The 288,358-nt window shown below is 39.3% G+C and overlaps 1 protein-coding gene and 1 pseudogene across 1 annotated transcript; one reads left to right on the top strand and one right to left on the bottom strand.

Moving 5' to 3' along the window:
- The first annotated feature begins 29,880 nt into the window (after nt 1–29,880).
- Nucleotides 29,881–31,429, top strand: LOC127232323 (hsc70-interacting protein-like; annotated as a pseudogene).
- A 29,586-nt stretch (nt 31,430–61,015) lies between these two features.
- On the bottom strand, nt 61,016–246,498 carry Adamts3 (ADAM metallopeptidase with thrombospondin type 1 motif 3). The gene is made up of 22 exons (XM_051198590.1): nt 245,769–246,498; nt 244,607–244,634; nt 226,617–227,008; nt 153,700–153,856; nt 104,236–104,435; nt 94,256–94,339; nt 92,231–92,387; nt 91,482–91,587; nt 90,956–91,099; nt 90,286–90,418; nt 88,942–89,055; nt 86,711–86,856; nt 85,426–85,601; nt 84,312–84,445; nt 80,331–80,454; nt 77,174–77,254; nt 75,457–75,620; nt 70,392–70,557; nt 67,534–67,666; nt 65,687–65,894; nt 64,454–64,571; nt 61,016–61,572 (listed from the first exon to the last, which is right to left on the bottom strand). Exons 1-22 carry the CDS (start codon nt 245,835–245,837, stop codon nt 61,016–61,018), a joined length of 3,591 nt encoding a protein of 1,196 aa, XP_051054547.1. The 5' UTR covers nt 245,838–246,498.
- Nucleotides 246,499–288,358: the final 41,860 nt, after the last annotated feature.

Below are 288,358 nucleotides of genomic sequence, written 5' to 3'. Positions count from 1 at the left end.
TTTCAGAATGATTTTTATGAAGTCGTTTGCACTGTGGAATATCTTCAGTGAGAAACAAATTACAATAAAACAAAACAAAAGCTAAACCAAATCAACCAAAAACCTAAAATACCAACCAACCAACCACTTTACAGACACTAGGGAAAAGATGGTAATGAGGCAAGATGTGAAGTGTTTACAAACCAAGTTAAGACCCAGAAATTGATTAGATTTCATCTTTTCAAATCAACCATAAAATAGGTAACTGCTCTGTTTTGTATTTTTCTAATGGGGTGGAAACTGCTTTCTGTAAAAATTGTAACCATCACTCTGCATGTGATCATCATGGTTCACGCGTTTATCCTTTTCTTTACTGCTATAACTATAGGGGTTACCTGGGACCCAGAAAGGCAGCAGCAGAAAGCTATTGGATGAGTTTTCATTATTATGCAAAGATGGTAACAAAATTTGCTTTTCCCCATCCTATTTCTTACACTTTTCTGTAAAGCTCATTTGTTTGTTCCCTGTATTACCAAGTTTTGAATCCTGAGGACAAGAAGAGTGCTTAGCATGGTCAGCTTTCGGTGTCAAACTATAATGTTCTAGTACTCCTTTTTATTATTCCTATGCATATTGATCACATTTTACTACTTTGAATTTCTAAAATACTTTGTTTTTCTTAATATTTTGCATGGTCTCAGATTCAGCATACCCATGCAAAGAAGTAAGAAGGTCTATTTGCTTTGATTATAGCAAATAATGAGTTCTTATATAAATAGCAGACTTAAGGGAATATAGAATTGTGTAATGAAGGGCTGGAGCTGTATCTCCGTGATAGTCTTGCATCCCATGCGTGAGGAGGCCCAAGTTTCAACCAGGCCCAATAACAGCAGCAAACAAATAGCCAATATAATGAAAACCATCACATGAGTTATGTAAAGAAGGCAATTGTTCTCGGATCTAATAACTTAGCTACAAAGACAGTCTCCACAGCACCTGAAGGTTGGAGTAAGGAAATTTTCTTTTAAGATTGGGATGATATTTTTCATTGTTTTCCTAGAAAGCATTATTAGATGCATCTATTTCTAGAAGACTGGTTTGGGTTCCTCAGTAAGTTCTATGCTGATTGAATTTAATCCTTAAAAGGGCTTTTTCTTTGTTATACTTTTGCTGAACTTTTATAGAACATGTTATCTTTGATCCACAGAAGAGAAGGTGCTAATTTATTCCCAAAGAAAAGCAGACTAGTATTTTTTTTTTCGTTACCTCTGATGGATTCCTTTGATTCAATTACCTACCTTATAAAATATTAACTGATCATAGTAGTCAATAGCAACCATAGGAATAAGATTTAAGCTACCCATAAAGTTACACAATTTAGTGAAGACAAATATCAAAATATATTTTTTAAGAATCAATATGTTTATTGTTTTGCTGCCTCTGAGCTAGAAGTGAATCATTCTATACCATTTACAAAGTGACATGACTTGGGTATTCTGAGGTCATTGTAATATCTTAATACAGAATTTTTAACAACTATTACAGCAAAAAGAAGTTGCTCTGACAACCAGGATCTGAGATGGCAAACTTTTATAGTCAGGGACTCCCCAAATACCCAGAACCAGGACTAAAAGTAGCTAATAACCCAAATGATCTCTACATTAACTGTGTGACTGAGACCAGGCAGAGCTTTCCTTAGGCCCTTAAGCTAGTGCAGGTAGCCTATCACTAGAACTCATCTTAGAAGAAGTGACTTGTAAACTGAATTGAGTTTCAATATAATTACACTTCTATGTGCACTGGGGATTATATTATACCAGGAAACATTTTTTCTGAATTGTAAAGTGTTTTAAGTAAGCTGACAATGAACTGCCTGGCTTCAGCCTCCTGGAAGTCTTTCATTTTCATCTCTTCCTCATTCACTTCTCTGCCTGATACTTGCAGAGACCCCCCCCCCCCCAGGAACAGATGCTCACACATGAGGAGGGGAATGGGAAAGAGAAATCCATTTCCCCTGGAAGGCTAGGATTTTAAGTGTTTGCAGTGACCTGAGATGAGCTTCCCTCTACTCTTCAGATAGGTCAAGTTGGACAAGAAGGGCCCATATCTCATGCCCAGGCCCTCTGAGGCCATGTCCAGACAAGTTAGCCAGAAAGAGGCCTACTAGTAGGACAAGAAACCTGCCAAGTCTATGCTGGGTGAAGAAAATCCAGAAGTTTATCATCTTCTCATCTCTTCATAGCCTCTCTCCTTACCTATGTGGCATTTGTGAGTGTGTGTCTGTGTGCAAGTGTGTGTGTATGTGTGTGTGAGAGTAAGTATGATTAAAAGTGGGAGTTGGAGAAGTTAGAGGAGTGCTTTTATTTAGATATCTGTCTACATAGTTAAACTGAAGTTAACACATGTCGCATGGGAAGATTTTAGCTCAGGACATAGAATTACCTGATTGAATTCTTTCCCTTCAGACTGAGCAGAGTCCTTCATAAAATATCCTTTTCCCAATTGGTGACATCACTTAGTTTTAGTTCCCATTTCTCTAGTTTTTCCAGAAACCCACAACAAAAAGACTTGGTGACCCATTCTAAATCTTTATTAATAGTTATCTCTTATAATGTATGATTCCCTTTAGAAAGATGGGTCATAGAGATTCTTTTTCCTTATGTTTTCATGAAGGCTTGATTTTTCCATGATAAGGTTGAGAAGGGGTATTTTATTGTAGATATGAGAAAGGACAACTAGAGGCATCAGGAAGAGTCCAGAAACAAGGAAAGAAAGTGTAAAGGGTTAAGCAAGGCTAGTAGATGGAACCAGGCTATGAGAGGAGAGAGAGAACAGACCAAGAGAGAGGAAGAGAAGACAAAAGACCAAGAGGGCACATGGCCAAAATGGCTGAGTTATATGGGAATCAGAGGCTGAGGGAAGGGAAGCCCATGGCTTGGAGAAGTTTATTATAGGGGACAGGGTGAGAAGAGCCAAGAAGAGTCACAGGTACTGAGTGAGCCTGGAGGCCAGCAGACACATTGGTATACGAATAGGCACCACAGTTAGCTAACTATCTCTCATTTCCAACTCTTTGAGATGTAAGAAAAGTTTGCTAACTCCAAAGATTAGAGTTCTCTCTTTTCCTGTTAGGACTCAACAGCAACAATATCTGTCTCTTATTCTGATGGGTTTCATTTTAAAGAGCACATACCCATCTGTACCTTTTGATGAAAAATTTTGCTCTGATTGGTCAAAAACTAGGCTGGGGAAGGGTAGATGAGAATGCAGGATTAAGAGTGAACAGATTTGGATTTAATTTGGATAATCTAGACTAGTCTGAATTTCTCTTTAAATTTGAAAGTTCCTAAAATTTTTGTACTAATTTCCAATTTATTTTAATATTTTTATTTATTTATTTATTTTTCTTATTTTAATATATTGATCCCACTTCCCCCTCCCTCACTCCTTCTCTTCCTCCCATCATCCTCACCACCCTCCCCTCCACATCCCCCCCCACACTCCACATGTAGGATGATGCCTCCCAGGAGGGGTCATCTAAATCTGTCAAGTTATTTGGAGTAGGGACTAGGTCCTCCCTCCTGCCTCTAGGTTAGGGGAGCATCCCTCCACAGGGAATGTGCTCCCAAAGTCTTTTGTGTACCAGAGATACATCCTGGTTCCACTGTCAGAGGTCCCTTAGACTGCCCAGGCCTTTAACTGAGACCCATGTTCAGGGGTATGAGTAGGTTCAATGTTGGATTCGCAGCTATCAGTCTGGGGGCCCATTATCTCCTCCTTGTTCAGGTCAGCTGTCTCTGTGGGTTTCTGCAGCCTGGTCTTGTCTTCCCTCACTATATCTGCATTCCAGTTTGGCTCAGTGTTTAGTTGTGGGTGTCTGCTTCTGTTTCCATCAGCTACTGGATGAGAGGGCTCTGTGATGGTGGAGTCATCAATCTCATTATCAGGGAAGGGAATTTATGGTAGCCTTTCCACTGTTGCTCAAATTGTTAGTTTGGGTCAGTCTTGTAGGTATATGGACATTTCTTTAGAGTCAGTTTTCTCTTAAAATCTATATTGGCTCCCTCTTTCATGGTCTCTCTCTCTCTCTCTCTCTCTCTCTCTCTCTCTCTCTCTCTCTCTCTCTCTCTCTCTCTCCTATTACTCCCCTGACTCAATCTTCCTACTCCCACGAGCTTTCCTCTCTTCCCCTTCTTTTTCCTAGCTTCCTTTGACTCACTGTCACCCTCCCATTCCCAATATGCTCAGGAGATCGTGTCACTTTCCATTTCTGTAAGGGAACTTGTATGAATCTCTTAAAAATCCTCCTTGTATCCTAGTTTCTCTTGCGGTATGAATTATAGGCTGGTAATCCTTTCCTCTAGGTCTAAAATCCATTTATGAGCAAGTAAATACAGTGTTCCTCTTTTTGTGACTGGGTTACCTCATTCAGGATGGTTTCACCAAGATCCATCCATTTGCCTGCAAATTTCAAGATTCCATTGTTTTTCTCGCCCCCCCCCACAGAGTAGTATTTCATTGTATAAATATTCCACATCTTCTTTATCTATTCTTCATTTGAGGGGCATCTAGGTTGCTTCCAGGTTCTTGCTATTACAAATAATGCTGCTATGAACATAGTTGAACACATGTCTTTGTTGGCATGGATGTGGATCATTTGGGTATATGCCTAAGAGGGGGATTGCCAGGTCCTGTGGTACACTGATTTTCATTTTCCTGAGGAACCACCATACTGACCTCCAAAATGGCTGTACGAGTTTGCACTCCTACCAGCAGTGGAGGAATGTTCCCCTTTCTCCACATCCTCTCCAACTCTCCAAGTTGTCATTGGTATTTCTGATTTTAGCCATTTTGGCAGGAGTAAGATGGTATCTCACAGTTGTATGGATTTGCATTTCCCTGATAGCTAAGAATGTTGAGCATGTTCTTAAGCGTCTTTCAGCCTTTTTGATTTCCTCTATTGAGAATTCTCTCTTAAGTTCTGTACCCCATTTTTAAATAGGGTTATTTGGTGTTTTGTTGACTAGTTTTAGTTCTTTGTATATTTTGGAGATCAGCCATCTATCAGATGTAGGATTGGTGAAGACCTTTTCCCAGTCTGTGGGCTGCCCTTTGCCTTACAAAAGCTTCTCAGTTTGAGGAGGTCCCATTTATTAATGTCGATCTCAGTGTCTGTGCTACTGGAATTATGTTCAGGAAGTGGTCTCCTGTACCAATTTGTTCACGGATACCTCCCACTTTCTCTCAATATGGCTGGATTTATGCTGAGATCTTTGATCCATTTGGACTTGAGTTATGTGCATTGTGATAGACAAGAATCTATCTGCAGTCTTCTACACACCATCATCCAGTTATGCCAGCACCATTTGTTGAAGATGCTGTCCTCCTCCCACTGTATACTTTTCAGTTGTCAAAAATTAGGTGTTGGTAAGTGTGTGGGTTAATATCAGGATTTTTGATCTGATTCCATTGGTCTACCTATCTATTTTCGTGCCAATACCAGGCTGTTTCAGTACTATAGCACTGTAGTAGAGCTTAAAGTGGGGGATGGTGATGCCTTCTGAAGTTCCTTTATTGTCCAGGGTTGTTTTGGCTATCCTGGGTCTTTTGCTTTTCCACTTAAAGTTGATTATTATCGTTTTCAAGGTCAGTGAAGAATTGTTCTGGGATTTTGATGGATATTGCATTGAGTGGGTAGATTGCTTTTGGTAAGATTGCCATTTTTACTATGTTTATCCTACCTATCTAAGAGCATGGTAGATTCCATTTTCTGGGATCATCTTTAATTTCTTTCTTTAAAGACACAAAGTTCTTGCTATATAGGTCTTTCATTTGTTTGGTAAGCATTACCCCAAAATACTTTATGTATCTTTATGGCTATTATAAAGGGTGATGTTTCTCTGATTTCTTTCTCTTCCCCTTTGTTGTCTGTATATAGTAGGGCTACTGTTTTTTTGTTTTGTTTGTTTGTTTTTTGTTTTGTTTTGTTTTTTTTGAGTTTATCATGTATCCTGCTAGTTTGCTGAAGGTGCTTATCAGCTGTAGGAGTTCCCTGGTAGCTTTTTGGGTTGCTTATGTAAACTATCATATCATCTGCAAATAGAGACAGTTTGACTTCTTCCTTTCCAATTTGGATCCCCTTGATCTCCTTTTGTTGTCTTATTGCTTAGCTATAACTTCAAATACAGTAATGAAGAGAGATGGAGAAAGAGGGCAACCTTGTCTTGTACCTGATTTTAGAGGAAGTGGCTTAAGCTTCTCTCCATTCAGTTTGATATTGGCTGTTGGTTTATTGTATATTGCTTTTATTGTGTTTAGGTATGTTCCTGTTATCCCTGATCTCTCCAAGACTTTTATCATGAAAGGGGGTTGGATTTTGTTAAAGGCTTTTTCAGATTCAAGTGAAATGGTCATGTGTTTTTTAGTTTGTTGATATGGTGGATCAACCCAGGAATAAAGCCTACTTGGTCACTGTGGATGATTTCTTTGATATGTTCTTGCATTCGATTTGCCAGTATTTTATTGAGTATTTTTGCATCAATGTTCATGAGGGATATTGGTCTGTAGTTTTCTTTCTCAGTTGTGTCTTTGTGTGGCTTGGGTACCAAGGTAATTGTGTCCTCATAAAAAGAGTTTGGTAATGAACCTTCTGCTTCTGTCGTGTGGAACAATATGAAGAATATTGATATTAGCTCTTCTTTGAATTTCTGGTAGAATTCTGCACTGAAGCCATCTGGCCCTGGGCTTTTTTTGGTTTGGAGTCTTTTGATGACTGGTTCTATTTCATTAGGGATTATAGGTCTTATCTGTTCTTGATTTAATTTTGGGAAGTGATATCTATCCAGAAATTTGTCCATTTCCTTTGAATTGGAGTATAGGTTTTCAAAGTATGAACTGAAAATTGTCTGGATTTCCTCAGTGTCCGTTGTTATATCCCCTGTTCCATTTCTGATTTTGTTAATTTGCATGTTCTCTCTCTGCTTTTTCATTAGTTTGGATATATTAGTTTTTCTATCTTGTTGATTTTTCACTAAAGACAAACTCTTAGTCGCATTTTTTTTCTATTTTCCTGGTTTCTACTTTATTGATATCAACTCTCAAATTGATTATTTCCTGGTGTCTACTCCTCCTGAGTGAGTTTGCTTCTTTTTGTCCAAAGGCAGTCAGTTTTGCTATTAATTCTCTAATGTGACTATCCTCTGTTTTCTTCATATGGGCACTTAGTGCAATGAACTTCCCACGTAGCACTGCTTTCAAGGTGTTCCATAAGTTTAGGTATGTTGTGTCCTCATTCTTGGAAGTCCTTAATTTCTTTTTTTTTTTCTTTGACCCAGGTATGGTGCAATTGCGCAGTGTTCAGTTTCCATGAGTTTGTAGGATTTCTGCAATTTGTGTTGTTGAATTCCAGCTTTAAAGCATGGTGGTCTGACAAAATATAGGGGACTATTTTATTTATTTATTTATTTATTTATTTATTTATTTATTGGTGTCTGTAGAGTGTTTGTTATGTCACCTAATATTCTAGAGAAGGTTCCATGTGAAGCTGAGAAGGTATATTCTTTTTATTTGGTTGGAATGTTCTATAGATGTCTGTCAATCCCAATTTGGACATAACTTTTGTTTCTTTGTTAAGTTTCTGTCTAGTGGTCCTGCCTAGCAGTGAGAGTGGGGTGTTGAAGTCTCCCACTGTGTGTTAAGGTTTTATGTGAGCTTTGAGTTTTAGTAGCATTTCTTTTACGACTGTGGGTGCCTTTGTATTTGGGGCATAGATATTCAGAATTGAGACTTCATGCTGATGGATTTCTCCTGTGATGAATGTGAAATGACTAGCTTCATCTCTTTTTGATTTTTTTGTTTGAAGTCTAACTTGTTAGATATTAGGATAGCCATACCTGCTTGCTTCTTGGTTCCATTTGATTGGAATATCTTTTCCCAACCCTTTACCCTGAGGTAATATCTGTCTTTGAAGCTTAGATGTGTTTCTTGTATGTAGCAGAAGGATGGATTCTGTTTTCGTATCCATTCTGTTAGCCTGTGTCTTTTTATAGGTGAGTTAAGACCATTAATGTTGAGGGAAAGTAAAGACCATTGATTGTTAATGCTTGTTTTAGATTTGTTGTTGACGGTGGTATTGTGAATATATTTGCCCTGCTTTATTCTTTGGGTTGTGGTGAAGTGGGATTATCTATTACCTATGTCTTTGCGAGCATAGTTAGCTTCCCTGTCTTGGAGTTTTCCTACTAGAACTTTCTGTAGGGCTGGATTTGTTGATATGTATTGTGAAAATATGGCTTTGTCATTAAAAATCTAGTTTTCCATCTATAGTAATTGAGAGTTTTGCTGGGTATAGTAGCCTGGACTGGCATCTGTGGACTCTTAGTACTTATAGAACATCTATCCAGGACCTTCTATCCTTGAGAGTTTCCATGGAGAGGCCAGCTGTAATTTTGATAGCTCTGCCTTTATATTTATCTGACATTTTTTCTTCTCTGCTCTTAATATTCTTTCTTTCTTCTGATGTTAAGTGTTTTAATTATTATGTGGCTGGGGGGGGTCTTTTTTTCTTGGGTCCAGTCTATTTGATGTTCGGTATGCTTCTTGTACTTTCATGGGCATGTTCTTCAGATTGGGAAAGTTTTCTTCAATGATTTTATTGAATATGTTTTCTGCATCTTTGAGCTGGGCCTCTGCCTTCTTCTACGCCTATTATTCTTAGCTTTGGCCTTTTCACACTGTCCCACATTTCTGGGATGTTTTGTGTTAAGGATTTGTTGGATTTAATATTTTCTTTGGTTGATGAATCTATTTCCTCTAATTTCCTCTAATTTATCTTCAGTGCCAGAAAATTTCTCTTCCATCTTTTGTATTTTATTGGTTATACTTTTGTGTGTAGTTCCCAATTGTTTGCCAAGTTTTTCTTGGCTTTCCTTACTTTCTTTAAGAGATTTGGTCATTTTTTGGCTTGGTCTTTTCCTCTATTTCTTCCAATTATTTGTTTATTTTTTCTTCCATTTCTTTAAGGGATTTTCTCTCACATCATCTTTGAGGGCCTCTATCCATTTTTATGAACATATATTTTAAGTTATTCTCTTCTGCTTCATCTGCTTTGGGGTGTTCAGGTCTAGTTTGTGTAGAATCTTTTAGATTCTGGTGGTGTCATGCTTGCCTTTCTGTTGTTAGGTGTTTTCTTTGTATTGCTGTCTTCCCATTGCTTCTTCCAGTGGGTGCAGGTGGGATCTCTCCCTCTCTCTACGCTATTCCCCGGTGGTCTTTGGTGGGTCAGGAGTTAGGTCTGTAGCTCTGTGTGGTTCAAGCTCTCTAGGAGGTCTCTCCTCAGGCAGGGGCCCAGCAATGGGGGTCGAAGTTCAGGCAGGCGGGGGATCTGGGTGGTCCCACGTGGTTAGGTGGGTCTCTGGCCAAGGCCTGGAGATGAGGGTCTCCAGCAGAGGCCTCCAGAAGAGGCCCAGCGATGGGAGTCAAAGATCTGGCAGGCAGTGACTGAGGGTGGTCCTGTGGGGATAGGCAGATTTCTGGCAAGGGCCTTAATATTTTCTTTTAATTACAGTTTCCAAATCCCTTATTTGTAAATTTCATCATATATAAACAAAATTATAATTAAAACCACTATGCTTTCATAATTTTAAGTCTGTTGATTATGACTTATAGTTTATTGTATAACAAAATAAGATACAGAGATAAAATGTTCTCCACTTTTAAAATTTCTTCTGAGAACTGTTTATTTCTGTCTTCATTAATTTTTAATTGAGTTTATTTTTCTTGTTTATTTTTCATACCATGTATTTTGTTCATGTTCTTATGTTCTTTCCCTCTCTTCTACTCTTTTTCTTCATTCTTTTTTTTTTTTTTTTTTTTTTTTTTTGACACAGGGTTTCTCTATGTAGCTTTGGTTGGCTGTCCTGGAACTCACTCTGCAGACCAGGAAGGCCTTGAACTCACAGAAATCCATCTGCCCCTGCTTCCCAAGTTCTGGTCTTTCCCCTCTCTTAACTCCCTCCAGATCCTTCTCATCTTCCTACCCACCCAACTTCAAGCTCCCTTGATTTCAAAAATCAAACAAACAAATAAAAAATCAAAACAAACAGAAAAGCAACATTTAAAAATATCAAAAGAAAATAAAAGCACACAAAGGGCATGGAGACTGTCCTGATTTGGAACAAAAAAAAAAAAAAAAAAAAAAGAACTTCAAAGAGAGTGGCACTATTAGAAGGTATGATTTTGTTGGAGTAGGTGTTGTCTTCATGGAAGAAGTATGTCAGAGTGGGACAGGCTTTGAGGTCTTTCTCTCAAGCTTCACTCAATATGAGAGTCAGAGGATTCCTGTTGCCTACAAGCTGGAGTAGACTCTCAGCTACTCCAGCACCACATCTGCCTGCACTCAGCCATGCTCCCTTCCATGATGCTAACGGAGTAAACCTCAGAAACTGTTAGTCACCCCAACTAAATGTTTTACTTTGTAAGAGTTGCAGTCATCATGGTGTCTCTTCACAGCAACAAAAACCTATCTAAGACAGGTCTATTTTTCGAAAATTATTTGTGTGTTAAACTAAGACAATTACAAAACATAAAACCAGTTGGGCTACCAAATGGAAGTTTTCCTCTAAACATATCTTCCTTTCTTTCATTAGAAATTACAACACTGGTAGGAGAAAAGGGCTGGGACCAGCATTCTGTACTGTACCTTAACTAGCTGTAGGTCTCTGTGGTTACTGCAAAAAGCTATTCTTTTCATCGTTTTTCTTTTTTTTAAAAAAAAAAAATTCTGAAACAAGCTTGTTTTACATGTCAATCCCAGTTCCCTCACCCTCCCATCCTCCCCTATACCCCCCCCCACAAACCCCAGCCCATCTCTTTTCCACTCCTCAGGAAGGGTGAGGTCTTCAAAGTCTTTCATATTATTTAGGGTAGGGTCTAGGCCCTCCCCCATTTGTCTAGGCTGAGAAAGTATCCCTCTATGTGGAATGGGCTCCCTAAGTCCATTCGTATACTAGGGAAAATATTGATCCATTACTAGAGGCCACTAGGAGGACTGCCCAGTCCTCCTAACTAACACCCACATTCAGAGGGTCTGGGTCAGTCCTATGCTGGTTTCTAGCTGTCAGACTGGGGTCCATGAGCTCCCCCTTGTTCAGGTCACCTAATTATGTGGGTTTCTCCAGCCTGGTCTTGACCCCTTTTGCTCATCGCTTCTCCCTCTTTGTAACTGGATTCCAGGACTTCGGCTCAGTGCTTAGCTGTGGGTGTCTGCTTCTGCTTCCATCAGCTACTGGATAACGGCTCAGGTGGTCATCAATCACATTATTGTGGAAGGGCATTTAAGGTAGCCTCTCCACTGTTGCTTGGATTGTTAGTTGGGGCCATCATTGAAGATCTCTGGACATTTTCCTAGTGCTAGATTTCTCCTTAAATCTATAATGACCCTCTCTATTATGGTATCTCTTTTCTTGTTCTCCTCTATTCTTTCCCTGTCTCAATCTTCCTGCTCCCTCATGTAAACCTCTCCCCTTCTCCTCTTCCTTCTCTTTCTCCTAACTCCTTCTCCTCTTCCTCCATACTCCCTATTTGCTCAGGAGATCTTGTCCCTTTGCCCTTCTCCAGGGGACCATGTATGTCTCTCTTAGGGTCCTCCTTGTTTCCTAACTTTTCTGGCAGTGTGAATTGTAGGCTGGTAATCCTTTTCTCTATATCTAAAATCCACATGTGAGTGAGTACATACCCAGTTTGTCTTTTTTGTGACTGTGTTACCTCACTCAGGATGGTATCTTCTAGTTCACCCATTTCCCTGTGAATTTCAGGATTCTATTTTTCCCCCCCACTGAGTAGCACTCCATTGTATAAATAAATGTACCACATTTTCTCCATCCATTCTTCAGTTGAGGGTCTTCTAGGTTGCTTCCAGGTTCTGGCTATTACAAATAATGTTGCTATGGACATAGCTGAACAGGTGTCCTTATTGTATGAATGTGCATATTTTGGGTATATGTCTAAGAGTAGAATTACTGGATCTTGAGGTAGACCAATTACCATTTTCCTGAGGAACCACTATACTCATTTCTAAAGTGGCTGCACAAGTTTTCACTCGCACCAGCAGTGGAGTAGTGTGCCCTTTCTCCACATCCTCTCCAGCATAAACTGTCTTTGTTGTTTTTGATTCTGACAGGAGTAAGATAGTATCTCAGAGTTGTTTTTTGATTTGCATTTCCCTGATGGCTAAGGATGTTGAGTGCTTTCTGAAGTCTTTTCAGCCATTTTAGATTCCTCTATTGATAATTCTCTATTTAGTTCTGTACACCACTTTTTAATTGGATTATTTGGTATTTTGGTAACTAGCTTCTTGAGTTCATTGTATATTTTAGAAATCAACCCTTTGTCAGATGTGGGTTGGTGAATATCTATTCCCATTCTGTGGGATGCCATTTTGTCTTGTTGACTGTGTCCTTTTCCTTACAGAAGCTTCTCACTTTGAGGAAATCCCATTTATTAATTGTCAATCTCAGTGTCTGTGCTACTGGTGTTATATTCAGGAACTGGTCTCCTGTACCAATTCATTCAAGGGTACCTTCCACTTTCTCTAAGAGCTTCAGTGGGGCTGGATTTATGTTGAGGTCTTTGATCCATTTGGACTTAAGTTTTGTGGATGACAATAGATATGGATATATCTGCAGTCTTCTACACACCATCATCCAGTTGTCCCTGTCCATTTTTGTATCAGTACCAAGCTGTTTTTAGGACTATAGCACTATAATAGAGTTTGGAGTCAGGGATGGTGATGCCCCTGGAAGTTCCTTTATTGTACAGGGTTGTTTGGCTACCCTGGGTCTTTTATTTTTGCACATAAAGTTGAATATTGTCCTTTCAAGGTATGTGAACAATTATGCTTGGATTTTGATGGATATTGCATTGAATCTGTATCTTGCTTTTGGCAAGATTGCTAATTTTACTATGTTGATCCTACCTATTCAAGAACATGGGAGATCTTTCCATTTTCTAGTATCTTATTTTCTTCCTTAAAGACTCCAAGTTCTTGTTATATGTCTTTCACTTGTTTGGTAAGCATTACCCCCAAGGAATTTTATGTTGTTTGTGGCTATTGTAAAGGGTGATGTTTCTCTGATTTCTTTCTCAGCCCCTTTGTTGTCTGTATATACTGTATATAATAGGGCTACTGATTTTTTTTTTTTTTTTTTTGAGTTAATTGTGTATCCTGCCACTTTGCTGAAAGTGTTCATTGTAAGGAGTAATGTTTTTCAGCCCACCACTGGTCTTGTCCCGCCCGCCGCGCCAGCTCAAAATAAAGCACAGAGACTCTATATTTGATGTTATGCTGTTGGCCAGTTACTTGTTTTTTATCGGCTAGCTCTGTCTTAAGTATTAACCCATTTCTGCTGATCCATGTATTTTCAAGTGGTCTTCTCTTACCGGGGAGCCGGCCAGCATTCTGATTTCTCCAGACTCTCCATCTTGACTTCTCCTTACTACTTCCTCTTTCCTCCTTGTCTCCTAGTCCCTCCTATCTTCCTTTCCTATTGGCCAACAGTGCTTTATTCATTAACCAGTATGAGAAACATATACAGAATGACATCTCTCATCATCTCGTCTTTTCTGTCTAAATAAAAAGAAGGGTTTTAACTTTAGCATAGCAAAATATATCACACAACAGTTATCAAATAAGAATCACAGTTAACAATATTTAGTCCATTAACATTTAGCAAGATTTGAAGAAAATATTTCCTATTTGTGTGAGTCTAAAGTCCTATATGTAACTTATCTTTAATCCTAAGGAAAATTATAATCATAACTATCTGTATTTAACTCCTTCAAAGACCCAGAAGGATAATATATAAACTCTAGAAATGACAGAGACATCTTGCCTGTCAGTCACATGACGTTCTTCTGTAATCTTCCATCTCCAGCCCATAGGCCATAGTGTGTCTGGCAGACTCTTCAGCAAAGCAAGAAACTTTAAACTGTCTTCTTGAGTTGGCAGTTTGTCAGTCACTTTTCTGTGTCCTGCAGACTGTCTGGCAGACTCTATCATGAAGCAGGAATTCTGTAGTAATGTCCATTTTGAATCAGTAGTCACTTTTCTGTGGGTCCTACATGTCCAGTTTATATAGCATAAAGTCAAATAGTCCAGACAAGAGCAGTATCTTGTCCAAATGGCTAGTCTTGCTGTATTGGGAGCAAACTTCATAACTCCTTTCTTCAAGGTCCATCTTCCTTTTAGATGGAGGTGGTGTTGCCAGGAGCATTTATGTCTCACTGTCAAGAAAAACCCTAAACCATTTTAAATGCCATATTCTGTAGATCTTTGAAAGGTTTGAAGAATGCCTATTTATCTCAAATACATGTATATATATCTTAACTAACTTAATTATAATATCTGACTATCATAGGTACTATCTATAATCTGTATTGAATTATACATTACATTTCTAAATGATTTATATAAACACAGTACTTAAACAAGAGGAGAAATATACATATCACAAAATTGACCTTAAATTTGTATCAATAAATAAAAATCCGTCTCAAAACAAAGTATTCATATCTATAACATAATCCCCTTTTTACCTTTAAAAGGAGATTGGTTGTTGTCATTAACCATTTATAACCAAGCCCATTTAAATGAAAACAAACATTTATAAACAATTTTTGGGAATTTGGGCGTCGCTCTTTCCAAACTACTTCCTGCTGATAGGGTGCGCTGTCATGGGGATCCTAAGAAAATGCAGAAATCCTGGCTGTAGTCTGCAAGTCTGGCTTGTTCAAGCTGTTTTGAATGTTGGATCACCAGGAATGCTGTTTCAGGGGGTCTGGCTTTCTCAAACCACATTAGTCTGGAAGGAATCTATACCTTTTTATTTTCTGTGGAAATAAAAATAGAAATCCTTTTCTCTAGTAACTTGTCCTTAGACTTAAATTTTGGAGTCAAAGCATTTTTAAAATATATAAATTGGATTGATCCAGAATCATTTGTTTTAACAGTTATTTCCTCAGCAGTCAAAAGATACAAAGACAATATAACACTGTACAATATCCAGATTCTCTCTGAGCTTTTCATCTTTATGTGGCTTTATTACTACTGTTTCTTTTACTTTTTATTTTTTCATTTGTTGAGACAGGGTTTCTCTGTGTAACTCTTATCTGTCCTGGAATTCACTCTGCATTCCAGGTTTACTTGGAAATCACAGCGATCTGCTTGCTTCTGTCTCCTGAGTGCTGGGATTAAAGGCGTGTGCCAATACACCCAGTTCCTTTTTGTCTTTTTAAACCATTTTATTTCTTTTCTCTCCCAAGCCTACATATGTTTTAGACCACACTTTAAACCTTTAGCACTTTTTCTTAATGTTAATCTGTCTTTACTGTAAATCTTTATCTATTTTTGGCCATGAATCTTTTATCTGGTAAACAACAACATTACTAAAATGAAAGTCATAGCTTCTGCCGCGGTTTATCAAAGATGGCAGCGGCTATTTTACCGCCAGCATGAGAGCTGTGGTCACTGCCTTGGTCTACAGGCAGCAAGCAGCAGGTTGCTGACTTGGAGATGTGGTCACTGCCATTGCCAGCTCTGATACACACCAATAAATTGTTAGCAGTGCTTTTTTAAAAGCCATGAGGTTTTTTGCCACTTAAGCTGAGTCAGGAACCTTCCCTTAAAGGAGCGGAGTGCAAACCTCTGTCTTTAGCAAAACAGAACCCAACCAAGAAAAATGCTGCTATCAAAAAACCTTGCTTGTTTCTATTCTTTTGTTTCTAAAACCCTTTTTTTTTTTTTTTTTTTTTTTTTTTTTTTAAGCTTTTGTTAAATTTTAAGTGGAAGTTCTTACTAGCCACATATGTGCCCACCATATGTAAGGAGTAAGGTTTTTCCGCCCGCCGCTGGTCTGGTCCAGCTGCCGCCGCTGCGCCAGCCCCAATTAATACACTAAGACTCTGTATTAGATATAATGCTGTTGGCCAGGTACTAGTTTCTTATTGGCTAGCTCTGTCTTAAGTATTAACCCATTTGTGTTAATCTATGTCTTCTTACCGGGAGCCGGCTGCCATACTGTTCTCTCCAGACGCTCCATCTTGACTCCTCCTTACTACTTCCTCTTTCCTCCTTGTCTCCTAGTCCCTCCTATCTTCTTTTCCTATTGGCCAACAGTGCTTTATTCATTAGCCAGTATGAGAAACATATACAGAATGACATCTCCCATCAGTTCATCACCTGTAGGAATTTCCTTGGTAGTTTTTCGGATCAATTATGTAAACTATCATATCATCTGCAAATAGAGACAGTTTGACTTCTTCCTTTCCAATTATCCTTGATCTTCTTTTGATGTCTTATTGCTCTAACTAGTACTTTAAGTAAAATATTGAAGAGTTCTGGAAAGAGAGGTCAGCCTTGTTCCTGATTTTAGAGGAATCACCTTAAGCTTCTCTCCATTCAGTTTGATGTTGGCTGTTGGTTTACTCTATATTGCTTTTATTATGTTTAGGTGTGTTCCTGTTATCCCTGATATCTCCAAGACCTTTATCATGAAAGGGTGTTGAATTTTGCCAGAGGCTTTTTCAGCATCTAATGAGATGATCATGTGGGTTTTCTTTTTTAGTTTTTTTATATGGAATTTTGTATGTTAAACAACCCCTGCATCCCTGGGATGAAGCCTACTTGGCCATGGTGGATGATTTCTCTGATGTATTCTTGGATTCGATTGGCCAGTAATTTATTGAGTATTTTTGCATCAATGTTCATGAGGGATATTGGTCTGTAGCTCTCTTTGTTAATTGTCTTTGTGTGCTTGGGTACTAAGGTGATTGTAGCCTTGTAAAAAGAGTTTGGAAACATCCTCTGCTTCTTTTGTATGGAACAATTTGAGGAGTATTGCTATTAGCTGTTGTTTCAATTTCTGTTAGAATTCTGCACTGAAACCATGTGGCCCTGGGCTTTTTTTGGTTGGGAGACTTTTGATGACTGTTTCAATTTCATTAGTGGTTATAGGTCTATTTAAATTGCTTATCTATTCTTGATTTAATTTTGCTAAGTGATATGTATCCAGAAAATTGTCCATATCATTAAATTTTTGAATTTTGAAGAGTACAGGTTTTCAAAGTATGACCTGAAAATTGTCTGTATTTCCTCTGGCTGTTGTTATGTCTCCCTTTTCATTTCTGATTTTGTTAATTTGTATGTTTTAGTTAGTTTGGATAAAGGTTTGTCTATATTGTTAATTTTCTTGAAGAACCAACTCTTTGTTGCATTGATTCTTTGTACTATTTGCGTAGTTTCTACCTTACTGATTTCAGCCCTCAAATTTATTATTTCCTGGTGGCTACTCCTCCAGGGTGAGTTTGCTTGTTTTTGTTCTAGAGCTTTCGATTGTGCTATTAATTCTCTAGTGTGACTATTCTCCATTTTCTTCATGTGGGCACTTAGGGTTATGAATTTTCCTCTTAGCACTGCTTTCAAAGTGTCCCATAGATTTTGGTATGTTGTGTCTTCATTCTCATTGAATTCTAGGAAGTCTTTAATTTCTTTATTTCTTCTTCATCCAGGAATGGTATGATTGCGCACTGTTCAATTTCCATGAGTTTGTAGGTTTTCTGCGATTTGTATTGTTGTTGAATTCTAACTTTAAAGCATGGTGGCCTGATAAGATACGGGGGGTTATTCCAAGTTTTTGTACCTATTGAGGTTTATTATATTGCTGATCATGTGGTCGATTTAGAGAAGGTTCCATGTGGCACTGAGAAGAAGGTATATTCTTTTGTATTTGGATGGAATGTTCTCTAAATGTCTGTCAAACCCAATTGGGTCATAACTTCTGTTAGTTCCTTTGTCTCTTTGTTAAGCTTCTGTCTAGTGGTCCTGTCTAGTGTTCAGAGTGGGGTATTGATATCTCCTGCTATAAGTGTGGCAAGAAGCTTTTCTAATAAGGATTGGCAAATGCACTGATGTATGGTGTAAGATTAAATTATTTGGAATTCATTTAATACTTTGTGTGCTGATTAGTATTTTGTCAGGGTCATCTGGAAGCAAAGAATCTCAGTATAGAAAATGCCTCCAGCAGAGTGGCCCGTAGGCAAGTCTATTGGGTGTTTTCTTAATGCTGTGGGGACAGCCCATCCAACTGAGGAGGTGGCACTGGTTATTACAAGAAAGCAGGCTGAGTAAGGTATTTGAGAATAAGCAGGTCCATAGCATTGTTCTTTGCACTCTACTTCCTGCCTCTGGGTTCCTCCCTGACTTCTTTTAATGACGATCTGTGTTTGGGACATATAAACCAAATAAAACTTTTCCCACCTAACATGCTTTTGGTCATAGTATATCACATTAAGAGAAAGCAAATTAGGGCTGTCCATTTAACAGGTAATTGTAGTGGTTCACCTTTAGAGTCTATGATCTGTTCAACCATAGTTTCTTATTCTCTAATATGATGTCAGTTTTGGGTTTCTACTTTTGGAGCTGGCTCTAAATCAAAGGAAGTAGTTGGTTACTCCCAGGGCATCTGAGTCACTTTTGCATTAGTGGGCATGTCTGGCTAGGTGTTCCTGATAACAGCTTACAGGGTTCACAGCTGGGTAAGACTGATTGCTTTTTTCCTCCTGTAATGTGCATAGCCCCTATATAAAGCCCCTTCCAGAACTATGAAAGCTAGCTAGCAGGATGAAGTTTCAAGGTATACCAGCTTGATTTCTCTGTTATTTATATCACTGAAGTGTGTGGTGTCTTCAGCAAAAGGTTCTTAGCATCAAGTTCTGGAGGAGAACCAGGATCATTGGCAATAGCCTGTAAATTTTGAGGCCTTTGGGGTTTCACTTGTCAATAACACCCAAATGGGTAATCCATTTCTGACACATGGCTTATTTGTTATCCTGTGGTGTCTAGGAGGGATATTATTGCTCCATTATAGGTCAACACTAACATTGAAATTCTTTTTTTTTATATTTATTTTTTTATTTTATTTAATTTAATATAACAAAGTCCAATTAAAAGAAAACAAACATTTATACACAATATTTGGGAATTTGGGCGTCGTTCTTTCCAAGCTACTTCCTGCTGGTAAGGGGCGCTGTCTTGGGGGGGATTCGAAGAAGATTCAGATATCCTGGCTGTACTCTGTAGGGCTGTTTTGTCCAGCTGTTTTGAATGTAGGATTAGCTTGTACTCTGTTTCAGGCGGTCAGGCATGATCAAACCACATTACTCTGGAAGGAATCCACATCTTTTCATTTTCTGTGGAAATAAAAATAGAAATCCTTTTCCCCAGTAACATGTCCTTCAACTTAAATTTTGTAGTCAAAGCATTTTTTTAATTTAATTTATTGTTTTACATGTCGATCCCAGTTCCCTCTCCCTCCCTTCCCCCAACCCTCCCTCCCTCCTTCCCTCCCTTTTACCCTCTCTGCCCTCTCACATGCACTCTAAACACCCTCCCCTCCCATCCCCCCACCCCAATTCCATGTGTAGGGGAATGCCATCCAGTTGGGCTCATGTAGATCTGATAGGTCCTGTGAAGTAGGGACTAGGGCTTCTCTCCTGTCTCTAGATTAAGGCAGTTATCCCTCCATGGGGGATATGTTCGCAAAGTCCTTTTGTGCACCAGGGATACATCCTGGCTCCACTGTCTGAGGTCTCTTAGACTGCTCAGTCCTTCTGGCTGAGACCCATATTCAGGGGGCCCTGAGTCAGTCCCATGCTGGCTTCCCAGCTATCAGTCTAGTGGCCGTTAGCTCCTCCTTGTTCAGGTAAGCTGTCTCTATGTGCTTCTGCCGCGTGGTCTTGTCCTCTCCATCTGCTTCTGGGTTCTAGTTCGATTCAGTGTTTATGTATGGGTGTTTGATCCTATTTTCAACAGGCATTAGTTGAGGACTCCATGGAGAAGTTAGTTGTTGATCTCACTCTCCGGGAAGGGCATTTATGATAGCCTTTCCACGGAAGCTCAACTTGTTAGTTGGGAGCAGTCTTGTAGTTCTCTCAACCTTTCTTTGTGTTCAATTTTATCTTCAAACCAATATTGGCTCCCTCTTTATGTTCTCTCTCTCTCTCTCTCTCTCTCTCTCTCTCTCTCTCTCTCTCTCTCTCTCTCTCTCCTATCTTCTGTTCCTAACCAGGCTCAATCTTCCTGGTCGCACAGGTTTTCCTTTCCTCCCCCTCATTTTCTCCTACTTCTCTCTCCATTCGCTGTCTTCCCCCACTTCACCTGAGCTCTGGGGGACTTGTCCCTTCCCAGTTCTGTGAGGGACTTTATATGAATCTCTTAGAATACACCTTGTATCCTAGTTCATCTGGTGATATGAATTATAAGCTGGTGATCATTTGATCTAGGTCTAAAATCCATATATGAGTGAGTACATACTGTTTTCCTCTTTTTGTGACTGGGTTACCTCATTCAGGATGGTTTCTTCAAGTGCCATCCACTTGCCTGCGAATTTCAAGATATCATTATTTTTTTCTGCAGAGTAGTATTCCATTGTGTAGATGTGCCACATCTTCATTAACCATTCTTCAATTGAGGGGCATCTAGGTTGCTTCCAGGTTCTTGCTATTACAAATAGTGCTGCTATGAACAGAGTTGAACAGATGTCTTTGTTGTATGGATGTGAATCCTTTGGGTATATGCCTAAGAGGGGGATTGCCGGGTCCAGTGGTAAACTAATTCCCATTTTCCTGAGGAACCGCCATACTGATCTCCAAAATGGCTGTATGAGTTTGCACTCCCACAAGCAGTGGAGGAGTGTTCCCCTTTCTCCACATCCTCTCCAACATAAGTCATCACTGGTGTTTCTAATTTTAGCCATTCTGGCAGGGGTAAGATGGTATCTCAAAGTTGTTTTGATTTGCATTTCCCTGATAGCTAAGGATGTGGAGCATTTTCTTAAGTGTCTTTCAGCCTTTTTGATTTCCTCCATTGAGAATTCTTTCTTCAGTTCTGTACCCCATTTTTAATAGGGTTATTTGGTGTTTTGTTTACTAGTTTCTTGAGTTCTTTGTGTATTTTGGAGATCAACCCTTTGTCGGATATAGGGTTGGTGAAAATCTTTTCCCAGTCTGTGGGCTGCCTTTTGATCTTGTCGACTGTGTCCTTTGCCTTACAGAAGCTTCTTAGTTTGAAAAGGTCCCATTTATTAATTGTTTCTTTCAGTGTCTGTGCCCCTGGAGTTATGTTCAAGAAGCGGTCTCCTATACCAATTTGTTTAAGGGTACCTCCTACTTTCTCTTCTAAGAGATTCAATGTGGCTGGATTGATGTTAAGGTCTTTGATCCATTTGGACTTGAGTTTTGTGCATGGCGACAGACATGGGTCTATCTGCAGTCTTCTACACACCCTCATCCAATTGTGCCAGCACCATTTGTTGAAGATGCTGTCCTTTCCCCATTGTATAATTTTAGCTGTTTTGTCGAAAATCAGGTGTTCATAGGTGCGTGGATTAATATCAGGATTTTCAATTCGATTCCATTGGTCTACCTGTCTATTTCTATGCCAATACCAGGCTGTTTTCAGAACTATAGCTCTGTATAGTAGAGCTTAAAGTCAGGAATGGTGATGCCTCCTGAAGTTCTTTTATTGTATAGGGTTGTTTTGGCTATCCTGGGTCTTTTGTTTTTCCATATAAAGTTGATTATTATCCTTTCAAGGTCGGTGAAGAATTGTGGTGGGATTTTAATGGGGATTGCATTGAATCTGTAGTTTGCTTTTGGTAAGATTGCCATTTTTACTATGTTAATCCTACCTAACCAAGAGCATGGGAGATCTTTCCATTTTCTGGTATCTTCTTTAATTTCTTTCTTTAGAGTCACAAAGTTCTTCTTATATAGGTCTTTTACTTGTTTGGTACGCGTTACACCAAGATACTTTATGTTGCTTGTGGCTATTGTAAAGGGTGATGTTTCTCTGATTTCTTTCTCTGCCTCTTTGTCGTCTGAAAAAAGTAGGGCTACTGATTTTTTTTTGAGTTTATCTTGTATCCTGCTAGTTTGCTGAAGGTGTTTATCAGCTGTAGGAGTTTCCTGGTAGAGTTTATTGGGTCGTTTATGTAAACTATCATATCATCTTCAAATAGAGACAGTTTGACTTCTTCCTTTCCAATTTGGATCCCCTTGATCTCCTTTTGTTTTCTTATAGCATTAGCTAGAACTTCTAGTATGATATTGAAGAGATATGGAGAAAGAGGACAGCCTTGTCTTGTTCCTGATTTTAGAGGAATTGGATTAAGTTTCTCTCCATTCAGTTTGATGTTGGCAGTTGGTTTGCTGTATATTTCTCTTATTATGTTTAGGTATGTTCCTGTTATCCCTGACCTCTCCAATACCTTTATCATGAAAGTGTGTTGAATTTTGTCGAAGGCTTTTTCCGCATCTAGGGAGATAATCATATGGTTTTTCTTTTTCAGTTTGTTTATATGGTGGATCACGTTGATAGATTTTTGTATGTTAAACCATCCCTGCATTCCAGGTATGAAGCCTACTTGGTCATGGTGGATGATTTCTCTGATGTATTCTTGAATTCAGTTTGCCAGTATTTTATTGAATATTTTTGCATCTATGTTCATCAGCGATATTGGTCTGTAGTTTTCTTTCTTAGTTGTTTCTTTGTGAGGTTTGTGTACCAAAGTTATTGTGGCCTCATAAAAAGAGTTTGGCAATGAACCTTCTGTTTCTATCTTGTGGAACAGTTTGAGGAGTAGTGGTATTAGTTCTTCCTTGAATGTCTGGTAGAATTCTGCGCTGAATCCATCTGGCCCTGGACTTTTTTTGGTTGGAAGGCTTTTGATGACTGCTTCTATTTCATTGCGGGTTATAGATGTATTTAAGTTGTTTGTCTGTTCTTGATTTAATTTTGGTAAGTGATAGTTATCCAGAAACTTGTCCATTTCCTTTGAATTTTCAATTTTTGTGGAATACAGATTTTCAAAGTATGACCTAAAAATTGTCTGGATTTCCTCTCTGTCTGTTGTTATGTTCCCCATTTCATTTCTGATTTTGTTAATTTGCATGTTCTGTCTCTGCTTTTTCGTTAATTTGGATAAAGGTTTGTCTATCTTGTTGATTTTCTCAAAAAAACCAACTCTTTGTTGCATTGATTTTTTTTGTATTGTTTTCCTGGTTTCTATTTTGTTGATTTCAGCCCTCAAGTTGATTATTTCCTGGCGTCTACTCCTGCGGGGTGAATTAGCTTCTCTCTGTTCTAAGGTTTTCAGTTAGGCTCTTAAATCTCTTATGTGACTATCCTCTGTTTTCTTCATATGTGCACTTAGTGCAGTGAACTTCCCTCGTAGCACTGCTTTCAAGGTGTCCCATAACTTCTGGTATGTTGTATCCTCATTCTCGTTGAATATTAGAAAGTCTTTAATTTCTTTCTTTATTTCTTCTTTGACCCAGGAGTGGTGCAATTGCACATTGTTCAGTTTCCATGAGTTTGCAGGTTTTCTGCTATTTGTGTTGTTGTTGAATTCCAATTTTAAAGCATGGTGGTCCGATAAGATACAGGGTACTATTCCTATTCTCTTGTATCTGTTGAGGTTTGTTATGTCACCTAGTATGTGGTCGATTTTAGAGAAGGTTCCATGTGGAGCAGAGAAGAAGGTATATTCTTTTGTCTTTGGATGGAATGTTCTATAGATGTCTGTTAACCCCAGTTGAGACATAACTTCTGTTAATTCTTTGGTTTCTTTGTTGAGTTTCTGATTTGTGGTCCTGTCTAGTGTTGAGAGTGGTGTATTGAAGTCTCCCACTATAAGTGTGTGAGGTTTTATATGAGCTTTGAGTTTTAGTAGTGTTTCTTTTACGAATGTGGGTGACTTTGTATTAGGGGCATAGATGTTCAGAATTGAGACTTTGTGTTGATGGATTTCTCCTGAGATGAATATGAAATGACCATCCTCATCTCTTTTGACTAATTTTGGTTTGAAGTCTAACTTGTTAGATATTAGGATAGCTATGCCTGCTTGCTTCTTATTTCCATTTGATTGGAAAATCTTTTCCCAACCCTTTACCCTGAGGTAATGTCTATCTTTGAAGCTTAGATGTGTTTCTTGTATGCAGCAGAAGGATGGATTCTGTCTTCGTATCCATTCTGTTAGCCTGTGTCTTTTTATAGGTGAGTTAAGACCATTAATATTGAGGGTGAGTAAGGACCATTGATTGTTGATGCTTGTTTGATTTAGGTTTGTTGTTGGCAGTGGTATTGTGAATATATTTGTTCTGCTTCACCCTTGGTTTCTGGTGTAGTTGGATTATCTGTTGCCTACATTTTTTTGTGGGCGTAGTTACCTTCCTTGGGTTGGAGTTTTCCTTCTAATACTTTCTGTAGGGCTGGATTTGTAGATACATATTGGGAAAATCTGGTTTTGTCATTAAATATCTTGTTCTCTCCATCTATATTGATTGAGAGTTTTGCTGGATATAGTAGCCTAGGCTGGCATCCGTGTTCTCTTAATACTTTTAGAACATCTATCCAGGACCTTCTGGCCTTGAGGTTTTCCATGGAGAAGTCAGGTGTAATTTTGATAGGTCTGCCTTTATATGTTACCTGTCCTTTTTCCTTCGCTGTTCTTAATATTCTTTCTTTATTCTGTATGCTAGGTGTTTTGATTATTATATGTCGAGGGGTCTTTTTTCTTTGGTCCAGCCTATTTGGGATTCGGTATGCTTCTTGTACTTTCATGGGCATGTCCTTCTTCAGATTTGGAAAGTTTTCCTCGATGATTTTGTTGAATATATTTTCGGCACCTTTGAGCTGGGCTTCCTCACCTTCGTCTATGCCTATTATTCTTAGGTTTGGCCTTTTCATGGTGTCCCACATTTCCTGGATGTCTTGTGTTAAGGATTTGTTGGATTTATGATTATCTTTGGTCGATGAATCTATTTCTTCTAGTTTATCTTCTGCGCCTGAGATTCTCTCTTCCATCTATTGAATTCTATTTGTTATGCTTGTGTCCGTAGTTGCCGATTTTTTGCCCAGCTTTTCAATTTCCAGCATTCCTTCCGTTTGTGTTGCCTTTATTTTCTCAATTTCAGTTTTCAAGTCTTGAACCGTTTCCTTCACCTGGTTAATTGTTTTTTCTTGGCTTTCTGTACTTTCCTTAAGGAATTTGTTCATTTCTTCCACTTTTTTGTTTGTTTTTTCCTCCATTTCTTTAAGGGATTTTCTCACATCTTCTTTGAGGGCCTCTATCATTTTTATGATGGTAATTTTTAAGTCGTACCCTTCTGCTTCCTCTGCTTTGTTGTTGTGTTCCATTCTAGTTGGTGTAGATTCCCTAGATTCTGGTGGTGTCATGTTTTATCTTTCTGTTGTTAGGTGTTCTCTTGTATTGCCTTCTTCCCATAGCTTCTTCCAGTAGGTGTTGGTGGTGTATCCCCCCTCTCCCTATGGTACTTCCCGATGGGCTTATGTGGGTCTGAGATTCAATATCTGTAGCTCTGTGTGGTCCAAGCTCTCTAGGAGGTTTCTCTGCAGACAGAGATCCAGGGATGGGGTCAAGGATGAGGATCCAGAAGATGTAAGCAGGTACTCACAGTGGTCCTCTGGCCAATAGCTCTGGCCAATAGCTCTGGCCAATAGCTGGTGGAAGAGGGCAGGGGCTGAGCTGGGACTTGAGAAGGTTTTGCATGATTGTGGGATCTCACTGGAACTGGTGCTCTCCAGCTGAGACCTCGTTCTTTGGGAGAGGCCAGGATTTGGGGGTCAAGGATCTTGCCTGCAGGAACTCAGAGTGGGCCCGCAGAGATAGGCAGATCTCTGGGAGGGGCCTGGGACTACAGCAGAGGACTGGAGGCGGGGTCAGAGACCAAGCAGGTGGTGAGTGGTCCCTGGAGGATAGTTAGGTCTTCTTTGTTCAGAGTTGCTCTGAGAAGTCTCCGAAGTAGGGTGGACTGTTGGCTCCACCCTCTGTCCCAGTGCTCAACCAGAGCGGCAGGACTGTGGGTGGGGTAGAGCACAGGGTAGGGGGGGTAGGCTGGCAGTGGGGATGGGTGGGGGTGTATCAGAGCTCCAAGGGTGCTCTTGATGGGGACCTGAGACAGGAGCAGCAGGATCAGGGGCCAACCCAGGGAGTTCAGGCCGGGGAGGGGGGGAAAAGAGGTTGTAGGGGACAGGCAGCCCTGATTGGGCTCAGACTCACCTCTGGCCAATAGCTGGCAGAAGAGGACAAGGGCTGAGCTGGAACTTGAGAAGGTTTTGCAGGAAAGTGGGATCTCACTGGAAACTGGCGCTCTCCAGCTGAGACCTCGTTCTTTGGCAGAGGCCAGGATTTGGGGGTCAAGGATCATGCCTGCAGGAACTCCGAGTCTTGAAATTCTTTTTATATGTATGTATGTGTGTATATATCTAGGCACTATCTAATAGTGAGTATGATACTAGGGGTATCAAGCACAGGCTGCTGTAAGCTTCTGTTCGTCACATTTTCATTAGCCAAGCCATGTATAGCATATGTTTTTATTTAAAATTGCAATGTTTAATAAAATTGTTGCTGATTCAGTAGCATTAATTTCATGACATTAGTACTGTAACTCTTATATTATCTTATATATACCAATTCTGTTTTTTCTGGAAGTGTCAACAAAGCTCTTTGTGCTTAGTTTTGCATTTATTGAAACAAAATTCCTACCATCAATTTACAAGAAAAGGGTTATTTTTTTCTCACAATTATGGAGGCTTAAGTCAATGGCTACCTTATCACTGTAGCACATGTGGCAAGGCAACACTGCATTGTGGGACTGGGTATTGCAGAATATTCCTAATTTCATAGTAGCCAAGAAGCAAAAGAAGAGAGGAGGCCAATATCCCAATGACTTATTGGTTCTACCCTTTAAGGTGGAATCCATTTGTGCCTTTGTAGGCTGCAAGAATGTAAAGGTAACACCACTACAAATAGACCCCAGAAATGACATTGGTTTGCATAATGAGAGCTGAACGAGGCAGAATGTCACCTTGTTTGTTGGCAGTGTGACTCCAATGACTCAAAATTTTCACTCATTTGTCCTTGAATGACACCCCCACCATGAATACTGACCATGGAGCTACTGAGAGATAAATATGAAGAAACAAAATCCATGAGTGATGAGGGTTGGATGTCTTTTTTGGTAGAACTGACCAATTCTGCTGATCACTCAGAATTTTTCACATTTTCTTTTTAAATTGTATCTGTTAGTTAACATAATTCCTTACACACTGTATTCTTCCATCTGACTCACTTAAATTTTAATATGAAAAACTAGATCAATAAAACTCTCAGTCATTTTACTGTATGCTATTCCTCTACTCCAGCTGTTTGGATAGAGAAAGATTTTCCCATTTGGCTCCGTGGCTCCTTGTTCTATTAATCTTGAAAGTAGGACACAGAGAAAACAGCTAGTAACTGACAAGCTGGCAACCTTGAACTGAACTTGCCTGCAGCCCTCTATAGAGTCCTAAGAATTTAGAATCTTTTTCTTTTAAGACAAAGGAGGAAATTTTTTTTACAAATTGGCTTAGTACTGCAGCAGCCTTTTGAGAATCTCCAGTCTGTAGTTTTACTTTTGCAAACACTCCTTATTTTGAAGTCAAAGGATATGATTCTTAGATTCAGAAAATTTTGTTTGTTACATTTACTACTAAAGCGGGACTGAGGAAGAGGCTCTGTGAGTAATGTGTTTGGGGTATGCATGGAGAGCTAAGTTTGATCCCCAGCATCAACATAAAAATGTCAGGCATGGTGCATATATAAGGCCAGCACTAGAGAGGAGGCTGTGAGAGTAGATCACTGGAGCTCATTGGTCAGCCAGCACAGTCTATCTTGGTTCAGTGAGAAACCCTGTCTCAAAAAAAATAGGGTCAAGATGCTTGGAGAAGATACCTGGCATTGACCTGTAGCTTCTATAGGCATGCATCACCTCCTTCCCAACATACATGTATGCAATGCAGAATGAAGCCATGTAGATCTCGCTCATCCCCTTCTCTATTGTGCACATTATATGTACTTTTGCATTTTAACATAACTTTTATTTTATTTATTCCCCATAGGAGATATGTCCATGTAAAAAGGACTATTTCATTTACTTAGAAGCTTAGAAGAGTGTCGGTATGTATGTGTATATATATATATATATATATATATATATATATATATATATACACATACATACATGATAGATGTTCAGTGTGTATTCTTTGCATTTTCTTTTTTAATGTGTATTTTATTAACAAGTGAGTGCTCAAATTTAATGTTCTCATTTAGAAAGCATTTCCTGTAAAGCAAATGCTCCCAAATGTTAACTGTGCTTTTAGAAAAAAATGTTAGAACCATTTAAATGCCGAGTTTATGTATGTCTTATGATTTTTGGTTTTCCTTTTTAATCACTTAGCCAAATGCCATTCATTTACTGAATAAATGGTTGAGAAATTACTTACTTCACTAATAGCTATATTTGTGAATATTGAGTTCAACTATAGTAATCATAGCCAATCAAATTTCTTCTTTCCAGGTCTGTTGAAGGAATCATAGACCTCTGGCTTCTCTGTTTCATTCACTGCTATTTTAGCCTCTGTAGTACATCATATACATTGCTTCTTGCTCCTAAGTTTCTTAAAGTTACATGAAAGTACCACTATTCTCCCAAAATATTCCCAGTATCTCAGTCTTTGGGAGCCTCCCAAATCACGCATGTTGGACACAGGGACCAAGACACAATGCTAAACGTTCTACAATTTAGCATTCAACAAGAAATATTTGCTTTTTTTTTTTTTTTGAAAAAATTCCATGTTCCAAATAGATATAAAGATATAGTCATGACTTTCCCACAATAATATTAGCCAAGTAGAGGTCAGGTTAAAGATAACCCCTAGGATATATTTTGTTCTACTGCAAAAGCTGTCTGTCTGTCTTACAGCTGTTTGTTTTTTAAAAAAAAAACTTTCCTGTGAAAAGCACATGTCAAACAAGAGTAAATCCAGGCAAGATGAGTACAGTATGTCCTTTGTCCCCCATGAGTCCTGTCCACCTCTTAGGATCCATGTAAAATTTCTATCTCGTATTCATACCTCTCTGAATCCAAAATATGACCTCATACACTGAATACCCACATGCTGAAAACCTGTGTGCTGTTTGCATGAATATTTAGTTACAGACTAATGAGTCCTGATTTTCTAGTTAAAAAGTTTTCAAAGTGTATGGCAAGTTTTCTAATGGGATTGTAGAATTCTGTAGGGTACTGATTTTTTTTCTCTTCAAAAATGGTTTTTAGTTCACAAGCCATGCATGAGCATAGATTTGACTAAATTTGACAAAAGGTAATGAGAAAAATCCCCTTATCAAAGATGCATAAAACATGATGAAGTGACATATAAACAAATATAATTAATTTTAGTGCAGAAAATGTACTTCACCTTTGGTCAGGTAGATGGGAGTTAAGAATTTTTTCTTAATTCCCAAATAGAACATGCACACAGTAGCCCAGCTATAAGAAAGTGAAAGGTATATTTAGAAAAGAGCAAACATTTTGGCTGGTCTGTAAATGGCCAGGGGGAAATCAAATTGGAAGGGACTTTGGAGACAGATGGTATGGGTATTGAAAGATGGGCTGGGCCTGTGAACTCTCTTCCCTAGTTTTGTGAACCACTTTGGTGTCTGAGACAGCTGCCATTCTTGGAGTTGTGCTATGTATCCATCAATAGGCATTCAAGAGCAAAGAGACAGTGTTCAGAACAGCGATAATGAGGTCTTTCCTCTGTGGAATAAGCCAAAGCACCCACACAGTCATCACTGACTGCTTGAGAAGATGCAGCTCTTGGTTTCTTGAAGTTTGGATACAAATACTGTTAGTAGCCTTCTCCTCGGTCACGTTTAGCTGCACCGGGGCCTGGCCTTGGGCCTCCATTGCCTCCTACCGCTTCCAGCCTTCCACCTCCCAACCATGAATCCCCACAAAGTGAGAGAGCTTCGGGCCTTCGTGAAGATGTGTAAGCAGGATCGGAGTGTCCTGCACGCCAAAGAAATGCGTTTCCTGAGGGAGTGGGTGGAGAGCATGGGGGGTGGGGGGTAAAGTACCACCTGCTACTCATAAAGCTAAGCCAGAAGACACTGTCAAGGAAGAAAGAGAGATAATAAACAGAGGAAAACAAAGACGGATGGACCATCAAGTGAGGAAAGTGATCTAGAAATTGACAATGACGGTGTAATTGAGCTAGACACTGGTGCCCCTCAAGAAATGGGAGATAAAAATGCAGAGATAACTGAGGACATGATGGATCAAGCAAATGAAAAGAAGGGCGCTGCCATTGAAGCCCTAAATGATGGTGAGCTGCAGAAAGCAATTGACTTATTCGCTGACGCCTCAAGCTAAATCCTCGTTTGGCTATTCTGTATGCCAAGAGACTCAGTGTCTTAGTCAAATTACAGAAGCCAAATGCTGTCATTCGAGACTGTGACAGGACAGAGCCATTGAAATAAACCCTGATCCTGCTCAGCCATACAAGTGGCGAGTAAACCCTGCAAGTGCTAGGGAAAGCACACAGACTCCTGGGTCACTGGGAAGAAGCAGCTCATGACCTCGCTCTTGCCTGTAAGCTGGGTTATGACGAGGAGCCAGTGCAGTGCTGAGAGAAGTTCAGCCTCAGGACCAAAAAAAAAAAAAAAAAAAAAAAAAAAATGCTGAGCATCGGAGAAAGTATGAGCACAAACGTGAAGAGCGAGAGATAAAAGAAAGAATAGAAAGGGCGAAGAAGGCTCGAGAGGAGTATGAGAGAGCCCAAAAGGAAGAAGAAGCCAGAAGACGGTCTGGAGCTCAGTATGGCTCTTTCCAGGTGGTTTTCCTAGGGGAATGCCTGGTAATTTTCCTGGAGGAATGCCTGGCATGGGAGGGGGCATGTCTGGAATGGCAGGAATGCCTGGGCTCAGTGAAATCCTCAGTGACCCAGAGGTTCTTGCGGTCATGCAGGATCTAGAAGTCATGGTGGCTTTCCAGGATGTGGCCCAGAACTCCGCAAATATGTCAAAACATCAGAGCAACCCAAAGGTTATGAATCTCATCAGTAAATTGTCAGCCAAGTTTGGAGGTCAAGCATAATTTCATAACAATGCTGAATGAATAGCAGCTTAGCTCACTTACTGGATGTTGCAATACAAACCAGTGTATCTCTGACCTCATCTGGAGAGCTGGGGTGCTTCGAAGAGAATCCCTTCCTTTCTGCATCAAATGCAGCTGAAGCATTTTACAGTGGTTTGCCATTAGGGGCTTCATTCAGATAATGTTTTCCTATTAGGAATTACAAACTTAAAACACTTTTCAACCTTAAACATATTTTTTAAAAATTTAGGGGGTATTAATTTCTACATTCTTCTTTACTATTCTTTTTGGGTTTTTCCTTTGAATAACTGGGTGAGGAAGCTGAATATAGTCGACTTACTGCTCTCATGAATGGAAATAAAGATTTGTTAGTGGGAAGCAAATAAAACCCATTTAAGTTGAAAAAAAACAAAAAACAAACAAACAAACAAAAAAAAAACAAATACTGTTTGTAGAATTACAGACCAGAATTAAGTATACTACCAACTTGTCTTCTCTTCATTACATAAAGGACTAAAGCAGGCACTTTTGTATTGTAGCAAAGACTACAGGAGGAGCCTGAACTCTGGGGTCATGGAACCATAGTAGCTATGCTTGCTATCTTCTGTTGATTGCTTGCTATCAACCAGTCACCATCTTAATATACATGTATTGATTTCTTCATCCTTATATCCTGTAACCTATATACTAAGATTGTTTCCATTTTAGTTGAAGAATTTAAACAAAGTTTTTGCACTTTATCTAAACATGGACAATTGAGTCAGGCCACTGTGGTGCTGCAAGACTCCATGACTAATTATCATAGCACCTTAATCTTTGTGTAGATACTAATTACTTACCTCTTTATACATCTAATTTTTGAGGCTCTATGCCAGTCACCTGGGAGATTTTGGAGTTCCGTTATCATAGAATAACAAAAGAGATCACAAATGGTTAACTAGAGTGTTTTCTTTTGGAGTTTTGGTAAGTGAATAGTCCATTAACAAGTTGCCCAGGGAAGGCAGAATGGGAGTAAGTGACTGTGAGATCATGGATGGCTTAATTGGTTCCTCTATAGCACCCAGCTCACACCAGATATTTTAGAGCATCATGTGGTTTCCTGTAAAATATGCAGTATGGTTTATTTTTAAGTGCAATAAGGTGGTATGAGAGTACATCAAAAGAGGTTGGCCCTGAATCCATTCTTTAACTCCCTATTTAATGTACATTTTTATATTTTTCCCTTAAATAAAGAACTTCCTAGCATATTCAGGCAAATTAGAGTAAGAGGGAAGGGAAACAGGACCCCAGAGGTGATGGAGACCCCACCTGGAGTTCACTACCTGGCCTCTAGGGAGACAGTGTTAGGCATCATGGAGCTTAGATTGACTGCTTCTAAAACACGGTGAGCTGCATGCTGAAAGACTAGTTGTGGCCATAGCATACTCCATCTCTTCCAGTGGGGATGAGATAATGAGAAATTTGGGCAGAGCAAAGGGTAATATGTTAGACTTCTGCTTTTCTCAGTTAAATAGCTGTCCTTCTCAAATACAAAAGCAAAACACAACAAACCAACGACAAAAGCACTACCAAAAAGAAAAGTACCAAAGCATGAAATTGATCAAACTGCTTCATTGAATTCTTTAATACAGTCCAGTCAACATGACAACATAACTCACAGTCCCAATAATTTGTGGATACAGAAAAAAGACTTCATCATGTTTTCACATGTGTTCACACTCAGATATATGCATAAATGTGGGTTCACATCTGCATGTTTTGTTCCAATAAAGGAGTTTTTAACATTAGCCTCCTATGGTGAACTATAAACCTACAAATAAATTTGTATCCTGTGATCACTGTATTTAGAAAAGTTTTTACCTAAGATGAGAATGGGTATGAGAGCTCAGAGGTTATATATCTGTCTAGGGGAGGAATGTACTAAGCCTGAAAACTTAATGTTATCAACAAAAAGGTGCTTATTCTTTATAATGTAATAGGCACTGTTGAGGGCATTGAGGATAGGAAGGCAAGAACAGTGTAGGGAAGGTCATTTTCTTGATGAAACAGATTTTAGTGTGGTACAGGCAGCCAACCTATTACTAAGCAAGAGTCAGCCAGTAAATGAGTGTAGAAATCACCATTTTTGTGTGGTTATTTCAGAACCCATTTTCTGGAGAATGACTGAGAGCCATTATATAACGAGGATATGAATTATGCTCAGAGCAGCTTGACACATATCTAGGGGTCATATTTGCCCCTAAAAGACACTGGAGAACCTCAGTAACCCAGGCAGAGAAAAGAGACCACAGTCATGAAGAAAATGCCTCTGGTTAAGTCCTATGTGTGGCTTGGATGGGAGGCATAGACGAAAACTAGACAAGACAAAAGAAAAAGGGGAAATTGGGATTCACTTTCTGAGGCCAAGCCATCATAACTGTGTAAAGGGCATGGAAGCAGTTCATTCTGGCTAAGAAAGACTACAGCACTGATGTAATGGCTCTTATAAGATCTACATGCACTGGAATTAATGAGATGTAAAAGAACAAAAACAGATTATAGCAATAAAAGTGCAACCCAGGTAACTATTGGAATGCTATTTTTTAGTTTATCGAAATGGTTATGTAATTAATTTGTCAGCAAGAAATAATTTGTTCATGGACATAAAGATAAATTAGACTGAAATAAAATGTGTGTCCTTTCATTTACTCAAGAATATTATAAAAAGTACTGTATAGTGAGAATCTTAATGCTTCACAATATATTACTATAACCCGAGATAAGATATGTAGAAATTGTTAATAATTTTAGATCTGCTAGCAGATGAGATTATTATAAGAGACTTCAAGAGCCTTATGATTATTTTCTAGTCAGTTGTTTTTCTAATGTGTTACATATATTCAAACAACTCCCCTTTTGTGAAACCAAGTTCCACAATAAAGTCACACAAATGCTACAGCTTTTACAAGTCTAATTGACTAAAACTGAGGATTGCTGAGAGTTTTATTGCATATAGAATCAAATTATTCAGTTATCTGAGTTACCAAACACCATAAAACTGACTCCCCTATCTCACCAGCTGTTGACTGCCAGTAGCTCTTTATGTAGGAGTAGGATCTTGTAAAATTTCCTATAAACATATTGTTTATAGGAATGTTGACTTGTATAGTTATGTAGGTCTGCTTTAGTTTAAGCAATCATATTGTTCAGATTTCAAGTACAGCTTCCCTGTCATGCCTGGAAGACCATCTAGTCTGGCTATTAAAATCTTTCTGCCCTCTTCTGATATTTTTCTTGAACCTTAGGTGTAGGGGTTACATTGTAGATGTACTAATTGGGGTTGAGCAACTCAGTTATTAATTGAATTATCACCAGTTGTGGACCTCTGTAATAACTTTTGTCAGCTGCAAAATGAAGTCTCTTTGAGGAGGGCTGAAACCCGCACTTATCTGTGAGTACAAGGATAAATATTTAGGATACAGTTAGAAAGTATGCTGTTTTTGGAAACTGGCAGTCACAGGATTTCCTCTAGGATCTATAACTCCTGCAGTCACTGGTAGTTGTCTAGGAATACAGTGCCAGGAATGAATTTCCTCTTCATTTGGGGGGACATGATAAATCCAATTATCCAAAACCGCTCTTGATTACACTCAGGATAAAAGTGCCACTCTAGGTTTTTATTTGGACTGATAACTCTTTTTACAACTGGGGCTATTAATATTTAGTTATTGTTGAAGGGTGTATATTGATTACTATATTACTATTATTTTGTCTTTTTGCTGTTTGTGTTGTTCATCCTGTTTGGTGTTTCAGTGATTATAGCTTCATTTGTTTTCCTTTTATAACCTCTTTGTTATCCTCTCTTTAATCTAAACCATCTAAATTATTGTGCTCAGTGTCTATGTAGTCATGGTTTGGTAAATATGAAGTCTTTTGTCCTGTTTGTTAAATGGAATGTTTCGCTTCTCTTTCAACTACAGCCGTGTGATGATAAATATCATGGATTGGCATACATGATCTTTTGGAACTTGGAGTACATGGCTACACATCCTTCTGACTTTTGATGCTTCCATTGATGAGTCAGCTCTTTTTATGATGGGTTTTCCTTTATGTGTGATTTGTAGTGGTTTTTTTTTTTTTGTTGTTGTTGTTGTTTTTTTTTTTTTTTTTTTTTTTTTTTTTTTGTAGATTAAAAATTCCTCTCTGCTCTCTGTATTCAGTGTCCTAATTATGGGAAGATTCTTCTCTACTGTTGGCTATTTGGTGTTTTCTGTGTTTCTTGTATCAGTATAGGTACAACATTCCTTAATTTGGGGTAGTTTTCTTTTATGTTTCTGTTAAATGTTGGATCTATACCACTGAGCTTGTATTTGTCTCTTTCTATGCTTACAAAGACTTTGTCTTAGCTTGGTGTCCCAAAGTTCCTGCATGTTTCTTTGCTGTGTTTAAAATTCTTTTTTGCATACTCTTTGCTTCTGTGGTCAAATTCCTCTACTACATATCCAAGTCCTGATGTTTTCTCATTGATCTATTCCAATTATAAAATTTTTTCCTGAGCTTTTCTAATTGGGTTACTGAGTTTCTCAATTCCATCTTGATTTCAGCTTACATACTGAGTAGTTCGATCTCTTTACTGGATTCAGTTTTCAAATCGCCTATCATCTTCATCATTTTACACAGGTCTCTTGGATGTCACTCAGAAATTTATCCCTGTATTCTTTCAGTTTATTGAGGTCTTTGTTCTTCTCTTCTTTCATCTTATTTTTGAGATTATAATACAGCTATATCTCTCCCTTCCTTTCCTCCTTCTAAACTGTTTCATATACCCCACCACCCTGTTGCATATATATGTAACCTCTTCAGTCCATATAACGTTACTTGTATGCATATTTTCTGTATGCTCTAAGGGTTGAATGTTTGGCACTGTACAACCAAAAATCCTCATTCTTTGAAGTTTATGACTGTTCTTTTTAAATTCTGTGTCTTGGGGTTCATCTATGTAATTTTAATTAAAGAAAATTTTCTATCACTAATGGGTTTGGGGAATATACAATGGCCTGTATACATACATACATATGTACATACGTACATACATACATACATACATACATACATATATATTTGGGTATGTGAACTTCTTTAATTGATGTGAGAGTCTAGCTTGCCTCTTGGGTAGAAGTTGGGTTCTGATTTACTATTGTCCAATCTTGGTGGATTTCAGATTAGATATGAAGAGTTGGGAAGCCAGTCCTTCAGATCGTCAATGATGATTTTTGGTTGGAGATACAGGGGTAGTTCTAATTCAGTGGTAATTGAGGACTGCAAATACGACTCATGGTTGTGTCTCTCTGGGTTCAACCTCTATGATGGGAGCAAGGCCCAAGAGTATGGTGAGGATTCAGGCAAGAGTTTGGGAATTTAGCTTGGCTGGTGTGTAGTCTGAATGACTAGAACTAGAGCTGGGAGTGGGAGGATATAATCTTTTTTAATGAAACTTAGTTTTCTTGAGCATAAAGTGGCTATCCAGAGTTGGGACTTATTTATTTGTTTTCTCTGTGCAAACCAAGTAACATTATTTGATATTAGACAAATTGTCAGGGCCAGTCAATTTCTCTGGTCCATTTCTGAGAGGGCAAGTGTAAACTGAGGAAAGAAACAGGCTAGAGACAGAAGATAGAGTCTGGAAGGCATCCAGTGAGTACTGGGATCTGCCCTAAGTTTTTTGCTCAGAATACTTATATACCCCAACCAAAAGATGGGGGAAGGCAAAAGACTTTACTATGATACAAGGAACAAACAGGCTTCCTTAATTCTCAAAACATTTAGTAACGACACCTTAGATCAAACCTCCTTTTATCTACCCTCAAGGATTAAGATGTCTAATAACCTTAGATCAAGTATTATCTAGTTGAGAAATCCACACTTGAGGCCAAACATCCTTCAGTAGCCATATCTTAGACTTTTAGGTCCTAGGCCTTTAACCTCGAAAGAACAAGGATCAGTCTGAATTCTCTGACCTTAAGTCAAGACAAAGAGGAGCAACTTCCACAGGCCCCAACAACAAATACTTTGTCTAATCTCATTTAAGAAAACAATAGGAAGTATTAGGTTTCATTATTTCAGAATATATATATATATATATATATATATATATATATATATATATTCACTCAAGCCATACTTGTCATATAGAATAGTCTTACATTCTTTTATATGGATGATGCAAATTATAATTGCCTAATGAACTTCTGATTTTCTTTTAAAGATTTGTATTTACATAGATACATGGGTCCTCAGATAGAGCGGGAAATGCTCTTACCCACTAGGCCATTTCTCCCGCCCACATGAACTGGTGCTTCTAAGATTTCTTTTGTCTTAACATATGTTCTAACATACTTATACATGCATATAATTTATACATATGTATCCACTGCATTCTCATATTCCCTCCCTTTAAATCATCTTTTGCTTTCACATTTTTCTAAATTTTATATATAATGAAAATATATAACACTTATCGACGTCTGGTTATGTCGCCTAATGTGATCTACAATTCCATTCATTTTTCTGAAAATGACATAATTTAATGCTTTGTGGCTGAGTAACACCACACTGAGTACACTCCTCACATTTTCTTATTCACCCATGAGCTGGCACTTAGGCTGATTCATGTAATTAGCCATTATGACTGATACTATAATAAACATGATTACACAGCCATCTATGTTGTATCCTTACTTTTATTCTCTTGAGTCTGTACTCAGTGGAAAAAAAGGAATGGATCATATTGCAATTCTGTTTTTCTTTGGGGAAGACTCACCATACTGATTTTTATGGTGGCTGCATTGATGTACATACCTACCAATATTATGCAAATGTTCCCTCTCAATAAATCCTCACAAACATTTCCTTGTAATTTATTCTTTTTTAATTTATTTTTCTTATTTTACATATTGATCCCAGTTTTCTCTCCCTACCTTCTTCCTTCCCTCTCTCTCTCCCACCCTCCCATGACCCCTGACCAACCTGCCACGCCCCCCCCAAACCGCTCCAAATGTAGGGTGATGCCTTCCTGGAGGGGTCATCTAAATCTGTCAAGTCATTTGGAGTAGGAACTAGGACTTCCCTCCTGCTTCTAGGTTAAGGGAGTATCCCTCCAGGGGGGATGTGCCAACAAATTCATTTTGGGAACCAGGGATACATCCTGGTTCCACTGTCCGAGGTCCCTTAGACTGCCCAGGCCTTCTAACTGAGACCTATGTTCAGGGGGTCTGAGTAGGTCCAATGCTGGATTCCCAGCTATCAGTCTTGGGGGGGGGGTGTTAGCTACTCCTTGTTCAGGTCAGCTATCTCTGTGGTTTTCTGTAGCCCGGTCTTGTCCTCCCTCTGTGCATCTGGATTCTAGCCCAGCGCAGTGTTTAGCTGTGGGTGTCTGCTTCTGTTTCCATCAGCTACTAGATGAGGGCTCTATGATGTTAGATAAGTTAGTCACCAATTTCATTATCAGGGAAGAACATTTATGGTACCCTTTCCACTGTTGCTCAAATTGTTAGTTGGGGTCAGTCTTATAGGTCTCTGGATATTTCCTTAGAGTCAGTTTTCTCTTGAAACCTATAATGGCTCCCTCTTTTATGGTATCCCTCTCTGTCTTTCTCTCTCTTTCTCTTGTCTTTTTCTCCCCTGACTCAATCTTCCTAGTACCATGTGCTTTCCTCTTTTCCCCTTCTCTTTCTCCTAGCCCCCTTTCCACTCACTGTCCCCACCCCCATTCCCAATATGCTCAGGAGATCTTGTTCCTTTCCCCTTCTTTGAGGGACCTTGTATGAAACTCTTAGAGTCCTCCTTGTATCCTAGCTTTTCTGGCAGTGTGAATTATAGGCTGGTGATATTTGCTCTAGGTCTAAAATCCATATATGAGTGAGTACATCCCATGTTCCTCTTTTTGTGATTGGGTTATCTCATTCAGGATGGTTCCTTCAAGTTCCATCCATTTGCCTGTGAATTTTAAGATTCCATTATTTTTTTTCCCACAGAGTAATATTCCATTATGTAAATGTGCCATATCTTTTTTATACATTCTTCATTTGAGGGGCATCTAGGTTGCTTCCAGGTTCTTGCTATTACAAATAATGCTGCTACGAACATAGTAGAACAGATGTCTTTGTTGCATGGATGTGGATCATTTGGGTATATGCCTAAGAGTGGGATTGCCAGGTCTTGTGGTACACTGATTCCCATTTTCTTGAGATATCACCATACTGACCTCCAAAATGGCTATACAAGTTTGCACTCCCACCAGCAGTGGAGGAGTGTTCCCCTTTCTCCACATCCTCTCCAGCATTAGTTGTCATTGGTGTTTCTAATTTTAGCCATTCTGGCAGGAGTAAGATAGTATCTCAGAGTTGTTTTGATTTGCATTTCCCTTATAGCTAAGGATGTTGAGCACTTTAAGTGTCTTTCAGCCTTTTTGATTTCCTCTATTGAGAATTCTCTTAAGTTCTGTACCCCATTTTTTAATAGGGTTATTTGGTGTTTTGGTGACTAGTTTCTTGAGTTCATTATATAATTTGGAGATCAGCCCTCTGTCAGATGCAGGATAGCTGAAGATCTTTTCCCAGTCTGTGGGCTGCCATCTGGTCTTGTGAACTGTGTTCTTTGTCTTAGAGAAGCTTCTCAGTTTGAGGAGGTCCCATTTATTAGTTGTTGATCTCATTGTCTGTGCTACTGGAGTTATGTTCAGGAAGTGGTCTCCTGTACAAAATTTGTTCAAGGGTACCTCCCACTTTCTGTTTGAAGAGGTTCAGTATGGCTGGATTTATGTTGAGATCTTTGATCCATTTGGACTTGAGTTTTATGCATGGCGATAGACAAGAATCTATCTGCAGTCTTCTACATACTATCATACAGTTGTGCCAGCACCATTTGTTGAAGAAGCTTTCCTCCTCCCATTGTATACTTTTAGCTGTTTTGTCAAAAATTGTTTGTAGGTGTGTGGGTTAATGTCAGGATTTTTTATTAGATTCCATTGGGCTGCCTGTCTAGTTTTGTGCCAATACCAGGCTGTTTTCAGGAATATAGCTCTGTAGTAGAGCTTAAAGTCGGGTTGGTAATGCCTTTGGAAGTTCCTTTATTGTCCAGGCTTGTTTTTGCTATCCTGGGTCTTTTGTTTTTCCATATAAAGTTGATTATCCTTTCAAGGTCAGTGAAGATTTATGCTGGGATTTTAATGGGGATTGCATTGAATCTGTATCTTGCCTTTGGCAAGATTGCCATTTTACTATGTTTCTCCTACCTATCCATTTTCTGGTATCTTCTTTAATTTCTTTCTTTAGAGTCACAAAGTTCTTGCTATATATGTCTTTCACTTCCTTGGTAAGTGTTACTCCAAGATACTTTATGTTGTTTGTGGCTATTGTAAAGGGTGATGTTTCTCTGATTTCTTTCTCAGCCCCTTTGTGGTCTATATGTAGTAGAGTTAATGTTTTTTTTTTTTTATTTATTTATTTATTTTTTTTGAGTTTATCATGTATCCTGCTAGTTTGCTGAAGGTGATTTTTTTTTTTCTTTTTTTAGCTGTAGGAGTTCCCTGGTAGTGTTTTTTGGTTTGCTTACGTAAACTATCATATCATCTGTAAATAGTGAAAGTTTAACTTCTTTCTTTTCAATTTGTATCCCCTTGATCTCCTTTTCTTGTCTTATTGCTTTAACTAGAACTTCAAGTACAATATTGAAAAGATATGGAGAGATTGGGCAGCCTTGTCTTGTTCCTGATTTTAGAGGAATCACCTTAAGCTTCATTCCATTCAGTTTGATGTTGGCTGTTGGTTTACTGTATATTGCTCTTATTATGTTTAGGTATGTTCCTGTTATCCCTGATCTCTTCAAGACCTTTATCATGAAAGGGTGTTGAATTTTGCCAGAGGCTTTTTCAGCATCTAATGAGATGATCATGTGGGTTTTCTTTTTTAGTTTGTTTATATGGTGGATCACATTGATAGTTTTTTTTTTTTTTTTTTTTTTTTTTTTTTTTGTATGTTGAACCATCCCTGCAACCCAGAAATGAAGCTTACTTGGTCATGGTGGATGATTTCTTTGTGTTCTTGGATTCAGTTTACCAGTATTTTATTGAGTATTTTTGCATCAATGTTCATGAGGGATATTGGTCTGTAATTATCTTTCTTAGTTATGTCTTTGTGTGGCTTGGGTACCAAGGTGATTATGGTCTTATAAAAAGAGTTTGGTAATGAACCTTTTGCTCTTATTGTGTGGAACAATTTGAGGAGTATTGGTATTAGAATTTTCTTTAATTTCTGATAGAATTCTGCACTGAAGCCATCTGGCCCTGAACTTTTTTTTTGGTTTGGAGTCTTTTGATGACTGCTTCTATTTCATTAGGGGTTATAGGCCAATTTAATTTGTTTATCTGTTCTTGATTTAATTTTGGTAAGTGATAGTTACCCAGAGATTTGTCCATTTCCTTTGAATTTTCAAATTTTGAGGAGTACAGGTTTTCAGATTATGATCTGAAAATTATCTGGATTTCCTCTATGTCCATTGTTGTGTTCCCCTTTTCTTTTCTCATTTTGTCAGTTTGCATGTTCTCTTTCTGCTTTTTCGTTAGTTTGGATAAAGGTTTGTCTAGCTTGTTGATTTTCTCGAAAAAACAACTCTTTGTTGCATTGATTTTTTTTTTTTTTGTATTGTTTTCCTGGTTTCTATTTTATTGATTTCAGCTCAAACGTATGGATTATTTCCTGGTGTCTACTCCTCTGGGGTGAGAGTGTTTCTTTTTGTTCTAAGGCATTCATTTGTGCTGTTAATTCTTTAATGTGACTATCCTCCATTCTCTTCATGTGGACACGTAATACAATGAACTTCCTTGTAGCACTGCTTCCAACTTGTCCCATAAGTTTGGGTATGTTGTGTCCTCATTCTCATTGAATTCTAGAAAGTCCTTAATTTCTTTATTTCTTCTTTGACCCAGGTATGGTACAATTGCACATTGTTCAGTTTCCCTGAGTTTGCAGGTGTTCTGTGATTTGTACTGTTCCTGAATTCCAACTTTAAATCATGGTGGTTTGATAAAGTACAAGGGACTACTTATTTATTTATTTATTTATTTAGTGTCTGTTGAGGTTTGTTATGTCACCTAGTATGTGGTTGATTTTAGAGACGGTTCCATGTGGAGCACAGAAGAGGGTATATTCTTTTGTGTTTGGTTGGAATGTTCTATAGATGTCAGTTAATCCCAATTAGGACATAACTTCTATTAGTTCTTTTGTTTCTTAAGTTTCTGTCTGGTTGTTCTGCCTAGCAGTGAGAGTGGGGTGTTGAAGTCTCCCACTATGAGTGTTTGAAGTTTTATATGAGCTTTGAATTTTAGCATTTCTTTTATGAATGTGTGTGCCTTTGTATTTGGAGCTTAAATGTTCAGAATTGAGACTTTGTGCTGATGGATTTCTCCTGTGATGAATGCGAAATGACTGTCTTCATTTCTTTTGATTTTTTTTTTTTGTTTGAAGTCTAACTTGTTAGATATTAAGATAGCTTCACCTGCTTGTGTCTTGGGTCCATTTGGATGAAAGATCTTTTCCCAACCCTTTACCCTGAGGTAATGTCTGTCTTTGAAATGTAGATGTGTTCTTGTATGCAGCAGAAGGATGGATTCTGTCTTCATATCCATTCTGTTAGTCTGTGTCTTTTTATAGGCAAGTTAAGAATATTAATGTTCAGAGAAAGTAAGGACCATTGATTGTTACTGCTTATTTTTGTTTTAGGTTTGTTGTTGGCAGAGGTATTGTGAATATATTTGCTCTGCTTTATTCTTTGGGTTGTGGTGAAGTGGGATTATCTTATTGCCTATGTCTTTGTGAGCGTAGTTAACTTCCTTGGGTTGGTGTTTTCCTTCCAGAACTTTCTGTAGGGTTGGATTTGTAGATACATGTTATGAAAATCTGGCTTTGTCATTAAATATCTTGTTTTTTCCGTCTATAGTGATTGAGAGTTTTGCTGGGTATAGTAGCCTGGGCTGGCATCCGTGGACTCTTAGTACTTGTAGAACATCTATCCAGGACCTTCTGGCCTTGAGAGTTTCCATGGAGAGGCCAGGTGTAATTTTGATAGGTCTGCCTTTATATGTTACCTGGCCTTTTTCCTTCGCTGCTCTTAATATTCTTTCTTTATTCTGTATGTGAGGTATTTTGAATATTATGTGGTGAGGTGTCTTTTTTCTTTGGTCCAGTCTATTTGGTGTTCTGTATGTTTCTTGTACGTTCATGGGCATGTCCTTCTTTAGATTGGAAAGTTTTCCTTAATGATTTTGTTGAATATATTTTCTGCACCTTGAGTTGGGCTTCTTCGCCCTCTTCTGTGCCTATTATTCTTAGGTTTGGCCTTTTCACTGTGTCCCACATTTCCCGGTTGTTTTGTGTTAAGGATTTGTTGAATTTATGATTTTCTTTGGTCGATGAATCTATTTCCTCTAGTTTATCTTCAGAGCCTGAGATTGTATCTTCTATGTCTTGTATTCTATTGGTTATGCTTGTGTCTGTAGTTCACTATCATTTGCCCAGTTTTTCTATTTTCAGCCTTCCCTCAGTGTGTGTTTTCTTTTTTGTCTCTATCTCAGTTTTCAAGTCTTGAACAATTTCCTTCCCTTTGGTTGTTTTTTACTTGGCTTTCCTTACTTTAAGAGATTTGGTAATTTCTTACATTTTTTGCTTGGTCTTTTCCTCTATTTTTTCTTTAAGGGATTTTCTCATATGTTCTTTGAGGGCCTCTATCATTTTTATGAAGGTTTTTTTTTTAAGTCATTCTCTCTTCTTCATTTGCTTTGGGGTGGTGGGCTTAGGTGGGCCAGGAGTTTGATGTCTGTAGCTCTGGGTGGTTCAAACTCTCTAGGAGGTCTCTCCTTAGGCAGCAATGCGGGTCAAAGATCAGGCAGGTGGGGACTCATGGTGGTCCTTCATGGATAGGCGTTTCTAGTGTGTTCAGAGCAGATCCATAATTTCCCCAGAGGTGGCAGGATTGTTGGACCCACCCTCTGTTCCAGTGCTCAATCAGAGCAGTGGTGCAGTGGGCTAGGTAGGGTAGAAATAGTGTGGGGGGATGGCAGGTTTTGGGTGGGGGGGCCTTTGTGGATCAGAAAACTAGGAGTATTCTTAATGGGGACAGGATATGGGGGGGGAGCAATATTCGGGGATAACCCAAGTAGTTTCCAAGGAAGGGTGTGGGAGGGTTTCAACATGAACTTGTCCCAGACTCACTTCCAGAAGAGGCCCAGCAATAGGGGTCAAAGATCAGGCAGGGGTAGGGGGGATCAGGGTGGTTCCATAGGGATAGATGGATCTCCGGCAGAGGGCTGGTGGAGGGGGGTCTGTATTTCATTTTCTTAATGACATTTCTAACATTATGAAATGAAATATCAATATAGTTTGGAACTGTATTTACCTAAGGACTAAAAAGTTGGACACTTTAATGTATGTATTGGCTATTCATGGCCTTTAAAAATCATTTCCTTAGTTTTTTTTAAATTAAAATATTACTTTTCCCTTTCCTTTCTCCAACCCTTTCATGTACCCCTCTTGCTGCATTTCACTTGTTACTGTTACATAAATATAATATGGATAAAAATATAAATATGACCTGGTGAATCAATTTAGTATTGATCATCCACATATGATTTCAGGGTCAACCAGTTGGTTTGAGATAACTAATTAAGGGGAACACCCCCAAGGAAGACTAGCCAACCCCCCCCCCCCAGAATTCCTTATTTTTCTGTAGTTTTTTGTTTAGGGATGGGGCCCCATGAAATTTCCCTCTTACATGTCCTCATGCCTATTAATGTTGTCCTTGTTCAAATTTCGTGTAGACAGCCATATTATTGGGGGACCATGGATGAAGCTTCCCTGACATTCTAGGATGCACATCTCACAGCACATTTACTGGTCATCTGGTACTTACAATCATCCCATCCCCTCTTGCACAGTTTATCCACTGGAATGTGCACCCCATGATCGGTTGTTCTCTGCCCTTTCACTAATTGTGGTTCTTTGTGTCAGTCTCCATCTAATGCAAAAAGCAACTTTGATGATGGGTAAGAGCTACACTTAGCTCTGGGTATAAGGATAAATATTTTGAATCATGCATGTAGGTTCTCTTCTAATGGTCCTTGAACTTACTAGCTCCTGGTAGTTGGCTGTTCACAGTACCTGGCATATTTGCCTTCTTGTTGAGTGGGTCTCAAGTGGACAGCTATTGATTACCAACAAGAGATGACTAAACTGTTGGACTCTTCGGTATATCTTGCAATGCTGGTCATTCTTACAGTTCATAGGCATACCCAGGTAGAAATAGTTGTTTCCATGTTGTATGAGTAATATAGACCCAGAGACAGATACTGAGGTTGAAGCTAAAGATTAGAAAAGCAAAACAGGTGACCACTAGCTCTTACCTCTACCAAGGCTGGGGTGAACTTGTCCTCCAGCATACCTGGAGACTGAATGCCAAAGACTGAATACTGAATACCCCATCCTGTCTTTATAAATTCTTAGACTGAATGCTGCATGAGACCCTGAGCTATGGTCTTACATTCCTCTGTATTGCTGGGATTAAAAGCCTGTACCACCACTGCTCAGGCTCTATGGCTAACAAATGTGGCTGCTGGGATTAAAGGTGTGTGCCAACACTGCCTGGCCTCTATGGCGGTGGTGAGCTTTGCACTCTGATCTTTAGGCAAGCTTTATTAGATCATAAACAATATATTGGTAGCTTGCATAACATCTTCTTGGTACTGTGAAAGTTGGCCCTCAGGAAGGAGGGTTTCAGGTCAGATCCCAGCTCAGATCCTCCAAGCCCTGTGTTCAAAGTACATGGTGTCTTCAATAATTGGACTCAACTTCTGGAAGGCTACCAATGGCAATAACAATAACCTGTATTGTCCTGGCAGCTCTTAGACTGCCCTAACCAACAATTCAAAAGGGGGTTTCTCATGCTTAGTACTGGGGTTTTAGTTAGTGTATTGATCTTGGGGAAGGAGCACTGCCAGCCCAAATGTTGTATCTTCAATATGTATGTATGTATGTATGTATGTATGTATATATGTATTATATGTAATTTATGTAAATAAAAATAATGATCCTTTGTGACCTTTTCAAACATCTATAGTATAATTTTTCTATCCTCCCTCTTTTGTGTTTCATCTCTCCCTCTCCCCAATTAAATCCCATTTTTCCTGCTTACTGATTCACTTATTCTTTAATATTTTTTTATACCCACATGTTGAATCAAAGAGCCTGACTATGCCTACAATATAGTTTTCTTCTAAACCTGTATTTTAAGAATTGTTTAGTTTTCTGTGACTTTGTCTAGTATAATTTCTTTTTTAAATTAATATTTACTTATTTATGTGGAGATAATGTATAGGATGAACAGGATGGATAGCAAGCAACTTTACCCACTAAGCCATCTTGCTCATCCTCTTCTATTCCAATATCTGTGTGAGCAGAATCTCTTCCTTTCCATTTCAAAATTCCCAGTAAGGAGGACCATGTTTAACATTAGCAGGTTCCCAGATATTAGAGAAGGAAGTCCATGACTCAGTAAGTCGAAGGATGGTAATTTTATAAATCATTGTCTATAGATAGATTTTTCTTTTGTTTCCTTTTTTTTCAATAACTCACTATACTTTTCTCCTTGTTTTGAAAGTATCAAGTCTCATGGAGGACATCAAGAAGGTGTGATGCCATTTGTCTTCATGAATGAATTCCTCCTAGGGTCAGGTAAGCACACTATTTGTTTTTTCTTTGATAGATTGTCATAATACATCAAAGGATCCCAGGAGTGCTACTGGCCTTAGTCAATGACAAAAATATTTGGATATATGAACTGTCTTTGGTTAACTTTAACTAATGGTGATGATAGCATTTTATAGTCTACAGTATGACATTGAAAACCTAAAGGCAAGTTCAGGTATAATGCTGTATTGTATGAAGGTATTATGTATTATAATTTTAAGGTAATGAAGGTTATTATCAAAGGTAATTATATAATTATATTGTGAAAAATATTGTAATTGAAGGTGTTATAGATAACTGACCTGATCCCGGTTACTTAATGTGAACTAGGTCTGTGTTAGGCATTGAACAATGTCTTACAGATTAAAACTCAGCAGGCTTATCCGCAGGAGTTGTGTGTGTATATGAATAGAACGTGTGTGCTAATGAATGCATTCTCATTAGGCTCAGGTAAGCACACTAATTTTTTTTTTTGCTGATAGTGTCACATGGCATCAAAGGATCCTAGGGAGGGAGGGACAATAGTACCAAGTAGAAAATGATCCTTATTTTATTTCTATTAATATGCATTGAGATTATGCTTTTCCTTCAGATGATTTGTAAATTTTTTATAATAAACCAGCTTGAATTACCATACCTCTAAAAGATGAGACCTTAGGAAGTTTCTGGGCACTGGGGTGGCTTGAGAAAGATGTGCTTTATTGACATTGAGAGCTCACACACCCCTAATGTACTTAACCTGGTTTTCCTGTGAAACTACCAGCAGTGACTAGAGTGAAACATTAGTGCACCAATCAGATATTCAGATGTCTGTGTAAAGTACAATTCTGCCCACAGTTAACAGTGCTATGAATTAACAGTATAAGAGTAACAGGTGTTCCTGCTTCTGTGCTCACACTCCACAATGACTAACCTGACTTCTATACACTCCAGTAGTTAACAACCAGCTAAAATTTTATCTCTAGTTTTGACAGAAATAAACTGGAAAAGACTATGTAGTATACATAATTATCATTAATTCACTCAAGCTCTGATTCTTATTTTTGTTTCCTTTCATAATCTCTAATCTCTCTTAGGCACTTCACACACATTTCCTAACAGTACCTAAAATAGTTACTGTTGTTTTCTATAAGTGGTTTTCTGATTTACATAAGTGAGGCTACATCGGTAAATCTGTTGCTCCTACTCTGCCCCTCATTCACATAAGCTAGAGTGGAATGAACCTGCCTGTGCTTGCTGAGTCTGCTTGTGCATTCATTTTTCTAGAAGTGGCACATCGGGTCAACTTGTACTTAAACGTGTGAGTTCACTGAGAGCCCCAGGTTGCTTTCTGCATTGACTGTGTCATGTGACAATGTCTTAAGTAGCACACCCTGGTTCCTGTTTCTCCTCTTGTGTGTTAACATTTTGATTATCTATATTTATAATTTTCTCCCAACATTGAGCATATGAATATGGTGTCACTTTTATTTGGAATTAAAGGAAAAGGGCACAGAAAATTTCAAGAGAAATTGGAAGACAGGCTATTTTTATAAGCAATAGTAATTCACATTGTAATGGTATGACACAGTAATAGCTTCATTTTCATATCTTATATTAATTTGATAAGCTAATTTTGTACACTCAAAACAATAAATTTACCTAGATTTTTTTAAATTCTAATTTGTTTTATTGGGCTGTATTGCTATATATCTCTGAACAACCTGTCTTGTTATGTAGCTCAGTCTAGCTTTAAACTTATGGCAGTCCTACTGCCTCAACTTCAGTACTAGAATTACAGTCACATACTAGCATGAGTGCCTCATCTGGAATTTTCTAAGTTAAAGTTACTATATATACTATATATACTATATATACAATAGCAAAGATAAGAGATAAGTCATATCACTAAGAAAAAACAATGTGAAGGTAGATTATAAACAACACAGCTCTTTGGATGTATAATACATTGCTATTAAGATCAAGGCAATTTTGACTACCAAATGTATGCAGAGATTCTTGTCCTGGTAGGTCCTGTGGCCACTTTAGCTCCAAATGAATGCAAAAAGACTTATATTAATTATAAAATGGTTGGCCGATGGCTAGGGCTTCTTATTGGCTAGCTCTATCTTACCCATTACTATAAATCTATGTATTTCTACATGGCTTTATCTTACCAGCGAATACCTGGTGTGCCTTATCCTCCTGGTCTCTACATGGCATCCCCTCCTGGCACCTCTCTGCCCCTCTCCCAGAATTCTCATCTCCTAGCTCTACCTATCTTCCTGAATCTATTGCCCAAACAGTGTTTTATTCATCAACCAATAAGAAACATATATATAGAAGGACATCCCCCATCAACAAAAAGAGAGAAATTCATTTGTAATATGAAAACTCTTTAGTAATATATAAAGAGAGAGATGAAGGAGGGGAGAAAGGAATGGAGGGAGGGAGGGATTCATGAAGGGAGGTAGGGAAGGAGAGAGAGAGACAGAAGAAGATAGCTATCATTTTATGTTGTTTGTAATATATACACATTTCTGGGATAGATGATCTGAATGAGAAAGAAAAATGTCTCACATCTATAGTATTATTAATAACATTAAAGCAGGATGTGGTAGAAAACATATGTTAAAATGTGATATACTTGAATTACACCAAATTCAATAGTTTATGTCAAATGAATGTATAATATTAACATGCAGATGACAATGAAAAAATACACTTAGAACTGATGAGTATTTACTATGCTATTGAAACTGTCAGTACAGGATCAGCAGACTCATGTGGTCTGACATAGCAGAGGGACTTTTCCATAGCATTCAGGAGATTGGAAACTGTAATAAAAATGAGCAAGGACAGGAATAGCTCAGAGAAGGAAAACCTCAAATGTCAAATAAACATTAATCAGCATTGAAGATAATCAGATTCATTAGGGGAAAAAAAGGTGAAACATCCGTATGGTAAATGCATCACATCAATAAAGCAGTCATTAGAAAACATTAACAGTAAAGGTACATGTGAGAGATAATATCCCAAGTGTACATCACAGGAGGAAGGCACTCACTCATTAAGGTTCCGGTTCATGGTTTGCCTCAAACATCCACGACTGCAAGGCACCTGTCTGCGGATCACTGCAGTGAATACAGTAGCTATCTCTGAAGGCTGAGTCACAAGGAGAGAGAATTTAGGAGTTAAGGGAAGGGACCATGGAGCAGAGTGTTGTCAGGCCACCAGCTCTACTCTTTTCTATTCTAACTCCCCTTGTCTGACAGTAAGAAAGTTACCTTCAATTCAAATTCCACTGACCTTATGTGTAAATATGCAGTAATCATGGTGTTCCCCACAAAGAGCTATGATACCTAAGCAATGCATAAAAAAGACTTCCCCAGAAGCCTATGTGTGATATAAACTTCATAAATATTACCTGCATTGATGGCTTATTCCTTGGGTGGCATATTTATTAAAATTCATAATATACATAATATTCTTATTTTTATAACACATGTGTGTGTGTTCATATATAAAGTATGTATACACATATAAAGTGAGCATATTTGGCATAAATTAAAAGTGTACCTAAGTTTATGTTTACCTTAAGAACCACTTTCAAGGCAAGATAAATTTCTAAATACTACAGAACTTCCTTGTTTTTGGAAGCTTATGGCAGAATTAAAATAGCAGGCACATAAATGTTTGCTCTAGTTCTCCAACTCTGAGTTTAAAACCAAGCAGAAAACAAGTTCCAAACACTGGATGTGAAGAAAAGGAAGAAAAGGAGTCCAGTTCAAAAAAGAAAGAAAAAATGTCTTTGTGTTGGTGGTTTGAACACAAGTGCCTTAAATCCCTAATTTACTCTGGAATTTGCTTCATTTTTCCTTGTTTCCAAAGTGTTCTGCTCCCCCAAGAAGAGTAATAGGAACTACTATTAGCAATAAAGGCAACTTCTTCTCTCCAAATTCGTACAGCATTCTAATTAGGCCTCACAACAACCCCATGAGGAAACATACCCAGCAAGTGATGATTCAGGAGGACCCCGAGTCTGGGAGAACCCAACATCCATGCTGACTTTTTTCAAATACTTCTCAATTAAAGTCAGAACAGAAAGGGAAAACACATCAGTGTTATCCCCTAGAGCCACTGAGATACAGCCTGTCAAAGTGGTGTTCCATTCATAAACATACCTGAAAGGTTTCCCAAGCTGCTGTCTCACTGAGAGATACAAGGCTAGCAAGAGTAGAAAACAAATCATTGACCACCATAATCTTACTCTTTGCCCACTGAAGAGGCAGCTTTATCTAATCATACCTATTTAAAGAAAAGAGTTATTTGCTAACACAATGCTATAATAATATAGAAAGCACCCTGAGCAACTTCAAGTAAACCTAATTAAAATATGTGAATTATTGTTACTGATTCATTGAATAAATATTTTAATAGTTAATGTTGATTAATACCCAGTCAAGCAGTATTTCCTGCTGAGCTAGAATTGGTGTTTACTTCATTTCTGTTACATGGAAGTACTATCTTTTTTTCAATTATATAATTGAATATCATCAGTACTTTTTGGTGCTTGCAGAAGCTTTAAATGAATAAGCATACTGGTGCTTGGATCTAGACATAGTCTCTTCTCAGATTTGTTGTATATCATTTTTTTAAAGGAAAACAGAATAGACTGAATGGATTCACCAGACTAACTTGTCAAACTCCCTGCAGGAACCATAGTTTACATAGTGCCTTACTTTTACTAGAAGCAAATTTTGCTTAGGAACAAAGGCATAATTTACTTCTCCCTGATGTTGGGAAGTAGAAAGCAAGGTGCATGAGGAGTGGGAATTAAGTTTTTTTTCTGAGAATGGACAGTGCACATAGATCCAGTCTCTGTTGACCAGTAACAAAATTAGTGGAGAGACCAGAACTTTTATAATACATTACCAAGTAAAACTCTGAGTCTATCTCTTACTCCTCAGTTAAGCCTGGGGAACATTTTTATGTGGAAAGAGTTTTCCAAAATAACGTAGTAAACTAGGTTGGCAAGTGATATCTTTTAACATGGTTTGAAAATGCCCACAAGTTTATTCTCCAGCCCTACCTGTTGTAATATAAGAAAAGCAGCACTGGAGAGAAAAAGTGTCATGGGACAGGGTTGAAGCAGAGGTTTTTTTTTTTTTTTTTTTTTTTTTTTAAATTAGGGAATGGGATCATAAAAAGGGGAAAAGGGGAGGGGGGAGATCGGGGCCTCTGGAGACAGGAGAGAGAGGGGGACATAAAAAGAAGGGGAGAGGGAGGGGAAAGGAGGAAGAAAAAGGGAGAAAAGAAAGGGAAAGATCAGAGGCGGCAGCAAAGAACATTGTGAATGTTCACAGGCAGTGCTCTTAGTGGCTGCAGCTGAGGGTGTATCCTGTCAGAACCCCAATGACAGGCCAATAGAGATTGAATACTAACACCACCAACACCTGGGTTTATATGATCCAACCCAAATGGGGACCATCTTGCTTTACTAACAAAAGCATATATCTCTTTCTGTACCTGGGTTTACATGCATGTCACCTTTACCAAGGTTAGTTTAACAACTAAGAGTAGAAATTAAAAAATAATGAGTAAGTCTCTTTCCTGGTGTCCTGCGGAATATACTGGAGTCAGTGACAGGTGATACAAATACATACTGAGGCAATGAAAGAAAACAAAGGGCAATGAAGAAAGAAAAGAAAATCACTGTAAATGATCTAAGAAGGAAAGCAGGAGGAAATCGCATTTTAAAATAGTGATGAGGAGAGCCCTCTGGGTACAGCTAACATGGGAAAACTCCCATGCTGAGAGCTAGCTAAAGGGTAAGAAGGAATCAAGGAGCTTTCCAAGCAGAAGGCAGCCTGTGCTGTGTCCCTGGGGGGAGTAAGAAAATTCACCGTGTAGCATGGCCTCAAAGAACACTTGGGTTAAATAGTATGGGAGGAAGGAGGAATTCCTCAAAGAGAATTTGCAGAAATGAGTGGTACCAAATCATGGAGGTGCTTGAGGTCAGCCCTGGAGATCTTATCCTGAATGCAGCAAAAGTGACAGGCATGGTTTAAATGGTTGAAACTACTGCTCTGATTTAGGATTTAGGAAAATTGCTTGAACTCAGCTGTGAAATGTATATTACCAAGAAAACACCTATGTGGTTGTATCCCAATCCTCTGTGGTAGTGTTGGTAGCCGACACCATGTGGCAATTAAGAATTCAGTAAATGATGGGAGGGGAGCTGAGAGGACTGCATCATTCTCAAACAGATTAGTATAGTTAGATAGATGCTATAATCAGGGAGCAAATTTGAGATTAAACTCGTCACTGGTTTAGAGCAGCCCAAATGTTTGAGATAATAGGCCTGCATGACTTGAGGTGGAAAAAAAAAAAAAAAAAAAAAACAGTCAGTAATGAATCAGTACTTTTTAAAGTAACATTTCATTTTGGTGAATTGAAACATTAAATACAATCAATTTCAAGTACCACACAATTACTTTGCACTGCTCTGGTCAATGAAATTATTCCTGCCACTGACAGTTAACATCTTATGGTGTGATGTTAGATGCTGTCATAAAGATTAATTGCTGTGGGTGAATCTATTTTCAATTCTCAGGTCCCAATTCAGCATTGAGTGAAGGATCTTTCTAGGAACACCATAAGGCCATCTTCCCACATGATTTCCCACAAGCACCTGGAAATAGATAAATGTCTTCATTTTAAAGACAAAGACATAGAAATTCAAAACCATTGACTAAGTTATCCAAAGTGAGAGTCTCAACTGTGTGATGACCAGCACATTTCTCCTCCACACGGATTCTTCATTGTCTTTTGAAACTGAGAGACACTTCGGATGACAGATATGCTTCTAAACGCAGACAGCTCAGGGTTATTTAAATTCTAGCAAAACTTTTTTCATTATAAATGAGTTTATTAGATTTCTTTTCCAATTTTTTAATTGCATTCCAATTGGCAGCCCATGTAGTGAGGCTTATCTCCTTTACCTAAGAGAGATAATGACACCTGTGTACCAGCCATACAGCTAAGAAAATCCTAAACCCAATAAAGCAGCAGATGAACCTTATGAACATTAACTGTGTGCTACTTACAGAATATCTTAAAATCAGTGAAATGTTCATTAAACAGGCAGAAATAAGGAAAGCTAGTTACTCCTGATGGATTTCCTTTCTGATCTTTGGAATATTTTTTTAAATTTTTTTACATTATTTTTAATTTAATATACTTCTGTTCCACGACTAGTCTTCTACTAGTGATCACAGAGACCAGCCCTCCAACCTTTAACAGTGTCGCAGCAAACAGGGATTTGAAGCAGGTGCACAGACACAGTGAGGGCACCCCTCCTGTTATGATCCTGCGTCTTGATGTTTTACATTTTTAAATTTGGGTTAAGTTCATATTCTATTATATCTGTACTAATCATGTACCTGGAAATTATTGGATGTTACATTCTCCGTATTCTCAGAGTTTAAAAAAAGAACATTTAATAGAAACATTTAAAATCATATGTTCAGATTTAGTAGAATGGACTTGACAATGATTGTATTGAATGTTTTAATTCACCAAAATGAAACATTACTTTAAAAAGAAAACACATATATTAAATGAACTATATTTGAATTATTTAGCTTAATTTAGTTTTTATTGCACCCTATTGAACTTGTCAATACTTTATTTTAGACAAGTATTGGAACTACATGTGCAAGAGACTCAATTTTTTTCCCCATGAAGTAGTCAATAGTTTTGCAATTTCATGACTGCAGGTAGACTCTTCTTGATTTCAAGCTTATCCAAAGATTTAGAGTGTTATCAATGCCAGAAAACAAACTCAACACATTTGGTCACTGTGACCAAATCTGTGTTTTCAAGCATGTTTGACATATGGCTATGCATTTCCCGATTTCTTTGTCAAAACAAAAATCATAGTTCTCAACTCAAAGGGAATGAGAGATACTTTATTATGGAGCTAAACTGAGTGGCCATGGTTTATCCCAAATATCATAATTCGATATGGTAACAGTTTGGTGAAGTTTTTATAGTCACAGAACAAATGAAAGTCGTAAGTCAAGGTGTTTTTAAAATACATTGGTGAAGCCATGGGATGACTTAGTGGGTTATGTCATTTGCCACAAAGCCTGCCTGATCCAATTTTACATATGGATCTCATATAGTGGAAAGGGAGACCCTACTCTCAAAATTGTACTTCCACACAAGCCTTATGCTATATGTCCCTTACCTTCCACCAAAATAAGTGTTAAAATATACATCAACTGGTGCAAACTTCAGGAAGTCAGGCTACAGGAAAGTGGGGAAATCTATGCTCATAGGCCTCAGATGCTGATGCTCATAGGCCTCAGATGATATCTGATGGACATTAGAAGCCAGTGATCTACTGCAACATTCCACGAGGTTTATATAATATAATTCCAAGAGGTCAGTCACACAGCTGGGCACTGAATGCCTATTAAGTTCACACATATAATGTAAGGTAATTTGGATCCATATCTACAGCGTTCTAGTTCCTCATGCCCGTGGAATGTTTTTGTCACTCAGTCAGTCTTAATAGAACCTTTAACACAGGTGCCCCTGGGAACTTCAGTCTACACCAATTCCAGTCTTCAGCAGAAAGGAGGAAACTTCTGGATCGCATTACATATACCGGTTACTTATTGTCACAAGATCTTAGGGTCTTCCACATATGGCAGAACATTTACATGAGACATGTAAACATAGTAAGAGTATTAGCCATAATGTTAAAATGACCAAGATCATCATCATGGCCTAAGGAGGGTATATATTAATTTCAGGTAACTGTATTAGAAAATCTTACTTAATCAAGTTTGAAATCAAGTTTGAAAACGTAATGGTTTTTGTCATCAGAGATTAATACTTTAGGTGTACTTTGGGAAGAAAGGTCAACTCTGGTCTTTGGGTATTTCTAGTAAGATGTGGTTCTTTTAAGAAATTGCCCCTCTATCCTTAAACATCTCACTTTTTAGAAATGGCCACCTGCATCAGTTAGCAGTCATATCAAGGCAGGATTCACTGAAGTTCTAGATGATCTTTTATTTATGGAGCTTAAGTTTCATTATATAGTGTGTCAGTCCTAGAACTTGCAATGTAGGCGTGTATGGTCTCAAACTCATAGAGATTGAAAGACCCGCAGAGGGCATGGACCCTCTTGCCCCGACTCAGGAAAGCCCCCCCCCCCCATCACTCATGAGAAGCAGTCTTGATGCAAAAGCATGAGGTCTTTTATATTCCAGTGCACTGGGGTCCACAGCCATACTCCAGGTGAAATAGAGGACTGGGAACCCTGGGTACAGGGTTTAGACAGATTTTATGGGGTTACAACAAAGCTTAGCCCAGGAAGTCTGCTTTCCCTAGGGCTTCTGGGTGGTGTGACAAGGCTCATTTCCTGTGTTCATTCACTCACAGGTGCTGTTGTAAACTGCGCTGTCATAAACAGTCGAGAATGTGACCTTTGCACATTTTCAAGTGAACGAGCTCATTTGATTCCACCCTAGAAGTTGGTGAGATTTGAGCTAGATCCATGGTATAGATAAGGGAACTAAGACTTGAAGAGAGAAACAGCACAGGTTATCATTAATAGGTTTCAAACTGTGTCTGTGGTCAAATCCTGAACTCATTCCTGTGAAGAGCACCAAAGAAACTCAAAGATCAAGGCCAAATCCCTACACTGACCCACCAGTCCTGTGTTGCCTTTGACTGGCTCCCTTCCCCCATCATTCCCTGTCCCAAAGAGCTCTTTCTCAGCCAGTGACTGAACCTGGCAGCTGTTACTCCACTTCAGCACGCTGTGCTGTACTGGGAGCTCTTTCTTCCTTGAGTCTTCCTCCCCCAACAATGCAGAGACATTTGTGCCTCAGGCTATCATTGTCACTCCTAACAAGGCACCAGGCTCTTCGGACTCCTTTTTCACAGTGTATTGTCAGGCCAGATAAGGTGTTTGCTTCCTTTTCCCCTGTGATCTCCTAAGCACATCTGGGGTTGGGGATTTTCACTGTTATGCATGCCCAGAACAGCATCAGAGCCCAGGAAATTCCCTTAACTCAAAGATGGATTTGGGCTAAAAAGCAGCTGCTGCTGGGAACTTCTTGGGTTTAGGGCAGAAGACAGGCAGAGGAAGGGGTGGGGGCAGTGAGTGTTTTGTGTGGATGCTGGTGTTACATTAGCACATCTATTATTTAGCAGTGACTGTAGAAATGGATCACCTGGGGAGTGATGCCTCTGTTTGAAATTGTGAATTGGCTGAAAAATACTAATGTTTCAAAGCAATATTTCCCCCCCTTTGGCTTTGTTTTGTTTTTGAGACATGGTTTCTGTCCTGGCTGTCCTAGAACTCACTCTGTAGACCAACCAGGCTGGCCTCAAACTCAAATCTGCTTGCCCCTGTCTTCTAAGTGCTGGTATTGAAGGCATGTGCCACCACTGCTTGGTTTTAAAGTAATAGTTTTAATACAATGCTACTTGGTGCTGTCCAAGCAATTCCTAGGTAAAGTGCCTGATAAAATTATAGAAATGTGTAGCATTTTGTTCTGGGAATCTAGGGACCTCAGTTCATTTTAGTGAATTATGTTTTCTTTGTATCATAGGCAATATTATAATGAGTTGTTAAAGTTCACCTTCAGCTCTGGCTGAATTATCTCAAATCATCTGGGATGAAAGCGAACAAATGGTTTTAGTTGATAACACCTGTGCACTCTGAGTTTTCTGTTTTCCATGATTGTAAGTAGATTCAGTAGCCCCTTTTACTTTAATACTTTAGCAGGTAATATTCTCTGGTTTATCCCATTTTTAAAAATCAATTTTATGTAGATTTTTTCTCGCCTTAAATTTAAAAAGCTGCTTCATAAAGTACAGATGGTATCTAGAAGACTGATTTTTGTGGTGGCCTGCAAAATATCTTGATGAAATAAAAGTATCAGAAATGTATGCTGATGGTGTGCAGGAATAACACTAGCTGTCAGCTTAGTTTGATTGTTGCTTGGGAAGGGAAAATGGAAAGAAGCAGCTAAATATCTTCAAAATCGATGACTGGAGAGCATTTTAACTGAGTTCATTATATCAAGTCTTAAAGTCATTTGTCTTTAGATTTTACAAACCATCTTTTTCACCTGAAGTGAGACTAAACAATTCTGAGATACCAGACTAGCCACAAACACTAGAGGACAGCTGTGCTGCAATTGTATAATGAAGCTGAGGTGGGTTATACAGACAACTCTTTGTCTATTAGGAGGTGCTATGTGTTAGGTTCCTTGATGACTACATATGTTATTTCATTTTCATGATAATATCAGAGTTCTGCTGTCTATAGTACTGAAGAAACTGAAAATCAGGTATGAATTGACAGGTAGAGGTTAAACTCAGTCAGCTTTGCACCTCAAAGCTGGCATTGGGTATTCCAGTGTCCCCTCTTTACAGAACAAAAGGCCATCCTTTTGTGGTGTTCTGTTCCTGAGTCCAGTGGGATATCCCCTCCAACCCTCAGGCAGTCATGGTCCAAAGACATTGGGCATCTCAGCTACTCAGATTTTTGAATATATATGAATATATATGAATATATTCATTTCTTTACTAGTATCCTCAGCTTTGTTCTTACATAGTTTATGGGGCAGACTTCAACAAAATCCACCCCCCCCATGGCATCTTACGATCTCTAAAACTGTGGTTTATCTTGAGCTGAAACCAAGAGATTCATTCCCATAAGCACCAAAGAAACCAGCAAGGAAATCAAGGTCAGGCCACACCTCCTCTTTCACGTTTTTTTTTTTATTGCTATGTGTTCCCAATACAACAAACAGCATCAGTAGTGTACACCTTGATAAAAAGGAACTTTCAGCTTAGTAGAAAAGAAAGCGCATAGGTAAAAAGTGGAAGGAGTATGTACATCTTATAGGAGGTGTATGTGTGTGACTGACTTCAGATTCCCTGTGGTCTGGATGTGTGTACACCCAAGTAAACTAGAGAGGATTTTGTTCTGGTGAAATTTTAAGGCTCAAGGATTTTTAACTATCAGGAAATCACCTAACTTGATATTTAAAATTCTTGCATGGAGTAGCAGCAATTCTTTCGAGGTATCCAGTCATAGCTTAGGCTTTTTATTTATGATGGTTACCATGCAAAAGGCCTTGCTCAGTCTGTGCTTTTAAAGGAAAATGCATGTCTACTTTAGTCTGAAATTTCTAGACCTGTTTCAAAATTACTTCAAAAGCATATTCATAACACTTTTATCTTTAAGTGCAATTCTGGAAATATTCATTACATGCTTAAAATATGTATTATTTGAGACAGGGTATTGCTACATAGCCCAGGCTGGTTGCACACTCACAGTAAGTCTCCTGCCACAGCTTCTGAATGCTGGAATGACAGGTGTGTACTACTTGCCTAGCTTTAGAAATGCTTCTAATTCACTATTTCATTAAACAGCTAGCTGAATTCCTGACTACTTTATACATCCTTGAAGGGGGAATAAATAACTCTGAATCAACTCCTTAACAACTGCATAATATCTAACACCAACATTGCCTGTCATCTTAGATTCTTCGGAGGTGGTGGTAGGTGGATCATAGGTTCAAGACCTGTCCAGGCAATTTCGCATTGAGAATCCAAAAGGGATATAGCTCCGTGATGGTAGCCTGAGTGAGGACCTGGATTCGATCAAGTACAGCTAGATTGGTTGTTTTTTTTTTTTTTTTTTTTTTTAAGTAAGAATCTGTTACTTTTAGTTCTTTGAGTTGGTTGTGTGCTTAGTTTAAATTTGTCCTTTTAGCACAGAACACAGCACACACCTCTAATTAGTCTCTCTAGTTTACTAAAATGTCATCGATATTAAAGACATGAAAAGACTATCAAGGAAAAATTAACTCTTAAAATAAATATCTTCAGATCTGTGTCCTATATACAAGTACTGTACATCCACTCCCTGCGGGGGAGCATTCCTGGCTTTGTGTGAACACGTTGGTCTCTGACAGAACTACCAGCATGGCACTGCCGGCAGGTGCACTATGGCTGTGAACATTTAGACATGAACCATGCAGAAAATAAATATCTCAACCATGACAAAGACATGTCCTTGAACCTGCTTTCAAAGCACTAATTACTCAAGTGTCAGTTCCAGCCTGATGCTATTTCTTGTCAGCTAGGGAAAGAACACACACAACACATCTGTGATGATCACAGTACATCAAGCACAACTGTTAGCACAAGAACAGGGCATCGTTGAGATGCACACTGTCTCAATGATGCCCTTTGATATGATGGCAAGAAGGGGGTTTGTCTTATACAAGGTCATCCACTGCACCCTGTGTGTACACCATATGAAGACACTGGTCCCGATCCTTTCGTTGTAAGAATGGAAGGCAGTAGATAAAATAAGTCACCTGTACATCTGCAGTGTCAACAGATACATAGGGACAACCCTCTTTGTTGTCAGTAGCTGCAATCCTGACTTCTTCATAATATGCTGCTTTGACATCAACTCATGGAATGTCACATAAGGCAATACTCAATGACAGGCACCCTAGCACATCCAGAAATGTAAGATAGTAAACAATCATTTGAGGACATCTTTTTAAAATAATACTGATTTCTGCAATGTACAGTATTTACACAACAGCTGCAAATTTGCTCATACAGTATTTCTAATATAGATAAATAGGAATGCAAGTCTATGAATTATTTCCAAAATTTTCTTGAAGCGTAAACCACTGGCATCTGTTTGTATATTTTTCTGTAACTTTTTAAAGACAGACAAGTAATCGGCTGATATGCACAATTGGCTCCGGGCTCTTTCCTTCCTTTGAGAGCAACCAACACGTTGAACCATTTTCCATTTCTTTTGTGTTTTGGAGAGAGGCATTGCAGGCTAGCCAGGGACTGGCAGCTATCCTTTTGCCTTTGTTTCCCAAAAGCTGGGCTTCTAGGCAGGGGCCACTGCAGCTGGGCTCTTTGCTTCTGCGAACAGTCTTTGGGGCTTCCTTCCAATGGATTCTGGTAAATGGGTTGATGCAGAACAGGAGATGGATGGAAGCAACTAAAAAGTGAACCAGCACTTCCTGTCCTTCCATTTACTGAGGGCAAGAGTAAACCTGGTGTGGAGGGTCCTGCTTTTTAACAAAGCTGTATGCACCATGCAGGGAGGGTGGCTGCCCGGGTTTCCCTTTCATCTCTAGCTCCACAGGTCTGCTTTCTCATCTCTCTGAGGTGGCTGACTTGACTGGATGTCTCTTGCTAATATTCTTTCCATCTTTCTTTGGGGTTCTTGTCTGGGTAGAAGCACCTATTGAATCACTGGCAGCAAGGGAGGGTGCAGCAGCCACGGGTGAGGCAGAAAGGAAGTGATCCATCTTTATGGATGAGGAGGATGGTACTGAGGCCAGCATCTTTCTTCCAGCCTGGATTTTCTCCTGGGGGAAGTTAGCACTAGGTCGGCTGCTGGCTCTGAAAGCAGCATTTGCATTTAGACTTGCCATGGAAGATGTGCTACTCAAGGATTTCTTCTCAGCATGGGTCCCTGAGTAGTAAGGGAGAAAGGGTGTAGGCATCACTAGAGACCTAGGAAGGTCACTGGGACCAAAGATAGCATCACTATGGATTTCAGCAGCTTCTTGAAGGTATGGTGGTGGTAGGGTACCACTGCGCTTGCTACATGACTCACAGCATAACTTGTTATACCCTGGTATTGAGCAGTACCGTGCTAGCACCTCCATTTGACAGAATATGGACTTGTCGCCCAAACATGGCTCATCTGCAAAAAAGCAAGAAAAAAATACATATGCTTAAACATAGAAGGTTGAAAGAAATGACAGTTATTGACAACTACAAATAAATCCCAGTGATATGTGAAATCAATATACGAGCCTTTGAATTAAAAATAGAAACCACAGGGTGAATTCACTCCAATAACTTGATTTTATTTTTACTTTTTACAAGTCAGGACCTCACTGCACTCTCCAGGTTAGCCTCTAAGCATATTCCATCACACCTAGCTGAACAAAGCAACACCGTTTCTACCAAGCACTTGACATGGCCAGTATTGACATGGCCAGTTCTGTGCTAACTCCAGCAGACATTGGGGAATTTTGTCTTTGGTATGTGATTGTAGAAGGAGAAAAGTGGGTTCATTCTGGAGATGATGGGAACATCATTTTTAGTTGTGTGATAGTGAAGTTTGCCTTTCTGATAAGTTGCTTCTACAATAACTTAGATGGATATTAAACACCCCAGTGTAACTGACTAAATTTAAAGTTTTGCTTAAAGGCAATGTCCATTTTAAGGTAGAATTCTTTGGTCTGAAAGTAAGTTTTATGTCTACTACTAGACATTCTTAGGCTTTGCTCTAAAACAAAACATCTCTATAAAATATGTCAACTATATTCTAAGTCACATGTTTACATTTGATTTCTTGGAGCTGACAGCATTTTATGTTTACAGATAAGAATCAGGATATTTATAGATTCAAAATGTGTTCCTATACCCATTTAAAAAGGAAAGAATTATGGCACCTATGGGCCATTGTCACTTAAAATCACAGCATGCTCTTTTATATAATATATTAGAAAATATTTTAGGATAAGGAATCTGCCACACAACTCTGAAACTGAAATGGCCCTTTAAGAGGGTCAGGTGGATGACATCAGCTGCAGACTAAGCTCTCCTTGTTTCGTGTCATTCCATGTCCATACTCCAAGTTGTAGAATGGATCATACTGTCACGACATCTACAGACAACTGTGTTACATAGAATTTGAATGCTTTATGCTTGCTGAGGTTAGAAACTAGGTGACATTATTAGTGACTGAGGACTTATGAATGTTTTCTGCATGTCTATCTAAACAAACTGCTTCTGACATTGTAACTAAGGCTGTAGACTCTGGCTGAGAGAGTCTTATATTCTTTGTCTCCACCATACTAACCCCATTAGCCAGCTACTGATGGCTGGAGGAGAGCAGCTGAGAGAGCCTTATATTCTTTGTCTCCACCATACTAACCCCATTAGCCAGCTACTGATGGCTGGAGGAGAGCACTTGGGTAGCCCAAGTCTCATTAGGGCCAGAATATGCTTCTGTATATAGATGAGGGGAAGATACTGAGGACAAACAACGCTTCATGATCATTTTTTTTTTCTAGGAAAGGACAAGAAGGCTTAAATTTGCAAACAAGAATCCTAACCAAATATAATCAGACAACAAAATCAAAATATTAAAATAAAGGAAACTTTTCTAGCCTTCTCACATAGCACTTGCCAGGTCATGAGAACTCTGGGCAAAGAGCTTTATAACAGACCCCAAAAGTCATCAGATTGGGACAGTACACTGAGAATGTACTGCTTGATTGAAATAACTCAGAGCAGTAAGGCTCCGGAAAGGGGCAGGGACACACTAACTAGTACCACGGTTATGCTGCTGTTTCCTCAGCACATTGATGGTAGTGGGTGGAGGTGTTGTAAAAATCAAAGAGGAGCAAGTATGTCTATGCTGACAGGCAGCCATTTACACAAACATAGGTCCCTTCTAGCTAGAACATTCAATAGGGTTTACCTGGAAAGTGTCCAGTCTCAACAGCAAATGTGCATTTTAAAGCTTCTAATTGGGTATAGTTTGCTTTTTTTAATCCTTCCCTGCCAATTTCTAGACTGAAGACACATTCCAAAAGAAGCAGCCAAATAGATGAGTCCTATGCAACCCCCCCACCCCCGCCCCGCACCCAGCCAAGCTGGTTCTTGTCATTTCAAATGACAATTGTTTTTAATATTTAAACACCAGGAGCCTAAATTGTAACAAATAGGAAACTGTTTAAAGAAATAATGCTTTGCCACTTTTGTTATTAAAAGGGAGAGAATATTACGTATTGGAGTAGATGCTGAGGGGAAAACTTTTTAGTTTTGAGATTTAGCAGAGTTATACAAATCGGGGTAGAGAGAAGTGGGGACACAGTGGTGAAGACGTAGATGCCAGATGTCTTTCTTATTATAGGGTTCCTGCCTCTCCAGAGCTGCAATTACAGGCGTGTGTAGTCATTCATGAGCGTGGGGGCCTGAACTCAGGTCATCATGCTTGTTTAGCAAGCATTTTACCCACTGAGTCACCTCCCCAGTTCACATTTTAAATATAACATATTTCACTTTCAAAACACAATTAGTTGGTCACTCAGCCAAATGCTTGACTTTAGCACATATGTACAAGATGTCTATTTTGGGATCACTGTATGTATGTATGTATGTATGTATGTACAGTTATTCAGAAGGGTGTTAAGGTTGAGTTCTATATATCTAAATAATTTTATCTCAGAGCCTGCTGTAATAATTCTAACTATAATTCCACATCATTATAAAGGTGAAGAATAGATAAAAATGCACATAGTTCTCAAAAGAAACCCACATCAAAGGACATGTGTAAGGATGACATGGCCACACCCAATGTCACCAAGGTAGTGGTTTTGGTAATTTAGTGATGCTGGTCCTATGTCAAACAATTTTCTCAGACTATTATTTCCAAAGGTGTTTTCATTTGACTATTTCTTGGTAAGAAAATGCAAATTCCACATCTTATCCTAAAAGCAAATTCTGCTCTCCAACAACAATTCTGTTCAGCAACATAATGGTAAGATCCATTAGTGATATACACTTACCATTACAGGGAGGCAGCTGGCAGGGTCTGATGGACTCGGGCTTTTCGCCATCACAGTGGTCTCCAGTCCTACAGAGAACCTGTCTCACCTCTGTTCCCTCTCCACAGGTCACTGAACACTACAGAGACAATGGCTAAAATTATAGGTGTTGATTTTTCCCAAGACCAGGCACATGCATGCTCATGGGGACCTCCCAGAAACACACACACACACACAAACTCTGGAGTTCCCTCATTCAGGAGGAGGTACTGCACAAAGCTCCTGAGGCCAGACAACCCTGGGTTCATACTTGGTTCCCTCACCAGGTCCTGCTATTGCAGCCCCCAACTCCTGTATTTTTTTTTTTTCAGAGAGCAGAATTTACTGAAAAGCATTCCCAAACTAAGCTGAGAGACTTCTGTACTTTTGAGTTAGGAAGAGTTGGGTAGGGCTGAGAGAAGCTTAGTTCCGTCTCTAAGGGGAATGAGCAGTAATTCTCCATCTTATCGTGTGTGATGACTGGTCCTTGCCTGTTCCTCACTTGTTGGCATGATCTTCACTTGCTCCTGTGCCTGCTTTTTGAAGCTCTGTCTTTTTATAAGCCCTCTTATTGTGAATCCTTAGAAATATCAAGAACAGGTGATAATATAGACAATAAAACAATGAGCCAGCCAGTCATCCAATACCATTTGACTCCAGGCTGTGGCTGCCTACCAGGGAAGCAAGCACACTGTCGTTGGATTGAAGGCTAGAGCAGACTAAGACATGAGTTGCAATGTTCTTTCCTGAGCAGCAGTCTAGGGCTAATCCTGTCCTTTAAAGGCAGAGGAGGATTGCTAGAAGGGACCACAGATAGGGAGGAGTTTGGACTACAGTGATGAGCCTTGGTGGAGCGGGGAGATAATGCTAGACCAGAGAAAAGGAAGGACAAGTTGCATGAAAAGAGTAGGCTTGAACAAGCATAATTTGGAACCCAGTAAATCTACTTATCAGCTAGAATGAAGATAGAGGAGAGAGAGAACATGTGTGTGTGTGTGTGGGGGGGGGTTACCAGGGCCTTGCATCCTGTGGTGGATTGGAACTTAAAGTAGGATGAGAGAAGTCATCCATGATCTCAGGGGCCTCCATGTCACAAGATACAAACACTGTTTGTTCCTTCCACCCATTCTTAGCTGCAAATCCTAGCCTCTCTAGCATGATTAGAAAATGTGACAGTTCCTCTATTGACACACTGCATACTAACAAGCAACTTACCTCATTCCAGGGCCCTGTTTTCCACTGGGCTGGGCAGGGCACTCTGTTACAGGCCCGGCGGCTCTCAGGACGCTCCCCCAGGCAGTACTTGCTGTGCACAGAGCGGTTGGTACCATCATGGAGTGGCTGGAGGCAGCGCACAGTGCGGAGCTGGTAGCCGGAGCTGCCACAGCTTTTGCTGCAGTGTTCCCATTCTTCTGCTGCCCAACTGTGGGAGCAAGAGGGAGAACAGTGAGGTAGAATGTGAGCATCCCCACAGTGTAATGCCTAGGTACCTCCCAACAACAAAAGGAAATCTGTTAACAGTCTTATTCATGAGGTATCACGCTTACTCACTTTCATTATTACTGGACCTTAGTGGACCGGAGTGAAAGATCATACTTGCAGGCCATGATAGAAAGTACAACTTTGAATGTACCTAATACAACTTTGAATGTACCTAATAAAGTTTCCTGAGCGTCATTTTCAATACCGCTTCCTATGAAACATTCTCACCATCAGTGCATTAAAACTGAGTGTCCACTGTGACTCCGGCTCTTTCATGGGCATTTCTCTAACTAGAGGCCTTCAAAGATGAGCATAATTCCTTATTTCTAAATGCTACATTTCATGTAGACACACTAGGTCTTACACTGTGAATCACAAAGAGCACTAAATGTTGACATGGTTATATGTTAGGATTTCAAGGTTAGAGAAGGAATAAACTAACCGTGTGCCTCAAGTGTATGCATACTGACTGAGCAGATGGAAGCAGGGAAAGACAGAAAGACAAGATCAGATATACATGCATGCATGGCATCTGAGAAAGCAGAACTCGTTGACTTAAGAACTCGTTGACTTAGGGAGCTATGTAGTAAGTAGTGGGGACAGAAGGGAATGCAGAGATGACAAAGGACTCAGCTGCCTTTAGAGAAACTGTTTGGCCGATCTCCTGAGAAGCATAGTTAGTATAGCTAACAGTAGTGTGGGGTGGATTTCAAAACAGTGAAGACTCTAGGTATATACTAATTACCTCAATTTTAATATTATCAAAATATACTTGTGCATCAGAAATGTGGTTATTTGACATTAAATGAAATCTACAAGTGCACAGTCTGCTAGGAAAGATGTTCTTCTGGTCCCTTTCATCACTGGGAAATTTCCTTTGGCTGAGAACAAGGCTCTAGGAACTAAGAAAGAGAACAAACATATGTCCTACAGAACTGAAAATCAAAATGACCACTAAATTTTCAGCAGCAATGCTAGAGTCCAGCCCCCAATGGGACAGATTTTGAGATTCTGGGGGAAACACAGTATTATATACTTACACAGGTGTCTCCAAGAGGCCAAAGGTGAGAGCATGAGAGCAGTGCCAATACATTTTTTCGTAACCATATACTTTAGACTTTTTTGTTTAAGTTCCTGAAGAAGCTAATACCTCTTGAAATAGATAGATGAACCAAGATATAAGATGTAACCAACTCAGGAAACCAGGGAACTCCAAGAGGAAGGTGAGAGGCAGGCTGAGGTAGAGCTCTGTAGCTAAGTAACAGGATACCTGAGTGTTTACATGTGAATAGTACAGTTTCACAAGAAAGCTATAATCTGTTCTTGCAATATGACTCTCTTGTTGAAATACACATGAAAACCAGCCTCAGATATCACCAAAATAATAAGTTCATATTGTTAAAACCAAAAAAAGTTAAATGTGGTATGTAGAGGCTTTCAAATAATGGATATCTTTGGAAGAAACTCAATAACTTTGTCATTTCCCTCAAGAGGCAACAGGTAAATGTAAAAGCTTTGAATGAAATAATGAAGTCCCATTCCAGCTATGGCAGCAGGCTCACATATAATTTAGGGCTTACAGTGGGTGTGTGCATTCCTGAATGTTGCACATGCGTCTAATGGGTTTCGGCTTCTTATTGACCTCACAGAAGCTACGATGCACCATCTTATTGTCACTTTTCCTTCGGCATCCATATTTTGTATACTGGAAACCTGGAATAGAACATATGTTTTGTTTATCCACCTACTTGAGTTATGCATTTGGATATTGACTCTCATGCCTTTTTTTTTTTTTTTTTTTTTTTTTTTTTTAGCAAATGTCTGAGTACACATACTGTGCCAGGAACACTCTGAGTGTTACCATTTAAAAGAAAAGCCCACCCATTTTCTCAGAACATAACATTTAGTAAATGCTAAAACATGTCAAGCAGTACCCGTGCACTTGTGAGTGAAGATGTAATGTTCACACTGCAATGTCAGAGATGAAAACCACCCTGGGGATCAAAGCTGAGCATAGATCTTTACACAGGTCAGTGATGAACTTTATGCAGGGGCATAAAGGAACACACAGAAAAAGCCACTAGCTTAGCTGATGGGACGCCTTAGAGAGTAATACCTCCTTGAGCAGAGCAATGCAGCTTAAACTGTGTTGCCTAAAAGAAATGATATGCCTGCCATCCATGTCACATGCAGAAAAAAAAAATGTGGGGCAGGTGCTTCTGGTGGGTGGAGAACATGTCATGTGTGAAGAGGAAGGAGGTAAGAAAGAGCCTGGACAAGCATTTATTTGGGCCTGAGGGTTATAGTGAATGGTTGATCAAAGGTCTCTCAACATTCATTACTTTGATATTTGTAAACCAAACAAACTCAGACAACAAAAAACCTGTACAAATTGAAAATTCAGAACCTGCAATTGTCCTTGTCATGTTTCTTTCCAGCAAGGCTTTTCCAGTTAGGGACCTTGTTCATCATTTAATTTCCAAGGCTCCTCAGCTTCTACCAGCAGGAATAATGTCCCAAACTCCATCTCTATGGCATTTACTAGTCTTGAAACATACATGCCACTTGTTTTGTGTGATGCCATTACAATATGCTTTGTTTAATGGTCCCCAGTAATGAGGCTCACCTTATTAACTTTGCACAAGAACACTACTAGAATGGTTTTATGTCTTCAGAGCCACATGTCAGCTGACTGAAGGACTTTAATTGGGAAGACAATATAATCTGACACATTCATTAACTTAAAAACATTTTCATGTAAGTAGAGGAGAAAGTCAGTAGAGGAATTGCAATAATCTTCTCTTCCAAAATAGTGAAGGAAGCCTGGTGAGGCAGGACAGATGCCAGGTGTATTAAAATGTCAGTGATAACCCTGAGGTCCATGGAGATGTCAAGCACAAAAAGGGAGACTCCAAATTAAGTCAGCATCTATCTTGCAATGATGAAAGAGTGTCATTCTTAAAAGTCCCTTTCCAGACACACTATAGAAATACAGTATGGAATTTTAATTAAAAACTGGCTTACCCTATTGCGGTAAATAAGGATCAGGATAAACAAATAGGCCGAATAGATGTTTATTCAGGGAGAAATAACTTACAACCTAGACAGACGAACACCAGGAAATTCAACCCGATCCTCTCCTGTCCCAGTCATGCCAGAAAGAGAGCGCCTTTCCTGGCCCCCTCCGACCTCCTTCCACAGGTCACTTCCGCCCATGGCTCCACCCCCAATGGGCGTGGTCAGTGCCACAGAAGGACTATCTCACTACATTACCCCAAATTACCTAGTACAAATATTTTTCTCTTAATTATTGTAACTATTCTGTATCTGTAGTGCAGAGCTAGCCAGATAGATGATGGGAGGAACCGATGAAACTGGGGTCCATCTCATGAATCTTTTCTGGGGAAAGGAAAGAAGTTGTGCTAGGCAGCCTATTGGTCAGCTAACCTGGTCTGAATTCTCTGCTTTCAGAAACCCACTTCTCATCTCTGTGTTTTAGTTTCACTGTCAGTATAATAAAGATAGTACTGATATCACAGAGCCATTGTGAACATTGACACATGGATAGATGAAGCATTTGGTATGGCAGCTAGCCCCTAAGACAGCATAATTAGGTAAGTAGGTAAGTAGGTAGGTAGGTAGGTAGAAAGATGTCATTAACTGCTCAAATAGAAAAGTGACGCATACACATGGAGAAGAGAGGCAGAACCAGAGTGATCTGGATTGAAGGCCGTTTTAGATTTTGGAAATGTGTTCAACACAGTAGCACCTTAATCACAAGTTATAACGGACCAGAGATAAAAGAGCAGGGGATAGTATGGTCTGCTGTTGTTTTAAGTGGAATCAATCCCTTTGCAAATTCTGAGAAATAACTAATGTATGTTAGCATCTGTATTGGCCTGTCCTTGGGGTCCTGACAGGATATGCCCCCAGCTACTAAAAGCACCATCTGTGCACATTCACTATGTTCCCTTTTAAAAGGGCCCTGCCTACCTCCCATCTCTATCTCCAGAGGCTGGTCTTCCAGCTTCCCTTTCCCCTTTTTATAATCCCTTTCCCTAATTTAAATAATGAAAAAAAAAAAAAACCCTGTTTGCTTGAACCCTGTCAAATGGTGTCTTTCTATTCTGTGCTGCTTTTCTTAATTACAACAACTTTGTATTTAGAGTTTGGTTGTTTCTGTATTTCTCCAACTGCAGCTTCAAATTAGGGACAGTTATTAGACTGTCTTTTTGTATGACTTATATGACATAAAATTTACTGGTTATATGCAAAAAAAAAACATTGACATGAAAGTAAGAGAATCAGATGGGATGAGGAAAGTGACCAGTGGGGGAAAGGGTGTGATGTGTGTATGGAGTTCCATAAGTAAACATATTGTTATTACATATACCTATATATAACGATTAGCTACTTTAAGAATGTATGCAGTTCTTACCTCCACCGCAGGGTCTGGAGCACTGAGACCAGCTCTTCAGTGCCCACTCAAAGGTATCCAGCTCCTCCTGGATGACATTGTTGCTATTGATGGTCGGTACAGAGTCTTCATGGATGATGTACTTGTACGTCAGGCTAGAACGTGTGTCGTTCTCCTGAGGTATGATCTAATACATATGTATGTGAGAGAGATGCAATTAATAGGCAAGCAGCTAGACACTTTACTACAAACCTAAACATTTCAGAATATTGATATTCTTAAAACGAGAACATGTTTAAAATAGTTCTGAGAATGTTTTTGTTCCCATCAATTCAAGTGGTAGCATGGGATATTAAAGACAAACTTTGAAGAGAAAATGCTGATTATTATCAAAATAACTTATTTTCTGTTACCTTAAATTGGGTCACCTTAAATTATACCACCTCTTCAGTGTATTTCAAAGTTCTTTATAATAAAATGCTTTATTATAATGGCAATGTTCCCTCTGGAGGGAATGGGGAAAAACATTTTAGAAAAAGAGAAAAATCACAGTAACTATTATGATTTGGGGATATTCCTTCAAAATGGTATCATTGTGTGTATCTGTGTGAACATAACCAGTACTGATCAATGAACATTCATATGCAGTAGAATTGATGTGTCTTTGTGGGGACTTCTGGTTTTCCTTGGAAAACTGAAGACATCTGTGCCTTTTAACTTTTAAATACTCGGTTTATTGGATGAGAAAAATACCATTTTAAAGCATAGATTTCCCTAACTTAGGAATTGCATGTTCTTTGCCCATTGTCCATTAATCAGGCTTGTTAGCCATTCTCCCCTCTTTTTAAAATCTGTACTCATTTCCGGTCACTGCCATAGTTTCAACATGTCCAAGACTTCTGCCCTTTGTTGCACTGGCTCAGTCTCTCTGCTCACTCCAGGGGAGTTCTGTGCCAGGTACTATGAGTGGTTTAATCAGCTTCTGGAGAGGCTCAAGTGGTGAGGAAAGAAGCCCTGCCAGCCACCACTCGGGAAGCTTGGCATCATATGCTGAGGCCTTTCAACAGCTGTGGATGGAGCCAGAGGGGAAGAGCCCTGTTAGGTAGACAAGCCGCAGGGTGGCGACCACAGTGCCACCAGCTACCTTGTGAAAGTCATTGTGCCTCATGTGGTTGAATGACCTGCTTTCAGATACATCATCCATAGACACTGTGGGTTATGCTTTTGTTTACCTACTTACTGTGTTTGAGGGAATTTGTCATGAGCAACAGAGAACTAATATTGACAAGTATGTGCAAAAATAGCTTTGTTTATATAAAATTGGTTACAAACAATTTATAAACCTAAAAGAACATGTAAAACCTTTTAAAAATGAGCAAAACATAACACCTAGATATTAATCAATTTTTCAAAAATCAACCCTTATGAGTACAACTTGAGTAAAGCTAAGAGAAGGAAAAGATAAGCTGTGTAATGGGAAATATTTCTAATCATTTGTACTTGACAAGTCCTGTGAAAAACAGTGGACAGCAGGTCTGAAAGGGCATCTCAGTAGATAATATCTATGAAGGAGAAAACAAAAACAAGTGGAGAAATTGGATTTTGCATAATAGGAATTTAGACATTTGATTTGGAATAAGGCATCCAACAACACATTTCAAACCAAATAGATGCTTTTTGTGCTGCCATGAGAGTAGTCGAATTCCCTCCTAGCATGGAACTCCAACCTACAACAAAGCCTGAGAGAACATTTGTGGTGGAATGTGCAGATGACAGTGTTCCCTGAAAGAAAAGCACACGCCTTCTTCTTATGTCCTGATAGGGCTCAGAATCATCTTCATCTAGATCTTTGTCCAGAAGTCAAGGATGAGCCTTGAGGCATTGCTACATTGATCATATCAAGGTCATAGCTTGGAATATGCAGGCCCTGAAGAAGAGAAAGCTGCATGGAAGGGAGGCCCAATAGCTCTCAGGTCTTGACCCAGAGGCCTGGTCTATGCACGTTTAGTTGGAGATACCGTGTGCTCTCAGAAGCTAAGGCAAGATGGCAGGGTGAAGAGACTCCAAAACAGCTATGACTGGGCATCAGGGGAACTTTTTCCAGCAGAGTGAAGAGGGCTCAGTAATGCTTGAGGGATTCATGTTATAAACATAAGGTTGAGTAGAAACAGACCAGTCCTATTGAAGAAGAACAAGAGGCTTCAAACAATCCAAGACTTAAGAGCCTTGGGACGAAAGCCAAAGAACTATTCATATAAGTGTAAAGTAAACAAAAGCAGGGGACTGTGACCTATCGGGGAGAAAATAGAAGCTTCCAGCAGAAGCAAACAGCTTGGAGATCTCAGTTTCAAAGCGCATGTTGGTATCCCGAATAAACGTAAAGGAAACACAAAACCAAGCAAAACACTACCAAATGGAAAGAAAGTTCACCAGCTGACAGGAAGAAAATACCGGATAGTAGATAGGTTAGAGTGGAGGGTCTGAAGTGGTGCAGAAATGAATCCCATGAATACACATGGAGTAGAAGTCTTACAGATACAATGAGAGATTTACTCAAATGTGGTATAAAACATCTTACTACTTACAGAGTCAAATTCTTCGTGAACCCTAAATGTGATCAATACAAAGCCCACTGAGCATACCACAGTGAAACAGCTAAACGATGAGCATAAAGAAAAAATCCTTCATTTCTCAGGCAAGATGACAAAAGTCAAAGCTACCTCTGTGTGTCAGGGTGAATCAGAAAAACAAAGAACACAACATAAAGGAAACAGACACAGAGCTCTAACTATGGCTCCCTGGCAAGGAAGGAGAGTTAGAAGTACATCCAAAAGCTGAACTGAGTGTTTTGGTGACAAAGGGACTCCTCCAGTGTTCAGCCATAGAAAAGCAGGGCATCTCCCAATTCATGGTCATCTTGAGTGGGAACCCACTGGTTAAGACTAAGGTGCCCTTGGCATGGTAACAAGGAGAAATCACACAAGCACTCTGGACAACCTGCTACAGCCTAGGAATGGGCTATGTTGAGAGTCCATCCATACAATTCAGAATGGCTATCATCAAGATAAAAGGGATAACAAATACTAGTGGAGATACAGGGAAAGAGAACTTTCTATCCCACTGGTCGCCATGTATAAACTAAAGCAGTCAGTATGGAGGATTCTCAAAATATAGTAGGTTGCTATACGAACTGGCTATACTGGAAGGAATCTAAACATACTATAGAGCTACCTGCATATCCATGTTTACTGCGGAATTATTCACAACAAGAAACCTACTTAGATGTCCATCAACAGATGACCAGATAAAGTAATTGGTATTATGAAACTGGGGTTTTTATCCAGCCATTAAGAATGAACTTACGGCATTTTCAGCAAAATGCATGGAAGTGGTGAGCATGCTAAGTGAAATCAGCCAGAATTAGGAAGGGGAACAAGGCAGTGTGTACTTGGTAGGGAAAGTAAATCAGACATTACATGTTCGGTCTCTGAACGGGTGTCAGACTAGAGTAGAAAGGTACCAGCTGTAGAGAGAGGGAAAGAAGGGCAATGGTTAAGAGACTCAAAGGTTGCAGGTTGGGGTCATGCCAGAGTCAATGATTTTTTTTGGGGGGGGGCTGGGGGAGGCATGGGAGACAGGAGGGAGAGGGAGCTGTATATAAAGTAAGATTGTTTTTAATTTAAATAACAAAAGGGCAGTGAGGTGAATATGAACAAAGTACAGTAACATGGAACATTGTGATGAAACTTGAAGTTATCATATTAATTAAAATAGTAATGTAAAATCCTTTAAAAGTATCTTCATAAAGCTGGCACACCATATTCAGAGTTCCCATAGAAATGAGACTCTCAACATAAATATTGGGGGTCCAGCTGAGAGAGGTCCTGCCAGTGAGGAAAACATGCCTGCTGTTTATTAGCCTCTTAGTTGCACACTATCCCAGAGGCGACTGTGACCTGGGAGCTCGAAAGCCTTCCTTTGGAGCTCTGACATTTTGAACAGTGTTCATATTCTAATTGTTTTAAAAGGGGCCAAACAAAACCTTAAGAAGTTCTAGAGATTATCTCTTTAAAAGTTTTGAACATCACTTGTTTCCATCTTATCTTTCTATAATTTTGTATACGTTATTAGGCCTTTTCAGTTCTAATCAGTATCACATAGAAGCTGCCTGCTCCATATATGAGACAGCACCCCCTATGGGCTAGGTCTGTTTCCCACAAGAGTTCTCAGAGCAGACTGAGGGGCTGCTGAGTCTCCTAGGCAGGCAAACCCCTCCTCAGGGCTGTGATGGCTCTTAACAACCATCCATCAAATAAGCTCATGTGTGTACCTGCTGCAGGTGACCAGATCTTCCTCACTGATAATCTCTCAACTCCCTTAAGGTCCCTGAAGGCAATAAGTACTTCTCCAATAATTAACATGGTCTGCTAGTATAGCACACAACATAATGACTTCTCTACAGTACATCTCTTCAGCATTGTCCAAACACCAAGAGATAACTAAATAATTAACAGATTTTCATGCCACTGGATTTTCTGATAATATAAAGGTGGGTGATGTGGTCTCAGAAATTTTACCAGAATTCTAAGTTCAAAAACCTGCTGATGTAGAATTCTTGATTATTATAGAATCATTTTATGTTATAAATAACATACTTATTCAGTGAGTAATTATAAAGACATCTGTAAATCAAAACTACAGAACTGGTAACAACCCCAATACTTGTAGGTCTCTTTCAGGGGGAAATACTGGCATTTTGGATAACTTGAAAGCTGCTGAGAAAATTCATTGATAATATGCTCATACCACAAAAACTGCCAAAGTTCTCCATACAGAAGGTAAAATGATAGTGGATTAAAGGGGACATCAAAAATAGTAAGCTTGTAGCTAAATATAAATTATTCAAGTAAAATATACTTATTAAATTGTATGAGAATGTACACAGAACAGGGAGACATAAATAGATTCCCCTCCCCCCTCAAAAAAAAAAAAAACAAGGAAATATTACTCAGCATGTTTTCAGGTAAGTTAAATTATAAAGTTATTATAAACAAAACCAACTCTATACATGCTGCATGGCACATACCAGAACAATGACAGGGTCATGTAGAGGCCCATCCGTGTGGAGAGTTTCAATGTCATCTTCTATGTTGTAATCCCACTCAACACCAAGATCTATGAAGGTCCGTGACTTGGCTTCCTCCCCTTTGCCATTTAAGATGTAGTGGCCTGTTGCTTGGTTCTTAATAGCTAAACAAAGGAAAATGATTGATAGGCACACATTTATCAGACTCCAGTGTTGATGAGCCATAGCGGATCTCTCCCATTTTACTAATAAAAACCAATGGCTCCTCTGCCTTATTAGTATTAAGCTGTCAAAATGAATGTTAGTTCTAACCATTCCTTGCACTAGGCATTTAAACCATTGGAAGCATTCCTACTGAGGTAAATAGATTAAAATGGTTTAAAAGGGTGAAAAATAATGTTTGCAAATATTCCAATTTGAAAACATTGTCAAAGAGACTAGCAGATTATAAGTCTGTCATCCTATACATTTCCTTGGAAGCTGGATCTCTTTGGATATAAAGGATACAAACTCTTTAGATTGGTAAATATTGATGGCCACCCTAAAGAGCTGAAATGATTTCCAGGCCAATCATTTTTCTGATGACAATAAAACTTCCAGACTATTGAGCACTTGATATTGTTAGAATCCTTAATTCATTACAGACCTGTTACTCCAAAGTGTAAATTTAATCTATCACAAAGTGAGAAAACATTTCATAATTCTAATATTACTGAAAATATTTTTTGGTGAAAACCATTTATTTCATATTTATTTCTCAACCTTTTACAATAATTCTAGGATGAACAAGAAGGATTTTAAAAACTAGTAATAGTAAAAGAATTATGAGCAAATGCTTATATGTTATGCTATTTGACAGTGAATATAATTAAATAGTTCTTGAACTACCAAAACATGAATAAAAACCAATTTGCTACAAAAATTCACGGAGTTGACAGATCTAATTTTCTGTGGGTGAACAGGCATAGTGTTCAAATTTCAGCATGGTAGTTGTGCCTGCAAACTGCATTCACAGGGCATTCTAGTTTGTTTTCTCATAAGAGAGAAAAAGAATGGAAATTATAACCAACCACGCAAGTACACTTCTCTGTGCCAATCAAAAAAAAAAAAAAAAAAAAAAGACAGCTTCCAGGTATTAGGAAAAATTAATATTGAAATTGCAAAAATTCTCCTGTGGCAGCTTTGTAAACAATTTTAAATCTACAAATAAACCTCTCTAAAAATCTATATAAAACTATCCATCAGTCACTTTCAACATAAAATGATAAATTTCGGGCTGGAGAAGATGGCTCAGCAGTTAAGAGCACTGGCTACTCTTCTAGAGGTCCTGAGTTCCAATCCCCGGAACCACATGGTGGCTCATAACCATCTATAATGGATCTGATACCCTCTTCTGGGATCCAGAGGATGCATACATAACATATGATTAATAAATATAAACTTGTAAAATTTTCTCAGGAGTTATGAACCAACCCTTTCCTACCAAAAACTGAAGTTTGTTTTAAACATCTGTTCTAATGTAAGGATAGTTGGGAGAAATGATTAAACTCCACATAATATCCAGCTAATGAATATATATATATATATGTATATATATATATATATATATTCATGTATGTATGTATGTATAGTATACATACATATCCCCATGTGGAGTGTCTTTGACATTTCATGTTTATGTGTAAGGAAAACAGAGCTGATAGACAGAAACACTTACCAAGAACATGAGGAGAAGCCTCGTCTTCTTGGACTAACACATGTCTAGCCCCAGGGGGTATATCAAACATCTTAAGGTACCCTTTGCATGTGTAGCAAATGTTGGAGGAAGCAGAGAAAACAAAGGCAACACTATGGTTAGTTTAGCACTGCATCCTCATGGCTCCTATGTGCAGAAGAGGGCATCCATAAACTGCAGGGTACATCTCAGGAATTAACTCTACAGCTCGGAGACATCTTGCATGAGGAAAAGAATTTTTTCCACCGAGGAGGAGGAAAATTCATAGGTAGTGTTGACCTATGAGTTGCATCAACAATTCAGGCAAACAGTTAGGCTTTCCTGAGTCTCCCTGTGTTATTCTAGTTTTCATACTGCCGTTTTAAGTGGTGGCTTTAATAAAAGTTGTTAGGTGGTAAGCTTGTGATATTTCTTCTGTTAGGAAAGCCTATGGCACTACAAATGGCTAAGCTTTTATATATTGAAATATTTTAATATTTAGAATCCCACTCTAAAGAAATACTTGAGAGAAACTGAATACCAGCTGTATATTATGTACTGCTTTTATAAATGCTCTAGCCTCAATCATCTAAGCCAGGAAATCATAATAGCCTTAAATGGATTATTGGAACTTTATATAAAAAATCTTATTACCATAAGCCCTAAAATTATATCCAGGATCTCTTACAATTTTCCATAAAAATAAATCAACACTAGAACAGATTGAGAGACTAATATGTTATATCTCATGACCAGTAACAATAAATGAATCAGATCTGGGTAAGGTGGTGCCTGCTTAGAACCCAGTATCTGTGAAGCTGAGGCAGGAGGATATTGAGTTTGATATCATACAACCTAAACTTTTAGTGTATTATAGAGCATCTAGTTCACATAAGCCAGGATTTATGCCAAAAGAAACCCAGATAGAAATATATAATTACTGATGGAATCAGAAAAAAAAAATGCTATTTGTATATGTATAATTAACATTTGTCTGTAGGTGGACTTACCCAACTCCTGTATTTACTAGGTCCCTGAATAAATGTAGTAGTCTTTTAGGATCAGGGGTTTTAGCATCTTAACCTAAAGTACAGCTCAACACAGGGCCTGTGCTGTTTGCCTGAGTAAGTGACAGCTAAATGCAGCATGCTTAAGAAGCCCAGGGGTGCACATCAGGGTGAGGTTGTTTATGGATGCCCATCTTTCTGCAGTGCACTACAACTTACCCAGTACATTTTTAGTTTCTCTTGTCTCAGCAAGAGAAATATTACGAGCTCCTTTGGGTAAAACGAATGCGCCTCTTGTCTTCCCTTAAATAGAATGCCATTAGTTAGTGGAGGTTTTGTGTTTGTCAAAGTCTTGCTGCTTCACTGACTACCCCATAAGCCATACATACAGATTTTATTGGGTGAGATTATAAAACATGTTCTATAACTTTAAAATTTTCAAGTCAAAATAAATTTACAGTAGTTAGCAAATGCTGACAAAGTACTAATAGCCAATGAAAGCAAGACTGGGCATGAATGCAAAATGATGGAGGTGATTTGAAGTTGAATACTTGCAGATTTCATTTTCCAGAAACTTGAGTTCCTTATGGCATCTCTTGCTTAAATGTTTGCCTGTTGGAAAAGGTTAATTAGTCTATTGCATGACTATGATTGACATTCACGATAATGGGGGCTAGATTATCTTTGGCCACTTTGAGTCTAAGTGACTGAAAGGACACTTCACATGTTCCTGTGACTTTGATTCTTGTTTAGCATAATTTTTTGAGATGGTCTGCAAAACAGGATCTTGTTCTTACATTACACAAAATCCAGAAAGAATTATCACAGAAAGAGGTGTCTTTACATTAACTCATCCTGAAAATAAAACCAATTATTCCACACCCTCAAATAGAAAAAGAAATGTAACTTCAGTAAAGCAAATATATTTCATCCTCTCATAGCAATGCAGAGAAAATTATATTTGACATTAACAAAAGTGTGACATTTGCAATTCAATTTTGTTTGCTTTGTTAAAATAATGCAAACAGCCAGAAGTGGCATTATTTGCTTTCAAATAAATTCAAAGTATAAACCCTGATAATTCATCATGAAGGAATAGCAAAGGCATTAAGGATCAGGGAGCATATCTGAAGAGTGGAACACCACAGAGCAAATCTGATTTCAGAATTCACCAGAATTGGGTAGCCAAGGTATAATTTGTATAAAAATGGGCAGTGAGGATTGCTCCATGTGGAAGGACTAATATAACATTTTAATGTTTTCTTCTATAAGCTGTAATCACTTAGTGTTTTGCTTTCATGTATATCTGTGAACCAATTGCATGCCTACTGCTTGCAGAAGCAAGAAGAGGGCACTGGATCCCCTGGGACTGGAGCTATAGATGGTTGGGGGCCACCATATGGGTCCTGGGAACAGAACCCAGGTCCTTTGGAAGAGCAGCAAGTGCTATTGACCTGGGAGGCAACTCCCAGCCCCAAACCAAATTTCTCTGTGCCTTCTCTCATCCCATCAGACAGAACCCCAATATACAGTGCCATAGGAGATTTAAGGAGATTTTCATGGCATTATCATGTCACATTTACCTTGAGCTGCTGAATTTCTTGAAATTGTTTGCTTTATGTAAGTACAATTTTTTTTACATAATACCTAATGCATGAGGATAGGTTTGTATTCCATGTTTTGGAGCTTTAATTTATGTTTAGCTGGTCTAATGAGCACACACACATGAGCAATCATATCTCATTTTTTTCTTTGCATTTTCATACAATATACATCTATTTTGTTTAAAAAGCTGTTAAAGACTATGCTATATATGGGTGCTAGCTCTATAAATATACCAAGATAAAATTGTTCACATTTTTAATAAAAATAAGTGAAAATGATAGAACATGTTTAAAGTTTTCCAGATAATAAGTTACATGCCCCATATACTTAACTGTTAGCCCCATACACATTTTACACATTTTACACATTTTATTAATTCACATAACATATAGCACAGGATTTTTTCCTAAGTATTAGAACTAATACAGTATTCCTTATCTGTTAATTTCTGTGATACTTGTTAAAAAAATCCTGAAATTAAAAAAAAAAATATCTCAAGACATCAAATAGGACAAAAGGGCATTAATTCATGAGGACACTCATCTTACCAAGTTTCCTGGGGGTTCTGGTAAATGTCCCCTTCACAGTTCGACAGTGGGAATTGTCCCCTCCACAGACCCCACACTTATCTTCAACCTTGTTGGAACCGATTTCTTTATCACAGCCCACTTTCTGGGGAGAGAAGATGTTAAACACGGCTAATTTTAGTTTGCCCAGTAGTAAACAACAACCCGCATGATGAACCCCTCCTTTACTGATGGCATGGGGCCAGCAAGCTTGTGCAGACTGTCACTGTGGTCATGATTTCTCAGACCCCAGGTTCTTGAAGAACTAGTGTGAAATCAAATAGCAAAATGAGTCATAGTCTAGGCATTAAATAAATGTCTTTGTCTTCACAGCATTATTGTCCTATTCATCAAGCAAGATTTATAAGCAAAGAATAAGCAGATTCCAGGGAGAAAATTCTACCATTCAAGAGCATGGTGCTTTCTCCACGTTGCTCTCATACTCATAAAGGCATTCAGTAATAAAACAGGCATACACTGTAAAACATTGTTATCTTTTAAAAGCGAGTTAGGATGTAAAACAAAGTTTCCCACAGTACCAGAGACTCGCACAGGGCCTTGAAGGAAAAGAGTAAGAAGTCATTTTAGAACTGGAAAAAAGTTCAAATAGTTAAGGATTTTACATTCATGGAGAGTGGGTTTAGAGATCAATATTTATATGTAGGTGATGGGTGTTGCATGATGGGAAAGAATTGTGAAAGATCTGCAGGGGACAAATTGTGCATGACCCTGAAGGTCGGGTGGAGTTTAGATTTTTCACAGTCAACAGGTAACTACTGAAGGCTTTCTGGACTGGGCAGGACTTTGAAGTAAATGTGGTACATGACATACAACTGCACTTACCAGTTGGATATACAAATGGGCAGGGACTGGACATATGTTTAGTACTAAATACTACAAGGGTTAAAAATGTTGACAGTAATATTCCATTATTAGTATTTATATCTGTTTTCAGTTTATGTTGGACATGTAATGCCCAATTCAAAAGTGTTGAGTGGTTAGGTTGGACATGTAATGCCCAATTCAAAAGTGTTGAGTGGTTAGGGCCTAATAAAATGTGGGGAAGCCAGGTAGGTATGGGTTTACATCTGTCTCATCTCAGCACTGGGAAGGCTGAAGCAGGAGGATCACATTAAGTTTGGAACCAGCTTGGGTAACAGAGTGAGATGTTATCTCAAAACAGTAAGATGAGATAAACAAATAGTCTCCACGGTTAGGTCATGAGACCTCTGCTTTCCTAAAAGTGACTCAGTTCCTTCCTCTGCTCAGTTCCTTGTCTTTTCTAACTTCTAGCATGGATGACTCAACAGGAAGATGCCAAAAGATACCATCATCATACCATGGGCTTTCCAGCTCCAGAATAATACATCAAAAATACCTAAACACACTTAGCATGAGCTTTTCTGTGGTGACATACTATTTATGATTTAATAAAGTTTGTCTGAAGTATCAGAAAGCAAAAACAGCCATGCTAGTTATCTGCAGAAGCTAGGCAGTGGTGGTCCACACCTTTAATCTCAGGACTCAGGAGACAGGTAGATGGATCTCTTGTGAGTTCAAGGCCACCATGACCTACACAAGAGTTACAAAACACTAGGGAGGTGGAGATAGGAGGATAGAGCTGGGTGGAGAAAGGAATATGAGGAGGAGATGGGGATTCCGAGCTTTTGCTTCTGAGGATTCATGGAGACAGGATTGCCATTTCAGTGTGGTAGGGGTAAGATCTATTGGCTTGGCTGCTTGAACCTACAAAACCTACAATCTGTCTCTGGGTTCCCCCCCCCCCCCCGTGGTACACTTTGCTTTCTTTTGGTTTTATAAATTACCCTATCTATGGCATTCTGTTATAGTGACACAGTAACATACTTCATTTTTGCTAATTGAAAAGGAAAGGGATGTTAGGAACACTGTTCCAGGTAATATGGATAATTTCACAGTAACAGTTGAATATGAACAAAAATAAACTGCATTATAAAAAGACTAAATGAGACAAGAACTTTAAGGTTAGAACCACTTGGAAGTATTCTGTATTAATCATTTAAACAAAATTAGACTTTGATGTTTATTCAAAATGTTATTGTAAACTAAAATGTACTACACATACATATATCAAAGGATACTAAATGGAGTTATTTTATAATGGGGGATCAATGCCTCTCAGATAGACACCACAGGCTATCAAATAGAAAGCCCAGTGTAGGGTATGGACTACCTCTTTTGAAGTTACTGCTCAGTAGAGTCCTATAGACCTCTCCAAATATTACAGGTTGTTGTCATTTCTCTTGGGTACCCTCCAGAATTTGATGGGAAGACCCTATTGCTGAAGACACTGCATACTTGTATCACAGATTACTGAGAAATCAAGCTCGTGTTCACTGAAAGCTTCATCCCCATTAAGCTAGCTTTCACAGCTCTAGCATTCATAGTCTTGCCCCACTGTGAAATCTAACAAAGATTTGCCTAACAAGATGTGCCCACTGGTCCAATAATGGCACAAATGTATGGGAGAAACCAACCACTTTCTGATTGTATTTAATGTCCACTCCATGAGATGAACCTCATGCCTGGTACTACCAACTGCAACAAAAATCTATGACTGACTAGATCATAAGCTGCAGGGGCAGGGGGAGGGCAGCCTAGTACTATTTTTGCTAAATAGATGTAGTATTAAACTGTCCCCAACTTCTTGTCTTTATAACTGTGGATTAATGTAGCTCGCAGCCCTCATAAGTTTCCTTTTGCATTAGATGGCAATTAAAACAGAGACCTCCAATTGCTCCAAACTCAGAATAAGCTGTGGAATGCTCAGTTCAACATTGGACATTTATAACATATACTGTCCCACAAGGCTCAGGCATCACTGTGGCAGGTCAGTGGAGATCTTATGAGACTTAGAAGTAAGGTATACCTGTAGGAAAATATTACTTGGTAAACATGATAGTGCTGCTACACACATGAACTCAAGAAGGCAGTGACTGCATGTACAAGACCTGTACAAGACCAAGGCCACCAAAATTCCACTTGGGTGAGAGAGGGATTCATGAAGTCCTAGCCCTATTCAGGAGCTATCAGCAAATAGTGGCTACTTGGGGGAGGGATTGTGACCCTGAAAAGCTATCCATGTTGCAGCAGAAGCACTACACAACTAAAGAGGATGTAGTGGGTTTGATGTTTTTCTTTTCTACTTTCTTGAGACAGGGTTTCTCTGTGTGGCCCTAGATGTCCTCAGGCTTGCTTTGTAGATCAGACAGACTGACCTCAGACTCAGAGATCTTCCTGTCTCTGCCTACTGAATGCTGGGATTAAAGATGTGTCCCACCACTGCCCATGTGGTGAGAAGAAAAGTAAAAAGCAACACATGAAGTTGGGAGAGAAATGTGGTGGGGACAAAAGAGGAAGAACTGGAAAGGAGGGAAACAGGTAGAACCAATAAAAACACACTATATGCAGGTATTAAATTCTATAAAAACAAAGGTCTTTCACAATAGTAGATTGGCACTAGTAAAATCCTAAAACAAATGTGGTTCCTCTATATTGGATTTAGTTACTTAGAAAATTATCTATCCATGTCAAAAGTGTACCTAAAACTGTTCTTGCATCTTGATTCAGGCAGTGACCAGATTGATTTTAAGTAAGCATGACTTCTCCAGTTCTTTTGATCTCTTCAAAGATGGTCATTTCAATGTTACCTTACAAACAAGAGTGAGTTGAGAGCTGGGTGTGGTGGGACATGCCTTGAGTCTCAGCATTCAGGAAGCAGAGACAGGCAGATCTTTGTGAGTTCAAAGCCAACGTGCACAATTGAGTACCTGGCCAGCCAAAGCTACACAGGGAGACTGTCAAACAAACAGACAAACCAAACACCAAATCAGTTGAAAATAACTTCAAATATGCCTGTGAGTGATGGCAAAGGCAGAATTGTGGGGTAATGTGGGTACCACAGAGACAGTCATCTGAACTCACCACACACTCTCCTCGCACACATATGCTGTATGGATCTTTGTAGGAACAACGCGTTCCGTCATGTACCAACTGCTTCATGTAAGCAACATCCCCGGTCTCTTTGGACTGGCAGTAAAGATGGCACCTTTTTTTGGCTGCAGAAGAGGCAGGCTTAAGTTAGCTTTTGTAAAATAGGATGTCTGACAAGTACAGTTTACTTTAAGATATAACATTTCAGTATGGCTTCCTGAAAAGCAAATGAAATACTAGATGAATAAAACATGGAGTAGCTGAAAAGTACAGATATGCCACCATGCACATTTGCTTAAATGTGAATGATTATTTTATTTCATCTAAACTGGACCAGTGTTGAGATAATAAGGGGTTCTAATAATGTAGGGACATTAGTCAGGTATAGACTGAGACTACTCCAGGCAGGTTACGGTGGTAAAACTGATGTCACCTAAATTACCTTTTCAGGAAGCTGTGACTCAAACCCGACTTCACCCCAGTAACATTTTGAACCCTGACTACTTTAGTCTTTGGTGTCATCCTATCACCCGGCTGATATGTGTTCTAAAGTGTTAGACTTTGAACTATCCATGCTTACATTTCCTTTAAAATAGCAGCACTCAATAAAATTCACCTAACAGAAATATGATAAGAGATTTCAGTTTGAGCTTATCTAATGCAGAATTTAATGGAAAAAGTCAAACATTAAAAGAAAATTTCCAAGAGTATTTTTTAAAACTGGTTTAGAAAAGGCTGCATAGTCTTTGCTTTGATAAATGGCCATCATTTTTTTTCCTCATCTTGACTTAGCTGTAAATGTACTATTTTCCCCCTGCAATGGTTACCTAGTTGAGGATTTCAGTTGAATCAGGTGATGTCATTGTCCTCTCCCATGGTGGTGATGAAAGAGCTATTTGCCAGATACCATGTCTATCACAATCCCCACCTCTCAGGGGAGAGGCATTCTTTAGCCTGACTCTCCGGAACCTGGAAGGAGTTGCCTCCGTAAGTATCCCTCTTCATAAGTTACCACTGTGGACTCAAGAGTGCAAGGGCTTGGTGTCAGCAAAGCTACAAGCTAACTGACTGTCCACAGGCAGAAAAAATAATGGTATCTACTCACAGTCAGGGTGTTCATGAGGCAGCCAGTGGTGTTTGCTATTCTGGTATTCAAAGTGGGAGTTGCGCTGTTGGCACTGCTGGGCCCTGAAATCCTCGAAGTGCTTCTGGCATTCTTCGGTATTACAAAGCTGGTACTCAAAATTAACGCCAGGGCAATCCTGACCACCATTGATGGGCCTAGAGAAAGCACAGCATTTCAAAGGCTGCCTGGCTGCAGCCCAGCTGCTCAAGCTCACAGTTGTGGTGCAACTGGCAAAGAGCCAATGCATCTGAGCTGCCAGCACAGGCCAAGTGATGCCGTGCTTCCAATGCCTAGTGTCTCTCTCCAAACGCATCCTTCTCTCTCTGCCAAGGGGTAAAGGCCCACAAACACAACCTAGCTCAGTTTTCAAATGGTGTGTTTCATTCATTGCAGAAGTATATAAAGATGGAAAGCACACATGTAACTTGTATAAAACGTGCAGGTGCAACTCAAATGTTGACCAAATAGTCCCATGTTTCTACTTCCTACCATGTCAAATGCAAAATGGAATGGTTTTCCAAACAAGGCAGCAGTAAGTACTCAATGGGGTGGCATATTAAAAGCTTTCAGGATGTTTCATGGCTCATAGTGAGCCCATAATTCTTAATGTCATGCTTTTGAATGTATTGTTACTTCTAATATGGGCCTCCTCTCTTGTGAGGGCAGTGTGCAGCCACCAGTAGTCTTTATAAATGTCATGCTCAGAGCTATCATTCCCCCTAAACAGAGAAAGGGCTGTTTGTTCACAGGTTAAACTCCAACTGGACAAGTTAGCGTTTCATAGTTGAATAATTCCATTACTTTTTCTTGGCTCATGTGAATTTTGTCTGATTGAATGAATGGATGTCTTTTCTTCTCACAGTCCCTGCCAGTCTGCCACCGTCTTTTGACACTGGAACAGCTGGACCTACCTTCTGGAATTCAGTTGAAATTATTAACATTTCTCCTTTGCATCTTTATGTACACTTCACAGCCTACAGGGCACACAGGTTATCTACTCTCTCTGCTTGACTCCCCAATAACCCCAAACGTCAGGTTCTCCAAAACATCTCTCCATTCGTTTGCATGTCTTTTCCACATCACTGACTGTTCTTCACTTTGGGAACGTGAATCCAAAAGGCAACAACTTAGGAATTGTGAACCAAGATTTTTTCATACCCTCTATCTTGTAAGCAGGATGAAAGAAGGAAGAACACTAGTAGCAGAACATGGAATCACTTTCTGGCCTATAAGAAAGCAACAGGAAGTATAGGGCTATACTCACGTGGGATTATTGCACTGGCGTGTTCTAAAACGAACACCAGTTCCACATGTCCTGGAACAGGAGCCAAATTTGGTCCATGACCCCCAGTTGCCATCTTGTTTTTGTTGGTTAGCATTCTTCCACATGCAGTGTCCCTTATAGCACCACTTGGGAAAATGAAAAAAAAAAAAAAACTAATTATGAAAGTCATTGAATGTGTCATTCAAGAAAAACTTATTTGAAGGTCTTCAACTTTCTATTCTCCCTCCAGTTATTACTGATTTAAAGTATCCATAGGCATTTGCTGCATGAAGATATCCTATTGGAAGGATAACTTAAATTTATATTTTTAGAATAAAATTAAAATGATAATTTGGGCTAAAGAGATGGATCACTGGTTAAGAAGCCTCACTGCTCTCTTGAGGAGGATCCAAGTCATGTTCTTGGCATCCGCATCAGGTAGCTCACAAATACCTGCAATTCTAAGTATAGGGATCAGATGCCCTCTTCTGGCCTCTGTGAGCCACTGTACAGACACTGGGCATTCACTCACATACATATACAGACTCATACACACATATTAATAAAACCAAACCTTTTTATTTCAAAGAAAAATACCATTTACTCGGATAAGCTTTGAAATGACAAGTAGGTGCCCAGTAGACCCCATTCTGTCTGCCTTACTTCTTACTGCTTAGATCACCCTAGAGCTTTTGGATGCTAACATGCCCTCTTTAAAACAATGGCCTGCAAATATGTCTCATCTTAAAAAGTAACTACCTAAAGTTAGTTAAAACAGTATTCAGCATCCAAAGTACATTTATATTTATAAAATATTAATGTATGTATCTGATAAGTAAATTAATACCTTTTAGATGATAAACAAAAATCAAGGTATATAAAAATTCATTAATTGTTTAGGGACCAACATGTGTCCAAGAACTTAGTGAGGTTAATAATGCCACAATGCCACACAAATTCTGTGATAACACTGCCCAGAATTTAGCATATAGGTATTCAAAGGGAATGGATTATTTTCTTTCCAAAACTTTCAATTGCTAAGTTTTTAAAACTTTATACACTTAAATATAACATGCTACAATTATATGTAGGGAAGTTGGATGTTAAAATCTATTATACCATAACTTTTTAATAAGCCAATATAATTCTACTTGGAAAGTTATTTACTAAATCATCCCAAAGCACAGTGTCAGACAAAATGCAAGTACTTGTAATGACAGATTTTTATTAGTATCCATATTTCATGTATGTTTGAAATCAACTTTTTGAAAAGGTAAAAATCAACCTTTTGAAAAGGTAATAGTTGTATTACTCTTTTCTGTCAGCATTTGGTCCTATCTGCAGTATATTATTTCTAGACCAGTCAAGGCTGTTCAGCTTGCGTTCTTAGCATGCCTTTGTTTTAGGCTCTCTGCCCTTAAGAGACGCACACCTTGGCATCCTACCAGTTCCTAAGATTTCAGCCCCAACTACACAATCTGAGATTTAAAACCTTTGGGCCTCTTTCCTCCAGGAGTGAGGCCAAATCTTTGGTGTAAATTCATAATCCTTTACTTCTGGGCAAATTTCACAAGGGATGCCATGCCAGCAAGTAAACCAGACACTACTAGCAGGGGCCAGAGATCTGTTGTTCCTACTATCTTTTGTCTTGGCCATAGTTAGCCAAACAGTCTGGTCCTCTCAGTGTTAAAATCTTCTACTGTCTGGGCCCATTAAGGTGACCTTATTTAGTAAAAAAAGATTATTTGCCAGAATGATTTGATGAAGGATTTCAAGTTCAGAAGATCCTGAGGTATCTAGGTAGGCCCAAAACATCACAAAGAGATTCAATCCTTGAAAGAAAGGGGTAGAGGGAATAGAGACACCCCATATTAGAGGTCAGAGGAGCTTGGCCATGATGTGAGAGGAGATAACCAGAAGCTGGTAGAGGGGAAGGACTCATGGCTACTATAGTCTCTGCAGTGAGGTATAGCCCTGTCCACATCGGACTTCACCTCAGTATAAATGACTCTTGCCCTCGACAACTATTATAGAACAAACTTCCAGTGTTTTGAAACGTCAACTTTGTCACCACGGAAGGTAGTATACTGTCTTAGAACCTTACTAGAAGGAAACCATGGGCAAGACATTTTTCCATAAGGAAAACAGTCCAGCAGTGAGCGTCATTTGCTAGACTGTGTCATTTCCAGTGCAGCACATGAAGAAGCTTAACCACACGCAGAAACACTCACCTTCCCAGCAGCACACTCGGTCCCATCGAGTGGTGGCCCCTTCTTGGTCTTACAGAAATATGGGTTATCGGGATGGCTGCACCACAGCTGTTTGCATGGGTCAAAGGTTCGGAACTAGAAGAAAAGGAAGCACACTTTCAGCGAGTGGAATATTTGCCAACCATATTTTTATACACACTTTTTTTTTCATGTCATGTTTGTTTTGTTTTTTTGGAGGGAGGGGGTATTTTAATTTCATGTTGATTGCCACAGTGGTAACGTGCCAAGAAATAAACACTGTATTAGAGTGCTGAAGTGGCAAAGACAAGTGCAATTGGTCTGCATCGTGCTGGGTACATTAACTACATCCTCACATTTAAACCTCACATAAACTATAGGAGGTAAATGCTGTCATTATCCACACTTCAGATCTGAGAAAACAAAGCCAGAGTTGCCACATATGGTACTCAAGTTCATGGTGTAGTGTCACATCTGCTCTCCTTTGTCTGACATCCATGTCATCATGTCTAACTCCTGGAAAGTAAAAACATAAACTAAAACCACCCAAAGCAGGGATTCATTTTATAGCCCAGGATGGTCCTGAACACACTAAGTGATTTCTAACTCATGATCCTCCTGCCTCAGCCCCTAAGTGCTGCACCACCACACACTCTTCACAGTATTCCATTTGAATACTGTGAATACCGGGCTAATCATTTTCTATCGCCACAAAGATACGGATACTGGCCATCAAGCCAGAGAAAAGCCCAGTGCCATCTCTGAAGGAAAGAAACAGCAGAGGAGGAACGGGACACAAGGCTCTGAGCTGGAGAACCTCAGTCAGCCCAGCTAGCTCCCTATTAACGAGGTGTGAAGAGATGGCTTCAGTGGGTTTAGAACCTCCACAGTCTTGGCTTTTTCATCCTAAAAGTAAAAGCCTTATAATCTTTCTGCCCGTTTCTGCAATATGTATGTGTGTGTGTATGTTCTGTGTATGTACACACACACAAACACACACACACACACACACCTGTAATAAAAACTTTTAGTTTAAAAAGCTATAAGCTTGAAAAAGAGTAAGGAGGGGTATTTGGGAGGCTTCGGAGTGTTAAAATAGGAGGGGGTAATAATGTAATTATATTGTAATCTCAAAAAATAAAATAATTAGAATAATGAATGCCTATGATCTATCTTCCCTCTTGTCTCTCATGAGGATTAATTAAGGCTATCTCAGTCATCAGAGCAAATACAAGATAACTATAGATCTTGTCACACTTGTACCAGTGAGTTTGCAAGGCCCACCCAAAAGGAGCTATGAAAACAGATTTCAAAATAAGACATCTAATTTGACAGCAGGGCACATACCGCAGTGCACATTTTGTAGCCAACACCAAAATCAAAACGGCATTGCTCATCCATGGAATAATTTATTCCAGGAAGTTCTGGAAGTTTGGGCCAATCATGTTCAAAGGGGTCATCAAGGAGACAGTCATAGGAACTGCAGGGAGGAAAACATTAAGTACATTTAAATTCTCGCTGAAGTCAGGTCTGAAAGGGAAAAGGGTCTCTTAGTTCAAATACTCTGGGGTTCTGTCAGATCATAGGGCAGGTTCCAAGAAACCTGGTTTTAAGGGTTTTGTTTTTATTCAACTCATCTTTCATCTTTACTAATTCTGGGAAAGTTAGTTAAGCACAACTCTGGGATAGAGGAATGCTGTGGCAGCGCATTCAAAACATTAAATGAATCTATATGAACTGTGGCAGGGCAGACTCTTTAACACCTGCACAGTAGGTCTTCAGCATATGAGTAGGGTTAAAAGCAGGAACCACACAAGAACTCCATCTCCATCCTCAGCTCAAATCTAACCACCAGTCACAAGGAGTCTACCCCAGGGGAAACCCCACCCCAGACAGTACTACACTTAAGTTCATGGCTTACACCATTGTATGACATTATAGAAACTTTTGGGTCAACATCTCTGATGCCATGTTTGTAGCCTATGCAGCAGGGCATGACATGCAGCGAGGCACATACTGGATGTATCTCTTCAATTCCTGGCCACTGCATCTCGACCAGTGGTATCGATGGAAGGCAGCTTGTACCAGGGGTGCCATGACACTGCCCATGGCGGTCTCATCGCCACACCTGTTGCCTTGCCCGTCATGCTCCATTCCCAACCTAGAACACAAAGGAGACCTCGTGGGTAATAACTGCAGGGCCATGGCTTGGACTTATTTTCTTGTATCACAACACATGCTGGGAAAGATATTTTTTTGAAAGTCAACATGGCTTCCTTGAAGACACCACAGACACTGAAATTGAGAGCAGTCTAGTGGGATGTTTTCTTTAGTTTATAGCAGTAAAAAGCATGGGGCTGCCTGACTAGACAGAGCTACTCATTGAGTTTCAGCACATAACCCTTCACTGTTTGCAGGTCCTCACTCTTGGCAAAGGATGAAAACTCACACAGGCATGCACTTTTGCTTAAAGTGTGAACAATAGTGGAAAAGCAGAAGAAAAAATTTTTTGTTTTTTTTTTAGCTGTCAGAAGTTAACTTACACATGGCCAGTTTCATGGGCTACTACAAAAGCAGACGAAAACCCATCTTCATGATTCAGGGTGCAACTTCTCACTGGGTGACACATGCCTGTGACTGGAGCATATCCTGTAGACAATGGCAATCACTTTTATTTACATTTTATATATAAAAAGCTCATTATTATTAGTACTAGGTATTTTCTTAGTTTAAAACAAAAAAGCAGTGTTCCTATAAAAAGTGACAACATTATTTCTCTGTTATGAGTAAGCCACATTCTCTTTGAAAAGTAGGAAGGGACCGCCTGGGGCTACCATTCTGTTTTGCCTTTCTGTTTTAGTAAATGGCCCTTCATATCTTGATTCTAATGGAGGGAGCCAGAAATTCCACCAGTGCGGAAAAGAAAAGCATCAGTCCTTCTCCACAGTCTATACCAGTGTTTCTTAGCTAAATGTAAGTCAACTTTGGAAGAAAGATTGCTGGCAGGAGCCACTTATTCTGAGTGGTTAGTGGAAATCACACTACATGTTACAGTGTCCCTTCCATACTCCAAATGTGCAATCATTATTTTAAAGGCAAGCATAATTTATTATGGTGTTTAAGTGGCAGTTAACATTGTGGATTCTGCAAAAGGTCACTGGAAGAAATGGGAAAATGTATGCTTGGCTGGTGAGTGGTGGAAAGTGTGTGTGGTGGTGGGGGGGGCTTGACTTGGGATTTCTTTTGAATACCCAGGCCCTTGATTTTTTCTTCTACATAGAAACAGTGATACCTTGCATTCCAGCAGGCCCAAAGTCTTGCCTGGTTAAGAAAATGGCATGATCATGATGCTCAGCATGGTTGGGATCAGGTTTTTGCTGCTGGCAGGCCCAGCGGCACACGTTCTCCAGGCTCCTGGATGGGTTCCCCCTTTCTATGAGGCTGATAGACTAAAAGGGAAGAATATGGTAAACACACTTTGTGATTTGGAATTGGGGATAATATTTCAATAAGGATTCAGAAATATTATCCGGGGAGTCACCTTTGATTTAGAAATTCTAAAATCTGTAAGGACCAGGTGAAGATATTCCATGCTACACGTGTGAAAATCCACACACATGTATAGCCATGTTTGAGCTGGGTGTGTCACTGTGAAGTGACTTAATAGTAATCATTTGGAGGAGAATTTAAGACGTCTAAAATATTTACTGATTCTGCTCAAATTTTAGATTGCATACATTACAAACACACTGGGAAAAATTTTTGCATGAGACTTTTCTTTTCCAGAGACATGAAGGTCAAAGCTCTTAAGAATTTTGTGTGTTCTTTCAGTCCAGAGATAATCAATATGGTGGAGGAAAATAAGTTCTTTAAAGATTTGGTAAGACTGGATAAACTTTAGTGTACGGGCACAGTCAAATTAAATTAGCTTCACCATGGGGAGGGGAATAGCATTTTAACCCCATGAAATGACAGGGTTTGGTCTCATCCTCTCTCTCTCTCTCTCTCTCTCTCTCTCTCTCTCTCTCTCTCTCTCTCTCTCTTTCTGTGTGTGTGTGTGTGTGTGTAGTTAAAAAGTTGAGGGGTAAAAAAGCCCCTTTAAGAACATGTGTTTCTTTTTTCCAGAGTGTTTCTAACAGAAAGAGAAACTAAATTTGGAATCCCAAGTGAATTCCTAATTGGCTAAAGGGCCCAGCATTTTGTTAAATTTCAGAAATGCTATTATCAGTGTTTACATTCCTAATAAACTTAGCTTGGTCTGTTATATGCTATTCACACAGTATGCCAAACAAATGATTTTATAACCAACTGAAAGCAGTTGAGATGTCCAGCTGGGGTTTGCTTGTTCCTCTGTAACAATACAAAGTATGTTAGGTTTTAAGAGAAGGTAACATCAGGGACAGTGTATCTGTAGATGAGGATATGAGGATGATAGGTGCACAAGGAAATGCAAACACATGGTGGCTTATGGTTTCCCATATGGAAAAGTTCACTAGCACCTCCCAATCAGAGGGAATAACTATGGAGGTATTCATTGTTTCATGCACATACACAAAACTGCCAAGTTATTAGGGTTTCTCAAATTTATTTTTTTCCAAGAGCATGGACACATCTAGTATCAATATACATAGGTTTCTAATTATATGGCTACTGTATACATTTTGATCCAACTTTCTGTTTTTAAAAGGATTAAAGCTTCCTTAACTGAAAAAAATATCCAGGGTGCCTCATTTATAAATGTATCCATGTGAAACATTGTTTTAAATAAATCACTCATTTATTCCAAGTACTCAGAGTAACTGCCATATAAATGGACACTGCACGGACACACTGAATGGATATATACAGGTCATCAACCTGATGGTAATGGGCTACGGAGATTTTCTTTTGTTTTAATGGCATCCGTTCATGGTCACTTACTCATAAAATTGTGGTAACTGAGTGTCAGGTATAGCTCAGTTGGTAAGAGTGCTGGTCTATTGTGCAAGAGAGTCTTCATTCAATCCCAACTGAGTATACACTGAACACTATAGTGCATTCCTATAGTCCCAAAACTTAGCAAGTAGAGTTGAGAGGATGAGGAGTTCAAGGTCATTCTTGACTTCATAGGGAGTTTGAGGCCAAACTGTACTATGTGAGACCTGTCTTTAACAAACCATTGATCTAATTTAGAAATCTCTTTCAATTCTAGAAGATTCTTTTCCTCAGCTTGGTATAACCATGAGTTTATACAAGATAGAGGGTCGTTTTGCAACTAGATCTTCTACTGGCTAACAAAGTCTAATATTTACAGCCCATACATTTTAAGACATTTTACCTTTGCGTAACCAAGCATAATCATTCGCACCAGGACCACATTTATGTGCACGCCAAGGGACTCATCGTGGTAGATTTCATTTACCTGGAGACAAAGCAGAAGGTTTCTACAGTAAATGCAATGCTGCAAATTTCAAGAGACATGTAGCATTCAAGAGATCAGCCATGCCAATCACAAGTACTCTCTAGTCAGATTGGTCAACTTAACACTGTTTTTAACTTTAGTTTAAGCTGATCTCCAAAATGAAGTAATTTATCTTTTATTTTGAAGCAATACATACATGAATGACTGATTTTTGTAAACTACAGAGAAAAATGAATATTGATATGATAAAAAGGTTTATTAAATAAATAGTGTGTATATATGCATATGCATGTGTGTACAAACACACAGGTTCACATTCTCACGTGTCTACACATAACACAACATTCACCTAAAGCAAATACAGGAATTGACTTTAGTGATTTTCTGGCCTCCTATTGGTGTCACACCACAGTGGAAGAAGACAAACAGCCTTAGGCATGTTCAGGTGACTGACAAATGTACTATCTTGGTTGAGGGATTTCTGCGTAGAAGCTGTGGACTATCTATAAGTCAGAAAGTTGGTGGCTTTCTCACTCTGCCTCCCAGGATAGAACAACTGGGGCAATGACTGTTTAGAATTAGTGTAGGACAGATATTTTTCAGAATATACATTATCAAAGTGCGTACCAGAGATGTCTGTCCTGGATTCAACTCTGAAGAGTTCAATTGACTCTCATCTCATTATTTCATTTTCAAAGTTAGCCTTGAATCTCTCTGAGTGATTTTGTGTACTTTGGTAGTATAGCTATTGGAATGAAAGCAATAGTAGGCCACAGATTGACTCTGTTTTATGCAGAAGAGGAAGGTAAAGCCTATAGACCTTAAGCAATGATCAAACCACACAGTGAGTTACTGGCAGACAGGAATCTAAAGTACGCTGTAATTATATCTTCTGATTAGGCTTCTGCAAAGTGAGTGTGAATTAAATCTGTCCAACTTGGCAAATGTGAGCAGGAATGACAAAGGCAAGATTACCTAGCTAGATTCCACTTACTAGTTAGTCCCCAGAACAGGGGCCTAAATTTCTAGCAGAAACAAAGAGAGGGATGGATGCTAACCACAATTTCACTTGAGATCCAGGAGGTTTGGACGGCAGGCATAGAAAATGTAAAAGCTGCAGAGAAATATATAATGCCGTTCATAGGTCTGAAAATACAGAAAATTCAATCACCGTAGAATGAAATTTATCCACCAGGAAACTCTTACTTGTCATGCTAACCAAGAAATAGGCCAAGAAATCTCTATTTAGGTGTTTCAAGAGTCTAGCATGACCACATGGAACAACCTCAACACTATAGACCTTTAATGAAGACTGACAGATGGCATGCTACGTAGGCAAATTGTACATAGCATTTACAAAGCTACCAAAGGTGAATTAAAACCAGTCATTTCTATCAGAGGGGTCATTTCCAATCCAACATAAAGCAAGCTGAATGCTAGACAAAGGCACTGATATCTATGGCCTATTTTGTCACAAGCCAATTCTTCTGTTACACCATAGTACACACTGCCTACTTGCAAGCAGTGTCTCCCTACCCTCCTCTTGAAGATTTTCTTTTCAAAAAAAATCTTAATGTTACAATTCCAATAAAGGCACACATTGAAAGCCAGATATATCTAGAGACTCACAGCCATTCCAACAGATTTCCTGTAAGGTGGCTGTTCCCATTAGAGGCCTGGCACAAAAAGGAGGATGCTGTGCTTAGCTGAATGGAGATGAGCTGTAAATGCCTTTGCCCTCTTTGCAAAAGGGTAAAAGTAATGCTACCAATCAAACAAAAGTGATGAAGTACAAATCTTTAAGTGTGTAATAAAAAGTGGGTTAACTTCTGGAAAAAAGGAAATGATTGGGTTAGGAGACATAGTCATGACTGCTACAGAAAGCAGCCACACTGGGAAACCTTAGAGCAATGGTTCTCAACAGGTGGGTCATGACCACTTTGGGGTTGAATGACACTTTCACAGGGGTCGCCCCTGACCATCATAGGACAGATTTTTACATTATGATTCATGACAGTAGCAAAATGACAGTTATGAAGTACCAGTAAAAATAACTTTATGGTCTGGGGGTCTCTAAAACATGAAGAACTGTATTAAAGGCTAACTGCATTAGAAAGGCTAAGAACCACTGCCTTAGAGTTACAAAGTGAAGGAAAGGTGGTAACAATGGCATGTAGCTTGTGACATGTGAGGTAGGACATCAAAAATATACATGACAGCCTACATTGCTACATTCTTATAGTCAGTGAATTTAAAAATCAACGAAGTGCCAATAATGTATAATGGTAAAAATTATTGATGCCACAGCAATAGTATCAAGTTGAGTAACGGCACCATTTTAAGAGTCAAATTAACTTTCACCAGGAAAAAAAGGCATAATTTAACAAAAGTCACTATCATGCCAGGTTAATTGGGTAGCAGGCTGCTTTACTGATAAAACCATCAATTATGAAATAGGATCATTTAAAATTTCTACTACATTATCACAGGTTAAAAATAACCAAAACAGGAGTAATATTTCCCAGTATCAGGAAGTAGTCTTTCAGGGAGAAAAACAAACAGCAGCAGTGCAAAGCCCTGGATCTTACCCCACATCCTTTGCTCAAGGATCAAGAAAGTTGACTTCTTTATATAACTCACCTTTAAGATATGCTTAGTAACATGGTGGCTTTTCAGCTTCCCATTCCCACTGAGGCCATGGGTAGGTTGTTTTCACACTCAGACACACAGAATGAGAACAAATGGAGAAATAGCACAGCTGCGTGCACCACACGTTCAAAGTCCTGGATTCTGGTTCAAGCATTTCCACAATAAGCCAGGGGACTTTAGAATGTTTAGCTAACCACTCTGGGCCTCAAGTTTCTTGTTGTCAAATTGTAATTATAGCTGCCCTGCCAGCTTCATAGACAGGTTGTTTAAATCAAGCAAAATGACATAGAACTATCCTCTGCAGAACACCAAATCCTTCACACCCATCCTCATGGATAGGGTGAAGTTTTGTGTAAAGCCATGGTCACAATTCACCTTTTCTCAAGAAAATCAAAGGGCTCGTCGTACTTTTAAGGAATTTCAAGATGCTCCCATTTGAACTGGTTACATAGCAACTGAATGGAAGGTGCAATTTAAAATCATGGAGAAAATTACTGGAAAAAAATAAGTTTTCCTCAGAGATCTGCCAGCAGATGGCACTGTGCACTCTTGAGATTGGAGAAGGACAAGCTAGCTGCTGCCCTACTCCTCGGAACACCTACATCCCAGCTGGGTTGTCCTCAGCCTTCCCATGTTTACCCACAAATAAAACAGGCTCCCACTAAGTTAAACAGAAATTTCAAAATAGCATAAGGAAAATCCAGTTTTGAATGACTATTTATTTGACTCTTAAAAGCAAAACAAAATATTGGAAAACTCTTATTTTGAGTTTGTATGTCATCTGATACAAAGAGGCCTAAAGACAGCCACCCTTAACCCCTCTCCAGGGGCTGCCTCTTTTGACCATGCAATCAAAGCAATAGAAAAGAACTAAAAGAGCATCATACTGAATTTCCAACTTAAGCCTAGCAGAGGGGACAATAACTTTTGTAAAGAAGAGAGTTGTATAGTTTTTAGTGACAAAGAAAGCTTATTTTCCAAAGGAGAAGCATCACTACCAAACTCCACACACAATACTTAACATCATGTACACCTTTCCAGATGCCAGACATTGTTTTATATATTTAAACCTGTACCAATTCAAGGAATTCCTGAAATTACTTTCAGGGATATTATCACTCTACAGTTAAAGAAATCGAGAATGAGAGTTGTCAAGTAATTTGCCCAATGTTACATGGTCTAGAGCATGCCAAGGAAGCAAATCTGGACAGTTTGATCCTACAGTCAACAGATTTAAACATTTTAGCACACTACCAAACCCACAAATCAAGACACTGCAAAACAGATTTCATTTTAGAATAATAGCAATTCACACCTTTGAGATTATAAATATTCCATGGAATTATACTGCGAGAGGTAACTCAGTGTTCATTTGCTTTGGTTACCTTCTTTCAGATTAATTTTAAAGAAAGGAGAGGCTGTATTCGAGATTTATTACAAATAACAATTTCTTTCTTCACCAATATAATGGTGTACTAAAATACTGGGGAAAATAAAGAGCAGATAGAAGAAATTAGCAGAAAAGGCAAATGAGAAAAAACAGTGGGATTTGTAGTCAGTGTATTGGACATAAAAATGCATTAAGTATGGATGTTGCTTTAAGTCATGCATTTGACACATGTGATGCTGATCAAAATGTCATCACTAGTGCCAACCTACTGGGCTCTGGACAAGAAAGTCCAATGAGAAGTTCAGGGTTGGACCTAGAGACCTCATTAAATGACCTTAAAGAAGGGGTAAACAGAATATTAATTCAATTTTCAGATGGCCTTGACTTTGATCAGGTTGCCAATAAAATAAAGAGGGCAAAAAGGCAAAGATCCAGTCAAGCATCTCTTTCCTTGAAAAGAAAATTCCTTCCAGGTGTGTTCCCGGTCAGGACAATTTCTCCAGGGCATTCCCCTGGCAGGACAGCCTGACCCCTCTGTCTGATTAGCTGATGAACAGCTCTGTCTGGCTTCAACAAAAGGAGACACTCTATTTCTTTTGGGTGAATTGGGTCTCAAGAGGCAGTGTGGTGGAATGGTTAAGAACATGGGCTCTGCCATCCACATAGAGGGATAACTCCTCAGCCTAGACACATGGAGGAGGGCCTGGGCCCTGCTCCAAATAATATGAGACTTTGAAGACTCCTCAGGAAAGGCACCACCCTCCCTGGGGAGCAGCAAGGGGACAGGAAGAGGGTTAGTGGGGGTCAGAGGAAGACTAGGATTGACATGTAAGACAAGCTTGTTTCAAATTTAAATTAAAAAATGAAAAAGAAAATAAGAACATGAGCTCTGTTGTCAACTACCTGTCCAGATAATTAACTATGTGACCCTGGGCATGTCATTTCGCCACCTGTGCCTCAGTTTCCCCAGATGTAAAAGTGAATTATCACAGTACTGTATTCACGGAGTCATTGAAAGGAATACATGAGTTCACATATGAGCAGTGATTAAAATGGTGCTTGACTTTAACATGTTAGGCATAATACCACAGTTCTCTCAGGGAAGCAAAACACTAGACCTATGTGAAGTTTCAAAGAGATCTTTGGATGGCAAGACAGACAAGGGCAATCCTGGTTAGACATAAAATAATTCTGAATTGATCTATGAAAAACTGTCATTCTGAATTTTTCTCTCATAAAATGAACTTTCCAAATGAACACATGTCTACTTCTCTTCTTCATTCCATCTCTGGAGTATTCCTGGTACCCAGGGGTCCTATGAGGTTCTTCTAACTGTACAAATAACTGTAATGCCATGTAAGACTATAATTGTCTACACTCTTATCGAGCAGCCAATGTCCTAAGAGTGGGGACCTGAATAGTAAATGAATTTGAATCTTCTCTGACCAAACATGTATTCTAATGGGAAATGCACATACTAAAAAGAATGGAAACTATAAATGTGAGGAGAAATGAATGGGTTGTGGATGAGGTTCAGTGATAGATCATTTCCATGGAATGCAAGAGACTCTGGATTTGAGTACCTGGATTGAAGAAAGTAGGGGGTGGGGCAAGCTCATGGGAGACAAAAACAGGTGTGAGATGGAAACAATTTGAGCAAGGGGTAAAGGAGAGGCAGAGGCTCCCAGTTACCCTGCTGCAGGCAGGCTTTGTTTCTAAAGGCCCCCTCTCCCACCCCTCTCACAAAAATCACTAGTCATCTTTAGTGCTCTTTACAGCTCAATGCACATGCTTAGGATGCCTTCCAACACCCACATGTCCTTCTACAGCATAGAAATACCAACTTATTCTTTGAAGTCCAGCTCAGAGAGCACATTCTCTATGAACACTTCATGATCACTGGTGTTATTGACCAAACCTCACCTCCCTCCTTTTCGTGGCTCTAGATGGATCTTCTAAATGAAAAAAATATATTTTAATACCACTATTTGATTTTACCTGCTACAATTAGCAGGCTATGGAGAGGAGCTTAGTTTTATTAGTTTCCTAGGGATTTAACATGATTGAGACTCAAGAAAGGCCACAAATGCTGGCTAAATATATGTCTAGAGTGTTGTTGTGAACTTCAACAGAGGAAATGGATATTAGATATTGACCAAAAATGAAAATTGTTGCAGGACCCATTCAGGCCTCCTGAATACACATACCCCTAGATAAATCTAGAGCCTGAAGGTAACACTAAGTAACCATCAATAATGTTCATGTGCTAACACTTAGTCATTCATTATGCTTTAGAAGGAATGGAGTATGGGGAGGGGTGATTTCTTTAAAGATTATGAATAGAGAAGATGCTTGCATTATCGTTTAGTTTTCACTCATGAACAGACAATTTCAACAGACAGAATGAATGAATGCTCTCTTAGGATTTCTTGAAAGTATAAGGTTGTTCTGGGGGTATTTTGTCTTTCCTTTCATACTGGAGGTATCCTGTAAGTGTGCATGTGTGTGAGTACAGGCCCATGTGTGTGCATGCAGGTGCATGCGTGTGCATGTAGGCACATGTGTGTGTACAGGCACATGTGTGTGTGTGCAGGTGCATGTGTGTGAGCAGATGAATGTGTGTGTGCACAGGCGCACATGCATATGAAGGTTAAAAGTCAGTTTCCTCTTCTATGTCTCTCTACTTTAAGACAGGGCATTCTCATTGGACCTGATGCTTATTATTTGGTCAGACCTGGTAGTCATTGAGCTCTGGGACACTTTTATCTCTGATTTCAAGTGCTAGAATTGTAGGCTGTGCCACCACTTTGGGATTCTTAAAATATAATTTTATATGTGTATATGATGGGCAGTTTTCAATGCTCTACATATGAAACGTAAAAACAAATAGTAACTATATTCAGGCAATGGATGGCTTATCAGAAAACCACTTTCAAGAAATTAAAATAATTTATAACAGGGAAGAAATAATTTGTGAAAGACTCATAGGAGATCCGTTAGTTGATCCTGGTCTTGATGAATAAAATGTCTCTAGGAAAGAACAAAATATAGATGAGGAAAACAAAGGAAAAGATGCTATTGTAGATAAAGTAAAAAGGCATGGGAGAGGACTGTAGCCACTGCCATCTCTATTACATATTGTACTTCAGGAACCAATGTATCAACAGCAACACTATTAAACTTTCCCATCTGTACAGCAAAAGGTTGCATTAGCAGGCATGTCATGGTCATTCCTAACCTAAAAGTCTTTGATTCTTAATTTTTCTTTTGAATTATAAGTGTCTTGAAGACAAGGGACATTACATTGATGTTTCAGTAAATGCTGAAAAGCTTATCTTTACTTTTATACAGATCACAATAGCATGATAGGCTGTGTGGTTGTTTCTATATATGTGGTGTGGTGGCTTGAGTCAGACTATCCCCCTATAGGCTCAAGTTCGGGGAGCTAGTGTGGACTTGCTAGAGGAAGTATATCACTGGGTATGTCTCGGAGAGGTCCTAGCATGCCTCATTTCCAGTCTACCCTTTCTGTTTTGGGTTTACACTGATGTTGTGATCACTCAACTTCCTGATCCAGCTGCTTGCTATCATTACTCCTGGCCATTATGGACTCTCCCTCTGGAACCATCAGTCAAAAGTAAACTCTTTCACAAGTTGACTGTAACCATAGCGTTTTATTACAGCCATGAAAAGTAACTCAAATCTTCATCCCAACTATTAATGGTTATGCTAACTTGTTTTGGATTATTACATTAGAAAGCAAGGTGGACAGGTTCCTTTTTTTTTTTTTTTTTTTTTTTTTTTTAATAAGACCCTGAAGTTCATAGGTATTTACTTGCATGGCTTTCCTTTTATTCTTCTGTAACTGAATATTGAGCAGGAAGGCATTGAAGAGGCAAAGAAAGTGAACCAAGAGAAAGTGATTCCTAAAAACACTGTCACCAAACATGTGAGACTCAACTCACAAAGAAAGGTGGCAAGAAATAAGTTTGTTCCATCTTTTCTCATGTTTTTTACTTTCTTCCTATTCTTGTGTTTCTGCTTCTGTTCATATCTTCTCAAATCTCTCCTTTTACAACATGGAATTCAGCAGTTTTGCATATCTGTCCAAGTCCCCCACCATGGAGCCATGAGAATTCTGATGCTAGGATCTGACCCGTGTTCTGCGGTTTGTTGTGTAATTTGTATGTGCTCTGTGGCATGGCTTCAAGGGCCACATAACTCAATCCAACTTACCCCAAAATCGCCTTCTTTCCCTCTCCCCTTACTCCCTCTTCCAGAAAGTTCTGCAAATCAGCAGCTGGGGGAGAGTTATGAGGTCAGATAACATTACTTTACGCCACTGCACTGGTTTTGAGCTTGGATGCAGAGAACACCTCAGAACCTCACAGAGTTATGGAATATGTGTAATTTTATAAACTGGCATCTCAATGAATAAACACATACTTGACAGGATTAAATGTTCTTGCACATAACATAACTATTAATGAAATTTAGAGTTTTCACCATTAATATGTATCTTCACAGTTGAATGAAATACACAACACATGGGAAAAAAAGTGAATGGGATAGGTGCCAATACAAATAAAATCAAGCACCAGAAAGCAGAAAAAGGGCAGAGAGTTAGGCAACAAAGTTACAAGTTCAATATATTGTGTATAATAGACTGGCATGGGGTAAAATACATGAAAGGAGGCCATGGCCTCAGTTATCTCTCAGAGTAGGTGGCTTGGATGTGTTATGGTTGGTTATTTCTCAGCAGTTTCTCTGGGCCAGTTCCAAAGACTTGAAGAACATCAATTTGAAAATGATGTTGAAATTGCTTCTTACTCTGATTAAGGCTCATCAAAGAAAAATAAAGTACACATTACTTCAAGGGCCCATTAGCAATTGCTGAGCCAGTAGCTGTGTGCTTTGTAAATATGTTACCTTCTCTCTAGAATTTTGAAAATAGTATATTTGTTTGAAAGTTTTTATCCATCTTTGAAAATTATCCCTCTCAGGAGTAAGGAGCAATGCTGGGAAGAAGTATTTAACTACCCGGGGCAAATTGACAGTCTTCAGTGTATTAATTGTCCCTCAAACAAAATGAAAATTCAAACACATGATATATTTCCATTCAACATGGTTTCTAAAATACATCATTTTTTTTTACCTTGGTTGTTGTGGGATATTTTGATTGCACTCTGACACTCCTGAGACTGCCCAATAAAGTTATGCCTTGAATTGGGGGTGGAGCCAACAATTAGCTCACTGGAATTGGCCATAGAGAAGCCAGCAATTTGGACAGAGAAGATACACAGGAAGAAAAGGGCAGTGACTAGAATTTGAGCTTCCTCTTGCTTCTGGAATGAAGGAAGAGATGTGTCTCTTGCCATTTCTCAGGCCAAAAAGCAAGGTCAACTAGGTGCTGCTCAGCCTCCCTGAGCTAGCAGATTTTTACCCCAGCCTTTGACTCCTGAGTCTTATTGCTTAATAGAACAATAGAGACTTAATCTAAACCTACACATCACTGCTGTGGCAGAGCCTGAGCAGCTGGATAGGGAAGCCCAGCCAGCCAGTCAGGGCAGGGCATTGACTGAGGGGCTGTGGGGGAAGCAGATGATAATAAAATAGCAGTAGATTTAAGTGTAGCTGCTAAGTAAACAGAAAAATATCACTTAGTAACAAAAGAAACAGGTAGATTGAACAAAAGGAATTTTCACCTCATGTTTTCTTTGACTGAATTCTTGTACTTCAGAGGGGGAGATCAGAATCTGAATTCAACACTGTTGTGCACAGGCCTTGGGTGAGGCTCTTCTATCACAAGAGCTGTGATTGAAATGACCAAAATCCTCAAGAAGGAGTCACTACTCACAATGTTCATCAGGGTGAGGAGGTAGTTTTGAACATGTTCTTTGCCATGGAAACGGACCACAGAGTCATCCACTCCCAGAAGCACTTCGATGTTGTAATCGTTCTCTCCCGAGTGTCTGCGGCGCCTCATTGTCTCATTCAGCTGCTGGCCAATGTTGCTGTAAACTGTGCCTAGATCATCAAGGCCTTCCAAATCCGACTCTATTAAGAGACAAAAGGAATCCAGGCATTTCAGTTTCCTTATGGACCTTCTAGTACTTTCTTAGAAATACATCTTTTCAAGAGATATCACTACAATCCAAATCATCAGCATATTACTTTCATTTTGTTTAGTAAATAATAGGCAAGTATTTAACACTCACAGTAATATGCAATAGTATCATATATATGCAGTGAACCACTGTACCAAACTGAATAGTCACAAGAATAAAAGTGGTTAGTCTACATCCTTAAGTCACCAGGGAAATGCAAATCAAAACAACACTGAGGTACCATCTTGCACCTGACAGAATGGCTAAAATAAAAAACACCAAAGACAGTTTATGCTGGAGAGGATATGGAGAAAAGGGGAATACTCCTCCACTGCAGGTGGGAGTACAAACTTGTACAGCCACTTTGGAAATCAGTATGGTGGTTCCCCAGGAAAATGGTAATCCGTCTACCACAGGATCCAGCAATTCCATTCTTAGGTATATACCCAAAAGATGCACATTTATACAATGAGAACATCTGTTCTATTATGTTCATAGCAGCATTATTTGTAATAGCCACAACCTAGAAGTAACCTGGATGCCCTTCAACTGAAGAATGGATGGAGAAAATGTGGTACATTTACACTATGGAGTACTACTCAGCAGGGGAAAAAAACAAAATGAAACAATGGAATCTTGAAATTTGCAGGCAAATGGATGGAACTAGAAGAAACCATCCTGAGTGAGATAATCCAGTCACAAAAAGACAAACATGGTATGTACTCACTCATATATGGATTTTCGACATAGAGCAAAGGATTTTCAGCCTACAATCCACACCTCCAGAAAAGCTAGGAAACAAGGAGGACCCTAAGAGAGACATACATAGTTCCCTGGAAAAGGGGAAAGGGAGAAAATTGGGAGCATAGGGAGAGGGGAGAAAGAGGAGGAAGAGGATGGGAGAGTGGGCATGAGGGAGCAGGAAGATTAAGTCAGGGGAAGAACAGAGGAGAACAAGAAAAGAGATACCATAATAGAGGAAGCCATTATAGATTTAAGGAGAAATATGGCACTAAGGATATGCCAGAGATCTACAAGGATGACCTCAACTAACAATCTAAGCAATAGTGGAAAGGCTACTATAAATGCCCTTCTATGATAATGAGACTGATGACTACCTTATGTGCCATCTTAGAGCCTTTATCCAGTAGCTGATGGAAGTAGAAGCAGACACCCACAGCTGAACACCTGAAGTCCAGTTGCAGAGAGGGAGGATTGATGAGCAAAGGGGAGAAACCCATAGAAACAGCTGACCTGAACAAGGGGGAACTCATGGACCCCAGTCTGATAGCTGGGAAACCATCATAGGACCAACTCAGACCCCCTGAACATGGGTGTCAGTTAGGAGGCCTGGAAAGTCTATAGGGCCTCTGGTAATGGAACAGCATTTATCCCTAGCGTAAGAATAGACATTGGGAGCCCATTCCACATAGAGGGCTACTTTCTCATCCTAGACACATGGGGGAGAACCTAGGCCCTGCTCCAAATGATGTGACAGACTTTGATGATTCCCCATGGAAGAACTTCTATGGAGAAGAGAAGATGAGGAGGTTGGTGGAGGGCATGGGAGGATAGGAGGGAGAGGGAACCAGGATTAATATATAAAATAAGACTGTTTCTAACTTAAATTAAAAAGAAAGAGCCCCACTTGACAGGAGAGACTGAACTCTTGTGGTAATAATGTTTAAGGCAAAGACAAATAAATTAAAAGAAAAAAGAAGTGGTTAGTGCATCCTCAGACAGAAAAAGAGGCAGCAGGGTACAGCATGGATGCCAGTTACAGAATCATTCAATAAAGACTTTAAATAATGCCATGTGTCACCACATTAACAATGTTATGACCAAGTGGTGTAGAATTTATATTATATAAACTTAAACTACTCTTACAAGTGGCCTTAATTTAAAAATCAACTTCTGTCATATAAACCCAACTACATTTATGAGAACCATTACTGGCTATGTTAAGAGTGACATGGCTAAGGGAGTATCCCTCCATGGGGAATGTGCTCCCAAAGTCCTTTCGTGCAGCAGGGATACATCCTGGTTCCACTGTCAGAGGTCTCTTAGGCTGCCCAGGCCTTCTAACTGAGACCCACTTTCAGGGCATCTGAGTCGGACCAATGCTGGATTCCCAGCTATCAGTCTGGGGATCCATGAGCTCCCTCTTATTCAGGTCAGCTGTCTCTGTGGATTTCTGTAGCCTGGTCTTGTCCCCATTTTCTTATCACTCCTCCCTCTCTGCATCTGGATTCCAGTTCAGCTCAGTGTTTAGCTGTTGGTGTCGCTTCTGTTTCCATCAGCTACTAGATGAGGGCTCTATGATGGCAGATAAGATAGTTATCAATCTCATTATCAGGGAAGGACATAAAGATAGCCTTTCCACTGTTTCTCAGATTGTTAGCCTAAAGACAGAAGGGAGGGCCTAGACTCTACTCCAAATGACTTGACAGATTTTGATGATCCCTCCTGGGAGGCATCACCCTCCCTGTGGAGTGGGGGGGATGAGAGGGGGGTTGGGGGGCATGGGAGGAAGGAGAGGGAACTGGGATCGATATGTAAAATAAGAAATAATTACATATACATACATACATACATACTTACATACATACATACATACATGGAAAAAAAGTGACATGGGTCAGGTGTTGCATGCCTTTAATCCCAGGACTCAGGAAGCAGAGGCAGGAAGATCTCTGAGTTCGAGGCCAGCATGGTCTACAGAGTGAGTTCTAGGGCAGGCTCCAAAGCAACAAAGCAATACAGAGAAACCCTGCCTCAAAAAAAAAAAGAGAGAGAGAGAGAGAGAAAGGAAGGAAGGAAGGAAGGAAGGAAGGAAGAAAGAAAGAAAGAAAAAAGTAACACAGTTAATTGATAGCTTTACTATGCTGGAGTATGGTTGTCTGGGGAAACATGGCTAGGGAAACAAGTAGGCAGACACATGGTACAGCTAATTGATAATATAGTTCTCCACATTTGGCTCATCTCTCATCCAACAACAAGTAAAATCCACTGTTGTGTGTCTGAATTTGTGAGACAACAAAGTAAGGCATCAATCAGAAAATGACTGTTAGAGGAAAACAGCTTTTTTTGTATCAAAGAAGTATTTTAATTCTCTAAACATTTAAAAAATATATACAAACACAGAGATGTGGGAAGGAATGAGGCAGATACTGTTTGCATTTAATAACCTAAATTATCCATCTTTAGGAAAGAAATGTTTTGGTGAATTAAAACATGAACTATAAACTATATACTAACATCATTCAGCTACTGGCATTTAAAAAAAAAACCCTGAAGGTATGTTCATTTCCATTTCAAGTCCATAAAACCCAGAAAGGAATTTATTCTATAAAGTGCCTTGATGTCTAAAACAAGCTTGACAGAACCAAGGCTGACTCATGCTTTATATAGAGGTTTATTGAATGCTATGTTGAGGCCTCTATGAACCATATGAATCACAGTCTTGACATGAATGAATAGGCATTTTCTTCCCCACCTTTGTGGTTTTAGTGGAGCTGCGGGAAAGGATGTCTCTTGGCTGAGAAGGCTGATGACCAAGCCTTTAACCACATGGGATTAGAGGCATGGAAGTACATACCCTGCTCACACCTCTTTAACCTCTCACAAATGGAGAGAAACACCCAGCCCTGCCCAGCACGTACTAGCATAAACTATGCTTATGACTTGTTGGTTTAAAAGCTATACTGTACTCTACTTTGACCCAAGCCCAGCTCCTCATTCATTAGCTGGGGAATTTCTCCTACTGAGAACTCACTGGCTCCATGGTGTAAAAATAACTCTCTCCATCATCCACATCAAACAGAAAGCCACCTTCAAAAGTTGCTTTTCAAGAGTTGTGGACCCATAGTGAGGCTGGAAACTATACCTGCACACAGCTTTGCCATTCAGCCTCAAATCTCTCCGCACACTTGAGGTGACAGTGAGTGTATGGACAGAACCACTTGTGGTTTAGCTGTCAGTTCTAAAAATGTCTTCTTTGGCAGGGTTGTCAGGGGCAATGTTCAATGGAAATTCGTGAGCAACATCATTAATTTAGCAAGCCTGATGAATGAATGAAGAAGAGTGAGGGTTTATTGCAGAGAGACAGTTCATTCTGGCCTGACACTTCCAGTCTGGCTTTTGCATTTCCCCTTAAATAAATGGAAATAGTGGAGACATTTTTGGTACAAAAGGGAACATGGGGAAAAAAGAAAGGAACCTTTAAAACCAAGGTTTTACTCTGTGCCATGCAATCTTATTTTCCTTGATTCTGAATGTGGACAGTGTCAAACATTAGGACAACGTCAGGCAGTTTTGCTTACACACATCATAATTCTGGTCATCGCTGGAGCCATGAAGTGTACTCAGTCACAATTAATTTGCCTTAGTATGCTTCCTTTGAATGTAACTTCCAAGTTATTACTAGCACATCCCCCCCCCCCCGTTTCCCCTCCATGACTAGGTATCACTGTCTGAGTTCTCCAGACTGGACTTAAACTTGCAATATGCCTCTGCCTCCTGGGATACAAAGATTAGGATGTGTGGAAGCACAACCAATTAACATGGACTTTACAATCAGGCAAATGCATGTTCAAATTGTGATAGTGACCCAAACAGCTCTAGTTTTATGTAAGGCGACAATCTTCCTTGACCCTTAGCCACTTCATTTATGAAATGGAAAAATCCTTATATTTAGGGCTGCAAAGATGGCTCAGCTGCTAGGAATGCTTGTTGTGCACATCTAAGCATCCGTGTGTAAAGTCTGAGAATGGCTTCCCACATGCCTGTAATCTTAGTGTTCTGGGCGTGTTTGAAAGGGCACAGGAGGAGTGGCGCGGATGGCTGGGCAGATTGGTACAGGGAAGGAAACTGGACTTCCAGCCTAGCTCTAGGTTCCCTTAGAGGTTCTGCCTCTAGGAAATAAGATGAAGAGATATAACGTACATGAAATTCTTCTCTGGCCTCTGCATGTATACAGAAGCTTCCCTACCCCACCCCAGACATAGACCATTCACATCTCCTCCCTCATAGCTCCCCCAAATATATTCTTTCTCATAGGGAGCCAGTGCAAACATGACCTCACAGCACCTGTGCCTGCCTGCATAAGACTGGACACACTTATTGTGCCTGTGTTGATAGAAGAAACAGTCTATTTTTAGTTTAGTAGACAGATAGAGCATTATATTACGTCAAATAATTAGTGACATCGTACATAATGCTCCACTTCTTTCATATTTAGAATGTGATGTTCATCTTGATTATGTGATGAGTGTAGCTTGTCAGGCTTGGTGTAGTCAATATAAATAGGATCCCTACATTTAAGTTTATTAGGGGCTGAGGTGTAGGAAGTGTATTAATATAGTAAATGTGAGTGTAAGGGCAGTTGGGGCCGTCCTGAAGAGTAAAACTCACACAGGCAATAATGGTCAAAAGTGTCCCACAATAAGGAACTTTACTACATCAATGACTTGTTTGGAGAACAGTAGATTTGTGGAATTTACCTTGGAAATTATTGGCATATATTAATTAATATATTAGAAATATTTTTATTGTAACCTTTTGTTCATTCACCCACTAGTTTGCTGATGGCAATATATTATTTTTCAAATGCAAAACTGTGCACTCTGTATTTGTTAGAGTGAAATTTTAGGAACATATAACCGAACAATTTGGTCATAACATGTACAACTATTTTTTACTGTTAAATGTTTTTCAGAGCTGAAGTGGCATTTTGAACTTACTAAACATGGTATAACTTATGTTAATACTCACTCTGAACACTTTGTCTTAAATGATTTTCATGAAGGAACTAGCAAATTTTATGCCTAATCATACTGACAGGAATTCAAGGGGTAGTTATTAGTCAACTTGTCTCTTATCTCAAAAGAAGTCCTATTGTCTGAAAGGAGACAGAGCTAAAGTTTGAAAGGCATATTTTGACTGAGTTCTGTATCAGATACAGGGCTTCAGGGCTTAGAGCAAATATCACCCTGGGTTAGAGATAGCAACAAGATTCTGTGCCCACTGTCTAGTCTCTCCTTCCAAAGAGCAGAATGTCTATTTTATCTAAGACAGCAATAAACTCAACTACATGTCATTCCCATTCAGTGTGGTTAAGGGGTACATGTGATTTAAGATATGTAAGCCTAAGGAGAAGTATTGCTCATATACTGGTGACTTACACACAAGACACACCCAAGCTCCTACGGAAGGCTTTCCCAAAGATTCTGCAAAGGAAAGTGATTTGACTTTGCAGGTGCACTCCGTTCCTCACTAAGCCATTCTTTCTGTGCCTAAAGCATGGCACCAGGAACTGGAGTGGCAGGCTTGGCATGAAGGCAAGTACTGCATATGGCAGAGTGCTTACACATAGGACTGTGATTGTTCCATGAGTGTGGGAACCCACAAGAGTTCTGGAACAACTCCAGATTGAAATAATAAGATTGAAGTAATAAATGAGGGAAGACCCTCATGTTTAGGTCACCACCCTGATTGGACTTTCAAAAAATATGTAGATCACTTAGAATGTTTTCAGTTATTATTAATTTTGAAGACCCACTTTACTTGAAACAATGTTTTCAGTTATTATTAATTTTGAAGACCCACTTTACTTGAAACATTGTAATCTTTAAGAGATTCTATTAGTTGCATGACAAAGAGGTACTAGACAATGGGATACTCTACCACTTGACTGTAAATGACACAGCTCCTTCTACCTTTGGACATCTTGCTACTGTTGATATATAAAGTCTCTTAAGGTTAATTTCCTTCTTTTAAAACAGTTTTACCAATTCTAGCATCAGAGTCAGGTCCAACAGACTGAACCTTTCTATGCTATGCATCTTACAGACTGGACTTTCCTGTATATAATACAGACTGGACCTCTTTATGTTTCTAACAGACTGCACCTCTCTATGTATATTACAGACTGGATCTCACGATGTGTCTTTCTTAGGAGTAGGTAAGAAAGTTTATCAGAAGCGTTTGGCACATTTAACTATTTCAATGGCCAGAATCCAATTACACACAGTTAAAATCATCCCTAGTTTACAAGAATAGATGCTTCAGTCTGTCTCTGGCAGAGAAAAAAAATTCAGCCCTGTGCCTAAGGCCAGGCTTCTCTGCAGCATATGCTTAGATATGGGAGGTGTCATACCCACGCATGAAGATGGACTAGTGGATGCCTAACAGGAAACCCACTTGCCAGATTTTTTCAGAATCTGCTCCTCCTTCGTCTTCTACTGGATCTCTTACTCGCAGTTTGCATTTGTACATTTTATGTGTAATTTCACACACCATGTTGTTTATCTAGATTTAGTTTTGCATTCCTTCACCCTCTCAGTGTCTACAGAAGGGCATATTTCATCACTCATGTGGTACTAGTAGATTTTTTATCACTGTTTCTTATTTACCTAGGTTGCTGCTGTTTCGATTTATTTTAAATTTTATCCATATAAACAATGCATCTTTGTCATTTCCATCCCTAACCTCCCCCCGAGCTCCCCAACATTTCCCAATGTATTTTCCATCTGCTTCCAGAACTTTGTCTTTTCTTAATAATTGAAATCCCTATGATTGGGCAAGGTTGTCAGAAGAAAAAAATATAACACTTCCTGTAAAGTTAAATGTAAGATAAAATAAAATGCATTGTTGTCCTAACATTATAGAGCTAAGTATAGTTAATACTTAAAATATATTTATTTGTCTGAGATTCAACATGACGAAAGTATATTTGTTATTTGCTCTAGGTGTGAGGAAGCTTCCTCCAAGGAATGCATGCAGTCACAGGAGTTCAGTCACGGGGGTAACCCTCGCTCTTCCTCACCTGATCCCTCTAGGTCTGTTTAGTTTAATAGAATGATAAACTACGTCTCCCTCATTTTCTTTTTTTACTTTTGCTTAAAACAATTGGATGTGAGTTCCTGACACTCAAAACTAACAGAAACTCTACGAAGTCCTTAACTATCTCTAATAGTATTCTTTTCCAGTACTATTCAGAATCATCAGTAGTATTCTTTTCCATACTGTTTAAAATCATCAATAGTATTATCTTCCAATATTATTTAGAAAACTATTATTAGCTACACAGTCCTTCGAAAAGGACCCTATATTCTGTTTTACCTTATGAATTGATTATTTTAGCTCAATTTTGAAGACTTCATTACCAGTAATCACTTCTTACTTAAAATATACTATACATTAATATGTTTAATCACTTTGGTAATTTTTCAAAGGTAACACAGTTTATAATCTTTATATTTCAATGTTAACAGCACTCTAACAACTCCTTTCGTCTTCACTAAGTTCTATTCTTTCATATTTATGACTTTTGTAGTTGAGTTCCATTAAACCAAGAAGTGATGACAGACAGAGGAAGAGGGGGTCACACCCAATTTATTTTACAGTCTGATCATCCTACACTGCTAGGAAATTTTTTGAGAAAGTACAACTGTATGGAGAGAGATGGGGTTACATTTCACAGCTGTCAATTTCAAAGGTCATACCATTTTAACCAGTTAACCCTTTGTGTTTCCTTATTGGGAATTTAAAAGTCTCTTCATTTCAAATATCCCTAGGAGTTCTGCAAGAATCATACAGATTATTTTCTACAAAGGCATAGTGAATGAGTAAACAAAGGAAATACTAAACAAAATACTAAGTATTAACATTTCTATTTATTCTTTGAGATAAATACAAAGAATCTGGGAACTTTCCCTGACATTTTTCTAAGCACCAATAATTAATCTAGCAGGAGACAGGCCAACCTTGCCTTCCTTCAAAGAGCTTGCACTACAATGGTAAGCTCAGTGCTATGTGGTAAGAAGAATAAAACAGTAAGAAGAAAACAAAAGGGGCAAAGCAAAGGAGGTGCAGTTTTATATAAGATTTTCAAATGAAGGGAGGGCATAGGAGAGACCATGCGAAGTGATGGAATAGGTCACATGATTATCTACATTATATTTGCTTGAGATACATGCCAACATTTTACATGTATTCAGTCAGTACTGTGGTTGAAGATGGTCTGTCTCCAACAGGTTTGTGTGTTGGAAGACTGGTTCTTAACTGTGGTATGAAAAAAGGTTTGACATGTTTAAGAGGTGGGCTCCAGTGTGAGTTCACCGGAGCCATGTCCTGAGATGGCACTGTAAGAAGCTGGCTGCTCTATGAATTCCTACACTAAGATGTCATTTCTTGCTCCCAACATTGTCATCTACCATGATGTGATGCACAAGAATAGCCTTGCCAGAACAGCTGCCGCGCATACCATGCCCTTAAAACACCAAACTGGGGTCCAAATAGACTTCATTTCTGAGTAGCCCGTCTTGAGTATTCTGTTGAAGTAACAAAATCTGACCAGCACGTCAGTACATTAGTATATATCTTATAGACTTCTCCAGAAAGCAATTACAAAATCTAAAAATAAGAGCAGGTTCAAGTTTGTGGTAAATGAATGTCAAGAACTGCTTCACATAGGCCTTAATGCCCAGGACATGACAGTATGTTAACTTTCTATGACCATTCTATAAGCTACCAATGATCAGAACACAGACCCATAAGCCAGGGGCTATTTCAATCTGAGCCAATAAGAGCAAAGAACTTTCTCTGCCTAGCAGCTAAAGAGGTCTGTACACATGCCAGCTAACTCTTGACAAGGATTCAAAATGCTATTACTGATTCCGAAGAGAAGTTCACAGGATCAGAGAAAGGCTAATGGTCAATAACTGGCCAGAAAAGAGACATTCCAGGCCCACAAGAACAAGGTCAAGAATTCTGCCAGCATCCTGAGCAATCCATTAATAGTATCATTAACCATTACCTCCAGATCAAGTCAGGGCTTTAATTCTAGCTACTCTACTAGGAAGGCTGAGGCAGGAAGGACACAGGAAAGTCCAAGGTTAGGCCAGGCTACAGGGTGAGTTCAAAGCCAGCCTGATCAATGCAATGAGGCCTCATCTCAAAGTTGAAAAGAAAGACAATAGTCTAGGGATACACTTCATTGGTAGAGGTCCGGTCTTTAGTCACACACTCACACACACACACACACACACACACAGAGAGGCTGAGTCTACTGGGTTAGTTTTTGATTTTGGTTTTATGATGTGCTAAGCATAAAACTTGTCTAGGACCTCAGACTTCTGACCTACAGAACCAAAAATGCTGGGTATCGCCTTAAAGTTATTAAGGTTCTGACAAGTGAATTCCATAGCAAAGGAACTGAATGGGCTACGAAATGAGCTCCCAACTCTGTAACACTGTCACCCACTTGTGACTTGGGAAAGCTCCAAGCGCCAAGAGAGACAGGGAGGGAGGGTACAGGGGAAGGGGGAAAAGGGGAGACAGATTAAAAAATATAACTTAATAAAGATTTGAGAAACTGACTAATTTCGCTTAATAGGTTTCTAATGTTTTTGTCTGCTAATTCTAACATTCCTGTCAATTTTGGGCCAGTTTAAAGAAAAAAACAAAAACTGCTTTTTGTCATCATTATGGGTTGCATTTTTCTGCTTCTTTGCATACTTGGTGATTTTTGATTAAGTCAGCCAACATTGTAAATTTTATCTTTTTGGCTGCTGGATATATTTGTCTTCCTATAAATATTCTTGAGCTTCCTGTTGGATGCAGTTAAATGGTATGAAAACAGTTTGTTCCTTTTGGGTGTTATGTGTAAGATTTATGAGGCACAGCCAAAGAAGCATCCATCTAGAGTTAATGGCTGCTGCAGCAGGCCCACTCTGGATATCCTTCAGTGCTGTGAGAATCCCTAGCAGCGCTGTTACCTCTACTCCATTCATGTCGGGGATTTTCTAAGCTTTGCCTATTTCCACAAACTTATGCACCAAACAGGACTCAGCTATAGAAGACCAAGGACTCTGTATAGATCTTTAGAATTGTATCTTTGAATCTCTCCCTCTTCATTCATCCTCAGTCAGGTGACTCTTACTTCTCAGTTCTCTTTCTGGTCCTCCCTGCATTCTCATTCCCTGAGACTTAGACAAGACACCCTCCAGTTAGTAAGTCTGAGGATTACTAAATACCTCGCCCCCTCTTTTTTCAAGCCTCGTTTCTTAGAGGTCATCATTTTGATATCCACTGTCATGCAAATTGTTTCTTTATATATTTTGTTCATATCTGTTTGTTACAAGCAGGAAAAGGAGCTATCCCATATGATTCCATCTTGGCCATGACCAGGAGACCATTTGGATTTGGCTTTGCTATGAGTTTCTGGAGGCTTAGGACTGCTGTCCCTCCCTGCATCATTAACATAACTTAGAATTCACATCCAGAGTTTACCAAGTGACCGAATGCACAGTCTTTTCAGATCTGCAGCAATCAGGTAACAATGGGATGCTGAGCATAAGCCCTGGCAATGTTCTTACAGTAAAAGACACATTTGGTCAGACAGAAAATGTTCCTGACCATGTGTTGAGACTAACAACACTTCTCAGAAAACAGAAATGAGGGTTGAGTGGCACTCCGTGAACCTCGAAGATTTATGTTCACTTGTCTCATGAACAAATGGGATTTCTGAGGCTGATTAATAATGATCGGGGCCAAAAGGTATTGTAAATGCACTTGGAGAAAAACTGCTTCCAAGATATGGGAGTGGGGCAGCCTGCTTAGAAGTTGCATGGCACAGACATGGAAGCCATTCAGGAAATGTCAACCCTAACAAACACCTTATCCAAAAGAATGTGACATTTAAAACATCTACCCACTTCCCTACCGCAAGATCCAGCAATGCCACTCTTAGGCAGATACCCAAAAGATGCACAGTCACACAACAAGGACATCTGTTCAATTATGTTCATAGCAGCATTATTTGTAATAGCCAGAACCTGGATGCCCCTCACTGAAGAATGGATGGAGAAAATGTGGTACATTTACACTATGGAGTACTACTCAGTAAAAAAAAAAAAAAAAAAAAAAAAAAAAACAAAACACAATGGTATACTGAAATCAGCAGGCAAATGGATGGAACTAGAAGAACCCATCCTGAATGAGGTACCCAGTCACAAAAAAACAAAGATGGTATGTATTCACTCATATATGATTTTAGACATAGAACAAAGGATTATCCACCTACAATCCATACTGCCAAAGTAGCTAGGAAACATGGAGGACCCTAAAAGAGACATCCATCACCCACCCCCAGAGAAGGGGAAAGGGACAGATCTCCTGAGCAAATTGGGAGCATGGAGGGGAGGGGAGAGGGAGTTAGGAGAATGAGAAGGAAAGAGGAGGGGAGAGGAGAACATGAGGGAGCAGGAAGATTGAGTCAGGGGAAGAATAGAGGAGAGCAAGAAAAGAGATACCGTAATAGAGGGAGTCATTATGGGTTTAAAGAGAAATCTGGCACTAGGAAAATACCCAGAGATCTACAAGGTTGACCCCAACTAACAATCTAAGCAATAGTGGAGATTCTACCTTAAATGCCCTTCACTGATAATGAGATCGATGACCATCTTATATGCCATCCTAGTAGCTGATGGAAACAAAAGCGGACACCCACAGCTAAACACTGAGCCAAACCCTGGAATCCAGTTGCAGAGAAGGAGGAGTGATAAGCAGAGGGGTCAAGACCAGGCTGGAGAAACCCACAGAAAATGCTGACCTGAACAAGGGGGATCTCATGAACTCCAGTCTGATAGCTGGGAAACCAGACCCCCTGAACATGGGTGTCAGTTAGGAGGACTGGGCAGTCTATGGGGCCTCTGGTAGTGGATCAGTATTTATCCTTAGTATACAAACAGCCTTTGGGAGCCCATTCTACATGGAGGGATACTCCCTCAGCCTAGACACATGGGGGAGGGCCTGGGCCCTGCTCCAAGTGATATGACAGACTTTGAAGACTCCCCATGGAAGGCCTCACTCTCTCTGGGGAGCAAAAAGGGGGTGGGATGGGAGTTAGAAGGGGGTAGGGAGGAAGGGAGGATAAGTGAACTGGGATTGACATGTAAAACAAGCTTGTTGCAAATTTAAATAAAAAATATTATCAATAAAATAAAATATCTACCTACTATATTTGGCTCTGAACTTTTTAAAGAACCAGGCCTGTAAAGATCATATTCAGATGATAGAAAACTGAGGTGAACCTTTAAAGGTTGCTACAGTAGTGACGACAAGAATCTCATACATTAAGGTTCATTATGGGACCTCTCTTAAAGTCAACAAGAGCAGTAAGAAACTCAGATTGAACCTGCATGGAGTAAGAAAGCAGGTAACAATAATTCATGGTACAAGTGGGTCCTCTTCTATCTAAACCCACGTTTTTATAGTTTAAAGATTTGTGACAATTTTTACTTAAAAAATCATTTTTTTAAGAATTTTATACATAAATACTGTATTTACATCATTTCTACACTTTCCTCCTTCATCCCCTTCAATGTTCCCCCAACTCTCTCAAATTCATGAACTCTTCTCTAATTAGTATTACCACCCCCCCTACACACACACACACACACACACACACACACACACACACACACACACACACACACACACACAATCCCTCCCTTCATACTCGGCCCATTTAGTTTTGCTCTTATGTACATGCATTTAGGGCTGAGGACTGGGACTGGATAACTCATCAGGGAATTAATCCCTGGAGAAAACCCATTGTCTCAGGGTCCTAGGTTAGTTACCAGCTGAGTGAGCCCTGAGAGAGAGGAGAGTGCTAAGCAGTAGCAGTACTTTATTACCCTTGAACTACATCTTGAGGAAAAGTTAGGAGGCATCATCTCTCTCTCCTGTTCTCTGACTTTTTGCAGCAATAACAGCACATGGGTGGGCCAATCTGCTCTTCCATTCTGGGCAGCAGTCCTAGATCCAAAGACTAGAAGCTACTTCTCCAATCCTTCCAAAAATTTAATGTGCATTTAATTCTTTACATTAAATCTTTTCATGCTTAAAATAGCTAGTGTGGTTTGAATTTCCTGGAACAGGATCTTGACATATATATGGTAAGTTATTTAACAAAACTGGCCTTCAAATGCATATCCATGCAGTAAGAGGTTTGGATTTCTTGGTAGCAAGATCCTCCTACCTTTGGAATTCTGTTTTTGTAATTCTTCACTTTTTACAGTTTTGGGGAACCTCTGTCTTCTATCTTTAATTTGGTTATCAGTTTCGTAGTCTCTGTATCTCTTTTACTAGGATCACCTATGAACACACATTCAATAACTACACCATAATGCACAGGATGTGTACAAGACAAAGGTAATAATTCATTAATCCACTCAGCATACACTGAATGCCTACTATGTGACAGATGATCTCAAGTAACATTTTTCTACACTCTGAACTGTTCCAAGCACTTGCTCAGACAAGTCCTAGGAAAAGCATATATTTTGTCTGGTCTACAGTTTAACAAATTCTACTCCCTACTCCATCACTCTCAATTTGGGGTCCAGTCAGTGGAATTGCTTCTGTACAACCCAAGCTAATTCCAGATTTCAGTTGTCTTCTTTATAGAATATTTCCTGCCTTCTTGGACTACTTTGCTTTCTTCAGCAGAGTAGATCTTCACACATTCTCTTCATTCATGCAGTCATTCGAGTCCACAGTTCATCCCTCTGCTTACTAGGAATGCTTGCGAGGGTCCGTCCTTGTGAGATCCTGTTGTCTTCACCTGTTTGCTGAGTACCATCCGAGGTCCTTTGCATTTTAGACAGTCTCTTATATAAGCCATTCACTGACAAGAGTTCATGATCTCTGTGCCCTGAGGGCATAAAAGGACACTGACTGCTACAGTGCCTTCAGGTATCTTTTCAAATAATTACTTTACCTAACAGCATGAGCCCCTCCAGCAATCTTGTAATTTCCAAGTACATTTTTTTTTTATGTTGTTTGTCTTGTCATATCAATGCCAAAGTTTGGTAATTCTTTAGGCATATTGTTTTTAGACATGTGGTCATACCAGTATTTCTATATCCAGTATCATATCCAAGTGCTAAGAGTGTGTCTCTTCCATCCCAGATTTGGCCATTTAAATTATCTTCTTTATATGTTACTCCAAGAACTTCTAACAATTAATTCCTCCTTTACTTGGCATATTATTTTTTGAAATTGGTCAAAAATTTAACCAGATACCCATATTCTGTATTATTTCTTATTGCACACTAGTTTTTTCCCCTTTTGAGCAGTTAATCTTTTATCACCACCATCACCATCATCATCACCAAAAACATCACCATTATCATATCACCACCATCATCACCACCACAAATTCCATATTACCATCATCATCACCTACAACATCATCACCATCACTACAATCACCATACTCATCATCACCACCCTCATGACCATTACTTGATTTTACTAGCCTACAAACAGTTGTTTGTTAGAACAAAATGATATCTCAAGAAACCTTTAGTGAACAATTCAAAGTTTTTCCTGTTCTAGGGCATCAACCTATTTCACCTCATCTCTCATCATAACTAAAGTCAATACAGCAAAAGCTTCAGTCCCTCAGAAAATTCATGTTACATTTTTATTTAGTTCAACAGACATGGGAGGAAGATCTTGGTAGTACAAAGGGTAATCTTAAAATTACAATAACACATAACATAACAAAGGTGAAACTATGGGTGTGCTGTAGAGTATCATAGTATAGTTAATCTCAAATAGGGCTTGGAGAGGGGGGGCATTTGCACATGTGAATATAGATGTGTACAGATGTGTATATGTCATGGTGCACATGGAGAGATCACTGAACAACCTCAGTTGTTGGTTCTTGCCTTTCACTGTTGAAACAGGAAATCTATACTGTTTTCCCACTGCATTTGTCAGAGGAGTTAGCATGCAGACTTCTGTGGGGTCTTCAATCTCTATCTCCCTTCTCCCTGTAGAAATGTTGGGATTGCAGATATTCATGCTGTGCATTCAGCTGTTTTTGGTGGGTTGTGTGGATCTGAACTCAGGTCCTTATGCTTGCATGGCAAGTACTTACACCCACTCAGCCATCTCATGAATCCCAAATTTGTACACCATTCCCATATCTATGTTTGGATTTCTATATTAATCCCATGGCATTTTGGCTGAAAGACGAAAGTAAATATTCCTAAAATAAAGACTATATTGGGATTTTGAAAAGATTTATAACTTGAGTCCATTGTTAAAATGGTAGCTGTACTAGGAAAGTAATGTTGTTGAAAATCTCTATTTCTTTGATTACTACTGTTACACTGTATGTATGTATGTATATGGGGCTAGAGGGAGGAAAGAGATGAGAAAGTGATATAATTTTATTTCAACTAAAATATTAAAAATAAAAATTATGTTAACATATAGGAAGTAATCAATAGATGTTAAATAATAGTGAGTAAATGAATTATGTAGGTTTATATCAAATGAAGACCTATTGATATTGCAATTGTTCAGATCTTGTTTAGATAGTCATTTCTAGGAAACACAGTCTCACAGAAGTCTTGTTGGTCCTGTCACTCTTAGAGTCATCCTTCAGCTCTTCCATGATGTTCTCTGAGCTTTAGATACAGTAGTTTTGTGATAGTTCCATCAGGTGTGACAGAGATCCCCCATGATCCTCCGATATGTGCATTGTATCTAGCTGAGGTTTGCTTTATGGTCTCCATTTGCTATAGACACACTAATGTGGAAGTGGAGGAACCTCAAAGGGTCTAGATACTGAAGAATTACAGGCAACTAGTGACTGCTGGGAGAGAATTAGCCTTTCCCAAGGGTGAGTCCCCCTTCTTAGCTATCCAATATAAAATACCTGCCAGAAAAAAGGGGAGACACTCTCCTGAGTAGTGTACCACTGGCAAGTTTCCTATGATCCTTCAAATAAGTCTAGCCATCCATGCTCATGGCAAGTAACTTATTAAACTCACTGGGTAACAAACAAATGAGACATCAAAGGTGAAGAGAATGGGCATCAGCAGGTGTGGGAAAGATGATTAGAGAAGAGTAATGAGGTGAACATTATTAAAGTTAATTATATGCATTATGAAAATGAAAACTGATTATTATTATGTATAATACATGCTAATAAAAAGGGAAACTAAAGCCATTTACATATCCAAGAGTAGGTACACAGCTATGTTCATGTTGTAATACACAGAGTCATACAAAATTATACAGGTCCAGTATCTCTAATTGGAGGATTAAAAAAAATCCCTGAAGCTTTTTGGAACATTTTGGATATTAGATTTTTATATTAGCACTTGAAACGTTTGTCCTGGACAATCTATTCATATGTCCCAAATTCTTAAAATATCCCCAAATCTTAAACACTCCTAGTCTCAAGCATATTGGATTAAAGGATACTCAACCTGAATCACATAATATTATTTTACATTTTGCATAAAAAATTATCAAACTCAGTTACTTGTCAACAGTCATTTATCAGTGCCAACTTGCCTATTCGATCCAATTTTTAACACCCTACGATGGGTAGGTCTGTGTCAAATTGGCACAAGCTGGAGTTATTTTTAGCCTCAACTGAGAAAATGTCCCCACCAGGCCAGCCTGTGAGGAAGCCTGTGATGCATTTTCTTGATTGATAACTAATGTAGGAGGGGCCAATTTACTGTGAATGGTGCTACCGTGAGATGGTGCTAAAGAAAACATTTTCACAATTAGTCTAGTATTGAAATCCTAATGCTAAAATTGATAGTGAAAACTACCCTAATTTGTAACACAAATGAGCAATTTTCAGATATGTACTTGTTTTACAGCTGTGATCGAGTTATTCTGTGGCATTAATCAGCCTGTATGATAAACCTTAATACTGTTGGACATTAAACTGCATGCCATCTTATCTTCCAAGAAATGATAGCCTTTAGACCCTTTCTTCCTGGTGGATACTCCAGTGAAGCAGCATTAACCTGATAAAATCAAGTAAGAAGAGTGTGTGGAGAGTAAAGAGGACTTTGTGGAAGAGATGACAAATGATCTATAGAGCTAGAGGACGGGGAAGATTTCTGTGCAATGCTGCCTTCCAGGCTTTATACTGTGCTCACAATCATAAACTCACAGCAGCTGTAGTTACTTGCACAAGGCCTTAGCAAGATCAAGCAGGTCCAAATCCTAGCACAATGAGGTAGATGATCAGAGGATCTCCAGGTTCTGCTCTACATGGATGTGCTGATGTGCTATTGGCCCTGGATAGAAGCTGGGAGAGGGACAATCGTTTTCTGTTGAGGACATTGCCACTGGTAGATTTCCCATGCTCTAATTCGTGGCATGGCACCAAATCCATTCTCTCCCTCCCTCCTTCCCCCCCTCTCTCCCTTCCTTCCTCTCTCTCTCTTTGTCTCTCTCCCTCCCTCTCTCTTTCCCTCTTTCCCTCTTTCTCTTTCTCTCTCTCTCTCTCTCTCTCTCTCTCTCACACACACACACACATTGGCTTTTGTGTAACCATTTGATTTGATGTTTGCCTTGTTCTCAAAGATCAAAGGGATGATATGGAAAGTGCAGACACAGATCAGTGATCAAGAAAGTTGCATCATAAATAGGTAAGTACATGTAACAAGGAAAATACACTGTTTAATAAACTCCATGGGAAAGCAGACCACCATAGTGGAAAATCTAAATACAAGTGTCATATTAAACATGATAACAAAGCACATTGTTTAAAGTCTAAAAATGAAAAGAAAAAAAAACTGCAGCAGGGACTCTCAAAGCATGGATGTAAACACAGTCCCTGTGGTATCTGGTGACATTAGTAGTTTGCATAAAGTAATGAATGCAGAGGAAGTTTGCTAGAGAAGATCATGGTGATGACCTTGAAAAGGGGAAGATATATATTTCAAGAATCAGAAATATATCCCATTGAAATGTTGGTGATGCTTACCTAACATTTAGAACTATTGTTTTGTATGAGAATTTGTTCACCACACTACAATGTAAGCAAAGTCAAGAAACCTATAACTCATCAACTCTGTGACCAGTGAATGAAGGATTAAAAAATAGGAAATGCTCCAGAATCAAAAGAAAAATATAGAAGGATATCTGCCTAGAGAATTAACCTTTCTGTGTTCTATCTTTCTGAATTTCTTTTACTAAATTGAATTTATTTCAAAATTTCATATATGTACTCTATTTAATTCAAAATAAATAAGGAAAGAGAAATATATGCAATTTCTCAGGAATGACTACCTATTGTGTAAAAGAATTTATGCCACTTCCAAGATGCTTTTAAAAAAATAACAGCACCAGCCATGCTTGGTGGTACATACCTTTAGTCCCAGAGCTCTGAGACTTAGGCAGGTTGACCTTTTGAGTTTGAGTCACTGCTGGACTACTTAGTGAGTTCCAGGCCAGCAAGGGCTACAAACATCCCTATATTACACTCTTTAAACAGTATTCTGAATTTGATTTCTTCCTAATTTAAAAACAAGTTGAGAAATTGAGCTCTTTTTCACACCGGCAAACACTGGCAGTGCCCACAGAGCCAAGGACTTGGCACGTGAGGGGTCTGTCAATTAAAGTGTGCTTGAAGACCTTCATGATTACAGAGTGAAGAAACCAAGGGTAATAATGTTGTTTCTTAGCACATATGAGTAAAGTGGTTTCATCGACACTAGCCCCCAGATATGACCTTGTAATTACAAGAAGATACGTGCAATGGTGTGGTCAGCAAGGCAAGTGTGTTATCTTTTGGCCAGAAAAGTGGGCAGACATTTTCAGAAAGTAGTTTACTTACAAGTTATAACCTCTTGTGAGATAATATCCCTTGACAACAAAATACCTCCCATATTCTTTTAATCATAACATATATAACATATAATACAGGTGAATTATAGTTTTTGTTATCACTTCTGTGACTACATTGGGAGCTCCCAAAAAGGAAAGGGGCATGTGTTATATATGAGAACCACAGAAAACGTCCCTGAAGGTTGTGTACTACACAAGAGAATCACGCTAAAAGAGCTATCATAGAGACTAGGGAGTTGATCAGTAGGCAACGTGTTTGCTTTGGAAATACAGATTCCCAAGTCTGATCCACAGAACCCATGAAAAACACTACACAGTCATTTGCACTTGTAAGGCCAGTACAAATAAGGCCATTATAGATCCCTGTGGCTTGCAGGGCAGCCAGTTTAGATTACTTGATGAGCATCAGGCCAATGAGAGACCCTGTTTCAAAATAAAGAGAGAAGACAACTGAGGAATGACATCCAAAGTTGACCTATGACTTCTCTTTGAAATCTTCCTTGTGACTTGACACACACATGCACTTACACACACACACACACAGAGGACAAGCTATTTTACCATCATAAGTGCACGTATATATCTACTCATACATATGATGTGTGTGTCATATCAGTTTTCTGATGTATAACAGTAAGTATCTAGAAAATGAATTTTTATTTTCTGATACGCAAAGTTTTCAAAACATTGAGGACATTAAAATACTTATATGAATAAACATACCGATAAGTGAACCAATATTTGATGCAAAAAATCAGCATAATTCTGAATGTTGGCTTATCACTCATATTGACAAGTGGAAAAATATGAATTCAACTGTAGATAATATAGATGAACCATGCATGATAGCATTGAAAATTGTTTTGCAAGAAATATTGTTTGATTTTTTTGGTTTCAGGACACACAACGTGAATTGCTTTTAAAAAGAAATTGTTAGTCCTACAATTAGATGCCAAAATATGTTAAAACCATGGTGGAACACCAGGTCCAGGGACTTGCAATGCTCAGGCTGCTTATAATTGTTAATGTCACTTGGCATGATAAACAATCCTATCGGAACAAAAACATTACTTTAAGAGTTTCAAGTATTTAATAGACTATAAGTAAGGCAGGATATTTTGAGTATTTGCTTTGGTATAAAATATTATGCTAAATACTATCATTCACAAGGCAATTCACGTTGTAAAGTTTCTTGGGAAAAATGGTAGCTTTCTACTGTGTCTTCATTCATTATTGGGCTGAAGTAGAAGATACTAACCCAGATGAAAAAAGTGTTGAAACTCCATGTTGCCAGAGGCACATGATAACCCAACCTGGGTACTATGATTTGAATAAAAGGGTAAACACAGATTTATTATTATTAAAATTATTATTGTTACATATATATGTACATATACATACATGAGTACATATACATATTAGAGACAGTTACAGAGTCCATTTAATGTTGTTTATTTGTAGATGTGTTTAGGGCTGACCACTTGGCATTGGATGACCACTTGGCATTGGATAACCAATCAGGAAACTCATCTCTAAAGAAAATTAGTTCTTCCTCTCTAAGAAGTCATTGTTTACCTGTAGATCTTTGTAAATCTTTACCAAGAGTTGTGATCTTGTAAAATTTTCCCCATCCACTTTGGCTTGTCAGCTGGTGTTGTCAATATGAGGTCTTCTATAGACAATCATATTGTTGAGGTTTCACAGCTTCCCTACAATGCCTAGATGACACTATCTAGTAACAGGTTTCATGGTCCTTGGGTTGTTGCAATCTTTCTATACCCACTTTTGCAGTTTTCCCTCAGCCTTAAGTATAAGGCCTGCATTACAGATATGTATTTGAGACTGGTCATCCTACTGCTCATGCAACAAAATACATATCTTTAAAATATGTAAAACAAAAAATTTATATAGTTAAAATGAGTAAAAGAGAACTGTAATTAGATTAAGAAATGTTAACTAATGCTTGAGAACATAATGCCTTTAAAAATCAGTGAATGCCAAGATAATGCAAACAATATGATTAAAAGGGTCCTGGTAACAAACACTCTGCATGTAATGATGACAAAAACTCACATTCTTTTCAGGTGGCCATAGCTGCTATTAGATCATAATGTTTTATAGTAAGCCATAACGTAAGTCTTAACAAACTTCAGAGGTCATTCCATGTTCTCCTACCACAGTAGGATAATAGAAGAAATCAAATACAAAAGGACAATTAGAAAAACCCCATGCAGAGAAATTAAAGAACACAGCTATAATGAAACATGTAAAGAAAAACAGGAGGGAGGTGACCAAAAATATAAAATGTTGAGAATGAATTAACATTATGGGAATGCACATATGGGTGTGTCTTGAGAGAAAATTTATAGGACTGAATGCCCAAGTTAGAAAGATAGAAAATGGTGACCACCAACTTCTATTAAACTCAAGAAGAAAGACATGAAAAAAGCCATTAGCTATAAAAAATAAAGATCTGTACAAAGACTGGTATAATATTGAAGACATCCAAAACAGCTAATTAATTCAAGTTAGGAAATGGAAGAAGTCTTGTTACAGTAAACAAAAAAGTTGAAAGCAAGTTTCTCAAGAGACTATGTGAAAACATTTGTCAAAGTCTTAAAATTTGTAACAAATCAACAAACTTCTCTTAAAAGGCTGCTTAGTAAAATAACATCAAATAGAAACTGTGTAGAAGGCATTTGGACTTTCATTTAAAAACCTTTCTAGAAATGTAATATGTAGACAATTAGCAGTAACTAATAAATGACTTTAGTGAAGAAAATGGATATAAAATCAGTATAAATATTTTCATGTGTACTAGAAACATTATTTTAAAAATAGAACTCATAACATCAGAACTAGTAGACCTCAGTAGACCTTACAAAAGATGTGTGGTAGTTATATAAGGAAAATGTATAATTTCCATTAAGAAAAAAATAGGAAAGGCCCAAATAAATAGAAATGAGGAATATTCATATTTTTGAAGTTTTTTTTAATTATCAAGATAAGAATCCTCCTTCATTTTATCTGCAAATTGATTCAATCCCACTGAAATTTTAGTGTATTTAATTTGTGTTTTTTAATTTTTAGATATAGAATGCCCATTAAGAAAAAAAAAATAAAAACAAAAAATACACAGAAAAAGAAAGATCCAAAACATCTATAGCAATTACAAAAGAGTAGCATATATTTAAATTGGTTACACCTATACACACTGAAATCTATCACAAAAATCAAATAATTAAGACAGTGGCCCACTACTACAAAGATCAGTAGAGAGCCCTGAAGGGAGACAGATGCAGATGATCCCATCCCCGGTAAGGTGATGCTACCATGAAACAGCAAAACAAAAATCAATAGGAGATCATTTATAAGTCTAAACATGGAAGAAACACAGACACACATTTAACTGAAAACACTGGCTACCTTTAAGAGTTAAGATAGGCACAATATTTTAAAAGACCATGGAAAGAATAGCTGTAAAAAAAAAAAAAAAAAAAAAAAGAGCCAGATAATTTCCTTTATAATACCTGTTTACCTAGAGATGTTGAGAAAAATAAACAAAAAACACCATGTGAAAAATTATATTTGAATAGAGACACCAGGAAAAAATGCAGATATGTGGATGAAGAATTCTTGTTCTATAATTCAGCAACAAAAATAGACAGTACAGTGGAAAAATGAACGCAAGACTAGAATAGGCAATTCACTGACATTTTGACACAAATAGCCAATATATAAGATGTTAAATTTCAATAGCCATTGAAGAAATATTAACCAAACCCATAGTATCACTACACAACCCCTAACTGAGTAATACCAACAATAGACAAAGCATAAGTAAGTTTCAAGAGACACTTTAGCATAAAATATTTGAGTAGAGCTACCCTGAACATTGCAAGCAACCGTTAAGTTAAATTCTATTACAGATTATTGCTTATACACTTTAGTTAAATTATATTACTTTACCCTTCACTTTCTTCCCTACAGCCCCTCCAACTCCTGCAATGTGCCCCCTCATTTTAACATGAATAGAATCTTTTACTGTGATTATTATTGTTACATATGTATGACTTTCTACATGCATAAATATACAAAATGCAAACTGATGAGTCCATTTTTGTTGTTTGTGTGTCTATGGTTTCAGAGAGAGCCCTTGTACATTGGGATAATCAATTAGGGGTCTTATCCCTTGGAGAGACTAACTTATCCTTTCTCACAAGCCATTAGTTGCTTATGGTTCTTTTCAGACACTGATTTTCATTCATAGATTTGAAAAAGATGCATGTGCTCCCCAAAATGAGCACCAAACTGTTCATAGCAACCCCATTAATAATAGCTAAAATGGGAACATCCAAGTCTTTGACATGAAAGTAGATATGGAAATGTGGCATGTTCACACACTGGATGGAAACAGTTGAAAAATGGGAGAAATGAATACTACATAAGTGGGAGTTTCATAAAGATAACTTCAAGTGAAAAAAGTTGGGCAAGCTCTGCATGGCATGATTCCGCTTATCTAACACTTAGAAGCAATCCAAATTATTTTACTGTGCTTAAGGTTGAAGCAGTGGTGAAGGAAATTGAAGGCCATTAATGATGTTTTAAGTCTTCACTAGGGAAGGGGTACTCTAGAAAAACATGAAGCCATGTGAGGAATTTACAAGGACTGCTGACTATCTGCCCAATAAAATGAGTAATGTGTTAGGATAAAGATACGGCCCATTTCTTCATTTTCCAGATAGTTTGTGGAACAGAGACTCTAAAAACAAAGTTGTCAACGTTTCGTCAGACATGTGGTTACATGTGTCATAGCAGCGTTTGGGAGGCAGAGGCCAGAGAATGGGTAAAAGTTGAAGCCAACTTGATCTATAGTGCAACTTTCAAGCCAGACAGATCTATAATCAAGACCTTGTCTCAAAAAGCCAGGTCCCCCTCCCCCGCCCGCCAAAGCTTGTCGCTGCTTGAGCAGTATAAAGGAAAAATACATACTTTCTGAGTTGTTCTATAATGTTTTTCATTTTGACATTAAAAATCTGTTTTTATTTAATTAAAAACCCAAGTGCCAATCTATGTGCTGCACTGCATGTTTGGAAATCAATCCCCAATTCTGCTGGTGCAGGGATCCCTATTATTATCTTCTTGCTATGTTTGGAATCATGCAAGCCAAGAGTCATTTTTGGAATTAAGCGGCTAACTCAGAAGCAAAGAAAACCAGTCACAAGGGATTATCTCATTCAGGACTGCAGCTGAATTATTACACATGTGAATTATTAAAAAATTGAATAGTTTTATATGGCAAAAGGAAGAAGGGGTTATAAATAGAAGAAAGTAAAAGATGTCACTAATTATTAACTAGGCAATATGAAAATAAACCCTTCCATAAATAGAGTTTTATATTTTTTCCTTATGCTAAATTTTCTTCCTCTTCTGTTTCTTCCATCCTGTCCACACCGGTGGATTATTTATTGCTATTTCAGTTATATATTTCAAGAGAATGAGGTGACTGATTATATTTTTGCACAGTTCCTTGGTTTAAAATGCTGTGAAAGGGATTTATTTTTAACTGTGGAACTTGTTACTATGACATCGAAGAAAGGACAGCAGAGATGGATAGCAAATGGGGCAAGCACTCCCAACACCTTGAATTCCAGCAATGAGAATTACCTCAGTCTCCTTGCCTCTGACACAGCAATTACACTCTCAGATGAAGGCAGGCATTTCTACAGCACCACAGCAGCCACACCCAGGCCTTCTGGTTTGGACTTTTCATGATCCCTTTCAGAAATGCCTCCCATATCTCAGCAGTGACCACAAGAAAGGGACAATTGTTCTCTCTTGGTGTTAGTTCTGAGCTGTTGGCCCTAAAATATTTCTTCCCTCTGTTTCTTTTTGACCCTCATCTCCTGGCTACCCATTTTATTACTGGTTTCTCTACACAGTTTCTAGAATTACCTCACCCTTGAGACTTTAGGCAAGTCACTGCCTCCCTTCCTCTCAACTATGACTCAGTAAACTGGCCTCTGGCAGTCCTAAGTATAGACTCAACTCCATCCCAGTGAGGCAGCAAATTGGCTCAGTATGCATGACTCTACTACAAGGAATGGCCACAGGTGGCTAAAGCATTTCTGGAGGGAGGGGGGTACAGTCCATTCAATTCAACAAATAGTTCCTGAATGCCTACTATGTGCCTAGCACACTACCAAATTCAAGAAAGCAAATGATGAGTAAAACAGAGAGGCTCCTGATGCTTCAAGAGCACAGATATTAATGGAAAAGGCAGAGTCTAAAGTAACTACCCTGATATATGATTATGAACTGTGAGGGCTACTGGGCAAGGGACGTCCAAGCTATCCCAAGAGAGTACAAGATGGTTGGCCTGACCTAGTTTGCTGGGCCACAAAAGCTTCCCAAGGAAGGAGCATCCATCTAGCTTCTAAAGGAAAGATATCAAACAGTGGGCACACCAGGCAAGGGCATGAAAATCAGGGTCAAGTTTTGTGTCCACAAAGGAGAGGTTCTTCATACTGCAGGGTTATCAGATCATTTGGCAAGGGAAAGGACTGGAGAACATTTTGCACTTTTGATAGTGAGAAGAAAATTAAAATTTACTCTAGTGCAAGAATTATTTCCCTTCAAAGAAGAAAAATTATCACCCAAATCTCATACCTCCAGAAAGGGAAGAGGACTCAGAATTATTATTAAAGTACTATGTGGCTTAAGTTTATATAATAAAATACAGATGGCAGAAGAAAAAACACCAGTTTTTATGGGGAAAGACTGGGGACAAGATACAACATCATAAGAGAGATGACACAGAAAAAACAAAAACAAACAGGCAAACAAACAAAACACTGGCAATCTCAATTTGAGTTTCTGGTCCCCAGGTATCAATCTATCAGCAATGATATGTGTGAGCATGTGTGCACAGTCCTGGAATTCAAGTGCTAGAAATAACTATCCTGGACTGTTTGGGCTATTATATGAAAAGCCACATGCTGAGCAACTTATAAAATATAAAAATGCCTTGCTCATACTACTGAAGGCCACATAGTATAGGATCGAGGTTCCAGCAGGCTGTTACTACGCAGGGCTCACTCCTCACGACCTCATGAGCAAACGGTGTTCTTACTAAAGTTCCCCATCATTTCTTTAGGAAATGGTGATGTCCCCAACACCAAGTATAGAACACTGGGTACAACGAATGAAGTATTTAGCTAACCTGCTACCATCAAGCTGAATAGTTTCTATTCAGTGTACAATCAAATGGCTAGCCCTCCCAACCCATATTCATTAGGAAATGTGCTAGGGAGACTTGTGGGTTCTTTGTTTGAAGAACGATTACATAGATAAAGATCAACCCATAAGGTCAGAACAAAAATGCACAGTTTGAGGAAATACTTCCCCTGAATAGGGTAACAAACTGAAAAGAAACACAACCCAACCACCCTTGGGAAAGCCATAAAGAACATTAACAAGCCACCTACAGTAAAAAGCACTGAGCAAATCACTGCCTATCTAAACTGCATGGAAGGCAGGATTTTGATGGCCTCACAAAACAGAGGGATACATTGCTAAGGCAAAAGCAGTGTGTAATATTCACGGTAAAATAAGGTACTGAAAAAGAACACAGAATTATGGAATTCTATGTGGGACAGACTAAGTAAGGAGAGTGGGACAATACAAAATAAGGTATATGTTGAAGTTCTGCACACATATACTTTTAATCAGAACTTGTTGGATATCTTTGGTTCCTAAAATGACAGTGTTTTTCTACCTTTACAAAGAGTGGAGGCAATAAGAGTATAAATAGTAAATGATGCCAGCAAACATTTCAACCCACCAAGTAACGGAAGACATGTTGGAAAAGGAGCCAGTCCAACAAGAGAGTGGGAAACAGGAGCCGGAGGAAGTAATGAGTGTACGGCTATTCTTTCACTTTTATCTGGAAAGGAGTTTGGATTGCCACAAGACCATCCACTTAAATCAAACTGAGCCAAGAGCAAGCCTTATTTATTATAATTACGAAATGTCTGGTATAGCAAACTTCATTCATTACATAGAATTCTGCTACCTTTTATAAAGAGTGCTTCAGTGGTTTGAATAAGACTGGTCCCCACAGTCTCACCTAGTTAGATGCTTAATAATCAGGGAGTAACACTATTTGAAAGGATTATAACAATGAAGAGGTATGTATCCCAGGGGTGGGCTTTGGAGTTTCAAAAGCCCATGCCAAACCCAGAGTCTCTCTCTGCCTATGGATCAGGATGTAGCTCTCAGCTACTTCTCCAGTACCATCCATGTGCCATCATGCTTCCTGCCATGATGATAATAGACTAAATCTCTTAAGAGTTAGCAAGCTCCCCGATTAAATGCTTTGTTTTGTAAGAATTGCATTGGATATGATGTCTCTTCATAGCAATAGAACAGTGACTAAGACAGAAGTGAACTTGCAATTATAGATTTCATGACCGAGATTTCTCATTCAAGTTCTTGGGCTAAAGAAAAGGGGGAAAACAGTAGTGATGGCAGGAAATTATGATTTAGTGATTGAGTGCTTGACTTTGAATATTGCCCCACACTCACAGACACTTCATTTAAACTGATGGAAGGAAGAGGGAAGACGGAATAAGGGAAACGTACTGAGGATTAGACGAAAGACATTAATATCAAACCTGCTCTCCAGGTGTTCTCATTTGTTCTCCTCTTGCTGTGTCAAAACACTGGCCAAAAAATGACATGTAGGAAGAAAGACTTTAGTGCAACTTAGAGGTCACAGTGCACCCTCAAGGGGGATCAGAACAAACATTCAGGGCAGAAACTGAAGCAGACAGAGCCCTCGAGGAACACTGCTTACTCTTGGCTTGCTCAGCCCGCTTCTTTATACAACCCAGGATCACCTACCCAGGGATGGCATCAATCCAGAGTGGGTGGGCCCTTCCCAAGTGATCATTACTCAAGAAAATGCCTCCAAGGCATGCCCCAGGCCAATCTGACAGAGGCAGTTCCCCAACTGAGGTAACTCTCTCCTCTCAGGTGATGCTAGTTTGTATTAAATTGACAGAAACTAATCCCAGACCACCTATTTTCTAGATTATTTAATTTTACTAAAATTTTGTTAGTGAAGTAAGGACATTCTTAGAGTCTATTTTATAACTATCACTCCTTTATTCAGTTATTAGCATGTAGGTTGTAAGTAAGGTCTATAAAGGCTGAAACCAAGTTTTTATGAACCATTATACCATAAACATAGGGTACTATTTTATTAGGTAAATAACCTTAAGAAATGAGCTAGAAGTGATTTAATGTACTAGGTGCTACAGCGTGCATCTGGGGACCACAGAGAAAGGATTGGCTCTATTCCTGAGAGGAAATAAAGATGCACAAAAAAGGGGCTTATCCTTGTGTCTAGCACATAGCAAACATAACTGTTTCTAGCTGTCCTTTGAGGACTGCCTTGCCAATCTAAGAAAACTGTAGTGCCCAGAGCCTATGCCATGATTTCAGCCATCCCTGAAAGCTGGGGACTTCTTCCTAGCTCGCTCACTCTCTGGTTCTATGGAATGTTTCTATTACCTGTCTGCTGGCTAGGACACAGACTTCACTATTTGCTTGGCATCCAAGGAAGATTCTCTTATAGCAAAAAATCTGATGAGTACAGGTACTTTAAGTCCTGTAGGAAAAGGTGACCTACCCTCTGGGTTTCCTCACAACAGGTCCTTTTTCTAAGTCCTCTTTTCAATCATATAATGAGCCAAATGTCAGCACTTTTATCTCCCTCACTACTATTTTCATGTTATTCTAAATTCTTATTACCAGAAACTTCCGTTTCTAATTCTTGGTGGTACCAAGTAGTAAACCTGAAATTCTATAGAGCCTGATGCTTTTATTGTAGCTAGAGAACAATATATATATATATATATATATATATATATATATATATATATATAAAATCACTTCCATTCATACAACTAAGAATGATATTCCCAATCCATCATCATCCTGAAATTCTTTTTTTCTCAACATAATATTTTTATTAATTATTTGGGAATTTTGTACAATGCACCCTGATCAGACTTACTTCCCATTCCTCCCAGGTCCACCCAGCCATCCTTGAGCCCCCTTCCCCTCAAACAAAACAAAACAAAAAAAACCAAAAAAACAAAAAAACCCACCAATTCCAATTTGTATTACCCATATGTATTTCCTGGTGAAACCCCCAGTGACCAGCCCCTTAAAGAAAACTGAGTCTGAGTCCCCTCCTACCCAGCACCAGAAGCCATGAACTGAGAAGAGCTACACCTCAGCATCTTCATCATCTTTTTTAAGGACTCTCTTCAATAGCTTCCTGTCTGGACTGTTTCTGGTTTGTTTGGGTGGGGGTGGGGTGCATTGACACAGAAGTAACTAGCACAAGAGTACCTGTCTTAGCCATCTGTTGGAATCACCACAAGTTAGCTGCTTTATTTTAGCAACTTTCAAGTAGTCATTCATAGTTCTGAAGGTTAGATCTGACAGAGGTCAACTAGTTGCTGTTATTGCTTGTCCCAAGTTTTCAGAGTTGAAATATGTTCTCAAATGAACTTGAACTCCATTTCCAAGTCCACAGTTGCTGACAGGGTTCATCCCCTATGGCTATGTATGACTGGGGCTTCAATTTCCTTGACAGTTGTCAGATAAGGATCCCCAACTGCTGCTGCAGCTCTCCCCCCCCCCCCCCGCATAGTTCTGTGCTGAGAAGTCCACACAAGCAGTTCACAGCATGGCTGCTTGCTTTCTTCCACTTTCTTCCAGGCTAACAGAATCACATCTCTTTAGCATCTTTTTCAAGAAGGTTCTTACTTAGGTCAAACCCACTCAAGATAATCTCCCCTATATCCTATCACATTTACTCATCATACAGGGCAAGCAAACAAAGGATGACAAATTTGGTACCACTTTAGTCTCTAGTTTTCCATAAAACTGTGCACCACAAATACACAGTGGTTTTGAATAAAACACTTCCCCAGAGGCCATAAGAGCAATGTGTAACCAGTAGCTGAGCCTGAAATGTCCCAATTCCATTGACTTTATATAGTAGGCTTTCAAGCACAGAACTTCTCTTTGACAAATAAGTAGGTAAATGAAAAAGTTCTTTAAATGTTATAAACTAGATCTGTCACTTGGAAATCAGTCATCAAAGTCTCTTGTAGCACTCATCATTCATGACTTTAGACTTAAATGGGAGGGATGGAGAAGAGAGGAGGGGGGAAAGAAAAGGAGAAAAACGAGTAGATGTGTACCATGACACACTTGTGAGGTCAGAACACCACTCGCAGGGTCAGTTCTTTCCTTCTACAATGTGGGTCCCAGGAACCTGTCTGTCTCCACCCTCTGAGTTGTTAAATGTTTTTATAAGGGTGTGTTTGTGTGTGTGTGTGTGTGTGTGTGTGTGTGTGTGTGTGTGTATTCTTATATGACTCTTTAAATTAATTAAAAAATAATTTTGTAAAGACCCGGTAAATGCAGGAGGTGAGGGTAAGAGATCTCTTTTAAGAGTTACAACTATAATGTTCTTTCATAATTAGACAAAGTAACAGTAATGCAAAATAGGTTCAGAGTAATATAGTGTTTTACATCCTATTATTCACTAATTCACTGACTTCATTCATGCTCTATCTCTAATACATATGTTTCTCTCCCCAATCTCCCTTTGTTTTACACACACACACACACACACACACACACACACACACACACACACACCCCACTCAAGTATAAAGACTTCCTGTTTCATAATTTGTGTCTACCCATGCACATGTCTCCTCTCCCTTCTACTAATCCCAGTACTAAATGCATGAGGATAAGAACTGTACTGTCTACTTTAGCAAATGCCAAAAATAGAAATGCTGTGTAATTTATAGGTTTGAATATAAAGAAACCTCCAAAGAAGACCACTACCAAGTAACATATTTCTTTCTAGGCAGTCACTTTACTGTACCCCTGGGGTTCACTATAGAATTTAGTGTAATTTTACTTTCATTTCAGTGGTCTCTTGCTGGAAAGTTTCTCCCCTGAAACAAATTTCATAGCCTTACAGAGTATTTTGTGAACAAGAACCTTATTGACATTTCATTAAGATGCAAAGTTTGGCCCACTATTTTTATTTATTGCAAATGGCACCTTCCAAATTCCAAATAACAACAATCAGTTCACTTCTGGTATTACCAGGCAGTTTCTACCCAACCAACACTGTTATAGATAACAATTAAACATGACATAAAACAGTCAAAGCCATTTCCTCCCAAAGACAGCAAACAGCAGTCATCCTCAGGAGGAACTGGAGGAACTAACATTCAGAAGAAAGGAGTGGGACTCACAGTGGTTTTCTGATTACATGCTTTCCTCCCTGAGGTCAGTCTACAGGAGTGGCTGAGAGTCAAATGGGAACTGCTACTTGCACTGGTTGGAAGAACCAAAGGACTGAGTTCGGGCATTGTGGCATGTAAAGAGGTAGTGTGCATGGGAAGATGCAGTAAAGAGGTGGAGATACAGTGATTAGAGAGGGAGGACATCCATCAGGAGATACAGGAATCCCAGTGAACAACATCTTGGGAACACCACCAAATCCCACCAGAATCCCTGCCTGTGTCCCTGTGAAGCTATTCTAGGAAGGCCAGCCAGGAGTTAGAGAAGAGGAGACTGCAATTTAGAACTTGATTCCAGTCAAGTTCTCAGCCTGAAACAAACAAGCAAAAATGGTAAAGAACTAATCCTACCCAGGACTTCCTTCCCAAAACTGAAGGGTCTCTATGGTTTCATTCAGGGTACCAAAAATGTAATTCACAACCATTACAGAGAAGTGGAAACTCATAATTGAAACAAAAGTTGAGTTTCGGGTGATTCTGTTGAGAAATAAAATCCTAAGGTTATATATACAATTGCTCATTGATATGAAGGATCTGTTCACAATGAATAAACAAGGGGGAACTAAAGAAAATAAATACCAAATCCCAAAAGTATACTGAGTCATTTTTACAAAACTCAAGTGGATAGGTTGGGTGTAAATTATAAGTGATATTTAAGCTGGGTGGTGGTAGCCATGCCTTTAATCCCAGCACTCAGGAGGTAGGAGCAGGTGGATCTCTAAGTTCGAGGCCATCCTGGTCAACAAAAGCCAGGGAAACACATCGAAACCCTGTCTCAATGAACGAATAAACGAATGAATGAATAATTAAAAAAAATAACATTTAGAATAATTAGTGAACTTGAAGGTTGATGAAGCAAAAAAAAAAAAAAAAAAAAAAAAAAAAAAAAAAACCATAAATGGACTTCCAATGGCCTATGGACCCATACCACAAAATATAACATCTGTATGCTGATGCAGAACATAGAGCAAGACCACAACCCTACACAAAGAACTATAGACAACTAAGGAATGTGAAGAGCATGGAAAATGTTCTTCCCCAGGGAGGTTCACAGCAGTGGGTTACTGAGTACCAAATGGTCAACCCTGAAAATACAGATATTCAATCATATTATATGTGTGTGCATTGTGTGCATGTGTGTGTGTTCCACTGTGTGCATTAAAGAAAGAACAGCCATAAAATTGACAAAGAGTAGGGGGAATGCATGGCAAGGCTTTAGGGAAAGAAAGGGAAGGGGGAAATTATACAATTATATTTCAATTTCAAAAGTAAAAAAATTTACAAAAGCATATTTCTAATTTATACTAAGGCTTGGCTTTGAATAAAATTACCTGGCTACTCTTCCAAACAAACAAAAATAAATAAAATGGATCTAAAAACTTCAGGTCAAATTGCATGCACAGACACACACAGATTAAAAGTGAGACTATGGAAACCGACAGCTTAAACAAAGAAAGCACAGGACAGCAAAGTGGGCACCTCAATGGCTAATAAGTATTGGATAAAGTCATCTCAAGAAAACCAATTACACTTGGAAAATTTATAATTATAATAAGTTTAATCACAAAATTTTTAAAAATGAGGTATTTTAAATTTATCAAGAAGACAAACAACCTATGAAAATCTGTCATTTTACTTTGCCTACACTTTAACTTTGTTTATTAATTATCATGTACTTAAAAAAATGCTAAGATTTCTAGTACCCAACAGACAGAACATACCTTTGTACTCACTGTCTGTTTCCATGGGATTCATGTTTTTGATGCATCATTTCTGATTTCTATCCAGCATCTAGATGGCTACACACTGACTAGGAAGGTTTACTACCAAACCAATACATATCTATGCTCTTCTTTCCTCCTCCTCTCCAGAAGTCTGCATTCCCAATATATATCACTCTTGGTAATCTCCTGAAGATGCAACATTCATCAACTGAATTATTTCCTAAAGTCAGTAATCAAAGTAACGTTTCATTTTTTTTCCAAAATTATTTTTCCATCTAGATTTATTTTTTGTGTATGTGTATTTGTATGGATACATCTGTGTGCGCATGTGTTTATATATTTACATTCTTATTTTTTAAAGCACATTCCAGCCATCTGTGCCACTCTAACAATACTAGTGTGAAAATGCCAATCAAAAAAAGTATTAGCATTTTTCAAAGACAAAGCAAGCAACAGAAAACCTGAAATAATTGCAAGTTTCTTCCTTGCTCCTAAAATGGTTAATTCTATGATTAGTGCAAAGGGAGGCAGGGCAACATCTGATTACCTTTAAATGCCTTCAATTTGGCATAAAATATAACTTGGAAGAAGAGAGAGAAAGGGGAAGAGGAAGACGGCAAGGAGGAAGGGATCAGAAACGAAAAGGCTCCGAGAGAGAGCATTATATAGAATAAAATAATGGAGAAACACCCAGGACACCAAGGCAATGCTTTCATGAAACAGCCATGGTGCCTGCAGGCAGTTTAGAGCCTGCCCTTGGAATGCACTGAGCCACAGAATCCAAAACAAGGGCAGCAGAAACTAGCTGCTCCCTATGATGGATTAGTGAGTCGATAGAGAGATCTTCCCAGCTGAGTCTCCTATTTAAAAAAATTCAATTTAGACTAAAACTCTCGCATGGAGTTAACTTCCAAAATTTGAAAGCTCTTTTAAAAATCAGCTCCTTACTTTTCAAGGGCTTTTAGTTGTAATTTACATTTTGGTTTTATTTATTTACTCACTTCTTTTTTAAATGAGAGCCGAAGAGATAACTTAGTAGTTAAAAGCAAGCTGTTCTTGAAGAGGTTCTGGGCTTGGTTCCCAGCACCCAAGTGTTGGCTCACAATGATCTGAAACTCCAGTTGCAGGGGATCTAATACCCTTTCCAAGGGTATCAGGCATGCACACAGTGTACAGAGAGGCACATGCAAAAAGAAAAAAAAAAAGAGCAACTATATATACATAAACAAACAGATCCTTTTAAATTATGCATTTTAATTATTAAATTTCAAACTGACCAGTTTTCCTTACTTCTATCTTATTTGATATTTGTATAAATTAAGCGTGCTAATCTTTTTTCACATTCTTCACATTCTTACCTCTAACCTCTCATTAGTGTTCAATTTGGTTGGTTGGGGCTTTTTTTTTTTTCCATTAAAAGAAAAGAAAATTTTGTATTTTACGGAATTATACCCCCAATCACCAAGAGCTACTGATCTTGGCTGTTAAAATGCCTTTGGCAAAGGAAAGCCCTAATACAGGACAGTGGCTGATGTTACTAACTACTAATTAGAACTTGGCTTTGCATCCTGAATGCACATCCTTCATCAGGTGCCACACCACCTACAGGCGTGGCTTCGATGAAGATCTCATGGGACGTATGCACTGGGCTTATCACAAACAAGTCCCTTGTCACTTGCTATAATTTCATGGCAAGCTTGCTATACAAATACTGTGTTATCAGAATCCCCCATCCACATCAATATGAATCCTTCCCTAGGAGAGCATACATGATGTTAGTCAAAACACAAAGGGTTACTTACTTCCTAGTTGATTAAAAGGCAAGGACTTTAAAAATGCTACTTCTTTCTGTCTTATACTATATAATTAACAAAAGATGAAAACGATTTTTTCTTTTTGTTTTTGCAGGGAATGCTATTTGGCAACATCAGACTTGTCAATGAGAGAGAAAATAACTGCAAACATAGTTCACTACTGAGTAAGTGGGGAGTCCTTCTAAATGAAAAAAAAAATATTATCATGTACTCTCTGGGAAGTATCTGGTATTTCTTCAGTATAAGATAAGAATTATAATCCATCCAAACACTTCATTGTGCTCCTACCTCAGAAATAAATGGAAATAATGCACAAGGTACCAGGGAAGCCACTGTTTGAGTGGCACTTATGAATAAGACTCTAACTATTTTATCTTGTAAGATTATCTGATATGAAGCTGGTGTGAAGCAAGTTCAAACTGTGTTTTAAATGAAAGGAATAGAAAAGTAAGGAAGGTGTGGGTGGGCAGAAGGAGAAGGTAGGGGATCCTACTTAAATGAAAACAGCTAGGAATTTGTTCAAACATATGTGTGAGACCATGTAAGATGGGTTTTTCTAAAAGCATTGTATGTTAGGGTGAATAAGGACATGCTCCTAATGTGGTGCTCTTCCATGTGACTTTACAGATGTTTCTAGAAACATGTGATGCATTAAGAGGGAAGAACTACATTGTTTCTATCATTTTGTTTTGTTTGTAAAGTTCTCCTATATCTGTTTCATGGCTCATCAATGACTAATTCAGCTTTAGTCTCCCGAACAAAAAACAGACAGAGTTCTGGGTCTGCTCAGTAAACATCAGTAAAAGGAGGGAGGGAGGGAGGGAGGGAGGGAGGGAGAGAGAGAGAGAGAGAGAGAGAGAGGTAAAGAGAGGGATAGAGGGAGGAAAAGAGATAAAGATAAGTATAAAGGAACAGCAATCAACACTCTCTTATCTAAGGTTACAATAAATGAGAAGCAGTCAATACTGGGAATAAAGGACCTGGAAATGGCCTTGGACTGTGAGCTGCAGTACTTCCAGGTCAGACAGCAGGTCTGGGGAGGGAACTGTGGAGTTGTGGTAGGGAGGAAGCTTACTCTCTTACCCAGGGCTGATAAATAAGGTGACTGGGCCAAGAAAATTTTGGGTTATAAATAGGATTATTAGGGCTGGGTCTGGTGGCACATGCCTGTAATCCCACCACTTGTCAAGTGGAAGCCGGAAGGTCAGGAGTTCAAGGGAAGCCTATGTAGCAAGTTTGAGGCCAGCTTGACTCACATACAATATTGTCTCAAAAAATAAAATCAGGCTCCTGAAAGGCTGACCTCCCTGTAATGAGAATAAGAAAACCTGTTCCTTAGCATAAGGATAAAAACAGGAATTATCTTCTCTGTCAAGTGCTGAAGTTTCAAACATTGGCTTGTTTGCCATGTCAAAACTACCCACATCCACAATGACCCTAAGCCTAAGGATCTTGCCAGGTGAAGCTGCCCCCCGCCCCAATGTCAAGCCTTCCTCTGGCATGTAGGGCTGGAGTCAAAGCTCCACCAAGTTATCCCACTCTTGTGTTTAGGGCTGTGATCATGCCAAGTAGTAAGAAGGACTTCCTCAATCATGAAGCTCAAAGGCACCATAGCCCTTATCTTGAGGCCCCCTTTCCCAAAGTCTGTCACCAAATCCTGAAAGAAGGGATGGAAATATGGCCCTGTAGTTAAGAGCCCATGATCTACAATCATGATGACTGGAGTTCAGATACTATCACACATATAACAACCACCATCCCCCACAACCACTTGCAACCCTAGCTCAAGGGGTAGTAACAGGGCAAGCACTGAGGCTCGCTGGATTCCAAGTCATGAATCCCATGTTCAATAAGAGATGCTGCCTTAGAGAAGCAGGTAGAGGAGAGAGAGAAGAGACTGGCTTTTTATCTGTACCTGTGTATCATGGAAAATGAGATTCAGAAAGGGCAGAAGGGGAGGAGAGAGAGGAAGGGAGGGAATGATGATGAGCAACAGAGTGTGCTTCTGGTCTACCACATGCATATAAAACATCTGTAATGTTCACACTTTTCAGGGTGTTTCATAAAATCTAGCCTGCAAAAAATGGTCTAGAGTAATCCTACCTTCACAGGAACAATTAAAATGGTGTCTAAATAAATAGAAAGCCCTAGAAATATACAGAATTATCACAACTGCATAGTATTAGTTTGAGGTTTGGGTAAGAATCTTCTTGTGAGGCAGAAGTTAGCTCTCTATGGGAGTTTGTGTGTGGGGTTTGTGAGGGGCTCTTGATAAAACCACAAGCTAGTAATCACCAAATGTCAAACAAGGAGAGTATAGTTTAACAGCCGTCAAGATACCTGCCAAGGTCAGAGCCATCGACACCTGCAAGGTAGGTGACCAACAATGCCAGCCAGGGTGGGTGAGTGGCAAACACACAAACCAAGCTCAGCAGCTAATAGAAGTTAGAGATAGACAAAGGAAACCTCAGTACATGACCCTCCATTGGATGAGAAACATATGAGGAGCATGTCACCACCTCTTCAGGTGAAAGGCAGAGTATGACCAGAGAACTAGCCAATCTCAGAAACCAACTCAGTTTTTGTCTGGCTTCAGTCATAAATTCTATAAGAAGCCTATAGATAATCAGTTTCAAGGTTTTCCCCTCTGTTGGGAGAATTTGGTGAAACCTTCCCCTGAGGTGAGACTCAGAGAGATGATAACACTTAGAGTCTCAGTGTGAATGCTAACAGTGCACACATGTACAAGTGTTTACGGATGATTAAACAGCATGTGCAAAAACCAGCAACTGCAGCTTCCTCTTCCCAGATGTCACAGTCCAAGACTGCTCAAATAGAAACCCCCTAGAGAGACTACCTAAGCCCTCCTGCTGTGCTGTACAAAACAAAATTGCTGAAGTCCCCAGTTATGTAGTGGTTGGTGTCACTCTATCAGAGTATGCATGGCCCAACAGACCTCAGCTTTTCTAATCATGTGTCCGTGTGTTTGTCCTCATAATTCATTCACAGCCCCAGTCACTTCAAGTCCCAGCTCACTGGGTTCAGCAATGGTCTTCACAAATCTCCTAATGTATTAACTATTACTGACCAACTTTTAAACTTTCCTGGGATCTAAGTAGCTGCTGTTATTTAAAATGTAAAATGGTAAGTACATGTATTAGTGCTGATGGTATTAGTAATGTAAATGTTATTCTAAGTACTTCATCTCAGTTAATTCTAAGACCCCAGTGAGAAAGAGTGTTGTTGTTCTCTGAATTTGGAGGGCCAAGGGTGTTTTTCAGTGGTACAGGGTCTTGTGTAACACCTGTGAGCCCTGGGGTTCACTTTTAGGAGAAAGGAAAAGAAGGGGGGGGGGAGAAAAATGGATGGAAATGGAAGCAAAGAAAATTTATATAAACTGACTCAGGTAGAATACAAACTCACTCAGGCAAACTATATTCAAACTTTGCATTTTGAACTTATTTTGCATACTTTATGTCCTTTTAGTTCATAGTTCATGAGAATGTAACATTACCTAAAAATCATATTTCCAATATGTTGTCAAAGCGGTGCTATTGCATAGGGCAAGGGGAATGCTTCTGTTCTGGATGGAGAGCAGGCTTCAAGAGAGCTTCTCCTACACCAGCTGCCCAACCCGTCTCTAAAATGCCTACCTGGAAGAAACCTGCAATCTATTAAAGTGGTTGGGTTTTTAAATCTTCTTAAACTTGCCACAGCCTCCTTAATTTCACAATAATGACCCCCCTTTCCTCAGTCATTAGACAAAATAGAGCCTGAGACATGGCTTAATGGGTAATGACAATGTAAAAACATCAACAAAACAAAACAAAACAAAAAAGCATAGCAACCCACATCAAAGTGAGAATAGATTGCTCATGAGGGAGCCAAATATGAGTGTTCATGGCTTAGGGACACAGATCTGGGTTACTCTAAGTTCTATGTTCCAATATTATTGCATTTTCCGTATATATGTGTATATTATATAAATGAGTTTGTTGATTTGTTTATTTATTTTGGCATTATGGTATGGTATTTGGTATTATGTGCACATAAGCTCCCTCTTGTGTCTGCAGGTGCACACATGCCATGTCTGTGAAGATCAAAGGGCATCTCTTGGCTACTGGTTCTTTTCTGTCACCTTCTGGGATCTGGGGACTGAACTCAGGTTGTCAGGCCTGTGCATAGCACCTCATCCCACTGAAAAGAAAGTCATAAGTCAACATACTTTCCAAATGCATTGCTGTAAGCATCACAAGTATGGAAATCCCTGCTACAGACTCAGATGCCATCCAACAACATTCTTACTTCTCTGATGGTGGAAGGTAGGGGTCTGCTCATCATTGCAAAAAGACTTCCCCAGTAGCCACAAAGCAGTTAGGTCAGGGGGAAATGGGGGAAGTTAGGCCAAGACAGCTTATAATTAGGCTTTGAACTTGCAACGTTTCAACCTTTCCACAATCACTGAAATTATAATTGGCAGTCAACTTTTACAGAAAGTTCAATACACCATATGGCTTCTTTTCCAGAACTTTAGTTCATAATAATAATAACAACAACAACAATAATAAATCTCAGTGTATGTGTGAAGATCTCAATTCAAATCCTGTGATGTGTAAAGATCAGTACTGTAGTGCACATCTGTCATCCTATCCATGGTGAGATGATAGAATTCCCTAACACTAACTGGCCAGCTAGCCTTGCATAGGAGCAAGAGACCCTATCTCCAACAAGATGGAGCGTAAGGACCAATATCCAAAAGTTGACCTCTGACTTTCACACACAGGCTATGGCACATGTGCTCATACAACAGGCACACATATTAGCATAGCATGATCACAGTCATGGGTCATAGTCAGTCTCTCTCTCTCCCTCTCTCTCATACACACACATACACACACACAGAGGAAGGGGTGTTGATTAAAACATCCTGGCTAAATGTTTAAAGTTCCTTTTGTGTCCTGGACAACAGAAAGTAACTATGAGCTCCCCAGTAGCCTTCTGACTTAGAAAAAATTGTTCTACCAGATGCTACAGTCCAAGCCAGGGGACTCTTCCCATGGTGGCCTCTGTTCATCAGACATCTAGGGTACTGTATTCAGTCATGGCACCATCACTGCATGAAAATCTTCCCTTTGACATGGTTCCCTTCTAAGATGTCAAGAGGCTTATGTTCAGGTGTTTGCATTGTCTCTTCCACTGCACAATGGGCAGAGTGAATTCCTGCCTTGGGGGTGGGAAGGCAGAAAGGAGGAAAAAGCACTTCATTCCACAAAGCATGCACCAAAAGGAAAGCTTAACTCCCAGAGAATGAAAAGTCAGTGTAGACAGCGAAAGGGACAGAAGATTGACAGACGGGAGGGCTCCAGACCACACCAAGAACCAGGACAAGAAGAGGCTGGCCAGGGAGGCCAGAGGGTAACGGATGCTTGAAGCAGAGACCAGCAGACTGAGGATGCAGTTTAGATGGGGAACTTATGCTACACCATTGGCAATACTGTTGGGACCTACAAAGCGGACCAGCAAAGCAACAAGCTATGTGCACAGCTGGAGGGAAAAGTGAAGCTGAGAAAGCCTTTACTAAAGCTGAGAAAGTGAGTAGCAATTTAAGATAATGTACTCATGCAGAAAAAAAACAAAAAACAAGATGATTTCAAGTTTTCATAACTAAAAGGGACCTTTTAAAAACATAACAGCCAACTCTGGTTATCCTTCACATATTTTTTACACACACACACACACACTCACACACACACACCCCTTCATGCTTCCACTTTGGAAGGACACTATCTAGAATATTATGAGTATAAAGAAGCTTCAGAAAGTTCAGAAAGCTGAGCAGGGGTTTTAGCTCAGCTGGTAGAGCGCATGAAGCCCTGGGGTAGCTTCCCAGTGTAGCATTATCTAGCTGTGCTAGTCTGTACCTGACATTCCAGAACTTTGCACCTAGAATCCGGAATATCGGAGCTTCAAGTTCATCCTCAGCTACACAGGAAGGCTGAGAGCAGCCTAGGTTACATGAGACTGCATCTCTAACAGAAAATAAAAAACTGCAGACCTAACATATGCATCTGTATAGTGGTTACAATCATTAAAAGGAAGTGTGCCCTGGGTTCTCATAGCTATTGTCTGCGTGCAAAATGAACCTAAACTTTTATTCCCTAAGTTATTCCCTAAGCTCTAGAGACCAGCACCAGGTCCTTCATACTTCTAGGCTCAGACAGGAAGCTTCAGCAGAGTCTCCAGGCTTCAACATCCCATGCTCCATTTCATAGCACATGGATCAATGACAGACAGCAAGAATTCGTATACCTCTCTCTCTCTCTTTCTCATTTGTTTTTTGAGACAGGGTTTCTCTGTATTGTTTTGGAGCCTGTCTTAGAACTAGCTCTGTAGACCAGGCCGGCCTCGGACTCACAGAGATTTGCCTGTCTCAGCCTCCCAAGTACTGGGATTAAAGGCATGTGCCACCAATGCCCAGTCCCTTACACCTTTCTCACTGGGATAGCCCAGCTGATCCATATAAGGATACTCATGGTCTACTTCTATTTTCCTCAAGTAGGGCCTCATCTACTACTACTCTGGTATACCACAGACTGCTCCTTATGCTTTAAATGTTAAAAGAAAAAGATAGGTCTTTAAAGTAGAGGAGAATGCATTGTATTGTGTGTAGCATTATTTTGTCTAAAAATTCAACAGCTCCTCAGTAGGTTGATAGTTTTCCTTGTCCACCTGCCCCTCAGTCAGGTTCTGTGGTAAGGTTTGGGAAAGGTTGCAAACATGCTACTTATCTTCTTGTTTAGGTCTAAATGGGAAAAGAACAGAAAAGAGGTCACAGCGATAAGGAGATCTGATTCTCCCATTGGCCTCTTTCCCTCAGACCACCCTCTCTCTCTCTCTCTCTCTCTCTCTCTCTCTCTCTCTCTCTCTCTCTCTCTATCTATCTATCTATCTTATACCTTATACTGTTTCAAAGACAACCAGAGGCACCTATCAATTCTAATAACCAGGAGCTAGCTATAATGGAATTTACACACTATAGCTTCAGAAAATTGTGTGTAAAATATACCTTTCTATCATTCATGTATTTCCAGTAATGTACGTAATGTATTATTTGCTATTTCCTCCCATTTCCCCTTTGTTGTGAACCCAAGGGTTTGTCTTTTTGTTTTGTTTTGTTTTTGTTTGTTTGTTTGTTTTTTCCTTTTCTCAAGACAGTTTCTCAGTGTAACATGGCTATGCTGGAACTTGCTTTGTAGACCAGGCTGGCCTCAGAGATCTACCTGTCCCTGCCTCCTGAGTACCAGGATTAAATGTGTGCAAGTTTTTAAACTACAACTGGAACCTGCTATGAGAGGGTATCTTCACAGACGCCAGTCCAAAACTGACAACATATAACAAAGAACCTGAACTGAAATGTACACTACTTTTCTTAGACCAATATATTTTTTAAGACTTACTAAATAAATGTGACACACAAATGCAACTGTGGCTTCTGAAAATCATACCAAAAAATCATATCAACAAGTCTTCTCCTGGCAGGTGTAGCAGTGCACATCTATAAGGTAGCACTCAGGAAGCAGAGGCAAGAGGATGCAAGGGTTCAAGACCAGCCTTAGCTGCAATGGGAGATTGTATTTCAAAAATAATAAGTAAACAAACAGATAAACTTTCCCTCACCATCTCATCTCCCAGGTACTAGAGCAACCCCAAAGCAAGCTGCCATTTGTCATCTCAGTATTGGTTTTTGTCATTAAGTAAAACTTGTTGCCCTCCAATATAGTGTCTTAATCTATATGTGAAAAACATAAGCATTATGCATACAGAATATCTAAATAAAGTCAGAATGGTGTAGGAGATACCTCCCTGCAATAATAAGCTGGCATGTGCCATTTTCTTTGATATGTAACATCTGCTAGATTATTGAAATGCTAGTCCAGGGGGCAGAAAAGTCTCCTAAAACTAGACAAAAGTACCAGCACAAAATTTTAAGCTCTTAAGAGTTTCTTCTTTATTAAGAAACCAAATTTGAAAGTACACCATAATCATGCAGAGAATGGCAAAAAATGGAAAATAAATGGTCAAACAGACTGGGTGTAAATATGAGCTCACCCCCCCCCCCTTTTTTTTTTTTAATCTGTGCTGATTTTCCCACAGGAAGGAAGAGATTAAAGGATGGATTACTTCACGCACTATAAAGGTCTCGAGGCTGACCCCACTCTTAGAGGGGACTCTTTCAGAGGAATAATGCTATAAAGAACAGTGAAAACCCACAACCGAGCCCTTCAGAGGGTTCTCATTCACAGCTCCCATTGACTGCCATGGCCTCTCTTAGGGAATTCAAAATAATTCACTGCCCACCAGAATACTGAGTTCACAGAGAGGAAGAAAGTGGCAGAGCTGCTTTGCATCTATTTAATGTTTTTGCAGAAATGTGAAGGGGGTTAATCTTCTACAAGTCCAGTCATGTGCTTTCACAAAAGACCAAGAAGGAGTCGGGAAGCCTCCCCCGACACTGCGGGAGGCTAGTTCTTTGTGCCTTCTTTTCTACACACTTCTGACAAAGACGCTAAGTGTCTCCTGCCTGGATTCTGAGGGGAGAGAAGCCACAATGATGTCATCGCTACTGAAGAGCTCTGTGAGCTGAGATAATGAAGACCTCTCCACCCAAGGCATTACCATTGCTTCAGTGCAAACTTCCTAAACTTTCAAACACCTCAAGCTCCAATTCATTGCAAGGGGCAGTGTGCTTTATCTTCTGAACTATTAAAAAGAAATCCTCACAGAACATGTTTCACTTTCACTAAAACTTAGCCTCTACGTTTAGTGAGTCAGTAACACAGTGCCAGAATGGAATGATTTCTTCATAAACTTAAGGTGGGAACAAAAGATCATACATTTTTTTCATTAGGAACAGGCACACTATTCAAATTATTTAAATTCCAAGAATTTGGTAGAAAATATGCTGTTATATGAACAGTAACAACTTCCCACCCCATAATCCTGAATATATGTATAAATATGGCTTTGAGAAGCAAATTGAAAGAGCAATAATTTGAGGACAGTTAGCCTCCAATGGTTTTTATATATTGACTATTCTAAAAATATTTTAGAAGCTATGAAAATTATCTAAGGGTGGGAAAAAGGGTTGATGAACACAATTAACCACATATTAGGAAACTACACACACATGACAGAGGCCTTATGACACTGGGAAAACTGGCCTCATAGAACAGAACTCAGTACAAAAGCAAACTTCTGTCCAAGCCCTGTTGGAGAATGTCAATGCAGAGCAATGACTTTTAGACATCAGACTCTCACAGAAAACTACAATTTTCTCTTACCACCTGATTTATAGTACATTCTTCTTCAATTATAGACAATGTTGCATATGAAAAAGTGACCTCCTTTAATATAGTCTACGTAAGCAGCTTGAGAGAAAATATTATTTAAAAGAATATTATACAGTTAGGTAAAGTAAAGGTGAGGGCCAGAAGAGATAGCTCAGCATTTAAGGACATTTGTTGTTCTTGAAGAGGACCCAGGTTCCATTCCCAACACCCAAAGAACATCTATAAATGATCTCTAATCCTAGTTCCAGAATATCTGAGAGCCTTTCCAGCCCTCCTCACCACACACACACACACACACACACACACACACACACACACACACACACACACACACACACGTAGGCAGTAATACCCATTCACATAAAATAAAAATAAGTCAATCTTAAAAGAAAAAGAAAAGGTAACCACAAATTAAAATAGACAAATGGTATCATAACCAGGGATTCAGGTACATTTTCTCTGTGTTTACAGCTGTGATACCCTGTCTTCCTACAAAAATCTAAGGCAGATATTTGCTCTTTTTTCCCCATGGAGAATATATGGTGAAAGAAAGAGTCAAGGATACATTCTATTCTGAATAGAACAGATATTCAGTCTAATGGACACAATGAGAAAACATGAGTCTGGGTAAACAGAATGTTTAGAACAGTTTAGCAGACCTCCCACCCCCAAATCAAGTAAGAAATGAGAGTTGCTAAAGAATACTAAGGTAGGAAACATTCGGAGGGTTGGGACATGAATTAAAACAAGACCCTCATATTTTATTCAAAAGGGAATTTTAGTCTAGATGATGGCCTACAGGATTATATTTCAGAAGGATCACTACAGAGCACTCTCCACAGCAGACTCCTTACACTACAAGCATGCACAAAAACATTCACCAGAATACAAACAAATTACATAACTTTATATACCTCTCTTTATTGTATACTTTCACATTCCTATAGTGGGGTAGGATCTGTAATGTGTAATATGCATTTTGTACAATTTAGAAATGATAGCAATCCATTAGTGTGTATGAACACACACATCTGTAGAACCCTTGGGAAATAGCACTTGCCTGGAGAAGGTGACTGTTTGGGGGACTGGCTCTGAGGGCTACATAGCCCAATCCCCTTTCTTATCTTGTGTCTGCTTCCATGTTTGTTGAGACAAGAGAATGCAGTTGTGACAGGATCCTTCTGCCATAGTTCCCTGTGCTGTGGAGTCAGCTGCCTGCCATGATAGACAGCATCCTCTTATACTATGAGCCAAAATAAACTGTTCCTCCTTTAAGTGGCTTCTTGATCATAGCAATGATAAAAGTGACTGATACAGATGGTTGGCAACTCTTTACAAGAGTGCTGGACCACCATAAAGGGAAGATATAGTCATACTAAAAATCAAAGAGTTAACTTATGATTGAGCACTTAGCAAATACAAGGAACTTAAATGAGGTTCTTTATTTCAGTTTTTTTCTTTAAGGCTTTGAAATATGTACTATTTTTTTTTCTTGACTTACAAATGAGGAAATGGACTTTGACAGATTAAGTAACTTTACCAAAGTCATGAGGCTATTCAGTGCACATCCTTTTGATAAAACACACTACAGCCAAAACATATTTACCCATCATTTACAGGTTAGACTCATATCTATGTAACTGAATTGAGTCATGAGTATCTCTGGGTACTTTTTAACTTTATGTTAAAAATAGTTAAGAGCAATACTTTTATAAACCATGTTTCACCATTGTTACCCACACTCCAGTCTTCTTGTCCTCAGAAACAAGCTCTTTTATTATCTACCCAACCTTACATCTTAATTCAAACTCTGACATCCTTTCAACATTCAGGTCTAGTCCCTCAAACACTGTGGGTTGTATCTTGATCAAAATACGCTATCTTTAAAGTTGCACAAAGTCTATTTTCTAGATGGCTCACTGAAGTATTAATTTCACAATGACTTAGTTTTAATTGGTTATGTTTTTATTGCAGTATACTGAACAGCAGACAATCAGAGTAAATCCCTATGAAAGTTGAAGATGTTGTATACTGTTAATATTCACATCTGAGCAGGTAAATATTTAAAATCAATTATTATCATTCGTGTTTTACATGTTAAAATCCCTTTCCTATTGATTTGCTTTCTGATTGCTTCATGGAATAAGATAATCTCCATACTGCATTCATTTTCTCTATAATAATTTAAAATATACTAAAGAAATCCCACATATATAATTAGTATTTCCATATGAGTTTAATAGAAGTATCTCAACAAATGATTTCAGATTATTTAACAGTGGAAAATTTTAATCTAACAATACTTAAAGGAATGTTTGCTCAATGGCATATCTTCATAATATAACAATATCTTCCATGTATTGCTACTGATAAAATTACCTGCTAAAATTAATTTCTATCATTTCATGTTTTCCTTTTACAAAGCTCATGAAGGATTCTCTTTGATTCATGCACAGGTCATGAGAATCTCCCAAAGCAAAGGGTTAGGGCACCTATTCACATGTCTAAATTCAAAGAAGACTAGGCATCTACCCAACCCCTAGCATTACCAAGGCTAAGTCTTCCCATTACTCCTGCTTGTTCTGTAGTTTCACTCCCCAGTAACCAGGAGCAACTCCTAAACCATTTCTGACTACTTCACGTTTCCCACCTGCGACAAAGACACTCCTTCAGGGCACCATGACAACCACACCAGCACCACAAGCACTTGGGTTCTTGTAGAAAAATGAAAAACTCTGAAAGGAAGCTAGGAGATAAAGGCTTACAAGTCCTCGCTTCCCACTGGTAGGAAGTAATTACAAAAATTACTTTAACACAGAGCTACTGGTGAATGAATAGCTTGTAATGTGAGGAGAGAAGCCTAAGGGCCTATAGACTCAACACAAAATATGAAAAGCTGAATGATGTCATGTACTCAACCCCCCATCCCTAGACTGCCTGGAACAAATCTCTGATGATGACAGTGTGAGCAGTCTTTGGGACTGGTCAGGGTGTGTGTGTGTGTGTGTGTGTGTGTGTGTGTGTGTGTGTATTTTAAATCTGAGTTTAGACAAAGGACTGAATAGTGAAGGATAATTTTGAATGCACATCTTTATTATCAATTTCAATCTCATAAGCAGAGTCAGATAGAAAATCATTTTGTACAGACTATAGATGTCAAAGTAAAGGATGATTCTCGATTTCTGTAGCAATGTTCAGAGAGAAGCAAATCAAACTCTCCCATTGTAATGACTTAGAGGTCGTGATGACACAGAGAAGCATCTCTATCACAAGCATGCCCAGCTTTTGTTCGTTGCTGACTAGAAGGATGGCACACCTCATGACAGGGACAGCAAAAGCAGTACTTTACCCAGGCCACCAACTCTGCACTGACCACAAATCACAGGGACATTGCTAAAGTCCTGGAGGTCTCAAACTGTGTTTGTGCTGGGGGGGAAGGAAGGGGATGTTTGTCTATGCATGTGGTGCCAGAGCTCAGCTTTGGGTATCTTCCTCTATTACTTTCCACATTGGTTTTTGACATGACCTCGAGATTCAGCTTGGAAGGAAGTGATGGGGTTCAGCTTGGAAGGGAGTGATCAATGATCAGGTTCAACTTGTAAGAGAGTGATGAGGTCAAGTTTGGAGGGTCTGATCTTGTTTGAAGATGAGAGCAAAGTCTTCTGTTGATATCACTATGTTCAGGTTTCATTACACCAACAAAACCAGAAAAACTTCAAGTGCAAGCCATAAGGTTTACATTTCCAACCTACCTAAAAATAAAATTCTACAGAAGAATTTCACTTATTTCTTTACCAAAAAAGAAAGATTATTTCTTTGTTTATGGTGTGTGCAATAAACTTCAAAGTCAAGCAGCTATCAGTTTGGTCTTAAAACTTAACCTCACTGTATTAATAGATCTCACTTACCAACTTTTACAGTGACACAAATAGGGCATAATTTAAATATTTCTTAACAAAAAAAATAATTGCACATTTAAGACAGGCTAACCAAGACCATAGTTTTAATGGACAACTTTTAAAATAAATCATGAAAAGTGAACTGATTGTCACAACTCACCGGTATAGAATACCTGCAACATGTACAAAAGCTAAACTTGGATGATTATTATGGAAATTTCTATTCAGCTTCCACATTTCCCAAAAGCACATGCCAATCAAGCTCTCTTGACTGATGGAAGGGTTGTTTTCCTCATCCCTCAAATCTGTATTTAATTATTAAGCCTGTTGAGATGCCTACCCCTGTTGTAGACGTCTTCTGACACACCTCTGGGGGCCTGGTCCACAGTTGCCCTCTTGTAGACAACGTGAATTCTTCCCTTTTCTTCCTCCATTTGCTTCCCTCTCTCCAAGGGTTCAATGAAATATTCTTCAGTGTCACTTCTTATCATTCCGGCCTGAAGAAAGCACAAAATGTGTCCATTTTAAAAATAAATACCATGTTCAACTAACAAATACATCCTTTTAAACAGCAAGGACATAAATCATGAAAATATTTTTTCTTTCTTCATTTTATTATAAATTCAAAGCAGTGAAGTCATACTAGTCATTCTTGTGTATCACTAATCCACATTTAACAAAAGAGATACATGTGAGTGTTCGGGAGATGGCTCAGCCACTAAGAATATTAACTGATCCTCTGCAGAGTACCCAGCTTTGGTCTCAGCCCATACATGGTGATTCACAACCCCTTGCAATTCCAATTCCAGGGGATCAGAAGCATTTTTCTCATCTTCAGGAGTCTGTGCAAGCAATCTCTCTCTCTCTCTCTCTCTCTCTCTCTCTCTCTCTCTCTCTCTCTCTCTCTCTCTCTCTCCTAAACCATTTAAAAAATCATATTGCAGGAATGAAAAATCTATATAAAGAGAAAATAACAAGCTGATGCAACATAAAAATTAAATTAAATGACATGCCATTTCATCTGAGTACATAAAGAGTGGATTCTACATGGTGTCTGCTCAGCAAAAGAATCTTATGGAACACAGAAACTCAAAAAAAAAAAAAAATCCCTGCCTTCCAATAACAACTATTATGGATCTGTTATGGATTACACTCTACTACTTGAGCAACTCATTTCCATCTCCCACCTGGACATCACAGTATGAGAGATGTGGGTTCCATAACACAGTCTTTGGTGGAAATCCCATACTCCTAATACTCATTAATCTGTAGAACAAACACACATCCATGACTAAAATGTCCCATTTTGTCATCAACACCATCTACAGTGAGCAGAAAACATTGTTAACTGACTTAACCTAACACATTTTATACTGTATTGTATATTGTACTGTGCTCTATATATACACATACATTGATACACATAAAACCTGTTAAATTTTATGATTTGAAATTCCATTGTTCATCTTTTTCTTAGTCTCTGATTTGCTTCCAATCCATTTAGTCAGCACATTTTGTAGTATATTTATAACTTTAATTTGCATTTTAAACAATTTTAGACATGCACAAAGTACATTATGATTACAAAACTGCTCTCCTAGCTAGCTAGGCGTGGTGGTACATGCCTTTAATTCCAGCTCTGGGGAGGCAGAGACAGATGGATTTCTGTGAGTATGGGGGCAGTCTTGTCTGCATAGAGTTCTGGGACAGTAAAAGCTACATAGAGAGACTGTCTCAAAACAACAACAAAATATCACCTCTAGTCTCCTTCCTATCTGTATTGCACCTCAGTAAGTCCCACATTCTTGTGTCTACTCTTTTTCTTGTCTTTCTTTTGAGGCCCAGTGAGTTTAACCAGGATCATACATGTATCCATTGAAGACTGGTGGGATCCTTAGTAAGCACACAACTGAGAATAATGACCATACTTCCTCCAGAACCCATCAGTAACCAATAATTTAAGAAGGGAAAAGTAGGGATGAGGAACCGCTCCCAGCTGATGACTGAAAGTCAGCAGGCTGTTTTATGTAGGCCCACTGCAAGTAGCCATATAGCTAATAAGAGGTCAAGACAGCCTTGGCAGTACATGCCTTGAAGACAACATTTTACAACCCATTTCCTGTTGTGGAATATTAAGTTTATGCTGTGGAATATTTGTTTAATGATGCAAAGATGTGTTGCATTCTTTTATGCTGCATTTGTTTAACTCTGTAAAGCTATGTTACTTTGCCTGTCTAAAACACCTGATTGGTCTACTAAAGAGCTGAATGGTCAATAGTGAGGCAACAGAGGGAAATGCAGTGTTGTCAGGCAGAGAGAATAAATAGGAGGAGAAAGTTCAGTTCAAGAGAAGAAGGGGAATAAGAAAAGGAGGAGAGTAGGTTGCCAGGGGCAGACACAGAGTAAGTAAGAAAGAAAGGAATATAGAATAGAGAAAGGGAAGAGCCCAGAGGCAAAAGGTAGGCAGGATAATTTAAGAAAAGCTGGCTAGAAACAAGTCAAGCTAAGGCCAGGCATTTATAAGTAAGAATACATCTCCATGTATTTATATGGGAGCTGGGTGGTAGGACCCCAAAGAGGAAAAAACAAAAATTAAAACCAAATACAATATACAATCTCCCTGTTTTCTAGCTCATATATTTTATTTTTCTGGTGCCTTCTCCCATAATGATCCCTGAGCCTGAGAATGAGTACTGCAAATGTCCTGTTTAGTACTGAGCACTCAAATATCATTTACTCTCAGCACCTTCAAGAGTCAAGTATCTCTCACTCCAGTTCACTGCGGGGGTGGGGGGGGACACTCTACCTTCACTGCCACTTCTGTAGCTCGTTTAAATTATAGATTACTTCCCTTAAGACTTCACAGATCCTAGTGATTCTCCCAGATGAGTCTGTGACTGAAGCAGATAAGGGCTCTGAGCACTGCCACTGACTCATACACCACTTGAAAGTAAGAAGGAAGGCAATGATGAAAAATCAGCTCACGTGATTTTTGAAAAAATTTCTCTACATATTGTAGGCAAACATTCAAATACCAGGTGCCATGATAACTACTTTACCCCAGTAGAGTGCAGGTAAAACCAACTTCAAACTGAACATCTCCCTAAGAAAGTAAAGTGCATTGAAGTGAGATTGGGACAGTATCAGTAGCAAGGTAAGAGGCCAGGATTTGAGGTTTAGGTATGGTCTGAATGTGTTTTCCATGAACCCTTGTGCCAGAAGTTTGATTATAGGCAACCGTATTGACAGGTAGTGAGATGTAAGAGGCAAAGTCTATCAGAAGCAACTGGGTTGACTATACCACCTTCAGAAGAGAGCAATGCAGTCCTTGAAGAATCAAGTTAGTTCTGAAGAAAGCAGTATGACACCATGTGCTTGATGCTTTCTGCACTCAACTATTTCCCCTTCTGCTTCCATTAAGGTGGGGCACTTAGAGGACCTTGCTAAGCACTAGGATCCTGTTATTTAGACTACATTCTAGCCACCAGAATCACGATCTAAGTAAAGCCCTTGCCTTTACAAAGGCTGAAGCTTTAGGGATTGGCTTATAGCAGCACAATAGTGAACAAATACTAGCACACAGGACCTCTAATATTGATGGGCAAGAAATGTGAGTCTTATCTTTCATGAATTTAAATATCTTTAAAAAATTAAAGAACTGTAAAAAAAAAAGACACAGAAAATAAAATCGTTGAAGACATGACTGATCTACCCTCTGATTCAGTCTAGCAAAACAGAGTACACAGGCCTATAGGGATTCACTGAGGGTTGTTACAGAAAATTCAGAGACATGGTTGATAAGTGTGAAATCAAATTTGCATACTACCCCTTTCATAATCTCACTGTACTTGGCAAAATAACTTTGAGGGCTAACATTTTATTTAGTTTCTTTTATTTTCAAGATCACAATATAATTACATCATTTTCCCCTTCCCTTTCTTCCCTACAAACCCATATTCCCCTCCTTGCTTGCTTTCAGATACATGGCCTTTTTTCATTACTTGTTACAGAAACACACACACATACACACAACTCCTCATTCCTCACCAAGGGAATTTCTCTTTGCCACTGACTGAAACAGTTACACAGAGCCACATCCAACCAAATTGCAGAGTTGTGGAGCCCGATCCCAATGTATACATCCACAAAACACTCCTGCACCTAAGGTTCAACTGAAGAAGGGGGGCAGAAAGATTCTAAGAGTTGGAAGATCAGGGTATTTGCTGCGGGAATGTTTCTCCAGGTCATATTAGAGACTAATGACCTTCTAATCCAAATTATCCCATATTCATTTCTATGGAAATCACCCTGGCGCACCTCACAATAAACCTGCAACTTGGTCACTGCTGTTACTTACAGCATCTCACTCTCACATAACACAGCAGGCAAAACTTCCCTCTAAAATAATCATGTTCATTTGGACAAAGGAGGAATGGCCCGATCATAGAGAGGCTTCCTTATGGTGGTTCATGCCTTGTTGAAGGAGTGTGGGCACTACAGAGCCACACTAGGGTCTAGATTGATGGTGGCTCTAACACTTGGTAAGTCTGCCCAGTCAGCAATGGAAAACTCCAAGGAAGCCTACAGGAGAGTCCATGAGGAGCCTGTCCTAGTCACATTGTTCACCATTTCTCTACATCCACAGTCAGGATTGAATTACAGGGATCACAGCCAACTTTAAAGAGGGCCAGAAACATACCCTGGCTGTATGCCCAGAGCAGAGACAGATTTTGATGAGCAGATGGAAGTGGCAACCTTAAATGAACTAATGTCACTCCTCCACTTACATTTATTTCCATTGCTTCCCCTTCCACTTAAAATGACACTTGCTGCCACAGCCACTGGGTCCTGTTTCACATGGCTCTACATGCTTCCCTCAAGGAACCATTGTCACCATACTCCTCAGGCCCCAGTCACGGGGGGAATGCTTAGAAAGCCCACTCTATACATGCACATTGCCAGTTTATATTCTCTGTCTCATCAAATAAAAAAAAATGCTACCTTCTTAAAAGTGGTTTTCTCATACCTTTATCTCATAGAAATTTGGTGCTCTCCTTGAGTCAAACATTCAGACTTACAGCAATATGTTGCTTCTGCCATTCTTTGTCTCTTATAGCTCTTATTACAAATTACCAGGGTTGAGCTTACCCACATGTATTTGTTATTCTTTGTCCTCTGCAAGCTTGTCAGCTCTCAGGATAGACATGTCTATCTTAATTATCTGGTTTTTTGATTGAGGTTGGCTTTCTTTTTAATTAATTTTACATGCCGACCAGTTTCTCACACTTCCTTTCCTCCTGTTCTTCCTCTCCTACTCCAATATAGAATGGCACATAAAGTTGAGGCAAGACCAAGCTCCTCCCCCTGCATCAAGACTGGACAAGGCAACCCAACATGGGAAATGGGTTCCTAAAAGCCAGCTCAATTTCCAGGGTCAGGTCCTGATCCCACTGCTAGGAACCTCACAAACAACTACTCAACTGTCACACACATACAGAGGGATCAGGTCAGCCCCATGCAGGCTCCCTAGGTGTTCATCCAGAGTCCATGAGCTCCCATGAACTCTCGTCAGCTGTCTCGGTGGGTTCTCCCACCATGACCTTGACCAGCCCCCTCTCCCTCCACTGGGCTCTTACAATCCCTCCTCCTTCTCTTCAACAGGATTCCCAGAGGTCATGGCTGTGGATCTCTGCATCTGCTTCTATTGGTTACTGGATGAAGGCTCTCTGATGACAGTTAGGGTAGTCACCAATCTGATTACAGTAGATGGCCAATTGAGTCACCCTCTTCACTATTGCTAGAAGTCTGAGTTGGGGTCATCCTTGTCTTAACTGGGGTCTCAGAGTTAGGTTTCTCCCTAACCTTGAAATCCCCCTTCCTATCAAGATATCTCTTTTATTACTCTCTCCCTTTCTTTTTCAACCTTTGTATCTTCAGCACAGGGATGGTGAAGGCAGGAGAATTTTGTAGGGCTAACTGAAAGGTAGGGAAAGTTGTTTTAACTATGTTCCCCTGAGGCACTGGTGGTGCTTACTAACAGTTAGTGGAGGAATTCATGCCTGTTTTGCAGAAACATAACCATAACCACAGATATACTGGATTTCAGGTATATGTTTTCACACACAGTAATTAAATCTGATGAAAATAATGAACAAGGAAACTTTGCAAATGTATTAAAAAAACAAAAAAGAAAGGAGTAAAGAAAAAGGTTAGGGAATTCCCATATAACCTTAAATTGGCATGGAGAAAAATCCCTAAAGCCTAAACTCTGGAAATGGGCCATGGGCCCTGCATGTACCGGCTTTCTATATTTCTCTCTCTCCCCTGCTGTCCTGTCTGGTTCAGCTTAAAGGGCTCTGGACACACTGGCAGTACCCCGCAGACCTAAATTATCCTCCACTGGCTCTCCATTCCTTTCCCACCACATGTGTTCTAGATGACTGTCAAACTTTGGGCCACCAAGTTCCAAGTAGACAGTGACTTTGCCACATTTACTGTTTATCACCTCCCAGGGTACAGAACAAAACCTGGCTTAAAGAAGGTGCCTAGTATTTGGGGATGGAGAGAGAAAACATTAACACAAATAGAGCCAAACATCTTGCAAGAAAGGTAAAAAGGATTAGCAAGAGAGAGGACAAGGAGGAAAAAGTGAAAATAGGGTTCTGGCCTCTAAAAAAAGGAGGCTGTAGTGTGCAAAGAATGAACCCTGTGAGAACCAAACTGGACAAACTGTACTGTTTAACTAGAGTGGTGGGAGCCAGAAGACATTACAAAGAGCTACAGAGACAGGGGGTCATAAAACTGCATGTATTTTAAGGTCTAGAATATTCTTAGCTATTGTAGGTGGGTTCTGATGCACACATCTTCCCACCACACCATATTGATCTTTCTCCTTCAGTGGTGACCCAAACTTGAGGGTCTATTTTTAAAATGCCTGTATTTTCAGAAGAAGAAACACTCACATACTTAACAGTGGAAAAATCATCAGTGCTGATAATTAGGCACTGAAGCCCTTTTTATGCACTAACGTATTTATTTACATAGTTCTGCACTCAAAAACATTTTTGGAAACGCAAAGGCTGTGTGTTGTCAAACCTTAACATTAATTAACTCACACTCTTGTCCTCAACTCTCTGGTTTCATTTGCATAGGATATACTTAAGACATCCAAGACTAAAAACCCAATTTGTCTAACCCTTTGAAGGTCATGGATGACATTCTAATTACTAATAATACTCAGATCCTGACAGAGACTTGCAAATTATAACCTAGATGTTTTTGAGATGCCACACATGAGGTTATATACACTCCTGAGGGATACTACTTAAACAATCTTTTTGATTCACCATTTAGGCTACTTATATAATAAAATATTTAAGAAATTGCTCTTCTTTTCCAAAGTTCATATTTGCCATCTCAGCCCCATGCAACAAAACAGAAAATATCTGCCATGTTTCTCAAGCTAGTTTTCAAAATTATAAGGTTTTTAAAGCCAATAGTGTTAAACTTAATCTAGTATTAAACATTGAAAGATTTCATTTTGTTTTCGTTTACATGTGGGTACTTTAACAGCACTCCAGAGGGAATATTTGTAACATTATTCATTGATGTTAAAAGGCTGTTATCCCTTCACATCTGGCTAACTCCTCAGGTGCAGCACTCACTTCACATGCTGTGAAAAATACAGAACTGAGTCAGAGGGCCCCCAAGATAGAGACAGCCATCACCAGGGCCACATGGCTTCCTCAGAGCCACACCAGACACCCAGCTCTAATATACTAGATTAGATCATTTCCTCATCCCATTGTAATATGAATGGAGTACAGGGACAATGTCTATGAATGCATTTTATAAACTATAAAGTTACAAAAGAAATGTAAGACACTATTCTTCATAGGTCATGATAATAAAAACCAGTCATCGAACGAATACTAATTTATACTTAGTTTGATTTATGATGAAAATCAGTCTAAAAGACAGTGTTTAAAGTTCTATCAAAAGTTACCAATCTCTCCTCGGAAATTCTGTGCCAGATGTTCTAAAGGCCTCTTGTGGGAAAATTCCTGTTTTAATTGTGGCATATGAATGACATCCTTTTGTTCTATTAAAGCAGGAGAGTGGAGCCATGGAAGTTATCCAGGCATTACATGAAGTATGTTCCAAATACAATATGGATGCAGTTGACAATAAATACCATTTATGCCAAACTGCATACAGGAGTAAACTACTAGGGTACAGGAACACAAAGCAGGGATAGGATCTGAATGGCTAGAATAGATCATAGAAAGGTATGCCAGTAATGCATACAGGGAGTGGCAAGGCAAATACAATGTTCTTTCAAGGCTGACATTGGAACTAGGGTACAACAACAACATTTCAGCTCACTAAGGCTACATGAAGATACAGCATGAGATAAACTATTTCTCTGAGTTCCTTCTTCAGTCATTGCATGTATAAGTAAACACCTTATCTGGTTCCCATTTTATCAGCACAATGGACAGAAATTATTTTATGAAGATAACTTCTAAAGGCCTCCTGAATTTCAGGAGATATTTCAATGGCATTCCCCAATCCACACAGAAGACATGATGTAGACATCAGTGTGGCTGGATAGAAAGGACAGAGTAGTATTGCTTAGAAGGCTGTAAACCCAAAGCAGATCCCCACTTAAAGAGGTGTGTCTTTGTGGACACTCTCAGATTGGTTAGAAGATACTAGAGGAGTTGACATATGCCCTAGGTCATACATAGCACTGAAAAATCTTCCTTCATGCCAGAGATAGGGGTATTTAGGACTCATTTTGATCTCTCAGTCTTTTCTTGTATTTTTCCATGGAATTCATCATTACCTTGTATTGTGGTTACTAGTGCCTAAACATTAATAAATAGGGGGAAATATAAATCTGATGCAGTTTGTACCTGGATTCCTTTGGTGCTTGATCCAAAATTTGATGGTTCTAGATGCTATCCTTGGGCTTGGAGAGACTGAAGAGATGGCTCCATAGTTACTAGGTTTTGCTGTTCTTGTAGAGGACAAAATTCACATCCCAACAGCCATGTTGTGCAGCTCTTAATACCTGTAACTCTAGCTTCAAGGGACCTGACATTTCTCCTGGGCTCTTGTGGCACACATGTGTGCACTGACACCATCTACCCACCCTAAACTTGCGCGCACACACACACACACGTAAATCTTAGGATGCTGCCTTTATTTAAGTAGCATCTAAAAATCTTGAAAGTTCCTTTCAAATATACAAGATTTAAAATATATTTGCAATATCCCTTCTACAAAGGAATGAACAAGACTTAAAAAAATAAAAAAGATAACATCTCAACCCACTATGCAATTAATTGCTAAAATGATGGAGTCTAATGATCAGTGACACGAGAGATCACCATTTTAGTTTCTTAATTAGAGAGCACAACCTCCAACTGATTCTCATCAAAATATATGCCATTGGAAATGAAAATCCATGGAGAGTTCTCAAAAGTTGAAGGGCTTTCTGAACAGCCAATTTAACTGCTCAGTGTCTCTCATCTCCTCTGCCAGCCCTTGCCCACCACGGTTACATTGAATCCAGCTTGGCCTCTTCCTTCTTCCCTCATTGTAAAGCATCCAATCAGTAGTCCACTCTACCTCCATCCCATGTGATTCTTCCTAACCATTAATTCTGGCAGCTGAGAACAGACTGCTGCTGCAACAAATTGCCACAAATGCACAGGCTGAAAACAGTACCACTGTGTTCCATGTGAGATCTATGGGTCACTGACTGGGGGTGAGGTGTTAGCAGAGGCAACTCCAAGAGCACTAGATAGAGTGGTTGTATTTTCCCACTCTACTCTCACCTGCCCGCCACTCCCTATTTGTTATCACTACTTTCCATTCTAATAGAACTGAAAATAGACAGAGAACTTACTCAGTGGGAGAAAAGAGTAAGAAATAGTGCTGTAGTCCCGCTTTCTTTGTCAGATGCTCTTGCCAAGCCTCTGCTGCTGGCAAACACAGACAGCTTCTGGCTACAGCAGGAGTTAAGAAACTCCTCTCCATCCTGTCCCCAATGAGATCCTAAGGATACTAACCAGGACTCTACCACAGCATCTTAAACACAGTGGGATGTGTCAAGAGAACCAACCTGCAGCTTATAGCTATAAAAGAGTAAGATAGGAAAAGAGAGGAGGAGGAAGAGGAGAAGGAGGTGATGGGGCGCAGGATGCAGAAAGGGTGGTGGTATTGGTAGCTATAGGGGTGGTGACCAACCAAACTCTCTATTCAGAATTCAAGTCAGCACAGGAGGAAGAGAGATGACCTACTAAAGAGAGCTTCATGCTTCTGTTGCACAGAAAACTCCACATCTGCCCTCGTCTAAGATTATATAAGAAATAAACATACAAAGAAAAGTGAAACCTCATCATGTTAAAGCACAGAAAACAGCTTTTTATTTTGGTGGAAGGGAACAAAGTTAAAATGGAAGTCATGCAGTATCTTTTAGGATATTTTGACCTTTAAAAGTCAGTCTTGTAACCAAATGTTCAAATGAATTACACTCAGTGGGCTGCCAAGACTGCACAGTTCCAAAGGGACATGAAAGCAAGGGCATGGAAGAAGGGTGTGAAGGGAAATGAATTAGGAGAGGGCTGTAGCAGCTCTGCTTATATTTGTTTCAGAAAATTTTACTAAAAATTTTTAGTAAAATGGCTTTTTATAAGTATTTAACACTTAGAAAATTTAAGATATAAGATACTCAAAAAATTATGACCCTTTCACATGGTAAATTGATGAGGGTTGTCCTTCTGTATATATGTTTCTCTATTAGTTGATGAATAAAACACTGTGTAGCCAATAGTGAGGCAGGAAGCAGAGGCGGGGTTACTAGAGGCGGGGTTACTAGGCAGGGAGAGACTGAAAAGAGATGCCATGTAGAGACCAGAAAGATAGGCATTCTCTAGTAAGGCCATATAGAAATATATAGATTAATTGTTATGGGTTGATGATTAAGACAGAACTAGTCAATAAGAAGCCCTAGCCATTGGCCAATAGACTTAAAATTAATATGTCTCTGTGTGTTTACTTCAGACTAATCGGCTGCGGTACCAGATGGAACAGAAACCATCTTCAGAAAACATATGTCTTTTTTTTTTTTTTTTTTTTTTTTACAAAAAGTTAGTTTCTGGAACTCTGTTTTTAAGAACGTTAAAAACAAAGCAGATTCCAAAATAGACCTTAATTTAGATTATTAAAGACTAACATATTAGTTTTATTAATATGGCCAATTCAACAAATCATCAAGGCCCATTGTGATTAAATGATCAACATTTCCTAGTGTCTTGCAATAAGTATATCTCATTGTCAGGATTTAGAGGCAAGATGTGGTGGCACATAAATTAATTCTAGCACTTAGGAGGCAGAGGCAGGTGGATTTCTGTGAGTTTGAGGTCATCCTGCTCTACATAGTAGATTCCAGACATGCCAGGGCTACACAGTGAGGTTGTTTCAATGTGTGTATTGAAGGGGTGCAGCAGCCGTAGCTTCGTTGACCAAGAAATTGCATTATAGACACAGTTTTTCTACAAAATATGACTTCCAAAGTCATTTAAACCCCTTTTGGCTGTTTCATAATCTGAAAAAAATCATGAGGATTTGACTAGGTAATCGCAAAAATAGCTTCCAATTCAATTACTCTGCTATTTAAATTATATTCCACTATTAAAGATCCTAGGAAAGACATGCGTTTGAAAAACTGCCCCCTGCCAATATCCCAAGATCCACTTATTCCCATAATAAATAACTGAAATATGACTATAAGACTAATATAATTAACTCCTAAAGTAGGTCACAAATGTTAGCATGCCAAGGAATTTAGGTTCCAACCTCAGAGACATTTCCATGTTCCAAACTCCAGAGTCTGATTCAGAAGGGCTGGGCTGGGCTGGGCATCAGACATCTGCAATTTTAACCAGCACTTCAAATGCTGCAAACAGTAGTGGTCTGAAAATTACAGCTTGAGAAAAACTGCTTAAAAATCATATGCCAATCAAAATGAATTTTAGATGTATATGCTCCTAAATTTGGGGCCAGGCTACAGCTCAGTGGTAGAGTGACTGTCTCGTGTGTGCCTCTTTTGCCACCCCAAAAAAATATAAAAACAAATTTGAAGGTGACAACTTAAAGATAATGTAAATAAGTAGAATCTATGAATTAAAGTCAGGGTAGCATTTAAATATTAATAGCTATCTGCTAAATACATAATATTTCATGTGTTTCTGAGAGATTTAAGTTTATAGAATGACTCAAGATGTCTTAAATTAAGTTTCAAAAAAATTAATAATTGTGTTTTTTTTTTTTTCAAGACAAGGTTTCTCTGTGTTTTTGTGGCTGTCCTAGAAATCACTCTGTAGACCAGACCAGACTAGCCTCTAAATCACAGAGATCCGCCTGCCTCTGCCTCTGGAGTGCTGGGATTAAAAGCATGCACCATTACTGCTGGAATAATTATCCTACTTTTAAGTAGTGGGAAAATGTCTTTCAGCAACTGTCATAGGAAACACAAAGCTTTACACATTCTAACTCTTCAAATAACAAAGAGAGATTAAAATACAAAATAACCGAGAATTTTACTTCAAAAACTATTTGATATATGATATATACACATATCAAAGCATATGGCCACTGTAAAACTTTACTAACATATTAAATATATCAAATGAGCGTCCTTATGACATTTTCATACATGTCATACTGTACTATATCCACTCTTATTACCCATGCCAAGCCTTCATAAATCATAGATATTCATGATGAAAGACTATTAAGCCTAGGGATGAACTCTTTAGTTCTTGTGGAAACACATCAGGGCCATAGTCACTGCTCCTTGAAAAACAGCTAGGTGACAGTCAACATTAAAACAGTAGTAGGAGTCATATCTGACGGTATAGAAGTTCCATTTGTGAACAAGAAGTCATTCTAGATCAGATGAACTTCTCATCCAGCTTGCTATTTTCCTTTTGCTATTGCACAGATCAGGGAAATCCCACATCATGGGATCAATGTAGTTGCAGTGAGAATTCTTCAAATGACTTCAAAAGTATATTCACTCTGAACTCTCGTCTGGGTACAGATTCATGACCTAAATTTCCATATTTATTCTTAAGAAATTGGACCCAAGGCGCTGGTGGCACCCAACTTTAATCCCAGCACGTTGGAGGCAGATGCAGGCAGATCTCTGTGAGTTTGAGACCAGCGTGGTCTACAAGAGTGAGTGCCAGGACAGACTCCACTCGGAGAAACCCTGTCTTGAACCACCCCTACACACACACACACACACACATACACTCATGCAACTGAAAAAATAAAAAAAGTTAACTGATTTTAAAAACTTAAGCAATGATAATACTTAATTGCTGAAAGCAACTAATAAAGATGACAGAACTTCAGGACTAGCAGTGATCTTGGACATCTTGTTAGCCCTTTCTCGCTTGCTATTAGTGGTGCCAGGAATCAATAATGGGATGGTCGAGACTTTTTCCTTTTTATATTTTATCCATAGCCAGGGTAGAGAGTTCATACTGAAAGAAAGTGGTGCACTGCATGCAGTGCTCCCCATAGACTTCAGAAAATCATTTTGTAATAATTACTATCTTTTAGAAAAACTAATTCATGAAGTTAGCGCTCAGACACCAGTAATTCTACTCTGGATGAGCATGCTCCTAAGTTGGAAGGCTCTCAGTTCTTGTTCCTTCAATGAAACCCATATCTGCTTACAAGACTGCAAATGGCTATTCCAGGCCCAGTATACAGTGCTCAAACATGCTACCTCATATTCTCAAGATCTTCTTCTGAAAGAAACAGTCAAGCTTTAACCAACGCCAACCCTGATCATTACTGACAACCCTGATCAAGAGCCATGCCCTGCATGCATGTTCCATTCAGAGACCAGGCTTGCCCCCCAGCCAGGACTCAGAAGCAGAGGCATTGTCTGTTATCAAGTACTCATGATAAATGTTTTAAAATATTTTATTGTGTGTGTGTTGGGTGTGGAGTTCAACATGGGGATTCTCTGTATAGCCACTGCAGCCCTGCAGTCTGGACTGGCCTCAAACTCAGAGATGTGCCTGCCTCCACCTCCTGAGTGCTGGGATTACACTTTAAATACTCTTCCCCTTTGCTCATTAATTCACCCTTGCTCTGTAGCACACACATCATATACTGAGTTTTTACTAATGGTCTTATTTTGATACGTTTATAATTACTATGATGGTCAGTAGTGATCCTTAACTTGTTTGGGCCTGAAATCAAGTAAAAGGACTAGGTCCCAGGGAAAATCAGTACTGTTTGCTTACCCATCTATGTTTCATGCTATTTTGAGTGCATCTATACATTGTTGTTGCACCATCCCCCTACTGCCATCAAAACCCAGTTTCTCCAAAACCCAGACTCTCCAAGGAACCTCCAAGCTTCCCGTACCCAACTAGGATTACTGAGTAATCCAGCTTCATAGACTGAGTAGCAACCAGCTTCTTAGTCAGGTTTATACAAAGTCACTGTTATACTATCCAGCTCATATTGTGTAGGCCAATTAATACATCTCCTGTTATAATATGTTCATTCATATTGGTACTGTCCCTTTGTCTAATATTCTAATAGTCTGAGAAAAGGACATTTATCAAAAGAAAAACTTCACATTTATCAAAAACAACTATACTTTGTTATAAAGAAAGTCTTGGCCTTGGCACATTAAATGGGAGACCAAAAGTCCCTGCTATTTGGAATAATACTATCTGTAAATTACTGGACATTGGTTAGAGGCATGTTCCATGCCTTTTATTTTTCCTGTATCTTTGCTGATTGATGATAAAATGTTACACAGATATAGAATTATTTCATAACAAAAATCTGTTACTATTGTACATTTGCATCAAAATATACCTCTTAGTATCAAGATGTGGGTCAAATGGTATGTTTCTTCTGGGAGTTTAAATTGAGGTCTTAACGATGCAATTTACTACAGTATTTCTCAAACTTGGGCAAATGGGGCTATAATAAATAGGGATGGAATAAGTCAATCATGTACAACCACATTAAATATAGTCTTTCATATATGCTGATTATCATGCAACGATACTGAGCTCTCATATCTAAAAAAGAGAGAAAAAAACCCTGGATTCTATTTTATTTTAGCTTGAAAACTCATGTGAATACAGATAAGCAAACTTGTTTTAAAGAAATGCATTGCTAATATTTATAATTTGTGGCAATTCTGTCCTTTAAGTTGCCACCAAAAAACATAAGCGAAGGCCCAAACATTGCTCCTGGGGGAAATGCAAGATTCCTCAAGACTCAAGTCACAACAGCTTCAATGCATCAATATCTGATCTTGGTTTAAGTTTACAAATTTAAACGCTGCTTATTTTAAAGGCCAAATCTTTTAAGTTAGGTCTGGGTGGACCTTTTGTAATGTGTGTATTTCCTCATTTAAGGTCACTAGAGAGCACTTAAGCAACACACATAGGGGTCTTTCGAACAAGCCAATCATCAAGAAAATATAAAACCTAAGAAAACAAAACAAAACAAAAAACCAATGTGACTTTCACTGAACAGGTTTCAAAAGGATAGTTGTTACCAACGTGAGAGTGCAAAGAGGAAAACAGGTCACCACTTTGTCTGCTCTGAAATAGGAACATATATGGTTAAGGGACTTAAAATTTTGTTGGAGGCTGTGATTATTAAAGGTCCATGAGCTTTCATTCATCATGAGGGTTACAGATAAAGTGTCTCAAGCAAGCACAATTAAAATGTGGAGCCAACTAACAGTGGAGTTCACTGCATTTCAAAATAACTTATATTTATTATATTTAAAAATAACTTATATTTATTATATTTCTTGATTTTTAAAATGCCAAACATGTACTTACAAAACAACTGCATTTTAAACACACACACGTGATGGGCTCCAATACTTAGCTGCTAGCCTAGGATGTATGTGGCCCACGAGCTATCGGATGAACACATTTGATTTTTTTAATCCTTGGTTGAAAATATTTTGTAATTTGTACTACAATTTACTCTCAAGTAAATGTGTAGGTTGATAAGCTAATGGAGAAGATTTCATAAAGGATTGTATGATCCACAATATCACTAGTTCCAAAGGTCACAAGCAGGAATCCACAATGGCCCACTATTAACCAATCCTTCCAGCCACGACAAGAAGAGTAATACTAGCATGAGGTCAACTCTTTAAAGATCTGTGTCTTCTTTATTAACATCATTAACAACAATGCAACTGAGAAATGAAGAAAATCAGAATACTTTCTAGTTTCCCAAGCACATGGTAGTGATATATAATATCTCAGTATTCATTAATATTAACAATTCTGGCATGCTAACAGTAGAAATAGCAATGCCACCATTAAAGGAAATAGATCTTGAAAGTTTCCTGGCAACAGAGGATTGCCCACTACTCAGGTTGGCCTAGTACTAGCCTGCTGTGAATGTCAAAAGCTTCATAAAAGCCCAAGGTTAACCACAAGAAATGATGACCCTTTCTGCATTCCACTTTAAGAGTCACAGTGTTAAAATCATGATCAAAATATCAGCTGATTAAAAGCCCAAATGACAACAAATTTTATGCCTTCAAAAAATCTCAAGGTGCCCTAACCCTTGCCTGTGTAAGAGCTTCAGAATATTCAATAGCAAAAGACTGGTTTGAAATCAGCAGGACCTCAGCAGCACACGTCTAAGCAACCAAAGTAAAGGCTTGATGTTATATTGGGCAAAGTCAAAATTAAGCTATATTTAATGTTTTGTGGTTTGGGACCTTGGCGTGAAGCCAATGTAACTCAATAAGTAGCTGTTGAAGCGTATTATTTTAAAAAGAAAAGTAATACACAAAATTTCATAAAGTATTTTTTTCACAAAGTACAATCAAAGGCTTACTCTTACAGTAATTCATTGTCTTGTGCAACAACTAACTCTATTTAGTTTCCTGAAAAACAACGTTATTCAAAATTTTACTGAATAAAGTATATTAACTCTGCTTTCTGATACTCAGGTGCCAAACCACATGTTTCTCTGTCACTTTAGTTCCTTTTAAATGAAACTAGGTATGACTAAGTCATTAGTCAAGTAACACAGTCATCTGTTTCCACAGTTTTCCCTTCTTTGAGATAAACTATTTCTTAAATGTTACATGTGTGTACACATGTGAATCTGTGTGTAACAACAATAACTAGTCTGATCTCTTAATAAATCCTAAAATCAAAAATATCAAATTTAGAGTAAAATGCATTAAGAAATCACTACTCTAACCAATGGTTTTCTTTTGTGTAACATGAGCAACATTATTGAGTTGGCAATGGACAGACATTTCAAGTTCAAAACATTTTTTCTTACCATCTTTCTCACAAAATTAAATGTGTACCTACAGTTGCTATGCTACCAGCATGATCTTTACCTTGGCATAGTAATATTGTTTAAATAAGCCACTTTCTGCAAAAATGTTTGTCAAAACCTTAAAATATATTTCCAAAAGCAATAATCCCTACCAAAAAATGTGGCTTTCAAGTTGCAGTTTTCCTGTTTTAGCTATATTTTTATGTGTGTGTGTGCCTGCGTGTGCCTGCGTGTGCCTGCATGTGCCTATGTATGTCTATGTGTGCCTGCATGTGTCATTTATGTCTACATGTGCCTGCACATGTCTATGTGTGCCTGCATGTGCCCGCATGTGCTTGTGTGGGCCTGTGTGTGCCTGTGTGTGCCTGAATGTGTGTGCACATGCATGCATGCATGTTGTGTTATGCAGGACAGAGGTTTCTGTCAGGTGTCATCCTCAATTGTTATCTAACCTACTGTTTGAGACAAGGTCTCTCACTGCACCTGGAACCAATCAATTCTGTTAGATCGTTAGCTGACAAGTGCCATGGGTCCTCCTGTCTCCATCTCCTCTACTTCGGGATTACAGACACGTGTTGCATCATCTAGGTCCTTCTGAGAGTGTTGGGCTAAAACTTAGGTGCTCATACTGGCACAGTAGGTGATTAACCCACTAAGCAATCTCCCCAGTTTTCCGTTTTATTCTCCAATTGTCTACAAATTCACTAAAAAAGGCATTGGTGAATGTGAACGGAACACAGACTAACATTGAACAGTTTTTTTCTACTTCAAATAAACAGTGCAAAATGTTGTACAGTGAAATACTTTTATAAATATTATAGGCTTCTCAATTTTGATAAAGGCCACTTGTTATTGTATAAATGAATAATTAGGGGACAATAATGCAGAAGGAAATAAAACAAGCAAATGAAAGCTGAGTTTCATGGTGTCTTTCAAACATATTTCAAATGGGAAAAAAGATCTGCATCCTATAATTATACACCAAAATCTGATAGTCTTAGTCCCTAAATGGTGTTTTGAGTGACTGATTTATAGCAGAGAAACCACACCCACATAACAGCAGTTTCTCAAAACTGTATCTTACTCTTCACCACAGCAGTCAAATTCTTGAAGAAAGCCATTGAACATTTTGAAAATGCCATGGATTTATTTTTTGAAAGATGCAACCTGAACAACTGAGCTCTACATGTGATGCTCTCTAAGTCCCAAACCACTAAGTTCCTGCCAAGTCATCCTTCCAACAAGTTGGCTTGGCATGTCTTTCTGCACGTACCTCCAGCAGATGCCCAAACCCACCTTCTGCATCAGTCCAAGCAAACTCCCCATGAGAGCACACTAAAACATGTCCCCTTTGGACCTATGTCTGCTTCTCACAGTGCAGAGTAGATATAGCCCAGAGCAGCCAAAAAGTTACACCATGTGAACGGATGCACATGAGTAGAACATGTGCACTGTCTTCATTGACAACCAAGAACTAAACAATTTCATGAAATCTCAAAGAGAAGGGAATTTTTCCAATTTAGATTTCAAATTTAATATGAAATGAATTCATATATCTTCAGAGTTCAGAAAAGAGAATTTTCATAATTATAAATATTTGCATGGCCAATGCTAAAGACATTGTGAGAGCACACAAGTAGTTTTAACATCTTCACTCAAATCAGTTTATTTTGCCCTTGACCAGGCAACTATTTGCTGAGTTTCTAGTATCGTATCATAGATTATTTTCTCTATTTTTATACTTCATGTAAATCAAACCATAGCATATGCAGACTCTTTATCTGGTCTTGCTTTGATAGCATTAACACCCTGTGTTATAGATCACCTCTCATTGCTCAACAGTAGCCCATCACATAAATGGAACATGTTTCATGGTTTTAATAACATTTTGCATATCTTCTTTGTGAAATATTAGTTTCAATATTTTGCCCATTTATAAAATTAGACCCTTCATGCTTTTGTTTATGACCTATAAAATTTATTTTATCATTAGGAAGAAAGCTTGATAATGAAGGAAGATTGATATTAGGAACCTGCCCCTAGCAGAGTAGTTGGCACTTGAAGGCCTTCAATAGCATTGTATTATTTGTGGCTTCATTCACTCATTAAAACAAACAAACAAACAATAACACACCTTATTGTACAGCTATCGAGTGCCAGCTGTTCTGCCAGGGAGTGCATTTCTAATATGCTTCCTTCTTAATGATAACAATGTCTATCTACAGCTACACAATGATCCACTTGATAGTATTTTTTTCCTTCATTTGGCACCACTGTAAATAATTTTCAGAATTTCGTAAATATTTTAATCAATATTTCATGAATGATACAGTAGTTAAGTCCTTATTCATAGTTGCTTCACTGTTAGACACTCATGTACAATATGTTTTAAATAAATAATTTTCACAGAGACCATTTCCATTTGTGGGAATGTGAAACCCCAAAAGCATTAAATAAAGTAAGAGAGGAGGGAAGGAAAAAGAGAAAGGAAAGAAGAGAAAGATGTAGAGGGAAAGAGAGACAGGGAGGGATAGAAAAGAGAGAAAGAATACACACACACACATCCATAGAGAGAAAGTAAACATGGATAAGCATGAGAATCCAGGAACCCCATTCATCCATATTCATCATTAAACCTATACTGTTTACTCCATCAACAGTTCCTCAATATCCTGACAACAGAGAACTATGATACCAGTCACTTGTGGTCATGCAAAAATGACCTATGAGCCACAAGTTGACACAGAGGCTGAAGCCTAATGAGGTGCAGACCAGGGACCCATGACCCTTATAGTGTTCCTTTGAACAAAGTCAGCTATATATAGAATCACAACCAACATCAATCTCATGAATTGTGCTTGTATTTCACCATACCTTGTAGTAAAGGTAAAATCCAGCTCAGTACTAGAGACAGTGAGGGACAATGGAAGTCACTAACAGAAAGTTCTTCCTAATAAGTTCCTATATGTGTGTCTGAGCAAAATCAGAGCAAGTGCTGACTCCTTTTCCAGAAAGAACACACACACACACACACACACACACACACACACACACACTTTAGTTCCTTCTCCAATTTCTAAACAAATGTAAACTATTTGCTGCTACCTTCATGGTAGTCTCAGTGGCGAACTAAGGAACTACAAAGTATCACAGTGAGTTAAGTATTATAAAAATGTATTCCTCTCGTCTTCCAAAATCATAAGCACTAAGTTGGAAGCTGTCATAGTGGCCTTCAGAGTGTCTGAAGATAATCATCACACACCTCAAGGACTTTTTCCAACTTAAATCTGAAACTGGATTTGTAATCACCATCTGTTTAAAAGACAATGTATTCACATGTGTATTTCTCAAACACTAAGATTTAAAGATTTATTTGCACTGACATATTTCTGGGTTTCTTTCATTCAAGTGTGTGCGTGAACACACGTGAGCATACATGAGCACATGCATTCTATATAAAGACATTTTAAAGAACTAAAGGGTCAGCTAACAGAATCGTATATCCCTGAATGTTAAATCCAATAAAAAGAGAGCCTAGTATGACTCCACATGTTACACAAGGCTGAAGAAGCTCAGGGACACAATTCCACAAAATGCTGGGCAGGCAACATGGGAAACAATCTAAATCCCCTTCCAATGAAGAAGGATAGATGGATAGATGATGAATTAATGGAAATGGAGACCTAAGGCATATGCAACACAGAACAACCTTGAAAACAGGTTACTTGAAAGCATCTCATTACAAACAACCACACACTGTAAGATTCTATTTCCACAACATGTCTAGCCTGGACAAATCCAAAGACCAAGAACAAATGGGTGGTTTCCTACAACAGAAGAAAGAGGATGAGATAGAGGAAAGAGCAAGTGCTGCTCCTGGACATGGGTTTCTGAGATGATGAAAATGTTGCAAAGTTGATTTGGGTGATGGCTGTACACTTGGGGACAATACTAAAAGCTACCAATGACTTGGAGATTATCTGAGTTATCACCTCTGTAAGGCACTAAAAACAAATACTACCTGTGCTGGATAGATAGGGTTATGACAACTTGACACAGGCAAGAGTCATCTGAGACAATAGAGCCTCAGCTAAAAAAAAAAAATGTCTCCTAACACTGGGCTGTATGGAAGCCTATACAGCATTTTCTCAATTAGTGATTAATATGGGATGGCCCAGGCCATTATGAGTGGTGTCATTCCTGGGCTGGTGGTCCTAGATTCTGTAAGAAAATAGGCTGAAAAGCCATGAGGAACACACCAATAAGCAGCACCCCTCTTTGGCCTCTGTGCCAGCTCCTACCTCCAGGCTCCTGTCATGCTTGAGTTCCTCCCCTCTTTTCTTTTGATGTTGCACTTTTATATGGATGGTGAGTGAAATAAACCCTTTCCTACCCATGTCACTTTTGGTCATGATGCTACATCACAGCAATACTTTCCCTAACTAAGACATCGTTTTACTGCAGCAAATGACTCCCCACCAGGGTACAGACAGACAGCATGGAATGGGTATTTCTTACATTTGTAAAGTGTACATCTCAATGGATAGGAAAGAAGGTGACCCAGGGGAAAGAACCCTTCTCCTGAGTCCAGAACCATAGACTAAGTGCAGTGCATCTCAGCCAACCAGTGCAGCCAACAAAAAATTGTTAGTCTATGGCGGCTTCTCCACCTGCTTCACACCTAAAGTACACCATCCTCAGTAATGAATATACATAGAATACAGCTTTAATGCATCTATTTTCAAGGATTGCTATGTAAAAGATGCACCAAGACTGAAATGTTATTAGCAAGACATCAGGAACAATGCTTTTGGTGTCTATCACTGATTGACAGATGAGTCAGGTGAACTAAAATATATAAACATATGTGCCACAGAGTTTTGAGCCCCAAGTTAACAGAAAAGCAAAGTAAAAGGACTTAAACAGGAAGTTATGTGCTAGAAGCTACCTGGCTGATTCAGCAGTTCAACTTGACCTCAGGGACCCCAGGATTTTCAATCATTCTACCTTCCATCTCTGAATTCCAGTGCTGCCTCTCATGTCTCTAACATAGCACCTCTGATCTGGGAGCCAGCTACTAGCAGAATGCACCCCCCATGTACTGGTGGGTAAAACAAAGAAGGGGAGGAGCAGAAGGGATGTTTCCCCATTTATCTTTGTAACCCAGGAAAAGCCTTTGAAAGTGTCCTCAACCCAACTTCACTATAAAGCAGTAGTTTGCAACCTACGGGTTGCAACCCCTTTGGGGGTTAAAAATCAGATACCCTGCATATATTTATGATCATAATAGTTATGAAGTAGCAATTAAATAATGTTATGGTTGGGAGTCACCTATATTAAGGGGTTATGGCATTAGAAGGTTGAGAACCCACTATAGAACCTACTTCTAGAATTCCATCACCTGTCTACACTTCAAATAATCCCTGGAAAAGGGCAAGAGATCTCCATGAGCATCCCATGTTGCTCTGATTTGCCTACAGTGCTGGGCAAAGCAGGTCAAAGCAGAAAGGAAGGAAAGGGGGTGACAAACCCCTCCCCTAACTCAGGATGATCACTGGTGTGAGGTAGAAGTACCAACCCCAACAGAGGACAACAGCAAAGGTATAAGCAGCTTGTGCTGATTCTCTCTCTCTCTCTCTCTCTCTCTCTCTCTCTCTCTCTCTCTCTCTCTCTCTCTCTCTCTGCTTAATTACTTACTGTGAGGCTAAGAAAACTGTAGTTCTCCAACATTGTGTTCCAGACAAACTCACAAGATTGCCACCACTACACTGCTCAGTAAGCCATGCAGTCTCCGAACCATCTATGGCTGAGACTTCGCTCTTTGGGTATAAGATTGAACTAGCTAATCTAAAATTCCGTATATTTCTCCCCGAGTTTGGCTGAATCACACATGAAGAAAACATGTCCATCGCCTCCTCCCTTCCCCTTAGCAAATTTGCCAACTCAAACTTAAAACCTACAGTTGATGTTTTTGAATACCGAGAAAAGAAACAAACAGTAATTTTCATAAGTGAAAGAGCTTTTGCATGACTCATACAATATAGTGAAGAAAGTAAGTTCAGTCTAAAATCATTCTAAACATGAGTTAGTTTCTATTCCTCTCATAGTCTTTACTCCCAGTCTGCTCTCATCAACACACACAAATGTTCCGAGGTCTAAGTAGAAGAACAGACTTCAGTTCAGACTTGGGCTCGCACCCCAGCCAGACTTTACCAAATGAATACCAGCATTTGAGAATGCCTAGTGCTTTTCTTTGCTGTTCTTCAAAGGGCAACATGATCAAGCAAAAGGAGCAGGCTGAAGAAGGTGATATGAGGAAGTGGGAGGAGCCAATACCGTCCATAATAGCCCAGTTCTTCCTCTCATTTCCTTTCTGACCTATGTTTATGCAGTTTAGTATTGACTACCCAACAGGTTACAATTGCGACCTAAATTTACTTAACTCTCTAAACAGAGCTTCAGCCAGCTCCAAGTGTTGTTAGAAAGCTTTCGGACAATGACAGCAATGTGTACGTTGGGGCATTCTCTCGATGCCACATGAGAAAATTACATTACTGATGTGTATGTGAGAACTCTCAGGTTTTTCTTGAGCTCAGAACTAGTGAGGGTGAAAAAGAAAGGACCACTACATGGTAACCAGCTCTATCTTTTTCATTAATGTGTTTTGCAGCAAATTGTTTAACTCGATGAAGCACAATTGGGTTGAAAGGCAAAATTGGTGAGCCAAAGAGTAGTGTCAAATATTGTAATTACCTTTGCTTCTAGATGGAAGATAGAGGGACATTTCACATAGATCATACATGAAAAATTTAATTGCTTATCTTTGGCAGCCAGAACATCCTACCTTAGTGTCTGCCAAAAACATCACATTGCTTCTTAGACACAAATTTTCACCAAAGACTCTGGACCTATTTTCTATACTAAAATAATTTTATGGAAACTTCAATGTGGACCTCTCTGTTATTATCTCTCTTCCTATCTCATCTGCCATGTATCTACTTTACCATGGCCCTCACTTACCCACAGGGTATGCTCCCAGGACCCCCAGTGAACGTCTGAAACCACAGACAGTACTTAATTATATAAGCATATGTGTGTTTGTCCTTATACACACATACTCACAGTAAAGCTTACTGCTTAAATTAGACATGGGGAGACAAATGATAAAATAGAATGGTTCTAACCATACAATGTCATAAATATCATTTAACATTTATTAATTATACCTGGAATTTTCTTTAATATTTTCACGATATGTGCTCAATAACTATGAGTAGAAGTCATGAAGGAAAAGGTTGCACTCTCCTCCCAGGGGAAGGTCACTCAAGGCTTTATATTTGTATAGGTTCTTTCTAAGCTCCAAGGAGGGCACTATCACCGTCATCCTCATGCCAGGATCTATATTTATTGCTTAAGTTTGCAAAGATAAGATAGTTTCATACCAGTTGCTTAAGATAACCCTAGTTTTCACTCTTGCTTTCCTTCTATCCTGTTTGCCTGATTTGGAGGAGCACTGGTAAGCAGTTTTGAGATTTGCACATATAGAAACTAAGCTTGTAATACATTTAAGTTAGGGTTCGGTGAGATATATGTCTTGAAGTGCTGAGTTGATACAACGTCTGCTTCCTTGTCCTCAGTCACTCCATGGAGTGTTGAGTTCATGCACAAGTCCAGCCAATCTGCTCTAGAGCATTCTAAACACTCTCGGTTTCCACCTCCCGCAGTCTGACTACAGATCCAGCTTCACATCACAGCTAGGAGTCCAGGACATCCTCAGAGGACCCTCCTTCCTCTAGTCTCTCTGAGCAAGACTGGTTCTCCTTATGAAGCAGACCATGCAATCTCAGATATCTGTTGGAAATCCTCCAGGGCTCCACTATGCAGTGGTTAAAGATTCTGCCTCATCTTCGGTTGCTTTGAACTGCTGTTTGGACCACTGAACTTTCTCTTGGGGGAGGTGGTGAGTAGACACAGAGTCAATGGTCAGAGTCTGGGAGACTGTAGCAAGCTCAGTTTGTTTTAGGATGGGTAAAGCCTTATACACCTCTACTTGCCCAAGGGAAAGGAAAGTTGCAGTGCTGGCATCGGGGTCTTTTCATGGTAGCTGGAGACTGGTTCAGATCATCTTATCTCTTGGCATGGCAGCAGTTGCTGGGGCAGGCCTCAGCAGACCTAGGTTGGCTCAATAGTTACTATTGTATTTTCAGATAGCTGGTTTAGTCTGGTTTAGGCCAGCAAGGCTCTGGTGGCCCCTAGGCCATTTCTACCTGGGCAAATATTACCCCACAGCCTTGCAATCCAGGTTTGGCCTCTCCCAATGTACTTGATTTTGTATAACATGTCCGTCAATGCTCACTCATCTTCTCAGTGGTTTCCTGTGGTGGCTAAAATACTTTGCTTCAAATTCTCCTATATTTCCACACATCTGCCACTTTACCTTCAGCTCTTGACCTCCACATCATTTCTTCCTTGCCATGCACCCCAAATAGGAGTCAGTCATTGCATATCAAATCAACCTGATTTATGGACGTCACTTAGCTCCTATCAATGGTATGCTGTTCTTGGCAGTTTATTGGTTTACTATCTAGAAATCTCATCTGTCATCTTTACAATAGGAGTCTAACTACCCAGAAAAGCAGACTGGAATCCTTCCCCTGCTCCTTGGTACATTTTTTTTTCTGGGAAATGTTACCAACAACCTTTGTGAAGTCACTACATGACTGTTCTCAAATCACCATGTCCTTACTCCATCACAATCAAGTATTTCTGTCATGCCTGTGTAAAGGCAGCCATCAATGTCTCGTTTCAGAGAATGATTACCTAGGCTTTCCCTAGTACCAATACCACAAATATTCAGAAGGCTTGCTGTGATTATACCACATGTCTGTGGCAAACTATAATCCATGGTCAATGATCTGTTGCAAATGCAGAATTGATGAGGCTTCTCCTAGTTGACTTGACAGGCCCATTCAGGCTGGGCAGGCTCTGCTAGAAAACCCTTGGTAATGGTTCCAACAGATAAAAGCAGACAGATAAATAGCAGTGTGTAAATGGTCCTACCCATTGCTACTCCAGAGAAAGAAGGGAGAGGAGGAGGAAGAATGGGAGGAAGAAAATGGAAGGGGACAACTGGAAGGAAGGAGATGTAGGAAAGGAAGGAAAAGGGACTAAGGATTCAGATGAGGAGGTTAAAGAAGGGAGGATAGAGTAAAGGGGAAAGAGAGAATGAATGAGACAAGGTGCTCATGAGAAATCCTCAGCCTCACCACAACTGCACTTATTTGCTTGTAGAAATGGGCTGGAGGCAAAAGAAAGGGTCACATAACCTGCTCTGGAATAATCTCCAATCCTTTGGGAGGGTCAAAGCCTCTCACTAGCCAGAGAAGTTGGCCAGGTGTCCACAACTGGAGAGGATCAAATCTGACCCAATCCTGGCTAGAATTAAAATTCCTGAAGTCACAAAATACCTAGTGCAAAGTAAATGCCTGGCCAGAGTGAGTCTGAGCTACTCAGAGCAGATGGGGCAGGGTGGGAGGGGGGTCATGGAAAAAAGAAACAGACAGATTTCTCAATAACATCTGAGGCCATTTATTACTAGCAGACTCCAAAATGGTAGCAAACCATGAGTGTAATAGATTAGCAATCAAAGAAAGCATGTGAAAGCTAAATTTCAAAAGATAGGCGTGGAGGCACAGTGGAAAAGCTAGCACTGGTCCAATGCCAGCACACTTAGAAATAGGGCCAGCACTACTTCATGACGTAAACAGAACATTTTCAGGCCCAGAACTTTGTAACTACAGACACAGAAGAAGAATGACACTAGAAGGGGAAAAAGAGAGTTTGTTATAGTAAGCGGTCCAAAACGTTTTTCTACAATTTGAAGGAACATACCCAAAGCCAAGTCCCAGTATGTAATGAATAAGGCTTTTCAAAAGTCCATTATAAACTATGCAGATGAAGGAAATATAATTTACCCATTGTGCTCATACATAAATGAGGCACAGTGGGAAATTTTAAACAATTAAACAGCATCTTTAAAGTATAATTATGGAAAGTAACAAGAACAAGAATTGCAAAATCATAAAAAGCATTAACCAGGTATAAGTTTTACAATCCGTGATACACATTATGACAAAATTGTGCTATATAATATATATATGTTTATTCTTCATTAATGTAATAAATACAGTAGTGTATTTTAACAGCCACCACTATTAAATGTGAAAAAGTCATAAAGCATACAGTAGTGTTTCATAAAACTATTTTTCTTTCTCATAAAAAAAAAAAAAAAGCATTCCAAGTGTCCCAGGAAAGTGTAAACTAGATCCTTGGCTGATATACAACGTTTTGCTTCTAGATGCAACCATCTGCTTATGCTGCCACTGCCTGTCCAGGTGACTTAATTGCATTGGCAATGTGGACCAGCCTTTGGAAACTACTGCAGCAACCAACCCCAACTAACAGTCAGGTTTCAAATGAAGAGCATTCAGTGATGCTTATGATCAGATAGAAACTTTTGACCCTGGCATGGACAGAGCTGAGATTTGAACCCAAGCAGCCTGGTCATCCCTGCTTTGATGCTTTAAGCTCATCTGATGGACATTTATTTTTCTAGCTGTGCTCTATTTTGCCTTCTCCCTTGTCCATGCTTCAAGACAACTTTATAACAATTAAGGGGAAAGATAATCAACAATTGCCAGTCCTGAGGCTCATCAGGAACCATGACACTATATTTTTTACTAGTCTCTAAGAGATAATTATGCAATCAAATAAATTAATTTTAAAAGCTTTTGTTAGAGACAGTGATAAACAGAGATTCCAGGCTAGGCTCCCTGGATTAAATTTTTATCTCCATCTCATTCTACCTGTGTTATACAGAATAAAATGTTTAAGTAGTTTTTGCCTCTGTTTATTTTTTTTAAGTTTTTGTGCCTCAGTTTCCTTATCTGTTGAAGAGGGATGATAAGACACACTAGATGGGTTTTTAGGTGACTTGTTTGTGTTGATAACTTTAAAATGTTTAAAAAGGAGCATTGCACCATCAATTTTCAGTAAATATTACCCATTTTTAACAGCACATAGACTGTGTTACTACCAGGAACTGGGAGGTATCTGGAGCAATTCTCTGCAACTATTTCTGGAAAGCCAGGGCTAGAATCTGAAATGATACCTGTATCACAGCAGGGGTGACTCCTCAGCCTTGCCCCAGACAGACAACTCCCCAGTTAACATTGGAGAGAAGGGAAATGCCAGATAGATTCTGTCCTTGTGACTATATTAACTACATCAGTTCATTCAAAGGAGGGCATGATTTTACATACAAACATGCTCATATAACCGCAAACATGAGTACATGCTATTTTGAATATGTCTAATTAAGATGAGTAAAAATAGGATTTCATGAACATGTACAAGAATGAGAAAACAATTTGAGGAAAGCAACTGAGGAAGAAACTTGATGTGAGCCTCTACACACATATCAGTGCACCCTTACATGTACAAGCATGCACACACACAAGAGAAGAAAACATGAGTATCAATGCTGAGTACATAATGTACATATTTCTAACTGGCAGGACCATATATTTTAACACAGACATAAAGGGTAAAATATTGTATGATTTCTCTCATCTACAGATGGAGGTTATTGTTTATGACTTCATTCTGTGTGCTACAATCAGAATATCCAGAGGTTAGGTACCTAGGAAGGGATTATGGAGGAGGAGAGGATCTCTCAAGGAGGGGGAAATCGAACATATTGTTATGGAGAGACAAAGGAAAGCTAGAATAGGATGATTAGAAAGAAGTCAGATGGAAGAAAAGGTCAAAGGAACAGGAGGAGTGACAACTAATGTAATGCTAAGGGTCATTTGAAGGAGGCCCACATGGAAACCTGCTAGCATATAATCTAAAAGGAATAATTAAATAATAGGTGATGTAATGCCCCAACTAGATGACATCAAATAAAACCTCCAGTGCCAGGGATGGTCTATAACTTACTGAGTCATTACCAAAGAGGCACCATGTAAACCCTCAATCATCACAGGCTATGCCAAGGAATACAGCCTTCTCCACAAACTGATGTAGGGCTTTATTGCTGAAGACAACACATATATCTTGCTAGACATGGAGAACTCAACCAGGTGCTTAACTAGAAGTTTCACTTCTACTGACTGGCATTCATGGTACCAAAGGAGGAAAGTCGTCATCAGTATTACCAGTTACAAACCCTGCAACCTGCAATAGTGACTCACCTAAAAGATACATTGGTTTTTGGCTCACAACTTTGGAGGTTTCTGTCCATGGTTAGTTAGTTACACTGCTTTGCTAACATGATGAGACAGTGCATTATGGAAGAGAGAACACCCCAGAACAAAGACAGAAAAAAGTGGGCTGGGGTCCCAGCAGCCTTTCTGAGGCTTGCTCTCAAGGACAGAAAACCTCTTACTAAGTCTACCTCTTAGCGGTTCTACAACTTTGAGTGAGGAACTAAGCCTTTAAATAAGCAGACTTTGGGGATATTCATCCAAACCACAGCAATAAGTACAAACCAATAGGTGGCAATACTACAAACAACAAATGATGCTGCAAGAAAGATGACTACACGTTTCTTAAGTTCCAGTATAAGAAAACTTAATCAACTATGCTAGAAGAAAAGTATGCCAACTTTCTTTTCTCTATATAAAATTATATTGTAAATCAATTATAATAAAAGAAGCATTTAAAGTATCAGAACCAAAATGTAGAAGAAAGCATGTAGAACTATGTCAAGCTATCATTTAATAAACATAACTCCAGAGTCTGTGCTGTCTGTGAAATTTGTCAGCTTAATCAAATTTGTCATTTTCTCATGCTAAATATTTATTATTGTACCCACTTTTTATTTATAATATTACATCCATTCTTCTAGAATGTGGTCTGCAAAAATATACAAGTTTCTAGCCCCAGAAATCCTGACTTCAGCACTCCTGGACTTAGTATAACTGCCCTGAGTCACATCCATGAATGAGCTGCTTTATATGTGCTAAACCCTGTAGTCAAATGATAACTACATCATGAACCATCTCAAGTGATTTCTCCAAGTACTTTCACCTCTAAAAGGGCTGTGTGTACCTGCCCAAGAAACTACTAATATCTCCCAGTGTTCATCTCCTTGAGGTTCCTATTCTTCCCTGAAGCCAGTATCTGAAGAATAGTGGTAAATCTTGTGTTGATGTGTTATTAATATTTGTGTTTGTATCTTTATTTGTGCTGCTTTGAAATGGAACTCACTCTATTCTGTGCTTCAAAACAACAAATGAGGAATGATATAAAGCTCATAAAACAAAAGAAAGTCACTGAAAAACTTCCACATACACCTTCTCTCTGAACATTAAAGATTATTGTAAACTAGGAATAAAATGCCCCATGAGGACTCAGGGTTGTTATTTGGCAACCCCAATGCAGTGTTCACAGGTGTGGCTTTAGGGAAGTAAATGGACCCTGAGTGCTCTGATGTAAGCAGTGAACTAATTCAATGGCAGATTCATAGCTGAATGAACCGCTGGTAGGTTGGAGAGTGGAGCTGCAGGGCCTAGTAGTTGGAAGAAGCAGGATATGTTGTTCTGCCTTTTCCTTCTCCACCTCTCTGCTTCCTGGCTCCCATAAGGTGAGAAAGAAGCACCCTCCACCAAACCACAGGCCCAAAGCAAAGGACTCAGCAAACCCAGAGGAGAAGAGAATTTGCTGTGACTCCAGACCAATCTTTCCTCCTCTGACATGATTCTCTAAAGTAGCTTGCCACAGACGACCAACACAAAGACAATGAAGTTAATTAAGACAAAATTGTAATGCCTGTGGCCTTCTTGCTTAAAAACAAGGAAAAAATTCAACAATGCTTAGATCCAAACACAGGACAAAAACAAAAACAAAAACAAAAACAAAAAAAAAAAAAAACAAAAAACAAAAAAAAAAAAAAGAGGTGAATACTCTGGTATCTAGCATCCCTGTTAATGCTCAGATATGTAACATGCCTGTGTATTCAAGAATGTAAGTGGCTAAATACATGTAGATGGTCAAGATTTGGAAATGGAAGTGTTTTAACTTTGAGGTTGGTTTTCTTTGAAGAAGTCTGAATCAATGGTAATGTGAATGATGACTGCTGTGGTTGGGCTGAGGAGTAAGGATTTCACATACTGAAATTTAACCACCACTGTGATGGGTTAAGAGGGCAGAATTTAATTCAAGAACACTGAACCTGACAGAAGAGAAAAGTGGGGAATAGCCTTGAACTCATTGGCACAGGAAAAGACTTTCTCAACAGAAGACTGATAACACAGGCACTGAGACCAATAATTAATAATTAGGACCTAGTGAAAGTGAGAAGTTTCTATATATCAAATGACACCATTATTTGGACAAAGTGCAACAACAGAAAGCTTAACAAAGACACCCACTAACCCTGCCCCAAAGAGACAAATATGTTATGTGTTCACTTATAAATGGATATTAGCTGTTGAGACTTCAAAATAAGCAGGCTACATCCATACAACCATAGAATTTAGGTATAGAGCAAGGGATTAGGAGGGCAGGATGGATCTCCCTAGGAATAGATAGCTATGGATGCATGGTGCAGGGGCAGAGGACTGGCACTGGATGGTCAAGCAGGGCGAATAAGAAAACAATACGGAACAAACAAGGGGGGGCAGCCAAAATGAAGCACCATTGAGGGATTGTATGGAAACCTAATAGTAGAAGCTTCCCAAAGCATAGACACATATGAAGGTGATCTAGATGGAATTTTCAAATAACGGGAGAGGTGGAGGCCCAACTGGGCATCTCTTGTCCACCAAATGAAACCTCTAGTGCAGGAATAGGTTACATTTACTCATTGAGCTGTTGGCCAAAGAGGTACTCAAACAACATAGACTATTGCCAAGGCTATTGGTTGCTCTCCTAAAACTCATGGTAAGGCCCTACTGCTAAAGACAACACCTATGCAACTAACAGAACACAGAGAAGTGGAGCTGGTATGGTATCTACCCAGATATCTCATCCCTGCTGACTAGTGTTCTTTGTACTAGAAGGTAGGTATTTGTATGCTGTCAGAGCAGAAAGATAAATACCAACTAAACTATAAACCCTTTGATTTACAATGGTAATGTGCTTGCAAATTGCACTAATGCAATAATGATACAAAGCTTGCGGGAGTAATCAACCAATAGTTAATTAGACTTAAGGCCCACTCCATGAGATGGGATCCATACCCAACACTGTTTCTGGGCCCAAGAACCTGAGAATAAATAGGCCAGAGACTGAGGGGAAAACCAAATATGACTGATCTGCTGATGGAACACAGCAATAAAATGACTCTTAATGACATTCTGCTATACTCAAAGATCAGTGTCTTGCTCAGCCACTATCAGAGAAGCTGCCTCCTGTAGTAATACATAGGAACAAATATAGAGACCCACAACTGAACAATGTACAGAGACTGAGACAGCTTGGAGCACTCAGTCCTAAATGGGATATCTCCATCAAATCCTTTCCTTTATGCAGGGAACCCTGCATAAAATAAGGTGGAAAGACACCAAGAGGATGGAGGACATCAAGGAAACAAGGCTTCTAAACACAGCAAGACTGATGCACATATGGACTCACAGAGACGGGGTAGCATGCACAGGGTATGCGTAGATCTAAACCAGATGGTATCCCAGCACTGAGATCAGAGGACACAGCCTCCATCCCTATCACAGAAGCTATCTCCAACTGGTAAACCCTCACAAGAAAATATTATCTTTCTCCAATGGAATCTCACTGGACACACAAACAAGTCTTAAGGGCATTCTTCTATATCCAGAAGTAGATGACCAACACCAAACAAATTCAATGGCATTTTGGGAATTTCTGTGTCTCATAATGCTTTGTTAGGGAGTTTTCCACCAATAAGTCCTTTGTGTATATATTATGATTACTGGCTTTGTGTTTATGGGGGTTTTTTGTTGTTATTTGGTGTGTGTGAAAATACGTGTGTGTCTGTGTCTATTTGCTTTTCTTGTTTTTTTTTTTTTTTCTGTTTGCCTTACCCTATTCTGTTTTTTTTCTCTCTCTCTTATTATTTTTGATGCCTGTTTGTATCCTAATTAAATAGGAAAACAAAGGGTATGGGTTTGGTGGGTGAGGAGGTAAAGAGGATTCAGGAGTTGGGGGAGGGGAAACCAAAACCACCAGATATTTTGTATGAAAAACAATGATTTTCAGTTGGAAGGAAGGAAGGAAGCCCAGTCTACCCTGTATGAAAGCTGAGCTCATCGATACATAGCACAATCAAAACACAGAAAAGGAACAAGAGAAAAGCCATTGTGACAAGAGAGCCACCACCACCTGTACCCCTCAAGTTTACAACTCCAGAACCAAGGGCCATAAGAAACCTCTTATTTATCAAGTAATCTGACTCTGCTATTGCAATGTTTTAACAAATATGAACTAGCACCATGGTTTATTGTATGACTCAATTATGAAGTTGAAAAAAGAAACAGTTTTCTGACATGATTTATCACATTCTGTTCTAAACTTTTCTAAGATAAACTAAAGCCCTGCCCATAATCTCCAGGATTAAAAAAAAATGTTCAAAGTAAGGAGATGTTCAACATCCTTAGCCAACATCCTTAGTAAATGTTTGACATTTACATCAGGGAAATATAAATCAAAACAACTCTTAGATACCATCATACACCTGTCAAACTGTCTTGGAGAAGCATGAATATTATTTTAGTTACCCGAGGTGTTAAATAAAGGGTGAGCCTTCTCATTAGAGAAGAGAGCATGCTCTGGGGAAACATATTGAAATTGGGGCATGAAGGATCTAAACTTGTATGTCTGCCTTACCAAAACCCAGCCATCAAGAACACTGTAGAGTCAGTGTATTGGCTCAGTGAGTAAATCCTCTTGCTGTATAAGCCTGGTGCAATGGTCTGTGTTTCATCCCTGAACCCATATATAAAGACAGATGCAGTGGAGCATAGCCCACAGTCTCAGCACCCCTAAGGCAAGATAGGAGACAGAGACAGGAAAATCAGCCAGAGATCTGGGGGGCCAGCTAATATGGGGTACCCTGGGCTGCAGCAGAAATAAGAGAGATCTTGCCTCAATAATGTGAAAGGCAAGGACTGACTCCCCAAAGTAGTGTCCTTCACTTTGCATGCACACCTGAACTCACATATTACATGCAAAACAAATAAATAAAAATTTAAAATACATAAAATACATGACCTGTCAATTTAAGATGGATGGTAATAGACCAGTAAGCACCCTATAATGAACTATATTGATTCTTTCTGTGCTTATATTTCTTTTTATATGATGTTGACTTGGGGCAAGACTCAAATCATAGTTTTAGGGGACAATGGTAAAATTGCCCACTCAATACCCTATACTTTTATTAAAACAAATCTAATTTCTCTGTTCAATTCCTATCCAACCTGTGGTGGAATTTTTCCATGTTCCCTGATCTGTGACTAATTTCATGGTTCCATATACTTGGTATCAATGATTGGCTTGCTTCAGGAAACTCAGTGTTCATATTTTTTTGAAAGCACCAACAAATATACAACAGGACAAAGCTGAAGGATTTTCCTACTTTACCAAGCTGTACAGTAAATACTACTAGCTTAGAAGTAATCAATCAATGCATCTTCCACTACCTTTATCTTTCATTGTTCCATTCATTATTTATGAAAGTCATTCAATCATTTTGATAAGCACCTATTATATCCCAGATACTCTTCTTGGAACCAAGGATTAAACAGACAAGGGAGAAAAAAATCTATCTCTCCCCTTGAATATTCACATTGCCATTGAAAAAGTATAAAATTGATGGGAATGTCTTTTGTACATATGTTTCCCCTATTGGTTGAGGAATAAAGCACTGTTGGCCAATAGGGAAGCAAGATAGGTGGGTCTAGAAGATGAAGAGGATTCTGGGAGGTGTAGGCACAGTCAGTCACCATGTAGACTGTAGAAGGAGTAACACCATGCTGGGCATTACACTATGTAAGTCACAACCTCTTGGCAATACATAGAGCCAATAAGAAGCCCTAACCAGCGGCCAACAGTTACATAAATTATATAGTGTCTGCGTGTTTATTTGGGGCTGATGTGGCTCTGGGACCAAGCTGGTGGGAAGAATGCTTATAACATAAAATAGATACCTAATTCAGATCATTACAACTGTTGAATGAAGACAATAAAGCAATGAGCCATCCAGAGAGTGAGGAGGGAAGGGCAGGCTGTTGGTATCACTGATCAGATGGCTGAATGTAATGGGTAATTGATGAAGCCACGGACTATCAACACCTGTAAGAACTTAAGCAATGCCCTAAATCCCTTCCGAAAAATCAGAATTAAAAATTCTATTTGTGTTTTATGCCCCTCTGTGCTGATGGCTCTAAGAAGTTTAGGAAAAGTCCATGGCTACTGAAACCACATGGAGTCCTACAGGTTGAGTGACATCCTCCTGAAGTGTGACCCCATGCCACCAAACACAAGTCCCTTTCACAGGAGTGATGCTATGTGTAGCTTCCTAATGCACAAACATACACAAACCAAACCTTACATCTTCACCAGGTTATCTGTAGTTTGATATTTACGCTGAGCAGAAACAGTCACAATCTCCCGGAAGAAAATCCTTTCTCGTAACCATTCGTTGTTCTAATGAATTCTGCACAGCTCCTTAAATCTCTAGCCCTATTAGAAGTGTCAGTCTCTCACCCCTCAATATTAAGCTACTCAAATTCTGTTTAGGTAGGGCTAAGGTGATTTTATTTACCATCTTCTTTAGTGTTTTTAAACCTATTTTGGATATTAAAATAGGGCAAATATAAATGGCACATTTGTAAGGGGGGTTTGTTGTTGTTTTGAAGAAAAATTTCCTCTTCCACATCTCTGCAGTTGGGTTTTTCTACTTGACCACTTACAGGTGGCTAGCAGCAAAGAGAGCAACCCTGCCATTAACCAAATAGAAGCCTCACTGAGAAGTATCAACGGCCCTGTGTTTCATCAATTTAACATCCAGGCATTTGCACTGGCCAAGCAGACACAGCCAGTCAGCCAAGACAAACAAGTGGGTCTTGGCGCAAGGAGGGGCCAGTTTCTGGAGACAGCCCTCCAGTCTAAACTTCTTAAGGACTTGGTATAAATGTGCTTTTCTTACTGAGGTGCTGTCCCATCTAAACAGCGCAGACTCCAGTCACACACTACAGCCTTTCACTAGTTCTGTTGGCTTAAGGTGTGTGTGGCTCAGTGACTGCACAAACCTGCGTCACAGCTACCTGTAGCCCACTCTCTCAATCCCCAAACCAAAACGCTGGGAGCTGCACTGAACACTGCCTGCTTTATCAAAGCAAAGCTAGAGTACAGGGAGACATTGGGCTGGAGAGCCTGTCCCTGCCCCTGCCACAGCCCCACCCTCACCCCCACCCAAATACAGAGGAGTTGTAGGGGTCAAAAACGCTTACAGGTTCCCTATGTTCCTCCAACCTGGCATTTAAACTTTAAATTCAGTATAGCCCTTGTCACTCCCTCATTTCTCTCCTAGTCTCTCAGCAACCAAACGTCTCTTAAGGGTTGAAATTTGTGGGCATGTGGGAGGGATGAAACCTATAAAAACTAAAAACATTTAATGAAAATGCCCACATTTTAACTGCAAAATATAAATCACCAGTAACAATATCGGACATTTACATTTGTAAAGTGGATGCTGGGCAATGTGCTAGGGATAGGAGGGAAAGGAGGACACTGGGTTATCAGCAAGGATCCAGCAACTAATTAAATCTAAATTGTTGGCAGCGACGGAGAGTAAAAATTGTAACAACCTGACAGTTTGTGAGATGCGGATTCCCACAACTGTACAAAACCAAAAAGAGGCTCAATGAATGACAAACCAGGATCCCCTGAGCCAGCTGAGAAAGGAAGTCTCACCACTTATTAGAGTTTAAACTGTGTAACCTTTATCCTTGGATTTTTTGGGGGGTGTGTATTTAAATGGTGTCTGACCAAGAGTCATCAAGGAGCCATGCTCACAGGAAGTCTCATCAGTGTCCTCGAAGCATGGGGCTTTCAAGGCATGCCAAGCACTCCACAGAGGTGCCCAGGAGGTGAGGCATGCATATCAGAAAGAAAAGCACTGGCCCTCAAGATGTCTACACTCTCACTCAGAAGGAAATGTAAACAAATGTCTATGTCACTTACAGTAACAATTCTGAAGTCATCATCCGATTCCAGAAGATATAAGAGTGGTCCCCTAGGGTGTTTTCTACCTATGCACTACTTGAAGAAAAGGCCCGAAGGCCCAAAAGGAGCCAACCATGTCCAAGAAAAAGTTAGCAAGGGGAACAGCTAGAAGAAAAAAAAATAAGTTAGGTGATTCCAAAAGGAATAAATAGGCCAATGTGGGTAAACATAGCCAACCAGGTTGGGGAAGAAGGTATAGCCAAACCAAGTCAGGGAGAGACATGGCTAACCAGGTTGGGGAAGAGCATATAGCCAAACCAGGTGAGGAAGGTGGGCTGGAGGCTGCTCTCAGCAATTCCTTTCAACAACTGTGAGGAGTCAAATTTAATTCTGACAGTGATGAGAACAGGGATAGTGGAGAGATAAGGGACAAGAAAAGTTGATCACTGCCTACTAAGTAAGGGACATGACAAAGAAGTTCTATGTGCTATTGCAAAACAGGGCAGTTCCAGATATCTATTGCCATACATTTCACAAGGTTAGAAAGATTGAGACACCTCTTATAAAAATAATTAGTACTGGAGGACATAGACAGGCTTACACTAATTTGAACATAACATTATACACACATATATCAAAACATCACTTGGGTCCATGTTTAGTTTTGTTTTGTTTGTGCATCAGTTAAAAAAAAAAGAGTCTAAGGGGGCAAATTTTCTCTTCCTTGGTTGCAATTTTATTTTAGTTCTCCCATCTCTCCAGTGGCTTCTTCTTTTCATCTCTGAAGGATTTAATTTATATAATTTAATGTTTTGCCCAAATTCTACCACAACTGTCTTCTATTCTCTGTGTACACATACCCTTGTGAGAATTCTATCTGTCATAGAAAAGGGTGTGCCTTTAGCTCAGAGAGATAAGTTTGAATTCTAATTCCAACCAGTTCCAAGTTTGTGGTCACACATAGGACACATGACTTCTCCAAAGCTGCTTCCTCATTTGTTAATGAATGATGGCAGCATTTTAATGTCCCCGTCACACTGCAGGTTCTCAACCAATGGTTCAAAGTTGTATTTTATTTTGTTTCCATCTCTCTCTCCGGCAAAACCCCCTTCAATAAATCTTGATTCTCTCTTCCATTTTCCACAACCACCTAAACTAGCGGAGTCATCTGTAGCCACTGCAGCCTCTTCAGACCCAATGACTAACTGCTAAGTCTGCAGATGCAAACTCATAGGTACCTCCTGCCTTTGTGCCCTGTCATTAATACTGCACCTATGAAACTTGGGACACTTAAGAACAATAACTTATAATGTCCCCAATTCCTGCCCAATAAAGGTATAAGTATGCAATGGTTTTAGAGTTCCCAACCTTTGCTTTTATAAGGTATTTCATAACTTTACTAAAAATTATCCCCATGGAACACATGTATGCATATGAGGATCTTGGTGAATCACTTATATTAAGGGGGGCTCTCCTCATGTCTCTCCATACTGAAACGATAGATATGGAATAAGCAAGAGTTTATGAAATCATTATCTAAAGACAAAATGCCTTATACCATAAAAGTTTTGCCAATGTCACAGGGAATATCAGTTCTTCAAATGCCAAATCCTCAAAGAGATCTTAACAGGTCAAATTAATTTGTTCAAATTGCGGTGAATTTAAGAAAGGCAATACAAAAACATAATCTCTGTGACTTAGATCACAGTTTTGCCAATTCATATCACATGATTGGTACCTCAACTGCCAGCCACATTTATTTTTCATGGTTAGGGAAGAAATCTCCTTCCCAGATTTCAGGGGAAAGACTGCTTGGCATCTTCACGGCCAGGAATAATAACTGAAGAGTTTTTCAGAATATCTCACATACCATTTGCTGGTGTATAATTATAAATCAAACTACAATTATAACCAAACCCTACCCACTTATAGATCATTATGTGTTTAACAAGTTAGCACTCTTGCACCCCCTAGTGGAAGAAATAATGAATATTGTGTTTGTTCTCTCAATAAAGGTAAAAAAAAATAGATTATTCAAATATATATATTTAAGACACAGTAACATGGACCTGGAGGAGAACCAAATACTACTGGTCTGATAACAGAACTCAGCAAGAAAAATGACTAACAACATTCTGCTACACTCATAGATCAGTGTCTTGCTCAGCCATCATCAGAGAAGCTTCCTCCAGCAGCAGATGGAAATACAGAGACCACAGCAATGTGCAGAGAGTTAAGAGGTCTTGGAATGCTCACTCCTAAATGGAGTCTCTCAATCAAACCTCACCTCTCAGGGCTCAGAACTTTGTTGAAGAGGAGCCAGAAAGATTCTAAATAGCTGGACGATAGAAGACATCAAAGAAACAAGGTCTTGTAGATGCAGGAGAACTGATGCACATATGAAATCTCAGAGACTATGGCAGCATGAACGGCACCTGCATGGGGCTAAGCCAGATGGGGTCCCAGTGCTGAGAGGGCAAGCAGACACAAACCCCAATCCCTAACCCAGGTGACATCTTTAATTGACCACTGCTTGCAAATGAAATATGCTTTCTCCAACATAGACTCACTGGGTATGCAAACCATGCTTACGGGCAGGCTCCACAAAATAAACTCAATGGTATTTTCTGGAGGGGTGATTTTTTTTATAGTTACTCATATGTATCTGTAAATATATTCTCTGAGAAAGAACAAAATAAACCCATCTATTTCATGAGGAGAAATGATGGGATTTGTTACCAATGATGAAATTAAAGCTTTTAAACAAAAAATTCAGAACTTTGGAATATTTGTGTCCACTGTGAGGTTGATAGCCTCTCATGCTAAACAATTCTGGTGTAAAATATATAATGTCTGTGCTGCAACATATCATAACTCTAGGAATAGGATTTTCCTACCAACCAGTGCAGAAACCACACAGTCAAACACTCACACAAGACTTCCTAGTGTGCTGCAAGTGTAACATGGATTCTTGTTGTAACAAAGTACAAAAATATTTCATATGGTTTTACTTTCCACATTTTAAATAGATGAAAATGATAACATTGCTAAATTTTAATGTATAATCATATAAAAAGTTATTAAAATATCACTTTCTCTTTCAACTGTAACACATTTAGGACATGTCCTGGTTAGTTTTTGTTCAAATTGACACAAGTTAGAGTCATCGAGGAACAGAAACCTCAGTTGAGAAAATGCCATCCATTAGATTGGCCTTAACTAATGATTGATGGCCCACTGAGACAGGTACTACCCCTTGGGCTAGTGATCATTGGTTGTGTATGAAAGTGGGCTTAGCAGGCCATGGGGAATGAGCCAATAAGCAGCACCCCTCCCAGATCTCTACTACAGTTCTTGCTCTGCTTGAATTCCTGCTGCCTGGTCTTCTCTCAATGATGAACTGAGATTGAGACATGTGACCCAAATAAACCCTTTCTTACCCAAGTTGCTTTTGGTTGTGGTGTTTTATCACATCTTAATAGAAACATAACTAGGGCAGAAGACCATATTTTCTTTATATATTTTAACTACAAGATAGCAAGCCTCTGTTCCTTTTAGCTCAATATTTAAGAGGTGAGTGAAAAAGAAATATCACACTGATGGACATTTATGAAAAGTACATTGTTCATAAAAAATTATTCATATTCATGTATACCAGGCTTATTTTTTCCATTCATTTACTATTGTTAGTATAAAATAAAGAATTAATGTACTAAAATTTTATCAGCTTTGGGTGCTAATGTAAGGATAGATAGAGATGACCTACATAAACAAACTCCCTCCTAGTCTTTAATAAATTCTTAGAGTACAAGGGTCTTAAAACCCAACTCTTTCAGTGAAGAACACGGAACAGGAGAGATCACATCTCTGTAGTCTCAAGCCAAGATATGGAGAGCTGTGTAACTAAAGCAGATACTTAGGATTCCTGAGATAAGTACAAGGAAAGCCTAGAAACCAGAATGGAGTTTCACATCTGGAAATCTTAGTCTTGGAAAAGAAAAGAGTGCCACAATATAAATGGCAAATATAAGGAGCAATAATGTTTTATAAATATTCTGATATTCATACATTCTCAATTCCACTGCATCTGAGGTTTACTAAAGCCAAAATTCCATGCTCCATAGAAGAAAAGAGGCCTATAAAAAACAAACTACATACTGATCATTTTTCTTCTGAAAATAAAAGTCCAACCTCTGTTACTGTAGAATATATGCCAAGAACAGAAAGATCTGTGGCAAATATCTTTTAACAACATGCAGAGCTATTTACTGTAGGTTTATAAAACATATAAAGGTACCTACACAATGCTTTTGAACATAGACATAATGTTTCTCCTTCTAAAAATGGAGGAGGGGGTTCTACTTTCATAACTAAAATTGCTTTAAAGTTGATTAGCTGACAGTGCTCTCTTGTCCCAACCTCAATATATACTTGAGGACAGGTAACAAAATCAATTCCATTGAAGATGATCACTGTTCCTTTCACTGTAACATTAAGATGGATTGTAACATATATCAAAATACCAGGGTTGTACCAAAAAGTGATCAAATGGGAATATTGAATATGTCCCACCCCACCCCCACAAAAAAGAAAGAAAATGAAGGACAAAATTTAATTATTTTATCCGTAGATAAATCATTTGACAAGTTATCATAAGCTAAGTATTTCATAAAGGCCCCTTCATAATTTGATTCATGTTAAGAAATGGGTGGTTATTGCTGAAGACATCATACATTTTGGTTGCAGGATAAGGAAAACTCAAGCTGGAATTGAGTTGGAAGCTTTTTCCCCACTGGCTAGCTCTCATAGTACCAGAAGGTGTTATGCAGGCTGCTGGGAAAGACAAGTCATCAACAGTCTTACCCAGATGTGGACTCTATGAAATACAATGATGACTCTTTGGGCAAGATATGCTCACTGGAACAACAGTGACATGAACGTTATGGGGGTCACCAGTGGCTTTTTGCTTAGATTTGAGAGCAGCTCCACAGGGAGGACTCATGCCTTCTACTATGAACCTGGTCAGGAGCTTGTTTTGCTAATTAGGTATGTAGTCAAATTGCCTTCTAAATTCATTCATGTATTTATAGCCACAGATTACAGCTGCTCTACATGTTCACTGGAGAAATTCCTTATGGCAATAGACAGACAGTGGTTAATGCAGAGACTGTTCAGTTTTTAATGTGCTGAGAATAAACGATAGTGAAACACTCAGTCCAAAATGGGTTGCCATTCAAGATTCTATACCCAAGGTTCAAGGAACATTACAGAAGAGTGTACAAAAATCACTTAAGACCCATAAAAAGGTGTGCCATAAAAAGACACCTTCTGGATATGACATTGTTATCACACCTGTGAACTGACTGTGGCTGTGGTTGCCTGCATGAAACCTACACATCGCTGGGCTCTTCAACATCTCATCATAGAAGCGTGAGGGTCTTATGAGCTTCCACCCCTCCCTGAGCAACTGTTGATAGTTTGTGGCTACTGAGTGATAGGGTGATAGGATGTCACTTCGTTTAATAATGCAGCCACTGATAAATTGCCCATGTTCCCCAAACCCATGCTCATGCAAGCCACCTTAATTCATTCTCTCTCTCTCTCTCTCTCTCTCTCTCTCTCTCTCTCTCTCTCACACACACACACACACACACACAAACACACACACAGACACACACTCGCATATACACATGCACACACACACACACACACACACACACACACACACACTACATGAAAGTACAAGAGGGACTTGTTGGGAAGAAATGTCAGTGGGAGAAGGAAGAGTGATAAGGGAAGGCAACTGCAGTGAAAATGACTAAAATTCATTATATTCATGTATGGAGCCATCAAAGAATAAAAAGAAATTATGGGTCAGAAGCTACATGCAGTGACACACACATCTGCAATCCTAGGATTCAGGGCTCGAAAGGCTCAGACAATGGGCCTTAGTGCAAAGCCTGTACCACATTATAAGAACTTGCCTCAAAAACAAATAAAAAAGACAGATAAGTCAAAAGACCAGAAGTCAGTTTGATATACCTCAAATCCACCTGCACTCCTTGACAATAATGTTTATCACTAAGGGAGAAATTCCCATACAATTATCACAAGACACATATAACAGAAAATTAGAGCTGTGCCAAGAAATGCTCAAATAGGAATAAACATTGGATATACCACATATGCAATGGGGAAAGTGAAGGGCAAAACAATGATAGGCAGAAAGAGAAGGCCAGATCATCACTGTAAGACTAAGTGCCAGATCATTATGTCATTATATATCACAGGTGTAGTGTAGAAAAAATCCAGCATCTCGGAAATAGCAATAGGTACATATTTTTAAAAAATAAAAGTAAGGAGAGTATGCTCTCTTTAGTTCTCTCTTTAGTTACAGTGCCAAGAACTGACAACAGCAGCTGCAGTTCAGCCACAGGCATGGGGGAATACTCAAGACCAATGCAGCCATGTTCACCACAGGCTAAGCAGAGTGTCTAGACTGCCCCCTTCTCAGGAGAATTTTAGAGAGTCTCTCAACATTTCTCTGTGTGTAAGAAACCCAAGTAATAAGAGAGGGGTTTCCTATCAGTGAGGAACCAGCCTTTCCTGCCTCTATTGGTTGTCAGTAGGATCATACAGAAGATAAACTGCCTCAAACCGAGACACCCTCTCCCCACTGGGAAGGTTTAACAGTATGGAGATTTGGACTCGTACTCCTACACATCTGCAATGAGAAGTCACTCTCCTTAGGTATGACTAGCAGCCAAGAGCTTCGTCTGGCTGCGACGAGGCAGGCCCTTCCCTTACTCCATCTGTCACAGCAATGTTGGGAAGAGGGGGGGATACAGTTAAAACAGATTTCAAAAAGTTCTAAAATATAACACATGAAAAAAATCCAAATTTCAATTAAAAAAAAAATCACTCATCACAGCAAAATCCTGGAAAATACAAAACTAAACTGAAAAAAAAAAAGAAAATGGATAACAACACTGAGGTGACTGGAGTAAAGATTTAAGTAAAGATTTAAGAATAGATATGGGAAAAATATTCCAATCAATTAGAAAAAAAAAGGAAAAATAAAGGAGAGGAGAGAAAGAGAAACTTCAATCAGAAATGGGAAAAGTAATGAACACATTTTCACATGTCTAGAGGAGTTATGACTGTGAAATATGCATGAACAAGGCCACTTGTCACCAGGGAAATCCAAACTGAGAGAACACACGGCAATCTTCCCCCTATCAGAAGAGCTGCCCAGGGACAGAGACACTGAACATTGGCCAGAATGCTTACATACATGCCAAAGGGGCTGTAAAGCAAAACACCCATCTGGGAAGAGTGGGCTGGCTTCCTAACCTAAGGAGACAAGAAGCATGTAACTAAGAACTTCACACTGGAGTGTTTAACCCAAAGAATTGGAAGAATTACATTCTTAAAAACTATGTATGAAGGCTCAAATTTAGGGTATTTAGGATAACCAAAAATGATTGATGATTGATTGATTGATAGATACCAAGTAAATGATTACATAAGGCCTATTATATCCCTTGTCAGAAGACTAAAGATTATTTGGCAAGTAAACAGGGCAAACTACTGATGGACCAAACCCCTAGATGAGTATGACTTCATGTAAATAACTCTCCTTTACACAGAAAAGTTCCCTTCCCTTTCCTTCCCTCCAAATCCTCCCTGGAGGGATTCAGGGTCTTTGCTCTCTTTCAAATTCATGACCCCCTTTTTCATTGTCATTAGATAATGTGTGTTTATACCTATATTTTTTTCATTATTGTTACATATATATCTAACATATATATTTCTAAACATACATACATATACATATCTAACCTGCAGCATTCTCAGTCTTATGTATAATGTGTACACAGCAGTCCCAGAGACCATGGAGTATGCTAGACGTCCATGATTTTAGTTGCACTGAAATTTCTATAAGGAGAAATCATACACACTGAAGTTGTTTTAGAATCCAGGATATGGAAGAACAGTGACACTTTCTTATACCCTTTTCCTTAGTTTCTAACAATGGTACCTAAGAGTCTAAATAGTTTGATTTAAAATAACTCAAAACAAAACATCTATATCCACAAGCATTCAGGCACATATCAAGAAACTTTTCTAGGTTGATACCATAACTTGAAAATTCAAAACCTATAGGGGTTTCTTCTTAGCACCCAGTATGTCTCCCAGGTGTAAATTCAGTTTCCATTTTTTTGGCAGTTTTCCAAATCTGTACATCAGGATCATGCCAGGCTTGCAAAGACATCTTATCAGAGGCTAATTTCGGAGTTCAACTGAGAAAAGGCTTCCTTCTTATAGAATCTGCAAATTGCAAACAGAAGCAGGGCAAAGCTGTTGCAATTGCTCTATCTCAAAGGTGACTATGAAAACAGAGACCCGTGCTGTAGGAGTGGATAACACACACAGTGCCATAAAACCTCAAGTAAATATCATAGTTTTTGTTTGTTTGTTTTTTAAATGGAATGTGTGAAGTCCAAGCTCCCACATCATTGGTTCCTTAGTTTCTAACTTAACATCTGTCAGATGGCAGTGAGCTACAGACAGACACTTCAGGGGAACTTGGAGAACCCTTTTCCCTCCTCTTGCATTCACAGAAAGTCTAGAGTTGAAGAGGCATCCCAAACTTTTAATATAATGGTATGCCAAATATTAGAAATAATTGATCAGAAGACAGTCTGAGGCACTGGGAATGTCAGTATCATTTATGTTTCAATAAGAAAAAAAAGACACCAAAAATCAAACCATCTGATGTTGGGAGAAATGAGGCATGGAGGGAATTTCCCTAGCTAAGGGCTAGGAAGTGAGGCATGAAGATCACTGAAGATAAAGACCACCCTTGCAAAATCAGCAAAGGCCATCCCAGGCAACATCAGCAAAGGCAAGTGGAAGGGGGTCTTGGGGCTTCATCTAAAAATGCCTGCAGGGGAAAAACAAAACTTTTGTTTTCAGAGGAAGAAACTATATGCATAAGAATACACTTTGATGGGAATATACAATGAACAAAACTCTTACTGGAGCTACTATTTTGTATCTATGGGAGAACACCAGCATATTTCCAAGAAAACTAAGGGAAAGAGACAAAACATGACAAACCATCCCTTTTCTCACTTCTTTTCACCTCCCTCCCCTTCTAACCCACAAAGTGTTTGTGCCTACTCTATACACTCCTGCCATAATACCTTATGCTTGCCAGAGGCCCAAAATAATACCCGATTTTGAACTACAGCTTATAATCTAAATAACCCTTTTTACCTTTATATGTTAACTGTCATGGGTTTTTCATTATAGTAAGGTGGAGCTAATTAATATATACCAAATAAAGTATAAGAAACAACAAACTGGAAACAGAGTCTGCTTCTTTAGAGTGTAATTCTATTTTTTTTCTTACCATTATTAAAATACAAAACTGTATCTAAAATAACAGATGGATCAATTAACCGTGGCTGTAGAATTTTAATAGCACTGTGGATGTCTTTATTTATAGTAAGGAAAATTCTGGATCAGAAGCTAAATAGTATCCCAGGAGGAGAATCTTCTTCCAGTAGGTCACTTCCCTGCTAGTAGATAATAGTCATTCAAGTCAATACAAATTCTACTCAGATAAAATGTGTGAACACATTTTTCACTTGGAAAAAACACACACACACACAAGCTGCTTTATCACCATCCCAAAACTAATTTTTGATATCCAGCTGACCTTGGCATCTGTCATTATATTCTATAATAATGTATCTCCTAGAGCGCTCTCACAGTGCCTTAATTTTGTTTCTTTGATGGATATATATAATGTAACACTCAATATGTCAACTGTACTGTAGTGAATGAACAGAAAAATTGGCAAAAAATATCCAAAACCAGTGTGTAGAATATGTATGTGTGGGTGTGTCCATCTGCCCATGTGAACGTGTACATATAGAGATTCAGTGGCAAAGCACTCAAGCCTATTCTCTGGCTTTCTAAGGAGCTGGCAGAGCACCACAATGCATGCACCCACATGTAACATGTACATGTAACATCTCCACCCATAATTCCTGGATTGAAAAACTTGATTTTTTTTTTTTTTTTTTTTTTTTTTTGCTTATTTTCCTATTTTTCACAGCTATTGTAGAAAATGGGAAGTGTATCCTATCTTATATTGGAAAATGGGTCAGAAGGAACCCAGGGTGTTTGTGATAGCAGATTAAAACAAGAGCTAGCAGAAAAGTATTTTGCATTTATTCAGAATAACTGAAACAACCAAGCTGACTCAACAGTGACAAGTGCTACTTTGTATTAATCACACATTGGTCACATTATTCCTAACTAGTCATTAGTAGAGACCATAAGATTTTTGTTTTGTTCTCAGGAATAATATTCTGAGTTCATTTAATGTTTCAAACAAAAAGTATTTTTTAAAAATCATTTTGAACTTCATAAATTCTAAATTCTTTGGTTTATATGAACAGCCTATCCGCAGAGTTCTGTTTTCACTCCCCAGACATTTCTATGAGTTTTCTGGATCCTCTAAAAATAGGGATTGTCAACACACATATGGGCAGAGGTCCATGGGAAATCTCAACCCAAAACTACTCTAAGAATTATCCACTGAAACAAAGAATCCTTCAGGACTCTGTCCACTGCCCAGTTTCAGCTGCTGCTATAATTCCCCTGTCTTCAAGCATCTGTCAGTGGCCATGCAATCTCCCCAGAGATCTTCCCATCCCAAACATCTACTAAATGTCTCCACTTTCAAATTCTGTCCTGAGTGAGTGCTATTTGTATACAGTGTGTCAAAGAGATAAGAATTAAATGTTTTTCCTTCTGTTTTCTATATTTCCTAATTGTGTGAGCTCAAAACATTCAGCTCACTTTTGATTGTCTGTGCACACTCACTTTTTCCTGGGCAACATCACTTGCCAAATAGTGGGAACTGCCCTCAATAATGTTCTCTCTTTCCTCCATGACCACAAGCCCTCAGCCAGATAGCTATTACATGGCTGTTCAACCTATCTGTTAACCTCTTCTCTACCATGACCTTTCAATTCTATTCTCATCTAACTTCCTAACATTCTGGAATACTGACATGGCTAACACTGTGCCGTTTATGGCCACAGACAGCTGTCTCCATGTTCTACTGTGAAACTACGATGAATTTCTTGCCATTCTCCCCTTTCCCTGTTTTTGTCATGTCTACATTCATACTTCTGTAGTTTCTTCTATGAAGACTGTCATTCCTTCTACCTATATATGTATGCTTAAACATTATATAAACAGTCTTGAGGGTTGGGTTCTCTCTTTAGTATCTTCTTTGGCTCTAAACTGGGATCACTTTCATTTCATCATCAACATGCCCATCTCTATTTTCTCTTCATCCTACTCCTTTCTCCCCTCTTTCGCTCTCAAAGTATCATGCTCTTATCTTGTCACCATTTTTCATGCTATAACAGTTGTTTCTGTAAGCTCTGCATAGTTAGCCTTTTCCCATCCATGATCACTGATGATACCCCAAAACTGTAATAAATGTTAGGATAATACAAGACCACTAAGCCCATATAAGTCATCAAAAGGTCTAGGAGACTCCAAGTCATGTTTCCCACACATTAAAGGCTTCTCTCTATATTTTCATACATACTTTCCCTGATTCTGTGGGACATAGATATGAATCTTTGATATTTTGAATAGCATAAAAATTTGAAGAAAGACATTTTCCAGTGTTTAGAATGACTCCAACTCTCAAGTGTTCAAAACCAAATCAAGATTACAACATGTAGTCTTCCTCCCTGGGGTTATTTCTCTTTCAAGAAATGCCTCACCTTTGCATCCAGATAGTTGGGAATCAGTCAGCAATTCTATCTCCTATACCCTTTACACGTCCACACTTCTGTCGAGTCTCAAACCTTAAGGGACTATGAAGTTTCTAAGAAAACAGTATATAAACTTCATAAAACATATTACCAGCTCTTTCATACTGGAAGACCTTAGTTCAAATATTGATATATGACAAAAAATCCAGGCACTTTCTACTTAACACTAGTTCCTCACAGTTCCTATCTCCACTACTTCTCCAACAATCACACACAGTCTTAGAAATAGCAACTAAGCTTTGAAATCAATTTCAAGATGGTACTTAAAACCAATGGAAACACTGTCTCTGGTTCAGGTTGTCTTAAGATTAAATAACATAACATACATAAAGCCTGTGGTATCCTGCCTGTGATATAATCAGCACTCAATGAGGATTAGTTGTATTATGAAAGCCAGATTTAAACTGTAATCCTTCCCAAGTTCTACAAAGCTACATCCTAAAAAATAAGAGTTTCTTAAGTCAAACATAAAAGTCCTCCCTCCACCACCAAAACACTGTGTATTTCCTATACCTTTTGCTGTATTTTTCTTCTCAATCATTCCATTTAAGCCGAGAGGCTTCCTGTCTTGATTACCTCTCTCCTCCCTACAGCCCTACAATAAAGTTGCAAGAGAAACCATGGTAACCGCACACAAACAAATTTCCGTAAGTGAACAAGATGATTGTCAAGTTCTCAAGATGCTCTACCCAGATCTCATTTGAAATAAGATCAAAATATCTTAATCTCTACTGGAGATGGCTTCCACACTTCCCACTGAAAATTCAGCTCTTAGCTTCTTCTTTTCAATAAGCAAAGAAGACCCCACAGGCTTCAAGTCAAAGTGTGGCCAGCTTTGGAGAGATGGAGCCTGAGTGGGATGGCAAGCTGAATTACAGAAACTGAGAGGAGAAGGAGGGGCATTTCACAGCCAAATCGGAAATGGTACATCCTTTCTCCTACACACAAATTCACAATCAGAAAACAACACTGCAAATATTTCCACCCACCAGTGGCCTTCCAAGTGGGTGTAGTGGGACAGGCCTCACCACCATCAATACTCATAACAGACCTTGATCTTTTCAACACCTGTCAGGATTTGCACACTCATTAAATGAATCTTAATCTAATTAGTTTCTCTCCAACCAAGTAACTTTGCAGTCCCATGAAACATCCTCTTCCTGCAAAAGGAATTAAATAGCACCTCCTACAGTGTTCTCATTGTACTTCTGGTGAGATGGAGCTCTTGCTTGTGGAGTAAGTCACGGAGCCTGAGAGGGAGAGGAAACTGAGAACACCACAAAGCCTAAGTCTACATTCATCTCAAGTACACACACACACACACACACACACACACACACACACACACACACACTTCTCTGAAATTGGAGCATTTTCATTACTGACTTCAGGCTAAGTGCAGGCTGATTATACTTATCATCAAGTGGAATTTTTAAGTCTCCCACACAGTCTCTGTTCTATTCAGTCACCTCACTTATGTAACACTCTGCTTGTGAACTGATACAGAAATTAATCATAACCAAAAAAGAACAATCTTCATTTCTGACAACATTAACAATGCCTAAGATACTTTAAAAAGGTCATAACCATTATAAAAGTTAAAATTAAAATGATAGCTTCAAGCAGTGCTGTGGGAAAGTGTCTAAAGCCAAGCCAATATTAGAGTGAGCTGTTTTCTTATGATACTGACACTTGCTTCAAATCCATGCTTAACACCTCAAATAGAAAACACATTCTCATTTTAAGACTGTTTTACTTATCAAAATGGATAGGAGAAGATAACAGTCTCTTTACTGAAAGAATAACTGTTAGTTTTAAAATCTTGGACATTGCCCAATAATACCTTTTATAGCAAAGAGATAATAAATCATAATTCCAAAAATTAAATAAAAATTTACATATATTCAATCTGCATGTTGAGGATCCAAAGATTCCTGTGTTGGTGGCTTTGTCCCCAGCTGGTGGCACTGTTGAGATGACTGGATCATGTGGCACTCACTTCATCATGAGACTAGTCCATTGCTGAACTGGCTACCACAAGGAAAGCCTTAGAGGAAGCAGGTCATCTGGGCATGTGCCTTTGGAGGATTCCTTGTCCCCAGGCCCCTACTCTTGTTCTTTCTGCTTCCTGGCAAAGTAAGGTGAGTAGCTATATCTTCTCATCATGGTATCCTACCCACCACAGGCCCAGAAGCACACACCCAAGTGGCCAATGACCAACACCTCTCATCATGAGCCCAAACTAAAACCCCCTCCTTTAAGCTGATGCTGTCAGCTATTTTGTCAGTGACAGAAAAGTGACCCTTTAGCTATCAATGAATTCTGAATCAATTTATTCACGTTGTGTGTGTGTGGGGTGGAGGAACTGTATGGGTTTTTGTGAATAAGTCTTGTTATGCAACCCAGGCTGTCAATGAACTTGCGATCTTTTCACCTTATCCTACCAAGGCATGCACAACCATGCCATACTAATTTCCTTGTATCCTAACAAGCATAACAGAAGTCTGAGAAAATAAATTTATTTTTTTTCCTTAAAATTATACTAAGTTGCATAGACGTCTGCATTCTTCATCATAAACGTTTAGTCATCCAGGATCCCATTCCAGGAAGGTCTCACCTGATGAGACCAACCTTAAGCTGAGGCAACCATCTACCTCATAGGAAGTGGATTATCACCTCAAGCAACAGGGATATCTGCACAATGACCTTGAAAAATCTGCCCTAAGGTAATTAATCACTAAACTATAGTCTTGGATTTTTATGTACACCTTTCATTCACTGACCAGACCTTCCTCTATTCAAACCAAAGCTCATGCCTCATCCCTAAAGATGGGTGGAGAAACTTCCTCTCCATCTTCTCATAACATGCATTTTTATTAAGATCCTATCCTGCCTTTCAATATCTTCTGGTCACTGTCTTCAGGGCAAGTGGCCAGACATGACATACTGGACCCTTTCATCTCAGGCCCAGGACTCCTGTAACATACACATGTATCAAATCAAAGCATCATATTTTACCCACAGAGATACATAATGATGTTAATTAAAAACAAAATAAGACAAAAACTATCAAGATCTTGTGGTATAATGCTATAACTACATGTTCTTAGAATTATTTTATTTTTTGGTATATTAGGATAAATTAAGCAAAACAGTAAAACTGGATACAAACACCAGTACAATTAAAATCAAGTAGATAAGAAAAGGTACAGTTTATGTAGCATGTCAAATAATTCTAGATTTTTCCTTACATTTAAAATTAAAAAGTAGATATGAAAATTCTACATTGAAAATTTCTTACAAGCTTATAAAAATAATTATATGATATGTCTACTACTTCTGTTAGTTCACAAAACTAGTGAGCTTACCAACATGCAGCCCACTCCATAGTGAGTCATCATGACATTATTTCCAGGCATGACCTGAACAATATCATTAGCATATGACCTGAACATAGTGAGACCTTTTTCAAGTGATGGAAAGAATAAGAAGGCACAACTTGTTAAGTGCAAGAGATGAGGTATCACCTTTTCAAGGCCAGTTTCTTGACCAAGATTCAATGTATGCACAGTGACTACATCACTTCCAATTTCAGTTTGGCTCTAGTGGGGAAAATGTCTTCAAACAATGTACTTTCTTCTCTATTGCCAAAACTAAATGTACCTACTGTATTTTCTTTTTAAAGCTTAACAACCATCAACTTTAGGGCAAATTTTATTTCCCATGTTTATCTCTCTCTCTCTCTCTCTCTCTCTCTCTCTCTCTCTCTCTCTCTCTCTCTCTCTCTCCTTCCCTGCCTCCTCCTCCCTCCACCCTTCTCTTCTTTCTCTTCCTTCTTTTTTTTAAGTTCATATACTTGAAACTATTATTTTGGCTTCCTTCGCATAGTCTTGTTGTGACCCATCCTGAAAGAACCTGGCATTCTCTCCTGACCTGTGGTCACCCCAAGTCCTTTCAGAAATGGGGGAGCTTTCAGGAATGAAGAAAGGGAAGGGTGGGGTAGGGACAGGCAGGAAGTAGGAAAGTACACGCAGCTGGTCCTGAGAAGTGTCACTAATCTACAACACTACTCCTCTTCTAAAGCAATTTATATCAACAATGTTCTATGGCAATGACAAAACTATTTAACACACTGAGCCAATGTAAAGAGAATAGGTTGGTAAACTATGTCTCACACACTGTATTACAGGTTTGCATGAGTCATTTATTGCTCCAAGTAATCTGTGAGGTAGTGATTAAGTCATACTCATCATCACTATTTTACTAGTGAGGAACATGAGGTGCAGCACAGCTTTATGTCCAGTGTAGAGCAGTCAGCAATCAGCCACTCCATCCAGGGTGCAACCTTACCAGTTTCCTCTTGTTGTGGGTAGCAAGTAAACCATGCCTTGTTAGTCTACTTGACCTGGATTTTCTCAAGTATGAAGCTGCTACATGAAAACTAGGTCAAGAGTGTCACCTGAATAGAATGCTGAAATGGATAATAACTCCAATACTACCTGAAGCATTTGAGTCAGCTGGGGCGGGAGGAGGGGGAGGGGGCAAGAACACAGAACAAGGCAGAGCAGGAAGCTGCATGGCCTCCTTGAAGCACTCTAGACTGATACCTGGGTGTCTTAGGGTGTCTATTGCTGTGAAAGACACCATGACCATGGCATCACTTACAAAGGAAAACATTTAATTGAAGTGACCCCTTACAGTTCAGAAATTTAGTTCATTATCATTATGGCAGGGAGCGTGGTGACATGGCAGTGTGTGGGCAGACATGGTGCTAGAGAAGGAGCTGATAATTCTTACATCTTGACTCCCACGAAACAGGAAGTGGTCTGTCATACTGGGCGTGGCTTGAGCATACATGAGACCTCAAAGCCTGCCTCCACAGTAACATACTTCCTTCATCAAGACCACACCTACCACAACAAGGCCATGCCTCCCATTAGGGCCACTCCCTTTAAGGGCCATTTTCTTTCAAACCACCACACCAGGTGATGGGTAGAAAGGTGCTGAAAGCAGAAACTGATATCTGGGTTCTGGGTTTTTTTGTTCATTTGTTTGGTTGATTTGTTTCATTTATTTATTTATTTATTTTGCATGGCCACTGAGAAATTCGGACCCCCACATCACTGAGTTCCTCTGAGAACTGGTTTCCTCGTGTAACCAGAAAGTTACTCAGTTACTCTAGAAGTCAAGGACCCTGTGGCCCTAGAGCTGAAACCCAGGCCTTTTGTTCTCCTGACAGGCACTGTCAGCACAGGCACTCAGTGTCACAGGGCAAAAGGCATCTGGAAGGTGCTCATCACATCACACAGATTTCCCTTTGCATGATTCCATTTCAGTGAGACAAATGGACAAACTCTAGGTGAGCCACCTGTGTCAGGTAGAAGATGGACCAGTGTGCAATGTCCACAAAGACATGTTCTGCCATTCTGAGTAAACTTCAAACTTTTCCCTCGAACTCCACCAACATTAGCCATGTATGGTGGGGGAAAAAAAGTAAAATAAATGACGAACATAACCATTGTATCTTAGATAGGAAGCTAGTTATGACCGTACTTACGTACATCAGTAGGAAACAGTCCAATTGGCTAGATGGCAAGGCCCCTCAAAGAACTTTGAGAAATGCAAAATTTGCTTATCTTCTTTTGACCTCAACCTTCAAAGTTGGGAAACTGGCAATTTCAAGGTTAAACTAAACAAATCAGTGAAAAACAGACTACAGAAGACATGTGTCCTTTTCTTGTGCCTCCATCTGATGGCCCATTTTTTCCAAGAACTTTCCAGTTTCTCAGCCACTTCCTGATCCATGCTCATGTCCCATTCCCTTCCTGCTTCCTCAACACTCTATGTCTCCAGGAACAAGTTGACTTAACCACTTATGCACCGATATCAAACCTAGAAGTCCATAACTTGTGGCGAGCAGGATGGTTGAGCTGGTGAAGGCACCTGCTGCTAAGCCTGAAAAACTGAGTTGTGCTCCAGGGACCCATGTGGGGATAAGGACAGAACCAACTCCCAGGGGTTGTCCTCTGTTGTCAACATGCATGCCTGGCATACATCACCATATACACTAAATAAGCTGATGTAATACAAGTGTTTAAAAGGAACCCATAATGACAGCAGTATGATATATGCATTTTTTAGTCCTGGGAAAAGTGAGTAGGAACTGAAGAGGGGAGAATCTTTTATGATCTCCTTAAGTCACTTCTATGTACCTGTGAACAGCACAAATCAAAATCTCCTTCGAGAGAAACACTGGGTGGAAGGGGAGTGGGCAGTGAAGCATCACAAAAGAATGTGAAAAACCTAAGCTTAGCCAGCACTAGCCTTTCTGTGTCTTCACCCAAAGCAGGAAATTGCTGGGCCTCTCCATGACTCCCCTGCACCGGTGCCCAGGCAGCTGGCCAACTCACTAACCCCTTCCCTGGCCTCGCATAGACCACATAGCCAGTGCCACTCTGGCCCCACCGTAACCCTAGCTGGCTTGGGAAGCTGGCAGAGGCCACGTCTGTGCTATTTAAAGCTATAAGCAGCTACTGTGGCTGGAGATGAGCTGCTTAGTGGAGAAGGATCAGGTCTGAGGCACAGATCTTCACATGCACTAATGAATTCACTCACCTGTGGAAAAGAGGCACCCAAATTAGACAACAGCTCAGCTCCATTTGCTAATTACCAACTCTTGCCTGTATACCCTGTGTAGTAATTCTGTTCAAAGTCAAACTGCCCGATTTCAGACCCTCTCTGTGTTTCAAAGTTTCAAAGTTAAGTTAGAGATGCATGAAGTCAAGCAGCATGTCTCATATAGCCCGCACACGATAAATATCTGAATTGACTAAATGTATGAAAACAAAGAACAACAATGTCTGGCACTGTAATCTGCTCCCTGCATCCCCCAGATCCAAATTTTGGTGTCAAAAATACAATGAAATGACATATAATATCTATTATACATATCCAAATATCCAAATGGGTTATTTTGATACACAGTTTTGCATGCATCATACATAGGTATAAACAAGGAATGCATACGAGTATAGAGACATGCATGTGTGTATCTATGTTTAGTACAAGTTCCCTAAGTGGAATATTAAGAAACTGCACCAGGCCTCAGCATAATCTAAAGGGCAGGGTGGCTGGGAGTTCTCACTTCTCTGGATTCCTCATCCACAAACCAGAATTGTTGCCAAGATTAAGACTATTTCTATAAGGATGAGGTGTGTGCTTGGCACAGTACTGGTCCATTTTAGCTGGCATTAGCGGTATAACATTTACAGTAGCTCTGACAAATGAGTTCTCTCTTGATGCCCCCATGACCTCTGCCACTGCTAAGCTGGCTCGATGGTCTCTCTGTTCTCTTCCTTCACAACAGCACTTTCCTGGCCCTTCTCCAAAGAACTCTTCCTTGCTTGACCCCCAGCTCAGGTCACTTAACATTACACTTATTTTATAGGGTCCCCTTTCTTTTTAGCACTATGACATATCTTCATTATTCACTCTGTTGCATTACTAAAATAACATGGTAATGTTTCCCAGGCTCCAAATTCCATGGCAGTAAATCCTATTTTTGTTACCTAGTGCATCCATAGCATTCAAGGAACTAACACACATTAGAAACTCAGTACAAAGTAGTACAGCTTGGTCTAGCTATCAGCCAGTCTACTCTCACCCTCTCAAGGAGCAGAGGGTAAAAATTCAGCCATAAGAACATAAAGAATCTTAAGAGTTACCCCAGATGACAAAAGTTCGGGAATAAACGTGGCTGACTAAACAAGACCCCAACAAGGAAAACACCAGTAGACATGCTAACATGGACAGAAGGAAGAAAGAACACAAGAAACCTGAGACAAAGAAAAACAGGCAACTCAGAAATGCTGAGAGGGAGAGTCAGTCTTGCCCAGGAAAGAGCCACCAAATTGGTTGTGCAATACCAACTGGTCATCACTGAAAACATATCCATACAAGTAACTTTATATGAACAGTGCAGATTGCATTATATAGTCAGAAATAGATTTACATAAACATGTACATACACATATAGATGTAATAACAAATTATAAACTTGAGAGAGAAAAATGGTCTTTCTTTCGAGGAAAAATAGTCAAAGAAACCAGGAGTTAAAATGTATAGCTCTATGTACCAGAGAGGAAGGCGGAATTTAAGAAGTTTCATTCAATCAAGGTTCCTGAAATATGGGAGGTGCAGGGGACAGATTACAGTGTCTGCAGTGTCCAGGATCAGTGTCCTACATCTACATATAGTCAACAGTCCTGATGTTCACTGTGCACCAGATACATGAGACATTGGCTTTAAACAAGTACTATATGAATGCTGAGAACTCAGAAAAGAGATTATCAGATTGCTCTAGTGACAACCTTAACTGAGAAGTTAGTATTTCAGCATATTGCATTACTTCCAAAAAATTAAGCCACAGAATAATGTTTTTACAAAGTTTTAAAAGTTCTGTCTTTAAAACAAACAAAACCAGGTTGTCATGGTGAATTTCTGTGGTTCTATTGTTTACTAGCAGTAACTAATTTAACACTGCCTTTACCTACCACATTAAACTCAATTGTGGGTTAAAGTCAAGATGATGTGACTCCTGAGCTAAACTCCTAGAATCCAGTTGCAGAGAGGGAGGAGTCATGAGCAAAGGAGAGAAACCCACAGAAACAGCTTACCTGAACAAGAGGGAGCTCATGGACCCCAGGCTGATAGCTGGGAAACCCCTGAACATGGGTGTCAATTAGGAGCTCTGGGCAGTCTATGGGGTCTCCGGTAGTAGATCAGTACTTATCCCTAGTGTACAAATGGACTTTGGGAGTCCATTCTACATAGAAGGATACTTTCTCAGCCTAGACACATGGGGAGGGCCTAGGTCCTTCTCCAAATGATATGACAGACTTCAAAGACTTCCCATGGAAGGTCTCACCCTCCCTGGAGAGCAGAAAGGGGATGGGATGGGATGGTCGGTTGGGGGCAGAGGGGAGGGAGAGGGAAATAGGATTGACACATGAAATAAGATTGTTAACTCAAATTAAAAAAAAGTATAGAAGGAAAAAGGGTGATGTGACTCTGGAGCTCATATGGGAAAGAGGGGAAAGTGAAAGAGGAAAAAGAAAGAAAACCAGAACTTTGAGATATAATTAATGCACATAACATTCATTCACACTAAAGGCTAGAAATTCTGAATCTTTTAACTATTTCAAGTCCTCACATCTATCTTCATCTTGTGAGCATTTTATACTGGTAAAACTACAGACAACAAAGAAAGGTTTTTGTTAACTCACCTCCTAAAGTGGTAGTCAATCCCCAACTACAAAAACTACCCCAATAACCCTTACCATTGACTTGTTTAGCAGACATTGTTACCAACCATTGTCAGAGATCTATGGAAAGAGTTCTGCAAACCCCACCCTCAGCAAACTTTACCAGAGATTCAAAGCCCAAAAGCCATCAACAACAAGGTTACTGCCACTACCACTCCAGGCTGACTGCCTTTTCAGCTTTCATTGGAAAGGCCAAGAAACCCCTCTTTGAAACGTTAATTCAACACACAATGATGTGTATTAACTTCTAGATTTTCTACTCCGAACACTAGAAAAGGACAGAGACAGGAAAAATTAGATTGTTTAAGAAATAAAACAAAAACCAAAACAAAGAAAATGACCAAATGTAAATAAAAGCAAAAAAAAAAAAAAAAAAAGAAAAGAAAGACAGTATAAAATAATCGCATCACACTAGCAGGTGAAGAGCAAGTCTTGCAGTGTTACCCTAGAAGATGTTAGAAGGAGAAATTCTGGGTCCCTCAGGACCACTCAGTCAGAGCTTTCATGCTGATGCCCTTTAGATGATTCTATGCCCACAAGGTATCCTGGAGAGAGTAAAGAAATCTCAAGCTGCACTACTGCAGGCTGGAATCATCTGCTGGGCTCTCAATCTACTTGTGCTGGGCTTCATACACACCCAATTCATCTGTATCTCTCAGGCTTAGATTCGGAGTGGGTATGAAGAAACACTCATGCTTGTCTTAAGGCTTATTATATATGACAGTCATTATTGGAATCTTTGGCTTAGGGTTTTAAAAATCATGGCAATTAGTCTTATTTTACTGGGAAGCCACTTGAAGGGCTTATAAACAGATGGAAGTTTGTTAAATTCATACATAGCATTTTAGCTCAGTGACAGATGAAGAAAGGCAGGAATGAACCAAAAGAGCCAGTGGGCAGACCCCTACAACGTTCAGGGAAGACATTACAGTGGATTTCACAAAGCTGAAGCCCCAGGGATACAATAAGATTTCAATCAGAATTGCTAGAAAAGCATCAAAAGAAATGTAGATTTACTAGGAGAGATGAGCTAAGAAAGAATAATCTAGAAAAAGCTTCAATTGTTAATGGAGTAAAAAGTGTCTCAATTTCTTTTCAGAGGAAGGCACACTGGAGTAGCAATCAAGTCAGTCTTTGGTCTCGTGCAACTGTGATCTGTCCCATTCCATGAGATCCATTAGACATTTCCATGGAGACACAAAGAGGCAGCAACGTACACATACAAGTCTGGGGTTCAGAAGGGATGTCAAGGGCCAAACCCATCCAAGAACCACCACTGTGTGATAGTACTCAAAGCCATAAAGTAAAGTGTAATTGTATAGATTGAAAGCACAGACACAGTTGATAGTTAAGTAAAGCATAAAGTATGTTAGCAGACAGCAGAGGTGACACACAAGGATCGGAGAGGACAGATAGGCCTAGACTACTAAAGTACAAGATGCCTGACAATGTCAAAAACAGTGGTGCTCAGGCCACCATCACTCAGTGGGGAAAAAAAATGACTCTAGTCACAATCACTTCTTAGAAACTCATGGCCACTAAAACAACACAAAGAACAACCTCAGAGCCCCAGCAGGACATGTTGGCCTCAGTCTTAAGAGGAAACCAAGGTTCAAGACCTATTAAAAGATTTGTTCAAATTCACCAAGTTTCTGTGTTTTCCCAGAACCTGGCCACAGTCCTGAAAGATGGCACTCATGTGTAATTCCGAAGAATGTGTGGCTTCCCGCCAAGGGGACTGAGAGAAAAGTTGTAGTTATATGTACTTAATTCAGCCTGAGGCTGACAGGTGCTGAGGCTAGTCGGCTGGGATTATAGCAGAACCGTGGGCAATGCCAAGAAGGTATTATAAACAAGTTCAAAGTCTTACAAGAGAAGGTCAGCTGGTGTGATGGATTTTCTTGATTGTCAACTTGACTACATCTGGAATTAACTAAAGCAGCTGGGTATGCCCATGGGGGATTTCCCCCCTTAATTAAACCATGTAAAGTGGGAAACACACTTAGAGTCCAGTTCGTTTGAGGTGAAAAGCTACACCTTCAATCCAGATCTTCTGAGGTGGGAGGAAAATCTACCTTTAACCTCATTTGTCACTTCTGCTGGCAGCCTACATATAGATCATCAATGAAAGAAGCTTGTGCTCTCTCTCTCTCTCTCTCTTTCTCTCTCTCTCTCTCTCTCTCTCTCTCTCTGGAAACTCCATTCCTTCACTGTAATTAGAGCCTATTTCTTCAGGGTTCCAGCTGTGACACCTAAGACTGAATGGCTACTGTATTCCTGGACCTTCCATTGGTGGGCAGCTATTGTTGCACTAGCTGGACCACAACCTGCAAGCCATTCTAATAAAACCATACATATATGTACGTTCCTCTAGAGAACCCTTGGCTAAAATGGCCAGGGAAAACCAGCATCCAATACTAAGGCTTCTAAAGGAGGAGCAGTCTTGTACTCTGATGAAGGATTAGAAATGGAAGCTTCAGGATGCTCTGTAGACTTTGTAGATCTGACACTATGGGATAGTGCCCATCAATCTGTCTTCACAAGCCCTCCAAAAGATCCCGATGTCCTTGAAAACAAGGACTGTCATTGGTGTGCTTATACACCTAGCAAACGCAACATGTGAAAAGCTCTCCCTGAGAGAAGGATGCCTCATACAGTGGCATGACATCCCTATCCTGAAATGACTGATGTATCTCTAACAGCCTATACAAGGGACAGGTCATTGTACTTAACTTCATAATAAATACTTTTTTGTGCTTTAAAATGGTTTTATTTCCTCATCTCATTCATAGTCAACCTAAAACACTTTCCAAAACTCTAATAGACAGCAGGATTTTTGGAGCCTTTAGGAACACAGAACATTTCGTGTTTAGTGAATTAAAAATCATTATCAAAACAATGGATAATTTGTTGCTAGAAAGTAAGCATAGTTCAGAGTCCAGAAATATAAACACTCATTCATACAGTTTCCACTCCAGACCCTCAGTAAACAACTAACACTTGTCATTACTCATTAGCAAGGGTCAACGCGATGTCTGGATCTCTCCCTCGGCCAGGAATGCACTGTATGTAATGATAAAGAACACAAGCTCTAACTCCAGAGTCATGGAACACTGCTCTTAGAAGGAACCTTGGGAAGCTAATCGTTACATTTCCAACCTCAAGTTTCTGAAGCCACAGAGATAAATTCATCATGAAAACTGAGAATGTCTGTGACTATGCCATCAAACCCAACAAAACGGAGAAGGTCCACAAATGCATTAACTGTTTCACAAGATAATCAGGCAGTAGACGCAGTGTGTAATTTGCACCCATTAGGACTCTGACCAGCAATTTTATATTTTTGATGATTAAAAGGTTGGGGAAATGAGAGTCAATGAAATGGCTCAGCAGGTTAACTGTTTGCCCTGTAGTCTTGGGTTTGATTCCTGAAACCTATAAAAAGGTGAAAGGAGGAAACCGATCCCACCACATTCTCCATATGCAAACCATGGCAATGCACAATCACACAATGATGGCAAAATAATGAATTAAAATAGTTATGCAGGAAAACCAATTCACCACATATGTGTCAGGTTTACAAAATGTTTCAAAACATTTAAGATCAAGTAAGTGAACAAAAATCACACTGATCTAATTGACACCCCAGTTTTAAATGTGTGTGTATATGTGTGTGTATGTGTGTGTATATACACATATATGCATATATATGGTGAAAACTGCCCATTTCAAAACATTCTTACTATCATTTCTCTACTTTATTCTAAGCATGGATTTTAAAAATAGACCCTTCTCTGAAAACCTTATCAGTTGTTAGGAGCTAGGAATAAAATGGCTCAAATCCTTTGCCCATCCTTATATTTTAAGTCTAGATGTGGTTCCATAGTTGAAGACAAAGTTTACAATGAGGCACAGCTGACCAAATAGGGATCTCATGGTGACTTAAGTTTATCTGGATGCACATCTCCAAGCTAGGGCTGCACTCTTGCCCTGGCAGCCAGTGAATACCCTCCTCAGAGCCAGGTATGCAATTTGAAGGACTGTCCAAAGCCGGCCAGAGAAGCCTGAAATGCTGGCACACTCTCAGCAAGATCAAATATCCTGATTTTCCAAAAGATGTATTATCATAAAAGTCCAATCGCCATGTTGAAAGCAATGTTGTTCACAGACAGTGCTAGATAAAATGTTTGCCACTGTAGTTGCCTTGCTAGTGTTTGCAAATTCTCCAAATATGGCTCATTTTCTCTCAGTAGTCACATGTTTTGGAGCTTATCCTGACACAGGACCTGCTAGAGGCAAATGAAACCTGAGCCAAGTGGCAACACAATCCTCTTGCCTCAGACACATCTTCTACCCCGAGGAAGTCACCGAATGGAGAAGTAAGCCTTCTAGAAAGTGCCTACACTTTCAATTGGCATTAGAAAATCCTGTTAGGTAAACAAAAACTCCCTGCATCCCCAAAAGTCCACCTTGATAATGTCATTTGAGTTCAAAACTAAATTCCTCCAAAGTTGGGAGCTACACAGCCCCATGCTACCTCTGTTCCATGTTCTTAAACTACACCCACAGAGGGGTCAAGAATTCACACCCTTTGAAGGAGCATACAAATTGGTTTTACGGTGCTAAATTGTCAGCCCTGAAAACATACATAAGGAACATTATTATACAAGACTGAACAGGTCATATTTAGGAAAATATATGTATATATTTTACATATAAGCATGCAGTGATAATTAGTAAAAATGGTCATAAATTTGGAGGAGAACATGGATGGTACATGGCTGAGTTTGGAGGGAGGAAAGGGAAGGGGGAAATGTAAATTATAGCCACAAAATAACAAAAATATAATAAACTGAAAAAATATATCTTATGTTAATATCTGAAAACCAAGAGTCTTGTAATTATTTCTGCAATCATTAAACAACTGAGAAAACACTCCTTGCCAGGTTTTTGCCTGGTTTTTATTTGTCATAGAAGACTGCAGATGAGATTTAAAATAAAGATAAGTTATAATGTTAACTACCATCACTAAAGAAATGAGATACAAAATGAACAGACTAAGGAAGACCATCAGAATATATGACCCCAGGAGCTGGGCAATGGCTCAGTTAATAAAGATGCATAAGGATCTGAGTTCAGATCCCTATGCATACTCTTTTCATCCCAGTGCTGAGGGGATGACAAGAGAAAGATCCCTGGAAATGATATTTCTGTGAGTCCAAGTTCAGTGAAGAGTTGTTTCAAAAACTCAAGAAAGGCGCCAGAAGGATGGCACTGATTGCTCTCCCATAGGAGCCAGGTTCAGTTCCCAGCACCCACATGGCAGCTCACACCTGTCTGTTATTTCCAGCTTTCTGGGGACCTGATCCCCATGGCAAAAATACCAATGCACATAATAAAAAATGTATTTTAAAAAACCCAGGAAAGACACCCAACATTGAACACTGTCCTCCATTGCATGTACACATAGAGGGAGAGAGACAGGGGACAGATGGAGGGAGGAAGAGAGGAAGGGAGGATGTGATATCCAATATCATAGAAATCTCCCTATCTCAAAAACATCTCATGCTATGATTCATAACTTGAAATACATGCCTACATGAACCTTAGAGGAATAGTAACAGTACAACCTCTATTCCATTGACATCTGGGAAACTAGGGTGTGGGTCACATCACCAGACTAAAGGAAACTTGTCTGTACCAAAGGCTGCTTTGCTGCAGTGTGATATGCTGTCATGGTTATTACATTGTTTCTTCTAACTGAAGAATCTCATCAGTTGAACAAGACGTTTCCAAACCCAGCATAAACTAGAAAGTCCTATGTAGCAAAGATGGTGAATAAGTAAGAAGTGAAGGGTGATTTTGCTGTGCTTGCAACTCTCCAGGCAGACAGAGATCAGAGTGCCCCTCAGAGGAATTGTTAACAGGGGTCTGCTTGCATCATGTGGAAAAGGAACCGAAATTTACAGAGACTTTTCCCCTACTCTTATTTCAGAGCAGTGTGTTTTCTACAAAGGATTTCACAGTCTGAGGTAGGCAATTGCACTACCTTTCATTTATCAACTTTAATCATTAATATACCTAACAGTGAAATATTAAAATAAATAATCCTAAGCAGGAAGAAAAGAAAGGTTCTTGAGCAACACTCTTTGGTTTTCAGGGCTACACTGACACCCTTTCCAAAGCCTAGATCAGACAAGCATCCCTTCCTACCTCACTGAGCAAAAGAGACACAGAAAGGTTCTTGGGGGTTCTGAGGACAGTGATGGAGACAAAATTGTGATTACTCTCAACAGAATTCATTTCCCCTGTCCATTTTGTAAATGGTTTCAGAGTTATCAATGCTAATTTTTTTTCAAACTAAACTCGAATAAAATGTCATAACCTTGCAGAATTTAGCCTCTTTTCATTCTCGATGATATTTCTTGATTCTGACAACAAAGCTTGACATTATTATGTCCTAAGCATTCTTTGAAACTAAACTATAACAAGTGGATTCCAGATTATGGAGTAGGAACCAGAAATCCTACCCCCAATCCCCAGGGCTAAACCCAGATGCTAAACATACAGCAAAATGTGTAGGGTGACAGGACTCTGTACTGTTGAAGGCGAGCAACAGAGATACATCAAGAACATATGTCTTCTTCCAGGAGATAACATAAGAGTAACTGACATCACACATCAGCCCTGAATTGGGCAGCAACAGACATGTCCTTGCACACAGCTCACCCACATCAGGTGAGCTACAAAGAACCTATCTTCTTTCCAACTGCTTGGAACCTGCTCAATCACAGAGGGCAGGGGACACAGCAACCACTGTTCCCAGATCTATGCTCATTGTTCCAGCCCCCTTCCCATCTCGCTGAGGTTACTTCAAAAAACCTGTACATCTTTTTCACATTTTGCTTTTATCTTGGACCTTTGTGGAGAATCCAACACTGACTATTCCAAGCGACTCGTAGGTGGAGAAAATTAGAAATTCACTGTGTATACCTGGGGAATAAGGAGGCTGAGGAATAAACAAAAACCCTTGGGTTTCCAAGTCAGGATAAGGCCCCCAAAAGAAGCCAGTTTCATTTGAAGGGACGAAAATGAACAAACTTGGAAACAATGGAGAAGAAACTAATCAGATTTCTAGAACTGATGTATTATCAGACTGAGATGTCTAACATAAAAGAAAACAACCTCATGTGGAATACTAAGAAAAGTATGGGTTATTCCAAGGAATAGAAACATAGCCAAGAGATGTTATACCCAAAAGCACTGATGGCAAATCTAGTAGACAAATCAAAGGATGAGGAAGGCCAGAGGAAGACTCCACAAAGCTGGACAGGCAACTAAAGACTGTTGAGAGAGAGTGAGCAGAGGGAGCAGGGGTTGGGGGGGCAGGGATGGACTAGCTTCTGGTTCTGGTTAGTCAAAACAAAGTGGTCAGCCCTGAAATCATGTATACACAAACCACGTTAAATAGACTCAGTGGGTTTATTTATATACTTATGCACTTAATTATATGGGTAGCAATAATAGTTGGTGAGGGACAGACATCAATTTGAGCTGGAATTGGGGGACACAGAGAAGGGTCTCAGGGAGGGGACATGGGTGGTGATATAGAGGGAAGAATTGTTATAATTTTTAATTGAGTAAAATAATCTTAAAACATATTAAGGAATGTAGTTTAAAATTTTTAGTTTAAATTTCTAGACACAAAATTTAGAAAGATAAAATTTTATATCAACAACTGAAAGAAAGGACAGAGCTACTGACTACTGAAAGAACACAGTTTTCATATTTTATCACTGTTTAAAAAAGTTCAAAAGGAGCCAGGCCTTGGTGGTGCCTGCCTTTAGTCCCAGCACTCAGGAGGCAAAGGCAGGCGGATCTCTGTGAGTTTGAGGCCAGCCTGGTCTACAGAGTAGTATTTCCAAGACAGGCTCCAAAACAATACAGAGAAACCCTGTCTTGAAAAATAAAAAGTTCAAAATGATAAGTATACAAATAGTTGTCATTAAAAAAAAAAAAAAAAACTATGTATAGTTAAAAGTTAAACTAGAAAAAAGAGAAGTTCAAAACAATGATTTATAAATGAAATTCCAACAGTGGCCACAAAGAATACAGCTAAAGGATATCTACCAAAGGTAATAACATAAGAATTAAAATATTCTACTCCAAAAAGATCACCAAAGGAAAATAATAGAGAAAGCGAGAGACAAGAACTGCTATCAACCACTTGAAAATAGACACCAAAATTAAGATCTTTCCTTATCAGTAATTAATTTAAATATAAATGGACTAAATTCCCCAATCAAGACAGAGATGGACAGAATGGATTTTCAAAATGAAAGTAGTAATGGAGAAATGGCTCAGTGGTTAAGAGTCCTGGGTGCTCTTTCAGTGGACCCAGGTTCTATTCCTAACTCTGCCCTGCCCGCATGGCGGCTCACAACGATCTGTGACTGCAAAGGATCCAACACCCTCTTCTGGCATCCTTTGGTAATATATGAACAATGGTGCACAGAGCATACATGCAAGCAAACATACACACACATAAAACTGGTTATTTTTAAAGAAAATAACCAAGGCTGCTGCACGGTGTAGGGTATCCAATGGAACATGAGTAAGACATCAGGGAGGGATCAAGCCCAAGAACCCCCAACCCCCAATCCATAACTGTATATGGATAGGCACAGTGATGTATAGGTATGGTACAAGTAGACGCAGATGGTATGAATCAGTGGGTAAACTCTGTTGGTCACAAAACAAAAAGATACGACAACAGAAGAGGAATATATTGGGAAAACAGAGGTGATAAGAGTGGGTTAACAGAGTGAATATGAAAAGAATGCATTATATACAGGAATGAAATTGTCAGAAAAAAAAATTAAAAATTAAGATTTTCAAGACAGGGTATCTCTGTATTGCTTTGGATCCTGTCCTGGAACTCGCTCTGTATGTAGACCAGGCTGGACCCGAACTCACAGAGATTCTCCTGTCTCTGCCCCGAGTGCTGGGATTAAAGGCATATGCCACCAATGCCCAGCTAGGATAAGTTAATCATTTAAAAAAAAAAAAAAAAAAAAAAAAAAAAAAAAAAGAATAGTATCAGTGGTACACTGCTTTTGCAGCACGCCTGGGCATTCCTGGAATTAAGTATACCAGAATACCATAGACCAGGCTGTTTAAGTAGCAGAAATACATGATCTCAGCTCTGGAAACTGGAAGTTCCCCTCATGGAGCTTGTAGTGTGCTTCCCCTGGGGCCTTTCTCCTTGGCTTGTGGACACCTACTCATCTCCATATCCTCCCATAATCTTCCCTCTTCGCTTGTCTTTGTCCTAATAGCTTCCTCTTTTCAGAACAGTGGATTAAGGCCCATCCTAATGACCACAGTTTTACTTAATCACCAGAAATGTCTTTTCTCCAAACACAGTCACATTCTGTGGTTTTGTGAGTGAAGACTCCAGGATAAGAAACTTGGGTGAATATATAGTTCACCAGATAACAATGTGTGTGGGTGTGGGTCCTTACTACATCATAGGGAATTTCTATCCAATTTAAAGAGTTTAGGAAATACCCTTGTAAGCCCTTCACAGTCTACTATGACTCAAATGAACACCACACACAGAGTTCTTTGTTTTGCAGAGCCTTCTCCACAGACACCACAAAGGCTCTCTCACCCATGGCAAGTTCTCACTTGCTAAAGGTTAGGCATTCAGGCTGCCCTCTTACTCAGACCTGAGACTCTGGATCTCATATGTGATTCCAATATTCTGCAAGTGAGACCATGCACTTCATCATAGACCCCTTTTTAAAAGTCAGTGAGCTGATATTTGTTGCAAATAACAGTCATTTGAAAAATCTTGGACAAGATAGAATGAAAGAAAATATATAATAAAATAAAAACAAAAAGCACAATTCAACTATATGGTGTTTATAAGAAAATCACTTAGATCCAGAGACATAGGTTAATTAAAAGGAAAGCCCATCCCATATATTAACATTAGGCAAAACAGACTTTATAAAACAAGTTACAAGAGATAAAGGAGGATGTATAGTAATAAAAACATATTTAACAACCATAAATATTTGCATATGGAATAACAGTTCTACAGTCACAGTTGAAGACATCAATGTCTCATACTCAATAATGCATAGAACAGCCAGCAAATGAATGAGAAATCAACACATGCAGCTGTAGGTGACCCTTGAACACAGGGATGAGGGATGTTATCCCCTAAACAACTGAAAAGATTCATGGGGTGGAGATGTAGCTCAGCAATTGAGTGCCCACCTAGAATATTTAAGGTCTAGCTTCAATGCCTTGACACACCAAGAGAAGGAGAGAGGGAGAGAGGGAGACAGGGAAAGAGAGAAAGAGAGAGAGGGAGGGAGGGAGAGGGGAGGGGGAAAGAGGAAAGGGAGAGGGAAGGAGGGAGCTGTTAGTAGCTTTCAAATGACTGGAAATCTTACCAATTGATAACCACTTACTACATATTTTACATAAAGTATATACAGTGAAGATCTACACAAGAATCTGGAGAGTTGGTTTTCTCTTTTCAGAACTACTGTAATTGAACCCAGGCTACACATACAATAGGCAAGAACCTTCTGTGAAGATCAATTCCCTCTAACATTTTTATTTTGAGACAAGGTCTTAGGAGATACACTTTTTTTTCTGCTACTTGCAAATTATGATGGACACAGACTACTTAAGGGTAAATAATTAGCATTTCATCAATTTTTAGGAATTAAGCTGTTAACATTCTAGTTCACTAAAAGGACAATAGGAAATGGCTACAAAAATTCTTCTGGTAGTATATAATATGTATCACAGTTAATTTTAGGCAATTATAATTTAAAAAACCTAACCCTAACCATATATGGCTAACTTTCCCCACTATATAATGTGTTTATAATATACATATATTTATATATAATTATATAGAAATACATATTCCATATATGAACATACACACACACACACACACACACACACACACACACACACACACACCGAAACAGACTAGATACTGTAACATAAAGTATGAATATCAACTCCTTTATTAATAGAGGTATTATTGGTCTGTTCCTAAGAGTTTAGGGACATTGATTAGACAAAATTATTTTACCTTCATCTACATTTTACTTTAATTTTCATGTAAATGTGTATTTTAAGCAGAAATCAGTAAAATAAATGTCCTTTAGCGATAGAATGAAGAAATTTGATCAGAATGTAAACACATGGGAAGGTGTAGGAAACATACCAGATGGAAGAAATTGGACTCACATATATCTGCCTAAAGAATAGTATTTAACTCCTCAAATTTAAAGGTTGGGGAGCCTGAGATGATGGGAATCAGTTCTGATTCTCCAAATGCAAATTCCATACTTCACACATAAAATTCCAGAAACTCTAGTAAGAGACCTACTATTTGTACACGCCTGCTTAGATACCAGTGGCAAAGTCCACAGGCCTCCAGAGGACATGTTCTATAAGGAAAAAGAAAGTTCATCAATCCTTGCTGTGTTACCATCTGAACATCTAGGTAACCCCGACAGCATCAGCCATGTATCTGAGCATTGTCTGTGAGATGGCCTTCTTTTTCTCACTTTCTTCCCTTCACAGCCTACCATCCATGTCCTTTATTCAGGTAACTATGGGTCTATTTACATTGACTCTCCCTTATTTTGTTGCATGGGCTACAACCATCATGAAATCATTTTTCTCAAGCTCTCCCCAGTCATATGACCATACAACTCTGCCTTCTCCAAAGGTTTTCAGTTCTTATCACCCATTCCCTTCCTTTACCCTTGATTATGTTAACATACATGTCCACCCTTTCAATGCTCCAGCATTGGAGTATAGCTATTTCCATCAAGACTACTATCCAAGGCAAAAAATAATCTTTCCATTATCCAAGTTCTTATATTCCTCTAGTCTTGCAGCACCTTTTATATCAGCCTTATTCTTTGATTATGTTTTTGCACACATTATTTACAGTTCTCACTGAAGACAACAGCTAAGCTTGGCCTATATTACTATTCAGTCCAGCCATCAAATGCACAGAGCCTGAAATATATGAGTGTTTCACTACTGTCCTAACGTGGATCACAGTTTCTCAAGTGAAACAGCATTCACCAAGCTTAAGAGATTCTTCGGGGTAGGTTTAGCTTGTAGAAACTCTGTGGTCTCAAAGTACAGTCCCCCACAGGGCACCATGTCATTTCCAAATGTTTTTTTCTTGTTTCAAGTATAATTTGCCCAGGAGTAATTGTGAAAGGCTCTTACCACTGCTTTCACAGTCACCTATGTTATTTCTTCAATACCTTCAAGAGTCTGTCAGTTAGTAAGTGACATAAGATATTACAATGATTAAAGATAGGACTAACCCATCACTATTCATTCTAAGTAAGTGCAAACTGGCTGCCTAGCTGCATGAAAAGGGAGGCAAGTTGAATGACGTGGGCAAAAGCTCAAACATGGCATAGGTCACACAAACTAGATAATATCATCAGCTACTATGGGGCATTGAGGAACCAAGTATATTAAAGTTTAAGAAGCAAGTGTGCAACAGCCATGGGCTCACAGATGAAGTAAATGGGGGACTTTTCCCAATCCCATGCCACTTTCTTGTTTATCTCTGTCTATATACTAAGAGTTACAAATCATTTATCGTAAAACAAGAAACCTGGAAACATGGTTTTAGTCTTCTTTTCCGCATAGTTTCTACAGCCTTTAAAATCAGTATGCAAACGAGAAAGGCATGGCCCTCCCCCAACAACTGTACACAGCCACTTCCACTGGAATCTCTGGAAAAAAATAGTAAGAAGACACTGACTCAGAGAATCACCTTCAGCTCCCAGAAGCAGATATCCACCATCAGCATTCTAAAGGTCAGTTCGCAACAACCGGCTTCTCCAAGTACCCAGCCCAGAAAGTGGCTACATGACCGTGCCTATTTTTAGTGTCAAACATTTCACTTACCAGATTGAGCTGAATCTACAATTACCAAATGTTCTCAATCACACGCACACTGTCTTGATTCTTTCAAAAACAGACTTGGTTAAAAAGTGCCTCTACAACCAGACTTACTAAGGCAAACAGCCTCAGTATGTTTTTGAAGGGACCGAATCTCAAAGCAGAAGCCCTGAGGATATTTTTATTAGAAGCTGGCAATTGCCCACACAGTTCATTTGGTCTTGCCCAAAAATCCAACAAGGATAAAATGCCTATGATATTTACTGGACGTGACTATCTAATATTCTAGAGAAAGGCATTCATCCATCATTACTAAACTGTTAACCTTAACTTCCAAGAGCCCCTGATGCTATGAAGGCTCTCCTGTACTAACCCTCCGAGAACCAAAGGGTCAAGGACATGAAGGAAGAGGAGGAACAGCACCTCATCTTTTTCAGCCAGACTTTTCCTGAGTGTGTCCTTTTAGCATACTTTTTTTTTTACTAGATAAGCCCTCATACTTTCATCAGAAGTTAGAAGTATTTTTTTCTTAATGTGGAAAACCTTAGCACTTGATAATCTCCCTTGATCTTAAAAGCAGCCCAGAAGGAAATCACTGACCTCCAGTAACCCAGAAAAGCAATTAACCTACCCATTTCCTCCACTCCCAACCAGTTCCCTCTGATGACAAACCAGGAGAATTAGCAAGGCCATAGTGTATTAGTAAGTCTAGACAAACTTAAGGTCTATCACAAAACTCATGGCATAGGATTATAACATTGATGTTTTGGTAAATTTATAGAGCACAAGTTAGTTTGAGCTGTCACTACTCAAATGAGTGACTTCCTGTGTGGTGTGACAGAGCTCATGGCAGTGTTTTCCTACCCCTCCCTCCGTGTGAAAATCAGGCATCATCACACCTTCTCCCCCTTGACCTCACTTCAGAGAGGAAAGCAGGAAGGTGAAGCAGGCCAACATCTCCAGGCAAAGGCCATCAAAGGCTGGGTATGCTAGAGAAAATGCAGGGATAGAAGGTCACGGTCATCTTACAGATATTGGGAAAAAACCCTACTGACAGAATTATGGCCAGAGATGGTTGGATAATGTGGGGAGAGGAGTTGCTACTGAAGCAGAAGTTTGTTCAGGAAGTCTACAGAGAGTAGGTACAATTCTGGGGCCAGGTATCTCAGTGTTTCTCACCTAGAAATATGATAGCCTAGCAAGAAGGACACTACAATTTGTCAAAAATTATTAGGCACCTTTGCCTCCTCATGACCCCCAAATGGAATTAAGCTCCTGCAGTTACAAGACTGAGGAAACCCAGAAGGTTGTAAGATTCACAAGGCAGTATACATAAGCTATAACAGTTGTAGGGCAGAGGGGGCGGGCACACCACCTACCAAGCTGCCTGTGAGTTGGGGTTCCTTTCCACCTGTACAGTGCTGAAGACACACTGACTGCCAACACCTGCACACTCCCATGTGCACACACATAGGAAAGGAAATGAGTCTTACCAGACCATCACAGTTGCTAATGGCAACAGAGGTTCCTGGAATGTCCATGATGTCACCAACATAAGCACAGCTTGTCTGCAAAGGCTCTGATCTCCAGACTTTTTCCGCAGCACTGTTTCCGGGGTCAGTTGTATTCCCAGGCCTTGGAGATGTCTCATGCCACTCCACAACAGCCCCAGGAGCAATGAAGTGAGTGTTGGGCTTTAGTCGAAGATGAAAATCTCTTCCAAATGCAGTGATATTAAAGAACAATTGCTCTGAGTTAAATGACACATCCCTGGGTGACCTCTTTTTGTGATTTGCAGAAAGAATATGGGAAAGATAGTGTCCTTTTAGATTTGTGCTAACCGGTGTCACCAGCTCATACTCTCTGTATCTCTTTATTGGTAAATCTGTGGGGTAAAAAAAGGAATTGTAAGACATCTGACAATAAGGGTACACAACAGAAAAAAACACCTCAAAAAGCTAAACCCCACTTTGCAATAAAATCTATCCCTGAGCCAGGTCACATATTTTAAGAACTAAAATCATTTCTCAAATGCACATAGGTAATTCAGTTAATTATTTTTATTTTAAAAAGCGTATTCAACCATGAACACTTATACCTTGTTGCTATATTTGAGACCATGAATATGTTTCTATAAACTATATCTGGCTCTTTTAAAATTAGGACATATCCCTAAATAACCCAGGATTCCCATAAGAACTTTTAAGAAAGTTGCGATCATATAAAATTTAATTTTTTGTTCCTGTAGAATCCCAGAATTTATATTGCAATCAGTATCTTCCATATGCTGCTTCTGCCCCAAACTTAGGATTTATACTCTAACTTATAACACTATAGCTTAGGTTATTTTTATTTTTATTTTTATTTTTATTTTTTTAGCCTAACATCCCTGACAATCATATATCACCGATAAGGAAACAGATTCAGGAAGAATCTGAGTCCAAGACCAGACATTGTGAAGCTTGGATATAAATCCAAATTATGCTACAAAACCTACACACATATACACACACTTCCCTGTTGTACTATGGTACATACATACATACATACAATACATACACACACACACACACACACACACACACACACACAGAGGCATGGAGGGTATGGTATTATCATTTTATCCTGTATTCCTTCCAAGGAACAGCTGTCAATTAGCATTATGTATTTGGAACCTACCTTACAACATAGGCAGCAATTTACATACTAAACTAAATCATTGAGTCAGAACTGTTTCCCCTGGGTTAGTTGAATATGTGGACTTGGGAAAGATAAAAACAGTAGATCCCAGAGAAACAGGGGCAAAGGACATGGACAAAAAAAAGCATGGGAAGGAGAATGTGACTTTGAATTTAAAGATTCCCACTTTCAAAATGCTCACCCCAAACTAATCCTGTAATGTGTTCATGTTACCTGACAAAACTGATTCACAAATAAAGACTGTCTATAAAAACTGAATCTTTGTTTGTTCAGAGCCTAAGGTCCAAAATGAACCCATGATGTGTGCACTTGGTGTCTCTGTAGAATCATTGTGTCTTCAAGTGTAAGGTCCCAGAAGACAGATGAGACATGTTATAAACTTGGAAATCTTTGGTGTACATGTCAATGTTAGGCCACCTACACTGACCAATGCATTAAAACAAAATACCACTCTTGGTTACAAGTGTAAAGCAAGTGATACTTCTGGAAGTATCATTAGACAGAGGAAGAGGGAATACTCTGCATAGCAGAGTCATGGTTGGGTCTGATCCTGAGAACTCAGCCATACTTCCATAAAGCACCTAACTGAGGAAGTCCATGATGCTAGTCTCCCTGACAACCAACCCATAGTGAATGATTCCATCAATCCTGGTTTAGAATGGGGCTGGAAACTTAGGGAATGAACACAGGAGTTACAGGGACAGAGTGACAGGGGTAAAGTGTTCACAGGCATGTCTGAATTAAGTCCTAGAATGTAGCCTAAGAAGGACCAACCAAGTAAGTTCCATAATGACCGTAGACCACCCTTCATTTACTTGATACTCTCAATATCAAAATATAATAACCTCATATAAGATTATACACACATACATATATACATACATACCAGACTGCACAGCCATGTAGATTTGTTCGTATGTGTTCCCTTTAGGTAACCAGACAACTTTTGCTTTGTCTATGCTGCTAGTCATACTGACTTCTAGTTCTATTCAGGACCCATGAGCATCTCCCTACACCAATAAGCTATTCCAACTCTTTCTCCATTAGTTTATTGCTTCACGAGAAGGGGTATGGATTTACTGTCTTCTCTAAATGGAATCCACACAAGAAAGTCTAGACAACATATCAGTGCCTGGGTTAAAAGAGTAGAGAATATGAATGCAGGAGGCCCCACCACACCCAAGAGGATACACAGACAGCAGCTATATATCCTAGACCTCTGAGACAGTTTCAGTCCAGACAATGGGCTCTGAATTTTTATTTAAAAGGGAGATGCTACATAGAACCTCTTTCCCTGATGTGAAAAAAAAAATCATTTTTTTCAAGGGTAGGCATAAGAATCATTTCTTAAATGAAATCCTGAATTCCCATTTTCCTGATAGTAATTAAGGAACTTGGGAAAAGAGGAACTCAGCAACATCTAACACCCTAGAGATAACTAAGGAACTCCCCAGTTGCCTGCTATTTGTTGGCAAAATATGATGTTCTGTAAATTGTGCTTGGGAATGCATCATCCGTAACACAGCAATCATTGTAGGTCAGCATTATTACCCCCACTCTATAAATGAGGGAGTGGAACTAAGCCTAACACAGCAAGCCAGAGCCTAAGGAAAATCTCAATCCTGAACCCTCGGGCTCTGAAAGCACACACATTCTCATCCAACTTCATCACACATGGAACATCTTGCTGTCAATTTCTTACTCAAGGTCTGTCCTATAAAGTAAAGATAACATATAGCACAGCTTCAGTAACTTCTGTAAAAGGCTTTAAATCCCAGTTTGGTTAGGGGAGGTGATAAAAAGTGGGTAGAAACTTAAAACTACCAAAAGCATTTTAATCACATATTACAATTACATAAGAAAACCAAATTATGTCCAATGTTTACTTACTGAATAAAAAAGTATGCATTTTACAGATCCAACTTCTACAGTGCAGGAATGAACAGCAATATGTAAGACACAAACAAGCTGAAACAACAATCACCTTAATCAAGGTCTTTATATTCCTGTGAGTTGTTTCCTTACTTATCAACTGGATATTAACTGTAGTTACAACATCATGTCAAGAAGTTCATATTATGTCAACTGAGACTCAGTGATTACTAGCCACTAGAAATATAAACACTTATTTTAAGAGAATGCCATGTTCAATTTTTAAAGATAGAAATTATACAATTCTCTGATCAATGGAATAGAACTAAAGACCCAGAAATAAGTCCACAAACATGGACATCTAACTTTTGATGGGGAATCCAGCAATATACACAGCAAAATAGACAACATCATCAGCAAATAATGCTGATTAAACTGGATGTCTGAATGCAGAAGAATGCTAATAGATCCATACTTATCACCATGCACAAAACTCAACTCCAAATGGATCAAAGATCTCAACTTAAGGCTAAAGGCACTAAATATATTAGAACAGAAAGTGGGCAATAGCTCTGAACTCACTGACAAGGAAAAAACTTTCTGAACAGAACACAAATAGCACAGTCACTGAGAATAACAATTAATAAATAAGACCTCATGAAATTAAAAAGCTCCTGTAAAGCAAAGTACACTATCAGGCAATGAAGCACAAAACAGAATGGGAAAAGATACCAACTACACATCCAATAGAGAGCTAATATCCAAAATATATTTTTTAAAGAACTAAAAAGAAAGAAAAAAAACTGGACATCAAGAAAACAGATAACCCAATTTAAAATGAGGTACACAGCTAAACAAAGAATTCTCAAAAGAGGAATCCCAAATGGCTGAGAAACATCTTTAGCCATCAGGAAAATGAAAATCTAAACTGCTTTGAGATATCATTTTGCACCAATCAGAAGGATCAATAAAACAGCTGACAGCTCACACTGAAAAGGATGTGGGGAAATGGCAACACTCACCAATTGCTGGTCCAGCACTGATACAGACATTATGGAAACTGTGCAGTGATGTATTGTTTACAATCTAATAAAGCCACTAAAGATCAGAATGTAAAGTAGGCCATAGCTCTAGAATCTGGGCAGTGGTGGTGCACACCTTTAATCCCAGGACTCAGGAGACAGATGCAGATGGAGCTCTGTGAGGTTAAGGCCACCCAGTGCTACATGAACTGGAGAGGTATATGAGAAGGGGCCCAGGGTCTCATGCAGCATTCAATCTTCAGTTTCTGGCCATAGAGCACAAGATCACCCGAGCCTGGGTAGAGGTAAGAGCTCTCTGGTGACTTGTCTGCTTTGCTTCTCTGATCTTCAGCTTCAACCTCCAGTATCTGTCTCTGGGTTTATATTATTCCTGTTACCAATTGTATCACCATTGACATGTTAGAAATCTTAGTTATATGTTTATTTGTAGATTTTTTTTCTCTACTTGCACATAATTTTCATGGGAGCATCTGTTTTCTTCATTGCAGAGCCCGAAGTGGGTTGATAGTTTTTTTTTTTTTTGTTTTGTTTTTTTTTTGTGAATAAAGATATGAATGAGAGATGTTTAAGCCCAAGAAGTACCTAAAATTAGCATACATTCTTCTCCCTAAACAGCAAACTGTAAAGATTGAAACGGACCTAGAGGCAGAATTCTGCCTGCAAAACATGTGTATAGTTCTCCCTGATCCTACTGACCTATAAATCAAACAGTTCACAGAATTCATGCCTTACAACTTAATGCACCAAGAATAAGTAATGGGTGCAATTATTAAAACAGACCTCCAGGAAGGCAGACATGGAACCTCTCATTGTCAACACCAGGAAATTAATTCCCACACTATACCAGTCCAAAAAAAATGTTAAGTTGAAAACCCATTAAGTCCCTGCCTCTTTTATACACTAAGCATCTCCAGTAGATTTTTTCCCTTAAATTATAGGTGGAGTATCTTTAGCTTGATCCTATGTCTTCCACTTGACTAGGGAGAGTCCCAGCTCAACCTGACCCACTGGGATCGTACAACTTGTCTGTCAAAGTGAGGCTGGGCTCCATCACAGTCTCTTATAAAGTGAAACATCTTTGGTGTTTCTGTTTCTCAGCATGCTCAGGACCCAGGCAGACAACAGGGAGAGACTCCTCTTTAGTATTTTCTCAGAACTCAAACCGCCCCTAACAAAGTTCTCCCACATGTTCTCTGGAAGCCTGCTTATAACAGAAGTTTCTAGGGAGAGAGGTAGTTCTCTTATACCAAAATCCCTCTTTTTCACAATGTTCCTTATTAGAATATATTAATTATACACAATGAGTTTATGTTTTTCATATGTACTCTGATCATACTGACTCCCCCTTACTCTCTTCCTCTTTCCTCTATTAGTCTCCACTCCACTTCCTCATTAGTTACTTGGCTGCCTGTTTCCTATATTAAATCACTCCTTTTGATAGATGTATGTAAATCTGTAGTCAGATATAATCATTGCATACCAACCACATCAAAAGTAGCATCCTGTTTCTATGAAGAGGCTAAAAATTTTAATCCCCAAACCCATGGAAATTGAACCCAAAATGTTCTAAAATATAAAATCCAAAAACCAGTGGAAAATGGACCCAAAATGCTCTAACTTCTGAAACTTAGGGGGTGGATAAGATGTCATAAGCAGGAAACCTATACTTAACTTCATGTGACAAGTCACAGTTAAAATTCTGGTATAATAAAATATATAGGGTTGTCTTTCAGCTATGAGATATGAAGCATAGGTGAGTTTCATGTTTTGGGTTGGTTCTTACCCCTATAATACCTCATTATGTAGATGCGAATCTTCCAAAATCTAAAACACAAAACATTTACAGTCCTGGGCATTTCAGAACGGAGTCTTCAGTTGGTATTTAGAATTATTTGACTTTCTGTTTGAATGTCAACTATGGTGGATTGTCCTAACAGTTTCTAAACTTGAATCATTCTGAGGTTTTGAATCCTTTTACACATGTCTGTGCTCTTAGTGTGATATTTTACATGCAATAAACAAATCAAGACAAACTACATTAAAAGAAAACATCTTTCCCACTGTAGCTGAAGTGGATCAGCTCTCTCTTGAGAATCCTTAACTCATCTGAATAAAAATGATATTCAGCTTTCTCTTCTGACGTCACCATTCCTGCTCACAGTGTCCTGGTAGTCATAAAAAACAAGACAGGAAATTACACCAAATTTTCTTCCTACTATGGTATTGTTCAAGACCTACTGATTTCCCCTACCAACTGCCCCTCCTTTTCTCTAGTCACTTCTAAGTTCCCATTACCTCACAAATACTGCCAAGCAAATGGATGGAACTAAAAAAAAAAAAAAAAATAGTCATCTTGAGTGAGGTAACCCAGACCCAGAAAGATGAACAAGGCACGTGTTCATTCATAAGTGGATATTGGATGCAAAGCAAAGGATGACCAGACTACAATCTACAACCCTAGAGAAGCTAGGTAAAAAAAAAAGGAGGACTCTAAGAGGGGAGATGCATGGAAGATCCCAGGAAGGAGAAAGAGCTAAGATTTCCTGGGTAAACTGGGAGAAGGGGCAGAGGTGAGGGGATGGGGTGAGAACATGAGGGACTTTGCAGGAGGGAAAGAGAGAGAGAGCAATGAAAGAGATATCTTGATAGAGGGCACCATTATGGGCTCATGGAGAAATCTGGTACTAGGGAAATTCCCAGAAATTCACAAGGAGAACGCCAGCTAAGAATCCTAGCAAAAGTAGAGAGGGTGCCCGAACTGGCCTTACCCTTTAATCTGATTAATGACTACACTAATTGTCATCATAGAACCTACATCCAGTAACTAATAGTCGCAGATACAGTAATTCACAGTGGAGGACTAGGCTGAGCTCCTGGACTTCAGTTGACGAGAGGAAGGAGGGATTGTATAAGTACGTGGAGGATCAAGAGCATGATGGGGAAAACCACAGAGTCAGCTGACCCAATCTAGTAGGGGCTTGTGGACTATGGACTGACATTTGGGTAACCCTGCATGAGACTGAACTAGGCCCTCTGAATAAGTGTGACAGTTGTGTGGCTTGATCCTGGCAGTGAGACCAGGATTTATCCTGGGTGCATGAACTGGCTTTTTTTGGAGCCCATTCCATATGGTGGGATACCTTGCTGGGCCATGATGCAGGAAAGAGGAGCTTGGTCCTGCCTCAACTTGGTATGCTAGATACTGTTGACTCCCCAAGAGAGGCCTTAACCACCTCTGAGGAGTGGATGTGGGGGTGGGACGACAGAGAGGTGAGGGGTGGGAGAAGTGGAGGGAGGGGGAAGTAAAAATGAAAAAGATTTAAATAAAAAAGGAAACACTGCCAAGTGCCAAGTCCAAATGCCCCACCTATAGTTTTCCTTACTATACATTATGTAAAGTATAACAAAAATACTGTCCAAATCACTGTCAAGAGAATACTATAAAGCCCCATCCTTTAGTGATTTTAGCAACTTAAGATATTCAATTTCTATTGCTGTGAAGGGGCACCATGTTATAAGAAAAACATTTAATTGGGGCTTTCTTACAGTTTCAAAAGTTTAGTCCATTATCATCGTGTCGAGCGGCATGCAGGTATACATGGTGCTGAAGGAGGAGCTAAGAGTTCTACATCTGGATCGATCTTGGTCTAAGATTTCAGAGTTATCACTGTTAGGTCATATGACACAAATCAAAGCCACCAGTATAAGAGGTTTTTAGCTATGTGTGTGTGGCTTATGATTTCCAAAATGTTAAGGCCTCTAGAGAAGAAGTATAGGACAGTAACTGGGTTGAATGGCCCTTCTCACAGAGTGAGGAAGAAGGGAAAGCTGGCTCTTCTGGGGACCACGGTTTCTTGGGAGTGAGTGTCCCATGTGGGGCTGGTCAACACACCTAGTCATCGTAAGTCCTTTATACATTTAGCCATGGGTGCTACAACAGGGAAAATGTGACAATTGTCCTTCGAGGTATGCTATAGAGATACACCAATTATCTCATAAAGGATATCAAATGCCCCCAGTACACAATATAGCTGGCATCTCCATGATGCAGGGTAAATTCCCCACATCCCAGACATGTTTATGTGTTCTAACCAATATCAAGGCTTTCCCAGGCACAGGGCATATGGGGACACTTGAGACTGATGCTTGTGTCCTTCTTCCCCAGAAGACACCTGGGTTTGATGCTTCAGCATTAAAGGTCTGGAGTCAGAAAAGCCTGCTTTTGGGTGTGGGCACTAGCCTGATGAGGGCTTTCGCACCTTACAAGCAAATTGTGGAATTGAAGGCTCCCTGAGGGAAATCCATACAATGGAGACCACAATGCTGGAATAAAGTAAGCAGCAAAGTGAGGGGCCAGCTCCACTTAGTACAATCAGGACACATGACAAATGATTTATCATTGTCATCAAGGGAAAGGAGTTCTCCCCAATCTCCTAGCACCTCTTCCCTGAGCTCCTATTCCAGTCTGGGATGCTTGCTGTGGCTAGAAGGACCCTAAACCTTGGCTGACAGAGGCCCTAAAATCTAGGTGAGCTGTAGCAATTCTTGCCCTATGAACCCACTAAGGGACCTGGGATTCTTCCCAGTGCTGAGCACAGCACTTTGGGAGAGTCAGCTCACGTAGGTAGGCAACTTCTTTGATCAGGTACAAATTCTGGCCTGGAGAGTGAAATTGAACCAGTATTTCTGAGACCAGCTAAAGCAGCAGCTCAAGCAACAACACCCCTAAATCCTGAGCTCAGGGAAAAGAAAGAACTTTCATCGCCACTGACAGGGGCCAGCTGTTCTAGCAAACAGGCAAGCAGGTGAAGGGTGGACATTAAAGTGGACACCAGATGCCGAAGGGCTTAGCAGGGCTATAAACACTTACAGGGAAGGAACACATTTTCTCTCCCAAGCAATTACCAACATGCTGAAATTCTGAACACAGCCAAGTGCCCCGCCCCTTTCTGTCCTCTCCATTCTTCCCTCTAGGCGCTTATCACCACAAAACAGATTGTTCTCAGTGGGTCTTTTAGCCACACATCTATTTTCATAGTTCAAGCTTCTTCATGAAGCGATTTGAAAGATGAGAAGGCAGTGGGGGGGGGGGGGGTCGGAACTCATCTTAATGAATAAAGAACTGTGAACTTAAGAGAGTCTTCTCTCTCTCTCTCTCTCTCTCTTTTTAAATCTGCCTTTAAATAAATATCTGTTGCAATTGCACAATGTTTATGTTCTACAAAGTCATTTTGGAGGGAACAGCGCATTCTTCAGTGTTCTGGAACATTAAATCAGGTAAGAGAAGGAAATGTGTGCTTTGAGGAGAAGTATCCAAGTTATTTTCTGGGCTATATCTCCAAATAGCCAAATAATAACAGGATAACAAGATGAGGGGGTAAGTTGTTGTTTTTTGTTTTGTTTTTAAGTAGGGATCAGTGCCAAAATGTTAACATTCCTAGCTTAGATTTTGAAGTAACAACCAACTGGCTCAGTATTAGAAACTCTAAGCCCAAAAGCTAAATCAGACATTGTACAAATCAATACCCTCACAGTTCTTACTATTTGGAGGGGGTTACTAATTTAATGATTAATATGGATCTAGAATTTAAATCCATAAACATTAGGATTTGTTCACACTTAAGTGGTAAAGCCAGGGGAAATAGTGCTAAAAAGAACAGAGAATCCTGAAAGGTCTTCATGGAAACACTCTTTATAACAACTAGGTTTTCAAAATCTAAAGGAATTTGGTTTGTGAGTGGCAAAGCTATGAGGTTTCTACTTTGGATGTGATGGATTAGTGTAAACTTAGAGATAACCAGCAGGGATGCTCAAAGGCTATGCTGCATCATGCTGGGTGAGAAGCAGAGTGCCAGTAGGGCCATTGCTTCTAGACGCTCTAAGAGGAGACTGCTCTCCTGTCTTCATCTGCTTCTAGGCTTATGATCTCCTCATCTCCAATCTTCAAAGCCGCCCCAGAGTCCCTGTGCTATCATTCCTCCAGCACCCATTTGCCTACCTTCCTACTTACAAAGACTACCACCCAGCTAATCTTGGATAATCTATTCAAAGATCACTTGATGAGCATCCTACTTTTACCTACCAACTACCTCCTCCTTGACTAGAGGCACAGATTCCAAGGATTCAGATGCAGATATTTTAGGGGGGTTGGCACTAATCAAGGTTAAGTGTATGACTTGGTAAGACTAATCTAGACACAGATGTCTCTTTAGTGAAATAAAATGTGGAATGGCTGCCTAAAGGTGCTGATGACAAATTTCTCCACAACTTGGGAACACCATGTTAAATCCTGGTAGGAAAAAAAGGAAGGACAGCACAGAGGCAGAGACAGAAGAAAGAGCCAGTGCAGGGGAGGAGACTTGGACTGGTGGAAAGGTAACAGCATCATTTGAACTATAACTTTAGCTATGGCTGAATTTGATTACCTTGTTGATCAGTTTTTTGTTTGCTTGCTTTTTAACCTATGAGACCCAGATTCCTATCACTTATATTCAAAAAGGCAGGGTCTGCTCTATGACTGTTCCATGAAATGAAGACAAAGGCATTCCAATGCAGTGGAGAAAAATGAAAGAATCAAGCCAGGTAAGGTCTTCCATCCTAGTCAAGAAAATTTCAAATCTGATAGACTCAGAACCCCCAAAATCTGCTGAAAACTGGCATAACACTTAAAAGTTCTACAACCTTGCAACCTTTCAGATTTGAGGTGTTTGGGTTAGGCATAATCAGCAAGGCAAGTCTACACAAAGAGCCTAGAACCCCTAAAACTCAAATCCAAACAGTTCTGGCCCCAAGCATTTCAGATAAGACTCAACCCATACCACAAATATAGCAATGAGTAATCCAGATGGGAGAACTTTTTGTCTTGTTCCTTACTCAATTCTCTTTGCTGCTGTACTTCAATGACTTAAGCAACCCTGCATTGAGAAATCAGCATGAAGGCAGTATGTGAAAATAGAACTCTCAAAGAGTATGGTATGCTAAGTGGCTGGACACTTTACAAGACTGTGGCAGAGCAAGTTGATGTTCCTGAAAATTCATGTTGGGCAGTAGACCTAAATGTAGGAAACAGAATGAAATACCTCTCTGTAAGTAAATGGGGGTGGGGTGGGGTGGGTTATTACATGGTATCAAAGTGCAAAGCACTTTGGAATGTCTCATTTTTTGCATACTTATAACTTTTAAAAATGCTTTTCTAAGTACAAATCTAAGACATTCTAATACTAACATCTGTTGGTCTGACTTGTTTACCATGGGCAGAATTTTAGGAATCCAAATAAAAGGATCACACCTCCAGGAAGTAAGAAGGGACACTGGAAGGTATGATATAGTCATGTTTAAACTACACAGTTATACAGCCTGTTCCCTGACCACTTGATAATGTAAAGATACAGGATACCAATAAGTCCTCAGAACAGACGTTGCATGTAAGAGAGGTTTTTACATGTAAAAGAACTCCAAGTTGCATCTAATTATTTCAATTACTGTTTTGTTTATAGGCACGTGTCCACAAATATATTTACTCAATATGAATAAAAACATTAAGACATAAGAGATAGTGCCTGAGTTGGGAACTCATATTTTTAATTCTATTTGACCTACAAGTTCCCCAATAGCTATTTTTGTTTTACAGTCAAATCAAGATATATTGTTTCAAGCTGCTTACAATCTGTCTAAAGTCCACACAGATTCATCATGCTGGATTTGTGGCAGTCATTCTTATAAACAAGAGAATGACATTTTACCACAAAATCTGTCTTAGGGATTATAGTTAGTCATCAAACTCATACACAGTTACTTGGGAAATTAAGATGAATTAATTACACGTGGGATCAGAGATTCCTCCTGCTAGGAAATTCCCCATCCATTATTATCCACTTTAAAGATGTAAGTCTTGAATTTTTTTTTTTGTCTCTGCTCTCCCTCTAGTCTATGTGTCTTCCCAGAGAACTAATAAAGTTACAAAACCATGCTTATTAACTTCGAATTTATTGAGTATTTGCCATATCAAAAATGAAAAATACCTTGCATCATTCAGACTCTTAAATATTTTAAATTTATTTTAATATTGAAACAAAGCCAAAATTAATTTTTAACTGTTTTTAATAGCCAATTTACTCCTGAGTTGCAAGGAGTTTATCCCATACGTTTTTCCCCTAAAGCCATTTGTCAAAATATATGATGTGCATTTGCTTAGAAACCTCTGGGGCTTTCTCTTTAAAGAGTCACTTGAAATGCAGGTAATGGCCTATATATAACACCAGGTGGCAAATTTTCAATACTATGGGAAAGCAGATACCATGAGAAAACTAATTATCAAGTTATGGATGATTAGCATGATGGAATTCAGTGTCTCTTGCAAGAAGTTTGTAATGATATGGAAAAACCTCAAATATGCCAAACCAGTTTTTCTTCATACAAAAACATTGTATCACATGAAAAGGTCCAACCAGACTGCACACCAACTATGCTTCATGTACACAGGTTGATCGATCCTTAGCCAAAATGTTTAAGGCTGTGGTGTTTATTATTTTAGGTTTTGGAACATCTACACACTTTACCAGTTGAGCATACCAATCAAAAAAATCTAACCTCTGAAAGATGGCAATTAAAAGAACAGTGAGTGAAAAACTGGTACCCTGTCAGTTTTTGGGCTTTGACTATCAGAGTTGCAGAGAAGAGAGAAACAGACAGTAAAGAAGATACTGCAGTGCACACATGTAGCACATCTCCAATCAGAACAAGAGAATGACAGCTTGCCGGGAGAGGCACCGGTGTCGTTTAGTAAGAAAAGTTGATCTGTATTCCATCAGGGGATTGCTGAGGAGAGGTTCCACTGTTAACTGTTAATCCTCTTGCAGAAAGAATGAACTCCGTAGATGTTACCCCTGTAGACAGTCCAAGTGATATAACCAGATTCTTCATCCCGAAACCGCTCATAATTTTACCAGGCCATTTGGAACTATCCCTAATGGATTTCCAAGGCAGTCTGAGTTTTGGCCTCTCACAAGCAAAGAATGTTTGAAGTTCGTCATCCTGAGGCAGGGGTGACCTTGAGGGTTTTCTTAACATTTCTAAGCACTACAGCATGATTTCAGACAGCAACAAGAGAACAGCAAAGGCATGGGCAGGAAAATTTTCAGTTCAACGGCAACAACCATCTTCAACTACAAGGAACAGCAGACAAATGGGGCAAAAATCCCAAGCAGGCTATACGAAAGGCACACAAAATGAATGGGCCAAGGTCCTTATGCTTTGTGGTATAAAAGTAGTCACAAGATGCCTTGCTAACATTGAATGATTAACTGATAGCCACTGTCATAGTCACTGTTTTTTTTTTTTGGGGGGGGGGGGCGGGAGAATCCCTAAACCTGAAGGCACAGAACAAAAGCATTTAAGGAAATCCAGAACATAGATCTCAATGTAATGATGCCTTGCCTGCTACAGTTAGTTACTGAGTAATGAGCCTCTGTGGATCACCAGGTGCCAAGCATGGCTTTATTTACTAAGACACAGCCATCTTCAAGCCATAGTCTTGGCTTTCATACACTAATCAGTGACAGTATTTCCTGACTCCCACTAAACTGAAAACTATGCACAGAGATAGATATAGATACAGCCCAGTGGTGACAAAGCATTTCTTAGGAAACTAGGCATCTGAGTGGACAAAGACATTCTCCTTTCTAAAGAATGAAATGCAATGGGTTTTGCAATTGAAGACTAGAAGTAGAGCAGAAAAAAAATAGATATTCCCCAGTTCCAACAAGGGTTGCTGAGGAAAGATAGCTTCATGCAACATCATGAGCCTTCCTCAAAGGATACCCAGAGAATAGCAAAGTGATGGTTTCAAAACAAAGAGACTAAGGGTTCTTTTTCAGATTTTCCAAATTCTACAGAACTATAATTGTTTCCTAACCCTTGTGTGTCACGGAGCAAGCCTCCTAACCCAATTAAGCCAGCCAGCCAGCCAGATGCCCACAATTACTCCCTTGCATCCCACCAAAACCATGTGCTGAGTCAGACAAGAAATAGTTCCCCAAGAGGCGGCAGAAACATGCCAATGAGCTAATGAAACATGTTTGACCATACATACATGAATATACTTCAACATGCATAGGCTGGGGAGAAAGTTTGTTGAAGGCCCAAAGGGGATCAGAGTTCAAAATATATTTCCCTAGTATGAATCATACTTCTCCACATGCCAAGAATGTATTTTTCCCTGTGGCTAAGGGAGAAATCATATTCCCTATAACACTATATAGGTAAGAAACCCAATGTATTCTAACCTGCCATTCCCTACACTATAAACTGCCTTCTCTCTACCTAAATAAAATCCTTCAACTTCTCTAGTGGGTTAAGACATGTATTGCAGATTTTTTTTTTGATTGACATCCTGGGCCAAATACTACAGAGTAATATTGTATGATTTAATTTATTAAAAAAAAGTAGTAAAGTGCTGGTGAAAATTAATCTAACCCTGTTAGAAATTAGGAGTGTGGTTATTTTTAATAAGGGATTAGCACCAGGAAGGTGATGGGAAGGGGCACAAGGGTGCTAGTAATATTCTGTTTACTGATCCATATACATTAGTACATACCATAGAAGAAGCAGCAAGCTGTACACTGAATATACTCTATCCTGCTAGCATATGAAACTTTAATTCCTCTCAAATTCGTCTCCTCCACCATTTGTGGTTTATTGCTAAATTATGTTTATCTCTTCCTTAAACATACTCAGAAACCATTCAGAGCTATGGAATTTCACTAGCCAATTTATAATGCAATAGATATAAATAATAAATACATAAATCAGACTGGATTAGTCATTCCTAATGTATCATCAATCAAACAGTATCTCCAGGTGTTACATATAAAAACCTTTCAAATGAATGGCTATTGGGAAAAAAAAAAAAAAACAGTTAAATGCATAGAAGTGCACCTTACTGAAGCTGTAAGCCCCTTTCCGAAAGGAGTCAGCAAAGAAGAATTCATTACTACAGATAAGAGTTTCTTAAACTTAAAAAACAAAACAAAAACTCCAGAGTCAACTCATTGACTATAAATGATGGTTATACTTCATCAGTATAAGACTAGGGGGTCAAAATCTCTTATGTTGTTTTTGTTTTCATTATACTTGAGTATGGTAACTAAAATGACAACAGCAAAGAGGAATCCTATAGAACAGGTGTAGGGAAACAAGTGCTGTAAATCTCCTGAAATACAACCTAAGATCACCAAGAGTGCCCCTGCCAGGCTGCTGACTCATCACCTTCAAGCTAAACCTTAAGCACACCTGCACTGACATCTTTTCTGCATAAAGGACTACAGAGGTAATCAACACCAACAAAAGGTCTGGACCAAAGCCAGTCCCAGGCCTCTTGCACGAGAGCATCCTGATTCTCCAGACTTCATCAGAGCAACAAGTGCTATTATATGTGAATAAAATGTGTTGGAATAATGAATGGGCCATCTTAAAACACCTTTTTAATTACATACTGAATTGCCAGACCATCCAATGAAATAAATAATTAAAAAGACTGTTCTTTTTCCTACTTGGGGTTTCAGGCTTTGTTGTTTTATTTTGGTTTTCTTCCCCCCTTTAAAAAGATAGACAGATGGCTGAGTGCAGTCAATCACCACAAAGCTAATGCCTCTTCTCAGACAGTTTGCAGTGCTTTCTAGGCCGCCTTTCTCCCTTCTATGCTAACCTTGCCACTTACACTCTAATGCTGGGGAGTAGACTCACACCACTAAGCCCCAAGCAGAGTTGCATAGTGCTTCCATGCATGGATGCAGCACCTATAGATGATTCACAGCTCCACGGATTACAAAAGTGAAATGGACTGAAGAGAAACTGTACAACTTTGAATTTTGATGCTTCCAAAAACAGCACTAACAGAGCTACCATGCTCACACCTGAAGCTGCAGCATCAAGACAAGGCAGCTGCCTCCATCCTCCATCAGCAATTCACACCAATACTCAACAGCTGCACTTGCAGCCAGGCTTCTCTGTTCCCTAAGTTGGGTGTATTAAATGCATTTTGTGACTTACGATATTTCCAATTCATAATGGAAACATCATCTCATCCTAAGTCGGAGGACATCCGTACACAGCTCTGGGCCTGAATCTTGGCTTCACCCATTAGTTAACAAGCATGGACCTCACTGTGCACTGCAATAGGCATCTGGAACTGCAATGAAAATTTCCTGTCTCCTTAATAGACACACCTAGCCCATCCCGAGACTGTGAGAATCAGACCAGATAATACATATCAAGCAATTAACACAGAGCATTTGGTAAGTTGTCAATTACTTAATTACTTGTAACTAAGTTTGCAGCAATACAGGCAACTTTCTCTTAAAATAAAAATGACTTTACAGCCTGGTGTGACAGCAGACACCTCTAATCCCAACACTTGGATCAGAAGTTCAAGGACACTCTTGCCTACCTAGTGAGTTCCAAGCCAACCCTGAGCTATGTGAAACCCTGTCTCGACAAACAGATTTCACACTGTCACTTTGAAAATACAAAGTTCACAGTAAGGAATGTTCTGCCAAAACTAAGACTACCTTTTAAAGTAATTTAAATAAAATGTGTTCTCATAGATAGTGTGGTGGTTTGAATAAGAATGTCCCCTGTAGATTCATATACTTGAATATTCTGTCCCTAGTTTGTGGAAATGTTTGGGAAGGATTGGGAGAAGGGCTTTGTTGGAGAAGGTGTGTCACTAGAGGTGGGTTTTGGTTTCAAAAGACTCACGCTATTCCCAGATACTTTCTTTCTTCCTTGTGGCTATGTCTCAGGATGTGAGCCCTCCGTTACTGCTCCAGCATCACACCTGTCTGCCTGCTACCATGGCCATGTCATCTGGCTATGATGATATTGGGCTCTAACCCTCTGAAAATATAAGCCCCAAAGTGGCCTTGAACATGGTGCCTCATCACAGCAATAGAGAAATAACTACAACAGTGGCCAAGAGCACTAGATGCTCTTTCAGAGTACCCCAGTTCAATTCACAGTACCCAGATGGTGGCTAACCATCTGTAACTCCAGTTCAAGGGATCTGATGCCCTCTTCTGGCCTCCTTGGGCACTGCACACATGTAAACAGACATAGGCAGGCAAACACCCTATACAGATATAATAATTTTTAATATGTGTTTTATAGGGTGTTGCGTAGCTTGGCTTTCCAATGTGAGCACACAAAACATAGTATTATGAACGACTTCAAGAAATGACAATTGGTTTTGGAGTAACCTATTACAAATCATATACTCTGAACTTTAGTCTCCTCACTGGTAAAATGGGAGTTAATTAATAGCCCCCACTGCATCAGGTATAACTGGAGTATTTATTTTTATTTGCAAAAAAAGGCCTTAATAGTATCTTATATGTTTGAAGATAATTTTATGAAATAACTTTTGTGAAATAAAAGAAATCACCCAAGAGTGTAGACAAAGCAGACAAACCTGAGGGGGGGGGGGGAAACGTGAATTCTTTCTTGATGGTCTCCCCTTTCTTTCTGGCATTCCTACAACTGTCCCCCTAAGTTACACAAGTTGATGGTCTGACTGACTTTATGCATCTCTTGTGTTCCAGCTCCGCTAAAACCCTCCCAGTGCATACCAATGGCTCTCACCAAATCAGTAATAAATTAACGCTTGAGAAGTCGAACTACTAGAGAAGATATTGACACCACTATAATTTACCCTGGGGAAAATAGGACCTTCCCACGGAAATGTAGAAACAGTTCCAGACTACGAATTATTTTAACCACTAATTAGAAAAGTTTCAGGAACAATTTTTTCGCTCAGCTTACTTTGTTCCCCGCTCTCAGCTAGGGTAAGGGTGACATCTGAGAAGGAGGCTTACCTATTTGCACCATTTCTTCAGTACCAGCCTAGAAGGGGGATGGGGGTGGAGAGAAAAAGAAACAGTTACTGGATTTAATCTTATCGCCCTGTGCCGTTTAAAAATTCTACCATCAGTGCTTTTCGGGGAGCTGGTTAATGAGGAGCCAGAGAGACTGGAAATCGCTGCCTGAAGGCTGAACCTTCCTTAGTTCCTAGAAGGTTCCTGCGACAGGAGCATGAGCCAATTCAATGACTATTTGAGAAAAGGACTTGTTGGCCGGCTTTAATTTTAGTATCTGTGAAGCCAGTAAAATAAACAGTGACCCTCAATGGCCTCTTCGGAAAACTCCAATACTAGGTCACCAGACCAGAGAGGCTACAAAAACTCACAGAGAAACCATGCCCTGAGATTCGCACTGGTTCAGAGATGACTTGATTTACTACAAAAGGCTAGCCAGTCTGAGCCTCCTTCAAAGACTCTTCTGAAGCATCAGCTTCACCTGGAGTCTCCCCCGGGTGGGGGCAGGGCAGAAAGGCACCAGAGCTGCACTCAATTTAGCTTTAAAAAGAGGAGGAGTTGTGTGGAGGGGGGAGGGGAAGAGGCAGCAGCCGCCTCCAGCTTAGGCTGCCCGCGGAAAAGGCGAGGGCAGGAAACGTCCCCGGCCCTCTTCAACTGTCAAACTGCAGCCTCGCCGCGGTCCTCCCGGGACACGTGTCTGCTGGGTAGCTCCGGGTCCTGCCTGGAGACTTCTTGGAACCCCTTGTCCCTGGCTACCCGCAGAAACAGGGAGTCAGGAGAAGGGAGATCTTCTGGGCTCCGGAATCCGCAACCCTAACTTCACCGGAGCGCCTGGAGCGCCCTCGCAAAAGAGGACAGCCTGATGGCCCCACTAGGATGCGACCTGGCTGCAGTCTGACATTTGGACTGCTCCTGGTCGCCGCGGACTAAGGAAGCCCCCGGTGTGATAAGCCCGGGCTCCCAGGGGAAGGACTGTCCCAACCTCCCGTGCAATTAGCCCCCCAAACCCCGCGCAGCGCCCGACCCTCCACGCGCCTCGGAACACAGAAGATGCCCCCAGAAGGGTGGCAAGAGGAGGATGGGAGAGTGAAGGGAACGGAGGGGGAGGAACTCTGTCGGGAAAAGGTTGGGTTTGAGTTTTTTATTATTATTTTCCACTTACTTGTCCATCAGCTGACGTCCTAACCTCTACCAGAGAGGCTGCTATCAACCAAAGTGACAGGAACACCATCACGAGTCGAGTGCACTTCGCAACTACTGGGCAAAGCAGCTACCCCAGCGCAAACCACCCCAAAATAAGTTTCCTTTAAAAAGCTCAAAGAAAATGGAGAAGGGGAAGGGGGGTTGCAGAGCTTTTAAAAAATAGTAATCTTGGGCTTTCTTTGCTCAATGAAAAGGCAATGTGAGCTGTGCGCCTGGCCCCGTGCCCTGTCGGTCCTTTCCACTTCACCTTCTCACCCTGTCCTCCCAAGCCGACTGTGCGGGAGCCAGAAGGTGCTGCGAGCCGGGCAGAAGCAGACCCAAGCGGGGGAAGGGACCGGGGCGTCCCACTCTCTGCCCGGGGCTGTTTTTGCGAGGCTCTAGGAGCACCGTGGGCCGCCGAGGCTAAGCACGGAGACTGCTCGGGTCCCGGGAGCGCGGCGGCCGGGGGAAGTGGAACCGGAGCCCAGCGAGCGGGAGAAAGAGGCAGCGCGAGCCCCGGAGCCCCCGCCGCACACGCAGTGGGGGCGGGAGGACGAGGGGAGGAGGCGGCCGCCTAGGAGGAGGGAGGAGTGGGCCGCTCGCCTTCTCTGGTTGCTCGCGGCCCGGGCCGTCTGCTTTCTGCCCGCGACTCGCCGGGCGCTAATAAGGCGGCCGAGCCACCCCCCTCCCCCAGGCGGCCCCTCCCGCCGCACGCCCACGTCACGCGGGGCCCGCGCCCCCCGGCGTAGGGTCAGGACTCGCACCGGCCCGGGGCTGCGAAAGCTCCGCCTGGACCCCGCATCCCCCAGGTCTCCGAGATGGGACGAGGGGTGGGAGGGTCCCGGCGCGCCTCCCATCCCGACTGGCGAAGGGAGGGGGAGGATCTGGGGGGACCAGACCTGGGCTGGAGAAAATCACCTCCTCCAGCTTCCCCTATCCCCCCTCCTCCCACTCCACTCCCCAACCCCGCCAGGCAGGGGAAAGTCTCCCGACAGAAGCCCAAGGACGTGGGAGGATTTTCCCCTCCAGACACTCATCCCCTCCCACGCTTGGATGGGCGTGGGGGGCGGGGGGACTCTCTCCGCAAAGCTCTTGTTTATGCTTTATTCGTTTATATTAGTTTTCAAAGATACCGCGTTCCCTTTCTTGACTCAGCCGGATGTTTCCGTTTATCACTAGAGTACACAGGCCGCGGGGTCTCTTGCTTATACCCAGATTAAGTTATCTAATGACTTCTGCGGTTTGCAGCTTTCTGGGAGGAAAGGAGGGTGACCCGAGAGTTGCTGGATCCCAGACCCACCTCGCTGGGGTAGACCAGGGTGGTCATGGGGGCGCGGGATGGAGTGCTGAGAAGGTTTCCCTGTCCTGAAGAACCTCCCTCACCCAGGATTAGACCAGAGACTAATAAGGCTCAGGTTGAGGAGGAATTTTCGAGACTTCACCTGGAAATAAGAAAGTGGAGTCAAGTCCTGAAGAGGCGATCCTGCCAAAATAGCTATTTTTTTTTTTTTTTTTTTTTGCTATGCGCCTTCATAATTGTTTATCCCTGGAGAGTTAAAAGGAACGGTTCTCCTCCAGTTTACAATTGCACTGTGCTCAGTGCTGTGTTGGCTCTGTCTTGTCAAAATCATAAAGGGAGGACATTTACAGGAACCTTTGGGAAAGTGGCCTCATCTAGTTGTATTATGTTAATTAGTTAATTACTGCTTAGAAGTAGGATTAGACCCTCAAAGACTGAAGTACCTCTAAATTGACTTTCTCCTTTTCAACTCCAGCCTGCAGCATTGTGGTGGGCTGCCCTTGACTTGAGGTGTAGGGAGGAATACCTGAATTTTGCACCAGGTTGTCCAATCCATTAAAAGCCAATAAGCCTCAATGTTGCATAAATTTAAAATGTGGCCATTGTATACACGCAAAGAAAAGAAAGGGGAAGTACAAGCAGACCTGGGCTCTAGAACCTTCCCGTCCCAACAGCTGTCTAACTGGCAACTCCTGGAACTCCTTTTTGGTTTCTCTCTGAGGTGTTTCCACTCTAAAACTCCCTGATCTGAAGTGATGACAAAGGATGTTATTATCCATGCTGCTTCTGTGGTGGTGTATCAGTTTGCAACTTCAGACACTTGTCACTGAACCACTTTTGTCACACAAGCATTTCAGGGAACTTTCGGGAAAATACGTTTCAGAAAGTCTGGCCTTGACCATGGTGTGTGTGTGTGTGTGTGTGTGTGTGTGTGTGTGTGTGTGTGTGTGTCTGTGTGTCTGTGTGTCTGTGTGTCTGTGTGTCTGTGTGTGTGTTTTACATGGTCACTCATTTGGTTTTTCCACTCCTCTGCATACAGCAGCTCTGGTGTTTTCTTTAAGTTCTGATTGGGACTCCCTAGGTTTCACAACCTCCTGAGTCATGACCCTCACTCTGACAAATGCTGATTTAAGTGCATGCCATAAGGTCTTTATTTATCTGATTCTAATGTGAACTGTCCTTAACAAGGTTCTCCCAACACAATCCAAGGCAGGGCTTTGAAGTCCCTGGTTCATATCCATTGGGGGGAAGTCTATCAGCCAACTGGAGTTTGTGAAATAGGCATAGAATGAAAATGAAATGCATTTCTTTATTTACCACTTCCTAAGGACATCATGAAAGTCACATGACTTTACCATAAACTGTCTCACATGTCCTTTAGAATGTGGTAAGGGCTTACATTTAAATTGCTGTCGCATGAGGTGTAGGGACAGTTTTCTGGAGTTGGTGAATTCCTGTCACAAACTGACCTCTTTGGCCTGCCTGGAATTAATCCTCTCCACTTCGAAAGTCTCAGCTATAGCTATAATATTGATCCTCACACATTCTCCTGTCCAAGTGGCCAAGGGCACTATATATAGGAGAGCATATATCTATACCACAGAATCAGTAAGCATTTTGAGTATGCTTTCTTTCAAAGTATGTTTCTCATTTATAAATAATTTCAGCAGTAATCCTATGTTTCACCAATATCTAGCATGGTTTCCATCCCATTGGGGGATGCATCGAACTTTACTCACCCTGAACATGCACAAGCAGAAGATTACCTTTTTTACCCTGCCTAATGTGAAGCTGTGTTTTGGTTCTTGAGATTTCTGACACCTGGTCTTAGTTGTCATCCCCTGTGATGTTTACTTTTTAATTATCAATCTGACACAACCTAAAGTCACCAGTCACCCGGGAAGAGATACCATCTTGATAAAATTGGCCTTAGGGCATGTCTGTGGGGTGGGTTCTTTTCCTTGTTTTAATTGACTTGGGAAGATGTGGCCCACCTTGGGTGGCAGCATTCCCTGGGATGGGGTCCCAGACTGTGCAATGGTGGCAAAGGTAAACCTAGTAGCCAAGTCCGCATACACACATTGATTTCTCTCTTCTCTTAACTAAGGATGTGACACAGCTGGTTGTTTTAAGTTTCTGGCCCCTTTTCTTTCCCACTGCGGTGGAATGTAACCTGAATTTGGGAACTAAAACAAGCACTTTCTCTTCTATATTACTTTTTGTCAGGGTACTTTATCATAGCAACAGAAATGAAACTAGACATCCCTTTTAAATTTTAAATTACAAGATGAACATAGTCTCCTTTATCTCAGGCTTTGATTCTCAAGATTTCAAACCCAGCTTGAAAAATACTAAACAGAAATTCCAGAAATGAATGATTTATCAGTTTTAAGCATTATTATTATTAGTTTCCAATTCTGTCTAATTTATATTTCCTACAACATACAATTTATAATTCATGATTTCTTTAGGGTTTTTTTCTTCTTGCTATGTACTTTTCTAACTCTTTTAATATATCTCACTATGGCCAAATAATAATTGTTAGAGGCCTCATATTTTTGGACAAAGAAATCTGAAGTTCAGTACTCATGGTTGTTCAAAGGACAGACTGGAAGGTAACTTCAGCACAACTGGCTAGGTTTGTGTCTGTGTTTTCCTCCAAATCCCAAGGTACATTGGGTACTGATATCTGCCTAATTCACTTTCCATCACCAATTCCCAACAATTTCTATCATGAGGTACTTCCCCTTCCTCCTGAAGAGCTCTCTGTTCCAGGTCCTGAGGCTCTAGTCTATAGCAGTATTAGAGTAGGTATATGTGGCTTGTTGCTCCAGGACAGTGAAAGCTGCTATCTTCACCCTGCCTCCTGGGTGCTCATAGAACAAAGGCTCGAAGCATGAGAACACAGAGATGAGGGCAACTCTCCCACACAGCAGGAGTTATCCATCCTAAGTCTCTTTCTTCTGTCTAATAAAATACTTAGTTTTCACTCATGGGTCAGTGCACACTATGTATGTATTACTTGTTATGTATTTTTAAACAAGGCATTACCAGCATTGGTTAGCAGTTAGGAGGTTGAACTGTCTTACTCAGAGGCCAACTCCCAGTACATAGCCCACAGGGATGGAATATTTGCTTAGTGAAGGAGTGAGTGGCTATTTACTGTTTCTTACTACGTAAAGTAAAACAAGCAGTGTGTTTTCTCCAGCACAAATAATTAAGCCATTTCCAATTTGCTTCTCTTCTCACACACATTTTCAGAAGTCTCTTTGAAAACTCCAAAAACCAAAACCCAGGAAAATGTATGAACACAACGATCAAGAAACTAATGATGGAAAGCCCTGTGAGGTCATCCCACCCATTCTCCCACTGGCAGCTGAGCAACACTGTCCTGAAGTCTTTTCCTTAGAGGAAACCCAGTATCTTGCAAGGATAAATTTGAGAGTCTGCGGTTTCTTAATCGTTTGCTTTTAGAAGAATGATTCCACAAAGGAACAAGTCCAGAGAGAAGCTCATTTCTCCTGTTCCTTGACTTTCCTCCTTCTTCCCAAGTGGAATTATTTCTTACACCAAATGTGTCTCCCCTCCCTTAACATGATTTCCTATAACAATTAACGTCACTAGCTATTCATATCTATATAGCTGTTATGGGAACGAGTATTACTATCTACCTTCCTTTGTTTTCAAAGTCTTCCTCTGTTTCTTTAAGCCTTCTAAATGTTTCCCCCCCCCTTGGAAATTCTAAGAGGTAATGGAAGATCATAGTCCTCCTAGAGCCCCAGTTTTTTCTTTCTTTTTTAAATCAAAATATTAAAATCCTTCAAATGTTCTTTGTAAACGTCACAACCTAATTGCCACAAACTATGTTAATAGAAAGACAATTAAAATTACTGTCAAATTGTTTGCATTGATGCCCCTGTTTTCTTGATAGTTCAAGGAACCCAATGGAGCAGAATACTGGTGGATACAGATGTGTATTTATAACTATTAATTAGTAGCCCTATCCTCCTGAAGAGGAAGGGATTCAAAGTCAGAGACATGGCATAGTGCTTCCCCCATAATAAGTAAATCATTGCACAAATATATGATAAATAATTATGTCACTCACCAGCTACAAATAACTAACTATATACAAACCCACATGTCTCCCCAATCCCCCCCATGTAATTCTCAAATCAATATTGTAAAGCATTTGGAGGTATCTCAAAATCCCAAAATTTTTAAATTATCTGTCTTTAGAAACTACAGAAGAAATCACAATTTTCAGTTGGATTCAAGAAACTTAATTTAAAAAAAAAAAGGAAAAAAGAAAAAGAAAATTCTCTTAACATGTTTTGCTCCTAAGTATTCCTTCATAGGTAAGTGTGAGTATGTACAAATCAGAAATGTAATCAAGTGCCCTAGACATATAACATAAAGTCAAAACAAGATGACATGGTCTGGGAGGACTTGTTAAAATTACCTGTGATATAGCCTTTTCATGTAAGGCCTGTTTCTGTTTAAAAAGACAATTCTGTAATGAAATTTCCTATGGATTTCTGAGACTAGAATAAAGACAAGGCTGTCAAGGGCAGACAAGGAGTCTTCTGGGTGTTCTGCCCAACAGCTAGCTGTGTAGTAGAGAAGTTCTGCTTCATGAGACATGCTTTATCATAACATCACCCACTATAATCACACTACAGTTCATATTTTACTACCTTTCCAAAGCCTCATTTACCCAATGTCTTGAAATGTTTTCCTAAAATTCAGAAGAGTTCTGTTTATTTTTATTGTTGTTATTACTGTTGATATTTTCAGGTTAATTTATTTGTTGAGGGAAACAATGAATATGTCTCACTGAGTTGTTGAAAGCCATCCCCAAACTTATTTCATAAAAACAACTTTCATATAACAACAGTCCTCAAGTTCTCAAGATATTATAAACATTCATTAGGATAGCAATTGACTTTTTCTAGACTAGGACTAGGAATAGTGAGCATAGAGAGGATGGGCAACACAATCCACTGAAGAAAAAAGGAAATCAATTATGAATCAACAATCACTGGCAGAGTGTCTCTGCTGAGGAAAACAAGACTTATAATCTTAACATTTAGCATTTCAGAAAGAACAAACCCAAAACAAATCAAACCTTGAACCATAATCTTAAAATATTTTAATCTGTATATTCTCAACCAGATAACAACAGATGCAATTAAGCTGGAAAGCATTGCTTGTCCTCGGTTGTTTAATAGCAAAGAGTCACATAAAAATGAGGAGGGGGGAATAAGGGTTCTATGATTTATGTTTGGTCTTACATGTCAATTCTGTTATGGCCACACTAAACAAAGGATTCAAGAGCTACCACTTTTCTGGCAAGCTACATGGTAAGTACTTGGTTCAGATGGGAAAGTGTAGAGCTAATAAGTTTCCCTACACTTTACAGACATTTCAGAACAAAACTTTCATTACTGGTATAACAGCACAGAACCAAGGCTCAAGCAACAAGATGGTGCTTTTAAATGTATTCGGGGGAAATATGTAGCAAATAACTTATTCTCTGTTTGAAGTCCTTTCTATCAAGAACTCACATTATTTACAGCATAAGGAAGTAATACTGAGCTATAAACTTCAGTTAATCCTCAAATTTTGCCTTGGTCACCCAAAAGGAGTTCCAACGTTTGAACTGGGGGCCTGCTTTGTGATACTCATGCCCTGAAAACACATGTCACCATTTACTATGCGGTTTTCTTCCCAACAGTAGAAGGAATGCTAGATGCACATAAACAGTTGATCTTCGAGGGGCTGGGGGGTAGTGGAAGCACCCAAGCAGTTCCCAGCCATTCAGATCCCATAAGCTACTGTGGAAGAAAGGGTGGCATCTCTTTAGACAGCTTTAAGGACAAGGCAGTCAAACAGAGCCCTCAGCAATAGCCAAACTCCCCTGAGGTTTTATCCTAATACATGCAGATTTGGGTTTGGTGAGTTTAGGGGTTAATTCCAACAAGTTCACAGCCAGCATTGATGTCTCGTTCTTCAGAAAACCCTGAGTGGCAGGACCAGAGAATGTACTATTCACAGATAATTGCAGAAAATAGGAACCACCTGACATTTTTAAGAGTCAAGCATGAACTACTTAGAATAACAGCTAATGTTTTTCCGGATTTTTTACTAAAAACCCATGATATATGATCAGCATAAAATTCAGAACTGTGAAGAAATGAGTCTGGAAAAGTGTTTCTGACATTATTTAGGAAACTGTACTCTTTTTTTTTTTTTTTTTTTTTGAGTCACTGAGCTGTGTACTTTTTTACACAGTGAACACTTAAGAAAGCCAGTTTATAATTTGTTAATTATTAATGTTTAAAAACACATCACAGTCTACAATCTGCCATCCCTTCAGGAATGCTTGTTGCTCACAAGACTAATCAGCAGGTCCTTGCAGGTGCTGCACTTATGAACCACTTAGGTAGTGAGTGGCACTGGATCCAGACACTGCCCTACAATTTTCTGTCCAGTCCATTAACGGTCCACCCAGACTAAGTTTAAGTCAAGGAACTGACTGAGGTTATTTATAAAACAAAAGGAACATTCCATTGCTGCTTTTATTGAAACACACACACACACAAAGTCTCTGTGAATACCGTATTGTGAGGGACTTAGATTAATTATAAAATCATTTTGTTGATACAAGTAAGTGTATGCAATTCTTAAGGAATTACAATATTCTAGCCTATGTTTCTGGGCCATATAGACTGAGTGTACACTCCAGCTGGCTGCTTTTGGATAATCATCTAATAAGAACTCTTTAAGTCTTAGGTTTTATGTATAAAGATCACCCATAAATCTCTCTGATCACACAAAATAATGAATTTTTCATCCTCTATGAGAATAAAAATGTTATTAAAATTCAGAAGGCATAACCTTTATCAAGACCAAATTCTGTAGGAGACCAACCCTCTTTGCTGTGACTGGTAGTTATTTAGGGTTTCATGTTATAGCTTTAAGGTTGTTCCCCCACCCAGGCCTGATCCAAGTTGCTTCAAATTGGCAGAAAAAGAAGTACCCCATGTACAGTTCTTATTACTCTCGCCCAGAAACTCAGGATGAGGAAGCAAGTGGATCTGGCAGAAGAGGTAAATGCTATTATCTGTTCTTTTGGGAAGAGGAGGTCCATTGGGCCAGTCACATGTTGGAGGAGAGGGCTGCTGGTATACCTGAGGGGCGTCACAGCCCATGGTCCTGTGCTTCACAATCCAGAAGAGATTACACACAGAGTATCTTCATGGTGACCCATGCTTCCCAAGTCTAAGGAGGCTACCCTCAGGATTTTAGTGAATGGGAGATTCTAGGGAGACAGATGAGTAACTGAGGTGAATATCTTGTAGCCCCAGACCTCAGCACTAGAGATGCTTTAGAATTAAATAAAGCAAAGTAACAATGGATGGCCATCCTGCTGTGGAATAATCCTTTTGTACACTGTGAAGATTTGTCACAATGATTGGTTTGATAAAGAAGCTGACTGGTCAATAGCTGAACAGGATAAGGTTAGGCAGGAGAGCCATACTAGGATGATGCTGGAAGGAAGAAGGAATAGAATCTGGAGTTGCCAGCTAGATGCAAAGAGAACAGGAGATGAACATGCCATGATAATGTGGCAGAGTATAAATAAGGAATATGGGTTAACTTAAATTAAGTAAGGGCTAGTTAGTAATAAGCCTGAGCTATTGGCCAGACATTTGTAACTAATATTGAGTCTCTCTGTCAGTTATTTGGGAATTGGCAGGCGGGATAGAAACTTCTGCCTACACCAACTTAATTATATGTTTGTAAAATCCTGAATGATAAACTTGAATGTGTTTAATCCAAGCATTATATTGGTTCAGGCCCATAGCGTCCATTACTATCACTACAATAGGAGAGCTAAGTTGAGACTTATAGCCTTTAAAAATTATTTGCTGAGAAAAATCAAACATCTATCATGGATGGAGAATCCAGATGTATTTTGTCTCGTGGTGAGTGTAATCCCAAACTGTCACTTGCTTGGCACTAAGGGACTGTAAGACTTCAGACTGGCTAAGAGAATGGTGCATCTGGTTGGGTTTGGATTTACTTCCTCGTGTTATTCTTCAAACTTGGCTGATTGCTTATGTGAGTCACAGAGTCTGTTTCTTGCTAATTTCAAAGATACCAGTTGCCTTGCCTATCTAACACCACTTCAGTGACAGATTTGATCATTTGCAACCATAAATGTTCACAGCTACCTCTAAGAAAAACAAAACAAACCCCATTAATACGTGCATTTAATATGCATGCATAGGGAAGGTGAAGAGAAGAAAAAGATAACTCTTAAATGAATTTTCTAGTATTCTTCAAGTCGTTGTACTGATGCTTTTGTTCCTGTCTCTCTCATTTCCTCTCTTCTCCTTTCTCCCTCCCCTTCCTCCTCTTCTTCCTCCTCTTTCTCATCCCCCTCCTCATCCTTTCTGGTTTTCTAAGGAAAAAGTTTAATTATTTTAACTCTGCTGCTCACTTACCTGAAACCACTCCATCCTGGGTTATAGCCTAATACAGGCCACTTTGAATTCCTGTTGGTGGGAAACATGGGTTAATTTTAGAAATTCAGGTAAAAAAAAAAACCAAACAAATAAAAAAACAAAAACAAAAAAATCTTTCTGTGGGGAGAAGCAGCACCAGAGCTGTTTTAAGGAATCATTGTTACTAAGATCTGACCATGTCTTACTTTCTATGTGTTTCTTTCAAATGTGTTTTGTAATGTGTTGATAATGTCAACCAAATACATAAGCAGAAGCCCACTACTCACAAGAAAGAAGCTGAATGGACTATTAATCAATGTCTAAACAAAACTATTCAGAAGAAATCCAGGCCCAATTCAGTAACATAAACTAGGCTCCCAAACAGCACTTAGATGCTGTAGTTTGTTCTTGAGAATACTGCAGATTTACTGAGTATTAATACAGATAACTACTAAATATTTTTTCCTTAATGCTTGCAACCTTGAACAGAGAATTTAGGGCTGGGAGATGGCTCAAGGTCTTAAGGGCTTGCTGCACAGCCCGAGGCTTCAAGTTTACAGTATTCATATAAAGTTAAACACTAGCACAGCTCTGTAAACCCCAGTACTCCCCTGATAAGATGGGAGATAGAAATAGGAGAATCCCCAGGAGTTCCAGGCCAGCTAGCCTGGCATATAGAGCAGCAACCAATAAAAGACTGTCTTGAATAAGGTGGAAGGAGAGAACTACACCCCAGGTCCTCTGGCCTCCATACTCATGCACCTGCACTTACACATATGAACATGTTCATGTGTGTTCCTACACATGACGGCACACAAGGACACACAAGGTAGGGGTGACAGAACCTTATTTTAATCAGAGAAAACTCGGAATGACAAAAATAGTCATGTGTAGAGAGTGAGACTTCTCAGCAGTTTTCTGCAGCAACCAATGTATTAATGTCAGTTAAAAAAAAAAAAAAACATTCTGAATTACCATAGTGCTGTGAGAATACAGCTCCTTTCTACTCAGGAAGCCTGAGAAAGCAAAACAATGACCTTACACATCATGCAAAGCACAGGCTGCTCTACTGACTAAGTAATAAAAATATCTGGGTTTGCAGCATCAATTTATCTCAATGAATGGAGCTTTCAGAAAAGCCGTGAGAACTGTGAAGATAGCATCTAATCCAAACCAACTTTTCCCCTGGTCCCTTTCAGACAACATGTGTTTCCCACTCCTACCAGCTACCTCTAAGCATGAAAGAGGGTGACATGAAGTCTTATCCTTGTTTGTTAACCACACTTGAAATCCATTTACCAAATTTATGGTGTGATGTGTGCAGAATACTCTCTAGTTTTAAACTTATATGGGATACTATATACATGCACACATATGTAGCAACATAGTATCATGCTAATGTATTTACATACCTATGTAAGTATTGTGTTAGTTAGGGTTAATATTGCTGTGATGAAACTTCATGGGCCAGAGCAACTTGGGAAGCAAAGGAGGGTTTATTTGGCTTTCATGACCTGATCACAGTCCACTGAGGGAAGCCAAGGCAGGAACTCAAATCCAGCAGGAACCTGAAGGCAGGATCTGATGCAGAGGCCATGGAGGGTGCTGCTTACTGATTTGCTCCATGTGCCTTGCTCAACCTACTTTCTTATAGTACCCAAGACCACACAGAAGTGCTACCACTAACAATAGTCACCACTCACAATAGGCTGAGTCTCCACAGGCAATCATGAATTAAGAACATATCCTACAGGCTTACTTAAAACCCATTCTTTTTGTTATTTTATTTTTTAAAATTTCATTTTACATTCCAACCACAGTTCTCCCTCACACCCCTTTTCCTGCCCCACTCACCTCCCTCCCAGAACCCCCAACAAGCTAGCTCATGCACCAGGGATGGATCCTGGTCCTATTTCCAGGGGCCCCTCAGCTGGTCCCAGCTACAGAACTATCTCCCACATACAGAGAATCTAGCTTGGTCTGATGGAGGCTCCAGAACTGTCGGTCCAGAGTTCCCAAGAGCTAGCTAGGTTCAGCTGTCTCCGTAGATTTCTCCATCATGTTCTCGACCTCCCTTGCTCACATATTCCTTCCTCCCTCTCTTCAACTGGATTTCTGGAGCTTAACCTGGGTCTTGGTTGTGGATCTCTGCATCTGGTTTCACCAGTCACTGGATGAAGGTTCTATGATGACAGTTGGGGTATTCACCTATTTGATTACAGGGGTAGGCCATTTCAGGCACCCTCTCCACTATTGCTAGGATTCTTAGCTGGGGTGAACCTTGTTGAATCCTGACAACCCAGTCTTATATAGGAACTTTCTCAGCTGAAGTTTCCTCCACTCAGGTGACTCTAATTTGCAAGAAATTGCCATTAGAAACAAGCAAGGACAAATATATACCCTTAGCAACCACAGTGCTATAATAACTAAAGTTAATGGGTAGTTATTTATGTTGCTATCTCCTAGTCATAGAACATCACATATATAAGAAACATAATGGCACACATAATATGTATGTGTATACATACACAACAGAGATAGGGGAGAGAGGCTCTAGCATTTGTAATTTTTTTTTTTAATGTATAGCCCAGGCTGGCCTCGAACTCGTGATCCTCCTGCCTCTGCCTCCATCAGCAAATCCTACCGGCATGCGCCACCACAATTGGCTAGCATTTGTATTTTAATCACTGTAGCATTAAAATATATTGTGATACCTTTCATGGTTCATTTTTGGGGGAGCTCATCTTAGGTATACATACTTTTTAAAAGGAAACATACAATCCAAATGAATGAGTGGGAAGAAAACAAAGAAGACAAAAAGAAGAGGGGGGACTCACCCTCATAGTGCATCGGCACAGGAAAATTAGCGCTTACTTGTGTGTAGCGCTTACTTCATCATTACAAAATTCAAGTTCACCTCTTACCATCCTTACCACCGTGTGTGTGTGTGTGTGTGTGTGTGTGTGTGTGTGTGTTTTCTCTTACTCAATATTTTTGGGAATTTTAGTACATTTTTGCCCTAGAACCATTTCCTTTTTTTTTTTTTTTTTCAATCAATTATTCTTATGTGGGTCTGCAGAGAGTTGTAGAGGTTAGAGGACACTTGTGTGGAGTATAGATGGGTTCTACAATCAAACTCAGTTTATAAATCAAGTGCTTTCCTGCTGGACCATCTTACCAGTCCAGCTTTTTAAGCCTTCATTGTAATTATAAATTATGCCTCATTTATAATTTTGCTGCTACTATGAATTTGATACTTTCAGTTTTAAAAAATTGGTAACAACCTAAAGCAGTCTGCAGCTGTATCTTATTCTTAGTTGCTCCTATCCTTTGCTACATCTCACCTGGACCAGGAGGAGTCAATAAGGCAACAACAATCATTTTGTACAACCTGATCTCAGAGACAAATGTTTAGACCAATCTTCTGTGGGCAGTGGTTTGAGAAGCACTACTTCATAAGATTCCAAGTACTAAGTCATCATTACTTTCTGATACAATTCCTTCTCAAGCATGGTCCATGTTCTTATATCAAAAGCTTGTTGTATGAAATTTGCTAGTCTCTAGAATGTTTATTCTGTCATGAGGGAAAGGGAACCCTTTGTCAGGTGTGGCTATTTAGATTCTGTTAGCTGAACTAGAAGGCTTCTGTACCCCTTCCCATTTTTTCTGACATGGAAGTTTCAGAAAAATTCACCCATAAAACTATTTGGGCAGAAGCCTTAAAGGACAATATATAATTTTAATTATTTCTTTGATTATTTGTCTTTTCAATTATCTTATACATCTTACTAATTTATAGTTTGTCTAAGATTGGACATCATTGACATTTTTACTGCTACTAACATAGTGCTATGTAATAATCTCTTGTGTTTAAGAATTATAGCCATATCATTACATTAGTCTCCTAATTTTTTGTTGATGTTTAGTTAGATTTACTAGCATTTTATATTTCTTTTATTCTTTTTAAATGACAAGGTTTTAGCTTTATGGTAGTATAAAGATTTTAAATGTGCAGTTTCTGTGGATAAGTGCATATGGTTTGTCTTGTCCAAATTCATAAAATCTGTTCCCAGTGTAGTGGCAGCAAGAGACCAACAAATTATAAGACATGCTTAGGTCAAGGAGTATCAGTGCCTTTTTAGAGGGACTTGGCCAATTCTCCTGAGATTAGTGTAGTTACTACAAGAGAAGGCTGTTTCAAAGCAAGACCACACCTCTTTATTTTCCCTTTGTACATATGTCTGGCCATTATCTGTACTAGTTTTTCATGAGACCTTCAGTGGGTACAGTGGCTAGACCTTAGGCTTCCATCCTGTAACCAGAACTGAGCAAAATAATCTCCTTTCCATTATAAATTACCCACTCTTGGGTACTGTGTTACAGCAAGAGCTAAAAAGTCCAAGGTACTTATCTTTTATATAAGTCACTTTATATCTTTTTTCCTCAAATCTGACTGCTCACTTTTGAGTACTCTGAGAACATTCCTTAACATTCATTTTCATCCATTCATGTTTAGTGTCACTGGTTATTTATTGTAAACTTAGAATGAATTATTTTCTGGGTAGTCTCCAGGCTATTTGGGAATGTTTACATGTAATTTGATTTATTTCCTTTAAACACATGCCATTTACTTCCCCTTTTCCTTCACTTGTCCTGTACTCAGTTTCATATTTTCTTCAACACATTAAATTTTGACTCATCTACCACATCACTAGCTGTCGGTATTCGTTTTGTGTATACTCACCTGACTTCTCTCCTCTGGTACCTTTTGTCTTTGATTTCATTGCTATTGTCTTGTTTTCTCTTTATTTGGAATCCTGGGGAGTTGCTGGGTATGTGAAATCTTAAAAATTCAATTTTGCTATAGTAGAAAAAACAATCCTCTTTTCATTTCTTCTTCAGTTGCTTTTATTTCTCCATTCCCTCTTCTTCTTAACTCTCCTTTATGGTAAAGTTTCTTTAAGATACTAGCCAACTATTATACTGCTAAGAAGCCACCCATGATTGTGTAGATCTCTGTCTTGTGGCATAAAAAAGCATGTCAAAGGGAAACTTTTAAGATTTACTGCAATGATAATTTGCTGGTTCAGACATACAGTGGCCTAGGGAAAAACAGGAAGTACCTGAAGCCAAAGACAGCAAGCACATAGCTGCCAGGAATGAGCTGGCAGAGGGCCACATTCTCTGGCTGGCACAATCATATTTGTTAAGAATCACAAAGAAGAGCCCCATGTCATGCCTAGTAGGCCAGCTAGGCAGGGAGTAAATTCTACCTTGAGCATCTACACTTGCCATGGCTTCCTGGGACTAATGGTATTTCCCAGAAGTAGATAATAGAACTCACACCCCTCCTACCCATGATTTTGGGTGAGAGAGAAGTGACAAAGGCTGGCGGCTTGTTAAGATTCAGCCAGGCCATTAGCAAAAACTCTCTGCATTTCACAGACAGAAGATGGCCTAGTCAACCATTTGTTCATATAAATCTTATTCATTCAAGCAAGCAAACAGAAAACCCATCAAATTCCTTGTGTGGCAAAGTCCCTGTTCTTGGTTTGGAAGAACTGATCCTTGTTCTTATACCACACTGTTCCTTTCACAATGAGGAATCATCAGTAGTCATACATGCTTAATAAGCAAGCTTGCTTAACATGGAGTATCTGCAGTGCTCACATGCCTTCTTAGTGGCTTCTTGGGATATTGTTTTAAGCTTTCTGTCTCATGTATCTCTACCAACAGTATTTAACATCTCAGTCAGTTTGTCCACTGACATTTGGGGATATCCTAGAGTTACTTTTCTCCATCAATGGAAGAAAACTCACATTTTCCCAGCTCCAAGAACCTTCTGAAAAAGCTGCAAAGAGTTTTTCTCCAGTGCTTCTGGGTCTCTTTAGTCCACTGGATCAGGGAGGACATTTTTCTCTATGTGGATTAACAGTAATCCATTGTACTGCATGTACACACACCAAAAAAATGTATTTTATATGCCAAATGAAGACCATTCTAGAGGATCATCTTTTTAGTGAAGGTTATAATTGTATCTGTAGATCAACATTGTTAGACAAAACTGCTATAAGGATATGGGCTTTCTTCATAGTAAAGCCAATACAGATGGAAAAGAATGAGTCAAATATTTTCATGGAAAATTATAAGGACATTTTGAGGAAATGGATGATATAAGGTCTCTCAAATGAAACCACAGAAAGTCCTTTTACATTATCATTTATATTTTCTTAGTTCTAAATAAATATCTTCCTCCTAGGGTCTTATTATCCAATCTCCTCTAAAATATCCCAAGTACTTTTATGCAAAACAGACACTCATGTGAATGTGACACATAATAAAAATATTCCTCACTAGCTTGAGATATTGTTGATGTATATAGCCAGAGACATACTCACTCACCATACTGCTGAGATGCTTTTGAAGACAAAGGGGTTGGGGGGGAGGGGGTAGCTCCACATTTGTGCCCAGATGGTCTTGATTGTGTTTTGCTTTGTTTGTTTTATCTGCTTCACATTAGAACATCTCTTTAGCAAGAAACTCTAAGTCTCCTACCAGGTATAAGGAATTCCTCTCACTTATATATTCCAAAATATACTATAAGTATTTACTAGTTTGTGTCCTAACCAAATGAACTTGTCATTAATCTCTTTTGACAAATATTGGCTACAAAATAAACACACAATGACAAAAAAAGCAGGCTTGATAGTGAACAGGAAATCAGAGACATACAATGCAATCTGATGCTGCCTTACAGATTTGCTTCTCAACCAAGAGTGGAAATTCTCTACATTAAAGGCTGGACTACCAGGATACTGGAGTCATAGGTCTATGTTAGATATCCTGGTGTTTGAGTATGAATGGACCTAATCCAAAAGTGATAATCTCTTCTCCATTCACTTTCTGAGAAATCTTCCCTGAAGATACCCTATATGTTTAGGCCACTTTCTCAGTAAGGGGTGGTTTTAATGGATGAATTAGAGCTCCTTGATTGTTATACAGATTGCTCAAGATAAGGAAATGAACACTGTGTAGACGAGGGCAACAGATCAAAAATATTACTGAGATGGGCTCAGTGGTTAAGAGCACTTTCTGCTTTTGCATAGCAGCTGACTTCAGTTCCCAACACCCACTTAGATAGCTCATAAACCTGTAACTCCAGTTCTGGGGCATGCAACATCTTCTTCTGGCCTCCACAGACCCCCCCGCCCCCACACAATCAGATTAATATATATATACCTGGATCCTCATCTTTCTATCTAGCCTATTGTCCTTAGTATGTGGGACTCATCCTCAGGATTAGACCCATGGCCACAAGCTTCAAGGAAGTGATAGTAAATTATCTCAGGTTGACCTCAATTACCAAGATAGGAATCTAAATCTAAAGATGCTGGGTAGAAAAGGGACATTGTCTGCTAAGCACCCTTCTCTGTGAGGTGAGGTGTTTCCTCTTTTATCTAAGAAGCACATCATTAGAGACTCTGAATATGTTACACCAGCTGTTTCCTGTTAGTATTAACAAGTAAAGTAAGTTTGTTCAACATCTGACCAATGTGAGGCGATGCTTACCCTAAACAATTGATCTCATTCCATGTATATACATTTTGTTTCAGTCTTCATGTTGTTGACTTAAGCAATTTTGTACAATGTACTCGCTGATATCGATTCTACTGAATTTACTACGCTGGCTGCTTTATAAAAGCTTCAAGGACACAATGCTCTTCAGCCTTCCAATACTTCAGATTACCCCACTTGATTGACATCTTCCTTATTCAGCACACTGAAGCCATCCCTCCCCCCAACTCCATCTCTCTTCCAAAGCCCTACCCGACTTACCCATTTCAAAGCTAATCATTGAGATGTAGCATTTTAAAAATTACTTTAGAATGCAGACATTCCCTGGTTTGCAAGGCTTCGCTTGGGAGCTCTGGGCTTTATAATGGTGTGAAAGTGATCTTGGTGCATTAGAAGCTACTTCAAATGTCTACTTTCCTGTGTAAGGATAAGTAAGGAAGGAGACTCTCAAGGTAGTGGGCAGCCTTGGGGAGCCATAGCACTGTCAGCCTTGTGGTGACCAATACCCCAGTGTACTGTGTTCCTGAGTAATGCAATTTACTAGGTTTTGTTTGTTAAATTCTTTTCCAACTTACGGTGTGCTTAGACTGCAGTGCCATGGCAGATTCAACTTGAAATTACATTTGTTGTTCCTTTTCCATTGCAAAGTCCTCTTAATGTCACAACATGTTTTCCCAAGTCCTTTTCCATCACTTCTATGTCCATAGTGTGCACCCCTTCCATTTGTGCAACTGCTCTTCCTGACCACAGTCATTCTGATCACGCTGCACACTCCTGACAGAGTACCTGTCACTCATTCTTGTCTGTCAGTCAGGGTTCTCCAATCTCTCACTAACCTAAACCTAGTTTGCTTGCTTAAGCAAGATGACTTTGACTGGCTTACATAGCTGGTAAAGTCCAATTGAGACTTGAAAAACAACCAGGAGGCTGAAGTGATGTTATCCAATGTGGTCTCATCCTCATTTTGCCTCCCTTTCCTGCTTCCTACTTCCCCTCTTCCTCCAAACCCCTCCCAGCTACCTGCTGTCTTCACTCACTTTTGCTGTTCACCTCTTCTTTCCTTTGTGTTTGATTCTATTTCATTTTAGAACTTTCCATGCACTAAACTTCCATAATTTGAAACTTAGCAGCCCACAGAAAAGCAAAGTTCCTTTCCCCTACAGGAGCCATATATTCTTCAGGGTAATATAGGTGCTGCCAGACTGGCTAAACTTGGGCTTCATGCAAATACTGGAACCAGGGATGGGTCAACCCCATTCAAATCACACAGCATGAAGGAGAGTTTACCACTAGAGGAGAATCAAAGTGATTTTACCTGGAGACAAGGAAATAGCTCTGATTAGACAAAACTAAGCATTTGGTACTAGCAAAGCCACAGTCCTTCAAACAGCTGTCTAATATTTTCCCACCACAGAAGTCTTTCATAGCTCAAATTGGATTTGATTTATACATGTTTAACTCTCACATCTATGTTGTTGCTGTCTTTCTCACAGCAATCACAATGTTGTGTGTTTTATGATCTCTGTAATTGACCCTGTAATCTTCATGGTTTATTACAATGCCCTAATGAGGCCCCCCTGATCTATTGAGTGATAATTAAAGCTATGTATTTATAGGACTAAATAAATTTTTATTTAATATTGAGTCCTAAAATTAATCTAATGTCATAAGTAAAAATAGAAATATTGTATTTTATTAAACTAAAAGGTAGTACTTAATTTCTATAGTTAGAGCAAGTATGAAGAAACTTGTAATAAAGTGTTTTAAAATAATTTTGATTTTATATGTGATCATTTATAGCACAAAGGGAATATTGTAGGAGAAAAGGAGTGACAAACAAGGACAAATTCAGAAAGGGAGAAAAGTAAGATGAAGAAACTAGGCACGTTCTGAGAAGTAAATAAAAGTAGACTGTTATCAGGAGTAGACCTGCACATGAAATAGAACGAGGTGAAAAGCCATCATCTCTATGCTTTAAAAGAAACTGAAGGTGTAGAAATCTATGCCCAAGAGAAGATAGGAAAAGTGTCAGCACCTGGGTTGAGGGATGACTCCCAGGAAACAGTCTTCCAGATATAACAAGATTGATGCATACATGATATCTGAATCTGTGGAAACATGCACCATACTTCACAGATCCAACCCCTGTGGACTGCACCAGAAGTGGACTGGACATGGGTTCTCAGCCCTACCCAAGAAGCTGTTTGCAACTGGTACCTGCTTGGAGGGAAAGTCAGTTTTCTCTAATGGAGTAACACTGATGTAGGAGTAGTTGGCCAACATAAAACAAACTCCATGGTTTTTTGTTTTGTGTGTGTGTGGGGGGGTGTGTTTTCTTGGTCCTTTGCCTGTTTGCTTTGATTTTTGGTTTTGTGGGGGTTTTATTGTTGTTGTTGTTTTTTTTTTTTTTTTTTTTTTTTTTTTTTTTAGCAAGAGAACATAAAGTTAGGCAGGGGAGTGAGATGGGATGAATCTGTCTGGGAGGACTGGAGGAGGGAACAAGATGAACATAAATTTAATTAAATTTTTTTTAAAGAAGGGGAACTCCAGAAGCCAAGGGAAGAACTCCAAAGTTTGAGGCCCAGCCTGGATTACAGTGAGTTCCAGGCCAGCTTGTAATGAACCCTATTTCAAAAGTACAAAAAAAAAAAAAAAAAAAAAAAAAAAAGCACAAAAACAAATAAAAAAAATGGAGGGGAGCACAGACTTGATCATCTGGAGGTTTAAAGGGTTTAAAGAGTGAGAGGAAGAAGCCAGGCTGTGGTGGTACATGCCTTTAATCCCAGCACTCTGGAGGCAGAGGCCAGCCTGGTCTAAGGAGTGAGTTCCAGGAGAGCCAGGGGGCTGTTACATGGAGAAATCAAGGGCAGACCACAACTGGGGGAAGGTGTCAGGGAGGATTCTGAGAACAGTGTCTAATGCATAATGCATAGCTGATTTGTTGAAAGAATAAATCAAGTTTTGTATCTGTAATATATAAGGAGATTAGCAAATCAAATTATAGCAGAAAAATTGCTTAGGTCAAGAGTCAAAGAAAAATAGAAAGATTAAGATGCAGACAAAACCAAAAAGGGAAATAATGAATCTACATGGCAATTGAAACAATTTTCATGCACATACTTTTAGTGGGAATGTATATGTATACTGTTTTTCTTTGCTGAATAGCAAAACCCGTCATCACTCTAGTGGTGTCTAGAAACCAGCCCTTAGTTCGCACTCACCGGGTTTCCTGAGCAGCCAGGGTGCCTCATGCTGACATTCCTCCTCCATAGGTGTCATAAGTTTCTGAAGCCAGGTGCAAACACATTCAGTCCTTTGGACCTAGGCTTGGCTCTGACGAGTTTGGTGCATTGGAAATGGCACGGCCCGGAGCCCTAAATCATGGGGCAATCCTGAGGCTCAAGCAAAGTGGGCCACGGAAAGTGAAAAGTAAAGACCACGAAATCTTAAGCTTGCAACTGTAGTAGTATCAAGCATGCCCTAGCAGGTAGTAACACAGCATATGGTCGCTGCTTGTGCTATGAGGGTGTTCATGTGGGTCACAGAGTCCCCAATACTTATCACACAGTTTCACTCCTCCAGTGAGCTGCTGCCCTCTGGGAACTTCCCTTCACCTTCAAATTATATCAGCTTGAGTTCTGTAGCTGAGAATTATACATGTCACCATTGTATCTAATTCTGAAATACAAACATTCTCAAAGACTAAATATAAGAAAAAATTTAATTCCCAATATACAATTCTATACAACAATAAACTGGTTCTATAAATTACTTTTATAACATTTAGAAATTTTCCAATACATAATAAAATTCCTAACATATATCATTATAATTAAATATAGGTATGTAGTTATACATTTTTAAATTTTATAAGTAAACACATGCATGTATGTACGTATATCACTACGTTTGAAAAGTAGTTACCAGCAATTGTTCTCCCCCCATAATTTCTGTGGTTTAGTCTCTATAATGATTATTATTTTTATACTTAGGAAAGAATTTATAAACAAATTGTTCCCCTACAAATCTACACTGGACATTTAAACACTAATATGCTACAGTGGCTTAGAATTAACCACACGTGTGCCATCCCTTTAAGTTTTCCAAGCTGAATATAATGGGTCTATATTTAGGTGACACTCCGTTGTCACTCCTGCCTCTGCATATCATGTTCCTTCATTTACTTTCAGTATCTCCATCCATGAGTAAATGATAAAGAACTTTGAGAGCGGAGATAGGTGAATCACAGTCCTCACGTCTCACCAAACCTAGTTTCTTATACATAAGAACAACACTGCTGTAAAACATGAGCTCATCTAGTCTTCCCCAATCTTACATGGTACATAATGTCTTTCCTACGTGATCCTATTTCACAGATAATGAAGGCAAAAATTTTATATTATTATCCACAGAACAAGTAGCAAAGCTAGAATTTCAGCCCAAGCCCTTGGGTTCCAGAGCCAATACTGAATGAAAAAAAGAATTCCCAACGTTTGTAGTCTGCATCTATCTAATTTACCTGTCCTTCTGCCTCTACATCAGTGGTTCTCAATCTGTAGGTCATGACACCTTGTATGTGTGTGTATGTGGAGAGGTGGGAGTCTAACAACCCTTTTATGGGGGTTGCTTAAGACTTGGGGGAAAAAGGATATTTACATTATGATTCACAACAGTAGCAAAATTATAGTTACAAAGTAGCAACCAATAATTTTATTGTTGGGGGTCACCACAACCTGGGGAACTGTATTAAGGGGTCACAGTGTTGGGAAGGTTGTAAACCACTGCTCTATATCCTACAGACCTTTTCTTGGATTCCATCATCAACAGGTTCCTATAGTTTGGCCAGTGGGAAGCACTTGCCGAATATTGGAGGCCCTGGGAAATCGGGAATCAGGAAAAGCACATTGGCCATTTCTTTCTTTCCCTTAAGCACCTCCACCCCAATCTCTAGCTTCAGTACACTGACTCACTGTGGTTCCTGCTTTTGCTGTGTGGCTCTGGCTTCTAATCCATCTCCTGACCCCTCCAGCCTGCTTTCACCACACATGCATTGCTAACCTCTGTCTCCTGACCTCTGTGGTTCTTACCTCCCTCACACTGTGTAAATCCATGGATTAAGTTCCCTCTTGAAATATTGTCATCTCCCCATCCCTCAGTTAAAATTTTCCCAGAGAGACACCTGCTGGGATTTGTATCCAAATGTTATTAGAGCCAATGAACTTCTCAGTATGCTGTCTTTTCAGGTGAAGGTTGAAAAGGAAATGTTATTATTATTGTTATTATTATTATTATTTTATGGCTAGCAATGTTATAAACCATTCTAAAGAGAACCAAGTTCTCTGATTCCAGGTAGCAGCCCTGTGTCATATTTGAAACAAGGGATCCAGTCTGGACACTTCTTGGAGCTATGAGGGCAGGTACCATATTCTCTGCTTTAGGTCCTGCTTCAGGAGCAGTGTCTTGGGTACACTTCACATTTAGTTAGTAGATTAAGTTAAAGACATCTGACGCTTCCAAAGGACATTTGCTCAATATCTCTGACTGCTTTGCCCAGTGATTGATTAACAGTTTATATAAGGAACATGTAAAATTTCAGAGAAAAGACACAGCATACGTCACTTTTAGAGTTATCTAGAGCTCCAAGAGACAGAAGTGCAATGAAGAAGAAAAGGGACCACTGTAAAACCACCTCTGAAAACAAAGCAAAGGGAAAGGGCAAAACTGAGCCTTGGAGGGCCCGGGACTCCCCGTTGCCACCACAGCAGCAAGAAAAGGCTACCCTGAGCAGAGATCACACACAACTATGGATATCCATTCTATCTCCATTTCTTCATATGTAAACTGTGGCTATCAGTCCCTGGCCACAGTCTCTAGTCACAGGTATTAGACAAGCTAAAATATTATAAAAAACAACTTGTCTGAAAGATAGCATGCTGTCAGGTAGGAAGAAAATGCATGATCAAAACATTTACAAAAGCCAAGAAATCCCTCAGGCGGAGTGAAATATACAGATGAGAAGCTGAAAACTCCTGACCAGTCTACATTCTTCCAAGTGGAGGAAGAGAAGGGTTTCAATTGTTCACAGTGTCATTACATGTACTGTAGACTTAATAGTGGGAATTAATATTGAAAACCGTAAATGAGCATAAATGCCTGGTGAATATTGACTATACTAGGGGAACAAGCAACTGAGAAACCCAGTATTGAAAGGCAAGCTGCATGATTTAAACAGCAAAAGAGCAAAGGCCATCTAATATAAAACAAACAAACAAACAACAACAAACCCTGCGAAAAAAATCCTGAAAGGTAAAAACTAAAGTACCAAATAAAGACTCAGATAAACCAGTTGTATACTGTAAGTGATCTGCCTTACTCCAAAATGGAAATAGGCCACAGGAGCTGTATTCTTTCCTTCAACCAAAATAGTGCCATCCTTTCACTGCATGGGAGGACCCCATAGAATAGTGAATGTTAACTGGCGAGGTTTTTAAGTTGTTCTAAGTGACCTTTCCTTCTCCTCCCTACCTGTTTGGTATTGTTTTCCCAATCATCTCCTTGGCTGCACCTGCCTGAACACTCCAGGTAATGACACTGGAATTCTAGCTGTGAGGTCCTGAGCAAGGATAGACCTCAGATATCCTAAGAAAAGATCCACATTGTCACTTCGGAGTTCCCTTTTCTCACGGTAGCCTGGCAACCAAACTGCATCTCTTTGATGGAGGGCGTTCCTATTAGAAAACAGCTTTATGAAAAGCGTCAGGGTCATCTTTAGAAACCCAAAGAAAACAAAACAAAACCCCCCAAAAGCCTACCACCAAGAAGGCAAAGAGGGGAGAAAAAAAAAAAAAACTGTGCACAACTTAATTATTCAGCTGCACACAACTGTGCCTGTCAGGTCTTGGTAACAACACTCACTTGAATTTAATTAAGTTTGTCCCTGTGGCCTATGTGCTTCTGGGCAGACCTGCTGGAGGGGGATGAAAAGGGAGCAGGCCCCTTGAGGCCATTGTTGATAAGGAAGGGCATAGCATTCCCAACTGAAGTAAATTCCCACCCCCTTGAACACAGAGTGTCCTGGGGGATAACCTTTTGAAGGGACAGTTAGAAAGTTGGGTGGCCTGAGAGCCAAGAGAGAGGGCAGCTTTTCCCACCACTACCATGCCTGCCCCTTCTAGAGGCAGTGTGCTCAAGGGTGAAACGCTGAGTCCTTGGACCTCTGAAGTCACTGGATTCAGATGCCAAGTCTGCCACCTCCTAGTTCTGGTACTTGAGGGGAAATTAACTTGCCACACTGAGTCTCAGTTTCCTTGTTTGTAAGCTAGAAAGCCAAAGCTAACTGCAAGAATGATCCAGACTAAACAAAGGAATATGGGGAACAGGCATGGTCACTGTGGGCTCTCGGTGACTCCTCTAAATTCTCACTTAATACTATGAAGCAATTTCCAAGCTTGTTAGGAGGACAAAGGGTGATTAAAGTCTTGTCAGTAGAAATCTCTCCCCCTCCTAATGTCCCTCCATACTGTCTTACTGTCTCTTCCATGTTCCTTGTCCTGCAATGATCCTTGCACACGTGTTCTCTTAAATAAATATTTTTCCCCAGTTAGATATCCCCAATGCTTCTCCTTTCATTACAATGATTAGCTCACACCAATAAGCTGGGAAAGAAATTTCAACAGCTCCTGCTCCACTCTTCCAGGCAGTTAGTCATTTAGACACCTGGTTTCCCTTGCCAATCTCCCTTTTTTCAGTGAAGGAACTTGACTCATTCAATTGGGCTGCTTTGAGTTCCTCTCCCAGCAAACCATAGTCTTATAGGTGTGGTAGGGTCCCATTTGTATTATTTGTATTTTTGATTATTTAAAAAATTTTTTTGGTTTTTTGTTTTTTTTTTTTCAAGACAAGGCCTCACTATTTAGCTCTCATTGATCTGGAACTCACTATATAGACCAGGCTGACCTTGAACTCACAGAGATCTACTTGTCTCTGTCTCCAAAGTGCTGGGGTTAAAGGCATGCACCACTCTGCCCAGCTTTTGCATTACTTGAATTTTTAACACATATCCAAATAATAATAATAATAATGAATATATATATATATGTGTATATATATATATTTGTCAGCAGCTCTCTAAATTAACCTAGAGAGACGATATAGAAATATTATACTGAAGCCCACAATTTGGTACATTTCAAAACATTTTTATATTTACATGAAAAATTGCATCCATAGACTAAATAAAAATTAGGTCTGAAATACTACATAGAATCCTGAGATGGGAATAAAAGTGCTAGGGAGTAAACAAATTCTGACTTGTAAATATGTAGACAGAAATCTGGGATCTGCCTCCCAGGGAAGAAAGTGCCGACGGTAATCATCAGGAAGTTTTGCTATTCAAAAAACTGCTAGTATTTTCATCCTGGTAAAAATCAAAGCCATTTTGTTTTGCTTTTATTTTGACTAATTTGATTAAAATTTTGATTAAATACAATTTGATATTCTGGATTTGATTTTGGTTAGCAAGTCTTTCTGATAAAAGAAAAAAATCAGAAAATTGTACCCACATATTTATAAGATATTAGAAGTCAAAACTGCCTTGGATTTTAGATGGCTCTTCTTATTTTTTGTCTACAAGTTAAAAACTAACAAACAAAAGAAAACAACTCCAGAGAGCTGGGAATTGTTCAGAGATTCATCTCCACTTCACCACCAGTCAGAGGCTGCATCCCACAGAGGTCTCTTTCCAGCTTAAGACCGATGGCCTTGTCTACATATGGCCTAGTCACCCAAAACCCAAGAGCCAGACCCGAAGCCTGAAAGGAGCCAGACATCAATCCATTTCATCTGCAATTGATTAGACTACACCATCATGAGGGGGGAGAACTTGTAGCCCACTGACAAAGCTTACAAACCAATGGAAAAATGGTATTTTGCCAACTACATGGGCATTCTGAAGCCCAGTCAGTCTGACATGTAAAATTAGCCAACAGAGAAGTATTGCAGGGCTATGCAAATTTTTCCCAAGAAAAGGGTCATAGGGGGGTTGTGATCAATCTCTGAGTAATTGCATTCTGGATAAACAGTTTATACCACCGAGCAGATGTAGGCGGGATTATTCAGCAAAACTAAAACACGTCTTTATTTCATGGTAATAGTTTAAAGGGAACAACAATGATTTATCATTTTATAAACGAGACAACTGGGGCATAATTACTGGAGCTAACAGTAAATAAATACTGGAGAATGAGTATATAATAGGTATCAGCTGCTTTGAATTTCCACTAAGCTCACATTAAGAAATAAATGGCTGAAGCTAGAGCATGTGGTATCTAATTTGTTTTGGATATAGTATTTGAGAACTTCCAGAGGGTATGTTTTTTTAAAGTTTGTGTGTGGCATCCTTTGATTAAAAAATACTCCATCTGGCTTCAGTTGGTTCCTTTGACAAGCCAAGACTAATTTCAGCCATAAGACAAGGGTTTGTGTTAGGGGTGTCAAAGGAGAAGAACTAATTTAGAGCCCATATATATTGAGGGATAACATCTCACCATAAGAGGAATCAGGCCACGATGATTTGTTGTAGATGCTCTTAAGCTGGGCATGAATGTTGCTATCTCAAATTGTTACCAGGCCCATGATGAGCTGCTTTGGGGAAATATCCCATCACTACAAATCATTCTAAGAGTCATGGCACACTGCAGAATGTAAAGATACTGATAGTTTTTTATTTAAGAATCTTAACTTTATACAACCAAGACAACCCTTAAACAAACATTAGCCTATGAGCAAGCTGTAAAAAGGTGGTGTTTTCACACAACATGGTGTGGAACTCTGGTGTCTGAACTCACTAAGAATCCTTGAATAAGGCCCTTATTTTGACTTCTGAAGAAACCCCTGGCAGTGGGTGGACTTCTTTCACACACTAGACAAGGACTGGGCTACTGAGCTATGCCCGGTCCCTGTAACTTGGACTATTAACATGTAAGTCAGCAGCTGAGATATATTAACTGAAACACCTGTGTCTATATGGCTACCAGCTAATTTGCTGTGGTTATATGGTAAGCGCAGAACATTAGTTCTGCATTTGGTAACAGTCATCATCACAAATGATGGATGAGCCTACTGTGGATGCTTTTGAATGGGGAATAAAAGGAAACTCTAGCTCACTACTAAGAGCTTTTTCAAATGAGTCTGCTTTCTCCAGAAATTTGTCAATTAATTTAATTAGATTATATGCAGGATCATAGTTGTCTTCTTCAAAATTCTCTTCACTTAAAAAATTGATGTCTCGGGACTGGCAAGATGGCTCAGCAGGTAAAGGTACTTGCCTCAAAGGCTGATGAGGTAAATTTGATCCCTGATAAGAACATGGTAGGAGAAAACCAACTGCTGCAAAAGTCCTTTGACTTCCACAGACACTGTGACACATATGTACCTACACACACACACACACACACACACACACACACACACACACACACACTAAATGAATAAATAAATATAATTTAAAGATAGAAATTAATACCTATAATTTCTATTAGACCATAGCTCTGTTATGAGTTAATCTGTGTGCTTATGACAGTTAACCTGCTTATGACAGGTTATCTTTCTAGACTCCTGCTGACTCCTGTGTATTTAGCACAGTGTATAATACACAATACTCAATAAGTACATTAAATTTCATGTAATTTCAGAAAATGAAAGAGGAACTTCTTGGAAAGCAAACTCCAAGTTACAAACCATTCATTTCCAAAGAAAATACCAAAGGACAAGACAAGAAAGAAGAATTTCAGACACTCTAAATATGTTAGACAATGCTAATGGGCATAGGACCCAATGTCAAGTAGAGCAAAGGTTCTGACTACCTCACTTCTAGAGTTTTATTTGTAAACATTCTGATTTTTCTGGATGAATCTAGAGCGTGTCTTCCTCTGCTGCCACTGTTTCTCCTAGTAGCAGTGCATACGCACACATGCTGTTGTGGGACTTTTTTTTTTCCTCAGAAGGAAAAATTTAAATATCAAAATAGGATTTGAAGCATAAATAAGCAAATGGTATTCTTTAATGCATTAAATGTTTGAGTAAACACTCCAACTTGAACAAATGCTGTTCAAACGTTCCTTTTCTGTCTTAGCAGCTAATGTTTATGAAGGTCATAATGCATTTTTTTCTTCTGTTTAAGGCTGAGGTATGCCAATTTTGACATAACCACAGAGATTAATTGACAAATTCTCTTCAGTATGACATGGCAGAAAAGGAAAACGTGAGTTGGGCAGAGCAAATGAAAATGGAACAGTAGAGAAATGCTGAAGGCATAGTAGCACTGTTTTCACTGCAGCAGACTTCAAGGATATGATTACTACTGCTGTAATTAATTAGTAATGTTACCCCTCATAGGAAAATAATGAACTGGGTACTGCAATGGCTGGTGATCCTAGGAAATGTAGGGCTCTTGAACACATGTATATGTTTTGAGTAATTCAATTAGGGCATGCCCTTATTTAACTTTTTAAGATGCAAATGAAAAATTAAGTAGTTGTGTATGATTTTAAGAAAAATTCACACACACAGTAAAAATAATGCATTCTGATGCAACAGCCTACTAACAGGAATAACCACTGAATAATAATAATAAAAATGTGACTAAAACAATACAAGGCTAAAAGACCACAGGCATCTCATCTTCCAGAGCAAGCCTAAGTCACTACTGCTATGCTATGGTGATCCCATAGTTGGTTCCCTTTAATTACCTATGGTTCCCTACACACAGCAACATGTTTCCAAGAGGGAGAGCTCTTGCCCCCAAATGCCTGAGCCCTACAGCCCAGTCTCCAGGATACCTAGCTGGACCACTGGAGAGTAGAAGACAGCCCCCAGAAAGCCCCTGGGGAGCCGCTTTTCTCCTTATCACTATGAGGTAAATTTGCTAGCAGTCTTTAACAAAGCAAGCAGTCACTGCTTCATATTGGCCATGTTTAGCTTTGTGTGTGTGCAAATCATCTCTCAACAGCAGAGTGACATCTTAAGCCAGTAGATTTAATATATTGGGTCACTCTAATTTTCTCAGGGTCTGCTGAACTTTGCTAGCAAATCATCACCCTACACTTAATTTTGCAGAATAAAGCTTGAGATATGAATGACTCCCATCTGCCATCAATCTACTCTCCATGTAAGAGACTAACCCCCGACACACACACTGAATGATGGAGTATTATTGTTCTGACTGTGGTCAGGTAGAAGTGACTCATCCCATGTGTTTACTCAATGTATATCCTCCTATACTAGTGTTACAATAAATTGTGTATATATATTTTAAAAAACACCTGGAAATCAAATTATGATCCTTTCTGCCTGATATTAAAGGTTAAACTATGAATGTGAGTTCAAGACAGCAATCAAAAAGGACTTCTATTAAATTATAAAGTTGGGTTAAGCAAATGAAAATTGGATTACAAAAGTAAATATACTATGGAATCTTGTTAATTACACCCACTTGCACTTATGGTAAATTTGAACAGTGCTAGAAATAATGTCATTGTAAACTGGGTACTGTGGGAACAAAGTACACAGAACCCTCTGATAATTAAAGAAATCAAAATAAAATATGTTCAAGTAGCGTGGCTAGGTGGGATGACAGAGGAAATGTCTGATGCCCATAACCTTGGCTGTGTGGTTGCCAAAGGAGAAAGATAAATGTCCCAGCTGTGAATTGGAAAATAAAATGCAAGATTAGATTGGCAAAGGACACACCTCTATGTCTCTAAGAAGGCTATCAAATGTCAAAAGCATAATTTATAACTTTAATATTAAGAAAATAATAAAACAAAAAATGTACAGGTCAGAAAAATCCTAAAGACCCAGACCATGAAGGGAAATCACTCTAGGCCTGGAAGCAATCAGTGTGGCAGAGTGCATTATAATCCCAATGCAGTTGAGTTCAATATGTCACCAGCCTTTTGACATCTGCTAGAGCTGGAAGCATCGAGACAGACACACATCAATGAGAAACAGAAAGGAACTTCCACTAAAAGATGTGTTAGATCAATATACCATGAGTTTTCTGAGATTATAGTCTCCAATTCCTGTATATCATGCCTGTGGTACTCACTAAATACAGGGATATTGTGGCTAAGTCCACCTTGTAAGAGTAGAAGAGGACATAGTTGAGAATAAGTAATTTCTCTGTACCAAAGTTATTCTTTAAAAATTTATTACATTTATTTGTGTGCATGTGTGTTCAGGCACATATGTACTCACAGGCACATGTGTGTGCATGAACATGTGTGTCCTCACAGACATATGAGTGTGCATATACATCTATGCTCATAGGCACATATGTGTGCTCATAGGCACATGTGTGTAATCATAGGCACGTGTGAGCACATGCATGTGTGTGCTCACAGGCACATATTTGTGCTAACAGGCACATGTCTGTGCTCATAGGTACATGTGTATACATGTACAGGCACATGTCTGTGCTCATACACACATATGTGTGTACATGCATGTGTGTGCTCACAGACACATGTGTGTGTATGCACATATGTGTGCTCAAAGGCACACATGTGGAGATCAAAGGCCAACACATAGGATTTGATTCTCTCTTTTCATTATGTGGGTCCTGAGTACCAAAGTAAAGTCAGCAGCTTGGTGGCAAGTGTCCTTATCCCTTGAGCCATCTTGCCAGCCCAATGACAATCTGATTATCTTTCAAGACTGTATTTAGTTGTAATGATAGAAGCAGATCTACAGTATGTATGTTAAAATGCCACAAAGTTACTTACACCCTATTTACCAACAGAGTTCAAGATATAAAAAGGTTTTTTGTTTTGTTTTGTTTCTTCTGGTAAATGTTGTTATCTTGTTTTCAATATGTAGAGACTCGACTGTTGTGGATATAAGCAAGAAAGGTTGTGGCAAAATAGATTAGCATCTTTATTAAATTCATAATAAGGTATTCTGACTTGTTTTCTAATAAACCATTTAAACTATTAATTGCAGCAAACCAACTTTACATCGATTTCTGCCTCCATCATACAGGATTCATCTTTAAAATATTCCTAAAAGATGCTTAGACAAATGAAAGGTTTTTGCCACATGACAAGTGTTGGGGACTATGAAGGGCATATCTGGCTGAGGAAGAGCTGAAAACCTAAAAATGCATATTCATCACAAGCAAATGGCGAGACCCTGCAAGATCCTGCCATTACCCTGCCAGTGTGAGACTGGGGGAGACGCTGTTTGCATCAGAGCCTTGGGAACACTGAGAACATGGCAGAGCCTTACTGTTCTTTAATCAAAATATCCTCAGTTTAGAGCTGAGATTAAGGTTTCTTTAAATATGTTTTGTGAGAAGTTTATAGGCATTTAATTTTTATAAAAAGTGACACTGGTATGATTTCTTAGTTGGTAAAGGCACTTGCTGGCAAGGCTGGTAACCTGAATTCCATTGCTGAGACCCACACAATATGGGGAGAACCCAGTACCCTACAAGTTATCCTCTGACACCTGTATACACACTGTGGCGACACACAAACAAAAAGGAATAAATAAATTCTAAATGCTGAGACAAACCCACATGGCTAAGGTGAAAAGAAAGAAATGCTGTACTTAGTTTCCGGAGGGAAACTCAAGTCTAGATTAACACTAAAAGCAAATTAGGCTTGTAAATGGAGTTTTATGCCTGCTATCCAGGGGTTAGTCAAGTTAGTTCAAGGCCAGCCTGGAAATTTTGGTGACAACCTGCCTCAAAATGTTTTGAAATGAAAAACAGGGTACAGCTCAGAGATAAAGTGACTGCCCGCATGTATGGAACCCTGGTTCAATGTCTGAGCCAACAGAAAGAAAAAAGAACAAAAAACTAAAAGAGATTTTCAAAATACTGGCTGGGGAGATGGCTCAGTGAGTTAAGGATTTACTGCATATGTGTGAGGATCTGAGTTCAAATCCCCAGAACCCAGGTAAAGCTGGACACAGTAGCAAGTGTCAATAATCTTAGTGTTGCCATAGTGAGATGGGCAGGCTGGACAAGAGAACAAATAGAAGCTGATAGGCCAGCTACCTAATGTATGCAATAGACAGGACACCCCGCCTCAAATGAGGTAAAAAGTCAGTGATTTGAATGATTTGGTTTTAAAGTGTGGTCCCTAGTTGGGGAGACTTAGGAGGTCTTGCTCCAGGAAGCATACCACTGGGGACAGGCTTTGAGATTTCAAAAGATGCATTTTGAGTTAGCTCTCTTTACTTCCTGCTTGTAGTTTGAGATTTGAGCTCAGTTTCTACTCCAGAACTGTGCCTGTCTGTCTGCCAGCCGCGGTGCTCTCCATCATTATAGTGATAGATTCTTATCCCTCTGGAACCATAAGTCCCCAAATAAATCCTTCACTCTATAAGTTGTCATGATATTTTATCCCAACAACAGAAGAATAATGAATACAGTCAACCACCAAGGTTACCCTCTGCTCTCGACACACATGCCATGGCACATGTGTGCCTACATTAATACACACACACACACACACACACACACACACACACAGATATTTTCATATGACTGTGTTACATGATATTTGCTAACTATAAAACAAATGGATAAATATATAAATGGATAAATGTATAAATAGTGACAAAAGTGATTTCCTGAATCACAAGATTAAAAAAGAAAAACATTCACCACAATCAAGCAAAACCAAACAAACCAATCAAATAACAAAGGTATCACAACCTGCAAGGAGGAGTTCTTGGAAGTGGAAAATGACATAGCTTTCAATACCAGGGATTCAGATCATTGGGGATCTGTGGCTGTCCATGAAGGACAATAAATAATGACTATGAGCTGCCCTAAAATGATCTGAAACCCCTGAATAAGCCTTGCTAAAAGGGCATAAAGAGCCTATGCCTTACCAAGTCAGGCCCACTAAAAGGAAATCATCTTGTCTCTGCGATTCTGGATTCAAAGAGAGAAGGAAAACAGCAACAGTTTTCTAGCCATCTTCCCTGAGGATTGAAGACCACAAAAGTATTGTCCCAGAAGTCTAGGATTCAAATTGCTGTTACCCATGTGTTCATGGAAAATCCAGACTGAGAATTAAATATATCTGCTCCTAAATGGAAGCAACCTCATGACAATAGTAGAAAAAAAAAAGAGTACAGAATCATTGAATAAATGTGAATGCATAGTTTAAAACGCACACCAAAGTATAAGCTTCAAAACTAAAAACAAATTTGGCTCAGTGTTATGGTACAAGCCTGTAATCACAGCACTTGGGAGGCTGAAGCCAAAGGATTGCGAGTTGAAGGTCATAGTAAAGTGCATCTAAGGAAGGAAGGGAGAAAGGAAAGGAGGGAGGGAGGCAGGCTGGGGAGATGGTTTTGTTAGTAAAGGGCATGCTACATATGCCTGGGGAACTGAATTCAGACTCCCAGCACCCACATAAAATTCAAGCGCAACTGTATCTCCCATGCTAGGAAGATAATGTAGACACATGGATTACTGGAGTTCATTGACAGCTAGCATAAGCAAATCAGTGAGCTCCAGGTTCAGTGACCAGACCCAGGTCCCAGAAAAATAAGATAGTAAGCAACTGAGGAAGACCCATAATTGACCTCTGTCCTCCATGTATACACACACACACACACACACACACACACACACACACACACACACACACACACAAATACACTGCACACTAAAAAAGAAAGTTAAAAAAAAAAAAAAGACAGACTGAATGTATACCTAAACCATGAAAGTGAAGACAAAAAACAACAAAGACAAGGAAAATAGTAGTTTAAATAAATTTTCATGGAAGAAATATCATGAGTTGTCAGAGGCTCCAGGCTCCCACAAATTACCAGATTAGAACAGTACAAATGAGGGTGTCTACAAATGTCAGAGGATAAGTGGTTTTAATGCTACCGACACTACACATGGCTTTTCTCACTATCTTTTCTAAGCCTTTTCATGAACTGAGTTTAACATCTAGATAAAAACCACACACACAGCTATAAAACAAGTACAGTATTAAGCAAAGATGAGGGGGCTTAATTGAAATAACTAGCAAGTGAAAACTATCAGTAAATAACCCAGTACTGAAAGTGGGTATTTTAACACTAGGAGATCCATTAATAAGCTCTATCACAGTAAGAAAAGGCATATATGACAGTCCATATACAACACAAGGCCAATTCAGATAAATTAATATGGATCTCAAAATCAGCAACTCTTTTCCTCGTTTTATAAAGCTCTATCCAACATCTCCAAAGTCAGCATCTTGCCTAGTAGAAATGCAAAGTGATGCTCCCATGAAAATAAAGAAAGCCCATTTTGTCTTATACATTAATGTATTTATGCTAAGCCAATGAAATCAGAGAGAAACGTGAACTGCATTCAAAAGGAAAGAATTAAGTTTTTTTGTTTACTGATGAAATGATTGTATATATAGGGGACTCATAATAAAATTTCATGCTACAAATAATAAAATACTTTGTAAAATATCAAGAAAACATTAACACAAAGCCAACAACCTCTAAGTGTATACAAATTACCAGTTTGCAGATAATAGTGATAAAAAAGATTCAATTTTCACTGGGAAAATGTTAAATTAAACACCTAGGTACAAATCTGGGTATGTGCAAAATCTACAGGAAGAAACTAGGAAACACTGTAAGCCCTAGGAATCATCAGAAGAAATGAGAAGACAAATGTTCTTATCAGTAAGATTCAAAGTCATTAATATAACACTTCTAACTTTTTAAATATAACCCAACTCAAATTCCTTAAGGTCTTTATTTTTTGTAGTTAGGCAAAGTGACTTCAGAACTCAAATATATAACTAGATAAGCAACAATAGTAAAAATAATAATTTGGAGAAGTCAAATTGTGAGAATCAATAGCTGGAAGACTTATTTACTAGTCAATATTTAGTAAGCAAAACTAATAATTGATACAAGAATTAATAAACTAATAGAAAACTCTAGAAACAAAATTTAACTCAAACAAATATGGAAATTGGTATACAATAAAGAGGGCACCTCAGATCACTAAAAAAAAGAGAGAGTTTTCAAATAAGATCTAGGCAACTATATAGACATATGGAAAACTGGATCCATTCCTCAAACCATACCCAATATGAATTCCAAAGAGGTCAGACACATAAATGTGAAATATTAGCCCCTGGAAGCCTGACTAAACTCCAAATTCATCATAAAAATCAAAGAGAAATAGCAAACTGGGAAAATATTGGTAACTAATATTATAAAAATATAATATCATTTGTGAACACTTAAACCCAAGATTTAGGCAAATAAAGCCAATCACAACAAAAAAATGGGCAAAAGATATGAACAGACAATAGGAAAAAGTTACAAATGTCTTGTCCCAAGTTAGCACTGTTCCCCTCAAGTTCATGTTCATTCAAAACTTCAGGCTACAATGTAATTTGAAAGGTGAATTTCTGCAGATGTGATTAATTAAGACGAGGCAATAATGGATTACAGTAGGTCCTAATACAACTGGCAGCCCTATAGGAAATCTATGTGCAGGTAACAGTGGCAAGAAGGCTTTGAGAGGTGGAACATAGAGGTGACAACACTGTAGCTACTAACCAAGATTTTTGAGAAAGGCCACCACCAGGAGGCCCCTACAAGTAACAGCTTACCAGCACCTGGATGGAAAATGTCCTGCCTCCAGATCAATCAGACAGATATTTTCTACTGTCTGAAGATACCAGGTCTGTGGATGAGTCACTGGGTCGCTAGGAAACCAATACATGACCCTAACAGAAAAAAAAAAAAAAAAAAAAAGACAAATTCAAATTTATTTAGAATTCTCTTTACTATTGAATTTTTCTATCTCAGTCAATATCACGCATTGGTAAGTAGCAACTTTCACCCATTGCCACCTCTGAGTATAAACTGAAGACTAATTTGAAAACTCTTTAAATGGATATATGCATCGCTTCCCATCTGCTCTCTTCCTAGATCCTTAGAGCAAGAGGAGAAAGTGGTCCAAAGACACACAAATAGTGTCTTGCATGGCAGGGAGGCCAAATACTCATTCCCTTATTCCTGGTACATCTAGAAGGAGCTGGGAAATTGTCTATACCCAGGGCAACTCCATCTATTTCTGTTGGTGAGCTATAGAATGAATGATTGAGTAACAAAGCATTTGCCTAGCACTCATGAGACTGTTGGTTTTAACCTAATCAACACACACACACACACACACACACACACACACTTGGAAAAATTAGTACTTCAGAATATTGTATTGTTAGACAATGGGGGAATGTAATGTATGCAAATCAAGAATGCAGGGGAAATTATATAGCTGTGACAAGTGTGAATCTCAGAAAGGAAGGCTGAAGATCACCTATGACTGAAATCTCAGTTACCTAGGAGGCTGAGGCATGAGGGTTGTGAATTTGAAGCCAGCCTAGGAAACTTAGTGAGACTCACCTCAAAACAAAACAGCAATATTGCATCTAAAAAGGAATTTGTGATCAAACATGGGTATACAACCTTGGGATTCAATAGAATGTTTCTTAAAATGGACAGTGGACTCCCAAGATTGCTTTATTATTGAGAAGTTGTAAGAAATTATTTATAAATAATGCTTGCATTTTGTATTTAAAAACCAAGGTCCCCAGGTGTAGAGATACATGCTTGCAATACCAGCACTCTAAAACTGAGGAAGGAGAAACTTGATTTCCAAATAAATCCAGTTGCTGGAATTACATAGAAGGTTCGCCACCTCTCCCTCCCTTCACCCAGATTTAAATTATCCTCAGAAGCAGCATTTCTTCTAATAGTTACTTTTTTTTTTTAAAATAAACATGGTTTTGGTAACGTACAAACAACGGGCCCATGTTCCATTTTTAATAAGAAGCACTCTGCAGAGGAAAACCATGCTGTAATTGTCTTCAGACAATCAACTTTCGGCTCTATGGGTTACTGTGCTATGAGCACAACTAAAATTGCAGGCAGCATTTAGAAAAAAATGCCTTCTCTAGGGATGCTGGTTATAAATTTAAAGTGATTTTTTTTAATAGGACAGTATGGGGGGCTGAGAATTTGTTTCCTTGTCCCAGGATTGGCTGAAAGCCTCTCATTCTTTTCTAGTATACAGACTGGACATTCTTGAGATCTGTGATTTTGAAACATAAATCCAATGCTTCATCATTTCTGTGTAATAGAAATGCCAGTGGTTCAAGTATCGATACACAACTAATGATGGCCACTTGTAAATGCAAACGTTTGCACAGGTATATTGGTCCAGTGTGACTACAGTGTGAGCAACTTGTTAAGGAAACAGCATCTTACCAGATACTGATTTGTATATGGCCTTTCATAATGATGCTGATCACAGACCATGTGGTATACTTAGTCTAATCACTGCCTGCTGTATCCCTATTATTTTTGAAGCTGTTGTCTCTCAGTAGATCTCTTCTTCCACTCTGTCAAACTCTGCTGTGTTGTATTTTTTTAAACACATTACTAGATCACATTTATAGTTCTAGGTACTTTTAAACTGGCTCCTCTGATTAGAGTTTTCTAAGACTCTGGATGATTTTTCCAAGCATCTGGATTCTCACTTGCAGATTCTGCTGAGAAAGGATGGGCCTCTAAGCTCTTCAGGTCGTTGGTGGAATTTATTTCCTTGAGATTGGAGAGTTACTGTGGATTGCACCCTGAAAAACAGCTACAGAGAAAAAGACAGAATCTATATTTCTTATCATTCTTGCTTTAAGAAAGGCCTAGGCTCAATCAATCTATCGATCATCTATTAATCATCTATCCTCATCTATCGTCTCTCTCCCTCTTTCTCTCTCTCTCTCAAGGTGCACAGTTATTCTACAGTATAACACACTGGAGCCATCCTCTGTTGTATCTGCTGCAATACAGTGGTCATCAGGGAAATTAGTCCAAGATTACTATGAGTGCCTGAAATACAATAAAACAGAAACCCCAGCTTGTGCTGTATAACACATACAGACCTATGATTAACTTTCTCCAACTTTCTCCTTTCCTTCTACTGAAGCATCCTATACCCTCTCTTTGGCATACACCAGTTGCCAACATTACTACTCTCATGCTTTGGCATAATTTTAAAATAAGGCATAGATTATTTACACATAAACACTGAGATATCACAGTACTTATTATGTTAGCCTACAAGACTACATGGCAACTAATGAGCGAGTATACACAACCGAGTTATGTTCACATCATAGGTAGGATGAAATGGACTGGCCAGAGACATCTCAATACTCTAAATGGTGTGCACTTTGAAATTAATGAGTGATTTATTCCTGGGAATTTTACACTTAACATTTCTGGACACTGTTGACCATGGTTAAATGAAGCTGGGGAAACTGACTGTGAAGAAATATATGCTATGAGAACCATCCATTTTAGGGCCAACTGAAATAGTTCAAGATCAAGATTTTTAAGATGGCACCTGTTTCTCACAAACACAATATACAAATTCAAGCCAAATCAGGTATCCCCCAAAACAGTCCTTTATTTGGCCATACAGTAACCAACTAAATAAGACACTGTGGTCATTCCTGAACTCTGAGATTTCGGTACCAAGGTTCTCTTAAACATCCTTCCAGCCTTTATACCGGGGTCTTGTGACATCAGACAAAGAAACCAACCTTTAAGATGCTGTAATGAGCTCACACTTGGAGATGAAATGAGACATTGTCACTCTACAGAGACCCTGTATAGAAGCAGCTTTGATGGCCCAGGAACTGCCTCTGTCCTTGTCTTGTTAACTCTGTTGTTTTCTCTATGTTCTAACCTTGGATTGATCTGGTGGCTTCCCTCTGGCCTCCTCCTGCTAAGCCTCTGACAGGGTTCCAAGTTTTTGACTTTGGCTGGCTCTCTGGATTGGATCTAATACCTGCTCTAGATTTCCTGGACTGACCTGGCAAGGCTCATTGTTTTGAACCTGGGTAACCTTAACTGCCATGGTACTTGGTGGTCCTTGCAAAAAAGGATGATGATTCAGCAGTGAAAAGCATTTGCTGCTCTTCCAGGGACCAGGGCTTGATTCCTAGCACACCTATGGTAGTTTACAACCATCTATAACTCAAGTTACAGGAAATCCAGCACCCCTTTCCAGCCTCTGCAGGCATAGCATGCACCAAGTACACAGACATTCATGCAGACAAACACCCTTACACACACAGTAAACTAATCAACAACAACAACAGAAATAAAGAGATTAATCTTTATGCTTCTGTAACTCTCTGCTTCCCCTTCAAAACCTTCTCTTTTGTTAGATTTTAGAATATATACTGTATCATTTTTAGATTCACTCATTTCTGTATGTTTGCAGGTGTTTGCCTGCATGTATGTCTGGACAACCAGAAGAAGGCCTCAATCCCATGGGACTGCAGTTATATATTGTGAGCTGCAACAAAGGTTCTGGGAATTGAACCTAAGGCCTGGGGAAGAGCGCCCAGTGCTCGTAACCACTGGGCCCTCTATAACTCCTAATCGTAAATTTAGTGAATATTTAAGTAACAAAGGAGAAGGAAGCATTATTGGTAAATAAGAGTCAATAAAGTTGAATAAATACATTTTTGAATGAGTCTAGGAAGGTACTCACATTGATGAGTATTTATCTTTTCTCCTGGGTCACCAATTCAAGTGCTAATCCTTTTGGAAACAGATGCTCCCTACTGTAGTTGCTATATGAGCATCCTTTCAACCTATCAAGCTGACATATAAGATTAGCCATCTCAATAAATGACAAATTAGTTTTCCCCAGAGTCACTACACTCCCAAGTTTGTTGTGTTAAGCCAGCCTGTGACCAACTCCATCCATATTCCCCAGGATCTTCCTTACTGTCCCCTCCCAGTCCCTGAGCAGACTTCTGTCAAGCTGCTCCCAGCTTGTGAAAGTGCCTGGGGATGCCTAAGCCCCAGCTTATCTACTAGATTCTCTCAGGCACTACACAAATGTTTACTCTAACAATAAAGATTAAAAGAGAGATCATAAACCGTTTCAAAGAAGAAATTTTTTTTGACCTAGGCTTACCTTCCTGGAAGCTCCTAAATGAATTTAAGAATTCTGGGTGAGCTCATTATAACCAGAAGCAAAGCTTGAAGCTCTCCAGCTGCCACGATGCTGACTATAAGGGGTGTGTCTCTAGATTTCATCAGTTTTTGATGAAATACACTTATCCTTTCAAAAACATATTCAGGGTTGCAGGAAGTCCACACTGGTCCTCCACTTCTCAAGTGAAGTGGTTTCTAGGAGACCACTCAGGAATTCGTGGATATACTGCAGACCAAACCTGGCTGTCTCTTTTCAATATTTACAGCCAATCTGGGTTCTCATTGTTAACTGCTAACCTGATGCGGGTCACATCAGGTCATCTCATCTCTTGATTCTCTATCCCAGTGTTTCATAAGGAGGACCATACATCCCTTGGTTAATTCTCCAAATGTGGCTAGTTCCCTAACTGCAGGGTTTCACAAAACTATAAAATGTGAAAGAGACGAGGGAAGTCATGTTGCTAGACCACAGATCCCTCTAGCTGCTTTCTTTCTCCACTGCAGTGTCTTCCCACAGAGCTGATAAAGAAGCATGCTGTGCCATGCATCTCTCAGGGACCTCAGTCATCTTCCTCTGCCTGGAAGCAGTACCCAACTCCCCCTTCCTAAGGTTACTACCTGCCTAGAAAGACAGCCTTTAGTTGTAGCTAGACCTTTATGAGTGCCTTCCTGATGCCTAGCACATAGGATAGGTCACACGAACATGCACTCCCTCCCCCTTTTCTTACAGAATTAAAGACTCTCTCCCTTTAGTATCTCCATCATGCTATACATGATGCTCTTTGCCCTTAAAGCTCCTCCCACTTCAAGGCCTCATCATGGCTGCCTCTAGGTGTGAGCCTGTACCTCTCCAATAAAACTCTTCCAAAGGGTAACTCAGTCTCTGTAAACCAGTATTTACCTTTTATTAGTAATGTAGGCTTTGTTTCTAACATAGTTAACAACAGTGCATATGTCTGGGTTCTATAGGAGTCAAACACAGCTTAAGAGTCCTTACAGGGGATTCCAGGAAGTTTCCCCATGGCACTTACCAGATTAACTTCCACAAAATTCCACAATGGGATTGTTTTGCTTTTGTATTCTTCCTTTGTTGTTTTTTATGAGGTTGATATTTATATCTCTCTGAGCCTACTTTTGTGACTCTTAAAATTACAGAATGAGGGGCTGGCAAGACAGCTCATTGAGAACCAACTTATGTGCGGTGACATAAGTATGCATCAATAAATGCATGTGATAAAATTCGTTTTAATATAGAATAAAATACTGCACACCTTAAAAACTTCTTTCCTGGCAAGTAAAGTCAAAAGAGGAATACTCACTGCTTCCCAGAGAAATCATAGCCCCACAGAATTCATGGAATGTGGCACAGTGATTAATGACAATCTCCCAAGTTCTAAGGTATTAACCTTTATACAAAATTGTTGTCCTTTTCGTTAAATCATTGCTGCCTTTTAAGCCAAGGCTATCCTATGAGCAACTGCAACTCCACAGCCACCACCAGCAGTTATGCAGCAAGAGTCCCAGCCCAAGGGAATTATGTTCCTTGAGCTACTGACTCTTTCAAAGGTACAAAGTGAAAGTATCCAAACCTGTCCCTCTAGAGAACTCAAAATTCAAAGATTGAGGTGGAATTCTGCTCCTCAGAGAGCCTGAGTAGCAAGTATTTCGCCTCCTCTCCTCTCCTTTCTCCAAAAGTCCTCCTGCTTAGCCTCACCCCTCCTTATAAACCCTCCTCCATTAGGCTCCTCCCTACAACTTCCTGTTAGTTAGTTGCTGACTCAGCCTCCTGACTGCAGGTGAATTTTATTTCATCAAACACATCTTTGCATCATTAAACAGATGTTCCAGAGCACACAAAAAAGTAACACACCTTAAAATAACATTTCACAGCACAACATTGTACAAGATAACCATGGTTAGACTAAATTCATGATTGATGTAATTATTACACTGATTTTTCAAAGGCAAAATCCAGGGGGAGAAAAGTATGTTAAACTCTCAAGAGAGAACAGAAAACAACTCAATCTGGGGCATCCACACTCAGGTTTATAAAGACCTCAAAATAGCTTCTAGAAAGTGGATGGGTATTTATTTTACAGTAGGATAACATAAGAACCT

This window comes from Phodopus roborovskii, unplaced genomic scaffold (genome assembly GCF_943737965.1).
Source record: "Phodopus roborovskii unplaced genomic scaffold, PHOROB, whole genome shotgun sequence".
Classification (NCBI taxonomy): Eukaryota; Metazoa; Chordata; class Mammalia; order Rodentia; family Cricetidae; genus Phodopus; species Phodopus roborovskii.
Note: the sequence above shows the minus strand (reverse complement) of the source record. Positions and strands in the feature narration are given on the sequence as shown.

What these genes read in the sequence shown, in the direction of transcription:
- Adamts3 (XM_051198590.1), bottom strand. Translation starts at nt 245,837, where the DNA reads ATGGTGTTCCTGTCACTTTGGTTGATAGCAGCCTCTCTGGTAGAGGTT. An exon ending in TTAGCAACTGTGATGGTCTG is followed by an intron (nt 153,857 to 226,616) that starts GTAAGACTCATT and finishes TGCTTTCTTCAG; the next exon opens with GCCGGAATGATAAGAAGTGA. An exon ending in CAGAACCCCCAGGAAACTTG is followed by an intron (nt 77,255 to 80,330) that starts GTAAGATGAGTG and finishes ACACATGCAAAG; the next exon opens with GGTACCTTAAGATGTTTGAT.